The sequence below is a fragment of the Mixophyes fleayi genome, chromosome 2 (genome assembly GCF_038048845.1).
Source record: "Mixophyes fleayi isolate aMixFle1 chromosome 2, aMixFle1.hap1, whole genome shotgun sequence".
Lineage (NCBI taxonomy): Eukaryota > Metazoa > Chordata > Amphibia > Anura > Limnodynastidae > Mixophyes > Mixophyes fleayi.
Window position 1 is genome coordinate 59,057,014 of NC_134403.1, and position 268,023 is coordinate 59,325,036.

The 268,023-nt window shown below is 41.0% G+C and overlaps 9 protein-coding genes across 15 annotated transcripts in view; 6 read left to right on the forward strand and 3 right to left on the reverse strand.

Moving 5' to 3' along the window:
- Positions 1-10,870: 10,870 nt before the first annotated feature.
- Positions 10,871-43,273, forward strand: LOC142140996 (mitochondrial ornithine transporter 1-like). Of its 4 annotated transcripts, none has more exons than XM_075199045.1 (7): positions 10,871-10,889; positions 37,254-37,357; positions 40,140-40,398; positions 41,326-41,463; positions 41,543-41,715; positions 42,046-42,204; positions 42,789-43,273. In XM_075199045.1, exons 2-7 carry the CDS (start codon positions 37,303-37,305, stop codon positions 42,908-42,910), a joined length of 906 nt encoding a protein of 301 aa, XP_075055146.1. In that variant the 5' UTR covers positions 10,871-10,889; positions 37,254-37,302; the 3' UTR covers positions 42,911-43,273. The 4 variants fall into 4 exon arrangements, with proteins under 4 accessions (XP_075055146.1, XP_075055145.1, XP_075055144.1 ...); XM_075199044.1 differs by lacking the exon at positions 10,871-10,889 and adding an exon at positions 11,005-11,109; XM_075199043.1 differs by lacking the exon at positions 10,871-10,889 and adding an exon at positions 18,024-18,117.
- A 3,134-nt stretch (positions 43,274-46,407) lies between these two features.
- Positions 46,408-76,965, forward strand: LOC142140997 (mitochondrial ornithine transporter 1-like). Its single transcript, XM_075199047.1, has 7 exons — positions 46,408-46,448; positions 62,292-62,368; positions 66,291-66,549; positions 67,250-67,387; positions 68,439-68,611; positions 71,663-71,821; positions 75,544-76,965. Exons 2-7 carry the CDS (start codon positions 62,314-62,316, stop codon positions 75,666-75,668), a joined length of 909 nt encoding a protein of 302 aa, XP_075055148.1. The 5' UTR covers positions 46,408-46,448; positions 62,292-62,313; the 3' UTR covers positions 75,669-76,965.
- Positions 76,966-98,047: 21,082 nt separating this feature from the next.
- Positions 98,048-140,693, reverse strand: LOC142140998 (phosphatidylinositol 3,4,5-trisphosphate 3-phosphatase TPTE2-like). 2 transcript variants are annotated; one of them, XM_075199048.1, is made up of 19 exons: positions 140,483-140,693; positions 131,118-131,187; positions 125,993-126,067; positions 121,626-121,673; positions 117,129-117,290; positions 116,285-116,404; positions 114,163-114,262; positions 113,384-113,447; positions 111,252-111,316; positions 109,857-109,917; positions 108,888-108,969; positions 108,698-108,786; positions 108,510-108,571; positions 107,158-107,238; positions 106,393-106,498; positions 102,406-102,503; positions 101,129-101,224; positions 99,575-99,645; positions 98,048-98,368 (listed from the first exon to the last, which is right to left on the reverse strand). In XM_075199048.1, the coding sequence occupies exons 2-19, from the start codon at positions 131,165-131,167 to the stop codon at positions 98,269-98,271; spliced, it is 1,530 nt and encodes a 509-aa protein (XP_075055149.1). In that variant the 5' UTR covers positions 131,168-131,187; positions 140,483-140,693; the 3' UTR covers positions 98,048-98,268. The 2 variants fall into 2 exon arrangements, with proteins under 2 accessions (XP_075055149.1, XP_075055150.1); XM_075199049.1 differs by lacking the exon at positions 140,483-140,693 and adding an exon at positions 140,283-140,461.
- A 10,350-nt stretch (positions 140,694-151,043) lies between these two features.
- Positions 151,044-153,734, forward strand: LOC142140099 (uncharacterized). The gene is made up of 4 exons (XM_075197957.1): positions 151,044-151,248; positions 151,778-151,957; positions 152,766-152,942; positions 153,490-153,734. The coding sequence occupies exons 1-4, from the start codon at positions 151,105-151,107 to the stop codon at positions 153,712-153,714; spliced, it is 726 nt and encodes a 241-aa protein (XP_075054058.1). The 5' UTR covers positions 151,044-151,104; the 3' UTR covers positions 153,715-153,734.
- Positions 153,735-155,358: 1,624 nt separating this feature from the next.
- On the forward strand, positions 155,359-175,850 carry LOC142141002 (fibrinogen-like protein 1). Its single transcript, XM_075199052.1, has 8 exons — positions 155,359-155,468; positions 160,916-161,031; positions 164,447-164,663; positions 168,549-168,708; positions 170,235-170,332; positions 170,422-170,510; positions 173,408-173,598; positions 175,422-175,850. The coding sequence occupies exons 2-8, from the start codon at positions 160,954-160,956 to the stop codon at positions 175,609-175,611; spliced, it is 1,023 nt and encodes a 340-aa protein (XP_075055153.1). The 5' UTR covers positions 155,359-155,468; positions 160,916-160,953; the 3' UTR covers positions 175,612-175,850.
- Positions 175,807-189,174, reverse strand: THSD1 (thrombospondin type 1 domain containing 1). Its single transcript, XM_075199050.1, has 5 exons — positions 188,495-189,174; positions 186,298-186,444; positions 182,942-183,910; positions 180,915-181,073; positions 175,807-178,247 (listed from the first exon to the last, which is right to left on the reverse strand). The coding sequence occupies exons 2-5, from the start codon at positions 186,353-186,355 to the stop codon at positions 176,878-176,880; spliced, it is 2,556 nt and encodes an 851-aa protein (XP_075055151.1). The 5' UTR covers positions 186,356-186,444; positions 188,495-189,174; the 3' UTR covers positions 175,807-176,877.
- A 997-nt stretch (positions 189,175-190,171) lies between these two features.
- Positions 190,172-224,826, reverse strand: VPS36 (vacuolar protein sorting 36 homolog). Its single transcript, XM_075199051.1, has 14 exons — positions 224,329-224,826; positions 222,801-222,869; positions 221,798-221,868; positions 214,875-214,989; positions 214,150-214,233; positions 210,453-210,539; positions 200,507-200,539; positions 200,336-200,413; positions 198,972-199,106; positions 198,667-198,732; positions 198,159-198,223; positions 193,710-193,794; positions 193,509-193,585; positions 190,172-193,435 (listed from the first exon to the last, which is right to left on the reverse strand). Exons 1-14 carry the CDS (start codon positions 224,422-224,424, stop codon positions 193,342-193,344), a joined length of 1,155 nt encoding a protein of 384 aa, XP_075055152.1. The 5' UTR covers positions 224,425-224,826; the 3' UTR covers positions 190,172-193,341.
- Positions 224,827-230,601: 5,775 nt separating this feature from the next.
- On the forward strand, positions 230,602-242,103 carry CKAP2 (cytoskeleton associated protein 2). The gene is made up of 9 exons (XM_075199053.1): positions 230,602-230,833; positions 232,284-232,368; positions 233,406-233,481; positions 234,812-235,560; positions 237,628-237,871; positions 238,304-238,474; positions 238,962-239,022; positions 239,747-239,993; positions 241,472-242,103. Exons 1-9 carry the CDS (start codon positions 230,773-230,775, stop codon positions 241,752-241,754), a joined length of 1,977 nt encoding a protein of 658 aa, XP_075055154.1. The 5' UTR covers positions 230,602-230,772; the 3' UTR covers positions 241,755-242,103.
- Positions 242,104-260,125: 18,022 nt separating this feature from the next.
- LOC142141004 (serine/threonine-protein kinase Nek3-like) overlaps positions 260,126-268,023 on the forward strand; it is an 18,873-nt gene continuing 10,975 nt past the window's right edge. Inside the window, exons 1-7 of one of the 3 annotated variants that reach the window (XM_075199054.1) lie at positions 260,126-260,314; positions 262,111-262,232; positions 263,308-263,401; positions 265,738-265,835; positions 266,571-266,654; positions 266,929-266,996; positions 267,354-267,440. In XM_075199054.1, coding sequence (XP_075055155.1) covers positions 262,116-262,232; positions 263,308-263,401; positions 265,738-265,835; positions 266,571-266,654; positions 266,929-266,996; positions 267,354-267,440 — 548 coding nt within the window. In that variant the 5' untranslated portion in view covers positions 260,126-260,314; positions 262,111-262,115. The other 2 variants (XM_075199055.1, XM_075199056.1) reach the window with 2 other exon arrangements.

Sequence of the window (268,023 nt, forward strand, 5' to 3'; positions counted from 1 at the left end):
TTGTTTTTATGAGTGAGCCTGCTGCTCTCTCAGCAGCCTCATCTGCTCTGTCATTACCAAGTGATATGGGGTCCCTGTCGTATGTGTGTGCTTTACACTTCATGACAACTACATGCTTAGGTAGTTGTATGGCTGTCAGAAGTCCTTTTATGTGATGTTAGTGCGTTACTGGTGTGCCTGCCGCTGTTCCTAAGACGCCAGAGTGCCCCAAAATCATGCACTACCCCAAAGGCAAACCTAGAGTCAGTGTATATATTAATGGATTTTCCCTCTGTCAACTCACATGCTCTTCTCAATGCTACAAGTTCAGCTATCTGTGCTGAATGATGTGGACCAAGTGGTTCAGCTTCTATAACACATTTGTCATCTACAACAGCATAACCAGTACATAATTCTCCTGTGACCATCTGTCCATGACAACTCCCACCTACGTAAAATGTAAAATCTACATTTTCTAAGGGGGTCACATATGTCAGGTCTTGAGGTAAAGGTCTGATTAAAATATTTTATACAATCATGTGCATCTGTATACCTGCCAAATTCACCTTCAGCTATAGTCTCCTCTCCTTCCAAACTTTGTGAATCTCGAAGCACATATGGTAGATATAAATCCAGCTACATATGGTAGCTGGATTTAGCACGTTGCACCTTTTAATTGTGATATTTGCAGGTGCCATTAGTGTTAACTCCCATTTTGTGAATCTTGCTGAGGAGACATGCCTAGTTTGGGCACAATTTAGAAGGGCAGATACTGCATGTGGTGTATAGACAGTTGAATCATGTTCCAGTACTATGTAGTCACTCTTACTTAACAGAAGAGCAGTTGCTGCTACACTTCTTAAACCCGTAGGGAGAAATCTTGCCACAGTGTCCAATTGTGCACTTAAGCATGCTACCAGTCAGTTAATGTCACTATGTTTCTGTGTCAAGATTCCTGCAGCACAACCATCACCTTCCGTACAGTACAACTCAAACGGTTTCTCATAATCAGGTACTCCCAGTGCAGGTGGTTTAGTCAAACTCTCTTTAAGGTTAAAGAACGCTTGCTCTGACTCCTCCTTATGACCAAGATCAAGTTTAGAGGATGAGACTAACTCCTGCAATGGTAAAGCCAATATTGAAAAACCTGGTATCTAAGATCTACAGTACCCACACATCAATAAGAAAGTCTAAATCTGTTGCTGGTTCTGTGGGAGTATCATGTCCTGTATAGCCTGAATCCTGTCCATTGTCAAATGTCTTAGCCTCTGGGTGAGACAGTGCCCCAAGTATTTGACCTTTGTCTCTCATGCGTTGTAATTTATCCTTTGCAACCTTGTGTCCTGTTTGTGAGAGATGGAGTAACAAGTGTTTAGTATCAGACTCTGATGACATAAACAAATCAGCACATAGCAATAAATCATTTATATACTGAATTAGAAGTGACCCATTGCTTGGTTGAAAAGATTGCAAAACAGTCATGCAAGGCATGAGAAAAGATACTGGGGTTGTCAATGAATCCCCGGGGAAATCTTGTCCATGGATATTGTACCCCTTTATAGGAGAAAGCTAAGAGGTACTAACATAAAAGTATGGAAACTACTATGTGTGATCCTGGTGTCTCCAACGCATTAACATTGAGGCACACATAGGGTTCTTACTTTGGGTGCTACTTACATATCTTGGTTTGACAGCACTAAAAGCAAACTTAAGATGACTCCTGTTAAAATAGCACAAGTAATGGAGTATGGGTAAAAATATGAACCATACTTCAGCCATTTTGTAATAGAAATTATATTAGTGAATTATTGCTTTAAATGTACACTATGGTTATCTTCTGATCAGTGCTCTTTATGGCTGAGTTTAAGTGGAACAGTTAGCATAAAACAGGATATATGATATAGACATTTTTTGGGAAAAACAGCAAACTGTCCCTCTTCAGATGGTCTATTGACATACATTATAAAAACAGGAACACAGCAGGTATTTTATATAAGTTGTACTTCTGCACAGTCTCACATCTCTTTTTTAACATTAATGCCGTCACTTTTGATGAAGAATGAAGCTCTGGTAATACATTGCCAATGCCATACCTCAAAAGTGAAAACAGTGTTTCCTGTGTTATTGTTTTTTGTTACTTGTTTGATTGTTTATGGGCAGTTCTGACTGATTTATTGGATCTACATTATGCACTGTACTCTGTGGTAACTGCTATGTTTGTTACATATTCTTTTACTAAAAACTTAATAAAAACCCTTTGAGAAAAAAAAAAAAAGTGAAAACAGATCCTTTTTTTTTTCTTCCCCATAAGTGGTTTTACATCTCCATTACCCATGAAATAGCTAAATACTGGGCTGTCGCTTTGCAAACACACATTTCTTAATGTTGACTGTCAGACCTGCTTGTCTTAGGGAAAGATACACCGTCCTCAGCCTATTTAGATGACAAATCCATTGTGTACTAAAAATGACAAAGTCATTCAAATAGGTCCCATAGATTGTAAGCTTGCGAGCAGGGCCTTCTCACCTCTACGTATGTATGTATTACCCAGTATTGTTTTGTTGTATGTTCCCAATTGTAAAGCGCTACGGAATCTGCTGGCGCTATATAAATAAATGATGATGATGATGGGCTGCTGTGTAATTCTGATGGTGCTGAAGAACAGCATCTATTCATAGCTGAATGGATGCTTGTACTCTACGTAGACTCACAATAGCAAAAGAGAAATAACTGCCCCAATTATATGACAATTATCAGTTTATTTTATGCCACTCCCAGATTTATTTATTTTCTCTCAGTTTATGGAAAATTCCCATTTATATATTAAGGGGAGGTGCTACCACATAGTAATATAGTTCAAACTATTCCCGAAAGTGAAAACAGATTGTATACAACTGTGATGCACTGCATCATTTTTCAGCTTTATATTAAAACATACATTTCTTTTGTTTAATTAAAATAATTATCCTTTTTCTTTTACAGATTTATAACTGCACTAAAACCAGCAAAAGAAAAAAGAAATATGATACAAAGGAAGTGTGAAAGAAGTTTTGTATACTAAAATATTTTTGTTATTATGCTAAGCCGCTGTTTCTTACAATTTAATATAACAAAAATCAATACAATTTTCTATTTTACTGTACAGCTCTGCTGTTATATGTTTCCTGTAGTGAATAAAGTTTCCCAATATTGACAATTATAGTATCTATTTTTTTGGAAATTGGGGAAAAGAGGCAGTCATTTGTGGCTTTACCTATATCAATAGTTCATACATGTTTTGGAGAATTGGTACATTACTTTTGTATATATACATTTCTGCTAATCTGTTATAAATCCATCATGAAACTAGAGAATTTTTAATGAAAGTTCCTTAAATTAGTCTTGAGAGTTCAGCAAGTTTCTTTTATAATGTTAGCCCTACATAATTCAATATAAGAAAGTGGGTGAAATATTCGTTATGGGGACACAGATCCAGACATAGAAACACAGACATACTGACGATAAAGAGCAGAACCACTAGCAAAGCAGAAACACAACATAAAACACAGAACAGGAGACTGTTGTACTCAGCACCAATTAAACCTCTTTTTTGAGCCTAGCATACTGTAATGGCATATATACAGGGCTGCCAAGAGGAATTCAGGGCCCTGGTACAACAAATTAATGGGAACCCCCTTATAGTCGAGTATGGTAAAAAAAAATTGCGACGCCTGACGGCGGCGCAAAATTTTTCGGATGTGTGGTCATGCATTTGGGGGCGTGGCAAATGCGCCATTGGGGCGTGGCTAACACATCAAAATTAATAGGCTCTTTTTTAACCCCTCTATGACAGGCCCCCCCTCGTTTTTTTAACCCCTCTATGACAGGCCCCCCCTCGTTTTTTAACCCCTCTATGACAGCCCCCCCTTGTTTTTTAACCCCTCTATGACAGACCCCCAACCCCCCGTTTTCCTCCCTTTACTTACCTTTTCCTTTTCTTCTCTCTTGGTCCTCTCTGCTGCTCTGTGCTCCATTGCTCCAGACTGTCTGAATGGAGCACAGAGCAGCAGAGAGGAGGGACGCCGGCGCCGCGATCACGTGAGTATGAATATCTTTTTTTTTTACTACCCTGCTCCCCCCACCAGCGATCGAGCCCCCACCCGCTGCCAAAAAAAAAATAAAAAAATAGTTTTGAATAAAACCCCAAAACAAAACAAAAATGTTGGTGCGGGCCGGGCCTTTGGCATGCCCGGGCCCGGGTAATTAGTACCCGCTCCTCCCCCCTCTCGGCGGCCCTGCATATATATATATATATATATATACAAGTTAACCCGTGCATGATACTCATGCATTCTAGTCAAATCAAGATACTTAAGGTCTTAAAAAGGTTCTTGTCATGCATTTGGGCCTAGCCCAGGCCTCCTCAGGGGAAGATCGTTACTTCCCGACGCAAGCGCCCTTTTTAATGTGTGTTCATGAGGTAAAATTACCTCACGAAAATGAGTTTGACCCCTCAACTCGTAAATGTAGCCTTTACTACCCCTCCCACGGGGGGAAGGGGGGATGATGGAAGTTAACTGACTTGACTATTCTAATTTTTTTGTCAAATAATGTCAGTATACCAAATTTCAGGTCAATTTGATGAGCCCTTTCTGAGAAAATAGTTTTTTCCACACACACACACACGAATGCACGCCTCTACACATGTGTGTTCATGAGGTAAAATTACCTCATGAAAATGAGTTTGAGCCCTACCAAATTTCAGCCCTTTTTGAATTTTTTTCCCACACACAGAATTTAGTAGGTCAGTGTATAACTCTGCCCAGCAGGTGGCGCTGCAACTTGTTTTTTTTTTCACACACACACAGACGCCACTAAGCATTTATATATTAGATATATATATACTGTAATAGCATATATTCAATCACAAGCACCAGATTGAAATAGTTTATGATTTCATAAAGAAATAACGACTGAAGGTAACAAGATAACATATTAAAGAAAACTTAATGGTAATAATTATGAATCCACCACACCATAACAAATATAATTTCCTGAATGATCATGTAAAAATGTACTCAAACATAATAATACCCCACTTTATTGATACAAAATACTATTAAATACAGTAATAAACTTAAATAAGTGTCATCCCATAGTTTAAGAAAATATGCCATTATTTGTATCAAGCTCTATACCATATTAATGATAAAATATCAGTTATTAAAGCCATCAATATGCTTAATGTACAGTCCTTTTTACAAAACATATATGCCACCTAGTGTTTTTCAATATATAGTACTTAATAATGGGGTAACATGTCATTAAACATTGTAACATATATAACATACATGGATTAATATTCCTGTACAGTAAATGCATTATAGGCAGCCTAGTGAAGGCAGATGCTTCAAATGACGTGACATAATTAGTCAGTTGTAGAGGGACCCAGGCACATCAATGGGGGGGCATGTGTCCTGAGACCTGGGCATTAGTTGGGGGAGTTTGTTTCTGTAGGGATGCAAAACATTCTTCAGTGCAAATCACACAAGATAGCCGGGATAATACTAGGAAGGAAAGAAATGCTGTAAGTAGACAAGGAATAGGTAAGCGAGGCACAGTGAGATTTAGAGCGATAGATACGTAGATGGCTCGGAGAAAAGTTATACCCTGATTCAGGGACGATGGGAAAAACGGAGATAGTGTAAGATGAGCAAAATATCCATCAGAGATCACAGAGTAACGCATACAAAGGAGCACAGTTATTAAATACAAGGGGGTGTAAGAGTTACTTTATTTTCATGGCACCCAACGGCCAGGGGTACCAGGTGGTGCCCAATGCTGACTACAGGAACTTGATTGTTTGTATGCCCCCCAGAGGACCTGGGAGGGCATTTCTTTTAAACATTTTAATTATTTTGTTATTTTTTTCCATTTGAGAGGCAGGATAGGCAACTATCTCGTGGTAACAGATTTGAGGAAGAAAATTCACCTTTAGCTTTGATCTTTTGGTGCCAGATAGAGAGGTAACAACGGAAGAAGTAGAATCTAGACTCTAGACCAAGAGCTTTTAATAGTGAAAGGAGGAGGCTGTGGTCAACAGTGGCAAAGGCCTTACTTAGGTCTAGAAAATAGTGCAGAGAAACTTGTTCTTTAGTTTGTGGTCAATAGTCACAGTGACCACAGCCCTAATTGTTCCATGTTGAGTTCTGAAGCCAGATTGCATTGGGTTTAGCAGGCTAATATTATCGATAAAGGATTTCAGCTGTATACTCACAATATTTCCAGAAGTTTTAATAGTCTAAATTTAGACAATAAGATAAAATGTCCGGTCTTCCACAGTTTCGGGGATGTTCCTTGAGAAAGTGACAAGTTTAATAGATGTGTTATAGGTACGGCCAAGACATGATAGGCAATCTCAGGAAGTATGGGTCAAAGGATTGGCCCCAGCACATTTTCTGTTGTGCAAATGGAAAACTGGTTATTGAAGGATTGTAATCTCTTTATTGTTCTCGATATAGTAAATTTATTCTCCCGTCAAGTGAAAATATGCACAGCAGGTCCAGCGGCTGGCAATGACATTGCCGTTTGGATGGCGACATTGTGACTGTCGACTTTACTATCCATCGACAGTCTCAATGTCACCATGTTAACCTCGTAGACACATTGAACCTGTCTTGCATTTCTGACTGTCGACATCTTGGTGTCAAAAGTCTGGCAGTTGACAGGATCTGTGTTGACAGATTGACTACAATGCGTGTAACATACAATAGATATTTTAGCCAGTGCAATGTTGTTCTTGCAGTCAGTGTACTGGATATATTTTAGCCAGTGTAATGTTGTTTTTGCAGTCAGTGTACTGGAGACAGTGTCAGACTGGGGCATGAAGGTCCCACCGGGGGACTGCAACGCTAGATGCCCACCAGAGGGGGTGTGGCCAGCCCTCAAAGAGGCTAGACCAGACACTAGAGGGGGAGTGGTCAGCCCACGAAGGACAGTTAGCACCATAGTGTAATATATAAAGAATGCAGTGTGTATATGAAGAGTTCACAGTCTAGACCTGCCCCTTACATTGGGCATAACAGTCACCAAAAATCAGGATTGTCCCACTAGACTCAGAACATTTCACAGACTGTCCTACCTGTTCTTGTCACTTTCACCACCTGTGGCTGCAGGTTTCTTTAGTTGCGGCTTGTCTGGATCCTGGAATGTTGGGGGCCCTATTTGGAAGAAAAAATGGGTACATTTAGAAAATTCCATCCAGCCCTGGCGTTAAATCAGTTGGACCCACAATTAATACTTAGGCCTTCCTCCAGCCCCAACATTAAAGTAATAGTATTCCCCTTTAATAAATAAACCTACTTCCCTCCATCTAGACAGCCCCAGCAATAAATTAATAGCATTTACATATAATAAATATATCTATTTCCCGCAACCGTCACTGACATTAAATAATTCATATTCACATTTAATAAATAGACATCATACTCCTCAAACTCAGCCCCGCATTCAATTAATAGCCCCCAAACCACCCCATCTTAAATTAATAGGTCCCGTTATAAAATTAAATTGCCCCACCATCACCCCCCACAAACAAAATAGCACCCATTAGTTAGAAAACCACCTACCAGGCACACATTACTGTGCTCCTTATTCACCATGCTGTGCCTCCTTATGATCACACTGCGCCCTCCATGCTGCTTTTGTCCCCCCCTTCTCCTGGCCCCACTTTATCACACTGTGCAATGCTGCTTTTGATCCCCCCTTTCTCTGGGCACCCCTTCATCACCCTGTGCCATGCTGCTTTAGCCCCCCTTCACATTCTGCCATGCTGCTTTGGCCTCCCTTCACATTCTGCCATGCTGCTTTGGCCTCCCTTCACATTCTGCCATGCTGCTTTGGCCCCCCTTCACTCTCTGCCATGCTGCTTTGGCCCCCCTTCACTCTCTGCCATGCTGCTTACATCATCATCATCAACATTTATTTATATAGCGCCAGCAAATTCCCCTCTTCACTCTCTGCCATGCTGCCTTTGCCCCTTCTCACTCTCTACCCTGCTGCCTTTGCCCCATCTCACTCTCTGCCATGCTGCCTTTGCCCCTTGCTCTCTGCCATGCTGTCTGTGCTCCCCCTTCACTCTCTGCCATGCTGCCTTTACTCCCCCTTCACTCTCTGCCATGCTGTCTGTGCTCCCCCTTTACTCTCTGCCATGCTGCTTTTACTCCCCCTTCACTCTCTGCGATGCTGCCTTTGCCCCTTCACTCTCTGCCATGCTGTCTGTGCTCCCTTTTCACTCTCTACCATGCTGCCTTTACTCCCCCTTCACTCACTGCCATGCTGCTTTTACTCCCCCTTCACTCTCTGCCATGCTGCCTTTGCCCCTTCACTCTCTGCCATGCTGTCTGTGCTCCCTTTTCACTCTCTACCATGCTGCCTTTACTCCCCCTTCACTCTCTGTCATGCTGTCTGTGTTCCCCCTTTACTCTCTGCCATGCTGCCTTTACTCCCCCTTCACTCTCTGCCATGCTGTCTGTGCTCCCCCTTCACTCGCTGCCATGCTGCTTTTACTCCCCCTTCGCACTCTGCCATGCTGCTTTGGCCCCCCTTCACTCCCTGCCATGCTGCTTTCATCATCATCATCATCAACATTTATTTATATAGCGCCAGCAAATTCCCCCCTTCACTCTCTGCCATGCTGCCTTTGCCCCTTCTCACTCTCTACCCTGCTGCCTTTGCCCCATCTCACTCTCTGCCATGCTGCCTTTGCCCCTTGCTCTCTGCCATGCTGTCTGTGCTCCCCCTTCACTCTCTGCCATGCTGCCTTTACTCCCCCTTCACTCTCTGCCATGCTGTCTGTGCTCCCCCTTTACTCGCTGCCATGCTGCTTTTACTCCCCCTTCACTCTCTGCGATGCTGCCTTTGCCCCTTCACTCTCTGCCATGCTGTCTGTGCTCCCTTTTCACTCTCTACCATGCTGCCTTTACTCCCCCTTCACTCTCTGTCATGCTGTCTGTGTTCCCCCTTTACTCTCTGCCATGCTGCCTTTACTCCCCCTTCACTCTCTGCCATGCTGTCTGTGCTCCCCCTTCACTCACTGCCATGCTGCTTTTACTCCCCCTTCACTCTCTGCCATGCTGCCTTTGCCCCTTCACTCTCTGCCATGCTGCTTGTGCTCCCCCTTCACTCTCTGCCATGCTGCCTTTACTCCCACTTGCTTACGTTCTTGCACTTACCTTTTCTATTGGCTTCTTTCTTCTCTTCTTCTGTCTTCTCTCTTCTTTCTGACTCCTCTCTGCGCCACTCCTCACTGAATATCAGGCGTGATGATGTCATGCCCGACATTCAGTGCGAATGGAGCAGAGAGGAGTCGGGGAGCGCCGTGGTCACGTGAGTATTTTATTTTTTTAAAAGTTACTTGCTCCCCCCACCAACAAAGAGGGGAGCGATCAGGGTCGGGGCCTACCGGGGGATAGCCCGACATCCCGGTGGCCCAGACTGACCCTGACTAGAGATATTTTAGCCCATGTAATGTTGTTCTTGCAGTCAGTGTACTGGAGATATTTCGGTCAGTCATGTTGTTCAAGCTCTGTCATGCACCCTCATTAATTTAAGTGTATCCATTTTTTAGAAATATATTGTTGTTGGCAGTCAGTTATGCTTCATATAGTCCCTGTGTTAGGGGGGATCACTGCTCCCTTTAGTGGCAATTATTTTTACTTTTTATAAATATGTTTGTTTACATTCATATATTTTTGCAGATTGTGCATTACGTGCACCCTCAATGAGTAACAGACTATGTTGAAATGACAAGAAATGTGTTGTGATGTCCTCCTGCTCCAAGATGGTGCAAGTCGGAAGTGAGTTTGCAAGGTTAACAGCAGCAGTGAAGAGCGACCTGTCCCCATTTGCACTGGTACACCTTGCAAAATATCCTCAGTCCTCAAAAGTTGCCATTTACAACACAAATCTATAATACCTAGCCTTATAAAACAGAAATCCCATTGTGTGTCATATCTTACGTGAAAGTGTTATAAGCATGCTCAGAAATGGACTTTACACCAGTGAACGCATCCAATTAATTTCCAAATGCAAATGACACTTGCGACCGCCTACAACTTGACGGTTGAGGCGGGGCAGGAAGGGTAGGATGCACGTAGGCAATATACAGTGGGGCGTGCCGAGATTGAGCATACAAACATCCGTCCTACAGGGCAATTGTAAGTGCTGACTGATAGTGATGACTACACGTATGCAGGCCAGAACATGTGTTTGCAAGTAATAGAGACGTAAAAAATTGCATTTTATGTACAGTACACGTTAAGGACTTTCTGATTTCATGTAAACAAGAAAAAATGTTTTTGTTACATATATTTGTAATAATGATTATAGTATTAATAGTTGATGAATTAATTTTATAAGAAAAAATTTGTTGCATTTGTTCCGATGGGACTTAATATTCCTGACATACATGTGCATATCCTGCAGTGTGTTCTGTCTGTTTGTCTGCATACGGCAAGTGACGTACAGCCAGAACACACTTGTACCCATATTCAGATGGAAACGTTTCTACTTGAATACAGGCATACTGGCATACAATTTATGTCTTTATGTCCTATTTTTTTTTTTAAAAAAAACACATGTTGCGTTCACATTGTGTTTGAGGGTGAATCAGGCCCAGAGTGTCATGACGTCACAATGGCACTTGAAGGCATAGTTCTCCGAGCAGACAGCTGGAGGTGACCCACAGAGTACAGGAGAACTAGTTCGGGCAGCAACTGTGTATGTGGATTACTGTGCTACCCTCACATGATCCTCTAATCTAACCCAGGTTTATCAATGTGGAAAACATGCTCAAAGAAATCTGCTGACTCAACTTCTCATTGACGTGCTGCAAGCTGAGGTAAATCAGAGGCCTGTGCACCAGTCACACAGTAAGTTTGGGTTTTTTTAAGTTAAAAAAAAATATCCTGAATGATCAACTTTCCCTGACTTTCCATGTTCCTAGTACGTGGCAGAAAGAGGCCGTGCATTCACTTGCTGCCAGAGAGGGATGTTTAACTCCATGGCTGCTTCTAAAACCATTCATATAAAGCAAAAACTGCTGAAAGAGCTTTATAATTGAAGTGCTATACCTTGTAACACATCAATTAGGTAGGTGGCGTGGTGTAATATTGCTGGTTTATCTTACCTCTACATATGTAATATGTATACATTAGAGGGGGTGGTTACCTTTATGTTATATGATGGGATGTATAAAGTTTACTTGTTCATTGTTTTTTGCTGAGTGATAAATCTCTGAAGCCATGAACGAGATGTCCACCTCATTTTGTAATATACATTCCAAAAATGGATAATAGGATGATCTGCAAAAAAAGTTTGACTTCATTTTTTTTTCTACCATCTTATAGTTGAAAAACATAATTTAAACTTATCCGCTCCTCAGCAGCAATAAGAGCTAGGTCTGTGCCTATGTAAACAATATTGAATCGCAAATGGACGCATGTAACTCGCCCCACCCAATTCAACCACGTCCCTTTCAATTAGATTGTAAGCTCCCAGAACCAGGTCCCTCTTTTCTTCTGTCTTCTTGTCTTTTGCCATCTCATTAACATGTGCATACTTGTATTTGCTTCTTCATGTCCGTATTATGCTTTACATCTGTCCAGTGTTTTTGTTGTTTAGTTGGTTCATTATTTTACTTGCTTTTTTATTATATTTTATGTGTAATATGTACTATAATGTCTAATTCCTCACTTTGCCACACTGCTGAATATTTTGCCAATTTATATAAATCATGAGATTAGTTTCTTAATAATATAACCCCTAAACCCAACCCGCCGGTCTGTATGTGTCGCAATGTAGCGTGCTGCCATTCCTCCTATTAGTCACAGGACAGCCTAGACCTATATGTAGCTCTCTATTTGTGGGCAGCACGGTGTCGGTGGGCAGCACGGTGGCTAAGTGGTTAGCACTTCTGCCTTACAGCACTGGGGTCATGAGTTCAATTCCCGACCATGGCCTTATCTGTAAGGAGTTTGTATGTTCTTCCTGTGTTTGTGTGGGTTTCCTCCGGTTTCCTCCCACACTCCAAAAACATACTGGTAGGTTAATTGGCTGCTAACAAATTGACCCTAGTCTGTGTGTATGTTAGGGAATTTAGACTGTAAGCCCCAATGGGGCAGAGACTGATGTGAGTGAGTTCTCTGTACAGCTCTGGGGAATTAGTGGCGCTATATAAATAAATGGTGATGATGATGATGATGATTTATAATGACAAAGGGCATTGCAGAGTGATCATTTTACCTGTCATGTCATTACAGGGAAAGACGCACGATTTCAAGTAAAGGGGAGTTGCTAGCGTGCCCCCTGTCCCCCTATTTTCTGTACATTGAAGGACTAAGCCTAATTACTTATAAACAATTCCACTCTACTCAAAGCATTGCCCTCTAAAGAGCAGATAAACGCACTTCTGGTACATAAAAATGTACCAAAATCCGTGTAAAACTATGCCTGTTCTAAATGTTTTTTTTATTCCTGATTAAATATGTCCAGCATGGTTTAATTTGTAGAAATAGGTATTTTTCAAAAACACTACTCGGTGGTGCTTCTCTATCTGGCATGATTCTGGAAAAGAATGGGGGTTTGACTGAACAGGAAGCAGTGTGTAAGCTCATTGCACAAAACTTATCTGTTTGGGTCAACTCCCACTCAATATACTCTGGAAAATGGTTTAAACGCCAGCAAGGTAAAGGTAAAGTTGTTAATTCACTAAAGATCATAAGAGGCTGTCTAGTGACTGCTTAGTGACTGGTGTTCATTCAAGGATCTTTTCTGATTCTAATAAGACAAAGGGCAACTGAGAAAGTGGGTCTAAAAGGTACATAGACTGCACAACCACATTGACCAAGATGTAAATATAAAATAGGTGAGAGGAAAATAGACAATCATCTTTATTACTCATCATATAGGTCACAGGGGGCTTAACCTCTACTGAAAATTACTGTATCGGTGTTCACACACAGGCTGATCCTGCCACTCAAGTTGAGTGGCAGGATCATTGTTCAATTTGGCTACCGAATCTGGTGGATTGGCTCGTGGGCTAAGCAAGCTGATCACTAGCAGCTTCACTTCAGTCTTCTTATGTGGATAGAAGATGACCGCATGTGCTTAGGTGATAGAAAATACCTAACGATCCCATTTTCCACTATGCTTATATCATTTTTTTTAATAAACGATTTACTGAGAACTTCAACTGTAAAAAAAGAAATATATATATTAAAAAAACAACAGGGCTACACGTAACAGTTCAAAGCAATAAGTAACAACAAGTGCAGCTCAGTTAGTTTAATGTTTAAAGTTAAGGAATGGAAAAGAAGACGTAGAAGAGTGAAAGATAGGGAGTGAGGGGATCCCTCAGATGACAAGGTAGCAATAGTAAAAGAGAAGGATTTAACAGTGGACAATAACAATTAGGACAAAGTTAGGAATAAAGGGAGGACACGCTATTAAATTGGGTCAATGGAGACCAAGTTTTAAGAAAGGAAACAGTCCAATTCTTTAAGATACTTGTCATATGTTCCATTTTGTAGATGAACCAAATCTTTGCTCTAAGGGCTTGCATAGAGGGAGGATTTTGGTCTTTCTAAGAGCTAGCAATCAAACAAGTGGCCGCACTTCGAACGTGTCTGGGGAGCTTATGAAGATGCCTCAAAATGTTTGGGAAAGGGAGCAGAAGTAGGGCATAGTGCGGTTGAAAAGGGAGGTCAGTGGAAGGGAATGTGTTGGCTAAAGTACAAACTTTAGACCAGAATCTCTGTAAGACCAGACAGGTCCCCCAGATATGCCAGAATGAACCTGGTTCTTTCCACTATGCTTATACTGATCCTATCAAACTCAATAGGATCATTATCTAACATAAGGTTTGTTTAGGAGCCACAGAACTCAGTGGTATATTGTAACATATGTTTATGAGCCAGTAGAATGGAAAACAGAGCTATAACAGGGTCCAGGCCTTCTCCAATTATAGTCAGCGGTTTAACAATAAAATTAACCAAAATTGATAAGTTTGCTGTATAGTTCAAGGACCTTGTGGAGACAGTTCTTCAGTGACACATATCCTGACACTTGCCGACAAAGGGCAGGGATTAACATCACAGTAATTACCAGCACCTGGTATGTGGTGGGAACTATAGACAGATATTGTAATAAACCCCATCCCCACAGGGTTCTTTTCATTTCTATGATGTTAAATCTTGCTCCTGTTCAGCAAGTATAATACACTGCCGAAATATATTGGTCAGAAGTTTCCACCTATGCTCATATCAACATGCACTCTGGCAATCACTGGGGGACCTCAATGAAATATACTGCAGAGGTCATCAACCAATCATATTCTAGCTGTCTTTTTGTATTATAGCTTAAGAAAATGAAAGGAAATATCTGATTGGTTGTTATTTGTTACAGCACCTTTTTATGCCCAATTACCTGTAGCACCTTTTTTCCATAAGTGTCCCCATCTGTATGAGGAGCACAGTGTCTGACAGCGGTACTGGAGTATATAGGGCTGGATAGTATTTGCTCACTCCCCTGTCCCTTTATGTATCTAGCTGTTGGTCATCATTTTCCATGCTCTTCCTTCTGCAGCCTCTATAAGGTAAGCAGCAGTGGCGTCTGGCTGCTGCAGGTCTGGCGGCATTGGGAACAGTGCGCATTGTGCAGGGTATGGTCTCAGATGGACTATGTGTAATCCTGTATTTTGAGCAGTATTCTATATATTTCTTATCATTGGTAATGAGGGTATGTGGTTTTGTGGACTATAGTTGTGTGTAAGAAACATGGGAAATGTCAGCAGAAAATAAACTATAATAGGATCTAAATTCAGTCTGATCTTTGTACTTACTAATAACTGTAATCATTAAAAGGAAATGTACAGGGCTCACCTGTGTCCCAGTTTTCCTAAGAGAATCAGCGTTTTGCACTGAAAATCTGCAAATGTGCTGCTTTACACTGTTGCTCAGTAGTATAGTAAGTAATTATGTATTAAAACAGAATCATTAAATCAAGTTCAATAAACATGTAACTATGTTGACTGTGGTAGTCTTCTTTATGTTCAGGTGCACATGCTCTGAGGCAACACCCCTAGCAAATGTAAAAATTATAGTAATTATGATATAGTAGTAAGGGCAGCACTTCTGCCTCACAGCTCTGGGGTCATGAGTTCAATTCCCGACCATGGCCTTATCTGTGTGGAGTTTGTATGTTCTCCCCGTGTTTGCATGGGTTTCCTCCGGGAGCTCCGGTTTCCTCCCACACTCCATAAACATACTGGTAGGTTAATTGGCTGCTATCAAAAAATTTTACCCTAGTATTTTTGCAAGCACAGCTTTGACACTGTGGACCAATAGGAAAACACTTCCTATTGGTCTGTGGGCTCACATTCCCTTGTGGCAGACATATTTGTACTGATAACGCTATTAATCAGCCGAATATGTAGGCGGCTGTAGCTTTGCAATGCTACAGCACTGGGAAAAACAGAAGATGGGGTCTCTCCGAACAGAAACAGTTGTGAGTTATTTACTACCAAATGTGCAGTAACGCAAAACAATTATACAGCAATTACCTTTTATTGATTTATTGCAAGTTAGACAATGATAGCAGATGTTTGCTTGGTTGCTATGTGATTTTGGGCATTTGCTACTTTGCACCATACTTATTAACCTATATTTATATAGCACCAACATATATGCAGCGCTTTACAGAGAATCAGTTCCTGCCTCAGTTGCGCTGAAGCTCAGGGCTGGTGGAGTGGAGATCATTTAGCAGTGTGTATGACGTGCACAGAAAAGGCTTCAGCCATTTTTAAATGTCTTGATTTATTGAAATAGACTGGTGGGACGGGTAATGAATATCAGGTTTCCAAATTGCCACTGATGTAGCCTGCAATAAAGACTAAATAAGAAACCAATAAAGCAATAATAAAAAAATAGTATATTATTTTCAAACTTAATCGAATTTAATATTCAAAACGCAAAAAAATTATCAACATTTGCAGCTCCAACACTGAGCTTCCTGATAAACTCAACCTTGAACTAGATAAGAAAATATGAGCACAGAATATAGATCAAACAAAAAATTATGTAAAAGATGAAATATAAAAATGACAAAATATTGCTAAAAAATATATATAGTGCACTTATATCCAAAACACATATATTGTATTCAAGTATGTGTAAGCAGAGGAAGGAACTCCATGCTGAAAGCCTAAGATAGTAGCTCGCAAAAGGTCACACTATATTCTGAATAGGTTTCATCCTGTTATTTTGGGTGTGGATTCCCTCATGACAAAGGTAACTTTTTTGTTAATTAATTCTAGCACACTCACGTTGTGTCTCTTCTATCATATATCAAGGACACAACACAATTTTTGAGCTGATGCAAACTGTCGCATAGAAAGATCATTAATTTTTTTCTGACTTGTGAAGTTGAGTCCTTGTATTCGAATATTCCTCATGAAAAGTGTACAACATTGTTAATATGTTTTTGTGACAAGATTCAACTTTGAGAGAGATACAATGTGAGTTCCTTTTGACATCTATTAGTTTTATTTTATCTCACAACTATTTTCTGTTTGACTCGACATACTATTTATAGGTGTTGGGTACTGCCATGGGTACTACATTAATCCCTAGGTTTGCCAACTTATACATGGGCCATTTCAAACAAGATTATATTCGGATTTGCCTATTTATGGCGAGCATAGTGCTCTATGGAGGACTTGTGTCTCGTTATACCGTGAGAGGTGAAACAAAGGGGTGGGCAAGAGTAGGCCGAGTGTGTGTTCACGTACTTCTGACACAATTTAGAAGGAGCATCTTTTGTGGGGCTTGTGCATCTATATGCAATGATGATGATGATGATGACTATCAGCTGCACAACTGCAGGAACGAAGATTCCCTTTTTTTATTGAAAACAACATATGCTTGTATTTAAATTACAATAATTTTTACTTTTCATTTGTGTTTGTATTTAATTATATTTTATATTGAAAATTAGACCTTTGGATTTTTTAATAACTATCCAGATACTATTCTCTCTTGTGTATATAACACTTCATTATCTTATTATATTGTATACAAATAGGGCAATGTGATTTTAATATTTACTTACACTGTGGCAGTACATCTCTATGTTATCTTTCACTTTATATACCGTAATTCCCCATGTATAAGACGCACCTTTTTCCCAAACAATTTGGGTCTAAAACCCGGGTGCATCTTATACAGGAGTGGCGGGGATGCAGGGGGAGGGGCAGCGTTACAGTTGCAGTGGGGGGGCAGCATTACAGTGGCAGCATGGGGGATGGAGGGGGAGCAAGGCAGTGTTACAGTGGCAGCATGGGGGGATCCAGGAGGAGGGGGACAGGCACAGTGGCAGCGAGGGGATCCAGGAGGAGGGGGCCAGCGGTATGCACACATCCAGAAGGAGGGGAACAGAGGTACAGTGGCAGCGGGGGGGGAGGGGGGGCATTGCAGGGAAAGTGTGCTGCCCGGCTGCTCTGATCACAAGAGCAGCCGGGCATTACACTCTCCCTGCCTTTTTTGACAGCTGCCGTAATATTTTTTTTTAAAAAAATTCGGACCCAAAATTAAGGTGTGTCTTATACATGGGAGCACCTTATACATGGGGAAATACGGTACATCATCTCTATGCTACTGTGGGGTGTAAATATAAACACTTGTTACTCCTAACATAAATGCTACTGACTGAACATATGCACATAAATACAATTCTTTGCATGTGAATACCTTCTTTCATAAGGCATTTACAGTTCATTACTATGGTTTACCAAGCAAATCATGTCTGATTACATCATATATATATATATATATATATATATATATATACATACTTTTTCAGAAGTCAGCTGTATATGTTTTATACACTTGTCTGTCCAGGCAGTCCAAAAAAGTGAGGCTCTAGAAAAACACGCGCAGAATGAATTGTGAAAGGGTCACAATGGAATATGTAAACAGACGGGGAAATTGTCATTTCAGTGAAAGGGATTAGGACACAGAACAAATAGACAGATTGTGCATATCTATGTCCTGTCATTTCATGTCACACAAAGCTGAAAACTGCCTGAGGAGTAACCAGAAAACAGTGAGTCTGTGACTTTCCTTTTCCCATTATACTAAGCAGTCTGCTTTTCTGTAATTTGTACCACATTCTTTATCATAAAGATTGTAGTATATAATACATATTTATTACAAATGCTTTATATAACTGCCAACATTTTACAATAGATTCCAGGAACACTTTGCTGCTATTCCGCTGCATCTCAGCACGCCATGACCTGTCTCGGTGGACGTTAGAGTACCACTATCCACATCAGTTCACCTTTAATTTATATAGTCATAATAACATTGAGACTTATTTAGAGTTTGACGTACAGTATGTCTGTTAAGTAGACTCGCACTGTGCATCTTAGAAGACTTGAGGTTAGATTTACTAAACTGCGGGTATGAAAAAGTGAAGATGTTGTCTATAGTAACCAATCAGATTCTAGTTATCATTTATTTAGTACATTCTACAAAATGACAGCTAGAATCTGATTGGTTGCTATAGGCAACATCTCCACTTTTCAAACCCACAGTTTAGTAAATATACCCCATGGTGTGAGGAGCATAATATAAGATCTATAAAAAGTGTTCAGTGCGGCATGGTACTGCATGGTAAAGAATCATGACTCTTGCAGTTGGTGATTATACCTAAAACATAACTGGAGTGGAACCATTGCTGAGCACCACAAAGGGCCGATCACAGGGGCCCCTTAACAGCATTACAGGCCCCTGGGAAAAGCAGTGCACTAGGGAACTACCTACACAACCACTCACAGGAATAAAACAAAGTAAAAGAAAACCGAATAGAAGACACTGTCGTGTCATAGCCTATAAACTTCATTGCGCTCCATTCCATTTTTTCATTATTTCCGTTTAGTAGGTAGCAGGGGAAGGCTACGGACAAAAACACTAGAACAACTTTAATATAGCTTTACGACTTCAAAAAATGATGTGTGTTGATTTTGTCTTGCTTATGTACAAATAGTAGGTGTACGTAGTTTTTTCGTCAAGGTCAAGATATGTATTCGCAACAGCAAGATCGCATGTACAGAAAACAGCTGATACTGAGGTGGTTAGTCCACCTAAACGTTTTAATAAAGAGAGTTTGAGGGCTTTGAATAAATCTTCCGGGATAATATACTGAACAGTTGGCAAGTTTATGCTTGTGGTGCCCCCAGGCAACTGCCCAGCATGCTCATGCGTTAAGTTGGCTCTGGCCGATGGTAGTTTTAATCTTTCACTGTTTCTAGCCATTGCACTTTAAGTCAGCTGTCCTTCCACTGCACAACCCACACCTTGGGACTAATGCGGAGTTAGCTGCTCCCCAAATTGCAGGTGCAAATTGCGTTCATTAAAAAAGCTGCAATTGCTGGCAGTTCTGTATCTATCGCAAGATATGTGCATGTCTGCACCCAATATGTACATGGTTCACTCCAGGTATACGTCACACACTCTTATGCCCATGTTTATAACTATTTGCTTTGTTGCAAAATACAAATTTGCTATTAGGCATCAATAAAAATTCAAAAACCTCTCTTATACCGGAGAAACAACTCGCTATCTCTTCTACATCAAATAATAAAACATAACATGCACACAAAGGCATCAGCGGAGCATTCGCAAATAGCCAATCACAGGAGGTTCCCTATTGCTGGCGACCAACATCATCATCCGCTATCTGACACTCTACACAAGCTGGCGTAGCACTCACTCTACATCAGGCCTCTGTGTTCATCATTCCCTTTCTCCCGTAATTTGACCATTGAGTAGGCCCCTTTTCTACTTTTTAAGTTTTGCATTGATATGGAATGTCTGTTCACTATGTATTTTAATTGTAGAGACCCTTGTACAATGTTAGGGTTGTAGAAATAGTGTATACTAATAATTATTTACTGAAATTGGTGTAGGAAAATTCAACTGTTAAAACTATGGAGAATATATATATGCCCTTATATAGTAAGGGCAGTCAAGATATGGAATTCATTGCCAGGGAAGGTCGTGATGGCAAATTCAATAGATATGTTTAAGAAAGGGTTAGACAAATTTTTAGCGGAAAAGTGTATCCAGGGATACAACCGTTAATTAAAATGAAGGATAATAGTGGATATAGGGTAAAAATAGCACTAAAATATTGAGTCTGGGGGGATTTTCACAATTGAAACAGATTGGCGGTTGCTTACTCTGGATCAATTTCAAATATAAGAGCGGGATCGCAGGAGATCCAAAATAGGTTGAACTTAAAGGACTGGTGTCTTTTTTCAACCTCATCAACTTTGTTACTATGTTTCTATATAGACCTTGCATTGGTTAAGATGGGATGTTATTACAGGGTCAGGGCTTCTAGCTACCAATGATGTAACTGTCATTTATTATTAAGTACTGAAAGTTACGTTCAGTAATAAAAGCCCAACAAATATGGCATACTTCCCAAATGTCCTGATTTAGGCAGGACAGTCCTGGTTTGAGGTGTCTATCCGCCATCCAACTGTTGGAATATTGGGAGGTATAACCCATTCACGGTTACTCTGCACAGTAATGCATTGGATGTTGGATATTTTAGTGGAGATGAACCTACATTGTGCACACTATGGCTCTATTGCTGGAATTCAAAAGTTGTGAGATATGAATATAGGAACAGATAAAATGTGATGTCTGATTGGTTGATATAAGTTACCACATATCATTTCTCTTTGCAACATGTTATTAAATAAAGATTAACAACTTCTGAGAGCCATATACAGGTCCGTGACATTGCTGGCAGTCCCCTCACTTGACATCTGACTCCGTCAGTGCCAGGGCAGAATGTATTACACAATTACCTGAGATGCACTGTTTCACAATATTGATTGTTTCCATATATATCATTTGACAAGCAGGTGACTTAGATCACTTCAATAATAAAATATAATCTACTTCTAGTCACCATGCAGAAAAATAATATATTTTTTGTAAAAGATTCCATAATTTATCATACAACAGTAGCACTGGGAATGTGTATAGGCTGCTCCGCAGAGGAGCACAGTATCTAGTTCTCTACGGTGTCAGTGCTTATTATATACATTTTCAGAGATCGATGTGTGTGTGTGTGTGTGTGTGTGTCTTTGTGTGTGTGTGTGTGTGTGTGTGTGTGTGTCTGTGTGAATATGCGGTTTTGAAATGTGCATTAGAGGATCCTGTCTGGATTGAGCAAGACTCCATTTAATTCATGATCCTAAGATAGAAGAAAACAGAAGAGTGGTTGCATTTACAGCAGGTCCTCTAGCTTTAATTTTTTTTGCACCAGGCACTAATAAGCAAAAATACAAAAAACAAAACAGGTTACTTGGGAGAAACACTTTTATTCAGCACTTATGCCCTATCCCGGTCAGGCTTCCTTCAACCCACACAGCAGTAAAACCCAGTCGTCTTGTGTAGAGGAAGCCAACTTGGAAGCGATCACTCTAATCTGACTGCTAGACTCAGATTCCAAGTCAACTGCACTATTCTCATTATACAAATATCTCAAGGTTTAATGTGCTTAAGAAATATGTACATATAGATTATATTTTAGGTTTACTAGCCCTTTAAGGAATGTATTACATAATATATGATAATAATACATGGCATTACGAACTGCAAAAACAAATTGGATGCATGAACTTCTCATTCCATATGGATACGACAATCTTACTTCATCAATTTCTAAGGAACCTCACATAACTGCTCTGTGCTGTTGGGAGACCCAACTCCTTCCACTATCAATCTTAGCCTGTGTAAACTGAACAGACCATATACCTCCTAATATGTATGAATTTGTAGTCGGCTAGAGTACGCTTCTTGACGATACGTGCATAAGAAGGTGGCACATGCCACATCTCATGGGGGCATGTTCAGCACTTCATCAACGCTGGGCCTCCCCTACTCTAATAACACCCCTTCAATGACGTACACACATGTCGCTAAAGGGGCATCACTTGGGCACATATCCAGGCTCGGACTGGCCTGCAGGGCAGCAGGACTATCCACCGGTAGGCCCCGCCACATTATAGCTACGCCCCCTCTGTTGTTAGGGAGGAGCTAAGAAAACAGCTGACTCCCAACTTGCATACAATTCATCTTTTGGACATACGCGAGAACAGGAAGGGACAGATGCGTTCCACAGTGGAACGCAGGCACCTTCCTCTCCAACAGTAACAAGCACGGACCACGGGAAACATCCTCTGATTTCAGCACACTGGGTACCCGGCCACCATCTCTATATACATCGAAACTGCAAGTAAACAAAGTTAAATTTGAAAGCATCGCAGCAATAACCATGTGATATATGTGGACAGTGATCTGAATATTTATATTGCACTAGCAGAGACTTAAAGAAATACCAATTCCCATCTACTGGACTTGTATGCTATGAACATTATTTTATTGAGATATCAGTGACTGTGTTATATCTGGATCAATGCAGCATTTATACCCACTGCCATTTGCCTCCCAGTAGCTAGACTAGTCCAGGTCTATATACCTAGGTTTGTCTGATTTTTTTATGTATGTTCAATTGATGCCATACCATATGTATGTATATAGAAATCAATGCCTCATAATATAAATACTGTGGTTTAATTGGAGTATTTTATTTGTCTATATTAATGTATTTTTATTAGGGATGTGCACCGGCGACTTTTGAGGTCTCGTGTTTTGTGTTTTGGATCCAGATTTTCTCGATGTTTTGGGTTCGGATATGTTTCGCAAAACACCTGCCGAAAGGTTTTGGTTCGGATTTAAGGTTTTGGATTCGGATTTTATTTTAAAAAAAACTAAAAAGTGTAAAAATCAAGTTTTTGGGCTTATTTTCACTCCTACGCTATTATTAACCTCAATAACATTCAATAACAATCATTTCCACTAATTTAAAGGCTATTCTGAACACCTAACACCTCACAATATTTATTTATTTTTAGTACAAAACGTTGCAACGAGGTATCTTTCTGGACTGCGTAGAGGAGTGTTCCCCACAATATAATTAAAAACCCATCAACTGGTCTGAATTACACCCAAAAATAGTATCTGGACTGCGTAGAGGACTGGCCACTGGCCACCACAATACAATATATAGAAAACCTTCAACAGGTCTGCATTACACCCAAAAATAGTATCTGGACTGCATAGAGTAGTGGGCACTGGGCACCACAATAAAAAATATATAGAAAACCTTCAACAGGTCTGCATTACACCCAAAAATAGTATCTGGACTGCGTAGAGGACTGGCCACTGGCCACCACAATATAATATATAGAAAACCTTCATCAGGTCTGAATTACACCCAAAAATAGTATCTGGACTGCGTAGAGTAGTGGGCACTGGGCACCACAATAAAATATATAGAAAACCTTCAACAGGTCTGAATTACACCCAAAAATAGTATCTGGACTGCGTAGAGTAGTGGGCACTGGGCACCACAATAAAATATATAGAAAACCTTCAACAGGTCTGAATTACACCCAAAAGTAGTATCTGGACTGCGTAGAGTAGTGGGCACTGGGCACCAAAATAAAATATATAGAAAACCTTCAACAGGTCTGCATTACACCCAAAAATAGTATCTGGACTGCGTAGAGTAGTGGGCACTGGGCACCACAATATAATATATAGAAAACCTTCAACAGGTCTGAATTACACCCAAAAATAGTATCTGGACTGCGTAGAGTAGTGGGCACTGGGCACCACAATAACAAATATATAGAAAACCTTCAACAGGTCTGAATTACACCCAAAAATAGTATCTGGACTGCGTAGAGGACTGGCCACTGGCCACCACAATATAATATATAGAAAACCTTCAACAGGTCTGCATTACACCCAAAAATAGTATCTGGACTGCGTAGAGGACTGGCCACTGGCCACCACAATATATTATATAGAAAACATTCAACAGGTCTGAATTACACCCAAAAATAGTATCTGGACTGCGTAGTGTAGTGGGCACTGGGCACCACAATAAAATATATAGAAAACCTTCAACAGGTCTGCATTACACTGCACATACGGCTGCTCCTCCATCCTCTCCATCATATACATGTTGGAGTTTCAGCATGTGAAAACCTCTTGTTTTTGATAATGTCAGTGCATTTTGAATATTTTTCAATTTGCCCCACAACACTGAATGTACTTTATCTATAATACGCATCTATCTTTCTTGACTGCGTAGTGTGGTGGCCCCGGTACACAATTTGGTACCGAGGCCCCAATATAATTAAAAAACCCTCCACGGGTCAGAATTCCACCAAAAAAGGGTATGGACTGCGTAGTGTGGTGTGCCCGGAACACAATTTTTTACAGCGCCAACAATATAATTAAAAAATTGGGCATCAACTGTCACCGTTGTTTAATATCTGATACACCTAAATATGGACTGCACAGTTGAGTGGCCCCGGTAGTAAATTTGGTGCCGGGGCCACAATACCTCCTCCAACTTCCAAGTGTAGTGTTTATAAAGACAGACAGCGTCGAAGTGTTATTAGTTGACTTTCTTAACCCTAAAATTGTCCCTGTTGCAAATATTCGTGCAATGGAGAGTTACTTTTTCATTGAAAGACTCAAGCTTTCAAGTGTAGTGTTTATAAAATATAAACAACAATACAGTAGTTTTAGAGCACGTCAATATCTCTTGTTTTAAATTATGACAGGGCATTTTACTTTTGGTTTAATTTCTTGAATTTGTTTAAATTTGGTTTTACTTTTTGAACATGGCAAACGACTGTTGATTGGTCATATAATGCAAAAAAAAAAGTTCCAAGATGGAATTGTCCTTGGGCCCTCACACCCACCCTTATGTTGTTGAAATAGGACATGCACACTTTAACAAACCAATCATTTCAGCGACAGGGCCTACCAAACAACTTTGGCTGAAATGATTGGTTTGTTTGGGCCCCCACACCAAAAAAGCTATTCATCTTTCCCTGTACAGACTAAACAGGCTCTACTGAGGCAAGATGTCGTCCTCATCCTCAACCTCTGATTCCTCCACCCCTACAGTGTGTACTTCCTCCTCATCACACATTATCAATTCGTCTCCGCTGGACTCCACAACCACAGGTCCCTCTGTACTATCTGGAGGGCAGTGCTGTACTTCATTGAGGAATTGATTATTCATTTTTATAAACATCATTTTTTCAACGTTATGAGGAAGCAACCTCCTTCGCCGCTCACTGACCAGGTTCCCCGCTGCACTAAAAACTCTTTCCGAGTACACACTGGAGGGGGGACAACTCAGGTAAAATAGAGCCAGTTTGTACAGGGGCTTCAAAACTAGAGATGGTCACTGACCCCCGTGTTTTGGTTTTGGATTCGGTTTTGGATCTGGATTACCGTCGTGTTTTGGTTTTGGTTTTGGTTTTGCAAAACCGCCATTGCGTGTTTTGGTTTTGGTTTTGGTTTTGTTTGGTTTTGTTTTGCAATTTGTTATAAAAATTACATTTATTGGTGCTAAAATAACATAATTTAGGTATTATTTTGTAGCTACATTATTATTAACCTCAGTAACACTAATTTCCAGTCATTTTTTATTCAATTTTGAACACCTCCTATGTCACAATATGATTTTCATACACTTGAAAAGAAAAATTGCTGCAGTTCTTGCCAGTGATAACAAAAAGGCCATTGTCATGCCTGGGCATAAGACCAAAAATCCACCTCTTAAGTGTGGAATTATTTTTACACGAATCCTGGCAAGAGTTGTCTATCCATTTGTAACATTTTGAAAGCCACACTCAGTAGAGGTAGGGACCTTAACCATCTGGGATCCTCATCCATGTTTCGTCATTTTTCAGCGAGTTATTGGCAAACTGTTGGGAAAATCAGAAACTTTGGTTAAAAAAAAATTAACAACAAGCAATCCAGCATAATCTACCTCCCTTCTCTCATCTACATCCCAGCACCTGCAATCTTCCCCCCCAACAATTGGCAAGTAAACAATCCTCTGCAAGAGGAAGCAAGAATGAAACCTGTCACCCAGTCGCAAAGCGGATCACAGACGCCCTGGGTACTATGCTAGCGTTAGATCTGTGTCCAATGTCCACTATTAATACAGTTGGTTTAAGACATTTAATTGAGGTGTTATGTCCCTGTTAGCAAATGTCATCACTATACCATTTTACTAGAAAAGCTTATTCTCTCCTGTACCGGAAAGTTCCTAAAAATGTCATTATTGGGTGACAAAATGGTATTCTACCCACTGTACACTTAACCACAGATATGTGTACAAGCGGAACTGGGCAAACAAAAGATTATATGACTGTGAAAGCCCACTGGGTTGGTCTTTCGCCTTCCCCAGCATGGACAGCAGCAGCATGTACCCAGGTGCATCACATTTTTGAGAAGTAGGCTACTCTGTGTATCAGCAGCTTCACTAAGAGGCATACAGCTGACAAACTGTTCCAAAAACTAAGGGATGTCATTGAAAGATGGCTAATCCTGCTTGGAGTCTCCTGAGGATATGTCATTTCTGATTACGACCCCAATATTGGTCCAGCATTACAGCGGGGCTGAATTCCATCACATTTCCTGTTTTGCACACACTATCAACTTGGTGTTACAGAACTTTTGAAAAATGACATGCAGGAGATGCTGTTTGTGTCCATAAACATTTAGGGTCAATTTGTGGTTTCTGCAACAGCATGTAGGAGAATACAGCAGCTGCAAGAAGACTAGCATTTGAGGGGAATATACTTTAGTCCAGCGAAGTAGTTACCTGTGAAGAAAGTGCAGACACAGTTAGCTTGAGTCAAGTGATTGCCTTAATAATAGATTTTGAAAAGGTGCTACATAAAATTATAGTGTGCAATAAAACAAAGTAAATGTGCTAACTATATTTTAATTGTAGATGAAATACTTAATTTTCTTTGCAAGGATCCCAGACTTATCAACATCTTGTTGGGACGTCTTCTCCTTCAGTTTCTCTGGCAACTGCTTGTAATAAAAGAAATTGCTTTCCCAAGACACCCAGTGGTGATGCAGATGAGTCCGCTAAACATTTTGATATTTGCTGTGCTGTAAAAGAATTGCCCAAAAACCGTGACAGCTCTGCCCTAAAATCAACTAGTCATTCCCTTTGGAAGGCCATTATCAGCAATTACATCATACTACACAGACTTCTATGATATTGGGATATTGGGATAAATTAGTATTGTTGGAGGAAGATTATCACTAAACCCTGCCACCTCTCCAGTTTCGCAATGAGCTATGGTACAATAAAATGTAACTGCAGATTTAGACCAAGACTGTCAGCCCTATTATTTCTATTTCAGCAATTACAATTAGCAATGGAGCAATGGAGCTCTTCTCTTTGGGTGTTACCTATATAACGCAGCACAATTTGCCTGCAAATTCTACAGACAAGCCTGCTTGTCTTCCTCTCCATCAATGACTCTTAGCAATTGAGCACTCGTCTTTGGGTGTATATTACACCCAAACATTATTAGTGAAAATTATGAAAAATACAGTTTAATCCCTGATAGGCCCTCCACCATCCTTTGCATGTTAATAGTAGGATTGGTTGGAATTATGGTCAAGGTCACACATTTTTTTGACAAATCCTTCAAACCAGCCCAGATGTCAAACTGTTGTGGTCTGCCCCCTGCGTCATCCCTGCTTGTGTTTGGAAAGTGCATATTGGTGCCAGAACCTCACATGCCAGAACTGCTCCCACTGGTGCCACACTGCTGCAGGACTTACACAATCAACCGCATCCTCATCGTCGGATACCCAAATCTCCCCCACATCCTCTTCTAAAGACAAAGTGTCATCCTCACTTGGTGTATCACCGGCTACACTCGGGCTGTTCAGGCACACATCAGCAGAACTGCTGAAAGGGCCCTTCTTTATGGGTAGACTAACAGAATGGTCACGATTAGACATCCCACTGTTGGATGGACTCTCCACAGGGATTGTTGTCATTTGTGAATCAGAGCAAATATTCTCCTGTAATGCCTCACTGTTATCTTGCAGCTCGGCTTTGACGCGTAACAGTAGTTGTGCACCAATTGTAGGCTGGGTAACTTTTTGGGATCTGCCACTAATAGCCAAAGGTGAAGGCCTCATTCTCTCTTTGCCACTGCGTGTGTAGAATGGCATGCTTGCAATTTTTTTTTTATCGTCACTTAACTTTTGCTCAGTTACACTTCTTTTTCGCTTCAATACAGTAAAATTTTTTGGGGTTTTTGTTTTTTGCACTAATTTGAAAACACTCTGTTGTTTGACATCGCCTTGGCCAGATGACGTACTGGGAACACTAACATCAGGACTGGTGACAGAACCTGGTTGCTCATTTAGATCATATGTGGACTGCTTTGAATCCATTCTGAGCGCAAACCACTGGGGAGTGCTAAAAATTATTTAGTAGATTCTGCTGACAGTTATGACTTTTGACAGCCAGAAATATTAATGCACAATTAGGGAGGACACCCCAAAAACACTGAGGTGTGCTACAAATTATTTAGTAGATACTGCTGACAGATATGACTTTTGACAGCCAGAAATATTAATGCACAATTAGGGAGGACACCCCAAAAACACTGAGGAGTGCTAAAAATTATTGAGTAGATACTGCTGACAGATATGACTTTTGACAGCCAGAAATATTAATGCACAATTAGGGAGGACACCCCAAAAACACTGAGGAGTGCTAAAAATTATTGAGTAGATACTGCTGACAGATATGACTTTTGACAGCCAGAAATATTAATGCACAATTAGGGAGGACACCCCAAAAACACTGAGGAGTGCTAAAAATTATTGAGTAGATACTGCTGACAGATATGACTTTTGACAGCCAGAAATATTAATGCACAATTAGGGAGGACACCCCAAAAACACTGAGGTGTGCTACAAATTATTGAGTAGATACTGCTGACAGATATGACTTTTGACAGCCAGAAATATTAATGCACAATTAGGGAGGACACCCCAAAAACACTGAGGAGTGCTAAAAATTATTGAGTAGATACTGCTGACAGATATGACTTTTGACAGCCAGAAATATTAATGCACAATTAGGGAGGACACCCCAAAAACACTGAGGAGTGCTAAAAATTATTGAGTAGATACTGCTGACAGATATGACTTTTGACAGCCAGAAATATTAATGCACAATTAGGGAGGACACCCCAAAAACACTGAGGAGTGCTAAAAATTATTGAGTAGATACTGCTGACAGATATGACTTTTGACAGCCAGAAATATTAATGCACAATTAGGGAGGACACCCCAAAAACACTGAGGAGTGCTAAAAATTATTGAGTAGATACTGCTGACAGATATGACTTTTGACAGCCAGAAATATTAATGCACAATTAGGGAGGACACCCCAAAAACACTGAGGAGTGCTAAAAATTATTGAGTAGATACTGCTGACAGATATGACTTTTGACAGCCAGAAATATTAATGCACAATTAGGGAGGACACCCCAAAAACACTGAGGTGTGCTACAAATTATTTAGTAGATACTGCTGACAGATATGACTTTTGACAGCCAGAAATATTAATGCACAATTATGGGGGACACCCCAAAAGCGCTGGGGAGTGCCAAATATGAAGAAAAAATAATAAACCTCTATCCTCCTCTCTGCACTAGCGATTTTGGTTAGAGCAATTGCAAGAACAATATGGTATTCTCTGTCCCTGCTCTAATTAGCCTATGACTACACCCTGCTCTCTCCCTCTGTCAAATGGCGATGGATTGCTGTGGAGGCGTGTATTTATAAAGTTGAAGTATCGCGAGAACCGAGTCCCGAGATCCGACGACGTCACAATGACGTTCGGCCTCGATTTGGATTCGGAATGGGCGGGAGAGTACCGAGCTGCTCAGCTCGGTACTCGGATACCCAAAGTTCGGGTGGGTTCGGTTCTCGGAGAACCGGACCCGCCCATCTCTATTCAAAACTGCCTTTTTTTCCTGCCAGTAACAATATGGACTGTCTGACATGTCTACTTGGATGGTGTCAGCAAAGTAATCATCCACAATTTTTTCTATTGTGACAGCATCCAATGCAGCGAGAGTAGACATGTCTGCAATGGTTGGCAGGTCCTTCAGTCCGGACCAGATGTTATCAGCATCCCCGCCAGCGCCTCTTTTAGGAAAACTGAGCTTTTTCCTCGCAGCCATAGATGTGGAAGAAAATGAGGGTAGAGCTGTTGGCATGTCACGGTCCTCTTCAGAGGACAATCTCCTGACCAGCAGGTCTTTGCACCGCTGTAGACTTGTGTCCGCCGGAAACAGAGACACAACATACGCTTTAAACCGAGGATCGAGCACGGTGGCCAGAATGTATTCCTCTGACTTTAAAAGAGTGACCACCCTCGGATCCTGGCAAAGTGTACGAAGGGCTACATCCACAAGAGCTACATGCTTGGTGTAATCACAATGGCTTACCAGCTCCTCCCTCACTTTCTCCAGCTGCTTCTGCAACAGCCTGATCAGGGGAATGACCTGACTCAAGCTGGCAGTGTCGGAACTGACTTCTCGTGTGGCAAGTTCAAATGGCTGCAGAACCTTGCACAACACGTAAATTAGTCTCCACTGCGCTTGACTGAGGCGCATCCCCACTCCTTTGCCTATGTCGTAGGTGGCTGTGTAGGCCTGAATGGCCTTTTGCTGCTCCTCCATCCTCTGCAGCATATAGAGGGTGGAGTTCCAGCGCGTCACAACCTCTTGTTTGAGGTGATGGCAGGGCAGGTTCATGCTTTTTTGATGTGCCTCTAGTCTGCGGTAGGCACTGGCTGAATGCCGAAAGTGTCCAGCAATTTTGCGCGCCACCGCAAGCATCTCCTGCACACCCCTGTCACTCTTGAGGTAATGCTGCACCACCAAATTAATGGTGTGGGCAAAACATGGGACGTGCTGGAAATTGCCCATATTTAATGCCCGCACAATGTTACTGGCATTGTCTGACACCACAAATCCCCATGAGAGTCTAAGTGGGGTAAGCCACTGGGAGATAATTTCCCTCAGTTTCTCTAATATGTTGTCAGCGTTGTGCCTCTTATTAAAGCCTGTAATACACAATGTTGCCTGCCTTTGCACGAGCAGCCATTTTGTAGATGCTGCTACTGATGCAGCTGTTGCTGTTGCTGCGGAAGGGGATGCATCTACCCAGTGGGCTGTCACAGTCATATAGTCCTTCGTTTGCCCAGAACCACTTGTCCACATGTCCATGGTTAAGTGGACAGTGGGTACAACCGCATTTTTTAGAGCATTGAGGACACTTGATCGTACTTCTCTGTACATTTTTGGTATTGCCTGCCTAGTGAAGTGGAATCTCGACGGGATTTGGTACCGGGGACACAAAACCTCCATCAACCCTCTAAATCCCACTCCACTGATGGCGGACACCGGGCGCACGTCTAACACCAACATTGCAGTTACAGCCGCAGTTATACGCTTTGCAATAGGGTGACTACTATCGTATTTTGTGGTCATGGCAAACGACTGTTGGACGGTCAATTGTTTTGTGAAAGACTTAGCGGTCTTACGACTTCCCCTCTGGGAAGATGACCGACTAACAGCAGCAACAGCAGCAGTGGCAGTAGTAGGCGTACCGCTGCAGGATTCCTCGGATGAATCCCGTATTGAGGAGGACTCAGTCTGGCTGCTGACTTGGGCTGCAGGACTGAATCTGATGGAGATTGTGGAGGAAGTTGACGAGGAGGGTGTTGCTGGTGTGTATCCAACTGGACCACGGGGTTTAGGTGTCCCTGTACCGATGAGGGTCCTAGCCCCAGTTCCTGAACTAACTACTGAACTATGAAGGTTTTTCAGGTGACGTATAAGGGAGGATGTTCCTAGGTGGGCAAGATCCTTACCCCTGCTTATTTGAGATTTACATAAGCTACATATGGCCATACATTGGTTGTCTGGATTTGGATAAAAATAACTCCAGACCGAAGAGGTGCATTTTTTGGTCTTCTGACCAGGCATGACGTTGGGCTTTTTCATCCCATGGACATCAGCTGTTTCCCCCCCTGGTGACTCATTTACAATAACCACATCACCATCCTCATCATCAAGTTCCTCCACAGCGCCAGCTACATCATCAATAGGCTCCTCCCGAGCCACCTCTTCCCGTACAGTGATGGGAAGGTCAGGCTTGACAACCACCAACACCCTTGGACTCGCCTTGGGGATTTGTGATAATTTCTCTTTAGAAGGCAGAGTTGTTTGCTGTTTTGTTGCTGACAGCATAACTCTCTTCAATTTTTTGTAGGGGGGGGAGGAGGAGGAGGGCTAAGATCCGTGGGTGAAGCTGAACCACTAGTCATGAACACGGGCCAGGGCCTAAGCCGTTCCTTGCCACTCCGTGTCGTAAATTGCATATTGGCAACTTTACGTTTCTCCTCAGATGATTTTAAGTTTCTCTTTTTGCTACTTTTTCTTAACTTGGGCTTTTTGGATTTTACATGCCCGGTACTACGAGATTGGGCATCGGGCTTGGAAGACGACGTTGATGGCATTTCATCGTCTATGTCATGACTAGTGGCAGCAGCTTCAGCATTAGGAGGAAGTGGGTCTTGATCTTTCCCTACTTTATCCTCCAAACTTTTGGTCTCCATTATATGTAGCACAAGATACTGCAGAATGTGTGAACTTGGTAATATTGCAGTACCAATGGGCTTATACTGCTGGATTGGTTTTGCAAATTTGGTTATAATTATTTATTTTTAGAACTTTTTTTTTAGAACTTTTTTTTTATTTTTTAAAAACTTGGGAATAATGGGGAAATAACTATGCCCTTAGAAGCACAGAGCACAGGACACACCACCACTGGACTGAACAGGACACAGCACAGGACCCAGCAGCACTACTCAACTCAGCAGCACAGAGCACAGGACACAGCACCACTGGACTGATACTGCAGAATGTGTGAACTTTGTAATATTGCAGTACCACTGGACTTTTACTGCTGAATGTGTGAACTTGGTAATATTGCAGTACCAATGGGCTTATACTGCAGGATTGGTTGTGCAAATTTTGTTGTAATTAAAAAAAAATTAATAAGTTTTTTGTATTTTTTTAAATAACTTTTTTTATTTTTTTAAACACTTGGGAATATTGGGGAAATAACTATGCCCTTAGAAGCACAGAGCACAGGACACAGCACCACTGGACTGAACAGGACACAGCACAGGACCCAGCAGCACCACTGACCTCAGAAGGACAGAGCACAGGACACAGCACCACTGGACTGAGCACAGCACAGCACAGCACAGCACAGAACTGAACTGAACAGAACTGAACAACACGAGATATAGCAGGACAGAGGACCACCTAACACACCCTCCCTCTACCCTGATCAATGCCCGAGTGAAGATGGCGGCGACTAGCGGGGAATTTATAGGATCCGAGTATCGCGACATCCGACAACGGGATTATGAGTCAGAGCCTCAGTTTCAGATTTGAATTTGGCGCCAATACCCGGATCTGTCTCGGATCCGACTCGGATCGTCAGCGTTCGGGTGGGCTCGGATTTCATAAATCCGAGTGCGCTCATCTCTAATTTTTATGTATTTTAACCAGGATTCAATAAATTGTGATAAAACTAACATTAAATGTTATCCCACTAATTGAACCGAGCCTCTTGCTCACAGCCTAATACAAGATATAGAAAAATACGAATTGTATTCAAGATAAAAGAATACAAATTTTATTATTAGCATTACACTTGGAATAATACATAAGTCAATGAGCGCTTAACTTTCAGTATATTATTAGTTCGTAGAGAGGGATAACCTGTGTTAATGCTGCTCTTGCAACAGTAGGGGTAGAGCGCAACTTCCCCCCCCTGTTTTTGCCAAACACTCCCGTTAAGCACACTACCACACAGGTGCAGAGAGTCGTGTCTGGGCTCTCTGAACCTGCGCGGTAGTGTGTTTTTCACTTTGAGCAGGGCAGATGAGAGTAGGAGTTCCGGATATCCAACCACCCTAAGGAGCATGAGCAGGTTAGTAACTAAGTGCGCAGTCAGCCTGTCATTTTAAAAGAGAAGGATGAGCACACTACATTCTTTATATACTACATTATGGTGCTAGCTGTCCTTCGTGGGCTGACCACTCTCCCTTTAGTGTCTGGTCTCGCCTCTATGATGGCTGGCCACACCCCCTCTGGTGGGCCCCTAGCGTTGCAGTCCCCCGGTGGGCCCTTCATGCCCCAGTCCGACACTGCACATATCTCCCAGCTATCCCCATTCAGGGACAGTTGGGAGGCATGAGATCATGCATTGATGCATATCAAATCAGATCAGGGCAGTTTGGTATGTATAAGTAAAGCTGTATCTTGTATGGTCTATGGATGCCTCACAATGCTGGGGTCATGAGTTTGATTCCCAACCAGGGCCCTATTTCTGTAGTTTGTGAGTTCTTCCTGTGTTTTCACTGGTTTCCTTCCAGACTCCAAAAAACATACGTGTGTGTGTGTGTGTGTGTGTGTGTGTGTGTGTGTGTGTGTTTTAGGGAATTTAGACTGTATATAAATAAACAATAACTATAATATAAATAACATGACTTTGCTATGATTTATTGTCTAGATTAGTGGCTGAAGTAGGTTGGTATACAGGGGTATGCTATACATATTCCGTTTCTCCTACTCCTACATTGTAAAACTATCAAATCCTATTCACTCACATTTTCCATACAACCACTTTTAAATTTCCACTTCAACCACTGATCTAGATTATATATGCAATATATATATATATATTTTCCTGGGCTCATCAATTGGATTAGAATATAGATGAGCCTATAAATGCTAAGTATATACCTTTTTGAGGAGATCTCCAAAATTGGCCATGTCTTAGGGGCGTGGCCACGCTAAATCATCATCATCACCATTTATTTATATAGCGACACTAATTCCGCAGCGCTGTACAGAGAACTCACTCACATCAGTCCCTGCCCCATTGGAGCTTACAGTCTAAATTCCCTAATATAGACACACACACACACACACACAGACAGACACTGACTATGGTCAATTTGTAAGCAGCCAATTAACCTTCCAGTATATTTTTGAAGTGTGGAAGGAAACCGGAGCACCGGGAGGAAACCCACGCAAACACGGGGAGAACATACAAACTCCTCACAGATAAGTCCATGGTCGGGAATTGAACTCATGACCCCGGTGCTGTAAGGCAGAAGTGCTAACCACTTAGCCACCGTAAATGCATGATTAGGCAACATCGCCTACTATACAATACCAATTTTGGCCTATTATAGCAGGGTGTGGGCCAGTATGCCGTGATTAGCCCCTCTTCCACCCTCTTTATCAACAAAGCGCGCAGGATTCGGGAGGTTGTCCTGTTCTCCCGGGAGTCCAGGAGAGCTCCCAAAAATTCAGGAGTCTTCCAGACATTTCGGAAGAGTAGGCAACTATGATGAATAGCTGTATCTAAAGCAGAAAACTAGAAATAGTGCTCCATAATGCTGTCTTACAAATGTAACAAGTTGTAGACAGGCAAGTATGTCTATAAATGTAATGCACTGTGCAATCTAGACAAACGTACGACAGCAAACAGCCCCAACATGACCTGACCACTAAACATATTTTCATTGGAACGTCTGTGGCTTATTTCTATAGTACTTTTAACCATTGTACAGGTAAAGAACAGATTATGAAAGGACTTTTAGCAAAAATACTATGCAATGCAACATCTCAAGGGACAGATTTTTAAAAGCTTAGAACCAATCATGTCAAGCATTACTGTAATTTTCATATAAGGTCCAAACAGAGTGGTGGGGGTTTATGAGCAAAATATTTTTTTACTATTAATGCCTATGCTTTGAGTAATGACAGGATGATGTCTGGAATCAATCCCCCACTGACCTCTCACTGGTCGTTTTGCATCCTTACAATATACATTCTTACCTCATTCTTTGGTCCTGGCTTCCCCATTTCCTCCACTCTCATTCGTCTTACAAAGGTGTTTCTGCCTTTCTGGCTTAGAACACACAGTTTACTTGTCAGCCAGGTAAAGCCTTATCTTTTATTGTGCTGTGTTATCGAGATATCTGACTTCTGAGATTGACTTCTCCCTAAGAAAAAGCAGCAATAAGACCATTGCACTTTTGTATTTATTGAACATTCTATGCATTGGATAGTTTGTTTTACTTTATGGAAGACTGTGAACTGTTCAGTTGGGACATTTCATTTCTGACATCATTGGTACACAGTGCCTTTTTTGTCATTGAACTCACCAGAACTGACCTGCGGCAGCTTTTTTTAATAGATTTTCCAAGTTTTAAAAGTAACTTTTAAACATTTGATGATTGGTCCACATGGACGTGAATCTCGCTGTCGAGTGTAGCATGTTGGCACCAAAAAGGGTAAAACGGTGCATGCGCGCTGGTTGTGTGTCGAGTTCTATGCATGCGTACATCGTCTGCGCTGGTTGTAATGGCGCTGTTTGGCTTGTGGCACTGCTCAGCTTCTAATTGGTCGTGTGGTCGCACACTGAGTTCTTATTGCGGGCTGCGACCGTTATGTTTCGTTACACAACTGACGTCTTTATCTTATACCGATGGTGACGTGTAACCCATTAAGGCGCCAGTGGCTGAGACTTAAAATCACTCATGTTAATATGTGTCACAATGAGAAGCGATCATAAGCATACTTCTATATTTAGTCTGATGAAATTGTTCCACAAAATGAAATAGGCAAGTATAAATGGAGTTGTATGTTTGGACCTTCCACCACTTGGTAAGAATTATTTTTGGAAAGGTGTGTAAACACTTACAGTAAATAGTAAATTATTTTATAATAAACTTATGCTTTGGAATTTACTGCTTTTCTATTTGCATTACATGTACATTATATATGGATATGTTAGGATGAAATACCCTCCATCCCCACTCACCAGAGAAATTTACAAGCTTATCCCTGAATCTGCCCATCAGTGCTCCTAGATGAAGTTGTCCACTGACCTTCAACCTCATTTCACCTACCTGCAGATACTTACACTATTTTATCTACCTTATGTCTATACCTACGTAATGTCACATCATCCATTATTACGGATGTCATCAGTTCCATTGACTTAGGACAAGATAAGATTTAAATACAGATCTAACAACAATTTTTATATATATATATATATATATATATATATATACTATTACTTATTCAAATTTATAATGACTAATAAACATTTTTCTTTTAGGGTTATACATTGATCCCTATGAAGACAGACAAGAGTTCAGCGAATAAATATGAAAACAAATAATAGCATCCAAGCGGCCATTGACCTGACGGCTGGAGCTGCAGGTAATGATGTATTTTGCGCTGATACATTATTCTCTGCTTCTCCATTATAATAGAGTCTTTACCCTTGTGTCAAACACTTACTTGTCTACAGAGCTAATCTTACAGCTGCCACCACTTGCCCAATCAGCTCCTCTGGAATTCTTTCAACCCTTTACTTTCAAATTCTTCCGGGTATTAGTCTGGGCAGTGTTCACTACTGGGAGAGGGTATGTTTCAAATGGTGAAATGATATGTCTAATTGTTGGGTAAAGGAAAACCCTATGTTTAGGTGGAGTTTCCCATTAATAATGTCAGCATTGGAGAACAGTGTTCACAATTAAAACATGTGTCAGTGTAAATGAAGGCTGTCATAGGTGACCTGTAGTGCACTCATGACCACAGTGCCCATGAACACCGCCCCTTTCTACACTTCTGCACCTTGGGACAAGAGGGGAGGGAGGCTTGGGGGGGCAGCCTAGTGTTTCAGAGGGGAAAGAGTGTTAAGGGGCAGCTTACCCCTTTAGAAGTGATGTGCACACCCCTAGTGGTGTGAGTACACCCCGTTTTGAGTGAGCGCTAAATTTGTCCTGACTACCCCAGGACAATGTTGAAGGTATGCCTTCAGTAATCATGACATGAATCTGATTCTAGTGAAATATTGTCAGCTAAGAATCCTACATTGTAACCATGCAATTACAAGGGGATGATAAGCACAAGAGACATATAGAATATTATGAAAAGGTATGTAAATTGATTAATTCTAAAAAACATTTTAAATATGATCAATGATTCATCTCAGCATGTTCAAGGTGTTCAATAAATACATGTGATTTCATTATCTATATGTGATGAATACTACCTCAACATGTAAAAGAGGATTTTTATACTTGCAATAAATCCGTTTCTCTGATTCCATCTGGGGGACACTGCTACCATGGGTTCTATGAGGGGAGCGTGAAGTTGGCATTTAACTAGTTAACTTGTTTAATGTATCAATGCTGACATACCCCTCCCCTCTGCAACCACCTATAGCTTCAGTTTAATTATAAAGCCCTAAGGAAGATAGGCCAAACAACCAAAGAACATACAGCAGAAGAGCAGAAGGGAGGGAACGCAGTGTCCCCCACATGTAATCAGAGAAACACATTCATCTTAAGTATAAAAATCCTCTTTTCTCTTTCATCCTATCTGGAGGACACTGCTACCATTGGGATGTTCTAAAATAGCCCCCCTAAGTGTGGGACCGCTCTGACAGCCCGACACGTAGAACACTACGCCCAAAAATGACGTCTGTAGATGCAAAGACATGGAATTGATAGAATTTTGTGAAAGTATGGACCGAGGACCAGGTGGCTGGTCTGCAAAGCTGCTCTGCTTTCTCGCTGCTCAAGACTCCCCCACTGAATGGGTGGAATGGGCAGTAAATCATTTCATTCTCCTCTTCCCCCCTCTCCGTCTCTGCCTCTGTTCTCCCCATTCCCTCTTCCTACTATTGCGTCTTGTCCGTCCTACCCTCCCCTTAGATTGTACGCTCCTCCGAGCAGGGTCTCCTCTCCTTCTGTTCTCCACCACCCTAACTCTGCTCTTCAGCTCCTTGTCTCTACCACGAGGTCCTCCTGCCCTTTTACCCTTCTCTCTACCCCGCTTGGGGCTCTCACCTCTCATCTAGTTGTACATTGAGCTTCGGAGTTACTGTGCTTTTTGTTAACTGTACCGTGCTGTCTCACCCTGTATCGTGTTTCTGTCTGTCCCTGTACGGCACTACGGATAGCTAGAGGCGCCCTATAAATAAAAAATAATAATAATAATAAATCGACCTGGCACAAGTCGGTTAGCACTGACGTAAGCCTGCCTAATGGTTCCCGTATTCCATCTTGCAATGGATTGTTTTGAGGCTGGCCATCCTCGTTTATGTGAATCAAAAATGATAAATAAAGAATCTGTGCGCCGAATAAATTCGGAGAGCCCTGACCACATCCAAACACTCCATTGAATTTTGTCCAGAAGACGATGCCACCGACTTTAAAACTGGAACCACAATCTCTTGGTTCATGTAAAATGCAGAAACCACCTTCGGTACAAACTAAGGGATTGTCCGTAGAACTGCTCTGTCCTCGTGAGAAACCAAATATCACGATAAGAAAGGGTTCCTAACTCTGACGCTCTACGAGCCGATGCAATCGCCAGAAGGAACGATACTTTCCACGTTAAGAACCTTAAATCTGCTGAATGTAATGGTTCCAAGGAGACACCTTAAGCATATCAAGTACAAGGATGAGATCCCATGGTGCAGTAAGCGGGACATAAGGAGGTTGGATATGCAAGAAACGTCCTAATATCCGGCATGTCCGGCAATCTAAGGTGAAAGAAAACCGAAAGGGCTGATATTTGAAAAAGTAACGCGTCCTGCGCACTATTACCATTTTTATGGTAATAGTGCGCATAAATACCGTTATTATGGTACTTTTAACGCCGGCTTTTTGCTCGCAACTCCCTGAGCTGCGAGCAAAAAGCTGGGTTAAATATTATTTTTCTTTTTGTGTAAATGGGATTCTAGTGCTCCAAGGTCCTTTTAGAAAGTACTGAGCAAAACCTGCTTTGCAAGTGTCCCTTTAACATATTTTAAAAATGTTGGAAACTATTAAAATACAGTTTGAAATAACCATTAAGACTTTGTAAACTCATCATTAAAGCAGTTTCTGTGGCCAATATAAGCTTCACTTTCATCTATGTGATTATGTAATGAAAGCTTTGTATACGTATATATCCACTGTATAACAAATGCATCATGCAATTATTTCAGGTGGAACAGCATGTGTCCTAACTGGACAGCCGTTTGACACTGCCAAGGTGAAAATGCAGACGTTCCCTAACCTGTATAGAGGCCTTATAGACTGTGCAGTGAAAACATATAATCAAGTGGGTTTCCGAGGTTTCTACAAAGGGACCAGCCCAGCGCTTCTTGCAAATATATCTGAAAATTCTGTGCTCTTCATGAGCTATGGCTTCTGTCAAAGAGTCGTGAGGAAGATCACAGGCTTAGATAAGAATACACCACTAAGGTTAGCTTTTCACTATTAAATGTCTAATCATCACCATTTATTTATATAGCGCCACTGATTCCGCAGCGCTGTACAGAGAACTCATTCACATCAGTCCCTGCCCCATTGGAGCTTACAGTCTAAATTCCCTAACATACACACACACAGACAGAGACTAGGGTCAATTTTTGATAGCAGCCAAATAACCTACTAGTATGTTTTTTTTGGAGTGTGGGAGGAAACCGGAGCACCCGGAGGAAACCCACGCAAACACAGGGAGAACATACAAACTCCACACAAATAAGGCCATGCTCGGGAATTGAACTCATGACCTCAGCGCTGTGAGGCAGAAGTACTAACCACTTCGCCACTGTGCTGTATTCTGTGTTGTACATTAAAAATCATTTTCTGTGTTTCAGAATGTACCATTATAGGATTCTCCCTTTAATGTTACAGTGCATGCAGATTTTTAGTTATAGTGGTGCTATTGTACTTAACTGAATGGTTTTGCAACACTGTGGCAGCTCTGTCAGATCCAAGGGAGCATCATCGTCACCATTGTTGATTATTTGTAAGGTGCCACAACACAACGCAGTGCCATACAGCCAGAGCTACAAATTATACACAATACAAATCGCAGACAGAGGGTCCCGTGTGAGATTACAGTCTAGGCATGAAAGCCTGAATGACTTCTACATGCACAACATGTTGGTATTATTCGTTTATTGTTCTGTATGGTCTACTGTTTGTATTCTGTACGACGCTGCGGAAATCTTGTGGTGCCTCATGAAGGTTAATAATAATAACATATCACAGTGTTACCAACACTCTGCAATATCACACATAACCAAATACTAATCATAGCATAGTAATAATGACTGCTTAGAAAAAAGTTATTTTCACTTGGTATGAACCCATGTTGAAGGATGTGTTTTGTGTCTGTTTTAGTAATCTTCACAATGCAACTGCAGGTTCATTTGCGGCAGCATTTGCCTCACTGGCGCTTTGCCCCACAGAGCTGGTGAAGTGCCGTCTCCAGGCCATGCATGAAATGAAGCTATCCGGCAAGATCATAGAAGGTCAAAAGTGAGTTGCGATCTGTATAATACATCCTGCGTACGCCCAGTGATGCACTACATATCTAATGGTGCTCTCCTCTCCATAGTACAGTGTGGTCAGTGGTAAAGCATATTCTGCATACAGATGGCCCAATGGGTCTCTATCATGGACTGTCCAGCACGCTGCTCAGGGAGGTCCCAGGATACTTCTTCTTCTTTGGGGGCTATGAAATGGGTCGCTCGTTTTTTACAAGAAGTGGAAAAACCAAAGATGAGTTAGGTATGGAATTTATTTTCTACATATAAATCTCAACCACACCTTCAGTTTTCCCTATGGTGGAAAGGGCGATTCCCTCTCCATCTACAAGGAGGTTGTCCAAGAGTGTTCTCTCTTGTATCTTTATATTGTAGTCACATTTTGGCCACAGGTCTGGTGCTTTTACTGTAGGTGCAGTTATTGGGGGGAGCTAAATAATGGGGAATACAGTCACCCCCTCTAAACATGGCACATCCAAATTAATATTACATGATGGTCATTATAAAGGTCAATATAATGAATGTTAAAATTACTACTATCAAAACTCATTCTTATGTTTTTATCTTGCTCCAGGGATTATTCCACTGATGGTTAGTGGTGGGTTTGGAGGGATCTCGCTGTGGCTGGTTGTATTTCCAGTGGATTGTGTTAAGTCTCGAATACAAGTCCTCTCCATGACAGGGAAGCAAGCGGGGTTCATAAGGACATTTACAAGCATTCTAAGAAACGAAGGTAAATATTTAATTACACTTTGGAGTTTGTATTAGTCTACTTGTAAAATGATAAATGTAACAGTCCTTTATAAAACAACCAACAAATACAAATTACTAAATGTTCCAAGAAATCGCGGTACCTTCAATAACCTGTTCCAGCTAATGTCAATAGTTTTGCCATTTATAACTTGGCTTATGGGAACTATAAAGTTTCATGTTAGATGGATACTGTATCCCCTGCACAACAGATACTGCTGCATATAGTATTATCCGAGGATGGATTTTTATGCAGGGATTTTGCAATGATGAGTGTACATAGACAGTCATGCACATTTTTGTGTGGTTGCTCACTTACTCACACCACATATTTCCCTATTTCTTTCACACAGATTTTCTCACCCTAATATATAGACTTAGCACTACAGTTACATAGAATAAAGAAATATTTTTCTGTATGATGTAATGTACAAAGCATCAAGGCCACTACAGACATAGAGCAGGCTAGTTGGGGAACAGGTTTGGGCTCTATTCATACAGACTGTTATAGATACAGCCTCCCATGTTCTCATCAAACTACTGAAGTTAATATATTTCATTTTGCAGGTGTCTCTGCCCTGTACTCTGGACTGAAGCCCACCTTAATCAGAGCATTCCCAGCCAATGGAGCTCTCTTTGTAGCGTATGAATACAGCAGGAAATTGATGATGCAGCAGTTTGATGTCTAGTGTAAATTGTTGCAACTTTCACAAGTGAACAGTTCTACAAAATGTTCTCATTGTTACTCACTAACATTCCGAGTGTCCTGCACGATCCTCTCAGTATTGATAGGCCAATAACAGTACCTTTCCTTATAAAGTACTAGTATAAAACTAGATTTAGGTACTACTACATATTGTTAGACAATTCCTGTCTTTGCAAATGTTTTATATAATTGTCATATTATGATGGTGTTTTATAAATAAACATTTTGGTTACTATTTTATTTAAACTCCGAGCCTTAGGTGTGTTGACATTTTAAGCTAATACATTTGCATTGTATTTTATTCCATGTTTCAATTTACCTAAAGAATAAAGCAACACAGACGCTATTCATATCTGTACCTCATTTAATAGCAGCTCACACAATACTGCAACACAGACTGGACTGAAAGCTACATGTCTGCACTGTGTTGGGCACTTCCTGCTGGGCACTCTGTGTATGGCACTAGTAGGCACACTGTCTTCACTGTTGGCACATTGTGCTGGGTATACTACCAGCAGGGCCGGATTAACCATAGAGCTAACTGGGCTACAGCCCAGGGGCCTATGGCATCCAGGGGGCCCTTCAAAGTGCTCAGCAGCAGTATTGATCGGTCGGGGGCGCCCCCAGCCCGATCAGTGCTGCTGAGCACTTTCCCTGCAGTACTTCCTCGGCGCGCTGTAGTCTCCTTACTGAGGAGGTCTCGTGAGTCTCACTCTCACGAGATCTCCTCAGTAAAGAGCATACAGCGCGCCGGGGAAGGAGGTAAGTACTACCAAATTAGTGCCGTTTGTGGAGAAAGAAAAGATTCTCTGCTTTATACTCCATGTTCAAAGCTTTGGTGTCTTAATGCTGAAATGGGTGATATTTAAATTTCTTAGGAGAAAGGAGTGAAAACGATACATTTTCTATAGAAGTCTTGTGGGTTTTCTGTGTTCATTGGACAGCTAAAGAGATATCTTATCAATAAAAGATTCTATCATTTTGGGGACGTCTGTGAAATCATTTCCTGGCACAGAAAATCAGACCCAATCTTGTCCACGACCTAAACTGTAGTTTTATATAAAGCTGTCTATACGTGTTCGGAAAAAATGGAAAGAAAGCAAAATTGTTCTTTTGTTCCTCTAGACCTAATTACTAATTACGCGCCGGAGAAGGAGGCAGCTCGGATCCCAGGGTGGGGGGGGGGGGGGGGGGTCAGCTCGGATCACGGGGGGGCCCTCACGGGGGAATGGAGCCACCTTAGCCCAGGGGCCTCCATTCCCATAATCCGGCCCTGACTACCAGTGGACATTTATGAAAGCTGTTCTACGGGTGACCGTGAAGAAAAGGTGGTGTTGCCAATGCCAACCAGATATTTGATTTAATTTTAAAATTTTACTAGAAAAATATCTCTTTTCCTAAATGCCAGCAATTATTATTATTTTTATTATTAATTTTTATTTATAGGGCGCCACTAGGTGTCCGTAGCGCCGTACAGGGACAAACGATATTTCAATACGAGGTGAGACAGCACAGTACAGTAAACAATAAGCACAGTAACTCAGTAAGCTCAAAGCACAGCTAGAGAGGGCGGGGGAGGGGAGAGGGAAGATCTGCATACGACACCCAAGAGGGAGGGAGCGGATGACAGGGAGACCCCCAGAGGGGAGAGGAGGGAGCGAGAGGGGACGGGGGGGAAGAGGGTCCTCGAGGAGGAGGGCTAGGTAGCTGGAGAACAGAGTTAAAAGTGGTGAAGACAGGTGGAGAGATGACCCTGCTCAAAGGAGCGTACAATCTAAGGGGTGGGGTAGACAGACAGAGAGACACGGGGGAGAGAAGGAGGAACGGAGAATAAGGATAAGGGAAGGGGAATGAAGGGGAAGAGGCAGAAGAAAAGGTAGGAAGTTAAGTGGGAGTTAAGTGATTATCAGTGCAAGTAATATTGTGTTAGACGCATCTTGTTTTGGGCACTACTGGGCATACTACATTTGGCATTGCTGGGGGTGCTATGTATACCCACAATAAACGCACACTTGATATTGATCTAGCCCCCCCCCCCCAACAAAATGTGGTATAAGTAATTAATTTCACCATTATTTTTGCTTGGATTTGACCATAAACCATTGTTGTTTTTATATTTACTTATATATAGATCAATTAGATGAATTATAAATATAGATTTCTGTTGGGTTATGGTACATAACTGCAGCTCCATTTTATACAGACACAAGTTTTCCTGCTGTCAATCATAAGCCTGTGAGAGCGCACATTTGCAAAGTGCTTTAATAAATCTGGTCATCTGGTTAAACATATTTACCCAAATGATCAGATGCACACGCGTGTGACATGTATAGATGGCCCTGTAATATTTCATAATATGATATGATGAGAGAGGCATTAGCTGTCATTGCTACAAGAATAAAATCCTAAAGCATTGCCAGGGATGTTATCCAAACATATGGTTAAAGTTCCAAATATTAAGAAATGTTTATTTTTCAGCCTTTAGGTGGAGACTCTGTAATGCTTATGTTGTCTGCCAAGCTAGTAGACTGACCTGATATCAACGTGTGACTTCTGGGAGAATGCTGATTTAGGACATTTTGTCACCCATAAGCTAATTCCAAAGTCCTGTTTTGTGACAGGGTCAAAAGTTCATAATGTGATATTTTGAGTTATCGGGTAACTTGTTCCACACTATAGAAATACTTAAGTTGCATCAGTAATGTTAACTTCAAATCAGTGTAAACCAACCCTGTGTTTGTTGTGGGTAATTTACATATAAAAGACGATAGTAATCAAAATGACATATTTACCTGATCGCTATATTTGTTTTACTGGTAGACAAGATCTATCATGTTTTACTGATAGCTTTGAAACGAAGGCTGCTGATTCATGTCTATGATAAATTGTCATAAGCCTATCAGACAGAAAAAGAGTATGGACTATACCCTAACTGTTGGTGCAGAGAGCTGTCAGAAACAAACTAGACTGATGCACCCTATGTGTAGCTGAGGAGAGACCGATATCCTGAGAGAAGCAGTCAGAGCCCAGGTACCTGTCTTGTCCACATAAAAGAGAAAAAGAACAGGGACAGTCTACAGACATTAAAGAGACAGAGCGTCAGTCCCCCAAGGCTGTCTGATGTAACCACTTACACATAGCCTGCAACTAAGTGAAGTACATATTGTGCGATTTCACCGAGATTATGATCAGCCCCCATACAAGCAGGATCAAGGGGGGACTCTGTACTACATGTGCAGGGGCCCTTGTGGACCCCACACAACAGTAAGCGCTGCTTGTTTCCAGCACTGGCAGCGCATCTAGTGGAAGTGGAGGCCTTATACCTGACAGTACCAGGATAATATTCCTCCTACTCACACAGCTCGCAGCCTCCCCCTTATCTCTCACATATAAAGCGCTGTGCACCCTGGTAGGAGCGGGCCTATGTGCTGTAGGGTGACTGGTGAGCTTGCATTGGTTGTGGGCGGAGGCAGCGGGAGGCAGAGCTTGTTCCTGGCAAGGTCCCCGGGTGCACATCCGCGGTGAGTCCAATACACTCATTCACTCTCCATGCACATTATATACATGTGTCACTGTTGGTCTCTTACATATATGTGTTTCATGGTTTGCACTGATCATTGCTCCCGGGATCTGATTCTTGGTTACTGCAAGGAAGGAAGGTGCCTCTTCTTCTCTCTGTCCCTTGTTATGTAGGTGCCATATGTTGCCCTGTTCTATAGGGATGTATGTACGTGTGACATTGTCAGTACGTCCTTCTATGCAGAGCTGGCTGATGTAATATGACGGGGCCTCTTCCTTCTTGTCTGACCTTCCTCCCGGCTCACATGTACACATCCTGGACCTGTAATCTTCCATGCTCAGTATTGCAGCTGTGGTATACAGTGCATTTACCAGCTAAGGTCACCCCGCAACGTCCTATGATCATTGTAATGTGTTCTAGTACCACCTTCCTATTTATAGTACTGTGTCACTTTATTGCTATCCATAGATTCATAACAACTGTTCCTAAAACAGTATCCAGATTGCATGCTTTATTAATGGAAATTTCAGCCTTTTAAAACACACTTATTATTGAGACTGACACCTACAAAGTATCAATTATGCCTGCTAATTGTATGTTGTTCTTGCTATTTATGTTGTATAAGGTAGTTTTTATTGGAGGGGCTTATTTAACACAAGGGAATTGTAATAGCATATGTATGGAGGACTGGAGGTCTACATCTGCACATATCTCAATTCTGTAAAGTCACCTAATCCGCAGCAAAGAGTCTCTGTAAATTGAATTTAAATAAGAAATTTAGCCCCACATAAAAATATGGTAGAACATCTCCACCCCAAATATCAAAACAGCAGAAGTATGGTGTGAGACCCTGGCTGATTGTGTGGTGACTCAGAACACTGATTGGATGTTAACTGTCCAATCAGTGTTCCTGATTTGAAACGTGGTTTCTGCTAGTTGGGGAGAGTGGCGGTGGTGGTGTAGGAGAGAGGCGATTACACTATTGTTTTATGTGTAGCATGGGTTCCCTTATAATTATTGCAATGCTGGGTTTTCAAGAGCAGTTGAACAATTTTTTTTCTCATATTATACTTTTTTATTGAATGCAAATAAAGATTACACTGCTATGATAGATATAACAGTCCAGCTTGTCACAAAGAACAAAATATTTAAACAGAAACACAATGCAAATATTAGCAAAAAACATAGGGGTGATACGGTGGACTAGGGACAGGGGCTGACTGGTTAGGGGGGCATGTGTGCACAGGGCATCCAAGAGGAATTCAGGGCCCCGGTACAACAACTTTATGGGGCCTCTCTTATAGCTGAGCATGGCTACGCGGCGCAAAGGTGGAGGTGTTCATATGATTGGGGTCGCTGCTATGTACATTTGGGCTATGGCTAGCAGGTGAAAAGCGCTAGGCCACCCTTCTACAGAATAAAAAACTGCTTTGTTGTGTACACCATTGGCACAAGGGGGCAGTGCCTGCTCGCCAGAGCGTGACATATGTCCCAGCACTCCTGACTTTCAGGACATCTAGCATCATAGTGTAGTATATAAAGAATGTAGTGTGTACATAAAGAGTTCACAGTCTTGGCCTTCCCCTTAAATTGGGCAGAACAGTCACCAAAAATTGTGATTGTCCCACTAGAATCACAACATTTCACAGACTCACCTGCTCTCTCCTACCTGTTCTTGTCACTTTCACCACCTGTTGCTGCTGGTTTCTTTAGTTGCGGCTTGTCTAGATCCTGGAATGTTGGGGGCCCTATTAGGAAAAAAAATAGGTACATTTAGAAAATTCAAACCAGCCCTGGCGTAAAATCAATATCACCCACAAGTAATAATTAGGTCTTCCTGCAGCCCCAACATTAAAATAATAGTATTACCATTTAATCAATAAACCTATTTTCCTCCCTGCAAATAGCCCCAGCAATAAATTAATAGTATTTACATTTTATAAATATACCTATTTCCCGCAACCATCACTGTCATTAAATAATTCATACTCACATTTAATAAAGAGACCTCATTTGCCTCAAACTTATCCCCACATTCAATAGCCCCCAAACCACCCTATCTGAAATTAATAGTCCCCACTATTAAATTGCCCCACCATTACCCCACAAACAAAATCGCACCCAATAATTAGACACCATCTACCTCACACTCACTACAATGCCACAAGCCCCCTGTGCCATCACACACACTACATTGTCACAAACCCCTTGTGCCACCACATACACATTACTGTGCCTCTTCATCACAACCACGCGATGCCCCCTTATCACACTGCACCCTCCATTCTGTTTTTCCCCCCTTTTCCTGGCCCCCCTTCATCACTTTGTTCCATGCTGCCTCCCCTTCATCACACTGTGCCATGTTGTCCCCCTCCTCTTCATCACACTGTGCCATGTTGTCCCCCTCCCCTTCATCACACTGAGCCTCATGCTGCCCCCCCTCTTCTTCATCACTGTCCCATGCTGCCCCCCCAATCCTTCATCACTGTCCCATGCTGCCCCCCCAATCCTTCATCACTGTGCCATGCTGCTCCCCCTCCTTCATCACTGTGCCAAGCTGCTCTCCCCCCTCTCCTTCATCACTGTGCCCTGCTGCACCCCTCTCCATCACTGTGCCATGCTGCTCTCCCCACTCTCCTTCATCACTGTGCCATGCTGCTCCCTCCCTCTCCTTCATCACTGTGCCATGCTGCCCCCCCAAACCTTCATCACTGTGCCAAGCTGCTCTCCACCTCTCTTTTTCATCACTGTGCCATGCTGCTCTCTCCCTTGCCTTCATCACTGTGCCATGCTGCTCCCTCCCTTGCCTTCATCACTGTGCCATGCTGCTCCCCCCCACCTCTCCTTCATCATTCAGTGCCCCCCCCCCCCCACCTCTCCTTCATCACTTGGTGCCTTTTTCTCTCCCCCCCCCCCCCTTCTTCATCACTCTGTCCCTTTCTGTTTTCTTCCCTTTGCCTCCGTACCTTTACTTACCTTTGTATCGGCTTCTTTCATCTCTCTTCTTTTCTTCTCTTCTGTCTTGGTCCTCTCTGCGCCTCTCCTCACTGAACGTCATCACGTCACGCCTGACATTCAGTGCGAACGGAGCAGAGAGGAAGGAAGAGGGACGCCGGCGCTTCAATCACGTGATGTGAGTATTTTTTAGTTTTCTTTTAGGTTTTTTTTTTTAAATACCCTGCTCCCCCCACTAATGAAGGGGGCGGAGCCACCTCTCCACACCCGCCCGCAAAAAAGTAATAAAATGAAAAAAAAGAAAACTATAAAACAAGTTAAAAAAAAAAAAAGTTGGCAGTGAGGGCCCGGGCTGGGCCCCCTAGCAGATCTGGGCCTGGGTAATTAGCACCCCCCCTCCTCTCTGCGGTCCTGTGCACCCCCTCCCCTCCCGGTCCGGTCCCATAGTGGACAACCTTGGGCTGAGTCACTGGGCTACCTCTATTTCTTTTCCATTAAAATATTCCTAACGGGCAGCTGAGTCATTTATTGCCCCCAGGCTAAAATCTGCCAGCCCCCACTAGGGCACTAGAGGACAGGATAATTGCACCTTTCTTAAAACTGTGTTCCTGGTAACTTTTTCTCATTGGAGCTGATATAGAGTGGGACATATGCAAGTTTGATTAGCGTATCTTGCATGAAGTCACTCGGCACATGCCCAGAAAGTAGGCACACATATATGCAAACACGCAGAGTCAAGCTATCGTTTATCTAGTACATTCTAGGAAGTGATAGCTAGAAAGTGATTGGTTGCTATGGGCAACATCTCCACTTTCCTTTTTAGAAGGTTTGATAAATCCACTAACATTATTTTACACTCCTACTTGTTACGTAATACATACATAACACATAACCTTTCTGTCAAACAGGATATAGAAACATACATTTTTTTAAAACCTAACACAGTATGTCGTCCATTTAATCCAAATCATTTCTTTGTTTTAGTATTGGGCATTAAATACTTGCCGCAACTTAGCTAAGAAATCTTATATGTCAAAAAAAATGGCATTCATTTTATGGCTAAACACTGGCATTTGTTTCATATACAGCATATCTGCCTACTTTCCTGGGATTCCCGGGAGGCTCCCGAATTTCGGGGAGTCCTCACGGAATCCCGGAAGGGTAGGCAAAACTCCCGAAATTTGGTGAAATTCACGGCAGTGATTGAGGGGGCAGGGCTTAATCATGTCATTGAGCTCCGCCCCCTCCATTCAATGCCGTGAATTTCGGCTTTTTATAGTGAGGGTGGGGCTATGGTGACCATGCCCTCCTCCTACCCCATGTCACATGACTTCTCTCCCGGATCTCCCGGGGGAGAAATCTTAAAAGTGGGCATGTATGATATACAGTGTAAAATAATAGTCCATTTTATGTTTAACCTATACAGGTCAAACGGCTGATATTCTCCCTTTGCACATTCCCCTTGCAACCCTTGAATTAAATATATAACTACTTAATACCTGAAATAAGACACAGGCACAGGTTTAATTGTATAAATGGTGGTGGCAACGAAAGTAAATGTAAGTTCAGATAACCAGCTAATAATATACAAACAAACATAGGGATAATCAATCGACCCAGAATCCCAGACGCTAACTTAACGGCATCAGAGAGACTTCATCTCTTGTGGCCTCAGAGGGCACATTGGCATAAATGATACCCAGGGCATTCGAATAAATAACTCTAAAAGAGACCTATAGGGGCCTATATAACAAGCAATCTTTTTTCAGGGGACCATGCAAATTTAAGTTTCCCCTCTGTTTATAACTAGGGGATCGCAGCAGATATCGGAGCAATAATACAAGAACTATTATCACAGCACAGACTCTTATCCCTGGGATTTCCCGCGGTAAAAGAGGGAGACTTCTCAAGCTCGAGCGCACGCAGCAGAGTCTGATTTAAGCTTTGGTCAATGAACCAGGCCCTGTATACGCAAATGTTCTAGGTGTTTATGTATAATATATATATATATAATTTATAAACTATTCCCCCTCTAACATTATCCATTCATCTTGGGGACAGATTGCTCTCTGAGCTGTGGGTATCACATTAGCGGCTGCTCCAGAATGTGGCACATTACCAGGAATTTCACACGTTCAGCTGTTGTATATAATAGTTGGCGAACAGCAGTATTCACTTAGTAGTGATGATACTGTCTGGGTCATATTTTCTTAACCTCTGGGTAGGGGCCAAAAATACCAACCCATCAATGGTACGTGCCTGTGGTTTTCCTTACAAAGTAATACACCAATTAGTAGTTATGTTTTCATGTTATTGTTTAGGACAAATCCTCAATTGCCCACTCATTATTTTTTGAACAGTATAATACTTAGGAGCTGATTACTTGCCTATATAAGCTAATAACATGTTAAGTGTTATCTGCCCCCCAATGATTCAATGTGTCCACAGATTTGCGCTGTACTTCCTCTCCTCGACGGAGCCATGTTTGGGGTCGCTGCAGGCCCTACCCCCAAGGACTTCTCATTCGGATGAGTCTAGGATTACCAAATTAGTCACATGACATTTGGACATGGTGTTCGCCAAAGCTCCTTCCTCTATAATATCAATTCTTCCTCAGGGTGACGTTAGGGACCAAAACAATATAGAAAAATGTGTCTGCGCTAAAAATTAATAACTAATAATTAAATATCAAAAAAGTCATATTCTCATAAGAATTATATAATGACAACTACAGCTATTTAGAAGTATTTTACTGGATTTTCTATATTCTATATATATTTTTTGTCCACTAGTATCACAATCAAGATTATGTTCCTATATGTGCACATCTGATTTTTTTTATTGTAGATGATCATATTCCATTCACTATTATTGATCATTTACCTAATTATATATATTGTTTCAACTATGCTTTTTTAATATTGTTATTTTCTGTTTTACTGAATGTTCATGTGTTGTTATATGATTTGGATATTAAATGTAATTATATTATTCTTATGAGAATGCAACTTTTTTGATACTTAATTATTAGTTATTAATTTTTTGCGCAGACACATTTTTCTATATATTCTATACTTTTTCCTAATGAGTATACCCACTACCCTTTGTGACTGCAGCTTACCCGTTATTAATATATAATAATATACCAGTAGCGCCATTAGGGTTTGAGTTGGAGTGTTCTATTCTGGATGAGTCACATAGGTGTGCTATTCCACAGCTACACTCCTACTCGTTAATATATTTTTGACATTAGGGACTGTCACGAACAGCACTCACCTGAGTCTGCGTGATGCATATGTAACACAGGGTCAACCACAAAGACAACCACCTGGTCTGTCTAAAATGATTAAATACTTCCCTATCTATGCCACACACTAGCTTTGCGATACTAATTACCACCACCAAGGTTGTTTCGGATAAGAGCTGACACTCTTATTTAGGAAGCCTTCGGTTCTCCCTAGCATCAATCCAACACAATTTACTTTAATCAGAGTTCACTTAAACCACAAGGTTTGCACAGTTTCAATTAGGTCGCGTGAATTCATAAGAACACAGAGACTAGAACTTATTAAGTGTAATTTAATATGGAAGATACATCCACAATGCTTAAGATAAAAAGATAATAAAATGACATACAAATATAGTGCAATTGTTTCTCATAAAACAAAAAGGATAAAACACAGAATTGATACCTCACTTAGAATCAAGTTTGTGGTGCCGGGAGGAGCAGAACAAATGGGACTTCTTCAATTAAATGACTCCCTCAGAAGAACCCAGGGTTATATTTTCAATACAGTTTTAAAGCCAAGCTACAGGCCCCCCCCCCCCCCCCCCCCAGCCCTTTTTCCTGTGAGGTCAAAACCAACAGGAGGGGAGAATGCAAATTAGGGTCTCATGACTTTGCTGTTTGAATACCTTTAAGTCAAGTTTTCTTTACACCGTCCTAACTTTCCAGCAGCATGTTTTACGAACATGATTTTACCTTCACACAACAGGCCCTAAGTTTCCCTTCATCTGCATACCACACATGCCTCTGGTATGTATGATATTGGAGAAAATGATATGATCTTTTCCTGTGCCCTTATTCAGCTGGAATCTGTCATAAACATACAACCCAGTCTCTGCAGTCGGCCTGTCTGGGGGCCTCCCAAACGTGTGAGAATTCATTGTCTTGCAAGAGATCTCCTCAAAGGCATTCACAGTTGCCATCCTGCCATAAATGGTATGAGGTGCTATCCTTATCTACCAGCCCCCCTGGGTGGTTTAACATCCACACAACCCCTGGATCTAACAGCTTCTAAGAGAACCATGTCACACTATTTCTAGGAAGTAAATCACAAACATATTTTGCAGATCTATGCCTAAAAATTAGCTTGCACATGACACCTCCCCGTTCTAGAGGGTGGCAGGGAAATTGTTACCTACATGACGATTTTCCCTGCTCACCTGACACAAGGCTTTCGTTCTGACGGGATAATCCATCTGCATTACCATGGTGGCTCCCTTTTCGGTGCTGAACAGTGAAAGTGTATTGCTGGAGGGTCAGACTCCACCGGAGCAACTTCCCATTGTCCCCAGCCACCCTGTGCAACCAGCTGAGAGGGTTGTGATCTGTGATTACCGTAAAGTCCCGTCCATACAGGTAGGACTGCAACTTTTGCAAGGCCCACACTATAGCTAAACACTCTTTTTCCACAACTGCGTAGGCCACCTCCCTGGGAAGCAGCTTCCGACTAAGGTACAGGATGGGGTGCTCTTCCCCTTGTGAATTCACTTGGCTGAGTACAGCTCCCAGCCCATAGTTGGAGGCATCCGTTTGCACTGTAAACCTCCGGTCAAAATCAGGAGCTTGCAATACTGGGGATTGGGTAAGTGCAGACTTCAATGCGGTGAATGCCTCTTCACAGTCTGGGGTCCAAGTCACCACTTGGGGCAACTTCTTTTTCGTAAGGTCAGTTAGGGGCTTAGCTAAGGAGCTATATTGGGGCACGAATTTTCGGTAATATCCCGCGGTCCCCAAAAAGGACATAACCTGTTTCTTGGTCTTAGGAGTGGGCAATGCAGCAATAGCATCTACCTTAGTTGGCTCCGGACGCAGGGTACCTCCTCCTACTCGGTGCCCCAAGTACTGCACCTCATTCATACCAATCTGACATTTCTCTGGTTTTATTGTTAAACCCGCCCCCGCTATTTTAGCTAGCACACTGCTCAAGTGGATCAAGTGTTCTTCCCAGGTCTGGCTAAACACAGCAATGTCTAGGTAGGCTACAGCTTACCTCTCTTGGCCCTCTTGTAGGCTATCAATGAGTCGCTGGAAGGAGGCCGGGGCATTTTTCATCCCAAAGGGCATGACCAGGAACTCATACAGACCAAACGGGGTGATAAATACGGACCGCTCCTGAGCCTCAGGGGTCAGAGGGATCTGCCAATAACCCCTACTCAGATCCATAATGGTTATATAGCGAGCATGGGCTAACCGTTCTAGCAATTCATCTATCCTGGGCATGGGATAGGCATCAAACACAGTAGCCTCATTTAACCTCCGATAATCCACACAGAACCGGGTTTCACCACATTTTTTGGGGATCAGCACTACTAGTGCAGCCCAGGAGCTGTGGGACTTCCTAATTACCCCTAGCTCCAACATTTCTTCAATCTCCCTATTCATATCTGTCTGCACTTCCAGGGAAACTCGATAAGCTGTCTGTCTGAGGGGAGGCTGATCGCCTGTGTTTACATGATGAGCAATTAGATGTGTTCGTCCTGGCTTCCCTGTAAAATGATTCTGATAGGGCCTCAATGTCACAAACAGCTGATCTATCTGTACTTCTGTCAAGCTCTCACTATGCTGGGTGTTCTCTAATGATCTCCCACTCTTGGCAGAGGCCACTAAGTCTAACAAGGGGTCTGGCTCCTGGTCCTCTTCAGGTAAGCTACATACAGCTAATACAGACACCCCCCTTTCGTGGTAGGTTTTGATCATGTTGACAAGATATACCTTGTGCCTCTTCCGACCCTCATCCCTGGCTACCACATAATTGACATCATTGATGCTCTGAACTATCAAGAAGGGGCCCTCCCAAGCAGCCTGTAACTTATTCTGCCGCATAGGAACCAATACCAGAACTTTCTGACCCACTTCAAAGATACGCTCCCTAGCAGTGCGGTCATACCATTGCTTCTGCTTAGTCTGGGCAGCCTTCAGATTACTATGCACCATCCCCATTAGGGATTGCATTCTCTCCCTGAACTGCACCACATAGTGGACCACGGAGGTTTCGGGGGTGATTAATTTCCCTTCCCAATCCTCTTTGATCAGATCTAAGGGACCGCGCACCCTGCGCCCATACAGGAGTTCAAAGGGGGAGAAGCCAGTGGATTCCTGCGGCACCTCCCTGTACGCAAACAGGAGGTGCGGCAAGAACCTCTCCCAGTCTCTCCCCTGGGACTCCACAAAGGTTCTGAGCATCTGTTTGAGAGTATCATTAAAACGCTCACACAGGCCGTTAGTCTGTGGGTGGTAAGGGCTGGCTATGAGGTGTTCCACGTGCATCTTTTTACAAAGGCTTTGCATTAAATTAGACATAAACTGTGTGCCCTGATCAGTTAACATTTCCTTGGGGAATCCTACCCTGGAGAAAATGGTTATGAGGGCATCGGCCACCTTGTCAGCCCGTATGGAGGGGAGGGCCACCGCTTCGGGGTACCGTGTGGCATAGTCCACCACAGTGAGAATAAATTGTTTTCCAGAGCTGCTGGGAATGGCAAGGGGTCCTACAATGTCCACAGCTACCCGCTCAAAGGGTTCTGCTATTATTGGCAGGGGCACTAGAGGGGCGTGTCCCACATCACCAGACTTCCCCACCATCTGACAGGCATGACAAGATACACAATAATTGGCAATATCAGTGCCCATTTCTGGCCAGTAAAACTTTTGCTTTAAGCGAGACTTAGTTTTCTTTATGTCTAAATGCCCTGCCAGCGGGACCTCATGAGCTACCCTGAGTAACCCTTCCCGATACATAAGGGGTACCACTAGCCGTTTCTCCATCACCCCTGCCTCAGGTAAATCTCTGGCTACACTTTCCTTATACAAACTTCCCTGTTCCCAAATCACTCTTCCTTTATCAGACTCAGTGGGAGGACTGCCTGCTAGGCATCTCAGTGTTTCCAGTGTAGTGTCAGAGTGCTGTGCTTGTTGAAAAGCCTGGCTTCTCACCTGCTGCTCAGTGTCTTGTGATAAAGGTAAGGCATCTGTAACTGCATGTGCTGGAGGGAGGGGGGTTAGAGGGGGAGTTTCTGGGTCAGAGGGACTTTCTACCTCTCTCTCAGGAGTTAATTGTGAGGACCTATCCTTCTCTGCTTGCCTACGTGTGACCACTGACACTGAGGAAATAGTTACATCCCCTACCTCCTTGGATACAGACAGTTTACCTAGGTCGGATACCATTGAGCAATCATTTTCCTTCTCACATCCTAGTTTACAGACTTCAGATACAACTGAACAAACATTTTCCCTGTCACATCCTGATACCTGGGAAAAAACATGGTTAAATTCAGAGTCCACAACATCACTACTAGCAACATAACGAGATAACATCCTGCCTAAATCAGTTCCAAGCAAAACATTGGTAGGAATATTGTCCGATACCCCGACTTCCCTTAGACCTCTTCAGCACCCCAGTCCAGATAGACCCGGGCCATAGGCACAGCAGGGTGTATCCCTCCCACACCTTGCACAGCAATAGTTTTCCCTGGAATTATATCCGATGACCCCACCAACTCTGAACGCACCAGGGTAACATCAGCACCCGTGTCTCTTAACCCCACAGTTACCTTGTCACCGACAGTGACCGTTTGCAGATTGTCATTCCGGCTCACTTGGGATCCCGCAACACAAAGGACAGCTGGAGCAGACCGGGGTGGAGGTGGTCCCCCAGGGGAGGCTGTAGATGTCTTTCGGTCTGGACAGGCGGCAGTGAGGTGCCCTGTTCTGTTGCAAATAAAACAACGGCGGGTGTCTCCCTGAACAGGCTTGGCCCCCACCCTCCCAAAAGATGAAGAAACAACAGCAGGTGAAGGTGCTCCTCCGGGCCGCTCCCCTTTCCAGGCAGACTGTCATGGCACAAAAGTTCCTCTTTTAGCTGCAGGTGCCCGGGTGACAGTGTACTTGTCAGCCAGTCTAGCTGCTTCCGCAGATGATGTAGGGTCACGATCCACTACCCATTCCTTCACATCAGCCGGGCACAAAGTCAGAAACTGCTCCTGGATCATCAAATCTAGCAGAGCATCAAAGGTGATGATCTGTAGTCCTCCAACCCACTGTTTAAAGGAAGCACACAGCTGGGCCACAAGTCCTGAATATGTGTCAGAGGCACTGCGTTTTAAATCTCTGAATTTCTGCCTATGCGCCTCTGGGGTGATGTTAAAATGTTGCAACAGGGCACTTTTGATTGCCTCATAATTTCTGTCCATCTTAGGTGGAAGATCTGCAAAGGCTTCTAATGCTTTACCTCGCAAACCAGGGGTTAAATATTGTGCCCACTGATCTTTGGCCAGTCCATACTGTCGGCAAGTCTTTTCAAAACCTCGCAAAAAAGTATCCAAATCCCCATCTTTTTCCAATACAGGGAAATTCTCAGGACGGGGTCTGCTAATACCAGCCTCTCTGGCTTCTGGCTGGCGTTTGAGCTTGGGAAGCTCCAGCTCATATCTCCTCTCTGCCTCTCGCTCGGCAGATTCTCTTTCTGCCTGTCGCTCTGCTTGGCGCTCTGCTGCCTCCATAGCAGCGCGCCTCTCTGCTGCCTCCATAGCAGCGTGCCTCTCTGCTGCCTCCATAGCAGCGTGCCTCTCTGCTGCCTCCATAGCAGCACGCCTCTCTGCTGCCTCCATAGCAGCGTGTCTCTCTGCTGCCTCTATAGCAGCGTGTCTCTCTCTCTCCTGACGGTCAGCAGCTTCCTTCTCCTGGAACTGCTGTATGAGTTGCATTTTAGTTGTAATGTCCGCTGGGCCCAAATATTTTAGGGCAGTTTGCAAATAAACGTCCATAGCAGTGTCCACACATGAACCATTAGAATCATCCGAAATTAACAGTCCGTGGTTTTGAGGAATACCCACAGTCAGGTCCGCTCCTGAGTCCTGGCTATGCTCTTCCTCGGACACAGCTGTGAGTTGCTGATCCCTCTGCACAAGAGCTTCAATCAATTGCTCCTTGCTTTTGCCACTGGTGGGAATTCCTCCATCCTCACAGTCTGAAATCAGCGCCTCCTTTGTCAAGCGTTTATATGCAGCCGCCATCTCCTCCGCTTAATGCCAAATAAAAAAAGAGAAGAAAAAAAAGAGAAGGGGAGGGAAAGAAACAATTGCTGTATGTCTTATAATGTTTTAAGCATTGAGTTCAGTCTCTGGTGAATTAGTCTGTATTTCCTCTCTCGGGGATCACACACCCTAATTCACTTAAGTTCTTAAAAATTTAAAAATATATCCCACAAGCTTGCCACCAATTTGTCACGAACAGCACTCACCTGAGTCTGCGTGATGCATATGTAACACAGGGTCAACCACAAAGACAACCACCTGGTCTGTCTAAAATGATTAAATACTTCCCTATCTATGCCACACACTAGCTTTGCGATACTAATTACCACCACCAAGGTTGTTTCGGATAAGAGCTGACACTCTTATTTAGGAAGCCTTCGGTTCTCCCTAGCATCAATCCAACACAATTTACTTTAATCAGAGTTCACTTAAACCACAAGGTTTGCACAGTTTCAATTAGGTAGCGTCTGGACCTCACCAAACTGTCGCGTGAATTCATAAGAACACAGAGACTAGAACTTATAAAGTGTAATTTAATATGGAAGATACATCCACAATGCTTAAGATAAAAAGATAATAAAATGACATACAAATATAGTGCAATTGTTTCTCATAAAATAAAAAGGATAAAACACAGAATTGATACCTCACTTAGAATCAAGTTTGTGGTGCCGGGAGGAGCAGAACAAATAGGACTTCTTCAATTAAATGACTCCCTCAGAAGAACCCAGGGTTACATTTTCAATACAGTTTTAAAGCCAAGCTACAGCCCCCCCCCCCCAGCCCCCTTTCCTGTGAGGTCAGAACCAACAGGAGGGGAGAATGCAAATTAGGGTCTCATGACTTTGCTGTTTGAATACCTTTAAGTCAAGTTTTCTTTACACCGTCCTAACTTTCCAACAGCATGTTTTACGAACATGATTTTACCTTCACACAACAGGTCCTAAGTTTCCCTTCATCTGCATACCACACATGCCTCTGGTATGTATGATATTGGAGAAAATGATATGATCTTTTCCTGTGCCCTTATTCAGCTGGAATCTGTCATAAACATACAACCCAGTCTCTGCAGTCGGCCTGTCTGGGGGCCTCCCAAACATGTGTGAGAATTCATTGTCTTGCAAGAGATCTCCTCAAAGGCATTCACAGTTGCCATCCTGCCTAAATGGTATAAGGTGCTATCCTTATCTACCAGCCCCCCGGGGTGGTTTAACATCCACACAACCCCTGGATCTAACAGCTTCTAAGAGAACCATGTCACACTATTTCTAGGAAGTAATTCACAAACATATTTTGCAGATCTATGCCTAAAAATTAGCTTGCACATGACAGGGACCATCTTAGAATAAAACTCAATTGTTTGAAATATGAGGAGCATTATATCTGGGTAGGCACATACATCCGTCAATTGTCTATAGGTGGATATATGGCATTACATCTACCAATATGACATGAGAGCTAGATACAATAACAACACAAAAATATTATATCTTAAATCCTAACCTTCAATAACATTCATCGTACAGAAAAGAAACACGTTCTGAGACCTGCATTTAGCAAAAGGACTTTGTTCTAGACAAAGACTTTCAAAGTTGAATAACAAAGAACGATCACTGTACCTGGAAAACCAGGACAGATGGAATCTGCTCTCCATTTTTTATGCACACGCAACATAACACTGCAGTCTTCTCCTCCTCCCTTGAAACATCACTCTCCTCCATAACAGTCCTGTGGGTAAATTTATCAAACTGCGCGCTGTTTGAAAAGTGGAGATGTTGTCTATAGCAACCAATCAGATTCTAGCTGTCATTTTGTAGAATGTACTAAATAATTGAGAGCTAGAATCTGATTGGTTGCTATAGCCAACATCCCCTCTGCAGCCACACCCTCCACTCTGCTATAAGCCATAAGACGTGAAATCTCCTTCGGCCTTGTTTTCCCCTTTTGTTCTACCTACTGTATGGTTGGCCCAGAAAAGTGATCATACTGTTGTTCAGGCTGGATCCTAGTTGTTCTGTAAACGTGTTGTGTCCTGTAAACTGTTATTATTGATGTTTTCATATTATGTTTTACATTGACCAATTTCCCAAATAGTTATAGGGCCTGATTCATTAAGGAAAGTAAAGCAAAAAAGAAAACAAAAGAAACATTTTCTCCTGTTTATTATTTTGCACATAAGTTAAACGCTGGCTGTGTTTTCATGTAGCACACAAATACTTCATAGCTTTATGTTTACACTGGAATTTAAAGCTGATCTAGGACATGCCTACCCCAGTGTTGGCTAACCTGTGACACTCCAGGTGTTGTGAAACTACAAGTCCCAGCATGCTTTGCCAATATATAGCAGCTTATTGCTGGAAGGGTATGCTGGGGCTTGTAGTTTCACAACACCTACCCCTGAGTGTCACAGGTTAGCCTACACTGCCCTACCCCAACTATAAATCTGTCCAAATCAGATTATTTCAGGGACAGATAGTGAAAGGGATGGTAGAAATCAGCGAGAAGTAGGCCGAAGCTTAAGAAAACAGAGCTAGGGAAGCAGGCCAAGAGGTACAGAGGGTGATGGAATAGTAGAAGGAGCACACAAGGAAAGAGGGCCCTGCTCCTGAGAGCTTACATCCTAAAGGGAAGGGGGAGACACAAATAGGGTGGTACTAGCTAGAGGAGAGAGCCGGTACAAGGGAGTTAGGAGGATGACTGATAGACTTGAATAAAGAAATGAGTCTTAAGGGTACGCTTGAAGCCTTTGAGAGTAGATGCTAACCTGATGGAACGTAGAAGATCGTTCCACAGCAGGGGAGCAGCCCGGGCAAAGTCCTGAAGATACAGACATAGTGTTCCTTTTTTTTGGCTTTGCACCTAACTCAGTACCAGGCCCTTAATCCGGATCCAATGTCGAAACACTTTAAAACCCTCTTCTTTAGAAGGGTGTGTGGAGTCTGCACATCATTAATTAATTGTATTAATTATTGGTAGTAATATCACTACATTTTATAAAGCTCCTACATATTAAGAGTTTGACACCTGCTTAATCATATGTTGTGTTATATTATATAGAAGAGAAGTAACTTGAGGGTAATAGCGATTATATTTGTGGTCCCAGGTATTCCTCACAGCTACTATTACATACCACTGAGAGGGACTTCTTATGACAACTTTTTTTAACACTCATTTTGCAATCACACAACTACTGAACACAGGATAGTATATGGACATAAGGTGCATAAAGGACATAGACTTGAAACTTGATATGATTAATATTAATTAATCAATATATTGGAGGAATTATGTAACAAACTCAAAAGAACCAGTTAGCCGTGATTTTGGATTGGAGTTTCCAGCTTTGGGAGGGGGGAGAGGGTCTACACAACACTTCCCTAGTGCCAGAACATTTGTATGGCCCCTACAATGATGTAGACATTTAAAGCATGGTTAAAAATGACAGCAGTTTCCGGATATGAAAAGGGCTGCAGGCATTTATACCTTTTGTAATAACGTGCATGTGCCTGTGTTTATGTATTTTATGTCTAGTTAAATTCACCAGGGGTGTTCATGTTTCTTTTGTTCCTAGATAGAGACAAACCAACCAAAACATGTCGCCACACTCAGCCATACAAGCTGCAATAGATCTCACTGCCGGAGCCGCAGGTAAGTTGGTGGAAGTCAGTGGTGTCACTGAAACAGCTGCAATAGCTGATAGAATGTTTCAAACAAGTATAGAAATACCATTGACACATAAATTGAAAAACTTACATTGTTTAAGACAAATTAATGTTTTGTACTGGGCTAGCCATTAAGTAGTCTAAAATGTGTACTTTTGTTCACTAATGGAAAAATACAAGTGGCAAGTTATATATTTTAATAGCTAACTAAAGGAAAGAACATATGAACAACATACTTTCATGACTCATACAAAGTCCTACAAATGTTGATGAAAATGCAAAACGTGTGTGTTTGTGTAGTTCAGCCTGTTATACAACAATAAGCCCTATCATATGTGCATTTGTTGTAATGGCAGTTAGTATTCTATTATTTACTTGAAGGGGTTGTATGTTGCTACACAGGTCCTGATTAAGGGTTCTGGACGCCCTAGGCTGATATGCCCGCCCCGCCCCGCCCACTCCTTCTCAATGTATAGGCACATAGGAATACTCCTAAATATGAATAACTATTCTTCAGTAGTTAAATTTAGACAGATTGTGCCATTGCCTCTTACCTGTTCTTGCTCTTCTCTCTTGCTGGTTCTTGCAGCTTTGTTATCCTCTCGCTGGCTTCTGGAAAGTCAGGGTCCTGTTTTGAAAATGCAAAAATTTATTATAATGCAAAATGTTAACAAACCCTGAATGATTAGGCCCTTTAGTTAAAAAAAAAACCACTCCATTATGGCCAGATAAAACGACCCCATTGTACAGGCATATATAAGCATTATCTGAACATTTGTGGTCAATCAGATACAAACCTCTACCAGCCCTATCTAACTAATATTTAGTATTCTAGTGACCACAGAGAGCATCCATGTAACCGCCACACAATCATGAGATTATGCCCCCCAAAGCTGCTTTATTTCTTAAATACCCCCTGCAGCCATTTTCATTACCCCTCCTGTAGCCATTTTCCTCCCCCCTTTCAGCCATCATCCTCACCTGCAGCCCCTCGAATCTATCTATTTCTTAAATACCCCCTGCAGTCATTTTCACTACCTACCCTACAGCCATTTTCCTCACCCCCCCTGTAACTATTTTCCTCACCCCCCCCCCTGTAACAATTTTCCTCATCCCCCCCTGTAACCATTTCCCTCACCTCCTCCCTGTAACTATTTTCCTCACCTCCCCCTTGTAACTATTTTCCTCACCTCCCCCCTTGTAACTATTTTACTCACCTCCCCCCTGTAACTATTTTCCTCACCTCCCCCCTGTAACTATTTCCCTCACCTCCCCCACTCTAACTATTTTTCTCACCTCCCCCCCGTAACTATTTTCCTCACCTCCCCCTGTAACTATTTTCCTCACCTCCCCCCCCCCCTGTAACTAATTTCCTCACCTTCCCCTGTAACTTTTTCCTCACCTCCCCCCTGTAACCATTTTCCTCACCTTCCCCTGTAACCATTTTCCTCACCTCCCCCCTGTAACTATTTTCCTCACCTTCACCTGTAACAATTTTCCTCACCTCCCCCCTGTAACTATTTTCCTCACCTCCCCCTGTAACTATTTTCCTCACCTCCCCCGTAACTATTTTCCTCACCTCTCCCCTGTAACCATTTTCCTCACCGTCCCCTGTAACTATTTTCCTCACCTTCCCCTGTAACTATTTTCCTCACCTCTCCCTTGTAACTTTTCCCTCGCCCCCCCGTAACAATTTTCCTCACCTCCCCCCTGTAACTATTTTCCTCACCCCACCCCTGTAACAATTTTCCTCACCCCCCCCTGTAACAATTTTCCTCACCTCCCCCATAACTATTTTCCTCACCTCCCCCCTGTAACTATTTTCCTCACACCCCCCCCCCCCCGTAACTATTTTCCTCACCTCCCCCGTAACTATTTTCCTCACCCCCCCGTAACTATTTTCCTCTCCTCCCCCCTGTAACCATTTCCCTCACCTCCTCCCTGTAACTATTTTTCTCACCTCCCCCCATTGTAACTAATTTCCTCACCTTCCCCTGTAACTTTTTCCTCACCTCCCCCCGTAACTATTTTCCTCACCTTCCCCTGTAACTATTTTCCTCACCTCCCCCCTTGTAACTATTTTCCTCACGTCCCCCGGAACTATTTTCCTCACCTCCCTCCCCCTGTAACTATTTTCCTCACCTCCCCCTTGTAACTATTTTACTCACCTCCCCCGGAACTATTTTCCTCACCTCCCTCCCCCTGTAACTATTTTCCTCACCTCCCCCCTTGTAACTATTTTCCTCACCTCCCCGTAACTATTTTCCTCACCTCCCTCCCCCTGCAACTATTTTCCTCACCTACCCCCTTGTAACTATTTTCCTCACCTCCCCCCTGTAACTTTTTTCCTCACCTCCCCCGTAACTATTTTCCTTACCTCCCCCCTGTAACTATTTTCCTCACCCCCCCCTGTAACAATTTTTCTCACCCCCCCTGTAACAATTTTCCTCACCTTCCCCGTAGCTATTTTCCTCACCTCCCCCCTGTAACTATTTTCCTCACCTCCCCCCCGTAACTATTTTCCTCACCCCCCCCCGTAACTATTTTCCTCACCTCCCCCTGTAACTATTTTCCTCACCTCCCCCCCGTAACTATTTTCCTCACCTCCCCCCCGTAACTATTTTCCTCACCCCCCCCCCCCCCGTAACTATTTTCCTCACCTCCCCCCTGTAACTATTTTCCTCACATCCCCCCCCCCCCCGTGACTATTTTCCTCTCCTCCCCCCTGTAACCATTTTCCTCACCTTCCCCTGTAACCATTTTCCTCACCTCCCCCCTGTAACTATTTTCCTCACCTCCCCCTGCAGCCATACACCCCCCCTACTCACTCACTCACTCACTTACCTACCTCATCACAGCAATCTTCCCCTGGGCAGCCTGCAGGAAGTCCGGGGGCAGAGAATGATTAGTCAAGTTTCATGAGATGTAGAAATCTTGCGAGACTTGACTAGGAGCTCTGTGGCTGCAGTGACAGGCAGCTAACAGCATGGGATTTGCTGTTAGGCTGTGTGTCTGCATAGTGGCAGTCAGGCCCTTCCCCTTTGGACCCTTTATGCTGATTTTGCTCCTTTTCATCAGTCTCCTCTGTTTCACTCTGTGCCCTCCATCATGCTGCTTTTGCTCCTCTTCATCAGTCTCCTCTGTTTCACTTTGTGCCCTCCATGCTGCTTTTGCCCCCCTTCACTTGGGTTGGGTACGATTTACCAATTACGAGAACTCTGACAAGGTTGACATCTAGAAAAAAAATCCCACAGGCTAAAAAAACTAATGGAATAAAAATAGACTTACCTGAAAAATGAAGCTCCAGATGTCCGATTGCAGCGGCATGCTGACAGGCAGTGATTCCGAAGACCCAGCTGTCCACCACTTCAGTGTGACGTCAGCGCGACTTAGATGTAGGTGGGCAATTCCAACAAAAAGTGGACATGGGTCATGAAAAAATAAAAGTTGGGTCTTCGGAATCACTGACTGTCAGCATGCCGCTGCCATCAGACATCTTTAACTTCGGTTTTCAGGTAAGTCTGTTTCTATTCTATTCATTTTATTAGGCAATCAGATTTTTTTTGTAGGTGTCAACCTCGTCGGAGTTCTCGTAATCGGTAAAACGATTACCACCGCTTCACTTACCTTTCTATTACCATCTTCTCTTCTGTTTTTTTATCTTCTGTCTTCACCTCTCAGGCTTGTCCCGCCCCCCTCCCCCAGCTGACAGTGTTCCGCAGGCTGCAAAAAATATGCTTGTGGTCCATGGGCTGCAAGTTTGACACTCCTGTATTAAAGCCATTAAGAGGTATAATATGCCACTTTTGTTTTTTTGTGGTTCTTTTTCCACTGCAGGTCAATTTAAGCTTTGTATTCCATTGTATTGTACTAATGTGTAAATAATATTAAATAATATTCATCCTAAGGTGGAACAGCATGTGTTCTAACTGGACAGCCATTTGACACTGCCAAGGTGAAAATGCAGACGTTCCCTACCATGTATAAAGGCCTTATAGACTGTGCAGTGAAGACGTACAACCAGGTGGGGCTCCGAGGTTACTACAAAGGGACCAGCCCAGCACTTCTTGCAAACATAGCTGAAAACTCTGTGCTCTTCATGAGCTATGGCTTCTGTCAAAGGATTGTGAGGAACATCGCTGGTTTAGACAAAACTGCAACACTAAGGTGAGTGTGATAGCAGAGCATTATTGAGAAAAACATATATGACACATATTTTAAAATGGAAAAGATATCATACATATATATATACACCTGTATAGATAAATAGACATATAACCTGCACAGTGCAGTTTATATTCCAAAATATATATGCTTTTCATAGAAAGATATATGTGCAGGGCCCACTTACCTTCTGTTAATACCTAGTTTTGTTTTCATTACTATGTTTGTTCCCAATAGTAAAGCGCTGTGGAGCATGCTGGTGCTTTATAAATAAATGTTAATTATTAGAATGTTTTGTGCATCAGCAGTGTTCTCCCCGGCATCTAATTCCCGGATGCTCCACCTGGCTGTTTATACTTGTCACCCGGCTCTTGGAGCCCAACATAGTCCTATTATAATAGAATATACCTTTTGTTTCTCCCATTAGAACAGGCACTATCTGAGCACTACAGCCAGCAGTGTGTGTTAGACCACTGACCACCAGTCTGACCAGTCCTGGCAGGTGTGGGCAATAAGCTCCAACATTTTTCATTATTATTGCAAAATATTACCCTGCCGACTACTTCTTAATGACGCCCAGCTGGCAAAATTTTCTGGGCAGAACACTGATCAGGTATTACATGTAGATTTGCACTGATCCAATCAAGCACCAGTAATCCAAGGATGGTTGTATAACTGAGATGGCACCTGTCATTGCTTGCAGTGATCTCCAGAACGCAGCAGCAGGCTCAGTTGCCAGTGTCTTTGCCGCCATGGTTCTGTGCCCAACAGAGCTGGTGAAATGCCGCCTCCAGGCCATGCACGAGTTGCAGGTGTCTGGAAAAATAACACAAGGACAAAGGTAAGTTTGGATCAAATATATTGACAATGTAGAAATACATATACTTTGGACTCAATTTATTAGGTGGGATAACCTGCAAGTTCAGGGACCACGATTATAGTTAGGTGAATTTCTCCACTTCAGAGCCATGTATATATCAGACAACAGCTGTTCTCTAGATAAGATATAACAACAACAATGACATTTTCTTTCTAATCATTCACACAATAAAGGAGACTGCACCCTCATAAGCCAAAGGGCCCATTCAGTATACTCATCTGGGAGGATTGGCAAAGGGGGCAATTTGCAGGTACCACCAAAGAGAGAGTAGGGCTTGCAGTTCAGTCCTGCAACAAGTACACAAAGCATTGAACAGTCAGTGAACTGTGTGCCTACAATACTGAATGGTGTTTACTAATCCTTACTAACCCATGGCAGTAGCCAGAGAACAATCTCAGAGAGTCCTGATTGTCCTGTGGGAAGACACAACTACCACATCATCAGTACTTGCTTATCTTTGTAGAATATTTTTCTCTTGATATAAACTTGGGAGGCGGTGAGGACTTCTGAAGGTGGCCGTACACACTGAGATCCTGACACTTGACCCAAGAAGATTGGTGGGAGCATTTCAGGAAGACATTGGGCCTGTAAGTGCAGACAAAAGGTGACAATTCATTGTCATTTTCTTGCTGGACTTACGGGTATGCCCAATAACAATCCACACAATTATGAATTGATATTTATCAGGCATTATATGCTGCAGTATCGGTCTAGTTTTCTGATAGCGCAAATGTCCCAGTGTGTATAGCCAGTTATATTCGTGTTAGCCTGTTAAGTTGCCACCCCTCGCCTCCTTAATGAGCTAACTGACTTACATAGCCAAACAGAGTAATTGATTTACCTATTTTTGCATGTAAGTCTCCATTTACTTGTAATACCAGAGTTACATTATGGCCATACAGAAATTGATAAGACATCTTCCTAATAGAGAACCGTGAAAGCTTAGTGTCATATTTTTGGTTTTGTGTATAGGATGTTTCGATCTCCCATGTAACGTCTCTTTCTGTGTCAGTACTGCGTGGTCAGTGGTGAAAGACATCGTACGACGTGACGGTCCCTTTGGCTTCTATCAGGGTCTGACCAGCACCATATGCAGAGAAATGCCAGGATATTTCCTCTTCTTTGGTGGATATGAACTGAGTAGGTCATTTTTTGCATCAGGGGGAAAATCAAAGGATGAGCTTGGTGAGTATTGGTATACAGACATTATACAGCTCTCATATTGTAGAGACATAATGGCAGTACATGTATGGAGTGTCTTCAACAAATGATGAGTTTAATATATTACATTAAAACTATTATTCAAGACATAGACTTTTTGGCAGTGGGAGTACCAGACGTAACTGTGGTATCTGGAGGAATAGATAACTCACTATGGCCCTATACTAGGCTACAAGAAAGAAACTACTCTCTGTTGTATCTCATCTGTTCTCTCTTGGAAGACATACCATTTGCTGTATTTACCAGGGGCTCTCTAGTCATTCACACCTACGTATAGCCAGGACCTCTGTCAATCACCTTTGCCGCTGCTCTCTGTAGCAGGAGAGGTCCGGGTTACCATTGCTGAAGGAATGGGCACTATTGCAGTCAGCAGCCAGTTTTCATTTAGAACCGTTGTGTGAGGTCTTTCCTGCTAGAAAGAGAACTGAGCAGGCCCCAAGCTAATAGGCAGAGGTCCCGGCTATATATGGCTACCAAGAACCTGCTAGTTCTAGAGAATAATGGGTTGCCCAGAGGAAGGAGCCTTACTAATGTAATTTTTTACATTAGTGAGGCTTACATTAGTTACATTTTTACATTTTATACAATGTGGTTACACTGCTGGCCTAAAGATTCCATCCAATGTGGATGCACTGCTGGCCTAAGGATCCCATCCAATGTGGTTACACTGCTGGCCTAAAGATTCCATCCAATGTGGATGCACTGCTGGCCTAAAGATTCCATCCAATGTGGTTACACTGCTGGCCTAAAGATTCCATCCAATGTGGATGCACTGCTGGCCTAAAGATTCCATCCAATGTGGTTACACTGCTGGCCTAAAGATTCCATCCAATGTGGATGCACTGCTGGCCTAAAGATTCCATCCAATGTGGTTACACTGCTGGCCTAAAGATTCCATCCAATGTGGTTACACTGCTGGCCTAAAGATTCCATCCAATGTGGTTACACTGCTGGCCTAAAGATTCCATCCAATGTGGATGCACTGCTGGCCTAAAGATTCCATCCAATGTGGATGCACTGCTGGCCTAAGGATCCCATCCAATGTGGTTGCACTGCTGGCCTAAGGATCCCATCCAATGTGGTTACACTGCTGGCCTAAAGATCCCATCCAATGTGGTTACACTGCTGGCCTAAAGATTCCATCCAATGTGGTTACACTGCTGGCCTAAGGATCCCATCCAATGTGATTACACTGCTGGCCTAAAGATCCCATCCAATGTGGTTACACTGCTGGCCTAAAGATTCCATCCAATGTGGTTACACTGCTGGCCTAAAGATTCCATCCAATGTGGTTGCACTGCTGGCTTAAGGATTTCGTCCAACATAAGTGGAAGCCAAAGGATAGGAAGACGTTAGGGTGAATATACGTGGTGCACCTGCTATTCTGTCTATATTTTACATACAGTTTGTGGAGTATAATAGTCAGGGCTACCATCCGAAACTGTGGGGCCCAGTACCAATTAATCTGGCAGGGCCCCCCTCCCCATACATGGGCCCCCCTCCCTCTTTGCCATACATACCCCAACTATCCCTCATCACAGTACATTCCCCCACTCCCTCATCACAGTAAAGGTTCCCTTCCCCCTAAAGAAAATGTCCCCCTCTCCCCCCTCAATCACAGTTAATGTCCCCCTCTTCCTCCCCCAAACACAGTTAATATCCCCCCTCCCCCCCAATCACAGTTAATGTCCCCCCCAATCACAGTTAATGACCCCCTCCCCCCCAATCACAGTTAATGTCCCCCTCACCCCCCCTCCCCAGGCACAGTTAAGGTCCCCCTCTCTCCCAGCCCAATCACAGTTAATGTCCCCCTCACCCCCCCTCCCCCGGCACAGTTAAGGTCCCCCTCTCTCCCAGCCCAATAACAGTTAATGTCCCCCTCACCCCCCCCTCCCCCCAGGCACAGTTAATGTCCCCCTCACCCCCCCCCCCTCACCCCCTCCCCAGGCACAGTTAAGGTCCCCCTCTCTCCCAGCCCAATAACAGTTAATGTCCCCACCCCTACGGTTAATGTCCTACTCCCCCCCCCCCCCCCCCGGCACAGTTATTGTCCCCTCTTCTAACCGCCACTCTCCTATAAAATGAATACCTAATAAACTTACCTTCTCCTCCGCGATGCTGCAGCTCCCCGTCACTGATACACTGCCTGGGAGGCAGAGCTGCGGCATCGCGGAAAGAAGGGGCAGCACGGTCAGTCAGACTGAGGGGCCCGGACAGACCTCTCCATCTGTCTGGGCCCCTCACAACAGTACTGGCTGTACCCCCCAGATGGCGGCCCTGATTGTAGTCCACTAGATGGTACACTTGAATCTGGCACTGCTCTTGTTCTTCTATATTCCATCTATTGGGGTTGAACCAGGGCCATAGGAAGTTTAGAGTTAGGAGCAAACCAGCTAAAGGGTGACAATTTGTACCTGGACAAACCATGTTTAGATGCAACTCTAAATCTGTCCTCACATTTAACGGTAACTTTCAATTCAGACAGCCAGGTATATGTTTTCTCTATAAAATATTACATCGGTATAGGTCTTGTCTATAACCTACTTGTGTGCCCAGGTTTGCAGACACATGTGTGTATTAAGTGAGTTTGAACATATTTTGGACTTTCCTCAATCCCTAGTTTCCCTATTTACTACATTAGAACTTGGCAAGTAGACACCACTACTGTCAGTTTTATTTAGTTTTGTTGAAACAATGTTGTTTCAAGGGTGACTTTAAATGTTTTGTAATCATAAGCCAGCAGTGAAAAAAAACATTAACAATGATCTGGAAGTCTTATTATTATATAATCAGTTTATAAATATGTTGGAGTTTTTTTTTTTCATTTAGTGGATAAGTTCCTTTAATTGTAGCTCCCTTTGTTTTCACTGTCATCTTCAGTATTTCTGCGAAAGAAAATTGATGTTTGTAGTGAATCCCTGTTGTTCTATCAATTCATCACTGCAGTCTTTACATTACTAGCTTCATAATGATTGATGAATAATGATATATTATAATGTGACTTTTACTCCCAAGGTCCATTTGCTCTGATGATAAGTGGTGCCTTTGGGGGAGTTGCTCTGTGGCTTGCCATATATCCAGTGGACTGTGTTAAATCCAGGATCCAGGTCCTTTCCATTACAGGAAAGCAAGCGGGCTTCATGGGAACGTTCTCATCCATTGTGAAGAATGAAGGTATGACTGTATATTAAATCTATTGTAGAATGTTTCCATCTCTAGAGATTGATGCAGTTACAGAGTGTTTCACTGTTTCTGTGGCTGTCTTGTCTGTCTCTTTCTATCCTACATACAACCCTCCGCTCTATACTCAATGCGGCCGCAAGACTCATCTTCCTCTCACGCCGCTCCTCCTCTGCCTCCCCTCTCTGCCTTGCCTTACACTGGCTCCCCTACCCCTACAGAATCCTTTTCAAACTCCTCACCACCACTTACAAGGCTCTTTCCAACTCTACTGCCCCTTATATCTCTAACCTCCTCTCCATTCACACTCCTGCCCGCTCCCTGCGCTCGGACAACGACTGCCGCCTCTCCTCCACTCTTATCACCTCTTCCCACTCCAGAATCCAAAACTTTTCCCGTGCAGCCCCCCTTCTCTGGAACGACCTCCCTCGTTCCATCCGTCTCTCTCCTACTCTTTGCTCATAGCCTACCAACCATCTACTTAACCCCCATCTCCTCCCTTTAGCTCGTCCTCCCTTCTCTCCTCTTGCCTCAACTGGCTCCTCTTGTGCCTGGTCTGTTTACCCTCCCTTAGGATGTAAGCTCGTATGAGCAGGGCCCCCTCCCCTCCTGTCTCCATACCTGTTCTTCTGCTCCGTCCTTACTGCATATGACTGGCCGGAGTTTCTGAAGTATTGGTACTTTTTGTTCATTGTTCTGTATGGTTTCACCCTGTCTAGTCTACTGTTAGTACTGTGTGCGGCGCTGCGGATACCTTGTGGCGCCTAACAAATAAATGATAATAATAACTGGTAGACGGAAGTATAAAGGACAAACAGAAAGAAGAAGAGACATGGAGAAGGGATCACTTTATGCACTAATCTCGTGTAATTAGCACTAGCAGCATGTAGGTGGATATATATATATATGGACTGAATTAGAGATAGGTCCAAATTTTACCCAGGTGCAGAATAATTTTTAATGGGTGTGTATCCCCAGTAGCCCTCTTTTAAACTACCACAATAGCAAGTGGAGCTAGTGCTTTGGTACAGCCCGACACCAATAGTCAATAGGGAAGTACAGACTATTGGCCAACATAAGCTGAATCCAATTTATGTTATCAGTATTTTCATTTACGAAATCAGTTTAGAGGGATTTAGAAGAAAGAAATACTTATATTTCCTCCTTGTCTACACGCAGTGGAGGCAGCTATAGTGTATGGTGAACCAACATTCATGAATAAGAAGTCACTTTCCTACTAACCAATAACATCGCTGAGGGCCTTTGTGTCATGTGACACATTATGTGATGTCACTGATGGAATGAGCCATAAATGTTGGTTCAGTCTACAAATTGGATAACTTCATTGTATGTCAGCAACAGGTGAACCATAGTTATTTGTCTACTATAAGACGAGGTTAGTGCCACATTGATGTCACATCTTCCTAGTGAATTAATAGACTGAATTCTTGTGATTGTTGGCTCAGCTGAAAATAATGTCTATATAAGTAATAGGTGGACGGTGGCTAAGTGGTTTTCCTCCGGGTGCTCTGGTTTCCTCCCACACTCCAAAAACATACTGGTAGGTTAATTGGCTGCTAACAAATTGACCCTAGTCTGTGTGTCAGTCTGTCTGTCTCTGTCTGTCTCTGTGTGTGTGTGTGTGTGCGTGTGTGTGTTAGGGAATTTAAACTGTAGGCTCCAATGGGGCAGGGACGGATGTGAGTGAGTTCTCTGTACAGCGCTGCGGAATTACTGGTGCTAAATAAATAAATGGTAATAATAATAATAACTAAGGTGCATCTCGTAGAGTCCATGTAGAAAAGTCTCCTACATGCAGTAGGTGGTGATTTTCCTTCCTTATTGTTAGTTACTGGAGATCTTGTTCAGTTATTATTATGTATTTATATAGAGCCAATCATATTACATAGTGATGTACAGGCAATATGTAATCATTCACATCAGAACTAACAGTCTATATTACTTACAACACACACTAGGGTCCAATATGTCAGAAGCCAATTAACCTAGTATGTTTTAGGAGGACATGGAGCACCAAGAGGAAACCCACACAATTATCATTATTACAATTACATGGAGAAGACAGATAGGTCCTTGATTGGAATTGAACCCCTGACCCCAGCACTGGGAGGCAGTAATGCTCATCACACTGCCAAGTTATGATACTATTATAATGCAGCACTTTACAAGGAATGTGTAATCATTCACATCAGTCTGTGTTGTAGAAGTAGATTTGTGTGGAAATGAGAATCAATCAATTCTGAGTGCAGATGTAGATGCATAGTTCTATTTACATGCTAAAGAAACAGTTTACTTGTTACAAACGGCCTTGCTATACACTTCTGACATAACGTCTATCGAAGTTCTTAACTGTGGATTTCATCTGTTTAAATCAGGAATTATTTGCCTAGAGATTAAAGGCCTGATTCATTAAGGAAAGTTAAGCAAAAGTAAGTAAGGCAAAACCATGTTGCATTGGAGGGGGAGGTAAATTTGAAATGTGAAGGCAGGTGGCCTTATCTGTGTGGAGTTTGTATGTTCTCCCTGTGTTTGCATGGGTATCCTCCGGGTGCTCTGGTTTCCTCCCACACTACAAAAACATACTAGTAGGTTAATTGGCTCCTATCAAATTGACTGTAGTCTCTTTGTTCAGTCCTATGGCGCACCGGTCAATGTGTTTTTGATACTTGATTGTTTTTAGGAATGGGTACCCCCAAGACAGGGAGCGACATGGTACTTGGTATTTGTTACCCGCGCTTTTCAGTTCTACTTGTGCTATGTCATTTTTTTTTGCTCATGTATCCTATGTCTACCTTGTTTGCACTACCGCCATGTACGGTGCTGTGGAACTTTGTGTCGCCCTATAAATAAACACTTTTTATTATTATTATTATTATTATTATTATTATTAGCATGTTTTAATATAATCTGTTGAATGAAAACAAGTTGTGTGAAAGTGGAGATTTCCTTTGAAAGCTAACTCCACCTAAAGCGTCCTTTTTTTTAGCTAACATCAGCACTGCCACCAACTAACAGAACCGTGGGAGGTTCATGCCAGACAGAACTCTACATCACCAGTCCTTAAAGCATGATTTCGGAGAGACCCCCACTCTGTTCTAGGATTAGCAGAGTGAGGGTCGTTTCTGAGCATGCTCTCAGTAGTGTGAATGCGCAGTAAAGCCCAAGAGGGGAGCAGAGCAGGGACCTCGGGATTGACAGGCCCCCCTCACCTACAGGCTGGTAGTGCCGTCACTGATGCCAGGGACACTGTTTGGGAGAACTCACCACCCCAGTACTGCAGTGATTCTCACCGCAGCCAGAACACATAAAATCCAAACGGCATTGGACACAGACCATTGGTCTGTGCAGTCAGACAGTGTTAAAAATGTATGTAGCCCTCTTTCCCTTTCTCCTAGTTGTTGAACCAGAGAGAACAATTGCAGAGTTCTTGTAGGCGGAGTTCTCCCAAACTGCAGTGGTCCCTGACATGGAACCTCCACAGTTATGCCACTTTAATGTGTGGTATCAGTAAGGTTATTTATGAATGTCACTCACATGTGCAAATATACAGTAGCCCATCACAACCAATTACCATTCACATAGCTAGGGGCTCTTTGCTTCTCATTTATATTCTAAATCTTGTAAGATGTATTTGTTTTTCATGTCTTTACTGCTTAATTATTTTATGTTTAATGTAATGTATGTTTCTCTTTCAGGAATCTTGATGTTGTATTCAGGGTTGAAGCCTACATTGATCCGTGCAGTCCCAGCCAATGGTTCTCTGTTCCTAGCCTATGAGTATAGCAGAAAACTCATGATGCAGCAGATTGACTCATGTTGACCTTCGGCTGACCTTGTCTGCAGGGTTCCGCATCATCTCAGGGGTATGTGGCAGTATTGCACACAATGAACATTCTACTGAACATGTCACTCCTGTCGGAGCTGACATGTGACAGCTGGTGCTGACTACCCATTGGAGTGTCTGTTATAACTTAATAGTTATCTAAGAATATTTTATTAATTGGTGTGAAGGAGTCAGCTATGGTATAAGTAAAGTTGTCCTATGGGAAGAGCAACATGGGTCTTCTAAATATAAGTTCACCAGCAGGATCTCATTTAAAAAACAAGGATGCCACGTAATACAGTCTATGACAGCTCCTGAAACCTGGGAGCCACATAAAGGTCTGAGAAGACCTCATCTGGCCCGTGGACATCACTGAAATAGAGGTTAATGCTGCTTGAGTTGATTAAGATTGAGCTGAACTACACTCCTCTGCAAAGACTTGTTCCCACTAATTTACATGCAGCAACTCTTCTCTCTCATGGGGAACAAAAGAACATGAACTAAGAACTGATGCTTATTTTCCATAGGAACTTAATGCATAATATCTGTTGCTTCCTATTTATTTCCCATCATGTCATTCAATTATGAGAAATCTGATGTGTATAAGCGTGGGAAATGCAGCACTCTCTACACAGAAATCTGTTTTTCCTTCAGTTACCCTGTACCTAAGAGAGGCAATCTAACAGGGTCTGTCCATCTCTTCAGAACTAAAATGTGGTTTATGGAATAACCATGTTCCTTCAGCTAACTCCTCATGGTACAATCTGGTCATGGAGATCAATAGGTTTTTTCCAGAATATTGCACAGTGTGTGGCCACAAACATTCGATAACGTTGCTTTTACAGCCAACTCCAAATTTCTGTTAGACATAGCCTCCAAAACAATCTGATCTATGCGTGTTATTTAAAATCAGCCCTTTAAACAGCAATATCTACTACTTCACAGGATTGTGCCTAAATTCTGGTGTTTGTGAGGGGTATTGGGTAAACAAATGATTGATTTAACCTAATTTTGTGTGTTTCCATTGCGATGGAAAAATAATTGCTTGTGTCACAGTAAAATTATTTATTGTGTACACGTGGGGCTAGCTTTATACTGGGGAAAAGGCTATACCTCCCGCATAGGTAAGGACTAGTGCTCTCATATAGGTAATGACTGCACCTCTCCTATAAGTAAGGACTAGACCTCTCATATTGGTAGGGCTAGAGCTCTCATATTGGTAGGACTAGACTTCTCATATAGGTAAGGACTGCACATCTCATATAGGTAAGGACTGCACCTCTCATATAGGTAAGGACTGTACCTCTCCTAAAAGTAAGGACTAGACCTCTCATATTGGTAGGGCTAGAGCTCTCATATTGGTAGGACTAGACTTCTCATATAGGTAAGGACTGCACATCTCATATATGTAAGGACTGCATCTCTCATATAGGTAAGGACTGCACCTCTCCTATAAGTAAGGACTAGACCTCTCATATTGGTAGGGCTAGAGCTCTCATATTGGTAGGACTAGACTTCTCATATAGGTAAGGACTGCACATCTCATATAGGTAAGGACTGCACCTCTCATATAGGTAAGGACTGCACCTCTCCTATAAGTAAGGACTAGAGCTCTCATATTGGTAGGACTAGACTTCTCATAAAGGTAAGGACTGCACCTCTCATATAGGTAAGGACAACATCTCTTATATAGGTAAGGACAACATCTCTTATATAGGTAAGGACTGCACCTTTTACATAGGTAAGGACTGCACCTCTCATATAGGTAAGGACTGCACCTCTCCTATAAGTAAGGACTACACCTCTCATATTGATAGGACTAGAGCTCTGATATTGGTAGGACTAGACTTCTCATATAGGTAAGGACTGCACCTCTCCTATAAGTAAGGACTAGACCTCTCACATTGATAGGACTAGAGCTCTGATATTGGTAGGACTAGACTTCTCATATAGGTAAGGACTGCACCTCTCATATAGGTAAGGACTGCACCTCTTACATAGGTAAGGACTGCACCTCTCATATAGGTAAGGACTGCACCTCTCATATAAGCTAGGATTATACCTCTCATATAGGTATGTACAACATCTCTTATATAGGCTAGGATTATAACACTTATATAGGTAAGGACAGCACCTCTCATATAGGTAAGGACAGCACCTCCTATATAGGCTAGAATTATACCTCTCATATAGGTAAGGACAACATCTCTTATATAGGCTAGGAGTATACCTCTCATATAGGTAAGGACAGCACCTGTCATATATGTAAGGACTACACCTCTCATATAGGCTAGGTTTATACCTTTCATATAGGTAAGGACAGCACTTCTCATATAGGCTAGGATGCTAGGATTATACCTCTTATAAAGGTAAGGACAGCACCTCACATATATGTAAGAACTACACTTCTCATATAGGCTAGGATTATACCTCTCATATAGGTAAGGACAACACCTCTCATATAGGCTAGGATGCTAAGATTATACCTCTTGTAAAGGTAAGGACAGCACCAGGGCTGCCAATAGGAATTCAGGGCTTCGGTACAACAACTTCATGGGGCCCCCCCCTTATAGTTGAGCCTGTAAAAAGAAATTTGCTGCAGTGCAAAATTTGATGTGGGTGTGGTCATACTATTTGGGGCGTGGCTATGCATCATTGGTTCGTGGGTAGAAGGTGAAAAGTGCTAGTGTGGTGACCGAGTATGGTTACCTTGTCCTCCAGACACGAGTCAGGTTCTTTTTTGGTCGGACATCCGGTGGTCAGGAGATAAATTCTTCAATGAGAGGGACGAGGATTGGACAAATAACTTGGGTTTATTAATAATGCGGTAAAGATAATTTTGGTAAGCAACCGCGCCACTGACCCCTTCAACTCAATGGTAATGACAAAATATTAATTTGATCAACATAGAGCACAATAGCATTTAACATATAATAACAATAAATCAATTTTCAGGTAAATCACTTAACATTAATATTCAACTAAAACATTTGGTGCACCAATATTATCCCTGGTAACGTTACCATATTTTACACTCAGTCCTGGGTTGAACTGTGCACAGGAATTTAGTAGAAGTGCTGCACGTGGTTGGGGCCCATAAATTACTTTCTCACGCCAAATAAACTGATGATCTTTTGTATTACACAGTCTCTTATTTTCTCTCCTCTCACACTGTTCTCAGTACATAGCTCAGTCTGTTTAGTGTGATGTCACAGATCTCTATACTGCTTATTTATTTTCAGTACTTTCCTTTTTACTCACATCTCTCTCTGGCTCACTTCTTATTTGCTTCTCTTCTTACACTTACTTCACTTTTAATCTGCTTATAGATCACTTTGTCCGATTTTCATTCTCTCTCCCTCAGAAGTCTAGAACTTTCCTCTCCCCACTGCCTTCTGGGAGTTCACAGTTATTACCCAAGTTAGTGGACTTGTTGCTATGCCACACATTCCTCCTTCCTGTCACTCCCGGCAACCACCAACCACTCCCAACTGTCACTTCTCCCTCAAGAATTTTTTTTATTTTTTTAAAAATCTTTATAAACACTTTTAACAATTAACAAATTAAATTAACAAATTAAAAACATATAGATACACCCCAGGGTACTCAGATTTTGGGGCACCACACTAGGCCACCCTCCTACACAAAAAAACCCTGCATTGTTGTGTACTCCATTGACACAATGGTGCAGTGCCCGTTTGCCGGACCGTGACATATGTCCCAGCACTCCTGACTTTCAGGACATCTAGCACCATAGTGTAGTATAGAAAGAATGCTGTGTGTACATAAAGAGTTCACAGTCTTAGCCTGCCCCTTAGATTGGGCAGAACAGTCACCAAAAATCGGGATTGTCCCACTAGAACATTTGACAGACTGCCACCTGTGGCTGCTGCTTTCTTTAGTTGTGGCTTGTCTGGATCCTGGAATGTTGGGGGCCCTATTTGGAAAAAAATAGGTACATTTAGAAAATTACAACCAGCCCAGTTGTTAAATCAATAGCACCCACGAGTAATAATTAGGCCTTTCTCCAGCCCCATTAAAATAATAGTATTCCCATTTAATAAATAAACCTCCCTGAAAACAGCCCCAGCAATAAATTAATAGTATTTACATTTCATAAATATACCTATTTCCCGCAACCATCACTGCCATTAAATAATTCATACTCACATTTAATAAAGAGACCTCATTCTCCCCAAACTCGCCCCTACATTCAATAGCCCCCAAACCACCCCATCTTAAATTAATAGTCCCCACTATTAAATTGCCCCACCATCACCCCCACAAACAAAATAGCGCCCATTAATTAGCCACCACCTACCTCACACTCACTACATTGTCACAAGCCCCCTGTGCCGTCACATACACATTACTGTTTCCCTTCATCACAACCACGCTGTGCCCCCTTATGATCACACTCCGCCCTTCATGCCGCTTTTCCCCCCTTCTTCATCACACTGTGCCTCTCTCCCCCCTTCTTCATCACACTGTACCTCTCTCTCTCCCCCTTCTTCATCACATTGTGCCTCTTTCCCCCCATTCTTCTTCATCGCACTGTGCCTCTCTCTCCCCCCTTTCTTTATCACTCTGTGCCTCTCTCTCACCCCTTGTTTATCACTCTGTGCCTCTCTCCCACCCCTTATTTATCACTCTGTGCCTCTCTCTCACCAATTCTTTACCACTCTATCCCTTTCTGCTTTCCTCCCCTTGGGTCTCTTCTCATTTACTTAACTTCTATTAGCCTCTTCTATCTCTTCTCTTCTGTCTTTTTTCTTCTTGCTGGGTCCTCTCTGCGTCGCTCCTCAGTGAATGTTGGGCGTGACGTCATCGAGTCACGCCCAACATTCAGTGAGGAGCGGCACAGCGAGGAGGGACTCTGGCGCAGCGATCAAGTGAGTATGTTTGTTTGTTTTTTAAACTGTCCAGCTCCCCCCACCAACGAAAATTTCGGCAGTGAGGGCCCAGGCCCCCTGGCATGTCCAGACCCGGGTAAATAGTACCCGCCCGCCCCCCTTCGGCGGCCCTGCACAGCACCTCTCATATAGGCTAGGATTATACCTCTCATATAGGTAAGGACTGCACCTCTCATATAGGTAAGGACAGCACCTCTCATATAGGCTAGGATTTTACCTCTCATATAGGTAAGGACAACACCTCTCATATAGGTAAGGACAGCACCTCACATATAGGTAAGGACTGCACCTCTCATATTGGCTAGGATTATACCCTCTCATATAAAAGACAGTCACTCCAATTTTTCATGTGCAAACTGTTTTCATTTTGACGAAAACCGAGCACTAACTTTGTATTAGCCTTAATAAGTACTGTGGTAAATACTGTTATTGAGTTTTTTCTTTCTGCCAAATTTCCTCAGCCAAGTCATATCATTCCAATGAGCGCTACACTCCTTATACATGGTCTGTTTTGACTTTTTATTACCAGTTTATATCTATGTGCCTTTGTTTTTGTTTTACAGTCCATAAGACCTCATCTAGGGATGATGGGCCAGTCGGAGAAGGGAAAGTGCTATTAATGTATAAAATATAACTCCAGAAAGCAACCTGTATTTAATACATATATTTTCTTACTACAAAGCAGCCACATTCCACAAACAAAGCCAAGGGATTATTAGGAGTATTTTAAGTGTGCATATAGAAGTACAGTATATCATGCTGAAAAATATCTTATGTCTTCATTGAGTAAGATTTTCTTGCATATAATGCATTAGCAATAGTGTACAGCGCTGATAATTAATGATTGCATATAGCAGGATAAATAAGTAATTCAAAATACTTAATCTGTAAGTAGGGCCTGATTATCCAGTAGGCTGCATCCTAGGGTGCAAGGCTTGTAGGGGGAGCACAATTTTTTTTACAAGGAGAGGTATGAACTGAAATTAATTTTAAAATATAAGAGAATAGTTGCTATTCAAAGGGAAAAGAAAACCTGAAAGAAAAATGTAGCAAGGTTTTAATCTTGCATTTCCATGTAATTCCAGATTTACCATTATTGGTTCTTCCTGTTTTGCTTTGACTGATATGTTACTTAACTTGTCCAAAAATATGTTTTTTGGGTCTGTACAATTGATGGGAAACTTCCCAGGGTCACCGGTTCCTAGATGTACCAGAAAAGGGAACTTCACAGATGTATCATTTACCATGTTTACCAAGATAGGAACTTGCCAGGTTTACTATTATTGCTAGTTCCTACCCTATTTAAAGATTCACTACCACTATTTCCTACGGTGGTCCCTAGTTGGAGAAGACCCCGAGCTACGCCACAGGGCACGGGCCAAATTAGGAGATGACTTTCTAGGTTGTTGTGTAGCTTTAAAAGCTGAATACAGGGTAATGTATTTTTATATCTGGTATTGAATTCATGCAACTAAAACAGTACAGAATATTAATATCAGAATGGTGTGGAGAATGTACTTGAATAGATTGTTAGCATAAATATCTTACAGTGGACTGGTAACTCATGGGCAGTCAATGTAGAAATAATACAATATATATATAATGCATTAGAAAATGCATGTCAAGATTTATAAAACATTCTCTATACTGGTGCTATAATAACTGGATTGCCTTAAATGTCTGTTTCCCTTCAGCTGCCTAATTACTTATTTCTCACACACTAAGTGCAGGGACTACAACATGGGGGGTAAATGTATCATACTCCGGTTTCTTCAACTCGCGGGAGTTCGGCGAGATGACAGCTAAAATTTAAAACGGCGCTGCCTTGTAAAGGCAAGTTTCCCTTTACAAGGCAGCGCCGCTTTAAATTTTAGCTGTCATCTCGCTGGACTTCCGCGAGTTGAAGAAACCGGGGTATGATACATTTACCCCATGGTGTCTGTTTATTGTTACAGCATTATATATAGCAAATGCTGGATAATGTAGCCTTAAGTGTAAATAATAATAAGATTATTAGTCACCATATAAAAGCAGAGTGCGTTATTTCAAGGCACGATACTCTGAGGCGGCATCTAATATCCCGTTATTTTACAGTAGGGGTATGTTAGTCCTTATAATACTCAACGTTTCCCTAATACTGTAGCGGATTAAATCAGACCTCAGCAATTATATGTGATGACAATAGAATGAATTGGTTATACATCTATGTTATATAAGTTTATACATGTATTGTATTCACATGTCTGTTGTATTATATGTTTACAATTCATTACATTGTATTATTTCTGTATGATACAACAGCTTCAGTGCTCTATTTACAATGTGTGATTTGAGGACTAAGCATAAGATATCCCAGTGTGTAAACAAAGTACTTATGGCAGCTTAAGGAAAGCACATACAATTGCACTCATCCATCTATTTTGTAGAAGGACATCTACCACGTATAGTTCATATAAGATGCATCTGACTAATGGTGACTACTATGTAGGTTCATAAGCAAAACTATACTGTTTGTTTTATCCTCAGTATAATGTTAAACAACTTATGAAACAGGACATAGTTGCTTCATTCAAGTGTCAGATATAGGTGTATCTAACAATTATTATTATTCTACTGTTTACTGATTTTCTGGTGTACACATTTGCACATAAAGTCCTCTGTGGCTTCAATATGAGTAATTACTTTAAAACAAGACTACCGGCACCCCCAATTAGTAATAAAAATAACCCCATTTGCACACTGCAAAATAATGCCTACACCACTCCAATTTGAGTACAAGACTTGTACATTCCGTAGAACAAGTGCTAGGCTAGTCTGACATAGTGAAAGCCATGAAAGAGATACCATATTTCTGTACACAATGGCAGCCATCTTGAATGCAGAAGCTACCATATTGGGAGCACATGACCTGTTATACAGATGCCATTACTTCAGTGGCAGAATTTTCATATGACTTGAACTACCCATAAAATTACCCTGTTTGTGTTAGCCATACTAAAGGTACTGCCATTTTCTATAGTTGCACCAAAATAAATGATCTGATCATCTTAAGAGTTGTACTCTCAACATAAATTGTTTTTCGGAATTAAAAAAAAAAATCATGGCACTGTATAACATCCCTTATTTCTGATTGGATGTCCCATTATTCATACTAGATGATAATATATTAGGCTTGTGTAATAATGTGCAAAGAGCACAAGTTTCAAATGTTCCATAGCAACCAATTATAATGTATCTCTGATAATCACAATGCAAATGAGACTAATGAAAAAATCTGATTGGTCGGTATGGATTACATGAATTTTGTATTCTATATACTACTTTATTATATAAATCTATTGCACCAAACTGATGTACGTTTTGTAAGTGAATAAAATGTCAATCATAGGCAACTGTATTCTGTGGTAACAATTGTATGTATAGTAACACTCCAAAATGTATGTAAATTGTCTGTACTTTCTGGAAATGCATAAAATGTATTTTTCTATTATTTACTATTCACTTTATAAGCAGATATCTGATATTTGCTGTTTGAGAAACATGTCACAATAAAATTGAACCCCTGAATGTTGTGCTTTGTGTCTGCAGTCAGTAATTGTACCTACTGTATGTACATTAATGTGTTATCTGTCACAAGACACAATTGGGTGTCCGTGGGTCCGATTGGAAATGCACATGGTGGAAACAGATCACTTTTACATTTGTTTCCTAAAATACTGTACAATCGAGAACTATTTATGATTAATGTTTATGAAACATACTTAAAACGCATTACAACAAATAACGAGTAAACAGAGTTACAGGAAAACAAGTGGGGAAGAGTCAGTGGCGGAACTGCCATTGGTGCAGCAGGTGCAGTGCACCAGGGCTGATGGGGATAATGGGGCCCGCCGCATGGCGGATGCATAGGGTTGGTGCATCGGTACTCTCCTCTCCACCTCCCTGCACCGGGGCCCACAGCTCGCTAGTTATGCCTCTGGGAAGGGAAGTGACTACACAGAGCTCTCACATCTGACACATATTAAGTAATACATATACGTCAGTAGCCTATAGGAGGGGGCTGGGAGGAGGAAAGCTGGCGGGAGACAATCATTATGGACATCAAGACCACCCTTACACTAGAAACCAGATTGTACCCAAGTTATCAGATCCTCAGAAAGCTAGTTAGGTGATGTGACTGGATCACTGATAAATAACTTCTGGTATAAATTTATTTAAAGGAAATGCAGTGCGCTTATTTATATAATTGCCAATGCACTTATTTTTGATTGTCTATATTTTGAGATAGGAAATCGTTATTTTTGAGACCAGGGCGAAAAAAAAGTGTTTTTCTGTTTTAATCTTTCTAGAGGAAATGCCTTATTTCTGTTGTATATATCTGATACAATAAGTCTTTGTTTTGAAAACCTTTTGTATATCTTGGTGTAAGGAAATGCTTTGTTTGGGGTTGTACCTGTCTTTGGGAATGTGTATTCTGTGACTGTCTAAAGAAAGGATTCATGTTGATTGGATCTTTGGATGTGTGAGGGTTCACTTAAAGACAGGAAGGTTTAATAAAAGATGTGCTGCTAGATTTTCCTGCGTCTTAAAACATGATATAGGACATCACAGAGTTTCTAGAATTTCACAGATAAGTGTAAATATTGTTAGCTTTGCAATGCATGTAAATCTATGTTTTGGTAAACAGGTGACATCATGATTCTAAAAATAGCCTGTGTCCAAATCTGTATAAAAAGCACTGTCCTATACACTGAAATGTATCATTTGATGTTCCATCTGACCTGATCACCTAGTATCTTAAACCAGTGTGAGAGCAAATAGACATCACTTGCTTCAAAGACCTGCTTGAAAACATCTTCAATATTGCTGTAATCCTGTGACCTGCAGATTAGACCCTAAATCTAATTAGTTATCCGGCTGTTTCTGAGGTTGGACCCAGCTCTCCAGTACCACCGCTCTGCCTGCTAGCCTGTAGCCCTGGTCAGTGTGATAGGCCAGGGGGGATCCATCCACAGCAACCCTGATCTATAGGAAGAGGTCAGGAGTACCAGCCCAGGAGTACACTAGCAGCGTCAGTTACCCAGAAGGAACGTGGTTCTGAGTGCCATAAAGGAGCTCAAGGGTGGTAGCAGGCTCCTCCTACTGCAGCAGGAGGGTGTATTTGGAATAACGAAAGGGGACAGCCCAGCCAGTTCCCAGCAACAACAGACAGGGTGGCATAGGCGGTCCGTCCTGACACAGGTGATCTTTAAGTAAGTAAACTTTTTCAAACTAGTATTTGGCTGTGAATTTTTTTTTATGTAACACGTACATTGAGTACATTTATAGCAGAGATAAAAAGCCAGTCTGAGATGTAGTGAAATAAGGCCAGTCGTGTGAAGGAAAGAATTTCTTTTAAGCCTATACTCCCTTGTTGAACTACTTGATTTCTAGCAATACAGGGTTTTTTGGATTGCTATACAAAGTGAGTAAGTAATTTGGTACAAGTATGTAGGTCAGATATAGTGAGGTTGAGTGGAAGAATCTGAAGGGGAGTAGGACAACTTAGGAAAAATTACACTTTTAATGGTAGTATTGCAGCCTAAAAGGGACAGGGGTAAATGTTGCCAATTAGCCAAAAGTGATGACATTTTTTCAATGATAGAGGGTAATTAAATTTGTAAAGGTTATGCAACTTATGTATATTCCTAATTTTAGTTAAAGACAGCGTAAACTGTGGGGTGATTGTCGAGTCACATAGAATAACATCAACCTTCGATAGGGCATCAGTTCAGATTTACTAAAGTCTACCCTATAACCAGCAAAATAGCTAAATACATGAATAATGTTCTAAATAGCTGGGATGGGTTTGTGAGGATTAGAAATCATAAGGAGTATATCATTTGCAAAGAGTATGAGCTTATTGTCTCACCTTTCCAGACGGATGCCCTGAATTCTGGATTATCTCTCTAAGCCACTGCCAGTGGCTCCAGAGCAAGTGCAAACGGTGGGGAAAGCGGGCATCCAGGTCTCGTGCACCTTTCCACCACAAACACGGGAGATCAGGCCATTAGCCAAAACTTGAAAAGTGGATGACTGATAAAGGGTTTTCAAAATAGTTACATATTTGTCTGGAAATCCAAACCTTCGAAGGGTCTTGAACAAGTGTTCCCACGTCACAAGATCGGAGGCCTTTTCGGGATCAAGGGATAATAATAAAGTAAGGATCACTCACTCCAGACACCTCCAAAGACTGGAAAACAGAACCTTGCTGACACTTTTCACATAATGTCTTCCCCAGATTAACCTCGTCTGATCTCTGTCTATGATGTGAAGTAATGAACCTTTAGTCTCTCTGCCATCATTTTAGTAAAAAATTTATAATCGACATCCAGGTGAGATATCAGTCTGTAGGATGCCGGGAGTGTGGGATCTCTACCTGGTTTGGGGAGTACTTTGATCACAGCATTATTGGAATGTTCTAAAAGTTTATTATAAAGTATCTCAATAAAAAAGGTGGTTAGCGGAGCAGTGACCTGTTCCCGAAGGATTTTATAGAACTCACCACTGAAACCGTCAGGCCCTAGGGACTTGAATAATTTCAGTTTTTTTACTACATTAAGAACTTCCTATTAGGTAATGGCTGTAATCAGAAAGTCTGCTTGTGTTCTTAAAAGGTGTGGGTAGGCTAATCAAGGATATTTTAAGCTCATAGTCTATTGGTTCCCGCTGGTACAGATTTCTATAAAAAGTGGGAAGAATATTAGTAATATCTGCTCTCCTGTGTTTTAGCTCCCCACGATGATCTAGTATCTAGTTGGCATGTGGTCTAGCAACATTCAGTAGGTTTGAAAGCAATCTGCCAGACTTGTTACCAAACCTATAGTACGCAAATTTACCGGCTACTGTTTGTTTCCTTGTTACTGTTCTGACGATAGAGGGCATTGTGCTCAGGTGTGGGATGTAATTTATATTGCATGAATGAGTCAGTCAGTTCCCGTTGGGCTGTTAAATATATGTCCATTTAATCCTTTTGATATTTTTTAATGAAGAGATGATATCTCCCTGAAATACTGGATAGTTTTTAACGTCCCCATGTACACATATGACCCCAACATAAGTCCCATTAGGCTTTCCACCTGTCCACCAGGCTGGCATGCACTAAAGTTACTAATCGTCTGGAGTCCAATAAGGTTTCCACTTCACACCATTCTATTTTTATGTTGCACATCATCTGTTCCCTCCCTGAGTCTGGGCAGAACAAACAATGTGGCCGAACTAGGACACCTGGCTGCACAACAGTCCGTTGGCTTAGTGGTGAGGGGACAGTTATCTGCAATACAGCCCAGTTGTTGGCATCTCCAATACTGCATGGAACTCTGGTCCCTGAAATGAGACACAAATTTGGGGTTCATTATACATTGGGATTTTCCCTCAACAGTCGGTTTCTTCTCGGAACCAGCCCCTGTTAAAGCTCTATATCCTTGATGAAAATATGAAACAGTCTTGCCGGGCAATTTGCTCCTGGATTTCAGCCATTCAGGGAATTTAAGTAAGAACTCTATAACCTATTCCAATGAGTTGACCAGCTGTTCTGCATCCTTGAGATCTAAGTGTCCTACCCAGCATTGAATTCTAGATGATATAGAGCGAATATACTTGTCTATGACCACTTTCTCTAAAGTTTGCCCAGCCAAAGCTTCCTCCGGTTGTAACCACCAGGTGAATCAATTGCTGTCTTCCACTCTGCCCCAAATGGCAGCTTCAGGCTTCTGTTCTTTCCCTCTTCACAGTAACCCTCTCTCACTGCTTTGCTGCTGTCTCTCTCTGCTTCAGCTCTGGTTTCTGTTCTCTCACCCATTAGTGCCGGACTGACCTTTATGCCGCATAAGCAACGAATGGGCACAATGTCCATAAGTAAAATTTAGTCAAATACATCAAATAGTTTAGTCAAATTTAGACAAAATAAGTAACAGATGATCCTCTGGCTTGGCCCAAGGCAATCCAGTATGAGACAGGCCTGGGGAGGGGACCTGTTTTTACAGAGCAAGCCCAGTTTGTTACACATTTTGGATGTCAATGTTTCTGTAGGGAAACCAAGGTTAGGATCAAGCCATGAAGCCAAGAATTTATATTTGAACACTGATGTCAGATTAGTACGTGGATCTGAAAGCTGTTTGTAGTATTCTTGTAAAAACAAAAGATAAAGGGGCACTATGTGGTACTGTTAAATGCAATCTTGCTAAGAGGATAATCGATATAACTGTCTGACAATACTAGCAGCTTCCAATAGACATTCTACTGAAATGTCTCATATAGAAGAAACAATGGAAATAATGGAAGCGCCAGTGTGTCAGATAATATTTATTAGACCAAAGTAATACATAGCATATCAAAAAAAATTAAAAAAGTATATATATGAAATAGAGATAAAAAGAAAAAAAGAAAAAGATTAAAAACTATACAATTGTGTATAAAACACCGGAATGGAACCACCTGCTGATATTACAGTGGAATAATGAATTTCAAAAATATCAGTTTTTTTCAAAGAACGATAAATAGATATTTCAGTATAGCACAAATACATGTATCAAAAATACAGCTTGTTAGTAAAGTCCTATGTGGACTAGGCATACATAAATCCCATATCTATTCAACTCCCTTGTATTCAAAGTAAAATTCACTTAATATGATATTCACAGGTCGTTCTTAGTGGAAAATGTTGTCAATAAGTCCTGAATGGATTCAGCATATAACGATAAATGTCTATTTAAATCTCCTGTATTAGGATACACCCCACTAGTGAAATAATTCACCACTCAGTCTTTATAGTGGGTGCTCTGAATAGGTCCTAAAAGCACTAGATGTCTATCACGTAGAACAATGTCTATTTTGCTTTCTTGTATTCTTGGTCTGGCCAGTGTTTGAAACATGTGATATGTGCAAAGAAACCACGTTTCCCAGACAAATCAATGAGTTGCATGATTAGACTTATTCAAGCTGCGCTGAACGTAACTACATGCTGACATATGCTACCAAAGGGGGGCCACCGTCTAAATTGTAGTCTTAGGGCCTAGACACAAATCAGTTCATTGTGCAGTACACACTGGTGCACTTTTTGTGGATTTTTCCAGTAGCAGCCTCTGTTTTTTTATACTGATCCTACTGTGGCAATTTGACTACAAGGCACATGATAAATCAGAAATACAGCAAAAAAAAAATGCTGAAAAAAGGAAGTGTAGAAGTAAAAAAAAAAGCACGGGAAGATCTGGTGGCGGGGGCAAAGCAAAAGCAGGAACAAAATTAATTTAAAAATAATTAAAACAAAATGTGTGCTCACACTCTACAACAGCCCTGTACAGATTGAAGTCACAACAAGTAGAACATTTTGGAGATACAGGTGATCGATTGACCAATGATAAATAAAAAAAATAAATCAATAATGAAGATTGACATCACCTACATAGGTTGTACACACAGATATAAATACAGGTTTCTCAGCCAGCTGAAAGCAGAACACTTTGTTCCGGGGACCTGTTATTTTATTAGCAAGAAACAGCTAGAACATTTCAGCCATAACAACCAATTTCTGATTTCAGTGTTTGCTCAATACGTGTATATATATAAACCAGACCTTTCCAGTTTGTCTCGCTGTGGATTTCATTTCCAGCCTAGTGCTTGAAGTAATTTGCAAGTTATGATTGTGAGAAGAGTATTATACAATGCAAAATATAGGTGAAATACAACTAGCAATGAAAAAATGACTCGTAAAACGCAAATGCGTATATTCATGAAGGTTATAGACCCTGCAGAAACACAAAACATGATACATTAGATTTATCTGTAGGAAACAATATTTCTGTGCATGGCTGAGGTTTCATCATATACATTTTCAGGTCTCAAAGATCTTGAAAGTATAAGATGAACTTTTTTCTAAACTGTTTTTTCTGAATTTTTGCATGTTATAAATGTAAAAACAAGCCGTAAACCAGGTTAATGGAAAAGGTAAAAGAACAAAAGGGAAGAGAAGGGTTAATGCATTGCAGAGCAAGTCAAAGTGCTACAATAATGTAATTCAATATCATGAATTGCAGTACAAGTACAATGCTTCGTTAGGTAATTGAGATAGTTTAGTGCAGAGTATAAACCAATTAAGGACAATATAGTTACCACATTACATCTCAACTTTGGCTGTAGTGCACCTGTGAGCATGTATAACGGAGGATATGCCTACCTGTTGGCATCCAGCAGAAAAGAACAAACCCTTTTTCTGAAATAAAAACGTACAGGCTGCTGTTGGCGTAAATAACAGTCACAGTTTTATTTAAAATCAACAACAAATGCAGGGAAAGCTGTGCGCAAGGTTCTTTTTCCTTTTACCAATTCCTCAACATTTTGGGAGCGTGTTCTGCCCACCTTGTGGGCACCGCAAGCATGTCCCCTGGAGCCTACATCTTGCGCCCACTCACCCTCTTTTCCCTTGGCACACCACTTTGAACAGATCCATCACCAGTGTTATGTTTAGTTTAACATAGCCCTGCCAGTCTTCGGAATTGGTGAAATCCAGGTAATTTAAGGAGGCTGCACAAACCACAATACATTTATGAAGCAGGGTGAGTTCTGGGTGACTATCTAGATAGAAGATAAGGGGTTATACAGAAATTAATTTTTAATCCACAGAAGTAATATTTATCACGAAGAGCTGCTAGTAGTGAAGTATGTGGGTCACAAAGGGAATAGTAGGGTGTCTTCAGCATATAGAGACATTTTTCTTTGTGTGAGGTGTCAAAGGGAAGCATTGGTGTCACCATAGCCTCTAGTGTGTCTGCAAATAAGACAGAGGAGAGTTTTGTTTTAGTGAAAAGGAGCAGACGCCTAGCGAGCAGTTGCTGGTACAACATCTGGATACAGCCAATGAAGACTGGTCAAAACCCAAGTCCGATCATGACTCGCCATAGAAAGACACTCTAAACTTAGTCAAATGTTTTTGCCACCTCCAAAGACACCACTCTTTGACTAAGCAAAATATTATGGAAGAGTTGCAAGTGCCTAATGAGACTACGCATATTTATGGAGGTGGAATTGCCTGCCATGACGCCGATTTGATCTTAGTAGATAATAGTGGTGATGACTTTATGCAATTGTATAGCTTGGCTTTTGGCTAGTAATTTGACATCGCTATATAGGAGTTATATTGGGTGATATGATTCACACCTTTTTGCCTTGATGGTTTCAGCCATCATTGGGGGCAGTGTTCCTATATCCCAGGCTGATGTGAATCAATCTATCAAATGATTGCCCAAGGAATCAGCGCAAATTTGTAAAGATCGGTTTGGAATTCTATCTGGTCCTGGGCCAAGGGACATCATTTTAAAGCGACTGTGTGCTCCTCCAACCGAATTGGGGCATCAAGGATGTCTCTGTATGTGGTAGAACATTGAGGAAAATTCAGCTCTAAAGGGTACTCATCAATGTAGTCTTGTCCCTCTACGTTTGAAGCTATATAGTTGGGTCTAAACTTCTCAAAATCTGTTATTGATCAAGACAGCCCACAAAAAGGATCCATAATGGCAACAATCTGAGGGATACTGTTAACCGTCTGCATAGCATCACCAATAAACACCCAGGCCCCTCCCCAGGGACTGGCTGGCAACATTTAGCCTAGGGGGGCAAGAATTGGCCCAGCAGCATATTAAGAACATTTGAAAGGACAAAAAATATAGATTGTTCAGGGACCCAGCCCAAGCTAGTCCACTATGGGACCAGCCCGGATGATAGATGCCCCCTGTCCTCCAGCCCAGCCTGCCCAAATGATCAAAATACATATGTTGGGTTTGTCACAACTTTTGACCTGTAATTTTATTATGTGTGAGACCTGTAATAAACTTCAGCCACAAAGGTGGGTGCCATGCCTTGTCCAATACCAAGTTTCAGGTCATTTTTTTTTGGGACAATATACCAGCTCTCTGCTTTCGTTAGATTACCACTTGTTCCGCCTTGTACTACTAAGTTTTAGTAGGGACCATGGCCGTATTAGGGGGGGAAGTCACGTGCCCCGGGCCCCCCTCTCTCCGAGAGCCCCCTGTCGCCCGCATCACCTCACCTGTCAGCTTCTGTCAGATACGGCTGTGGGGGGGGCCTGACGCATGCGCACACTCCTCCACCCCCAGATGATTTCTAAATCTTTGCCAGTAGTACAGCAGTACCGCGGGTGCTGTACTGTCTGAGATGTCCAAAATGGAGGTGCTGCACATACGCAGCAGCAGCAGCTCCTCCTAGGCAACAAGGGCACATATTTATACTGTTACAAACAAAAAAATCATATATAAATGAATATCAAAAAGACCCTTCATAGCATAGCATGTTTATTGCTTGATTAAATATGTCAAATGTAGAAATCTATAGCAGTAAGAATATATTTTCTTACTGCTACAAGTTGCTACATTTAACACATTTAATCAAGCACTGAAGTAAAAATCAAGCTATGAAGGGTTTTCTTAAATATGTATATACATATGATTATTTTTTATTATCAGTTATATCTCAATAAATATACACTGAACATTAATATTATACTGGCAGAGCCAATGCCAGAGTGGCAGATTTTATTTAATTATTAAAGTAATTACGTAAGCCAGCCACTTATATTAAAGCTTGAATGAGATTTTAGTTTTATATATATACTTCAGCTTAAGAGGAAATGGTCTGTTATAGCTGTAACAATTGTATTAGAGAACTCCCAGATAGCCAGAAGGGAGCAATGCAACATGTTCTCACTAGGATGTGGGTTGACATTCCAACTTAATTTCAGGAGGGGAGTGGTAATCAATAGAAATTATGTAGGCAGTTAATGCAGCATGATGATTATGACTAAATGGCTGCTGAGTAACAGGAGTATAGCCACGCAGTGGGGTCCCAAGCACTCCAAATATCTATGATTTGTAGCTGTGTGTGTGGGAGAAGTGAGTTAGTGGCTAGTTGATTTCTGTATGGGGTAGATGTGAGCCTGACTAGTGTGCAGATCTATAATTGTATTAGAATCCCCACATGAAAGACATAAAGGCACAAAGTACCTGAGGATGGAACGAGGGAAGGATATAGACAAAACAAATAATTATTGGGTTATTGTGAATTTAGCAGTGTAGAAATACAAACCGTCCATTGGAATCTATGTGGACATGAGATATTTTGCATATTAAGGACTTTCTAATTAAAACAGACACTCCACAGCATAGTTGGAGAAGTGAGTGATACATTAGGCGTATCCAGGACTGTGTAAGAGCAGTCCTGGATAGGCCTAATGTATCACTCATTGCCCTCCATCTTTTCAGGGCGGCTGAGGATCCTAATATTGTTGCGCTGGAGCCAGTTTCCCAAATATAATATGTGGTGCTTCATTTCTGCCATACAGTTCCAGATTTTAGAGATTTCATGTTTCAGGATAGTAGTGAGTGTGTTGGTCAGCATGGTGACACTTGCCAAACATAGCTAAGACCACTGACATTAACAGCTCACGAGTGTGTTCTTCGGCTTTCAGATTGAAGATTGCCTGGGGCCTCCACCGACTTGCAATATGGCTGTGTCTGCTCTGTGCTGCAAGTGGAGATTCTTCTGAATCTTAGCTGTAGACCCGAATGCTTGGGCTCAGACGGACATTCTGCACTGGTACTGTTAGCCGCAAGATATTCTCCTGGATGCGCGAGTAGTAATACACTTACAGTAATAGAAAGGGCGTATACATCACTAACAGTGCGACATACATGAGGTTCCTAATAAACAGATTTGTGACTTTGTATTTGTATTTTTCCAAAAAAGGTTCAGTGGGACGTGCTGATACATGTTATTCTGCACAGAGAGCCATTTATTTCCATATTTGCATGTATTTGTATGAGTAAGAACCACTATATATTTACAGTATATAGTGTCTCATACCCATACAAATACATGCAAAGATGGCTGTGCAGTTATGAAATAACTTATAAGCAAAATATTACTCAAAAAGAGCAAATGTTTTATTCAGCACAAAGTGATCTGCAAGAATGTAAAAAATACATTTACTGTTAACCAGTGGTGGAAGTGGGCTGGTATACCGTGGTATGTCATACCGCCACTTCTCCTACTGCTTTCATTGTAAGACTATTAAATTACATTCAATTACATTTTCCATACCACCACTTCTAAACTTCCACTTTGACCACTGCTGATAACAATAGACATAGTAAACAAAATTTTGCAATGAAACAAAAGTATGTGTGTAGAACACTAATGTAACAAACTGCACAAGCAGCAAAAATGTTATTGATAAGTATCAAAATACAAGTAAACTGGTATTGGGTTGGACGACACTGGTTCCAACTCCCCCTATCCGTTAGTGTTTACATTGCGGATTTCCAACGCTATTCGCTGCATTTACTTGTTTTCATCACAAGCGATGCATTGGGGTCACTAAGGGTCCTCCTTTGACTCCTCTGACCACAAGTACAAACGCTCCATATCAAACACCATTCCACGTGGGTAAAGCAGCGCCAGCAGCTGAGTGTCTTCCATCAAATCTTTTATTCACAAATATGCATATTTGCCAAAACAACACGGGGTTAGCTTTAGTTTAGAAGTAAAAGTACTGCCTGATCCAACTGTGGCATAATCCTGTTTCGTTCAGTTGCTCTGGGTAACAGGCACTACTAAGCTTAATGTTGTCTGACCAATCCACTGCCATTCTGTGTTACCTTCTCTCCATCTGTTAGCTCTGTTCATGCAGTCAAATACTAGCTGGTCTAGCCAGGCTACAGGTAACTTGGTGATGATGTCACAGAACAGAACAAAGTAGTATTGAGCTACTGCTATCCTTCGTACCCAACGCTTTAATCTTATCTCCACTACGACTGCATTTAGAAAAGTTGCAAAGTCAGAAATCTGTTACTGGGATGCACAGGTATTTCTGGGGCCAGTAATGAACCATACACATTTCTTGGCAGATATTAGTTTCACTACAAACATTATCTAATGGTCAGATTCTAACCCCTTGATAACCTGAGGTATTTTGTACCTGAATAACTAGCATAGGCTTCACTGGAAATAATCAACTTTTTATTGTTGCTTTGGCACCAATAGAACCTACTTTTGGTAGCATATTGGAGTAAATAATATATATATATATATATATATATATATATAGACACAGTAGGAAAAACAGTTTAGGCAAACCCCATCAATTTACCTTAAACTTAGCTAACTGGTTTTCTTGAGTAGTATGAAATATGTGTACTTTTATAAAATAATTTATATATCTATACAATCTAGAAATAGAAAAGGATTTTGTTTATTTATTGCTTATTACCTGTATACTATCAAGTCTCCACTGCCTTGCCCTAGCCTACATAACACTAGGAGGATATCCTATTAGCGTCAAAGACTCTCCCATTCTAATGCGGGAGTGCCATGTATAATGAATTACATGTACACCGCATTCATTTTCAATGCGATCTGCAGCAATTGACGGACCAGGAACTGGATGAAACTGTTTCTGATTCTACATTTGGACCCCCCAGGCTGTCATTGACAGCAGACTTCCAGTGGTTTGGAGATGTCCAGGATCACCATTTATAAACACAGGTAAGAATGATGGACATAGCCTCTGAACTGGAGGGGAGATAGATATGACACATGGATCATTAATCTCTCCTACAATAACACTTAAGGCACTGAAAATACAGCATGCTGAATTTTTAGCACGTTGGATTTGATCAAGGAAGATAGTCTGCTATAGAGTTAATTCCTGGTGCCTTAGCTTATGTCAATCAAAAAAAAAAAGTGCAGCACACCAGAATAAAGTAAAAACAGTACTTGGTGTCATTCAACCCCCTCATGTCTATATTGTTTTCAAAACATTAAAAAACCAAAACAATTTATGCATTATTGAAGCAAATAGATTTGTGTACACCAATCAACACGAGCCCAGCATGTGAAGATCAGGTCTCATCCTAGGCCTGAAGACATATTTTAAGTCAACTCTGACAGGAGCTTGTCGTCTAACAATGTTTTGACAGCACTATTTAAAAAAGAAAAAATTGAAAATACAGAAAGCTTCACTCAAAACATTGTTTTCGACCCTGGTTAAACAGACACTTTCATCTACCGAACCAAAACAGATTTCACCTTTATAAAATATTTTCAACACAAGATTATACAACAGGCAGGTTTTACAGAAAAGAAAATCTACGTTCTTCTACTTAGCGGTGAAAATATTTCTGGGAGTTGCTCTTCAATGACAATACTTGATGCCTATGTCAGAGAACAAAGTAAGATAGAAAACATCTTACAGTGTCACAGAAATCAATGGAAGTAATTCCATCTATCTACATGATATACATGATAGCTACGCTCATAATGGGCCCTGATTCATCTACGGACGTAAGTCCGTTTGTGTGCCGTATCTTGCGTAAAATAGCTCTGCGCATGCTCAGGAACGGACCTTACGCCAATGAATGTAATTACCTACATTTCAGGTCTGAACACATATGACGACTGCCTACGAGTTGAAGGGCAGGACGAAGGGAAGGATGAAGAGGATGAGCATAGGCAATGCACAGTAGGGGAGTGCTGATGCAGATGTGGCAGATTCAAGTCCTGGGTTTTCTCTACAGAAAGGTTTTTTAGCCGTATCATCTGCACCAGCTACAGGCCGGTGTAAGTGCCAACTGATAGTGATGACTGTTGCAGCATAGCCTTTGTATTAAAAACTATATGTGCCACTAGATAGCAAAGAAAATGTGTATGCAAGGAAGATTGACTCTGAACCCACTGTATGTAAACAGTACACAATAACAGCATCTGTTGTCACATTAACATGGAAGAAATGCCAGGACAGATCAATTATTACTGAAGATTTAGGGAAATTTAGCAACTAAGCTGAATATGTTACGTATAACTACAGACACTACTAAATCTGTCTATAGAGAACTTAACAGCTGACAAATTATGGACAGACATAGCCATGCATCACAGTCCAGCCAGATGCATATTAATTACCTTATCAATAATCTCTATACTCCAAACAAGAAAAAAAAAATTAACTATACATACCCACCCACCCTGACCCCCAGAAAACTAACCACAACAAGAAAATGCACTTGTCAAAAACTGAAGATTTCTTTTATATTTAAAAAAAAATCTTTTAGCCCTGTGCAAGCTGTAATAGCAAACAGCTACCCATGAGCTAATACTAATAATTATAGAGAACCCATCCCTCTTATCTTGTTAATTCTGGTGCACCAGGACATTTATTACTGGGAAAACAAACACTACAAGTGAAAGACTCCCACTGGCAAAAACCAGAACTGACTGATAACCGGGACACAAGGAGACAGCTCTAGAAGCAGAGCGATCACTGCCTGACAGATCCTTCACTCACAACTTCAATTCAGTTAATATCGGTCACAAATCTGATGTGAGATCATCGACAAACAAAACACTGCGACGTGAACATTCATTGCACATCTAACCAAGGTTTACTATAGAAAAGACCACAAAGTAGACATACACACACCTTTATAACAATGGTAATATATATATATTAACAGCAGTATAAAAAATAGTTTAAAAATAGATATAAAAAAACAATATGGCACATTGGCGTCTTAAAGGCCCTTCGGTTCGTCACAGTGAGGTTCAGAAGCTGGGTATGTGTCTGACATTCGGACGTCTTGTCAGCATTCAAAGTTTAGTTCCACTGCAAATTTTTCTTTGTATATTTTTCCAGATTTCTCTTTGTGAGGATTGTCCAACTCATTTTTCGACAAATGAAGCCTAAAATAAAGGTCAGAGCATAACTCTTTGTCCATAATTGAGATTTTTTACTGAAATACTAAAACTGAGGACTGCGCAGGGAAAGTTAAAAGTAAAGGTCATTTCATTATTTGTCCGTAATTTGGGAATATTTCCACTAACAATGTTCAATGAATCATTCAATACCAGAGATCAGGGATATATTTACTAACCTGCGGGTTTGAAAATGTGGAGATGTTGACTATAGCAACCAATCAGATTCTAGATTTCATTGTATAGAATGCACTAAATAAATTATAGCTTGAATCTGATTGGTTGCTATAGGCAACATCTCCACTTTTTCAAACACGCAGTTTAGTAAATATACCCCCAGGGCTGTGTAGCTATGGTGTAAATCAGTATTTACCATAACAGCAGTGATGATCAGCAGGGGCAGCTAGAGGTGAGGGAGACACATGAGCAGACATGATAGATATTCCTGCCTCACTGATTCATCTTCTGTAACTTCAGAAATGATGCGTTATGTAACCATTTATATTTGTTTTCTTAACACATTCATGGCCAAACATCTGATACATCGTTATATTATTATCTATAAGTAAACAATACAAGACATGATGATAATATATGTAGAAAAAAAACTACTTCATAAATGGGAGTCCTGATGTAATTGTATACAATTTGTGAATTCAGATGTTATAACTTCAGTGGGTATTATGAAAACTACTATAAAAATGGATATTATAAGCGTCCACAAAATATCTGTGGCCCGTGGCCTCATGCCCTTATAGGATCACAGAATTGCTTAGTAACTTCTTATAATTCTAATAATTTAGGGTTCGTTCACACCTATCCATTGTTAAGGTGCTTTTCGACCACTAACTAATGCCCAAACAATGCATGGAAAATTGGATGGTTTCTCAAGGCCACATTCGCCATTGTGTTAACACAGTGTTGTACATGTTAAAATGCAGCATAACCTATGTCTAGTGGAGCAAAACTGAATTGTCCTTTAATGTGTCTAGAGTCCCTTTAATTTGGTTGCTCAGGTTGAGATGGATTATTAGGAGTCTAAATAAAACAAGTTTCAGGCTGCACGAATGACCAAATCTCAAAATAAACAGAATTCTAACCAAAATTGTGCTCCGTCTCTTTGCCATTATGAGGCGATGAGACGTTGAGTACATAATAGTCTGTGAAACTTTACAACACACATGGAACTCTTACCTATTATTTTCTACGAATGAAGTATTGAACCAGAAATAGAATGGACAGTCATCATACCCCTTAGGCAGACCCTAAAAAATAGAAAGTGTAACATTAAATGGATGATCAAATAATGTTGCAGTATTATTTTTCTATCCCATATGTGGAGACCATCTGTGTCACTGAGCGTTGATACCAGTGATGTTGAGCCTAATAACACATCAGAGTTAAAATTATTGCACTGGGTACCATCAATGACCTGACCACCACTGCGGGGAAGTGTGGCCACTATGGGTCCAGAGGTGAGGGCTGCCCAGCAATACCGGTCCACCCAATTAAAGCCCCCACCTTCCTCTTCTGAACATAAATGGAGCCCTGTACATATACAAAAGAGAGGAGCGAGGGCCCGAGGAGGGTGAAGCACAAATCTGCTTCCTCCAAATTTTGTTATTGGGCTGTGACGACGCTGTATTCTGCCCCTGACCTGGTGGCAAATGGTGGTAAATTATGCTCTATCAACCCTCTTCATCGGTAACTGGGAACTGATCATCTGTTCCGATCCTATATAAAATTGCCTCCCTGGTCTAACTCTCCTGTTACATACTGCAGACCTTACATCACCATTGTGTGCTCCACCACACCCTTCTGATGCTAATTTTCCGAAGCCAACTAACGCCAGAACATTGCATTAAAAATAGAACGAATGGTTTCTTAAAGGCTTCTTCTAACTATTGCATTCTTAAATGTTAATGCTGGGTTTAATATTTGGAGCATGCTACAGCCTATTATTCATTAGAGATGAGTATGAACGTGTTCTCACATTGTAACAACAGAATTCCTGACTCTGTAAATTGCTTGATCTGTTGTTATATCATGATGGTATGTAAAAACAATACACGATGCAACAACAGCAGTAATATCTATATTGAACAAATGTCTAAAGGTCCTAATAACAAAAGTACAAACAGATCTAATATGAAAATGTATCTGATAACATTCACAGATCTAAATGCAAAAAGTAGGATTAGTTAAGTTTTATTTTCATGTCCAGTATCCTAAGAATGCAGAAAATTTGCTTGACCTTACCAAGCATCTCTTATATATAGCATATATCCCAACATGAAAGTCTCCGGTAGTGGAACAGGGGGCGTGACTGTGTCATGATGGAGGCGTGGCCATGTCACAATGAGGCGTGACCATGCCCTATGGGTCTGCCTAGCGCTGTAAAGCACTAAGCTGCCCACTAGATGTCTCCCTTCCGACCAACGCTTCCACCCCTGGGAGAAACATGTCCCCAGGTGGGATAGTGGGACAGATCCCTAAAATCGTGACTGTCCCGCTGAAATCTCGACAGTTGGGAAGTAGGTACATAACAGTACCCTTGGTTTATTCAGGAACAGAGATATGCCATTTTTTTTAAATACAGATAAGATATATTTCAGTACAATATTCCTTTAAAGGCTTCCTATCATATCTATACAGTTGAAATAGCCATTTTCAGGCTGGAACCAAAAGTTTGGCTCCTGAAAAATGTTCATACACATATATAATATATATATAGATTTATATACTCACAGTGCTAGACTCAAATCTGATCTTGATGTCTCCAGAGATGACCGGACAGCTTTCCAAGCTAATTACCACTGAATTACTTCCAGCATCAAAAAACAACTGCGGGACAAGAAGATCACTTTACCAATGTGGTCAATCTGCTGTGAAATGTGCATTCAGTACAGTGTGTATACACATCTCCATAATCACAGACACATCTCCATAATCACAGACACATCGGGTAGGAGCTGCTTTCTTATGTCTTTTACCTATAAATACTGGCACAGTTTATTCTTCACACGCACTTACAATATAATATAATGCAGAATATATTAATGTGTAGTATGCACAACACATGCAGAAAAGCAACATATATCAATTAAATTTATAAACCCTGCAATGGGGATTTTTTTTACACAACTCATATGTAGGGTATTCTTAAATACTCTGCACACATAGTGCCTCATCACTGGTCCTGAAATACCCTAAGTGTACAATCCTGAGCAGAGATATCCAGGAGTCACTGCAGCAGTTGTGCTATCATCACTCATTGAGCTCATGCCCATTATTCAGATAACAAGTAATAGGATTGGGTACCAAAGCACCTGTCATATCTCTCATTATGTGTCTTGCCAATATTAACCTGCTCAGAGCCTTGAGAAGTCTGCCTGTTCCTGTTCCCACCTTTGTCCTTTTTACCCAGTTTGATTATTAGTTTACTATGTTTGTCCCCAATTGTAAAGCGCTACGGAATATGTTGGCGCTATATAAATAAATGATGATGATGATTATTATTATTCATTTTTATTTATAGGGCGCCACTAGGTGTCTGTAGCGCCGTACAGGGACAAACGAAATTACAATACGAGGTTAGACAGCACAGTACAATAAACAATAAGCACAGTAACTCAGTGAGCTCAAAGCACAGCTAGAGGGGCGGGGGAGGGGAAGGTCTGCCTACGACGGAGTCCAAGAGGGAGGGCACGGATGACAGGGAGATCCCCAGAGGGGAGAGGAGGGAGCGAGGGGACAGGGGGAAGAGGGTCCTCGAGGAGGAGGGCTAGGTACCTGGAGAGCAGAGTTAAAAGTGGTGAAGACAGCAGGAGAGATGACCCTGCTCAAAGGAGCGTACAATCTAAGGGGAGGGGAAGACAGACAAAGAGACACGGGGGAGAGAGGGAGAGAAGGAGGAGCGGAGGATAAGGATAAGGGAAGGGGAAAGAGGGAAAGAGGCAGAAGAAAAGGTAGGAAGTTAAGTGGGATGATGATACTATGTGTCGCTACTTCCTCTTATACCGTACCTTGCAGTTTTCTTGAGTCTCACAAACGCACTGGAATACCACTTGTTTTGCAGATATTATCTGGACTTTCATATCACTTCCATTGCTTTTTCCAACTCCTATAATATAAAAAAATGTAAACTAAATTGCATAATTGCACTCATGAGATGTCCAATATAATACACAAAATGGATTACTACAATTGCACTGCGCATTGTGGCTCCAAGCATAAGGTCATTACATAAAACCAATGTCTCTCTGAGACAATCATCATCATTGTTTATTTAAAAGGCGCCACGTTGCACCGGACAGATATCTTACAGATATGAAAAACAAGAGTACAATAAATATAAAGAGGAAGGAACCAGGGGGGAAGACAGTTGAAGGGCAGAGGCAAAGCGGAGTCAACGTGCTGGGTTTTATCTCGTAATGATGTCAGAGATATATGGACGGGAAGTGTTGGTGAGGACCTTGTAGGTGATGCAATGGAGAGCCAGTGAAAGCATTTACGAGATGGGTAGCAGATGAGAAGCAGTGGGAGAGGAAGATATTATTATTATTATTATTATCGTTTATTTGTAGGTTTCCGCAGCGCCGTACACAGTACGAACAGTAGACTATACAGGGTAAAACAGTACAGAACAATAAACGCAAAGTACCAGTTCTCCAGAAACTCCAGGCAGGCAAATGCAGTAGAGACGGAGCGGAAGAACAGGTATGGAGACAGAGAGGAAGGGGGGGGGGGCCTGCTCATAAGAGCTTACATCCTAAGGGAGGGTAAACAAATCAGGCACAGAAGGGAGCCAGTGAAGCAAAGGGGGGAGAAAAGGGCCAGGGGAGAAACAGAGGAGATGAGAGGCTAAGTGGATGGTTGGTAGGCCTTGAGGAACAGGTGAGTTTTAAGTGCCCGCTTGAAGGAGCACAGATTGGGTGAGAGACGGATGGAGCGAGGGAGGTCGTTCCAGTGAAGGGGGGCAGCGCGGGAGAAGTCTTGGATTCTGGAGTGGGAAGAGGTGATCAGAGTGGAAGAGAGGCGGCGATCATTGGCCGAGCGCAGGGAGCGGGCGGGAGTGTGAATGGAGAGGAGGTTAGAGATGTAAGGGGCAGTAGACTGGGAGAGAGCCTTGTAGGTGGTGGTAAGGAGTTTGAAAATAATTCTGAAGGGGAAGGGGAGCCAGTGTAAGGCAAGACAGAGAGGGGAGGCAGAGGAGGAGCGGCGTGAGAGGAAGATGAGTCTCGCAGCTGCATTGAGTATAGAGCGTAGGGGGGAGAGGTGGGAGCAGGGGAGGCCAGTAAGTAGGAGGTTGCAGTAGTCGAGGCGGGAGATGATGAGAGCATGGATGATAGTTTTGGTGGCATCTTGAGAGAGGAAGGGACGGATGCGGGCAATGTTACGGAGTTGGAAGCGACAGGCTTGGGCAAGGGATTGAATGTGGGGGGCAAAAGAGAGAAAGGAGTCGAGAGTGACTCCCAGGCAGCGGAGTTGGGTGACAGAGGAGATAGTGGAGTTGTTAACAACGATAGAGAGGTTATGGTGGGAAGAGAGTCTGGGTGGGGGAAAGACAATGAGTTCAGTTTTGGAGATGTTAATTTTAAGAAAGCGTGAGGACATCCAGGAGGAGATGGCGGAGAGGCAGTCAGTTACACGAGAGAGGAGGGAGGAGGAAAGGTCAGGAGAAGAGATGTAGAGTTGAATATCATCAGCATAAAGGTGATACTGAAGACCGAACGAGGAGATGAGAGCTCCAAGGGAGGAATTATAGAGCGAAAAGAGTAGAGGGCCAAGAACAGAGCCCTGAGGGACTCCAACAGGGAGAGGGGAGGGGGTGGAGGAAGAACCAGACGTGGATACAGAGAAGGAGCGGTTGGCAAGGTATGAGGTGAACCAGGCATGGACAGAGCCAGAGAGGCCAAGAGAGAGAAGAGTTTGCAGCAGGAGGGGGTGGTCGATGGTGTCGAAGGCCACGGAGAGGTCAAGGATATGTCTAGTCACAGCATTCAAGATGAATTGAAAAGGGGAAAATTGGGTGTGGGAGAGGCCAGTGAAGAGGATGCTACAGCAGTCCAGGTAGGAAATAATGAGTGGACCAGGAATTTAGTGTAACGGTCCGGAGACTGAATGGGAGCCCAGTGGCGGTAAGGAAGGCAAGCTGCAGCAAGACTGAATAATAAAGAATGGTCCAACGTAGCCGGGTTCGGTACACAGTAAGTCAAGGACAAGCCAAGGTTGGTTCATGAGTGGTAATAGCTGACAACAGGATGCAGCAACAGGAACACTACACACTGGCAGGAGCACAATAATCTGGCAAGGGAAACAGGAAGAATCCAGGCTTTTATAGTAAGTCAAAGGGAGGAATCAGAACTTGCTGGAACATCAGGAGAGCATTGAAACTTGGCTATAACAGAGTGCAGGCAAGGAGCTGTCCAGCAGTCAGAATATCTCAGTCAGCAGAGCAGTAGACTACAGAAGCAGAGGCCCTGGGCTTGAATCTTGACATTTAGTTACTTCTTGAGTGAAGAAGGGGCATATTTTGGCAATATTGCAAAGGTGGAGGCGGCAGGACTGCCATAGGGACTGTATGTGAGGGGTAAAGCTAAAGATGATAAGACAGTGCTGGGGTCATAAGTTCAATTCCCGACCATGGCCTTATCTGTGTGGAGTTTGTATGTTCTCCCTGTGTTTGCGTGGGTTTTCTCCGGGTGCTCTGGTTTCCTCCCACACTCCAAAAACATACTGGTAGGTTAATTGGCTGCTATCAATATTGACCCTAGTCTCTGTCTGTCTGTGTGTGTATGTTAGGAAATTTAGACTGTAAGCTCCAATGGGGCAGGGACTGATGTGAATGAGCTCTCTGTACAGCGCTATGGAATCAGTAGCGCTATATAAATAAATGATGATGATGATCTGATTTGGACATGTTGAGTTTGAGGAAGTGTTGGGTCATCCAAGTGGTGACAGGAAAGAGGGTGAGAGGTAGTAGTGGAGGTCGAAGGAGCAGATGAGTTCACCAAGAGAGGAGGGTAAATAGAAAGCTGTTGAGAGCCAAGAACAGAGCCTTGGGGAACACCTATAGAGATATGAAGAGGAGGGGAGAAGAATCGGAAGTAAAGACACTGAAGGGGTGAGCTATGAAGTTGGAGGCAACCAGGAGAGGGCAGTGTCACGAAGGCCTAAGGAATGAAGTGTGTCAAGTAGGAGAGAGTGGTCAACAGTGTCAAAGTTGGTGGATAGGTCAAGGAGTATAAGGAGAAGTAGCCTTTTGACTTGGCTAGGTAGTAGGACATTGGTCATTTTGGTGGGTTAAGTGAAGAGGATGGAAGCCTGTCGATAAGAGAAAGTGGGTTAGATGATTGAATACAAGTTGTTCAAGAAATTTGAATGCAAAGAGGGGCAGAGAAATGGGGCTGTAGTTGGAGAGAAATGAAGAGTCAAGAGAGGGTGTGTTGAGAATGGGGGCGATAAGAGCATGTTTGATCTTCATGTCAATAACAGTGGGTAAAACTAATTTTGCCTATTCTCCTGGAACATCCGGTTTGCGTCACTGCGCAGTGGCAGGCGGGGTCTGGTGATACAAACCATGCCATCATGGCCCCACTCCAGCTGCGCAATTCTATAAACTTGAGTTTCCATGTCCCCCACACTTGCCCCTTTGGACCTCAAAAAAGATGTCAAGTATGGATAAAACACTGATTCAAGAGAGCTGCCAAGCAAATATTCTCAGAAGAAATTATAGAAGCAATTATACTTTCAAAGGACCAAATTATATGCATAATGTTTCTCTAAACCTTTCAAATCACCCATCGTTCAGAAATCTGTCTATAAAGCCACTTTATGGTTTTAAAAAAGACATATAGCAGGAACATAAGTTTCATACTGTTATCAGTGCTGGAATATATTGTAAAGTCAAGACCTGGTGGACAGTGCCTGTAGTTGTTTCCTCTATGGCCATCAAGATGGTTTATTATTAATCTTTTTATTAATTCACTATTTTTGAGAACTCGTATTACCTTCAATTGAATGGATTCTAATGCTTCGGATTCTAAGCTGTTTTTCTGGTGGGAGCTGTAACTTGTACTTGTTCTTAACAATTTCATAGTAACCGACATATCTGCTCTAAAATACAATAGAACAAACAAATAAGAAATATTGGAGTGTGAAATTCAGAAAAAGCCAAAACACAGAACCATTTCCACTCGTTATCTATAAACCTACAGTCATATCTATCTGCATCCTATGGTCTAAACTATTAGAAGCTGAGGGTAAAGTAGGAGGTTCATCTTTAAAGCAGTCTCTTTATTTTAGTGCCTAATTATCTGCTACATAATTGCTTTGTCCAAATATATGAGTTCCACTTCCAGGTCATTTTTCAACAAAAAAAGTGAAGCTCTTCTGTAGGGCAATGACTGCTTTGAGGCTGTTTTGTTTGACTCTGGGATTCTATCAAATCACCCAAAACACTTATTAGACAATGAAAAGGCCAAATCCTTCATGGCCCCATCTCCAAGCTTATCTCTGTCACAGGATGCCTGAGATATTGCAATTATTCTTTTATCTTTTATCCAAATAGCACTTGAAAATCGACAACATGATGAACATTTCTGACATTTTCCATAACATATTTATGAATTTACAAGTTAATCTAATAGCTAATATTTTTAAGACATAATCTTCAACTGAAATGTGACACTACTGTACTAATACCACCTACACCTTTCTCGTAACCCCAGCACCAAAACACAAGTATAATAAATGATCTGCTCCGCAGGACTAACCTGAGATGGTGTTTCCACACCTTGAAACTTGGTGCTGACAGATGTATCAGTCCGGCGTTCACCGAAATAATCCAAACTCTCCTATGCAAAAACAAAATACAGCACTGAATACTTTGTATTGTCTCCACTATGGATAATAAGTAATCCTGGAAAGTACAATGACGTACAGTGAAGTGTCAATGAATGAGCAATGAACATATTTAAGGTGACAGCAGAGCTATCTACTCATGGTATTATAATGACTGCTACATATTGCAAACCAATACAATAAGGGCAATTTATGAAACTCCATTGAAAGTGCTCTTTGGTGACATCATACATCTACTTTTACAAATATTTTTAATATTAAATAATATATAAATAAATAATTATAAAAAAAAATATTTTAATTTAGGGCTAGGTGCATGGGTATTGGCCAAGAGGTTGGCATCTGCAGTGGTGGAAAGGTTTGCACCTTCTGATGGAAGAATTTGGGCGGATCAGGTGTATTCTTCACTAGCTGTATATTAATGGAAAAACTACATTTTATTTTGCGGAACAGGATTATTGTAAAACAAATCTGTAAGTCTGGAGGAAGAGCACAGTGCTCCTCTGACCTCAGGTGACCTCCCTGCACTGTGCAGATCAGGTCACATGATGCAGAAGTCGGATGCCCTCGTTCAGCATCATTCTCTACTTATTAAGCAGCCAGCTTGTGGGAGGATGGAGGGGGTGCAGATAAAGGTTCGTCAGGCCGCTGATGGCACGCCGTCCACCTGTTGCCCACTGCTGCTGTACACCTACATTTGCAGATACTTCCACTTTAGGGCACCCCTTCATTTATTACATTTCTCCATGGTAAAACAGTGTACCTAAAAATAGTGCTCTCCTGCAGAAGTGCAACTGAAAGGTCCGGAGCGCATCCTGTCATAAATAGAGAGATGATTCCATTTAAAAGGACAAAAAGCTGTGTGTCCTCCCGCAAAGCAGTAGAACGATTTTGTAAATGCGCCCTCTCTTTCTCTTTACCTCAGTTATATAGTTCAGTTCTAATTCAATCTTAAGCACAAATCTGCACTTAGCAAGGAACAAAGCAGATTGGTCCATTTCCTCACAGTGGATGGTGCAGACTCCGTCACACAACAGCATTTCAAAGATCCATAAATATGGAATAACTGAGCCCCAAACACATTTTCTGTGAAATAACAACAACTCCTATACATTTAATGCTTTACTATATAAAGCACAGAGATGAATAATACCAGAAGTGCGTTATACATTCAATAGTGCTAACACTGCATGTTATATCCCAGAGTCCTCTGTAATGTAATACGTGTGACAGGTTACACAGCCCATACATTCCTATACTGTACCTCTGCACTGTCAAATTGGTCGCAGTCCACAAGGTATGTGCAAACCATGGTCCCAGTCCTGCCTAAAACACAGAATATACAACACTCAGTGAGTTATTATAATTGAGGGAAATATTATATAGAGTATATGCTGACAATGCACATTGTAGCATTGATACTATCACAGATAAATGTCCTGCTTGTCCTACCTTTGCCTCCCTTACAGTGAATGGCTATAACATTTCTTGGATCCTCTGCCATCCAGAAACGTACGCTGGCTGTAAATTTCAACATGTCCCTAAATATTAAGACAAGGTCAGTTTCAGTTCATGGACAATTTAAGAGACGTCTTGTGCAGCTAATGGCAATGTTCTCTATACAGACTGAAATGACACTTACGCAAGAGCTGGGACATTGTGATCATCTATAAACACTCGCTCCACTCTGTAATGGAAGTATTTTGGATCATATCCCTTTTCACCTGAAAGAAAGGTTTCACATATTTCAGTAGTAATTATTTTAGCCCCCCACCAACTGAGGAGACTCTTCCACCATCCTGCGCTTTGTGGTCCACGCTCTGTACCTCTGACCAGATAATTCATTAAAAGATATTGTGTGGTGTGCATATGGGGAAGGGAAGGGGAGACAAGCACTAAGCTTGCGCACAGGCCCACTAATTTCTTAAAGCACCCCTGTCCTCTTCCACATGATCATGCTCCTATTAGTCACATCACCACGACCAATGTGATATAAGCTGCTCACAGTTTGCAAACACCGACAAGAGGGAGAGAGGCGGAGATCAATTCTAATACATAATCACAGCAATGATGTCACATAAGAAAGAGTAATTATTGTTGATGTGAAATCAATCAACTACACACAGTGAAGGCAGCCATTTTGTGGTCAGTTAACTAGAAACTAGTGACGTTACAGAGGCATGAGTGATGTCACTAGTTCTTAATGAAGTAATAGACTGCATTCTTATTAATACTGGATCAGTTAAGTGCCTCTGGTATATGTAGCGGATGACTACACTTTAATGCAGGGATGATATCCATACTCGCCTGCTGTTTATCCATACTTCGCACTGTGGAGTGGGGGTGGGGTACCGCAAATCGCATAATTTTCGCCCTGCCCTTGCAGCAAATGTATCATTTCGTCACATCAACGAGTGTCCAAGCCCTATCCCGTCCACTTCTCTATGCAATGGGCAGGATGCGGGAAATTTGCCTGCTCTCCGTGAGTCCAGGAGACCTACTCAAAATTTGTGAGTTATCACAACTGGCAGACCTGCATCATAGAGGGGAAGCATCCTGCTATCTAACTGGAGTGCACAGATAACACGTCTGCTCACTCACTGAAACTTACTGCACAAGTTGTACACCTTGTAGTGATCTTTATGCTTGGAGTCCAGGAATCGTGCAACATCCTTTAAAAAAAAAATGTAATTTTAAAATCCTAATATCAGAGTACTCACATGATTACAGAAAGAAACACAAATGCAATTTTAAGACAGATAGAAAATTGGTTATAGGAAGGAAAGACATCAAGTTGGAATGACAAATTAAATAGGAATTAGCCTAAAGCAAAAAAAACAAAAAACAGGAAGAAGTCACGTCATAATATAAGAACTTTAAATTACCTAATAATAATTTAAAGTTTCAAAGAATATATATAAAATAATGTTGGGACTTAGAATAATGTAAAATACTTAAAAAAATAAATATTATTGTGGTGTAAGCACTGAAATAAACAGGATGGGAGAGGTAACTGTCTAAGTAGAACATCAAGGGGTAAATGTATCAAACCCTCTCAAAAGGAAAATTGGAGATGTTGCTTATAGCAACCAATCAGATTCTTGCTGTCATTTATTTAGTACATTCTACAACATGACAGCTAGAATCTGATTGGCTGCTATAGGCAACATCTCCACTTTCTCAAACCCGCAGATTAGTAAACATAGCCCCAAGTGTTTGCAGATTCTTGTCTATTAGTCCTTTCTCTGAATGATGCACCATAATTTCAGCAGAAACAGTATTTCCTGTGTTTTTTGTGCCTTAAAATGCTAGTACATGAGTATTGTTGCGCTATACCTCCAAGCAGTGGTCGAAGTGGTAATTTAGAAGTGACGGAATGAAAAATGTAATGGGAGTGTACAATGAAGGCAGAAGGAGAAGTGGCGGTATGGCATAACACAGTGTACACCCCCAATTCCACCGCTGTCTCCAAGCAATAAAGCATGCTGGGAGAAGCGGTTTATTCTGCAGGTTCACCGTCTTATTTGGCCACACACATTTCCTTTTATTTGTCTGTTTGGACCAAAATAACTGGAGGAAACCTATACAAACTCAATGCAGATAGCGATAAGAGCAGAACCCCATTACTGCTAATCACTGTGGCCATTTAACCTTTTCTAAGATCTAAGTTCTAACATTACAATATTGATGAAAAAAATGGTAATCATGGTAAACAGACTATCCAATATCTGTAATGTTTTGAAACATTTGTTTTATTTAAAAATTAGATTTTTAACCAATTTTTAATTTCTCAAGTTACTATGAAGTTTCGTCTTTATCCTCGCACCCAGCGACCTGGTAACATATATATTGATTTGCATTTGTCATGGTTGATGAGACACAGAAACACAAATGCTTGGACTATCGACATAACTGCGTGACATTGTTAAAACTACCACTTGAAGCACTGTCAATTTTAGAAAAGGTTCAATATACTGTAAGTGAAATCCCCTCTATAAAGACTTACATCTATAGGATTCCTATAAAACGATTGTTTTCCAGATGATGGAAATGACATGGCAATTATACGATCTATTAAAAAAAAAAATAAACACACAAATAACAAATGTATGAAAAACTGAAATTCCCAAAATGACAGCAGCGCAAATCAATGACAATAGACAATAGTACTGTGTACAGTTCCACATTTTCAGTGACCACACTGTCTGTCCTTATTCTTCTAAAGTCTTCTTATTCTTATAAAGTGTTAAACTGTACCTGTCATGTGGTTTTGAAACATTGAACCTTAATAACCCAGCCTGGTTAAATGACTCAGTTATAGTTATTAACACACATACTGGTATTGAAAAAAATCAGCTAGAAAACGGTGTCCTTACATTTCATACACGCTATATTCATTATTTAGACTATTTGTGCAACAGCCAGTACAGTTATGTTGAATTTTGGGCAGCGAACTCTCAGTATATGGACCAGACCAATTTTCACATTTTCTCTATGATTTATTTTTACCTGGAATAACTTTCCACTACACACTTATGCACCAAACAATGTGTATCCCTACATCCATATTAATATATCTGTGTATCCCTGATTTTCTCCTCCTAACGTCTGAAGAGATGGCATGGTGAAGTGCGGGGGCATGTAAGTACTGTAAAGGTCTGCTCACATAATTGGTATATGGTTAGAGGTTAAAGCAGCCACAGATACGTCTCCAGCAAATATCGCTGCTGACAGTGATCATAGATAAGTTAAAAAACCACATACCACCCCCCGATGCTCCAAATGTAATCCAAGCCCCAGCACTCATCCCCAAGTCAGGGTCCCCCATAACCTAACCAGCACCAGCCTATGACACGCTGCATGGGGTCTCCCTTTTATAAAGTGACCCGGCTCCAGCCTGTTCAACACGAGGAATCAGGATTGCAAAAAAAATGTGCCCCCCCAGGAAAATAATCATCCTCATACTGTGGGTGTTGGGGTAATAATTAATGTTAAAAATCAGTATTTTTATATGTAGCACTATTGGCCCCAGCAAGCCCTCAGGGCCATGAACTGCTTGGGTATGCTGGAACTCGTAGAACTACAAGCGCCAGCATATAATGGCATCCAGGACCCGCTGTGACCTCTAGTGCCACATAAAATTCTGTTAAAAAAAAACAGAAAACACTATAACAAAATTCCACTGAGTTCCCCACTCTGTCCCGACAATAGAGGGAACCAGACCAGGATATCAGGGCTGGTTCTGGGATGACTTGAAAAAGCTTTTGTTTTGTTTTTTTAAATATTATTTATTTAAAGTGTGGGGAGAATTTTGCAGTAAAATCCCTATCTTGAGTATACTGCCACATCATGATATAGGTAACGCCTATCTTGATGCAGTTGAAATGCATCTATGTGTGGATGCGTTTATTTTGAATTGCAGACATGGTTTTTGCAGCACGCATTTTACAGCTGTGTTTTTGACGCAAATGCATCCAAATCTAAAAGATCCTCAATGAGCGGCTCCCATAGAACTCCATTAAATCGTATCGCGCATTAACACAACAGCAAAGCAAATGTGTGTTTGTACAGGATAATTCTCTGACATTATCGCATTGATTACAACATATAAACTCTGCTTAATAGGCTTTAAGAATACACATTGAACAGGTAAAGTTAACCTCTGAGTGCACAAGTCCTTATTCTCTATATATTTATATGGATACTTCATAAGGACATGCTTTTATATCAAATTTAAAAGTGGTTTTCCATGTTAACTGCATATATTGGTATTATTATTATTTTTATTATTACCATCTACTGCATTTAAGGTAGATCACTTTAGCCTATAAAAGTGCTATACACCTACAAATGTGTATAAATGTAAATAAGACTCTTGGTATGCAAGGATATTAGTACAATGTTTAGCAGCTAAATAAGTAAAAAGTCTTCCTGGTAATGAAGGTTTCTGTGTGCTGTTTTGGAGGATAATTAATCAAAATATAATTGTCTGGTCCAGGACATGGTCTCATGATTGAATGGGGCTGTTTTTCTTGAAAGGCTCTAATCCATTAGAAATATAAATGAAGTGTTTACATACGTATTCTCTATAGTAATAAACACTACATCTTGAGAGAATTTATGGTTTACAACACGAACCAGTAATGTAGGTAAGATCCAGGTCAAATCCATCCTTCTGATACCTTCTTTTGTTTTCAGAGACCTGCAAATGAACACATTTTACTCTAACAATACAGTACTTAGATTGTAAGCTCCTTGGGAAAGCGGTTTCATGTCTGTTGTGTCATAATTTCTCAGAATGCATTGCACCTTAATGTATTATTTATTTTCTTATTCTCTCTACATTAATTGTCCTCATTCGTTTTCCCCACAGTGTTATCTCCAGTGTCTCACGTTTTGCATTTTTGTAAATACAAACTTGTCTACTCTCCCAGAATGTCAGAGAGGCTCATGAACTTCTGGGAGGTCTCCCAAACTCCCAGCTGTGCAGGCACCCTCCTGGATCCCTTTAAGGAAAGCCTCACCTTGCAATGCTGTGACTCGCGCCAAGGGGTGTCGCTACGATGATGCAAAATCAAATGTTGTCAAGTGTGTGTAAATGACCTTTATAATAGACTGGGCACATGATTTTCAGACTTTCACTAATATTTTCATGAGTCTGCCGCAACATCCTTAACTTAAACAGTGCTCCCCAGGGACATATGTATCGGAATCGGTCATTAAGCAGTTTAGTTTTACTAAAAACGTTTGTACTTGGCATTTCCCATGAATTCAGCTTTACGACTAGTGCAATGATTACCAGTTAAAACGGTAAATGGAAACCAGAATAACGGTCTAGTACAAGTAGTCACATTAACAAACACTGTACTGATTGGTATTATTAGCAGCCTATACCCAAAATCAACCAAACAACTCACCATTCTCCGGGTAACCTTTTCAAGCTGTTTCTTCTGAGAAGCCAGACGGAATATTCTGACCAAGATGATTATTCGCAAAGCTCGGAAAAGATTTACCAGTCTAGAAGGGATTTATGTAAGTAGTTAATACATGTGCATTTCTATTTTCATGTCTGGATTAGAACCTGGAAAGCAAGTAACAGTGTTAACTGCAGTGATTTCTATTTCCCAACAATGTTCAGCCAGGACCAATAAGCTAATATGTTATAGTAATAGGAATGTTTAGTTTTCCCACAACAATTTGCCCCAGAACCTGCCTTTTATTTCATTTCACCACTAACTTCTGCAATGAGGTTGGTACTCATATCTGTACCATATCTTGGGATTCTGACTTGCATATTATGCATGTCTAGTCATCACTGATTACTCCAAATCAATAGTAAATACCTCTGATGAGATCACCAGGTACTCAATAGTGGGTGGAGAAACGCGTCAGAAAACGCTTACGTTCTGGTATCTGAGCTCTAGCCTGTTCAACCCTGGGGTTCTTTATACAAGGATAGGGCTTGATAAATGAAGCCTTACAGCTGATTAATCTTTGGATCACTGCAAATTCTACTGCTTTCCGGATAACAGGGAAAACTCCCAGAAGTCTAAGTACTTTGTTTGCTCTATCTATGCAACATTGTTAATGCTCGTGCTGTGGTCTGTTCCTCTATGAAGGAGGGTGCCCTCCACAGCCTATATACCTACTGTTATTGACATTATTCTTATAGGAGAGCTCAAAAAACTGCATATCCATTTTCATCTGTTTCTTCAACATTTATTCCGAGATCAATGTGGATTTATGTTTAAACCACGGAATATATTAATCGATCACTAGTCACACCTGCAAAATCTATGTAGCTGTTTAATAGCTTATTTGCTATGTGTTATGTTATTTATGAATTGTGGTCTATCAATCAATAGGGCTGTTCACTCTAGACAAATATTTTTTGCGTCTATATTTGTTTTTAAATTTATTTTAATAAATATAAATTTATATCTGTATACAGTGCTCTTTTATTATTTTTGTATTTCCAGATACTGAGAGCTGCAGTTCAGAGAGGCACTGTTTATTTGAATGTTTTTTAGCGCCTAATATTTATATATTATAATAGTAAACATAGCTGCTGACCATGGCTGGTGACCAGGATCTCCCTGGTCTCAGGAGTCATACTGTATAGAGTCAATGCTGGGGAAATATTGATGTAAATTAAACTGGGTTACCAAATTCAGAGAACTATACTTTATTGGAGCGAGCTGGGGTTGGTAGATAGATGAGTGTTTAGTAAAAGTTGAAGGAGGGCAAGTGCCAATCAATAAATTAACGTTGTCAGAAGCCTCAAATAGCTTGGTACATAGGACATAGGGACACATTTTAACGGTGGAGGAGACACAAAAATCCATCCCCGATGGCAGTGACCATTTAAAGTTCATGCACATCGGAGGTCATTACAGAGCACACTTGATGCACACTGCAAAGCGCACAATTCCTTGATTTGGCCTGGATGGTCATCTAGCACAAATCCAGGCACATGACTATTCTCTGATCACGGGAGATGCCCCCTCAAGCTGGAAATGTGCTTAGGTGTGTGGGGAAGTGGAAACAAAGTGCACACGCTTAGGTGTGCAGAGAGGAGCACTGTGCAATTATACCTTTTTACTTTATCTCCTTAAATTAACATAGACCAATCATGAAAGTCAGGGGACATGAAGACCATTGTTATTATATGTGGCATTGGAAGTTTTATTTTACATTTGGTAAAGTGCGCCTAGAAACTTGCTTCTGCCCCAGTGTGCAAATTGGAGGAGCAGAATGGGTCCTATTAAAATTTTAGTGTGACACTCGAAGACCTTCAGTTTTGAGCGTGTGAAGATTTTTTTGGAAAGGTCCGTGCGCCCCTCCACGCAGGAAGTAATGCCTCTAAAATGCACCCTATCCATCCCTGTAGATAATTTTAATAATCTCTCAGCACAAAAGGACATTTTATTTCTGCACTGTTCTACTGACGCACTGCCTTGGTGGAAATCTGGCACACTTGCGCAAATTGAAGCACAGCGGACGGTTTGGCTTTAGCAGATGACCTGTATGGTATGTTACCTTGGAATATTGGTTGCTCCGCTGAAATCAGTGAATGCGTATATCAGGGTAACGATCAGCGTGATGACAACAACAGCAGCATCGAAAATGTTTAACTTAGAACTAAAGTATTTGTGGAACCTGAAAGACAAACATTGGAAACAAGAGGTTGATTTATCCAGTTTGTTTCAGCACAGCCATAGGAGAAGGCCTGCATATAACAATTACTATTCTGAAAAGACCAAGGGGAGAAAGAGAAGACAGCACTGGACAATAGGAAGCGATTATACCAGAGATCAGAGCACAGGTGACATCCTGATATATGAGCATAGGGTACCAGATACAATAAGGAAACATGAGGAAATGGAAAAAGTCATTGTATCTGTGCACTGTATCATCAGCTAAATAATTCACAATGATTTTCTATCAGCTTTCTACTCTCTCCTCCCAATGTTTCCATTTTGTATTATTGCTAATATTATTATGTTATTACTGAAAATAAATAGTAGATTTGTATACACAACACATGGCTGTTTTTTTTAAAGTATGTAAACAGAGTTGTACATAGCTAATTCATGAAAGTGAAAGTATTTCTACACAATGGCATCATAATATGACACAATTAATGCAATAAAATGTATATTAAAACAGACAGATGCAGTGAATGCTGAGGGCTCATGTCACAACAGCCAGATCCAAAAGTGCACAATATATTAAAGAAAACTGATATTATATTTTTAAATAATGTGCAAGTTAATGTGGTTTATAAACTGGGATTAAGAGCTGTACATACAGCTCACTGCAGCGGTACTTTGCATGTGCATTCAGCATAACACAATACAGTTACGTGGCCTCTGTCACGTACCCCTCCACAAAGATTCGCAGCAGCACATCCATCAGGAAGAAGAGGGAAATAGATAAGGAAATGCCTGATATGATAGTCGCTGTCTCTTCGCTCTTGTCCACGACAGACAGATCCACGATTACAAACACAAAATCCACAAGGATGAGGAGAATCCCAAATGCTCTGGAATAAAAGTAACAAGAGAACACTCAGAACACAGCAGTGGATCCAACGCCGACGGTAACTCATAACTAGGCATGAGGCACATAGATACACGACATGATTATGGCATCTGCTAGCTGCTCAGAAAAGTGTCAGCTCATAGTACATAGTCCTTCATACATCGGGTGTACGAGGGCTTATTAGTGTACCATCCACTGGCAGCTTTTAGTCTTTGTGAATGGTAAGAATGAAAATTGACTATTTTCCTGGCCAACGGCAACTAGGTATATTTTTTATATGCTGCTGATCTGCACATTTTACTTTGCTTGCACCAGGTTTGTACATAATTTGCTTTGCATGGTCATTTAAGAACCGAGTTTTAGTAACTAACATACAGAGACCTAGGGCTAGATTTACTAAACTGCTGTTTTGAAAATGTGGAGATGTTGCCCATAGCAACCAATCAGATTCTGGTTATCATTTATTTAGTGCATTCTACAAAATGATAACTAGAATCTGATTGGTTGCTATAGGCAACATCTCCACTTTTTCAAACCCACAGTTTAGTAAATATACCCCTAGTGTTCGGTGCCATATGAAATACAGAGATAGAACTTATACGCAGGGGTCAGAGGATTTCAGAGCAGGAAGGTGGGGAAGGACACATGGTAATGATTAATATCATCATGAGAGATGAAATTCCCCAATTTGAAGGCCCTAAACATGTTAGTAGTTTGCCATTCAAGGTTTGCATTCAATGTTTGCCATTTGCAATAAATGTTTTGATTTTCATTTTTTTTGAAGACGCTATTTAAATAATATCTTTAATTAATAAAAAAGTGTTGCTGTTTTTTTTAAAGCAAATTGCAAACATTGGGCCCGATTCATCTTCGAACGCAATGTGAACGTAATTTGCACTTAAAAAAATCGGATGTACTGTGACTTGCACTCATGTACGCCTGTATTAAAATACAAGCAGAACTCAATAATGTTTCAATTTGAATCTGGGTGGAACTACAGACAGAACAGATTGCAGGACATGCACGTACATGGGCCTGATTCATCAAGTCACGTATGTGCTGATTTTGAGCATATTGTACGTAAAATCAGTCTGAGCATGTCCAGAAAAGGACCATACACTAGTAAACGCAGCCCTGTCCATTCCATTTTTAACGCAAACACACTTACTTCAGCCTACGATTTCGGGGAGTGAACAGGGAGGGGAATGGGCGTTTTGCTGTAGTCAATGTATAGTAAGGGTGTGCCACACTCGAATCAAGCTCTGGGCAATGCAAGGTTACTTGTTTTTCTGCACATCTCTTGCTCCAGCTACAGGGCTAGTCTACTTACTGACTTCTATTGATGACCGTCTCGTATGCATGCTATTTATTATTATCTGTGCGTGCATTGGCAAATTTATAATCCACAGAGGTTTTGGATGTATCCTGCAGTGTGTTGTGTAGTAGAGCACAGCTGACCTGCACCTGATTTCAACATCACACGTATCTTGAGACCTTAATGCAAAAATACGTGCAATTTAAACCAAGCGCAGGTTGCGCTCAGTACACGTGCCTCAATGAATCTGGGCCGCATATGTGTAACATAAAGTCCATTTAGAACTATTAATACTACAATCATTATACATATATATATATATATATACATATATAAATATATATACTTTTTACAAGAAATACTTAACTCAGAATATTCTTAACGTGTACTATAGATAAAGGCTTTCTCTAAAGACATGTTCTGGCGTGCATACAAGCCAGTCATCACCATCAGTCGGCATCTGGAGCTGGTGCAAGTGATACAGCTAAAAACAGGAATCAGACGAATGTGCGTTCCACCTCACCACGCCCTTACTTACTACGCCCACACCACTGTCTACGTACGTTCGCCCCCTTCCCTTCTGCCCTTCATGGTCTTAGGCGGTCGGAAGTGGGAAGTGTCATTCATTTGCATTCGGACATTGGATGCATTTGCATTATTCACTGGTATATAGTCAGTTTCTGAGCATGGGCAGAGCAATTTGACACAAGATATGGTCCATTGTCTTTGAAATTCACAGTTCGATATATTTTTGCATTTTTTTTATTGCAAAACTGCAATAAAAAGTGGCAAAATATACATATAAATTCTTGCACATTTTTTTAATTTTAGAAACGATTCATCAAAAATGGGTTGAAGAATGAAAATGCGGCCAGTTTAATCATCCCTAATCATAACCATGTGCGCGTGCCTTTCCTGCACCCCTCAATTCTTCCACCCACACCCCAGACAGCTGTCTGAAGGTAAGTATGAAGGAAAGAGTGGAAATGTGCCACTCTTTACTCCATGTTGTCTTGCTACATGGACCCCATATAGTGCACATTAAAGTGTACTTTTGGACTGGGTTCATATTTTAGGAAGTGTAATCAGACATTGTTTATAAACAACAATGGTAACTTTGCTGCCCTTTAAAATGTTGTTCTCAAATGTTGTCACTGACATCACAGCTCCACCTAAGCCTACATTTAGTCTGTTTTGTAAACGGGAAATGTTTCCCAGACTGACAAAATGTTGTTTGGTGCGGCTGAAGCAGCACAGGTAATCACAGCACGCTACTTCTGGGTATTTGTCCGCCTTGAACTCACTGTCCAGATACAACTGTGTAATCATATAAACATGTAACCAGACTTTATTTTTGCTAAATTTACCTCTTCATTAAAATAAGCCATTTTAACCCTTTTGTAACCGGGATGAATAGAAAGGAGTGTGACAGGCATCAATAGAGGTTAAGCTGCCTGATAGAACTGTAGATCCCCAATAGACGTGTGGACCATGGACCAGATAGACTCCTTCAGATTATGAACAGTCTGTTTCTAGAATCAAGTTTAGTATTTGTATGACAAAATTACAAGTACTTTATAAATATACATTGATTAATGTCAACTATACATATTGTTACTTATTGCTTATATAATCTCGCTGCACAAAGATTAAAGTTGCCTAAACTCATACGCCCAATGAAGAGAGGAAAAGAGGTAAACGTTTGCAGGATGCCTACTAAGCACATAAGAAACACATGTCCTTGGGCTAGATTTACTAAGCTGCAGGTTTGAAAAAGTGGGGATGTTGCCTATAGCAACCAATCAGATTCTAGCTGTCATTTTGTAGAAGGTACTAAATAAATGAAAGCTAGAATCTGATTGGTTGCTACAGGCAACATACCCACTTTTTCAAACCCGCAGCTTAGTAAATCTAGCCCCTTATGTATGCGGGGATCAAAAGTGGGGACATCTGATTATCACTGATTAGGCATTAGCACCCTAGTGTAACATTTTTAATTTAATGTTCTACATTGAAGATGTCAGATAATACAAAGTAGGATTGTAGGATAAAATATGCTGACATTCAAACCCCAACAAAAGTCCACATATAGTTAACAAAGTTTAAGATTAAAGCTATTGTTATTTGCTTAGGGCTGATTGAAATGTCACATGCCATATTCTTTTCTTTGTTTTGAAATTCTGCTAACTCAAAATAAACAGTTTATATCCCAAGGCTTTATGATACACGATTGCTGACAAATGAACACTTCAAAGGTTGTGATATTTGATAGAACTGTTGGTGTTTTCAGGTCTCTGCTAGTTTATCAGAGTCGGTGTAAGACAGTGTATATCCCCATAATAAAACCTGCTATTCCCACAAGAGAAGCTGTGACTAGGAGAAAGGTGACCGCTCAGTGCCAGGATACTGGACGTTTCCACTTCCTGTCCAGCACTCTTGGCACCTTGGCCTGACATTAGTAAATAAGAGGATAAATATATTAAGAATGGCAGAGCGAAATATGAGATCCCAAGGGGTACATTTACTAAACTGCAGGTTTAAAAAGTGGAGATGTTGCCTAGCAACCAATCAGATTCTAGCTGTCATTTTGCAGAATGTACTAAATAAATGATAACTAGAATCTGATTGGTTGCTATAGGCAACATCTCCAGTTTTCAAACCCATTGGTAATTTTCAGCCGCACTTTAGTAAATATACCTCCAAATCTACTAACTCATCTTCTGCTAACTAGAATGTAGCAGTCATGCTTTTACTGTTTATGCAGATGTTTAGTAGGAGACCAAACAGGATCTCCTGGCAACTATGCGATCTTCATGTAACACAGCAACAGATGTATGAGCTGCTCTTTAAACAAAGAGATTCCATTAACAAGTAATCATCAGAAAATATAAGTGGGGAAATCCCTACTGTAATGTATAATGATTTGGTGAAATCAACTGAAATCTACTTCACAGAATTTTGCTTTGGATAACGCCATAGGGATCACTACATCTATATAACAAGAGCCGCTGCTCATCCTACCTGAAGCCAAATGACATCACAAATGGAGAGATCACTTTCTTCAGCTTGCTGAAAAATAAAGACAAAAGCTATTAAAAAAATCTATACGATATATCCCATATTTTATACATTGGCTATAAAATGTATCCACTCCCTTTATCAGTTTTCCCATTTTATTTCATCATAATTAATTAGTATTAAGTAAGTATAAGAGACAACTAAATAAACCCTGGAGCAACAAGTTGTCTTATTGGGCGGAACTGAATTGGCCGCGAGGTTGCGCTGGACGTAGCCTCTTGTTGCGCACATTGTCGGCCAATACAGTGACAAATCTCCAATCATGTTCTCCTTGTATCTCTCTCGGAGAGTTTATTAAGAAAAAAAACTTGTGATGTGTCTCCGTGGATAGTTACAGAGTCACATCGCAGCCAATTGTATACCCTTCTATTATTGGAGTCCACCTGTGCACTATTACAGTGTTTGCTTTGATTTCACAATAAATAGACCTGTTTGTGAGAGATACCATAGTCCATACATGGCCAACCTGTGGTTCTCCAGGTGTTGTGAAATTACAAGTCCCAGTAAGATTTGTCAGTAAATAGCCAGCTGATAACTGGCAGGGCATGCTGGAACTTGTAGTTCCACAACACCTGGAGATCTACAGATTGGCCAGGTCTGCCATAGTCGGTTAGTGCATTTCTAAATAAGAATTTCATTAGGATCAAAGAACAATCTAAGCAAATCCGAGTTACTGATAAGCAGGGGAAGGCTATACAAACATTTCAAAGGCTTTTAATATTACCCAAAGCACAAATTATAGCATACAGAAATGGAGAGACTGTGACACAAGTGTGTATTTGTCTAGGACAGGACGTTCTCCAATGTTTGTGTGAGAAGGGAACTTGTTATAGGGGCCAATAAGAAGCAGACAGTCTTCCACAGCAGAAGAGGGAGAAACTGTCCATGGGACACTAGCCCAGACATTACCCAAATCTCTGCTTTATGGGAGAGAGGCCTAAAGAAAACTCACATGATACCTCGCCTAGAGCTTGCCAGAATGCACATGGGAGATTCACAAACCAAGTGCAGGAAGAGTCTTTTCAACATTATGACCTCAACACTATCCCACCTGTGAAGCATGGCAGCCAATCATTATATTTTGTTACATATAAAATAATAATTCATCTGGTTTTTACATATATAAAAAATATAAAAATAATATTTAAAAAGAAAATATATCTATTGATTTTAATATAGCTGTAAAGTTGGTGTCAAAGGAGTCCATAGTCATTAGAATCACACAGCTATATTGCACATTCGTCAATAGATATACAACAATTTTGAAACTCTTAACTTTTCCAACTTTTAAATCACTATTTAAACAAATGCCTTTGCACTCACTATGCATCTCTGTGCGTGCTAGATTGTGTCCTACTAGAGGGATTCCTTTATTGTCAGATGTTTTATGACTCACACTCTATAATGCTGCCAGTGATTTTATGACTCATACCCGATAATGTGGTATTATGTGTGTTCATCCACACCCATACTGAGTATTTATTATTGTGTCGTTTACTTGCAAGACGTCTGGGAAAAGGTTTCAGGGGAAACTAAAACATTGATATATAATGCTAGAAGAAATCACATCTGCATTTTTTTCCAAGAGTACCATTCCTCATTTTCTTATATTCGTATATACCATCATCATCGTCATTTATTTATATAGCAAATTCTGTAGCTCTTTACAATTAGGAACAAACACAGTGATAAAACAATACTGGGTAATACATACAGACAGAGAGGTAAGAGGGCCCTGCTCTCAAGCTTACAATTTATGGAACAATGTGCTACACGTTGCATAGGTAAAAAGTACTTAGTGGGCTGTATGTTCAGCCACACAGCAATGATGGTGAAAGGATTGTTGTCTTTTGTGAACTATGTAAAGAGTGGTAATAGGGCAACCTAGGGGGGTTAAGAGGGAGATTGTGGAATATTATAGATCTTATAGATGGTAAGCTTGGGAGCAGGGTTCTCTTACCTCTCTGTCTGTATGTATTACTCAGTATTGTCTTATTAATGTTTGTTCCCAATTGTAAAGCGCTACGGAATTTGCTGGCGCTATATAAATAAATGTTGATGATGATGATGAATATTATATATCTTCAAATATTATCCTTAAGTAGAACTATGAATGAAGCATGGCTACCAAGCAACAAGCACCAGCATACTTTGACCATCCACTGAAATAAAAAGTTACACATAAGGTAAGTTGCCTGTTGCATAAATGTGTAAATTGATCTGGTAATAAATTAATGTAGATATCAGTTCCCTTAGTCTATCATGGTAAATGTAAGTCATTGAAAATTGATATGTGAGGAAAATAAAATGGGAACTAAATTGATGCATAGTAAAAACATAATGCAAATAGTGTACAAAATGACATGATACTACACCCGCTGGCACACCATCACTGCGGTTGTTTCAAAGCCAGTGTATTACTTTACATTACTGTAAGGTTATAAATGTTGTTGGATAGACAGAGGACTGTATTATGCCAGATGACACATTTGTACACTGGTTGTTACAGTGATTGTTATATAATGATGCTCTTATTTCATACTTTATGTTTACCATGGACCTATCGTTCTACAATATATCCTTAGCATGTCATGAATAAATGACCCACATTCTTATTGCAAACTGGTTCTTGGTGGGCGTCCAAAAATCCTTACCCAACACAGCTGCTGAAGTGATGTGTGACACTACAGAAGGAAATCTCTGGAATGTGATGCAAGTATATATTGGAAAAGGATGCAAACCATTTGTGCACCGCTTGGATATTAAATACACTGAAGCCAAAATGATCTATTCCCATTCCACAAATACTACACACTAATATTCAATGACCAGCACTACGACATCCCTGAGCTAAACACAATCAGTATTGTTACCATAGTTCTTCCACTGTTACAGGCAGACACAGACTGGCAATCTGGCACTTAGCAGTAAGGCGGAAGTGTCTGGCAGTGTATGTGGCCTAGGCTGACAATCTCCTCGGCCTCAGTCAGCCTCCCAGCCCCGCTTGTCATAGTTTCAGATTATGTTTTGCGGTGGCACCAATAAACAGACGGAACTGGCCAAAATTGTATTAATTAGGGCATGTAAATCAATGTGAGCCAGTTTCCTTAGCAGCGCTGCTTTTTAGCCCCAGTCCGGCCCTAATGAAAGGACCACCAAGACTAAATTCAGTGTGTTGTAATATGAAAGGACATCTTGTAACAACCACATGTCCTACTGCATGTAGCAACTGTTTTCACAGACTGGTTATAAGTTGGATGGTTTCCTGCTTTGCCCTTTTATAGAGTTACAGTAATAGATCTTATCTGCTTAGTATAAATTACTTCCCCAATGGGAACTATCTACCTTGGATATTTAGTGCAGAATTTGTGACTCTTACTTTTACATTATTTACCTTTCTAACCCCTCATAGTGGTCACTGATCTTGAACTTGCTCTTACTTATGAGCAGACACTGTACACCATTCTGCTCCAAGTAACAGGCTTGATGGGTGTGTAGGTCTGCATTACCAATTTACCATGCTCTCCTTGCTCTCTTATACATGATATTGTCCTATATTTCACAGCATATAATAGTGGTACATAATGCACAATACAGTATAAGGCAGGAGACCTGCATAGAAACACTAAGCCATCCCTTTACTAAACAAGTACTACTGTGAGGGTACCAGGCCCTGGACTCTTGCCTTCTGCAGCTCAGAAGGGTGACAGTAATTAGCCCGGATTCCACAAGGGTATGAGGGATTCTATTCACAACATTTCTTCCTCCACAGACATAACAAGGCAGGATAAACCTCTCCCTCATACAGCTCTGCTTTCTCAGGGTAAACCTAAGGGACTCCCAGGGTTTAAATAGCGGACTGGAACTAATTACGACTTCACCTGAGACAGCCTAAATCCAATCAATCACTAGGTTGGGGGCAGGGGTTTTGGAGACCCCCTTTACTTGTTATGGTTAGAAAATCATATTTATAGAGCTGGGCCTCATTCTACTATGACATAGGCCAACCTTTTATTTTACATGGCCCCAACTAATCCCTAAAACATTGGGTACTTTACAGATGACAGAAGCAGCCTGCACGCACCAGAGCAAAACATGATATCTATTTTGCAACTTATAAAGAAAAGCATTTGGAAAGGGCTTCACCCAGAGTTCTTTGAAATATGTATTCTTCTATGCAATGTGTATTAAACAATCCATCCTTAATGAAACTTTCCCCCTATATGTAGCAAATGGGAGCGTGCTATTCACCCACAAGTCCTAATACACAGCCTGTACACTCTCTGTACTGTCAGTCATATAACACTTACTTGTTCCATGTTGCTGACTCCTCTGTTTCATTTCTCCCATCATCAATCTGCACTTTCTCTTCAGTTTTGGGAAACCTATTAAAGATATATGTGTTATATACACCAATATATTCTATGGCACTGTTTCATTTTTATTCAAGCCCAGTCTATTCCCAAGTGCGCCTTGCAATCAAATTTCTCTACCACGGCACACAGGCAACCAAACACAAACACACCAGGGCCAATTTAATCAGCTGTTTACCCTACCAGTATCTCTGGAATATAAATATTTAATTAATTCTCATGACAAGTGTTTATTACATCAGCAAATAAAAGTACTGAATTTGTCTTGTGTCATGTGTACAGTGTCACTGAGCTGTGGCCCAGAAGTGTCTGCCAAACACATTAAAATCATTCACAAATGTTATTGGTATTTGGAAATAGTGGTCATTTTATCATAAGGGTTTGTTACCTATGGACACCTGGGGGTAAATATAGCAAGTTGTGAATTTACGGTGGGTTTGAAAAGTGGAGATGTTGCCTATAGCAACCAATCAGAATCTAGTTATCATTTATTTAGTACATTCTACAAAATGATAGCTAGAATCTGATTGGTTGCTATAGGCAACATCTCCACTTTTCAAACCCACTGGAAATTTGCAGCATGATATATTTACTCCCAGGTGTCCATAGGCAACAAACCCTTATGATGAAATGACCACTATTTCCAAATACCAATAACATTTGTGAATGAATTTAGTGGGTTTGGCAGACACTTCAGGGCCATTTTTCAAACCTGCCGGAAGCTTGCAGTGTAATACATTTCCCCCCTGTAGTTAAGCCAGGTGCAATATATGAAAAAGAAAAAAAAAGTGTTAAATATATCCATGATCGTCAGCTAAATCATTACATACACAAAGGTTAAAGGGTTTTCCACCACTGACAGATGTAATTTATTGATTTGTGGTAAACACATTAAGGGCCAATTATGAAGCCCGAATCCTACGGGCACATACTTGTATACATATCACAGTCTTTGGAAACACCCCTGTAAAAGCAAAGCTTTGTGGGTTGGTGGACACTTTGGAAAAGGCACTGGGTAATGACATCAAAGTCTAACCTGCTACTACTTTAGGACTACCGCCTTCATTCATGGTAAAGTTTCTAATTTTCCACTAAAATGCTGCTCAGGTTACCTGCATTTATGTCTTATCTTAATCATGAGAGTGTGCAAATGGAAGGTGCAATGTGCATCCATTATAATTCAAGGGATGAGACGGGATCTATGGGACCTCAGAGGAATCGTGGACAGAACATCACTTCTAGGACAGGCGCACAGCTAAGCGGTGTGTACAATAAGTAGACTACACTCTCTGACCTCCAGTATTGTGCAACGGATGGCCGGTCACAGAAGCCCATGCAGACCCAGCACTTAGTACTGAAGGCTACAAATGTAGAGTATTTGTGCAGCTTGCATAGTTCTCCTCATTATCTCTAAGATTTACAATGCTGCTGACACAGGAGATTAAGGACCTCTGACACTGAAAAAACAAATCTATCGAACAAAATAAAGACTAAGTTGTAAAAAATTTCAACACAGACCAGTATTTATAGTCAATACTGAACATTTCATCACTATTTGTCTTAGAAATTGGTGTCTCTTCTGTTTATACGTCCTACGTGAGCACTTTAAAGACTTCCCTGTGTAGAGACTGTCTGTCTCATTAACTGCCAGGTCCATTGAGTACAACAGTTTAGAGGTGTTGCTATATTTCATAGGATGATGTCCCTCAACCTGTATTGTCTAAAAACCTGGCCAAATATGTGAATAGTTCCAGGCATGCATTAAAGAACCTACTAGAATTCTTTATTGACTGAACCCTTTTCCGATTCTGTAAAGGAATATGGAAAAAATTCCAGGTTTATAGTTTTAGAACGAGTTAAGTATAACTTAACTTTAAGTATACTTATAACTTTAAGTATAGAGAGGGGACACACTGAAGCTAATGTGTAAAATGTAATATCCCCTTATTATCTATCTTATGAGAACACATATCTGTTGGCTGGAGTAGCAGAAACCATTGTGACCCCACAATAATCTTACAGAGCTTATTGTTACTCAGGATGATGGCTGGATCTTAGCAGATTGGGACGTTTCCTTATGAATAGCAAGACACTTGTATTTATTCACCATGTTAAGTGCTGGATTGCAATTATTGTTCTGGACCTTTAAATCTCCCAAGTGCCACGTTATATAACCCTGTGATTATACTGCAGCACAGACATATTTTGATAATTGCTGGAAGCACAAGTGAGGTGGTGTTTGGGGTCTGTGAACATGAACGTCTGGCTCTAGCCAAAGTACAACTTAGTGAAATGGTTTGCCAGGGGTTATAAAGGCATTTGCTTGGTATTATATAATACCCACAGCTGAATATTACTCTATATCCTGGGCACTACTAGCATATGCAGGTCAACGTAATGTGTTGGACAATGATAGTATATGTTGTGTCCCTTTGTAGGTCTATATTGGTCACATCTGGGTATGTCTGGCACTGCTGGTAGAATCTGCTGGTATAGGTTGGACACTGCTGGTGTATTGTGGATTAGTAGGTGTTCAACTGGTGGGTACTGATGAGTATAATATGCTGACCATTTGGGATGTATAATATAATATGTTGGTTATTGTTGTGCATGATTTTATATTACTATGCTGTGCAATAGATGAATGCATTTTTAAGTAAGAAAAATACAGACACACATCCAAAATCTTGAAGGATCCCATTGATGAACATAGCCCCTCCCCACCCACAATGCGCTCCATGTATTCATTTACAGACATCCACTTCCAAATGCAGAATAACATTTGTTTAAATGGATGTGAACACTCAGAAAAGCTGTTTCAGCATAATAAGTCACCAGCATTCTTACAATGAAGGATTACTCAGCTGCTTGAACAAAGTACAGGGTCTGCTGAGGACACAGTCCAAACGCTCATGTGTAGTACACCTACTATACACTTGGACTTTATTTATATAATCTGAAATCCTGTATTGTATAGTTATTACTTTTTTTAAAATAAAAGTAAATAAAAAAAGGTTATTGCTCAACATTTTTGAATGCATCAGCATATTAACAATCTGGGAGTTTGGCCATATAAGCGGCAGATAGGATTCAATGTAGACAAATGCAAACTTAGGCGTTTGGGCATAAATATATATATATATATATATATATATATATATATATATATATATATATATATTTAATGTATAGTCTAAATAATGTTGTATGAATTGAAGAGGTAGAATTGCTGAAGAAATGTTCATCAACAGCATGTCATGTTCAACTGTAGCAAATATAACCACAAAGATCTCAAGAGAAAAAAGTGCAAATTATGCAACTTAATAAAGTACAGACACACAGCATACCTAGAAGGTACCCGAATGCTGATTTCGATTGAAGAGGTGTCCGGTACTACTGTTTACTGTCATCGCGACTTGTATTCATCTGAATTTAAAGTGGCAATGTCGGGTCCCCGCAGGTTAAGTGTTTAAACACTTAACCCGATATAACCCGCCACTTTAAATTCAGATGAATACAAGTAGTGATGACAGTAAACAGTAGTGCCGGACACCTCTTCAATCGAAATCACTTGCGGTCAGCATTTTGGTCCATCGGTGATGTGCAGAGTCGCTTTAAAGGTAAGTCTATAAATATTAACATCGCTTTTTAAAACTTTCACGGTTTTTTGTAGGTGAAGTGGATGTCGGAATAGTGGTAATCGTATTAACGATTACCGCCGTATCAGCTGGGGGAGAGTCCATAGAAGTAGTAAAGATGGAGCTGCAGCGTGTACACATTGTAATGAGATTAAGAATAACCGTTTGTCATGTGCACTGTACCCTCCTCTTCTCTGTATGCCAAAATACTCTGCCATCACAGAGGTGGTGGAGATGATTGTAATAAACAATTCCAACATATGGTGCCACTGTGCTCCAAATACATGGAGCACTATAGTGTCTCTATGCTACTGCATAGAGCCGACGTGGATGTCTGCAAAACAGCACCAATGTAGGTTTTGCAGCAGTGAAAGGGTTAACAAGCCAGTGCTGAAGTGATCATGTTCTTTCTTCACTGCTCTCTGCATTGTATGATAGTCACTAAGATGATCTCTATATTGTACGGCGGTCACTAGGATGCTCTCTGTATGGCAGTGACTAGAATGCTCTCTGTACTTTATGGCAGTCACTTGGATTCTGTCTATATTATATGGCAGTTAGTAGAATGCTCTCTGTACTTTATGGCAGTCACTTGGATTCTGTCTATATTATATGAGAGTCAGTAGGATACTCTCTGCTTTGTATAGGTGTTATTAGAATGCTCTCTGTATTGTATGGCGGTCACAAGAAAAAATGCTCTCTGTATTGTATTGCAGTTACGAGAATGCTCTCTGTATTGTATTGCAGTTATGAGAATGCTCTCTGTATTGTTTATCAGTTACTATGGTGCTCTCTGTATTCATCATCATCATTTATTTATATAGCGCCACTAATTCCGCAGCGCTGTACAGAGAACTCATTCACATCAGTCCCTGCCCCATTGGAGCTTACAGTCTAAATTCCCTAATATAGACACACACTCACACACATAGACATATACATACAGACAGAGAGGTAGAGACTAGGGTCAATTTTTGATAGCAGCCAATTAACCTACCAGTATGTTTTTGGAGTGTGGGAGGAAACCGGAGCACCCGGAGGAAACCCACGCAACCACAGGGAGAACATACAAACTCCACACAGATAAGGCCATGGTCGGGAATCGAACTCATGACCCCAGTGCTGTGAAGCACAAGTGCTAACCAAGTGCTAACCTATTCCTAGGATGCTCACTGTGAGTCACTAAAATGCTCTCTGTATTATAAGTCGGTCACTAGTATGCTCTCTGGGTTGTACAGCTGTTACTAGGATGTCCTCTGTATTGTATATGCATCACTAATACTGGTCAAATTGCTATTAAAAACAGTATAATGTCTGCTTTGTCTTGCAGTACATTTTGCATGGCACATTCATAGTAGTATTTTCGCTTAATTGAAGCTTAGCATTATGCTGCTTAATAAACATTATATTAGCTGACCACTCACCCATTGACTTCAGTGCCCTCTGCCTTGGGTTCAAATCGTACACTTGACATCTTGTCAATGAGTCCTGGAGCTAAGACAAAATACAAAAAAAACAAATTATAAATTAACCAACGTGAAATCATTAAGAAGCCTGTGCGATAAACTGCATATAGTTCACATCATTTACATTGAGGAGCAAATCCAGCTGAAATGTATAATTTTGCATGTTAGCAAAACCAAGATGCATTGCAAGGGTGGGGGTTAGGGATGGAGAGTGAAGGATTTAAAATGTGCAAACAGATTTGAAATTGGTAGAGAGAAATGTCCTAGCTCAAGTCTAAGGGGCAGATTTATCAAAGGGTGAAAAGTCCTATTGCCTATTATATTATTTTTTTATTATTAGGAATTTTAGTATTTAAGATATAAAGATGTATTGTACAGCCATAAGGTTATAAGCAAACCTTCAATTTAAACAAAACTAAATAACAAATGCAATACGTGTATAATTCATTTGCAGGTAACTGAAAAGACAAAGGGCTGGGGAAGCTCAGTCACTGGTGCTGACAGATTGCAGGAAGAGGGGGTCACACCTTCTTCAGAGTATAATCTCTTCCCTGTGACAGAGCTGGTGTGTTCCACCTTCACTTCAGTCAGCACAGGAGCTTTTTATTGGCAGAAACCCATTATAAGAGCACTTGTGCTGTTATACGTAATAGGTGTGAGTGCCGTTGGTGGTAGATGATATTAAACCACAAGCTTTTGGACTTAACAAATTTGTTGATTTTATTTCAAATGATATATACATATATACAGTTGCTCACAGATGATACTGTCAACAACAGACAGGCAGTATGACAAACCTATGCAGTTATTGTACTTAACACTATTATAGTGTATGAATATATGCAAATGGTAAGCTTATATTGTGGGCAATGTCAGAGAACAGGTTGCTTGTATATATTTTTGTGCCTCTGGTCACTTTATGTATCTTTATATAGGTAAGTTTACACAAAAAGAATGCAGCTCCAGTTATCACATTTATACAGTTCAACTGTGTATATATCATCTGTTACAACAAGTTCTGAAATAAAACCAACAATTGGTTAATTCTCAAAGCTTCTTGTGGTTTAATATCTGCCACCAACGCCGCTGATCCTATTACATATAACAGCACAAGTGCCCTGATAATAGATTTCTGCCAGTACAATTGAGGTCTATTAACATATTGTTGTATCACATCAGATACTCCTATGTAATAAATGGGAATTTCCATTGGCTGATATATTATAAGCACAACCTATATATTTATTACAGCTAAGCAAATACAAACACCCTATACTAGACATAGGTCTTAATGTGAACATAAAGTCCCATAAAGCAAAGTGCAATTGTCCAAATTAAGACTGGCCAATGGAGATCACTGCACAATTATAGTATGGAACAACAGATATAATAGGTTTTGTTTACTGGTGTTAGGACAATTACTGCAATATCATAGGCAAATCACATGTACAAGTAGCTAACACAAGCATTGCGGTAACTATTGGGATATGCTGGGCCCACAGGTAGCTGTGACCCGTGCTGTTCCTGGGCCCTGCTCCTCTCTGTGTTCTGCAGCCACCAGGAAGCTTGATGAGCTCCTTAGTTTGTGCCCGTGTACACCGATAGGCATTTAAAGCCCCGGAATGCTCTGTGTGCAGCTCCAAACTTAAATTCTGCTCAGAGGAGAACTCTGATGTTTTCTTCTTCTGTGAGCAGAAAGCACAGAGCCTTGCACAGTGGAGGAAGAGGAAGCAGCAGGCCGTTAATGTAAGGAAGGGAAGGGATATAAGTTCAAAATTTTGCTGGGCTTTGTCTTTAATAAGATTGACGTTTAAAAAAAAAGACAGCAAACTACCGCTTGATAAATATACCCCAAGTCATAACACGTGGGGTCTTCTGGTCCACATGTAAAAAGACTCATGAGATATCCCTTTTAGAAGCTCTGTGTTGTCACAGACCTGAGGCATAGAATGATGACTGGGTCAGCACCTGGGCAGAAAAGGTGAGCGTTGGACATGGAATTGAACTAAACACTGGTCATGAGGCTGTATACTGTAGACTCCTTCATAGCAAATTAGCTGTACACAACTAAAGGCAAATCCTTTCAAAATGTTAAAACACATAGAAGTTACAATCCAAAATGTGGCATAGCAAAAGGCTTCATAAATTTACTGGCAGTTTGATCATACTTCAGACAATTCCCAAATGCACAGAGAAGGATTCCTCTACAACACCCCTAACAATAATCCCTTACTGTAATATAGTGTATGCTTGCATCATTATCATCAATGTATATGGCACCACTAATGCCGCAGCACTGTACAGAGAACTCACTCACATCAGTCCCTGCCCCATTGGAGCTTACAGTCTAAATTCCCTAACATACAGAGAGAGAGAGAGAGAGAGAGAGAGAGAGAGAGAGAGACTAGAGTCAATTTGATAGCTGCCAATTAAACTACTTGTATGTTTTTGGAGTGTAGGAGGAAACCGGAGCACCCAGAGGAAACCCACACAAACACAGGGAGAATATACAAACTCCACACAGATAAGGTCATGGTTGGAAATCAAATTCATGACCCCAGCGCTGTGAGGCAGAAGAGCTAAACACTAAGCCACCGTGCTGCCCCAGTAAGGTATGGGAAAGCACGGTAGAAATGTTACCGTGTTGCTCATTATATTTCCCAGTTCATAAGGAAATACATGCAAATAATCTGTCTTGGTTGTCCAAGACAAATTATAGTTAAGTTTAATAAATAATCCCAAATTTTGTATGACAGCAGTTAATCTATCACTTGTTAAACCATAAAGTTAAACTGGTTGGATCCATTTGAAAATAACAAAGTTAAAAAAAACAGACAAGAACAATAAATATTGGTAACATTCTTTTTGCTCTCTAAAAATAAAAAATATAATTGATTTGTTGTCTCCCCACAATAAGTATTTGAGTCTTATAATGCATTATTTAAAAAGTGTAAGCTACCAGATCCCATTCACTCTATATGCAAAATATATTACTTCCTGTCAATTATATAGTTAAAATTGAGAATAGAGAGAGATTATCATTTTAGTATTAATTAAAGGAGATCATGATCATCATCATCATTTATTTATATAGCGCCAGCAGATTCCGTAGCACTTTAGAATTGGGGATCTATCTTAAAGACTAAAAATTACATCAAATGAGGTATTACTTAGCCTAAACATGTCAGACAAAAATATTTACACCTAATATAATAAGATGACCCTTAATAGAATGCCGAAAAATCTACAGCTGTCACTGTCGGATTTTATATTTTCATGCACACGCTTCCCCTGACCTCTGCTCATGTATCGTCCGGCCTGGAAGTGCATCACGTTAAAATACACCATAGGAGTGGAATAGCCTCGTGAACCGCCTGTCATTTCTCAGTCATCTATTAGTAGGCATACACTTCTATTATGTCTAAATACTGTTTAACATAGCATTTTTGTTTTCTTCTCATTATTTTTAATACTTAAACACATTTGCTATACTACTGGGTGGCTGGCTCCTACCCCAGGACTATGGGAGACTAAAAGATTCCCCTCTCTGCCTTGCCCTACACTGGCTTCCCTTCCCCTACATAATTCTTTTCAAACTCCTCACCACCACTTACAAGGCTCTTTCCAACTCTACTGCCCCTAATATCTCTAACCTCCTCTCCATTCACACTCCCACCCGCTCCCTGCGCTCGGCCAATGACCGCCGCCTCTCCTCCTCTCTCATCACCTCTTCCCATTCCAGAATCCAGGACTTTTCCCGTGCAGCCCCCCTTCACTGGAATGACCTCCCTCGCTCCATCCGCCTCTCTCCTACTCTGTGCTCCTTCAAACGTGCACTCAAAACTCACCTCTTTCTCAAAGCTTACCAACCATCCACTTAACCCCCATCTCCTCCACTCATTCTCCCCTCTCTCCCATTCCCTCAACTGGCTCCTCTTGTGCCTGGTCTGTTTAACCCTCCCTTAGGATGTAAGCTCGCTTGAGCAGGGCCCTCTTCCCTCCTGTCTCCTCACCTGTTCTTCTGCTCCGTGTCTATTGCATCTGCCTGCCTGGAGTTTCTGAAGTATTGGTACTTTTGTTTATTGTTCTGTACTGTTATACCCTGTATAGTCTACTGTTTGTACCATGTGCGGCGCTGCGGAAACCTTGTGGCGCCTAACAAATAAATGATAATAATAATAATAATAATAATAATAGTGAACAATTTACAGATTTCTCTTGTATGGTCCTTAGCCAGTTAGAGGATCTGTAGTAAAATAGAAAAAAAGAACAATAGAGCATAACTAGTGTAGTAGATTAGATTCCCCTGTGTGGAGACAATCAGCTATCCAACTGATCTATATGATCCGTACTATGAAAAAGTGGGACAATGTTAAATCAAAAAGGAACAGGTGCATTTGTATCCTGAAGGACACTTGTGAGGAATGTGACTAATGTTTAATGATTGATGATTTGTAGAGCAATCCTGCAAATATGACTGATAAAAAAAACACTTGCTATTAATTTAGTTCATAGCATCACGGTAAATATATACATATTAGCATCAGGGTTAATATATACATATGTAATCAATTAACATAAAGCTTACATTAGCATATATTGTCATAGAGAGCCAGTCTAGCTTCACAAGTCACACTGCATGAACACATATTCTGATTTTTAAAAGCAACTGTACAAGCAGGATCCAAACGTTGTATCTGCATGAACCAGCACAATGGAAATTAGGGTCATTTTGTTGCTGAGTGCTTGTAAAGTGAACTTGCCATGTTGATTGAAGTCTACCTTATCATCTAATCTATGTTGCATCAAGCAACAATCATCTCCTGCTGTTCTAGGTCACAAGTGACCTGTGTAGTAATTTCCTGTACTCCTGTGTACATACAATGAACACAGAGTTCTACTATAATAATAGCAAATGTATTCATTACGACACAAAATCAGAGTTAATAATAACAATATATCTCTGGCTGCACCCAAACAGGAAAGCAAAAGCTGACATGTTATAGGCAAGTACAACAAATCAATGAATTCTATTAAATAATCAACTCAATGGGTCACAGGCCAGTAACAGATTACTCTTAATGATTGTAAAGGAGTCTAAAGTAGGTATTGTGTGATAATCTCATGTAGAACCTGCATACACTACATGGGGAAAAAAGGTTTTTTTTAACAGTGAAAGTAAAAACAGAAATGCAGACTTTTTTTTAGTAAATGTTATCAAATTGTATCTAATGTATCTCAGTGGCATCAACAGCTAAAAATAACAATAAATAAAAGGGAATATTTATAAGGCTCAGAAATGCTATATTGCAATGTTTTCACATTGAAAGCATGCAATCAGGACTGATGTGTAGTGGTCCGAAATTCTTCCACCAGCCATGGCAGGGAAATTGTTACACAGAGCGACGAAGGGACGGGGGAAGAGATTTCCTGAACACTATTTGGCATAAGGGGTGGGTGCGGGTTTTACATTTAATGTTGAATTTGTGTGTACATCTCATTTAATTACAACCCTGTGAGCACATACCATGGTGGAAGCATAGTACACTTCCAACTGTGGCAAATAGCGTCCTGTAGCTATGCGAGCTATGTGCACCATCTAACGTACAGTAAACGTATATCACTGAACAACATTCCCACAGCGATGCCACAAAGGCCCGAGTGCTGAATCTTGTCCATGTCTCGAGTGAACTCTACAAAGTATTGGTCAGTCCTTCAGTCATGGAGTTATAGTACAGCTACAAGGACAAAAAACACGCACTAAATAAGTCAGCATACCGTGGCGGATACTTAAGCCACTAACAATGGAAGTTGTGTAATAATACCCCTAACACAAGCCAAATACTGTCTGGTTTCAATGACAGCTCATCTGTGTTATCTATTATTACCAGTTTGTTTTGTTACAAGAGAGAGGGCATTAAATAACCACATCTAAGTAATGGATAATTCTACAAACAATACACCAGATAGTGAGTCTATGTGCAAGTCTATATGTAGTAGTGGGCACAGAATTCAAACTGTACCAACACGGCACAATTATAATAAGCTCCATGATAGGACCAGGTAACCAATAGCAACCAATCACACTTAGGCTAGTGCATATACATTCACAACAGGCAAAGGCGTGAGTATGGGGTGTCTCCGGGTTTCATATATATATGAAATTGTGAGCAGCACTGTGTGGCATAATATCAACTGGGGGGGCTTTTCTGGTAGGTATAATATGAACTGGGGGCACTATGATGCCATAATATGTATTGGAGGAACTACTGTGGTAAAATATCTACTGGGGGCACTACTGTGTCATAATATGAACTGGGGGCATTACTGTGCTATAATATGTACTGGGGACACTACCGTGGCATAATATGAACTGGGGGCTTTAACGTGGCATAATATGAACTGGGGGCACTACTGTCTGGCACTTATAGACAGCCTTTAATCTAGATGATGCTAGACACACCCCTCCGTCGGCGAGCTGCAGTCTGCATATTTTTCATTAATATATATGATCCGTCATAAGGGGGGTATTCAATTGTTTGTTTTAACACGCTAAAACCAAAAAAAACGAGCGCTCTAAAAATATTACCGTTAATACGGTAATTACTCGCTAAATTTCATCTCGCAGCTCCCTGAGCAGCGAGCTGAAATTCAGCCCGCTGGCAGCGAGTAAGTACCGTATTAACTGTTTACGTGCGCAAAATTACCGTATAATATGAAGTTTTTTTAGAGCGCTCGTTTTTTTTTGTTTTAGCGCGTTAAAATAAACAATTGAATACCCCCCAATGTGTGTAAATATATATATATATATATATATATAAAATTGGAGGCACTTCTGTTTGCCAATATTGGAATAATATGAATTGGGGACACTGCTGTGGCATAACATGAATTGTTGGCATATTTTCCTGATTTCCTTGTGTGAAAACATGTGGGATAAGTAACGGTCAGTCTATTAGGTCACTTCATTTCAACTAATATCAAAAATGAAGGCTAAATCCAGCACTATGTAATAAATAATAGCCACTGCAATATATTTGTGTTGAAATTTTGCTTTGGCTATAGTTCAGGCATTGGGGGTCTATTTATTATAGGACAAAAATCCCTATCTCCAGTGGAAAGATTTGTCGGGTCTCGCAAGCGAAATCATCTACATGTAAAGCATAGGGAAATGTATTTATCAAGGATTGCAACAGTATCGCTTTTCATGGGAGCAGGTTCCATCAATTTCTCAAACCAATAAATCCTTCATCTATAATAATAGTAAGGATAATATGATAGTAAGTTTAGTCTCTATGGGGCCTATTTATCAGACGTTTTTCATTGAAAACAGCAGTATTTGGGGGGATAGCCGCATATTAAAGTATCTTCTTATTTTATTACTAGGGCATCGCAGCAGATATTGGAGATATCGGATATCAGAGATATCTGCTGCTTTCCCTGTCACTTTGAACGCAAAATCAGTCCCCATAGGTTTCTATGGGGACTGCTATTTTGCACCATTTAACAAGTTCCAAAATGCAAAGATTTTTGGAACTTGTGCTCCATGACAAACGCCAGCTGAAGCTGGCGCTAGCCATTGGAGCCTATGGGGAAAGCATTGCGGTAGAGGAAACTTCAGATCCCTCACTGCAACTTACTTGCTCTCCCCTCCGGTCACTGTCGCAAAGGTGTCCCACTTTGCGATAGTCACCATAGAGGACATAGGAGATGGGTCCTCGCAGTTTTTCATGACTGCTTTTCCTAGTGAAGAATTTTAATAAATAGTTATGATATTTCAATTCTTATCTTTGCAATAAGGATTGAAATGGATTGTGTTGAAAATGTGGTGGTTAATAAATATGCCTCTATGTAATCTGCCCTAAAATAGTTTATTAACAAGTGTTCTCATGGGTCTAAAAACTCAATATTGGAAAAACAGATTGGCTCTGTTTTGGAGCCAAGTGGTACTGCAGTAGCTTTTTATTATATTTGTATTTAAATCTCCAACATCTCAGCTAATATTTATTTCGACAGGAGAATTCCATGCAGCTGTAATGCCCCCTAAATTCCTAAATAGCCTGTGCATCATATGTACACTACTACTCCAACCTCATCTCCTTCCACACTCCCTCCCATCCCGCTTGGTTCCTACTCCTCGCTTGTCACTGATCAGCTATGTGACTTATATATTATTATCTTAGTTTACCTCCAGTACATAGTTAACTGCAGTCGGGATGGGGGTAATTGTTATACATTAGAAGTTGTAACTTGTAACACTGTACATATTCTGAATATTCTGAATAGTGAATTGTGATTCTGAATAGTGAAGTGATAACAGTCAATTTTATCAATATAATCTACAGCCAATTATTACTAATAACATACCACATTTAGGGCTAGATTTACTAAACTGTGGGTTTGAAAAAGTGGAGATGTTGCCTATAGCAACCAATCAGATTCTAGCTGTCATTTATTTAGTGCATTCTACAAAATGACAGCTAGAATCTGATTGGTTGCTATAGGCAACATCTCCCCTTTTTCAAACCCGCAGTTTAGTAAATATACCCCTTAGACTTAAAATGCCTATACATATACAGTACATTTACATATATCCTAGGAGCAATTAATGGCTCACAATGCTGAAAATAACAACAACAAGACCCCTGAAAGTCAAACCATTATCTTATACAAGTAATTGTCTTTGTAGTACTTGTCTAACAAATCTGTGTAAATGAAGGGTAGATAAAGGGATGTGTATGTGTGTACAGAGCAATAGAATATTTGTATGTTGTTAAATAGCTAGAGAGACACAGGTTGCTTACCTCTGATAAACAATCAACATCATCACCATTAAAATGGTATGTAATGTATAAAAACCGCATATTAACCTGCATGAGTGTGAATGTGTGCGAATCTTTATCTATACACAACATCTAATGTAAGTGTAAGCTATGTACAAATGTATCCCAATAGTTGTCTGTGAGCAGCAACAGTTTTGTGTGTCTTTGTGTTAGCTGTGTGGTATAAACTATACCGTATAGTGTGTCTTTGTGTTAGGTGCTGTGTGTCTTTGTGTTAGGTGCGTGGTATAGACTCTGCAGTATAGTGTGTCTTTGTGTTAGGTGTTGTAGTGTGTCTTACCTCCAGCTACCGACTCCTCTCTGCATATACCAGCTCATCAGTAAAGTTAAGTGTAGGGAGGTTGTACCCAGTTGTCTCCAGCTCTCTGTCACCTCCTCACATTTCTTGAATGAAGTCAATTATGAAGGAAGGACTGAGGGACCAGAGAAGGGAGGGTGGAGGTGGATATAAACAAAACACTGGTACAAGTCTCAGCTCACCTCTTGCCAGATCTATTTATTCTTAATCCCCGTCTCTGATTTACTTCCTCACTCCCCCTCGCACCATCACAGTGACTCCTCTCTATGTGATCTTCATATGGGATCTCCTACCACCGTCTTCCTGTGCTTCCCTGCTGTCCCCCTCTTCCTCTAACTTCTCCCTCTGCAGACCCAGCACTTTCCACTTCCTCTGCTGACTGGGGGCGGACAGCCTAAATTGTGCTGTGTAATGTTTTTTTTGTCTTTCAGATGATACTCGTCCTTGACACCACGTCTGGCACTATGTAACATTATTGCAGTAGCGTTGTATACAACTGCCTAGATGGAGATCATTATCATGTAATTAACCTTAACCTTTTAGTGCTGTAAGGTTACATTCCAACAACTAACTGCTTCATCTGGAGAGCAAGTATCCCTGTCACATGCTTGTTGTTTGCATTACACCCTGCTTTGGTTGCTGCAGAACAGCTGTTGTAGAACTACAAGTGCCAGCATTCTCTGCCAGCCAAGATGAGTAACCTGAAGCTTGTGGCACTAAAAGTACCAGCTCACAAGGTTTACACGACCTGTGTCATTATACAATGTGACCAGACAAGTGAGTCTGGATAAAACTAGAATTCATCTGGCAGCTCCTGAGGTTTCATTCACAAGTATAATGTGTTTTACAGTACTTTGTGGAATTTACATACATTCACTCATCACAAAAAGAAAACAATACACATCTGGTCTGGAAGGAGCTGTAAAACCTGTATTGTATTCACACTGAATTGCATGACAATGTACCGAAACAGAAACATGAATGGGTTTCACACATTAGGCCTGTTCTAATGCACACTTCATGTCATTCAGCACATGAAACTACAATAGTAAGTGTAAAGAGTGGGAGCAGAGCATTTTGTACCCGGTGGAGGGGGTAATGTTGGAGGCTCCACATGTACCTCACTAGGCTTTTAGATTCAAATTGCCAAAAACACTGCTTACTGTACACAGATACATATACCACATCTCAATTTAGGGCAGTGTCACACGCTGTTCCCCATCACTCCATAGCAGTTCCACTGTCAAAATGTTGCTCTGAAAGCAACATATTCATGGTTTAAAGGGAAACACTCAGTTTTGAGAAAATTCACTCACTGGTAAGAAAATTGCAGTGGTCTAAAACAGCCATCTGCAAATAAGAAGTTATATAGAGGGTGTAATTGTGGCACATAATTGTTTCTGTATCCAGCTCTACAAAATCTGTGGTGCCTTTTAAATACATAAACAATGATAATAACTTGGTCGCATCCACAGATACGTCTTTTAGGAAGCGTATCTCTTGGAGGTGCTGGAGGGCTGGTGCAATGAAATGCAATGAGGATGATAACTATCCTCAGCATTTGCTAGCTGCTTCCCATTGGGTGATCGCATATTAACCCCTCTAGCTATAGTACTTAAATCATTAGCAATGCCATTATATTATATCAAATCGCGGATGTCTGTTCTGTTTGTTTGATTTGAATTTACATCTGGACTACTACAGAAAAGAAGACCAACATTTACTTCTTACAGGAGGAAATAACAGATGTTTTTATTTTAACTTTAATTTTTATTGTATTAAATTTGTATTGTGCATTTGTGCTTGTCTTTAATTAGAATTTATACTGAACTTTTGCATTTATTAAAAATTGGTGATACTATTCTCTGTTGTGTATGTGACACTTCATTATATTATGTTGTGTACAAATAAGGTAATGTGAGTTTAGCATTTACTACAAACACTGTAAATCCGCTATGCTTTCTCTACCGATTCTCTATGGGAGAGTGTGGAGGACACAGGCTGGGCTACGGGGCAAGGGGGCATCTGAACCCCCCCCCCCCCGGGCCAGTCACTTTGTGGTCTACCCTGGGCTGGTCACTGGGCCACCTGCATTTTTTTTCCTTTAAAACATTCCTAATTGGCTGCTGAGTCGAGTCTTGCTCCCCGAGCTAAAATTTTCCAGCCCTCCCCTGAGGACACTTGTATGGCTGATGCTTCTGTTTTCCAGGTGGATGCATCTTTAGATGAATTACTGAACATATGCCCATAAAGACCACATTTTTATAGTTATCCATTTTGGTGGATACCATTGCTGTACATTTAGCTAGGGTAGCAACCTCTATTATGTATCAAAAGGGAATTTCAGAGTGGTCACATGACATAGTAGAGTTAGTTCAATATTTATTTACTGACATTTGGTTTCAAATTCATCACTCCCCTTATTACATGGTGCATTGTATATGAATTACGTTAGGATGCTCTGGTACGGCTATTCTGTCAAATGAGTATTATTTCATTTATTGGAAATATAACAAGACATATTCTGTGAATGTATAATTGCGGATACATTTAGATGCAATTCCTCTACAATTTGTTGTGGAATTTCTTATTTTGTATGTGTTTGCTGACACAGCGCTTGTTATTGTATCAAGAGGGATAAGTGCTAAAGAATCACCTCTGAGGAAACCTCCACTAAAGAGATGGAGAAACGCGTGAGGTGAAACTATTGTGAGCGAGTTTTGCTAACATCCTCGGCTCATCACTGAATAACGTTTATATTTGCTTGTGGGAACAATGTAAATACAGATATTCCAGTCTCATTGGAACCAGGGGTGTAGGGGGCAGAGGGAGCAGTTGCCCTCCCATGATGTCTATTGGGTGGGCAAAAACTGTGTTTTGTCTCCGCATGAAGTTCTAAACAAAATCCTTCATGCTACTTTCTGAAGTCATGGTGTCTGCTCTAAACTTGTGAAACTTTTTTAAATGATAGATTGTCTTAGAATAACTACCAAATGTTCTTTAATATAGATTGCCTTAGTATAGATTTGATACAGATTGATTGATTTGTTTATTTAGAAAACTCTAAGTGCTGTGTTCATAAACACTTAATAAATAACCTGTATTGATGTTGAACAACTATTCACTCTACTTTTACCCTGAATTTCGTGCAGTGCGTCCAGTAACAAACATGAGATATAGCAATTTAAATTTATAGCAAATATCATAACTAGTGAGGCAGTGACTATAGATTCAAAAATACTCCCAAATGAGATTAGACTGTCCACGAAATCTGAATAAAAACTAGGCTATTGTACTAATTGGTAATTAATATTAATAATAATAATATTTATTTAATAATGTATAAATACATTTTTGGCCAAACCCTGAAACACTGACAACAATTAACATAGAATTAGGAGTCTTTGTGTATCTACAGTCACAGTTAAAACTGTTGTAAAACGAGATACCAAATGCAAGGAAAAGGGGCTACAAGCCCTATAGTAGTCTTTAGCCTGTTGCCTCCCATGAAAATTCTCGTTCCTATGCCCCTGATTGCAACCAAGTGCAGTTTCCTTCTTTTCTTGGACTAAGGTACAGCAAACAATTTATTCTTTGGCAGTAAAGAGAACTTTCCTCATGGCTTCTGTTTGTTGCCTAAAACAGATTGAATTTGTTACCATCTGAATACTCTATGGGAATGCTGCCAATATATTATCATTGAATATTGACTGCATATATAGGATTATACGTAGCAAAATATCAATTCATCCTGGTTCCATTAAGGAGACAAACATTTGGATCTATAAAATCACAAAGTTTGAAATACCAAAAGCAAATCTGTATATGAGGATTGATATTTGCAGGTGCCTGGACAATTACAATATGAACATTTCATGAGTATGATTGAGCTGGAGGACATTTGAGATTATATATTTGGAATGTGAATTTCACCTTTTTACTTGTCACATTTAGTGGGATCGTTACATGTGATATTTTATTTGTGATTTTATGACATATAATTTATTTAATTATTTATTTAATTTAGAACTAGAATAAATATGATGGATCTGAGTCATTAAGGAAAGTAAAGCAAAAAAAGGAGTAACTTTGCACATTGGCAAAACCATGTTGCATTTGAGGGGGAGGTAAATTTAAAATGTGATGGTAGATTTATAGGTGGGGTAGGGCCTAGATCAACTTTAAATTTCAATGTAAAAATAAAGCTATCATGTATTTGTGTGCTACATGGAAAATCAGCCAGTATTTAACTTATGTGCAAAATAATAAACTCATTTGCACCCATTGCATTGTAACATGGTTTGTCCAGGAGAAAACTTACTCCATTTTCCCCCCTTACTTTGCTTAATGACTCAGACTCAGGCCCGATATGTATTTTTCACTTTAACCAGCGCTCCCCTGTATGTTGGTTTGTTGGTTTCTGATGATAGATTTGGCACAGTACCTGCTAATTGGTATAGCAGCGGTTAAGTGAAGAACCCTAATATATCCATTAGCACATAGGGGCCTATTTATCAAAGATCCCTCCCCTCTAATTTAGAGGTAAATCCCCGAAAACAGCAGTTTTCGGGGACTTACCACTAAATTACTATATATTATTGCAGCATCGCAGCAGATATCTCAGATATCTGCTGCTTTGCTTCTCTCATCGGTTTACTGAGCACTCCCCATAACAGTGTATGGGAAGTGCTCAGTTACGTCATGTATCAATGACTGATACTTAGTTTTCAATCATGCTAATGTACGCCATATGAAGCTGGCGTACATTACCATAATTGAAAAGTTTCACTGAAAACAGCGCTGCTCTGACGAGCAGGGCTGCACAGCGCATGTGTGGTGGGATCATGTGATCCCTCCACACTTGCCTCAGGTTCCGTCAGACAGGGATCTTTGTGCGCATGCCCGAGTTTACTGGTTGGCGCATGCGCACAGGGATTGAAAGAGGGGCGAGCAGCACCGCAGAGGGAGGAGAAGAGAAGACTTCAGTGACAGGTAAGTGTTAATCTTCACAGGAGCAGCCGTTTTTCGGAACGGCTGTTCCTGTGTTGATTTTTTAATACATATGAGAAACTTTTCAATCAGCATCTATGCAATGAGGATTGAAAAGTTTCATTCATATTATGCGGTCATTGGTAAATAGACCCCCAAATGTTTTGTGCGTTTTTTCTAAAGAATCATATGTGTGAATTCTACTTGTAAAGTGTCATATAACATACTAGTAGGTTAATTGGCTGCTATTATATTGACCCTAGTCTGTCTTTGTATGTGTCTGAGTTAGGGAATTTAGACTGTAAGCTCCAATGGGGCAGGGGCTGATGTGAGTGCGTTCTCTGTACAGCACTGCGGAATTTATATAAGTAAATGATGATGATGATGATATAGAACACTTGTTGCCATCATCTTATTGCGCTAAGCGAGATCTTCATTGTAGGGATTATCGTAACGCAATCTGTGCAGTGTGATATAATAGTTCCACATGTTACAGAGGGATTTCTTCATGTAAGGATTTTTCGTAGGATAGAAAAAGGAAATGTTTTTATAGATCTTTTATGTTGAGTCCTCAAGTTTCCTGCTGACCTCTGACCTATGTTTCTTATCTGTTACTCTAAGTTATCCTTGTTTGTCCCTGTCATGTCATGCTGAATGTTTCTGCATGATATGCATTTATTACTCTACTCAACTGTTCCCATGTTCCTCTTATTATGTTATTACTGTTGTCACGTATATCATATTTGTATGATTATGTCAGGGGCCATATAAATAAACAATGCTGATAATTACATATATGTAGGTGAGATTTCAGCCCATCATTCACAGCTGAGGCTGATTTAATTTAATAAATGTGCTGGTATATAAATAGCTAGACAATGGCAATATGGTTGCGTTATCCTCTGAGGAAACCGTAACTTAAGATGAAACGCGTAAGTAATGGAGACCTATAATCATTTGGATACAGCACTTACATTTGAAATATTTGACCAGCTTCTTTCAGAAGAAGTTTGTCTATTACAAGCTGGATAGGGGCAGGGACTGATGTGAGTTCTCTGTGCAGCGCTGCGGAATTAGTGGCGGTATGTAAATATATGATGATAATGATGATAGTTATTACTGATAAAACTGGTTACAAGACCTATTGTAAGATGCAGGGGTAGGCCATGTGCATTTCTTAGCACAAAGAGAGTGTTGGTAGGTACCAGACGAACACGTGGGGAAAGTGATTGTTGACACAGAACTGTAAGCAAGTATATTTTGCTAAACCTGTGTTCTTTCTATAAATGATGTTGACTTATTCATTGCATGTTTATGCTGAGATATTTGTGAAATTTCTCTACATGGCACATTCCTATATGACAAGAAGGTACGGGTGAAAGCCGGAATGCCCTGCTCCCCCTGTTCTGTACTGTGTAAATATATTAATAAATATATATATACACATATATATATTACTATATATATATATATATATATATATATATATATATATATATACACAGAATATATAAATATATCTGTATTGGCACAACTATTCCACATGTTTATATTGCTTATGTGTATATACACTCTAAATAGCACATTATTTTTAACAATATATGATGGCGTACAGCCTGCCGAAGTTACAGGTCTCGCTTCTGTCCTTGTTGCCTCCTGTTTGTTCATTCAGGAAAATATGGGATCTATAGATAGATAAGAAAAAAGACAAAGGCGTCTCTTAAGTGCAATAACTATCATTTGGCTTCTTTCAGTTACGTATAGCCAGATTCAATGATGCATCAAAGAAAAAAAAGAAGAAAATTCATGTATACAAACTGTGTATATATATATATATCAAAAGTGGAGGTTTAGTTGTATAGGCCACTCCTCCTACTGCCTTCATTCTAAAACTATCAAACTCCATTAACTTACATTTTCATTACATTTTTCATACCGACAGTTCTAAATGTCCATGTCGACCTCTGTGTGTGTGTGTGTGTGTATATATATATATACACACACACACACACATGGGGCAAAACTGTTTTAAGAAAAAAAAGAGCAAGTATAAAAACACAAGAGAACAAATATTTAAATAAATATGAATAAGAAGCAGAATAACAAACAATAAATATTTTTTTTACAATTATGTGGAATGTGTGGATTAAGACATCAATTAAAAGTACTATAAACAGTATTAATATTGAAATTAATAAGTTTATACCTGTTTGTAAGACATACAGTGTATTCTAAATCTATATTTAAGCCTCGTGAAACCGCAATTTGTCCTTGGAAGAGTGGAGGTGTAGTCGCCCCTCTCCAGTTTTTTTTTATATCTGAGTTAGTAATAACAATTTATTGTAAAGCACCTTTATTCTGGTGGGTATAAAAATCATAAGAAACTGAATGAATTTGTAGTCTCTTCCTAATAACCCGGGTATGTTCAATGATTCTGAACATGTACATACGTGTAGACTGTAAGGAAATTCTAGTACATAAATTACATCGCCTAATTCCCAGCTGATTGCGTCTATCATCTTGAAGTTTTCTATTGTTACATAAGATGTATACCCATTTATGGCTTTAATGTATAATGTTTCTGCACCCTTGACAATTTGTGCAGTAGTAGAAACAGATCCTTTAAGCCATATTTTCTTAAAATCATGGTGAAATATAAGAGGCCTGATTCATCTTCAGATGCAAATTGCATGCAAAATGCGAGCACGGAACTTGAGCGTATTTCTGACCATATTCAAATAAAATCTCAATATACGCTTCCATTTTAATCTGGGTATAAATATGCTCTACCTAAACGTTATTTGTTATCTGGTCTGTTTAGTGAGATCCATATGTGTAGTTTTTAATACAAAGACTATGGGGCCTATTTATCAACTAATGTAATTTAACTAAAGGACAATTACAGTGATACAGACACAATTTGGAGGATTCTTCAAATTTATGATTGTTGCATCGCAGCAGGTATTGTGGATATCTGCTGCTTTGCGTTCTATTTCGTTTTTCTGAGCAGTCACCATAAAATAGTATGGTGACTGCTCCGTAGCGCAATCTAACAAGTTCTGAAAATTATTAATTTTCAGGAAACTTGTTATGTTAATGTACGACAAGCTGGTGTACATCTTCGTAATTGGTATTTTTTTCACTTTTCATTTTTGTCCAGTTCTGCCCGTAGAGCAGAACTGGACAGCGCATGTGCAAAGGGATCATGTGATCTCTTGCTGTCACATGACAACTGTTCGCTCTTCACACTGCACTGTAGGGTGCTCTGCCCGCTCCCCAGCAGCTCTGGCCAGTGTGATAGGCCAGGGGGGATCCATCTACAGCATCCTGATCCATATTAAGCGGTCAGGGATACCAGTCCAAGTGTACCAGCACTGGAGTACACTAGCAGCGACAGTTACAGAGAAGGAACGCGGTTCTGGATGCCATAAAGGTGGCATCCAGTGGTGGCAGCAGGCTTCTCCTACTGCGGCAACAGGAGGGGTGTATTCGGAATGACGAAAGGGGACGGTGGCAAAGTAAGCCCAGCCAGTTCCCAGCAACAACAGACAGGGTGGCATCCTGTCACAGTACTATTTCATGCAAAATACGTCATGGAAAGGGACCACGTCTCATTATGCCAAAGTTACGTCAAGAGTTTTGGAAGAACTGTAGTATGTGGTAAATAAGAAGAACTGATAGGCATCTGTATTAGGACATGTTTAGTCTAGATCTCGCATTTTATATACAAGAAGTGTGTTTCTATTTTTCTTTGTTATATTTCCTTTCATTAAATTTGTTCACTAGTAACTTTCCTTTTCCCCAGAAGACAGATAAATGCACAAAATGTATTTAATTGGTGTTTAGATTCATCATGACTTTAGATCAGTCTATTCAACCTGCAAAATGAAAAACACATTTTCTATGAAACACTGTCACATGACCTAAGGGATTATATATACATGTATCATACTATACTATACACATACACAGTAGCCAGTACTCTATCTAAACACCCAGGCGATCAGCAGCTATTCTAGCTGACTGAGTGCTATAGAATAAACTGAATTAAAAATAATCACAGCTTACTTTCACCAAGGTTTGGGACCTGTGGGTCTCTTTTTTTTCCAATCCCGTTCTCCTTTCTTGTGACCTCACATTACCCTTTGTCCTCCCCATCTTTACTTTTACCTCCTTGCTTATCTTGTCTCCTAACAGGGAATTAGCCACTCCACTCTTCTCTCCTCCTTCCCTTCTTGTTCCTCTCTTCCTTTTTCTCTTTTTCTTTTTCTTTCTCTCTCTTAAAAAACTCCTGGTCGGTCACTGTGACTACTTTTGTAATACTCCTGCACTGTGAGGTAACGTTACTACGCTAGTCGTAGATGCTATCTATTTGCTATGTTTATACTTGGATAACTTCAGTGTTGGTTGCTTCATGACCTTAGCAAAAATAAAAATAATCACAGCTATTGTTTTCTATGTAGAATTCCCTATTTCACCCTGTCTAAAGCTCTAGTCACTCTCTACACACTATTTTAGTAGTGCAGCCTGCAAGTCACCTTTCTCCATACACTCTGCCTGTTCTAAAATGACAGATGAGATCAGGGAGAGAGCTATGCCACATAATCAGATATTTAATTTCATTAGACAGACTTCAACCAACTAAAGCTGATATTTGATTGGCTACTCTGGGTTACATCACATATACTATGCTGTACTCACAATACCCCATGACATCACTATATGTCTGCTATATAAGAGGCTGCTCACAGACCACTATATATCTCTTAGAAGTATACTGGTACTGGTAACAAGTAGCTTTTGGAAGAGAAGACAAAACCTGTTTCACAAGAAGTGGTAAGTGACGTTTATTCTCCACTTTACAAACTCTACATAGTCTTTCTCCATATTACCCCCTTCCTTTTTTAGTGAGTTTACAAAGCAAAGTTTAAAAATAATAATATTAATAATAATATTGACAATAATAATAATACTAGTTATACTAATATTGATTATAATAATAATAATAATAATAATAATAATAATTATAACAAGAATAGTTATTGAATACAGAACAGATAAGCATTATTTATATTATTGGGAAACTTTTAAATCTGTGAACATTCAGCTATATCAAAAGCTTATATTTATTATATATTATTTACTAAAATATATATTATTAAATAATTGAAAGTTAAAATCATCCTGGGGCAATTATTTCCAGTCACCAGTCAAATTAGAACATCTTCTGGATGTTATGGCTAATGAGGATTTCACACACAACAAAACTAATTTTGATTAATGTAAAGGGACATATGAAAGTGACACTGTAAATGGGTATTATATAATGACTGGCATCAGGTATACAGCATCAGATGGATGGCGGCCATGATGATCTCTCTCAAGGTGGGAGATCTGGGCATGACATAACGGGGTAGATTCAGTGGCTCATAGAGCTGGGAGCAACAATCCACTGAGAAATTACTGTAGTAACGGTAATAGTGCGCCATTCATTGCCGTAGTAATGGTAATAATACGCAACCATTGCCGTGGTAACGGTAATAATGCGCAGCCGTTGACGTAGTAAAGAACAACGCGGTTAATTCAATCTACCCCAATGACTGAAAATAACATTGTTAATTTAAATACTCAGCACTGATGTTATATTTTAAATATAATATGTTGGTGAGAGGATACAAATATTTTATAGAATGTGCTAACAGGGAAGTTTATTTATTATTCTACATATGTGTCAGGGTATGTTGGGCAAAAATATGACAGTTAGTGAGCAGCAAGGTATAACCTGTGTGCTTGTGTTACAGAATACTGATATAATATGTATTTCTATGCTGGATCCGCTGCCTCCTCCACCAAACCAACTTGTAGGAGGAGGGACGGTGATACACGGCTGTATATAGCCAAATCGGACAGCGAGGACAGCCTGTCAGAACAGACATTCTGGAAAAATCGTACAGGACAGGTTAGTATAATTAATGTGTATTTGAATTTGTATTTATGAGGCCCTAGTCCTCTTTCTAGGGTCACTCTCACACTTATCTACTTGCTTACATGCGAGTCGATTGATAAAGAGCTGTAATAGGAGAGAAAAATCTCACTATCCCCAGCCATTCCTGCTAAACATTCAAAGTCACCTGGGAGTTCACTATGCAAATAATAGAAGTCCTCTCAGACCACGAGGCAACGGTCTTCCTAACCCTAGCAGAGAAAAGCAGTGGGCCTCTGGGGAATCTTTCCCAATTTATTCATGTCTTCCCCGCATTTACATTGAGTAAGTAGCCTGTATGGCTTGTACACTCAGATTCTCACTTGTAAGGCAGACACAAAGCATGATGCCAGAGGTAGGAAGAACCAATGTCATGGCCAAACAGTGCAGGTGTGAAACTAGACTTCTGCTGAACAGTGTCTTATTAATGTACTAATTGTGTGCTAGTATTACAGTTTTACAGACTTCTGATTCAACTTTGTCCAATATAACCATTTGTTCACAGTTCCAACAATCTGATTTGAGTTCCTCCAGAGAGAAAGACTCATCTATCTCAACAGCACCATCAGTAAACACCCTGCACTGGGGGAATGAAAAAATGAAACGGCCAAAGATTAAGGCAGAGGTTTGCCCTGCAGCTATGGTCAATGAGGGAAATGGACAGAAGAGATTCTCTGGCAGACAGGTAATTGTTTTTCTTTATAAATTTGTGCCTCAAGTCACTGACTCTTCCTGAATTGATTAAATAAATGTCACTTCCGTCCACACAATGGTTGCCTCCACTGTGCAGGTATCGAGTACACTTTAGCAGAGTTTCTGCAATGTTCATTAAAGCACCAGCCCTAAAATCACTCTTTCCAACAGTGAGCAGACAGATTGTGTTCATTACTTGTGATACTTTGTAATTAGGCTCTTTTGTCAAGGTGAGAGATGGCATTGCTTGCTAGGTACACCTCAGTAACCTGATGATTGCTGCTGGTCTGCAACCTTTTAACCATTTATTTTAAACAAACAAGTGAAACTGGGCATCTCTGCTCCATTATTCTACACATGTAGGTTTCACGTGCTTGGCAATCCAAGAGTTAAATGCATTCATCGGATAACACTAGAGGTAATAGGTGAATAATTTCAGAATTTATTACTAGATGTCCACCGACCCATATAAAGAGTACAATAAATATATGTACCACAGAACTACCGTAAGTGCAAGGTGTGCGGCCACTGCGGTGCCCAGAAGTGAGGAAGGGCCGCCAGCTCCCCCACGGCTCACCCATTGCAGTCCTGGGGCCCCCACATCACCCCCAATATTACTGCTCTGCTCTAAAATGACAGAGATAGGAAACTACAATGTCATGGCCAAATTGTGCAGGGGAGAAACTAGTCTTCTGTTGAGCAGTATATTGTTAATGTATTAAGTGTGTGCATTACAGTTGTGCATTACAGTTTTACATACTTTTGATTCAACTTTGTCCAATATAAACCATTGTTCACAGTTTACACAAGGGCATCGGGCTCCATTTTCCCCAAAATTCTACGCCGTAGTGGTTCGCCAAAGGGTCGTGCTCTGTTCAGATACCTCGTCCTCTGGTTCGCAGCATGCACATTTATCTTGCGGTGTAGACGGCTATAGCATTCGTACAAACCATCCCTGGGACCCTGCTATGAGACAGGTAATTGTTTTAGTGTTTAAGTTTATGCTTCAGAGAAGTCCCTGATTCCTATTGAATTGATGAACTATATTTTAGTTTGAGCTACAAACTGTGTAGGTAACGAGTACACTTTAGGAGACTTCTTTGCAACATTTTCATTAAAGCAGCAGCCCCAAAAATTGCTGTTTCCAACAGTTCTCAGATCACCCATATAACCTCCCTTCCTTACCTGGTACAGCTACAGCTGTCATATTGGAAGAAGCCCACCTTCCCACAAAACAGGTAGAGCTGTTGCCAGTGATGTAACAAGCTGTTTTGCCACCCAAGTCTAAGTTGATAAAAAGTGCCCTAATTCATTATAATGCTCCATGAATTATACCGTCCAGACAGGACAGCAGTATTAGGACACCCAGCTCTGACCTCAGAGCTCACCTGCACACCTACGCCCGGGTTATGGTCCACAAAATATGGTGGTTATGCTTTATTCTATTAAAAGACCTTGAAGGAAAGATCATTTCAACACTGACATTGTGCAATAATATAATATACATTTTGTCTTTCACAACAGAAAACTCATGGTGCAAAAACATCCAAAAACAATCTGCCACCTATTGTCCCCCCTAATAGTCAGAGGAAGGAGGTTATATCTGAAGCCTGTGCAGCCCTCAAAAGTAGAAGAAGTAAGATGGAAGAAACGCTTCAATCAAGAGTGGGAGTCAGATACCATAAAAAGGAAGTGCCCAACGGAAGACCCCAGAGGCTGCCAAAAATAAATACTGCACAAAAATATTAAGAGGGAGTTTATCCCAACAATAAAAAAGATGCCTCAATAAGCTGTGTCAGACTCTTTTATATATGGTTGAGTTTCAGGCTGTTGGATATTCACATTGTGCAAGATGTTTTTTAATAACAAAATTAAACCTAGCAGTATATTTAATAGAAACAAAATATATTACATTACAATACACAACAGTCACACACATACACACTTACACTGAGGCTGTCAGCTGTATGTGTTCCAGCTCTGTCATCAGAACCAATTCCTCCTTCTTCTGCTCTTACTCTGATGGTCAGTTCTCATCGTGTTCTCTCCACCACAAGTTTCCCTCACTGGTTCTCCAGGATATAAAAACCTCTTCCTGTCACTTGTGCTGGTAATAGCATCAGCTAAGCTAGTGTGCTGTTTATACCCTGTTATATGACCTGATGATGTCATCCGGACCCTTATTCATTGACCTCTTCCTGCCCTCATCTTGGCCAGTTTACCAGATTTAGCCCTGTACTCTGCCAGGCCTGACCTTTACCATTTATTCTATTGTACGCAGTCATCCTATCAGCAATATTGTGTCCAACAAGCCTCTACTACCACGAGTTAAGACTTGGGGGCAACTGAGTACTTTTGGAACATATTGCGTTCTTTGGAAATGGGGCTGCTGTAGGTTAAAGCCTCATGGAGTAGGTTCTATGGGTTTACTATCCCATCTGATATTGCCCAGTGGAGGATGTTGGGGGAATCTGTGCTGAAGGCAACGTGATTCACTATTTTTGGTAAGCAGCAGAGGGAAGGCAAACAAGATGACACAATTGGAAGGGGCTTCACACCCTCGTTGTGCTTGTTTATTCAATAAGCTGAAGCTTCCACAAAGTGATGTTATTGAGTCTTGTGTTCCATCCACACCGTAATGTCCAGGAACTTCAGAAACATTTGTGAAACATATACCCCTCCATCAAACTTTTACTGACTGGTCATAAGGTCTACCCTGAGGTAAGGTAAGAACATAATGGTGGGTTCTTCAGGTGAGAGAGGAGGTTGTTGGAAACCACCTGGTATCTCGTAAGGCAAGGGAAGTTGTCTGGTTAGCAGATACAATCAGATGTTACACAGCAGAAGCTCCGCACAATTGTCTCAGATGGCTTTATGAGCAGGACAATGTAAGATAACTCTGCCCCTACAAGGGTGAGATTTGTTGAATGTGTAAGACCACCCTTTCATAGGAGCACATGCAACTTTTCTTTCAATAAGTATATTTTTATAGTGTGCTACTGTCACACTATAATTTGGGTATACTCAGTGGTCAAATTGGAAATTTAGAAGTGGTGGTATAGAAAATGTAAGTGAATGGAATGTACAAGTTTTACAATGAAGGCAGTAGGAGAGGCAGTATACCCACCACTGGATATACTGCTGTTTTAAACACCATTTTACAGATAAATTCCTTGTAATCCCATGTAAACAGAACTGGATATCAGTGATATTCTTATTTAAAAGTATTATATTAACGTATTTTCATTTCCATGATGAATGATATCAGTAAATCCAGTGAGGCAATACACAAAATTCCCTTTGAGCACAAACTTAAAAACATCTCCTTTTCTGATGCCAGGTTTCTGTTACACGCAGCATGTAATATAAAACATCTGGGTGCATACTGATGCAATCTGACTGTTATTACCACATAGCAAATACATATCAAGGGGCTGCTGCTTTTATTTATTTTCACCAACTCTTACGACGGATAAAAGATTTAGGAGCATAGGATACACAAGGTAAGTAAAACACTCACATTCTATGTATATTCTGAAGACCGTGTTGTCTCTTACATTCTATGATTCAGTAGCTGTTTATTTTCTTGCTAGCTTCCTTTAAACAGATGTGTACAGTGTAATAGCCAGTGCATAACCCTTCTGTTATATAGAGTGAGAGAGAAAACTGCTTCATGATAATTGAAAAGACATAAATGATAGACGAGTCCCCAAAGAGTGATGACACTTTGCTTCACATTAGCTGCCCTGCACCCAGCTTTGACAGTATCACAATGTACGTGCCAAGTGTTGGGTTCAGCTGGCTTTTATCTCGCTGTATGAACTCCAGTGAAGACAACAGCCAATCTCGGCACATTGGAAGGGAATAACATTCCCAGCAGCCAGTAACGTTAAATCTCTGTAACTGTGATAAACCCTTTTTTAAAAATGGTTAGAAATATCCTAATTACTTGATGAACTAAGTCACTTTGATATGTTTAGGGATGGATAGAGCTTTCTTTTAGTGCTATATTTAAAAATCAATGTACCCCCAATGACTTAGAAAAGGCCAATGGCAGTAAATTCATATTTTTATTATTAAAATATCAATTTGGACCCCTGTCCTTACTACATTATTTAATTCGGCAACCCGGGATACGTTTGTACCCGCAGAAATGCTCAAAGCACAAATAATAACCATTCCTAAACCAGCCAATGATCCATCCCACTGCCATAACTACCATCCCATGGCGCTTCTTAACTCTGACCTCAATATCTTTGCTAGACCAATTGCTAACCGGCTCAACCCCATTCTGCCCCAACAGATCCATCTGGATCAAGTGGGATTTGTGTTTGGAAGACAGGTGCCAGATAATATCAGGAGAGTATTAAACATTATTGAGACACACACTGCTAGTGCCATACCCCTGCTGCTACTATCACTAGATGCCGAAAAGGCATTTGATAGGATCCATTGGGAATAAATGTCTGCGATTCTAACCAAATTTGGGTTTGGTGGATTTCGTCTCCAAACCATCTCTACACTGTACACTACTCCTTCAGCCAAGGTCTTCAGCAATGGATTCCTCTCCTCTTCCTTTCAGATCACTAATGGCACTAAACAGAGCTGTCCTCTCTCCCCATTAATCTTTGCACTGGCTATGGAAGCCCTGGCCACCAAGATTAGAATAACTGATGTCGTTATATACTATTGGTACCACTCACCAAAATCTGCCTCTTTGTGAATGACGTTCTCCTATTTGTCACGAAACCTGAGTCCTCATTACCTGCATTATCCCAAATCCTGCGGAATTATTCAGAGGTCTCTTATTATAAACTCAACACCTCTAAATCAGAGGCACTGCGGGGGGCCCTCACACAGGATAATTTACTGTCCCTAAAGTACCTATATAAATTCTAATGGTGCCTTACTTCTATTACATACCTAGGCATACATATCCCCCCGGATCTTGTTTCGGTCATTGAGCGCAATTACCAACCGCTGCTGAGACAGTTTGACACACTCACTAAAACTTGGGTAAACTACAGAGAGTGGCTGCCCTGAAAATGAACTTGCTTCCGAAGATCCTGTATTTATACTGCTCTATCCCCTACCTGGTTTTCCGGGTCTCTCCTAAATAAATTCTGTACTATAGCATTTCACTTTATCTAGCGTAATAAACGCCCCAGACTTTCTAGAGATCGAATATTCCGATCTAAGTTGAGAGGTGGCCTAGCCTAAATTGGAAGTTTATCAACACGTGGCAGGCCCGTCCCCTCTCAAACCTTGGGGGACCATTGAACACCACTATTCTTCCCCATTCCCATTGGCAGACCTCCTATGGCTGGATAAGCCCAGCAGACCAATCTCTGCAACTCCCCTTCGTAGTATTAAGGACTCAAATTGTTTGGGATAAGATGAAGCTCTTATCACCAGATTCTCCTCTCCCCACTTCCAATCGCTCTACCATTGCCCAGTCACAACTGATCCCAGATCTCAGTCTTGATTTTTGGCATAGACAAGGGGCTGGACGGATGCAGGATCTTCTGGAACGCGGCTCACTTCCTCCCTTTTCCCACCTATAAGCTAAGTACAACAGCACCAGCCCGAGATTTTTATAAATATCTAGAGATCAGACACTGAATACAACCTTACCTGTCACATCCCCCGACACTGAAGCCTGCCCGCCCCCCCCCCATGTGCAATTATGGTTCTTTTCCTCTTCCCACGCGGGTGGCATCTCAATATGGTAGCAGAACCTTTTGTCCCCCATTGACGTTCGTGATCGGCTAGTCCAGGCTACCTGGGAATCTGACTTGGGGATCACTATCTCAGCAGAGGACTGGGAGAAAATCTTTCAGAAAATCTATAAAATGTCTCAGTGCATCAACCATTTGGAGATGATCATCATCATCATTTATTTATATAGTGCCAACATATTCCGTAGCGCTTTACATTTGGGGACAAACATAGTAAACTAATAAACAAACTGGGTAAAACAGACAGAGGTGAGAAGGCCCCGCTCGCAAGCTTACAACCTATGGGATGATTAAGATTGTACACTGGATATATTTTACCCCAGGTAAGATTCACGGAATCTGGCCTTCAGTATCCAAACACTGTTGGAGAGAATGTGGTGATATTGGTGCCCCAAACTCAGGTCATTGTGGGCCAAGGTTTTCCATCAGCTATCTCAGGTTACTAAATCCAATGTCTTCCTTTGCCCTGCGGTATTATTATTACAGCTTTACCCGCCTCATCTCCAAAGTCATAATCACTACGTTACTGGGCATATACTCATCGCCACTAGGGCCGCTATGGCCAAGTATTTGAAGTCTCCTCTAGCTTCATCCATTTCAAGAATTATTACCAAAACACAATGCAGTTATGAGATGGAAACCATTGGTTTCAGATGTTCCACTGGCGTGTCCTCCCCATTTATCAAGTGGTTCCCATAGTATGAATATTATTCGGAACATCGGCCCCCACAAGACCCTTAGGGGCATATTCAATTAGCTTTTGGATTCGCGGTAACGCGCCGGAACGGCCGCGAAACGTAATACACGGTACCGCAATAACGTGGATTTTCGTTCGCAGCCCATAGGGTTGCGTACGAAAATCCGCGTTAATGTGGTACCGTAATACCCGCAAAAACGCGCACTTTTCGGGGTAACGCGCGTTACCGCGAATCCAAAAGCTAATTGAATATGCCCCTTAGTATCTAATTTAGTCACCCTGAGCCTTACTGTTCTGGCTTTCCCAAATGTGTCCTTTCAATATAATGCCTGTCTCTAAATATGTCTCCACCCTTCCCCTCTTGCTCCCCCCCCCTTCCCATATATTTCTGGATTATATTTTTATTTCTGTATGGTGTGTTTATTATATGATAACAATGTTGATTGTACAAATTTCTGATATTACTGATTACAACCAGTATACATTGATACTGTTTATAAAGTAAAGCAAAGCAGTATATAACAAAATTAAAAAAAAAATTCAAGTAAAAAAAAAATATCCCTTTGAACTAGCTGGTGCTGAGACACCAGGGACAGCTATGCTCCATTTGACTCAGACTTATACAGCAATTGTCTGATGGAACTGATATAGAGGCACAATATTGGAGTGTGTGGTTGAAGTCGAACAGGACATAGACCTTAGACACGTCGGTGACTGAAAAAAGCGGATTTGTACACTGGATATATAGATTGAGAATAGTCAGCGGCAGGCTGGGATTGGTACACTGGATATACAGATTATGAATAGTCAGATGCAGCCTGGGATTGGTACACTGGATATACTGATTATGAATAGTCAGATATAGAATGGGATTGGTACACTGGATATACTGATTATGAATAGTCAGATATAGGCTGGGATTGGTACACTGGATATACAGATTATGAATAGTCAGATGCAGCCTGGGATTGGTACACTGGATATACAGATTGAGAATAGTCAGAGACAAGCAGGATGCAAATCTCAGGATAAGCAGGAATCACTGGAGCAGTGCAAACACAATGCTCAAGCTCGGACTAATGAAGAACTGTCTATTAATAGACCCAAACAGGGACCAATATGTATTCCTGTGAAGCAATACTGGCCACCTTGGTTAAGAACAAGTTCAAGGAAAGTGGCACCCTCAAGTGGCTGCAGGTGGAATGGCACACTCAGTTCTTACAAGGGGGGGTTTTATCCTACAACCTGGAAGGGGAAATTGGATAGCAGGAAATCATGTTAAATGATTTCTAGGCCCCACAAAAAGAGCTCTAAGCTCCTTACATAGTTTGAGCCTTTCTGTATTCACATGCCAAGAAGACTGGGAACTCTCATTACTAAACAGCATTGTCCTATCATGCCCCCCACCCCAATCAGCGGAACCATATGAACAAGCATGGGAACAAGACCTGGATGGGGAGGAATGGTCACATATACATCAACACATCGCAAAATCTTCACTCACACGGCTGTTCGTGAAAACACTTTTCAAATAAAATTTATACTAGATGGTTTATGGTCCTCATATGTCCAACTAATGTTGGCATAAAGGTACCTTTTTGCACATTTGATGGGATTATCCAAGACTATCTAGATTCTGGGAAAATATCAATACAAAACAAGAAACAAAACACAGGATCGCAGTAAGGGACAAACTCTCAGGGAAAAAGCTCTAAAATCTGGAACTGTTCCTGAAAAGTACAAACTGTTTTGCAAGCATGCTTGTCACATTATATCTGATCAAATTAATAAACTTTAATCAATTTTCTATTTATCAGTTGCTCTGACGTATATTCAAAATAGTCTATTAATGACCATATCAGTACTTGTGGCAAGCCACCAGATTCTACCAGTAACATTTTCTTTTAGATATTGTCCCAGGCTGTGGGTGATGCCGCAGACTGTTGGTGTGATCCCTCTGTGCTGCTGGCAGATTATGCTGGCTCACCTAGATGCAGGGACCAATTGGGTATCTGCCCTTCACCAGGAACCCCAGGGTTGCCAGGCTAGGCAGCAACTGATACAGGCATCTAGAGACAAGGGAGAAGGCCCAATCATGGTCAGGAACAGGCTAGCAGAGGGTCGAGGTCAGAATACAAGCCAGAGGGCACGATCACTGCCAGGTTGGTAACAGGTGGTCAGAACAGCAATCAGACAGCTGGCACAAGGGTGCTAAGGAACAAGCCAGATTAGTAAAGACATATTGCACATGAAATCGGCACACAAAGCTCCTGTTGCTCAGGTACTGGAGTGTGCACTGAGTTGACGTTGGCAGGTATGACACCAATGTATGGCGACAATTCCAAGGATAGTAGAGAATAGAGACATATACTTCTATTCAGAGGCCAGTACGGGGAGCGAGGATGGCCCCATAAGATATTTTAAAGTTAAGGTTGATCCTAACCTTAACCATAATTGACTTATTTGCATGCAATTCCAGGTGAGACATACACTTAACACTTATGTTCCTTAACAGTATCCACGTCTACTTTGACAACCTCCTTCAAGGTCATAATGGAAATTACATCAATGTTGTGGCTGATTGCTCTTCTGTTTCTCGCACATTTTGCTTTGTCAGCTCCAAGACTTAAGGTGAGTGGAATATCACAATACACCCATGGTTTGTGAGAAGGTGAGGCTTGGATTATATCTGTGTAATAAAGAATCAACTGACTGCATTATATACATACAGTGATATCCAGCAATATATCATTATTAGCTAAAGATATATTAGACCCTGGAGATTAAAATTGTTAGAAGACACCAAAAGAGAGATACAGCCAAAGGATCATGGAGGTTTTCTGTTATTTACACCACAGATGAAGAACCTGTCTGAATAGGTTTGACTAGAAACTGAACTAATCTCTATATACAAAAGTACAAAGCTAGTTTTCATAATTATGATCATGTCAATTATTCCTTTTTATTTGTGTAATCAAAAAATAGCAACACATAAGAAAAAACAAAGTTGTTTTATATTTAAGAAGAAATGGTAACATTTGAATCAGTAATGGGCAATCAAACTTCAAAGACTGCAAAGATTAGGGGAGGATATAAAACACGCTTTATGTACACACACATATTTACAAGACGTGTATGATAAACCAGGCAACAAAAATAGAATGTACCTGCTTCATCCAGGGTCCATCAGTTTTCTATGTATTGTTTACTGTACTGTACTGTACATATGTTTGTATAGAGATCATTGATGCCTATTTTAAGATCCTCTTGTGCTTCGTTCATCACAGGGTAAATATGTGGATTACTATGCGGGCTCCAATGCCCAATGTGCTCCTAGTATATACGGGTTGCCATCTATCTATTCATATAACTCCACATAAATTATACACAAAATAGTTATTAGCAAATAAGATGCCCCATTGTTCTACAGCTTACAGTGTTCATAGACCAGTTATTTTCCTCCTATATTGTACCTGTACTGGTCGTGTTGACACAGAAATGGAACTACTGTTTCTTGCTACAACAGCTAAATTATCCATAACTGTCTCCAATAAACTAGACACAAGTGACATCTGGTGGACACAACAGGTATTGCACATTAAATAGCAGCGTAAGGACAACTAAACAACAAATATGTGAATGGTTAATGAGCTCATTAGAGCTGATATTTTATAGAGAGCTGTGAGGATAGCTTTTTTTGTGCATATTTCCTGTTCTTTTAATGTCTGTAGGGATATATTTACAAGACTAAAGCTAATGGAATATCCTGTGCCTATTTGTGAGCATGATGGGCGGGTTGCATGGATATTAGCACATGAAGATGGCGGCATCAGAGGAATCACTGCATTGTCTGATGAATAGAGCTGGCTGGTATTATGTGAATCTGAGCACTTCCGTACGGATTGTAAACGTGGGGCTCATAAAGTGTTAGGAGCAAATCTACGTGAAGCAGAGGTGTCCAAAATCAGTCCTCAAGGGCTACCAGCAGTTCATGTTTTCTGGATTTAGGTCTGTAGAAATAGGTGTGATAATTGCCCAGTAAATAGATTAACTATCCTGTGCATGATTAAAGAAATTCTGAAAACAAGACTGAATTTGGACACCTCTGATCTAAAGGGTGCAAATATGCACAAACCATGCTGTGATGCAAAGGGTGCTTATATTCACCGATCATCCACACCATTAAAACCACTTGACTAATATTGTTAAGATCCCCCTCGTGCCGGCAACAGCACTGACCTGTTCAGGCATGGACTCTACACGGCCACTGAAGGTGTCCTATGGTATCTGGCACCAAGACCATGGCAGCAGATCCTTTAAGTCCTGTAAGCTGCGAGGTGGGGCCTCCATGACTCTGACTTGTTTTTCAAGCACATCTCACCGATGCTCGATCGGATTGAGATCTGGGAAATTTAGAGGTCAAGTCAACACCTTGAACTGTTTGTCATCTTCCTCAAACCATTCCTGAGCAATTTTTGCAGTGTGGCAGAGTGCATTATCCTGCTGAAAGAGGCCACTGCCATCAGGGAATACCGCCGCCATGGAGGGGTGTACTTGGTCTGCAGCAATGTTTAGGTAGGTGGTAGGTGTCAAAGTAACATCCACATGAATGCCAGGACCCAAGGTCTCTCAGCAGAACATGGCCCAGAGCATCACGCTGCCTTCTTCCCATAGTGCATCCTGGTGCTATCTGTTACCTCTAAGCATAAGATATTATTTATATCTGTCTTGGGGTGGATCAGACATTTTTGGTCTAGCTGTTTTAAAAGTATTGATACAGTAAAAAAGGAAAGTTGTGGTATTGGATGATACAAATGTACAGTACACTGTATAAAACAATTTATCCTGTGGTTGGTGCACTAAGCAGGATACAGGTAAAGAAAGAGGTATAAGAACGCAGAGGTAAAGAATAAAGGTGGATTATGCAGTTATAGAGATAGATTCATAATATAACAGGGAAGAGAAAGGGCCCTAATAGTGTAGTAATGAAATGGTAAATAGTCTTGTACACTGATATAGTGCATGTACAATTTATTAGCTAGAATGAGCACATCTGTCATCTATTCGGGAGTGACCAAGCTGCAGAGAACTCTATCAATATATCAGCTGTTCTGCTGGTTGGAGAGGCTAAACAAGTAGATGGGCAATCTGATACACGTTAGGGCCAAATGGCGCGACCCTCTAATCTTCAACAGGGCTGTACATTACACTTAATCTCCGTAAGTTAAAATAATATATTTAGTCAAAGAACGAGACACCTATATGTAATAACATATCATCAGACATTATAAACAAGTGTTAGAAGCTATAGCAAACCTGACAATAAATGTGTAGAAGCTGGGGGCCACACGTGGCCCTAGGGCAGCCTGCTGCCCACTAGTGGACTAAACCATCCGTGGGGCATTGGTGGCTACATTTCAGCAGGAAGACTGTCTGAACCAAGAATTTGACCTTCAGATAAGCCTTTTTTAATTAGTCTTTTCTATTTAAATGTGTAGATTAAATGTTTGTTTTTATGATATTGCAGCATTTAGCTCTACATCTACGGATGCTAAAAAAAATTGTCCAGATCAGGATGCTGATCCAGGTGTACACACTACACACGTTTTACACAATTTACCGTCAGTCCTGTGCTCTTCATTTGTCATAACTATCGGCTGTAAAGATCATGACTCTGCACACTGCATAGAGCTCTATGGACACTGCTGGTCCTGAGTGCAGACACACTGCAGGATTGTAACAACATTGTTCCATCGTTGAAGAAAATGTATAGTTCAGTTTAAAAATTAAATGAAACAATACAATGGGCTTTGGAATGATAATCTTTAATTGTTGGAGTGTACACACTAATGCGATAATGGACCAAACGGTCGTTTATCATATAACTGACCCGATAATCGGGTAGTGTGTACCCAGCCTACAATATTGGAGATCAGTCTACTACCTAAAATAATAATAATGTCTTCACTGATAGATTCATGATATGTTTAACTAGTTTCCAGTCACCTTAAACATAAATGACATAATTGTCTGTTTCTTGGAAAAGGACATAGATATCTGCCACCTGGACAATGCTAAACTTCTTCACAGGATCCAAGTCCTGGAGAACTTACTTGAGTTGGGGAAGCTGCAACTGAAAGACCTCCGAGGAAATAACTATCACTCTGTCAAGAGCAAGGTCTTTAAAAGCAACTTGGCTAAAAGTAGAATGGAAGACGTACAAGTCCCCCCGACTAGTGGGAATCTCATTGTTTATGATGAAGGTGAGCAATATTTATTATTGTAGCAAAATCATACGTAAGTAGTTTTATTCAGTCTATACACATGTAGCCTAAATATGGAGCCGTCGCTGCTGAAGATCGTAAAGGTAATGTCAACTCAAATTAAATATTGTATGTTAACCCCTCACTTGATTATGAGGAAGTAAGAGTTCATATATGTTTTAGGATCCCTGCTATAAAGAGATACCCCCCACACCCGGTGCCTAATAGCTAATTCTGCAGTAGCTGATAAGAGTGTTTTTAATTACAGCTTTTCTGACACTTTGAGGCTAGTCATGTGATAAGAGTATACCTGACAACATTCCAGAATTAAAAATCAGGAATTATAGACCGTGCATTAATCTGACCAAGCCACACGCTGATCCACCCAAACCCAGACCCAAAATAACACTGATGTGCCGCTAAATTGTAACAACCTGTCTCTTGATTGGTGGTATTGGTTAACAGCACTGATTGGACAGCGGATGCTGTGGGTGGGTGCTCTCAGAACATGAGAAGCTCTTCTAATTATTAAGAGGCTTTTCCACTTTGGGAACCCAGGTCTGCGTTTAGTGCAAAACCATTCACACATTCATTCTCAGGGGCTGGCTGGCAGACTTTAGCCTGGGGGATAAGCACACCACACTGGCCCATAAGTAGTGGCCCATCCTTAAAGGGTGGTTTTCGTCGCAATACATATTTATCAAGAGGCTATTTTAGTGTTGCTTAACCCAGTTATACTTTATTAATATAAACCATAAATCTGAAATAATAGAAATAAATAATGCACAAAAAACAAACCTCACTTAATATTGCATTTTATTTTTATATGTTCCTTCTCCCTACAGCACTTTTTTCTGTACATACTTGTCTGATTATAATGGGATTTATCAAACTGCAAAAAGCCCGTTTTCTTTAAAAATCTGATGTTTTTGCCAGGAACGGGCAAATAGAGTTATCATTTCTTTTGGGATTAACCTAAAACAAATAATATGAGGGGTGGTACTAGGAAGAGCACTAGGTATCAATCTGACACAAAGCTGGATTAAGGCTCGGGGGGGCCCTGGGCACTTGAGACAGGGGCCCCAATGATGTAACATGGTTATCATTTTAGACAAATTTTATACAATACACAGGCAATACTGTGTGCACTACTGTTAGGTGCACATAGTTCTGCCTTCAGGAGCAGTACTGTGTGAAGCAAGACATATCTACCAACTGTCCAAATCCCAACTAAGCGAAACAGTCACCCAAATTCGGGAATGTCCCTCCAGATTCAGGACAGTTGGCAGACTGTCCTGCTCTCTCCTACCTGTTCTTGTCACTTTCACCACTTGTGGCTGCTGGTGTCTTTAGATCAGTTGCTGCTTGTCTGGATCCTGGAATGTTGGGGGCCTATTTGGAAAAAAAAAGGGTACATGAAATTTATAAAAACTCCAACCAGCCCCAGTGTTAAATCAGTAGCACCCACGTTTTATAATTTGGCTTTCCTCCACCCCCAACATTAAAATAATAATATTCACATTTGCTAAATAGATCTATTTCCCTCCAACCAGCCCTGACATTAAATTAATAGTATTCCCATTTAATAAATAAACCTTTTCCCCTCCCTCCAAACAGCCCCAGCAATAAATTAAATAGCATTTATGTTTAATATAACCATTTTCCATTACTATCACCGGAATTAAATAATCCATATTCACAATCACAATTAATAAATAGCCCTCCTCCCCAAAATCAGTCCCATATTCAATTAATAGCCCCAAAACACCTCAGCATTAAAATAAAGATCCCGTCACCTCACCTTAAATTAATAGGCCCCAATATTCAATTAAATTGCCCCACCATGAGCCCACAAATAAAATAGCACCCAATAATTAGCCCCCACCTGCAACCTACCGTTAAATAGCCTACCTCCCACACTATATTAAGACCCCCCTTTCCCTCACATATTATATTAACATACTGCCCCCCCTCACACACACACACACACACACACACACACACAAAATCAAACACCCCCACTTACCTTATTCCACCCGCGCATCTGTGGCAGATCACACATGGGATGGCACCTGTCACATGGTGCGCGTCCCATGTGACAAGCCACACGGAGGGGAGAAGGAGCTGCGGCAAATGATGAAAGGTGGCTGGAACCGGAGGAGGGGCCAGCCATCAAGTAATAGATACTTGGGCCGGTTCATGCACTGGCCCAAAGTAGTAATATTCTGTCCGGCCCAACCAACCCCTGTAAATCATTCTTATTGCTGCCAAACTTCTTTGTATCCTATTTCGAATTGTTCCATTTCCTGTACTGAATCTTCTCTCCTGTCTCCCGTTGATTTTCTTGCCATTCACTTAAATGAAAACCTGCGCAGGTAAGAAACAGGTAAGACATCCAGCACAGAATGTCACACTCTCTTGAGATTTCCTGCATATTAAGGCAAATATCCCCAACACAAGAAATGATTTAAAAAAACAAAAACTAAAACCTAGTAAAACAAAGAAAAACTGCACAACCACTTATAAATAGAAAGCACAATAAATAAATAATCATCCCACTACAACCAACTTTTTACTCTACAATCTAGTTTTGTAGGCTAGTGCAGGATAATAAATTATATATATATATATATATATATATATATATATATATATATATACACATATACACATACACATACATACACATACACATACACATACACATACACACACACACATACATATATACATAAGTATTTATACCATTAAATCGTCCTGAAAAAGTATATATATACTTTTTTAAATATCTTTTACTATACATATCTCTAAAGTATAATATGACAGCATTTGACAATACATCACGGTGGAATGAAACACACGACGCTGACTTTGAAATGTCCCCTTTAGCAGTCCTGCACTTTTACACAGATACGTTCAGCTATTAGGATAGTTTTGTGCCGATGTGGTGTTATTCAGTGACTGCACATTGCTGACAATTTTTTGGTGCATTTCTTTGTCAAACTATTGCTGTAACCCTTCCTATATAAACTGCAGGTAGTTTGCAATAGGTGTTTGCTATTGGTAGAATACACATTGCACCACAGACCTATCATCGTAAAGTATAGTTGCCTACTCAGAATGTCCAGAAGGCTCCCTAAATTCTAGGAGTTCCCTTGGTCGCCCAGGAGATCAGTGCAGTATCCTGTGCCCTGCCAACATATCTAGTGAAGTGAGTGGGGCGTAATGGTGCGACTCGCTGTGAGTGGTGTCATCCTGGCCCCGCCCCCTGCTATATTACACTGCAAATAGTAGCAATTAAGCAGCAGGGGGCAGGGCTTAATGATATGATGACTCCTCCCCCCCAGACCTGGCAGCAGGATCAAAAATGTTGCCAATTATGTCATAAAGATCATGTTATATGCCAAACTATACTGATAAAGATATATGGGCAGTTGTGTATTTAGGTGCAGGTATATATACACACAAGAATACAGACATAGAGAGATGATTGTTTTTAATCATGTTTTAATGAGTTTTATTTATGCTTCATAATTTAAATTTATATTTTCTGCTTTTTACAATATTGAAGGAGATATCTACTTGTCCATGTGTGGCCGTCTCGTGGTGATGGCCCTTCTGAGTGTCCAGGGTCCCTAAATGTATCCTGGGAGAAACTTATGTTACTCAATCACTGAATCATGGCTTACTCCCTTTCCCTATTCTAGAGAACGAACAGCTTGGGGAACACTTTACCCTTCTGTCTGGATTATAAAGAGCTCTCCAAACAAACGCTATCATTTCCCCATGCAGTATCATGCCAGCCCACTATGTATTTTATTGTTATAAAGCAGTAAAGTAGGTGATATTGCCCTATTTGAACTATATATTTGACATTTCCCACAGATTGTGCAGCAGTGTTTGAAAGGAAAACAAAGCAGAGTGGCTACTATCGCATACAGCCAAGACCTCAGACCGAGCCATTCACTGTCTTCTGTGACATGTCTGACGGAGGAGGTTGGACAGTTATTCAGCGTCGTAGCAACGGCAAAGTCAATTTCAATAGGTAGAAAAAATTAAATCTATAATTTGAAAAAAAAATTCTATACAACAATTTTACAGTTTTATGGGCAAAAAGATTAGGAATGTGCATATTTCAGAACATAAAGGGGGTCTGCTAGGTTTCGAAAAGACCCTCGGGCCAGTCCCAAAACCAAGCTCAACACAATCCTAGTTACACATAGAATTCATAGTTTAAATACCCGTTTTATTACAGATATACTGTTGTACGAATCACACAACAGTTTAAGTAGTGTATATCAAGTATGATTTTGAATGAAAGAAAATTTTAAATCACCTCAGGGGCAATGCCCAAGAGAATTAAATGAAAAATCCAATATATATTTGTATGTATTTTCTATAAAAGTGTAATTATCAATAGATACACTTTCTCAAGTATGTTTATTTACAATTTTAAACAATTATGATAAAAGTCAATTATAGTCGCATCAGGAGAGGAACATTAAGAGAATTGGGAGGAAGTCCAGTTATTCAATAGTCAAGCCCACATTACCTATGTAACAATATAAACAAAGACATTAAGGCTTCAGGCTGGCCACAAATGCTACTATGTTGGACAATTAGACATATATTCCAGTGTATGTGGTCACACAACGGTCACAATGAGAGATATTGGTACCATTAACATCAATGGGTACATAAATTGATATGGCAGAAAATGGTGTTTGAAGTTGATAGTTATTGGTCTATACATGTAACCATATTCTGACTACACTAACAGGCCACAATGATGCTGAAAGTGATCTAGCCAATCAATCAAAGGGGATTATAGAACCCCTCTAAAACATATTGGAGCAGCTGACAGGTATAAACAATGATGTCTATGAGGTATTAAACATGTTCTGCCCAACAATCCCAGCCATGAATCTTATAGCTCCCGTTAGATAGAGCTGCACAGTAAGCCATTTCTCCAGCACCACAGAGGGCAGCTTAAACTCTTTGGCGGTTGGTTAAAATGTAAATATAAAAAAAGAAACAGTTCCGCCAACAAAGCCCTACAATGAACAGACAAGAGCCTGATTCAAATTAGAAATCAAGTTGCGGTTTAAAAAAAAAAGTGCATTGAATGTGAGCGTAGTTCAGACCATTCTCAAACCCAAGTGTATCTCAAGATGTGTTTCATTGTTGATTTATTTAAAATCTATAAAGGGACTAACCAGCAGGAAACCAATTATAGCGAGTGGGTGTGAACGTTAACATAATAGTAATATTGCGGCTTGTTGAATCGCTCCCTAGTTGTCTCTTTCATTAATGATGTCCTTGTGAGTTGATGGACTTAATATTCATATGGCCCACCTAATGGCAGCCTCCAGGAGAACTGCCATAAAGGTACAATTGCAAAAAACTTATAGTAAATATAACTGAACTTTGTGGGGTTTTTTCATTAGTTGTGTAGTTTCAATATATTTAAGGTTTATTGCTACTCCTGATCTATTTTGCCCGGATAGCTTGTAAGGATACAACCATAGGCTCATTATATATGTTTAACTTGAAACTTCCATTGCTACCTAGGAATTGGCAGGAGTATAAAGAAGGATTTGGCCTCTTTAAACACAGGAAGGACGAACATTGGTTAGGGAACGATCACATTTATCACTTGTTAGACAGAAGTAAGTATGATCTCAATACCTTCTTAGTTGTCTCTCAGAGGAACTAAAACATCAATGAGCTAATTACTACTCAATTCATGACTATGCAGGGGAAATGTCACTACAAATTGATCTCATGGATTGGGACAGGAAAGAGAGACATGCAATCTACGATAACTTCAGAATTACAAATGAAGAGGTAAGATAGGACAGTGCATTTAGAGCATCCTAGATACACAGGTATATCTGTATTCATACATGCACAGAAATGTTACTAAAGTTATATCCATCTCATGTTTTATACAATGGCAAAATGACAGGTGACATGATAATATTAAACCAGACAACAGATATATTATATAAAGTTATGTTTAAATTTAAAAGGGCTAGGAAACCTAAAACACAAGTTGATTCAGTAGCAAATGGCACGTTGCAACATTTTAAATATATATATATATATATATATATATATTAAACTCCTATAACATCAAACAGACAGGGACGCTTCCATGGTGTATTATCCAAGTAAAATGTTTTGTAACACAACAGCTCAGTTCTGATCTCCAGACACGGACCTTAGAGATGAAACGCGTAGAGGTGATTGTGGATATGTTCTGACTTAGAGCTGCTTCAGAGTGAGCTGTCTGGAGATCAGAACTGAGCTGTTGTGTTATTTATGCCTGAAAATTTTTACCATCTGGTACGTGCAATTTTATTGTTTGAATTAAACATATTTGGATAATACACCATGGAAGCGCCCCTGTCTGTTTGATGTTATAGGAGTTTTGGCTGTTCCCCCGTGGAGATCGGGTGGTAGAAGGGAAGGACGCGCAGACTATATCCTGCTGGTGTTTTGAATCATCGTGGAATAGAGATTTATCACGAACTAGCACGTTTAGACTGAACTGTCTCTTATACTTGAACTGTGCGCACCGTTTCTTGTATTGTATATCTATCTATATATATATATTTGAATGTTCTACTCGGACAGAACATGAGATGATTAATGTTATATTCAAGCTTTCTATGCAGTGGAGGCTAGTTGCAAAAGACTTTGAAGAAAGTCTGGTGTGCACAGGGGGGAAATAATATCTGAAACCTTTACATACAATATATATTTCGGAATAGTAGAGATCACTCTTTTATATAAAGCAACCACCTATTTTAGGTTTAGTCCCTAAACTTTCAACTGTGGAGTGACATATGAAATATATATTTTATTTTTTATATATATATATATATATATATATATATATATATATATATATATATATACACACACACACAAGTTAACCTGTGCATGATACTCATGCATTCTAGTCAAATCAAGATACTTAAGGTCTTAAAAAGGTTCTTGTCATGCATTTGGGCCTAGCCCAGGCCTCCTCAGGGGAAGATCGTTACTTCCCGACGCAAGCGCCCTTTTTAATGTGTGTTCATGAGGTGAAATTACCTCACGAAAATGAGTTTGACCCCTCAACTCGTAAATTTAGCCTTTACTACCCCTCCCACGGGGGGAAGGGGGGATGATGGAAGTTAACTGACTTGACTATTCTAATTTTTTTGTCAAATAATGTCAGTATACCAAATTTCAGTTCAATTGGATGAGCCCTTTCTGAGAAAATAGTTTTTTCCACACACACACACACACTAACGCACGCCTCTACACATGTGTGTTCATGAGGTAAAATTACCTCACGAAAATGAGTTTGAGCCCTACCAAATTTCAGCCCTTTTTGAATTTTTTTTCCCCCACATACACTAAGAATTTAGTAGGTCAGTGTTTAACTCTGCCCAGCAGGTGGCGCTGCAACTTGGGTTTTTTTTTCACACACACACAGACAGAGACGCCACTAAGCATTTATATATATATATATATATATATATATATATATATATATATATATATATATATATATATATATATATATATATATATATATATACATACTTAGTCCTCTGCCCAGTCTCAAATACAGTGCTGTCTGGTTCTCCCAGCATTGCAGGAGTGTCAGGGAACACACGGGAACTCTGAATTCAAACAGTAAATATAGTTTGACACTACCTATACTGGGGACACAGAATCTAATATAGGGGAGGTTTTCACCAGGGACCCATGCAAGAAGGTATGGGCTTTGCCACTATAAGGAGGTTGTGGCCCTCAGTATTGCTGGAAAAAAGATATCTATCAATCTGTGCATTCTGCAACTTTGCAGAGCAGTTTTAAATCTGCCCTGCAAAGTCGCTGAATGTTGGCCACTTGCAAATGCACAGATTGATATATTTACCCCCAGGAGTACACTGGGTTGCTGCAGAAACCAGGAATACAGCATATGGATGCATGTACCAGGATTATAGCCGATGACTACAGGTACCAGGAATATAGTGGATTACTGTGGATACCAGGAATACAGCGGTAGAGATTGAATTACTAGGAACACACTGGAACTGTAGATATACTAGGAACAAAATAGAACATGTTCCACGAGTCAACTTACAGGGCGGGAGACATCATACACAGGCCCAATCTTGCAGCTTTATATACTATGGGGTAGACAGAGGCATGGAGAAATGAGATCACAGGCAAGTCTTTATACAGCACAGGCATGCGCATGCCGAAGATCCAAGATGGTGACTGCCATCTTTTCTGGCTAAAAACCGTGGCCGTTTTACAATACAGAGGCTTGGGTAGGGGTGTAAGCCGGAGGACCAACCAGAATCTGCAATCACTCGCCTCCCCCTTCAGCAGTTATTTTAAAGTGTTGAACGAAAATGGTCACCAATTTTGTTAGTAATGCAGTTTCAAATAAATTTTTTTGCAAAACTGAATACAGATTTGTTTAAGTAGAAAAAAAATAATTATATCCATATTAGTCCAATGTTAATTATGTACAAAGTTGAGTACTATAGTTTCAAGCTTCAAATAAATCAAAAACATCACCAAATACTATAGTTCTCAGTTTTGCACATGGACCATGGCAAAGTAATAATGTTGTGTAAATGTCACAGACTTATTTAATTTACAGTTTCTTGCCTCTACCATGTATGGTCTACACAATCCTGATTCTAACATACATCCACTGCACTGTTCTACAGGACAAATACAAGCTGTGGGTGGGATATTACTCAGGGAATGCTGGAGATGCCCTAGCAGGTGGCAGTAACTTTGCAGAACAGTGGTCTGCGTCAGTCAAGGGGATGCCCTTCAGCACTCCAGACAAGGACAGTGACAGATTTTCTACAGGCAACTGTGCAAAAGAAAATAAATGTGGCTGGTGGTTTAACAGGTAATACCGGAGGAGAATAATGTATAGGTGTTTTTATTACAGGACAGGTATACCATATTACAATAAGGGTTTTTGGGTTTTTTTTAATGCTCCTGCCATTGGTAATATATTGCTCTAGTGAACACTTTGAGCGAAAAATTAATTAGTGATCAATATTGTACCTGTCAATCAGGTATTTTAAATCATGTATGGTGAACCCTGATATTTTAAAACTCTGAACTTTCCTGTGGGATGTACTACACTAATGCTTTTATTATTATCGTAGATTTGTAAGGGGCCACAGTGCTCCGCAGCGCCGTACATTAGGGAAAACAGGTCGTACATAAAACAGGGACATACAAGGCAGACAAAATATATGTAGTCATGAAAACAAGGGGTATGAAGGACCCTGATCATTAGAGAGTTTACATTCTAAGTGGAAGAGGACACAGCTGAAACAACAGCAGCAAGTGTCGTTCAAAGTGGAGATTGGGACAGTTGTGAGTGTGTATTAGTGTAAGTAGTATAATCGGGGGTAACATAAGCTATAAAAAGAAGAAGAAAAAAAAAAAAAAAGATGGGTTTTCAGAGAGCGTCTGAAGATTTGAAGGTTGTGGAAAAATCTGATTGGGTGTGGTAGGGAATTCCGTAAGCGTGGAGCAGCTCAGAAGAAGTCTTTTAGGCAGGAGTGAGAGGTGGTTACCAGAGACGACACAAGGCACAGGTCAGAGGTAGATTTAAGAGGGCTGGAGGGAGAAAATTTTGATATGAGATTTTGAGATGTATGCAGGGGTCGTGTTGTTGAGGGATTTGTAGGTAAGGATCAGTCTTGTCAGGAATGCCAGATAGCAGGAGGCTGCAGTAGTCAAGACGGGAGATGATGGATAAGAGTTTTGGTAGCATGTTGGGTAAGAAAAGGGCATATTCTGACAATGTTTTTAGGGAGGAATTGACAGGACTGGGACAGAATCTGGATGTAAGGAATAAAGCAAAGGGTGGAGATAAATGTGACACCAAGAAAGCGGCCTTGGGAAACTGAGAAAATTGTGGTGTCATTGACAGTGAGGGAGTTTGAGGGGAGGAGGCGACTCTGGCAGGAGGGAAGATGATAAGCTCTGTTTTGGACATATTCAAATTTAGGTAGTGTTGGGGCATCCATGTGGAGATAGCAGAAAGACAGTTGGTAACACAAGACACGAAACAATAGAAGGGCTGCGCTCAACCCCAATTAAGGCAAGAGCAGCAATACTCAGGAATCCCTTCCTGTAAATCACAACATATACATGTATATAGGTAACACAAGACAGTACAGGAGGCGAGAGGTCAGGGGAAAATATATAGATTTGGGTTTCATCAGCATAGAGGTGGTACTGGAGGCTGAATGAGCAAACAAAGAGGTGTACAGTGTACAGGGAGAATAGTAATGGGTCAAGAACAGAGCTTTGTGGAACCCCAACAGATAGTGGGAGTGGAGGGGAGGAGGTGCCAGAGGTAGAAACACTAAAGCAGCAGTTCGATAGGTAGGAAGTGAACCAGGATAGAACTGTATCAGGAAGACCAATGAAATTAAGTTTTTTGTTTTTTTAAATGATGTTTCAAACAGTTATTGGCAGGTGCAGGCTAGAAGGAGACAGGAAGGAGGAAATTATTAGGCTCATAATGATAGTATATAGAATCTTTAAGAAAATAATAATTTAAACATTTGCACAGTATATATTTATTTATGTCCCTTCCCTTTAACTCATTGGTGCCGTCTCAAACTAATGTTATGCGCCGTGTGACAACTATAAATTAACATGCAAGTAAAATATACACAAATCATTATTATTTTTTTTATTTCGCAGGTGTCATACAGCCAACTTAAATGGGCTATATTATAAAAATGGAAACTATACAGGAAACCTTGACAATGGTATTATATGGTCCACTTGGCATGGGTTATGGTACTCTCTAAAATTTACAACCATGAAGATAAGACACCCATCGTTCCTCAATGCTGGGAGTGGGGATGGAGTGAATGGCTCACTGCTCTAAGAGATTTGTATTGGTATGATTGCAGTATAATATACAGTATATGGTACATTAATTCAATTGAAGGCAGCTGTGCAATGGAATTCAAATCATCTATTGATATAGTTTATAAAGGAATCTAGAGCAACACATTTCACATTGTATTACCAGAGACACTGACAAAACAATCTGCTTGTTTTAATTAGCCTAATTGCACCCTTCAAGCCTAAAAAAGCAACTTAATAAATGTTATAAACTCTCAACACTGCAAATATTTTTTGTTGTTTCCTTTTTCATATTTTAAAGACTTTGTAAAAATTATAATTTGTTCAAAAATCTTCAAATAATGCTGTGATTATCTGATACACCTATTTTGAGATATTTAAACATGAATACTTAAATACTGAAATATTTCAAAAGCACAGTATAAAATTGATAATTAAAAGGACTTTCATAAAACATGTGCAAATCTGTATTTTGGGAAAGTAAGCAAAACAAACATTTGTGCTTTCTAAATTCTCTAGAATTTAGACTTTGCTAATTATATGTGTTAATAAAGAACTGTATTTAAGTAGCAAGCTGTTAAAATACCGACCTAAGCATTCTTGATTAGAATTTTCAGAACTGTTCCCGATTTTCACAGAGTTCCTATTTGTGAAGTGGTACTGCCTTGAGTGAATGTAGATCTGGTTTGGTGAATCAGGAACATTAGCCAAATTGTGTTTCATTCTTAAACCTAGTGATAAGAGGTACGTATTTGCTGTTGATTCTCTTCTCTTTATTTATCAACAGTTCTTTACAAAAGGTGTTTATTACACACCGTTTTACAGAGAATATTTTTTCACCATTAACAGTCCCTGTCGGTGTAGAGCTTACAATCTATATTCCTGACACACACACACACACACACACACACACACACACACACAGTAAAGTTAATTTTGTCAGAAGACAGTTAACCTAGCAGTAGTCTTTGGAGTGTGGGAAGAAACTGGACCACCCAGAGGAAACACATGGAGAGAGCATACAAATTCCACACAGAGCCCTGTTTGAAATCAAACTTGTGACCCCATCTCTGTGAGGCAGCACTGCTAACCACTGAGCCAGCAAACCTCCCATTATTTTTCACAAGAATGCTGTGCCACCTTGCTGCCCAGACACAATGCACACAACTGTATGTGGTGGAACATACTGTACTCCTGTGCTGTCACCTGTGAGAACCAAGAACTTGGGAATAATATACAAAGTATAAAAATTATTAAAAAAAAATAATCAGTCATAGTTGATTCATTAAATTACCAATCGTTCAATACTTAGAGTACTTGTTTCATCCTCTTCATTAGAAGCAAAATATCCAGGTAAGTCAATCAACTGCTGCTCAGCTTCTGTGAGTCCAAACGTGGTATTGTCATAGAAGGAATATTCATTGGCCCAAGGAAAACTCTGGCATTTCTCTCGTCGGTAATGAGCAGGGCTATGAGGACTGTTCCTTTGGTAGTTGGCATCTTTTGGAAAAGGGGAGACATCCTGGTCCCTGTTCCAAGATCTATCACCTGGGGAAGGAGCTTTGCGCACTCGGATCTGCTCTGGTCTCTCCGGGTTTGATGATTTACCAGCAATATACCGGCTACATATTAAATCAGGTTTGCTCTCCCCTGGTTGTAGAAATTTGGGCGACGGCCCAGTGGCATTAAGAGGGAATGAGGTGCCTCTAGTGAGATTTTCTGGGCTCCTCTCTAGCCTTATTGGTTTGTGCCTAGATCTCTCTACTGTGGAATACTCCCACATTTTAGTCCTTGAGTTATATACCATCGTATGCCTAGGAGAGAGGGACGTTAGACTTCTTTCCCTGTAGGGTTTATTGTGCTTGGTTTCATGAAAACTAGATGTTCTCCGGAAGTTGTTGTTACTCTTTTGATAGCCTTTGTCATATTTTGCTTTGGCATCAGTGTTCTTAAGATGGGATGTTTTAGGCAACGTTTGACTTGGACTAAGTCCATGCATTGGTTGAAAGAGACACCTTGAGTTAGGCCTTTCGCCGATATTTCGGCTATGGCTATTCTTTGGCTCTAGAAATGGAGACTGTATCCTAAACTTGTTTGTTGCCATTTCCTCTGAGTTTTCAGAGACTGGGGGTGGAGACAATGAGGAGTCTAGTGCAGTGTCTGCCATAGGATTCTGGGAGACATGGTACAACTTTGTTGCCTCAGTGAGACCTTTTTGTTTCATCTCTTTTAGCTGCTGCTGGGCAAGTCGATAACCGAAAATCGGTGGGATTATCTTCTGAGTGTTGGCTTGTGTACAGTCATTTTCTGCGACGCCTTGCTCTTCAGCGACATGTTCGCTTTGCCTGTAATTTAAAGGTATATGGACTCCCTCTTCCATGCTTTCCGGCTGAGCCTCCCCTACGTCAGAGAAGCTCTCCCTCATTTGGTAGATGTTTTCCTCATCAGAGTTCTTCCGACAGTTGGTGGAATGAGCAGAACTGTGTCTGGCTGTTGGGCTGCACTTGCCGGCATTGGTGAATTTCCTCCAGACGGTGATCACAACAGTAATGAAGATGATGAAGAGGCAGAGGGAAATTCCAGTGATAGTAACTGTATTACTGGTCTTAGAGTCATCCTTCGTATTAGTGGCAGGTTTGCTAGAAGGCTTTACAGCTAAATGAAAAAAATATATAAAGAGCAAATTGATATTGTACATAGGATTTCAACGGCAATTGTTTCCAAAATGGAAAAAAACATTTAGAAAATATGACCTTAAAAAATGTGCCAAACCTAGTCAGGTGAATGCAGCCTAGGGGGTAAATGTATCAAGCTGAGAATTTTTCGGCGGGTTTGAAAAATCAATCAGATTCTATCTATCATTTTTTAATACATTCTACAAAATGACAGCTAGAATCTGATTGGTTGCTATAGGCAACATCTCCACTTTTCAAACCCGCTGGAAAACTCTCAGCTTGATACATTTAACCCTAGAACTGCTACACTTATAAATATTGGGGGATTGTCTCAATTTTGACATTTAACAAGTCATGATACCATCAAAGGTACGACTCTGCTAATCTGCTACATTACATTCATGCAGGTGCTTGTAAAATTAATAAATACGGATTACATATAGGATTTATGTATATTGGTGGGGGTGTAGTGAAAATCATGGATGGTCACAGGCAGATGCATAACATTCACCGGGTCACTTAGCCACACTTTTTTTGGGGTGCAAACGACTCTGTGTGTCTCACTGTGTATGCACCAGGCCCCGCGCATGCTTAATAGAGCAGAGTGGGGGCCCCAAGAGCACATAGACTATCATTGCCAGGAACCCTTACCGCAGCCCACCATAGCACCAGCATGGACTGCTCCAGTGGTAGTTCTGCCATTGGTCACATAAGTAGATTATATTAAATGTACACACATATAATTGACAGCCCAATAAAAGAGGACAGTACAAAGTGGTGCCACTCACTGAAAATCAGTTTACAGCTGGGGATGCTGGAGAATAGATACAGCTGAATGTGCAGGTAACAGATGTTAATCCCTAAATGTTTCTATGTGTCTAGGGGCCTTATAAACCAGCTGCGAATATGAGAAGAGACAACTAAACAATCCGGAAAGACACACTGCAGTATGTGTTATGTAAAGAATGTTATTATACAATACTGCAAACCTTTATGCCGGCTGCTAATTATGTGAAAGTTCCACTTAAATATGACTGTATACCTTTATGCATGATATGCTGTTCCTATGGTATAAAACAATATGGTTTCTAATTTTAGTGTACATTGTTTGTAGAGAAACTCATTTTAGTATAATTAAACCAATTATTGTAATTTGAAATTAAATATAACAATAAATCCTAAAAACATTAAAGAGCAAGTAAAGCCACTATTTGACATTGCTTTGTATTGCTGAGCTAAAGGATATAAAAGTTCGCTTTGCCTGTAATTTAAAAAGGTATATAGACTCCGTCTTCCATGCAATTCCACTAAGCTCGATTTCGCTCCTCTGCAGTAGACTGCCATATTTAGAGGGAGGTGCTTCTCTACCAAAGCAGACACAAAGTGACTGACAGTTTGGGGAACTTGCTTTGCAAAATAGAACTGTTCGGATTGGTTGATTCAAAACATACACGGGGACAGATCCAGTGATGTCATAGTAACTGGAATTATTGCATTCTCAGCTAGAAGACCTGTATCTCGTCAGGACATGGTCCTAAAGATGTAGGAGGACATTCAGCTGTCTGTAGAGGAGTGGAGAGGTAATCATTTAACAGCTTCATGGTTCATATCTGAAAATTATGTTTGGAGATTAGTGGTCTTTAAATGCGACTCCTTTGTGGAACCTTCCTACCTTTTGCAGAATTTTCAGATCCAAAAAGAATAGACCATTAACTGGTAGTCCTTTTTATAAAACATGTCTTTAGCATCTACCTGCATAACTATGGGCAGCTTTCATACAGTAACAATCAGTGGTCGAAGTGGACATTTAGAAGTGGCGGTATATGTCATGGGAATGTAAATTAATGGAATTTTATAGTGTTACAATGAAGGCAGCAGGAGAAGTGGCGTTATGGCATACCCCCATATACACCTCCTCTTCAACCACTGGTAACAACTTAGAGCAAGCAGCTCTGATATGGCCTAAGCCCTGTATTTGTCAGCCGTCCAATATACACTGTAGGCATCACTCAGAGGTGCACCCATTTATTGGCATAAGATATGCATTTCTGCACTACGCATGCGCACAAAAAAATTCATCCATATCAAGATTTTTGTATATTAGTAAACTTTTATCCTCTTACACCTGGAAAGATGGAACGGGGATGGGCAAGTTAAAGAAATTAAAAACAATCTAATTATCAAGTGAAGCATAGGTTGCAAGGCTGTTCTATAGGTAACTGATATGTTCTCCTAGAAAGGTTTCGATTTGTTAAGCTGCAACTTGCAAATATTTGTTTACACCATATTCTGAGACAAATGCAAAGTTATATAGTACATATGTTATAAATACATTCCAAAACAAATACTAAGCATACGGTTTATATATGTATTTTGCCCTAAAAGAGTCTACAAATTACAAATTTCTGTACATCTAATAAAAGAGGAATGGGAATATTGTAGTCTCTTTACAGCAACGTTTTGGTTATAAGTGTCATTGCAGCAGCTATATTTATTATGCTTAAAACCTTCAGCAAACCAACCAATATTTTTTCTTCTAGACAGGCGTTCCGGTAAACCCACCACTATAAATCACTCATTCACCTTTGTTATATGACCCAAATATTGCTCTCAGAAATTAAACCTGAATAGAAAGGAGTTGACATACTTGAGCAATCCTCAAGAGAGCAGAGCGAAGTCTCCTTTGTGCTCTCACTGCAGAGCGGGTTTACAGGTGAGACGGAAAGGCAAGTCCTGTATCGTTGTCTGTGGCCATTTCCACACGTGGTGCTGCAAGGACTCCAAGGCTGCCATAGGCTCCACGTCTCTAAAATAAATAATTTCCCAAGTATTTCCATAAGAGCAGCTACAGTCAAACAATTAGTCCATTGTTTTTTTATTCATTAAAGTCGTTGTCTACAGTTGACCAAAACTTTCTTAAAATAACATGCCCCCCCCACTATAGCATCAGGACCCCACAACCCCACTATAGCACCAGGACCCCCACCCCCACTATAACACCGGGACCCCCCACCCCCACTATAACACCGGGACCCCCCACCCCCACTATAACACCGGGACCCCCACCCCCACTATAACACCGGGACCCCCCACCCCCACTATAACACCGGGACCCCCCACCCCCACTATAACACCGGGACCCCCCACCGACACTATAGCACCGGGACCCCCCACCCCCACTATAGCACCAGGACCCCCCACCCCCACTATAGCACCAGGACCCCCCAGTCCCCACTATAGCACCAGGACCCCCCACCCCCACTATAGCACCAGGACCCCCCCACCCCCACTATAGCACCAGGACCCCCCCACCCCCACTATAGCACCAGGACCCCCCACCCCCACTATAGCACCAGGACCCCCCAGTCCCCACTATAGCACCAGGACCCCCCACCCCCACTATAGCACCAGGACCCCCCCACCCCCACTATAGCACCAGGACCCCCCCACCCCCACTATAGCACCAGGACCCCCCACCCCCACTATAGCACCAGGACCCCCCAGTCCCCACTATAGCACCAGGACCCCCCAGTCCCCACTATAGCACCAGGACCCCACCCCTACTATAGCACCAGGACCCCCCACCCCCACTATAGCACCAGGACCCCCCACCCCCACTATAGCACCAGGACCCCCCAGTCCCCACTATAGCACCAGGACCCCCCCACCCCCACTATAGCACCAGGACCCCCCAGTCCCCACTATAGCACCAGGACCCCCTACCCCCACTATAGCACCAGGACCCCCCAGTCCCCACTATAGCACCAGGACCCCCCAGTCCCCACTATAACACCGGGACCCACCACCCCCACTATAACACCGGGACCCCCCCTCAAGTACTCTATGGAGAGTGGTAGACTGCAGCACAATCTCTCTTCTGGATTTATATAATAAAGGAGAGTGATGGTAGTGCGGTGCTGCTCTTTGGAACATCAGGGTTAACCCCATACCAAGGAATATAAGGGACCAGAACACTGTTGGCTACTAAACAAATGCTCAAACTGAGGAGGAGATGGAGACAATCGTGTTTAAACTACCTCATAGCAGAAACTGCATAACTCAACTTCAACTTCCAAATGTATTTCTATGCTGTGTTTGCAAAGTTAAAGCAACGGAAAGGTTATATCGGCTGTATTATATGAAGCTTAATAGAAAACGCCTTTTTCCCTGAAATACGTTTTTTGCACGTGCATTTTATAGGCTGTATATTGCGCTCATGCAATCATGAATCAAGATCATTCATCATGCCCTTGTGTTGTTAATTGCAGTAGAATAATCCCAATTCAATAAGTTAAATACATTAATTACAATTTGTTTGGGGACATAGTATTGTATTGAATCATATTGCCTCTGCATTTGGATTTATAGTACGCTAATAAATAAGCAAGTCTTATTCATGAGAACTGACATCCAGGAAATGCAGTTTACAATGCAGCCCTTTGAGTCAATACTTCACCCACTGTGTTTTTAGAGCATAATATGGGCTATTGCCAAGACAGACTTTGCACTTACAGATAAGACTGTTATGCTCTTGTTAGGGCTCATCAGTGCAAGATAGGATTTTTCTGCTCAGCATGTGGAACACTATAGAGACAGCTTTACTAAAACAATAAGAAGAGTTAGGGAAAAGGTTCTGCCATGTTTACAGAAGTGTTAAACAGTTGACATACACACCTATTTCTCTCCGCATCTCCACGCACTGTTTGGCTCTTGGAGCTGAATAGCTACTGCTATCACTCGAAGACATCATGAACTCAAAACAGTACTTATTTTTTCCAATCTCAAATAACGTGCAGTTAAAGCGAGTGTTCTTTTCTCCTTTCTGTAGGATATTTTCTGCTAATGTAGTGACACTTTCACCTAGGCTCCTGGGTGACTCTTTGTACACGATCATTCTCCCCTCAATGTAATTACAAGGTGGGGCTATAACATAAACACCCATAGAGGCATCACATTTTTTGTCTGTCACTGTTACCAGTTTATATTTAAAGGTCTTCACAAGGTCAACAGGTCCAATGTAAGCAATCACTGACTCAGAGAGCAACGACTTCAGGAACACGGTGATGAAGGCTTCAGGTCGCACAGATGCACATTCAAACTCCACCCACTGAGATGTGGACAAAGGGATCTCCTTGTACGTTTTATACAGCATGAATCTATCAGCTTTGGGTTCCTCTATTTCTTGAAAGCTGTGAGTGTGTTCGACCTCCAGTAACATCCTGGGTTGCCGATCAGGAAATCCAGAGCACAGCTGCTCATTGGTGAAGACCCCCACCTGGAAGGATCTCAGCATATCTTTTGACGTCCTGTTCAGATCAATGTGAAACATGGGCCAGGTGACATTTAGGGGACTGCTTATAATATGGACCACACTTTCATTTATGCTCTCAATTTTCATTTGAAATTGATAGAGTCCAGCTAAAGTAAAATAGATGCACTCAAATTCCAGGTGACCTTGGGACTTGTTTGCAGGAAGCTCTTTGCTTGTAACTGTTTGATTGTTCTTAACATCCAGCAAGATTACAGAAGCATTTGTTGATAAACTGGTATTGTCCGGGATGTAAAAATCCACATGCACTGGGGCTTTGCGTAAGGCTGTGTGATGAGTTTGCCTCAGAAGGAGATAGCCAGAGTCACTAAAAACTGGGGGAAAAGAAAGAACTGGTTGGAAAAAGCCCATATATGCAGTACCTAAACTTTGGCATTACCTTGCTCCAATACACTGGGACTCTATACGTGTGTCTACTGTGAGAAGAATGTTTAACTTCCCACCCATCAAATAACAGGTGTACTGGAAGACGTCACAAACCAGCCAGTGATGTAACTAGAAATTATCTTGGTCCCATAGCAAAAATTTGGTAATGGCCCACATGTACCGCCCAATGGTGAAAAATTTGCATACATCTGGGGATTAGACAGGAAGAGCGTGCCTCCATCTCCTGTGGCCTACATAGCAACTGCGCCCCCTGCAGTTAGGGTAGTTACGTCCCTTGCATAGAGCAGACTACAGGACAGCACAGTTGGGCCGGTAATGAGCTGGCTCACATCACACCATATAGCCACAAGACCAGATAGGAGAACCATAGTGATACAACAACACAGCGCTTCCTCATTATGCTGCCAGCACAGAATACTGGCATTACAGCATGGGAGTCTTACACACAGTGTGACATATACCACAATACAGGGATGTACAGTAGAGAATATACCTGGCAGAAAGGGAGGATTACATTATAAATGAGCTTGTAAGAAGAGGGAGCACTGTATAAGTTACTTATTTGTGTGCATCATACACAAAGCATTCCCTCTAATCTCACACGCTACATTATGCTCTGCTGTCTTTTTACCCCATATTTCCCCAATTGCAGTATCCTGTACTGTGAATACCTAAAAGCAATGTAAGTGTTCTGTACTGGCAGGCACGTGGCAGACTGATTGGCAGCAGTGTAAATCACTATGCTTCCTGGTTAGACATTTATTACAACACTTTAATGTGTCCGCTTTGTGTCTAGCTCCCAACAATCCTGATTTTCATGGGTCAGACCAATTTTTGTTTTATTCAGAGATTACAAGGGGTATCGCCTGCTTGGAAGGGATATGGCTTTAAGAGAAAATGGTTATGGCATAGGCGGGTGTTGAAGAATCTTCTCCTACGATATGATTCTCAAGCCATTTCATGCATTGTTCAAAGTATCTCCCATCCTCCCAGCCACATGGCAACATTAGCTATTTTGCATGTATTTGTAAAACCCCACACACAACTCGGGTTTCAAAGCGGTTATCTGAAACTGACCATAGACAAAGTAGGGTGTTGGGACACTGGGAGGATCACTTGTTTTTTTACTGTTGGACACATACACAGTGGGGAGAACCAACATGGGTGATGACATCATCACCCCTGGACACAAGAAGCTCCACATGTGTGTGGTGAATCACCACGCACACGCTGCTGCTGGGAGTTTCCAGGTCTGGACTATAAAAGTCCAGACCCGGGACTCCTCCCTTTCTCTTGCTGCCTACTGCCACTGGACAACACAGTACACTACAGAAAATACACTAGGAACACTACACTCATAGGGACACACTACACTAAAGAAAAAAAATATATATATATTATATATATATATATATTTTACACTATACTATTCTATAGGATTACACTACAGTACAGAAAAGATACATTACAGTACAGAAAATATATATACACATTATACTGCAGAAAACCTACACTAAGCTGCAAGAAAGGATTCTATGCTACAGGAACGTTCCCTACACTGCAGATAAAGAATCGGACCCAGGATACAAGGACTTGATAAGTGTCATTAATATATATATCCATAGAGCTATATGTGTATTTGTAATGTGGATTTAACTATTTATATACATATAACTGTGTAGCTATTGTCTGATATCTGTGATAGTTAAATCAATATTATAAATACTGATTCTTATCAAGGATACATATGCAAATCTAGCATAGTGTAAGGAATAACGGTGGTGAACCTAGGGTTAATGTTATATTGATATACTATGTTATGTTGAACAACGTTATGATATATGTGTGAATTGTGAATACAAGCTTTTCTGTGTTAACAGTAAAATACTTTGATTTAAATACATACATATGTTGTGAGTATTGGTTATTTATAACGAATATATACTGTGAAGTACTGCTGAGATACAGTGATTATTGGATAAATAGTTCTGTAAAACTTGTGTTATTTAGTGTGGTCAAAAGACTGAGTAAGGCAGGTAAGGCGCTACCAAAGGTCCTTTAACAGCGGGTTAGGTGTGACCTAATCTATCCTGACTTTCAGTGGGGAATGTTGCATGTATGTTTGTATCGTGTGACTTTGAAACGGCACCGAGTGACGCCTTATAAAGACATAATTAGAAAGAATCATGGGGCAAGAAACAGGAGTTTTGGAATGATCTTAGGTGAAGAATGAATGAGACAGAAGAAGATAGCAATGAATGTTTTTCAAACAAATGCCTTTTTATTGTATTTTGTTTAGTAAGACAGCACTTACCACAATCCCAGAGAACAAGCAGCGATATGTAGGTGTATATGCTCAGTAGTGGTCTCATTCTGTTACTAGCAGTGTGTGTCACTCCATGACCAATCACATGTACACATACCAGCTCCCGCAGGATTGTTACTAGCACAGGTGCGTTACCTGGAAATAAACAAACGGAAATGTGAATAAGCTACCCCATTTACTCATCATTTCTAGACACGACATGTTTTGTACATACTGTAGGGAGATTTGGGAGATATTGCCGATCTCTGGAACCCCACATATACGAGAGACAGTGCTTGGGAAATACAACACAAAATTTAGCTGCTAGAGCAAAACATCTGTATGGTTGTAGTCACCCTTCAGAGCAATCCGGATTTTAATCTCAATTTTCTTTCTGGTATCTAAATTTTGCATTTGCATAGGAATGCTAAGTGTGCTTCAAATATCGATCTGCTAAGTCATAAGTTATCAACACCACCAGAAGACACAAACACAGATAAAATTTAAGCTACAAAACTCAACCTGCACCTAAACTAAACGTGAAAACCTGCAGCCATTGAAAATATTATAACAATATATAACAACAGTAAATTGTTAAACAAAACAAAAGACAAAGACACAGTAAGTAAATGAAATGGACATGAACGGGTCACTTGGTTTTTTTTGTCACCCAATGTAGAATTGTTTATCATTTAAGCCTCTTAACAAAGGAAATGGCAGTCTGAGAAGCTCACTGCCGCATACCTAGAATACAGGCAATAAACGAAAAACACCAGTAAACACCACAAAAGATTTTGATCATATGCAACTTCTGTATTATATACTGCAAGCAATATTATTTCTATAAGTACTCTATACTCTTATATTCTACCATAGTTTTTTATTTTATTTTTTTTAAAAAAAGACCTTTTATTTTCTATACCACTAGTATTTTACATAGGGTTAGTTTAACAACTGCTCTAGTGATACAGAGAGCACTGTCCTGTTGACCAAAATATGGAGGGTATGTCCTAAGGCAGGTTCAATGGCTCCCAACTAAACTGGCCCTGGTGTGTGGGTTTGTTCTATGAAAATTAGATCGTAACATTCAGTGGAACAGAATTATCGGGTTGTGCCTGAGGGCTAATATAAACTTACCAGTGAGTCTTTAGACCATGGGAGGGGAAACAGAAGTATCCATAGGAAATCCACATAAACACAGTGTGACGTACCATCTCCTTAAGGATGGCATCCTACTCGAAATCAAACCTAAGGCTCTAGCACAGAGGCGGCACTGCCAACCAATGTGCCACCATGCCAACCATTAACACCTTGATATCCTGGGGACAATTTATGTAGAGTTTGTTGGTAAAGCACACAGAAAGTGGACGATGCACAGAAAAAAAAAACCCAACTTTCGGTAAAGATCATGTGCAACATAAAATATCAGGAGCTGTTACGGAAATGTACAAATACCCTTTCATACAGAATCAACTTTCCTTTCCTCTGTAGTACTTGGATACACAACATAATAATGCACACACAACACGGTTACTGCAGAAATAATAATTATATACAGTACCTTACCTGTACATGTTGTCATGTTTATGATCAATAAAGCTACACTGTCTCTCAAGCTGCTATGAGCGCCCGGGGAAGGCCTTAAACCATCAAACGTTAACAAAATGGAACAATATAACAACTACATAAAAACATAACACAAACTGCGCCAGTTTTAGCAAAATATAACTGTGATAAGCAACACAGTATGTTAATATATATATATAATCTATTATGTAAAAGAAGCTATGGATTTGCTTTTAAGTACACTGATACAATAGGGCCTTTATGTTACCAAATTTGCACTGAAGTGCAGCAACCAATCAGCAATTCGGTTTTATTTGCTACTAGCACAAGTTAGACAATGAAAACAAAAGTCTGATTGGCTGCTATGGGTTAGTGCAAATTGTGTATCTAAGCACTATTTTAGTAAATGAGCCGTGGCCTTTTATATGGTAAATTATATAAAAATAAAAAAATATATAAGCTGCAGGGCACGTTTTTGGAAGCAAAGAGAAAAGAAAACATGTTTGGAGCTAAAAGTAAATTTTAGTTGGCATTGAAATATTTTTCACATTACAGTAATGCAGTTTATAGTTCATAGCAGTGACAGGTGAGCAAGTCTTTACTTGTCAAACCTGTATTAAGAACAGAACATAAACCTTACCTCCACACTATCAGCCAATGAGACGGCCTTGCTGCATCTCAGTGTCTCGGCTGTCTATTCTTCCAGGGTGCATGCAAGGCTTACTCCTCATAGTCACCTGCGATACTGCTGCAATCTCCAAGGTGCACTCCAGAGCTATAGGCATGTCACTGGCACTAGGATGGCTGCGGCTCAGCTGGAGTCGTTAGAAAGATTTGGCTCACCAGTTCCCCAGACAAGCTGCTGCTAATACAATCCCCTCCCTGAAGGAAGGGTGGAGAGGGAAAAGGATGGACTACTCCCCTCTCTGCTTCTTTCACAAACTAAGGCAAAAGGGAAACAGAACGAGAGATATTCAAGCAGATCCATACGTTCATTGTGTGGTGGGATCTGGTCTCACAACAGTGCAATCCCATCAGGAAATGTAGGAAGGAAACGCATAGGAACAACGGCTATAGGCTCAGATCTTTGAAAATTAATATTTGCTTTATGTGTGACTATTCATATATGCATTGCGGAAAGTGGCATCCACAAATTGAACACTTTTACCTACGTATATTGTATACATATCAAGGGTGAACTTGCCAATTTGGCTTCATTTAAATAATGAAACACTCATCTCACTATGTAGATGTTTGTGTATTGAACTTTGAAGTGAATGTAATTCCTTTAATTCAGCAACCTCCTTTCTCCCTACACAAAGCTCAACATGTATTACACCAGTTCTATGTCCAGCATTCTCTAACCCAGTACAAGTAACTGATGATTGTTTCAGCATAAGCTGTGCAGTGTGTAACAATGCACCCATGTCAGTATGGGGAACAATTAATCCAAAACCTGACAAGCTTTCGGAGCTTTATGCCTCCATAAGTGTTCCATTCAGAAGATAGCGTGTGGAAAGGTTAAATACTTGCAAAGTGCTCATCGAAACAAGAAGTGTCTGACTGCACAAAGGGCCCACGTGTCCAGCTCCACCCTGGCCCCACGTGGCCGGCTCCACCACGCTCCACATGGTCGGTTCCACCATAGCCCCTAAAGATTTGTAGAAATGTAATCCGCTGTTCAGTCCCAAATGCCTCACTAAAGTGCGCCCGGCTGTCATCTGAAAAGCAGAGGCGGTCTGGCACGTTCAGTGGCCCAATTCAGACTTAAAGCTAAACTGGTTGGAGACTCTTGACCAGAGCATACATTTCAAATGTGTCCTTAAGAAGTGAAGTCAATATTTTTTGGCTTAACAAGTGCTTCAGACATTTCAATTACTTGTATTGAAGCAGAAAGATCTTGGACTTGGTGTTGCATTAACTAAATTCAATAATGGGTCATCCTATGTTCTTACTGTGCAAACACTCAATAACCAGTGATACTGTCCTACTAAAAAGTGGAAAATGTATTCATCAAACTGACTGATGTAAAGACACATAGTACTAAATGGACTACACGGACATCACAGAGTCGGCACATTCTTTTTAAAGGTCCACTAATTATCTTGAATTAGTAGAAATTCTTGTTTTCTGACCATGGGATGGACCTTCAGGCATAAACGGGCCCTTTGTAGCATCATGTGGGGTGAACATTCTTTTTGTGCAAGAAGCTCCTCATTTACATTATAACCCCCAGCCCCTTATTTACCATTTCTGCCCACCGCAAGCTTTACAAACGCCACAATGACCTTTATGTGGACAGGAAAAGTACACTAGATTATTTCATTTTTTTATTGATTAGCACTAAGAAAATACATTTTCAGACATAAAAAATATCAAATATCTGTAATATAACTGGATAATGGGAATCTGAGGTGAAATTTGTTTTCATCTCACATTTCTCTAAATACAACATCACTGGTGTAACCCAATGTACAACATATTAATCTGACAAACAGGTTCTTTTCTTTTTTTTAAAGACAAATGGCTTTATATCTTGCTGAATATGTGCACTCTCTAATGTGCATGCAAACTTGATTAAAATATAAGTAACTGTGTTCATTATTTTACAACACAGTGGGGGGTATTCAATTGTCAGCGAGTTTTTTTTTGACCGTGTTAAGCCATTTTAACGCTGGTTTTTTTAACATTTTCGAGCGGGTTAACTTTACCCGCAATTCAATTCCCTTTTTAACGATACGTTTTTTTTCATCAAACGGTCCTCTCGCGCTCCAGTACAAGGTCTATTGAAAGTATAGGGTGTGCGAGAGGCAGTCGCATTGAGAGTTATTCAATAGTTTTTTAACGCGGCGGGTAAAACAGGAAAATATGCTGTTTTATCTCGCACCTCCTTGGGGTGTGTTAAAAATAAAAAACCTCTGAAAAGTATTTGAAATCATGTAAAAATGTGAAAAAAAAATTAAACCTATGTTTATCACTAATGCCTAACTTGTGTAAGTTGATTTTCTTGTGAAAAAATAATGAAATAAAAAAAAAAAAACACAAATTATATTTATGTATGTTTTTGGTACAAATATGAATGTAGTAATGTGTTTTGACATGGTATAGATGATTGTATGGTAAAAAATAGCTCAATTAAAAAATATGCTAAAGAAAGTACTGTAATGTAGATATTATCAATGTGTAATGCAATCTAATGTAAGGAAATGTATGCAAAACCTTTCTTTTGTGTTATACATGACTGTGTTAAAACTCCCCTTCATGCCCCCTAAAATCTCGCAAACAACTTTTAACCCACGGGGGCAGCGTTCCCCCTTTTTCAATTGAATTGCACGAGTTTTCCCGTTGCGCTAACTCAAAACGGTCACTATTGCCATCAAAAAACCGTGGGAGTTTTTTTTTTTTGTTATTACAAACCGGGGAAAAAAAACAAAAAACTCGCTAACAATTGAATACCCCCCAGTATGTTCTGTTACACGTATTAAAGTGCATATCTCCATTCATTTAATCCAATATAATGCATAAAAAATGCACCACATATGCTATAGTTCAGGGGTAGGCAACCTGTGGCTCTCCAGGTGTTTGTGAAACTACAAGTACCAGCATGCTTTGCCAGTAGATAAACAGCAGATAGGTGGCAAGGCATGCTGGGATTTGTAGTTTTACAACACCTGGCGAGCTTTTAGCAGAATACTGTAGTCAGACTGATGAAAGTCAGTGTCTGATTGGTTGTCATGAATAAAAGCGTGTATTCTACTTTCACTATTTTATAAAATATGTCCTAAGGCTGTAAACCAGGCCTGTCCAACCTGCGGCCCCCCAGATGTTGTGAAACTACAAGTCCTAGCATGCCCTTCCAGCTATCAACTGGTTGTCTACTGGCAAAGCATGCTGGGGCTTGTAGTTTCACAACACCTGGAGGGCCGCAGGTTGGACAGGCCTGCTGTAAACAAAGCCCAAGGACAATGGGAGAATTTGCTCACCTTGCATCCTAAACAGAGCACGATCCCGGCAAACTGTTATGCAAATCGTGCAGGAATCAGAATCATTGGTCTCAATGCCTGCACACGTCTGCTGTTCACACAAGCGGTTGTGTAATTAGTGGGTTAGAGCATAATGCTAGAAAATGTACAAAGCCTCTCACTGCATTTTGTGTGGATCCAGTTTATACGATCATCCGGGCAAACAGCAGAGGCAGATCCCATGGTCGGCTCTATTGTAAGAGTGCTCTGCTTCCATCATGTGCAGTTTAGATTGCAGTGTGAACAGATTATGCAATAGTACACATCTGAACGAGCTCTAAATAATATAGAAAATATGGAGAGACACCTGTCTGTCAGCCACTCTCAGCAGTGTGAGTAAATGAAAGCTAAGCAGTCAGCCTAAGGCTTTTAACACAAAGTGTGGCAACAAAAAATAAGTCAACTAAGTCTTTGATGATTTCCAGGTACAAATCACCATACACAGAACAAGTGTTCATATCATGATGACGGACAGAAGAGGGGAGCTTGAAGTGCACACAGCAGTGGTAACAATGACCTTTATGCAGGCTGATCTCTTATAGAACATAATGACACAATCCACAAGTACACTTTTCACTGTAGATGCACGTTAACAGTTAGTGTGCTCTGCATGGGAATACCGTTCAATCTCCTTCATCCCAGTCATTAGAGCAAGTAACCCCTGCAGGCTATTAATATAGATCAAAATGTGTGTATTACAAAGTTAAATAATGTATCTGGAACAACCTAAGTGGAAATACGTCAAATCTGTATCATGCTGCCTGCCTTGTGTCTTTGTCGACAATAAGTATCTTACACTGTGCATAAGATAGAATTACTTGTCTCTTTTACATCAGTCGCGGGCAGGACTAAAGACTACGCAAAAGACTTCCAGGGTTATATTTACTGAGCGGCAGTTTCCAGTCATTTGTTTTAAAATGGCAATTTTTTTTATAGTAAAAGTGCACTGGGTTTTGTCTTTAATAGGCCTCTTTAAGAAAATGACAGCAGATGCCACTTAGTGAATATACCCCCCAGTCTCCTGGTTAATAAATGCTCAATGAAATGGTAAATTCACTCACAGGGACAGGGCCACCGATGTCACTGTAATGTCAAATTTTATTAACGGACACCATGTTTTGTCATTTGAACTTTTTGTCCTACATCAGTAACCTTATAGACGTTGCACAAGAGCAGTGAGACATGTACATTGCTGATAATGACAGGGTGATGAAATTCTACGTTACACTTTACATCAGAAGCTGCAGTGGAAGTCATGGTAGGGACCAGTCTACATTATCTTCATACTTCATGTGTGGAAATTTGAATTTTTGCATGTGATCAACTCTGTGTCCTTTAAAAACATCATTAACCAATGACTATTGTGCACAATGCTGCATTGCCCTGTGGGCTGGATAATCTGCTGAAGATGATGTTCAGTGATGTGTTCACTAGCTTTAATTGTACACAGATCACCCAACAGTTTCTATATCTGTGTCAAAAACAGGTTTGGATAGAAGCGCAAACCTTCAACGGAGTCATCTCTGCATAGGTGTCCCATGTTTTCTGCTAATAGGAGCCTGCCAAAGAGAATAATACCGTTAGTATAATTCACAATAACATGAGAACAACCAATAAACCAACTGGAAATACCTTTCTTTGGCCAGCAGAACAGACATTCCGACAATCTTGGCAAACTCTTCAGAAGTCAGCGAGCCCCTTTCAGATACCTGGTAAAAGACAAAGCATCTCTTTTATTCTTTAAATGACAAACCTTATAATATTTAATTACTAATACTTAGGGAATAAACTAAAGGGAAGAAGGCCTTCAGGATAATATAAAATTTACAGTACCGTTTCTAAAGCAGAAGCAACCATTTCTTCTTCATTGTGAGACTGATGTTCAATTACCATGACGCCACTATCAAATATACGAAGCCTGTAAAATGCAAAACTGAATGAGATCCCGCAAGTTGTTTAATACATTTACTGGTTCTTTTAGCCAAACTCTCTGGTGAGTAGAACTGTGGGTCATCTACAATTACTGTGTCTTAGATCAGTGTTTCTTAAACCTGGTCCTCAGGACCCCCAACAGTGCAGGCTTTCCATATCTCCTGGCTTTAACACAGGTGTATTCATTACTGACGGACACATTGTAACAGATCCACAGGTGGTATAGTTATTTCCCTTGTCACCTGGAAAACCTGCACTGTTAGGGGCCCTGAGGACAGGGTTTGAGAAACAATGTCTTGAGTATATAACTCCAGTGCACTGGTTCTCCCAACTATATAACCATAACAATAATATTTTATATAAATACTTTCCTTAATATTTGCTGTAGGCAAGTACAGAGGTTATACAGGGTTGGGGTACTTTTATAGAATTGTACAGAATACCAACATGCTAGATATATGAATTTCAGTTCACATAAAACGTACATTTGACACTACAATCTTATGTTTTCTAGATCAGTATGACAGGAGTCTGACATCCCTACTAGGTGCGGTTGGGGGACTCCACTCTTTCTACTAACTCTCAGTCTGTGGCTTCTTCCTTGCCAACATCCCCCTCATCACATTATGACATTGCCCCTATCACATGTAGCCCTGCCCTCACTTGTGGTCAGGCCACTGCCACAAAATTAGCACACTTACTAGAATACTTTATGGTGCTGTAAAAGTTTCCATGATCTGATTTGCTATGCTGCAGTAAGGTGTCCATGATCTGATTGGCTATGCTGTTGTAAAGGTTCCCTTGATCTGATTAGGTATGCTGTTGTAAAGGTTCCCATAATCTGATTGGCTATGCTGCAGTAAGGTTTCCATGATCTGATTGGCTATGGTGTTGTAAGGTTCCCTTGATCTGATTGGCTATGCTGCTGTAACGTTCCCTTGATCTAGTTGGCTATGCTGCTGTAAGGTTCCCTTGATCTGGTTGGCTATGCTGCTGTAAGGTTCCCTTGATCTGGTTGGCTATGCTGCTGTAAGGTTCCCTTGATCTGGTTGGCTATGCTGCTGTAAGGTTCCCTTGATCTGGTTGGCTATGCTGCTGTAAGGTTCCCTTGATCTGGTTGGCTATGCTGCTGTAAGGTTCCCTTGATCTGGTTGGCTATGCTGCTGTAAGGTTCCCTTGATCTGGTTGGCTATGCTGCTGTAAGGTTCCCTTGATCTGGTTGGCTATGCTGCTGTAAGGTTCCCTTGATCTGGTTGGCTATGCTGCTGTAAGGTTCCCTTGATCTGGTTGGCTATGCTGCTGTAAGGTTCCCTTGATCTGGTTGGCTATGCTGCTGTAAGGTTCCCTTGATCTGGTTGGCTATGCTGCTGTAAGGTTCCCTTGATCTGGTTGGCTATGCTGCTGTAAGGTTCCCTTGATCTGGTTGGCTATGCTGTAAACATATAATGATCTGATTGCTAAAGAAGCTGAGGACATCCTGGACAAGCAATAGATGAAGATGAAATACAGTAAGGCTGGGTAATACACTACAGTATTTTCAGCAGATTATCGGGTCAATCATCGATAAAGGACAGTTCGGCCCGATATTGCATTAGTGTAAACACAGCAATGATGGATGATAATCGTTCAAAAGCTCATCGTATCGTTTCATTTGACTTTTAAATTGAACTAAAAATGTCTTTCAACGATGGATCAATGTCACTCCAATCCTGCAGTGTGTGTGCACTCATGACCGGCAGTGTCCATAGATCTCCAAGGAGTGTGCAGAGTCACGATCTTTACAGCCGATGATTATGACAGATGAAGAGCACAGATGGGACGGTAAATCATGTAAAATGTGTTTAGTGGGTACACATAAATTGTTGGTAAAATCATTAAGGATATTGCATCTGGAGACATTTTGTATAGTGTGTACCCTGCCTAAAATGTACTGAATCTACACACCATAAAAAGACCCCTACTAGACATGCCTAGAACGACAATGACTTCAATGACTATCAAAGTAAGGCTAGGTTCACACTGGCCCGAAGATAGCACGAAAAACCTCCAGTCAGCCGACATCCAACCGTTTCGTCAGATATCGTGTGTGTGTATAGTGACACGATGATCTAAAGTCATCCCAAAGTGGCGATCATTGTTTCATTTGGTTGGTCGTACTGTTTAATGTTTTCCGATCAATCACCAACCAATCATGTAGTGTGTATGCGCTCATGCTCACAATCTCCATAGAGTATACAGTCGTATTCTTTTCAGCCGATGTTAGCGATGAATGTCCCGGTGAATAAATGTAGAGAGTGTGGTAGAAGGAATAATTCATTTGTTTGTTCGGAGACAGAATGTTTTGTTTCAGAGTCACATAAGCTAACGAAATTCGTTAGGACATGTGGATAGCTATAACAAGGTGTTTTAATCAGTGTGACAATCTGACAAGAATGAATGAATGAATATTGTGCTGTCATTCTCTGAAGACTAGAGGACCAGATGAAGAGCACAGATCTGAAGGTAAATCCTGTCAGTGTGTACGCATGAATCATCAGACTGATCAGACTTTCAGTCGTAGGTACAATAATTTGAGATAACACGTCGGTCGGAAAATCCTTCAGTGTGTACCTAGTCTAAGCATCCTGCAGATCTGATTATATCTCTGTCCTTTTATGTACAATGCTCCTATAGCACTATTGGGCACTAATTGAGGAGTAGTATGTTATAACCTATCCATTCTGATATAGGCTATTTGATAACAACTTTTATTTAGTCCAATAGCCCCAACAAAGAGGTAATATTTCCTTTACTGTACTCTACTACACTGTCAAACTGACATTCTTAGCTATATATACACAAAATAATACTGCCTGCCTGCAATCTATTCTGATTTCTCAATTCAAAGGATTGTGGTACAAGGCTGAAAGGATAATGCCGTCATTTGAAGGGAGGTGAAATTTCTATTTATACATTTCGGAATTTTGATCATAACTTTATGAATCATAGCTGGGAGACCATGTTGTTAAGTGATCATCCTGGTGTTGTCATACCCCCCCAGAGACCTTTTACTATCTCTTGCAGCAACCTACTTACTTCAAAAAGGGTAGTGGATAAGAAGAATAGCCTCCCATCAGAGGTGGTAGAGGCTAATACAGTAGAGCAATTTAAACATGCCTGGGATAGACATAAGGATATCCTTACAAATAACTAAAGATGAAATAGGGTTGGAGGTTACCATAGGTTAAAAAATGGGCAGACTAAATGGGCCAAGTGGTTGTTATCTGCTGTCAAATTCTATGTTTGTCGAGTTCCACAACAGCTGAAGTCATGTCACAGAAACATGCAGTACATAGTTTATTAATTCCTGACCCTTACAGATGGTCTATGTCACCTAGTATGAAATGCTCTGTTCCAAAACCTCCTAAAAATGTTACATATTAATCGATTTAAAAAAAACAAACAAAAAAAAAAAACACACCCTTCTCATCAATTAGCTAAAAATACCTGGAAACAGCATGTAAACAAATTGATTTTCTGTAGAGCACATGTCTGGTTAATAATGCCGTTAGAATAATTCACAATAGCAGGCTCAATTTACTAAAGCATAGTGAAGAATTTTAAAGAGACACAAAGGGGCAGATTCAATTTTTCGCAAGGTGCCACGATGTGTCCACGGAACAGTCTGCAGACACACATCACCTTTATGTTTTTACTCAAATCTCTGCTAATTTTCTCCTTGCATCTCTATGGGATGGGAAAATGAGCAGAGATTTCTTACCGTATTGGCCAGCAATGCGAGCAGAAGGACATCATGGCAAAATGAATATGCCCCAAAGTGTTTTATTAAAGACCGCTCTTCATATCATATATGTCTTTCTAATGCTATTGCCAATTTACATAATGTCTATCTAGTGCTACGAACACTTGAAAGGTTGCTAGATACTCAGTTTTCTTGCGTCTCCTTTGTCAGGAAAGCCATGCAACAAATTATATTGTCTTGGATCCCCAGGAACATTTCAGCTTTGATATTCTTATGAAACATTAGCCACCCAAGGTGATCAAAGATTGACAAGTAGCACATGGACCAAGACCCTATATAGATGGTGTCTTCCTGCTCTCAGGTGTGTTGCCGAGAGACGTCCTGCAGATTATATATACAGCCTTCAGAAATAGCTGCACACATTATTGTTTAGAGCAGGTCAAGTGCTCCTAGACAGGAAGTTTAACTGAGGTCATCACTGTATTTCATACAGGAGTCTGCCAGACACTTATTTGTGAGCAGGGAAGGAAAGCGTTGGGAGTCAGAGGAACTACACTGCTTTCTTTTACAAAATAAAAGGAAACTAGAATAAATGGCAGGTTTCTTACCGCAGCGGAAGCTTCAGAGATTCTAACATTCTGCAGGCATTTACCAAATCCTCTGGAGAAAGCAACTGGAAGATAATAGAAATGTCACTTTACTCTTAGCTTTCTCAAGTCTATAACAGTTGTTTAACCTCTCATTTAAAAGACTACAGTGTATGTTTCTAGTGGCCCATATGAAATCTACACAGAATCAGGATTCTTCTACCTGACTGTGTGTTAATAACCAGACATACTTTAAGGATTACATTATATTTTTCTACTGAAAGCTGCAATGACGAGAGACATATTTTAGATGGTTAAAATATCTACTGAATCTAAATCCTCTTTTTTAATATGCAACAGCAAAGTAAAAAGAAATCCTAAAAGTACTTCAATATCTAGGTACTATGATATACTAGTGAACTGAAAAACGTTGACAATTCATAAAGACGCATCCAGTTGGCCATCAATGGAACCATGTAACTATGGTGTATATAGTGCAAAACACTGATTATTATCCAATTTCCCTTACCTCCATGCCCCTGGCCCGGTTTACTAAGCAGTATACTTCTGTAAGAGACATTATGCCGCCTCGTTCCTGGAGAAATACCAAGACACAGGTTATGAGATAATCTTTACATCTTAAGCTCAGAATTAATAGAAAGTAAATGATATCCAGTTCATATTTACATAATTGCTCACAGTAATTTACCGGATACATTTCCTAACTTCTTTAAAAAATGCAAAACAACTGCATATCGGATTAATGTGAAAAAAGGTACCGGATAGTAACCTGCATAAAACTTATACGGAAAGATAGGACACTCTTGTCCTCACCTCTAATGGTGTCTGTAACATTGTCGCCAGCTGCTTTGCCAGTTGCATGTGGTAGTGCGTCCCTGATCCGTGCGTTTCCCGGGTGACAGGATTGGCGATTCCCATGCTCAGTAGGTAGGATTTAAACTTGATAGTCTACAGAAATAAATTGGTGAAGTCACACAATTGTGAATATTGTGTACACTGTATGGAGTCCATAGAATATTCACAATTAAATGTAGATAAAAAGAAAACAACACCTATTAAGCACTTCTTAAAAGATATTTACATCCTCTTTTGTAAATTAATTTTTTATAATTTTTTTTCAAACATCAGTGCACTGATAGGGTTACTGATATGTCAAATTTGTTGAATTACATTAATTATTATTGTTTTTTTGGGAATGTTGTTGTAAATAAACAAGTTATATTTTATTGTTTGGATACAAAATTGTGTTTATCAATAATAGACTGGAAAAAAAAGAAACCTCAGCACAGTAGTTTATAAGGTATTAGAGTACACACGCTCTAGTCTACAGCTGCAGAGGACTCACATTTCTAACGCTATATAAAGTGTTAATTCTTTTAGAGTACATCCACCCAGCACCTAGGGATTTATTAAAATGGTCAAATGCATGTTGATAAGGACAGTCGCCACCACTAACTAGTCGATTCTGATTGGCTGATTGAGAATTCACCTCTGACACAGAGATAGGTGCTTTTATCATTCATCTTGCTTAGATCATATGATTTTGTGGGCGTATTTGAAAAAAAAAATATATATATATTTTTATACTTTCATTTGTTATGCAAGAAGGAGTATTACATAAGGCCGAATAGTGAATGCGTTTTTCACTACCGGAACACGCTGAACACGTTTTTTCTTGTGCCTATGACCAGGTTGCGTTTATCATCATCATCAACATTTATTTATATAGCACCAGCAAATTCCGTAGCGCTTTACAATTGGGAATGTGGGTGTATTCATGCCTGATGTAAACCTGGCGCATATATGATAGGTGCAGAGCTAGACACAGTTTAAGATGCATTTGTTGCAGTATATGGCCTCAATATTTTTAGGGGCGGCTGTTTTTAACATAAATTACACCCCACAAGCGTCATACTCAGCATCAGGCCCATTGTATTTAGCTTCAGTACATTAAAGAAAAACGGATTTTGAAACACATTGAATAGCATGCAGAGTTACAGGGAAGTGTAATTAAATGTATACTACATACATGATACGTGGAATGGACAGAACAGGTGCAGATGTTATTATCTCAGACAACTTTTCCACTAATGTTTTTCCTGGAGTTAGTTCTCCTAAAAATATTGTGATATTATTCTTCCCAATATACCTTGGCAGCCGGCTCAGACATGTCATACCTCATCTTCTGTGATGTCTCCTTGTTTGTCTTTGATTTTGTTCGCTATGGATTTGGACAGCTCTACCATTTCCTTGGCCTGTAATAATAATTATGACAAATATCTAATCACTACTCTGCTGAGAGGAAACCGCTACACTGGACATGGACTCACATTAATGTGTCATCGTACCTTCTCCATGAGCTTGCTAAGATCTTCAAAGGCCTGGAAAACAGAATGTGGAACCAAAAGTGTAGTAATGATTTGACCAAAATCAAATTAACACCAATACGGATACAAAAATCACTGCAAAAATGTATCCTTAGTCCCTGTACCAGTGTGATAGATGGCACACCAATCCCCCTATTATATTACTACCACGCACACATGGGGGGGGAATTCAACTGGCCGCTTTACTCTCGAAATTAACGCAGCCTGTGCACTATTACCATTCATACGGTGATTTTAACCCAGATCTCTGCTCCCGCCTTCCATATATATATATATATATATATATACACACACACCTCACTTATGTTTTACTAAGTACCCATTTGTGTCTATAAATATTACACCATTTCATATCTTAATGTCACACAAGGTTTTTGCTCGACAGAATATAAAATGCACTAATGTAGCAATAAATATAGTATTGTGCAGTTTGTTTGTTTTTTTACTTTTAAACAATAAACCACTTTTATTCCAATGGTAATGTTCATTATTAAGAATCACAGATAGGTGCAGTCCCAGTATTGGTAATGGAGCTACAGTTCTAAAACAGTTATAATTATTATGCCACAGTTATAACATTGCACTCAATTTTTATAGTTTGCTTTGCTGCCATTGAAAGCACTGGATGTTGTGTGCTGAATACTACCATACAAACATCTATTAACAACATAACTGTTCCATCACAATGGTAAAGTAACCGCAATTTAACATTCTTTACACCCACAAAAGTTTTGTTAACATAAATATGAATTAACAGGTATGTAAAAGTACGGTATGTATACTATAATGCAGCTGAGGGTACGTTATCCATTGCTTAACTTTTATTAGGTTCTAAAGGGTTTTTTGTATTGCCTCAAAATACACTTATAGACAGTAATTCTGTTGTGCATAGGAAACTACTTACACCAGCTTTATCTCACGTAACTCCAATCATGAGAGGCTCCAGAAACATTTATATATGTTATAGATTTGTAAATATGATTAGATGCTTGCCTACAGCGGAGGAAGCTATATTGATGAAGCCAATATTCTGCCCATAAATTGACTAGCAGCTAGTTACATAACTAAAGCCTGAAACAAGAATGACATTTAAGTCATAATGAACAGGCAGGCACTTACACAAATTTATGTTAAAATTGGAATAGAACTGAAATACCTAAACAGAGCAATGAGTCCAAACTAATAAGAAGTGGCAAATTTAAAATGCCTTCAAATGTGGCATAAGTGAGTACTCAGGGTTGGTTATATACCCATCTATGGTGGGTGGCCCTAGCTGTGCTCATCATACAGCTACTTGATACTGGTTAGTATGTGGACATGCATCAAGTGTGTACCACTGCTGGTGAATATGTACACTAAAGGTCCTTATTTAATAAAATAAGACACTAGACAGTGTGCTGTATTACACAGCAACCAAGCAGACACTAGCTTTCATTACAACAGTGCTCCGCAACCTTCTCACCCTCGGCACACCTATGCCCTTCCTAGGATTCCACGGCACACCAAAAGCAAAAATATACAAAAAAAAAATCTATATTGTTTTCAACACAAAAGAACACTCCCATAAGAAAAATATAATTATCAATTAAATAGACTTCAGGAGCAATATGGGCGGCCCTCTAACCTTCAAAAGAAATAACAAATGGGCAGCACGGTGGCTCAGTGGTTAGCACTTCTGCCTTACAGCACTGGGGTCATGAGTTCAATTCCTGACCATGGCCTTATCTGTGTGGAGTTTGTATGTTCTCCCCTGTGTTTGCGTGGGTTTCCTCCGCGTGCTCCGGTTTCCTCCCACACTCCAAAAAACATACTAGTAGGTTAATTGGCTGCTATCAAAAACTGACCCTAGTCTCTCTCTCTCCCTGTCTGTGTGTATGTTAGAGAAATTAGACTGTAAGCTCCAATGGGGGCAGGGACTGATGTGAATGAGTTCTCTGTACAGCGCTGCGGAATCAGTGGTGCTATATAAATAAATGGTGATGAAAGAAACTTGACCACAAAGCAGGAAGGAGCTGGGGGTCAGAGGTTAAGGTCCAGAGGGCAGACTGTTGCCCATCACTGGGTTAGTATAGTATGAATCTGATTTCATGATATGCAGGCGTTTGTTTGCAGCAGCTGTCTATGAAAATGTTTAGTCTGAAAACTTTACGTTTCCATCGATAGTAAAGAGGATGAGGTTCAGTAGAAAACGCTAAGCATCAAAACTATACAAATTTATTAACAACTAAAGTATATGTTAGTGTGAGTCCGAGTGCTGTGGTTCTGTCGGACCTGTCAGACTTGACTAATCTGTTTCAGGCTACGCGTCCCCCTTCCCCCCCTCCACGGGCTTATTTGGTAAATACATCAATTTCATTCTCTGTGTATATTTAGCCATTGTGGGTCATCAGAGACAGAATATACGTAAAATAAAAAACTGAATAACAGGATTTTTATTATTAATTCATTTATTTATAAGGCACCACAGATTCCGTAGCGCCGGATACAGAAGCAAGTTACAGATGAGGTAATACATGTCAGCAGCACAGATGAGTGTGAGTAATGCTATGAGGACTTACACAGAGTGCAGCAAAAGACGTGACGGGACGTACGAGGGACAGGAGACAGACGTGGGACAATAGGTAGAGAGGACCCTGCCGCGAGGGCGTACATTCTAAAGGGAGGGGTGATGAGGCAGTAGGACCAACTGGAAGAGAAAATTTACATGGCAGACGAGGAAGAAGAGGTGATGGATAAAATGGTTAGGAGGTGGTAAGATATGAGAGCTTGAAAAGGTTAGCTTTGAGTGAGCGTTTGAAGGACTGAAGGTTGGGGGAGAGGCGAGTGAGACAGGGTAGGGAGTTCTGAAGATTAGGGGCAGCATGGCAGAAGTTTTGGAGGCGAGTATGGGAAGAGGTAATGAGGGGTGAATTGAGGTGAAGGTCAGAGGAGGAGCTGAGTGGCCGGGTAGGTATGTATCTCGAGACAAGGTCAGAGATATAAGGGGGAGAAGTGTTGGTAAGGGCGATGTAAGTGAGGGTAAGGAGCTTGAACTGAATTCTGAAACGGAGAGGGAGCCAATTAATGGATTTACGCAGACTTGGAGATGTTGAGTTTCAGGAAGCGGTGTGACATCCAGATAGTTACAGCAGAGAGACAGCCTATCCCACATACCTGGGATAGGACAGCGGGAGACAGGCCAGGGGTGGAAAGATAGATTTGCATGTCATCAGCATAGTGGTGGAATTGGGAGGTGAAATGATTGAATGAGTTCACCAAGAGAGGTGGTGTAGAGAAAGAAGAGCAGAGGGTCAAGGACAGAGCCTTGTGGGACTTCAATAGAAAGGGGAAGAGGGGGGGAAGAGCCAGAAACAGACACACTAAAAGAGCGGCCAGAGAGGTAGGAGGCAAACCAGGAGAGAGCTGTTTCATGAAGACCTATGGAGTGAAGGGTGGTGAGGAGAAGAGAATGATCGACGGTGTCAAAAGCAGCAGAAAGGACGAGGATGAAATGTTTTATGACTTTTTTGTGTTGAACGTCAGCTAGAAAAATGCTTTTAGCATCAGTGGACGATGTTGGAAGCACTGCGCCACGGCACACTTTAGCAACATCTCGCGGTTGTGGAACACTGCATTACACTAAACCAATAAAATCTCATCTCTGATTGGTTGCCAAGGGTTACACCACAACATTGTTTTGTGTATTAAAATAATAATTAAATTAGCCCCCGAGTCATCTCACAACAGGGATTTGCTAACAGATCAGAGGCTTCCTAAAACTAATTAATAACATGTTCCAACTCATCACTCCCAGAAAGAGAGAGAAGCGAGGACAAAAGGGAATACGCACACACCTAACAGGAACTTCCTCACATAAACACAATCCTACAGCACTGTGGTCTTATCAGCAGCCCGCAGCCCACGCAGGAAGCTGCAAGAGCCCTTTACATTCAGTCATTAATTACCACTTATAACTACTGTATCCAGACGCCCCCTATTTATTCAAATAGCAAAATGTCCTGTTAATCAATCTATTATAAATAAACACCAGGCTTGTATTTAAGATACAGGAATGGGAACATAATATGCAGAAAAACAAGTTGAATAACTTTCTCTAACTCAATTACAAGCAGGCATATATAGCACCCGTAATAGAGGCAATATAAGTAAGAAAAGTAATTCCACATGATCCCAGTAAAGCTCCTTGAAGAGCAAGCACCCTCTCGGACATAAAATATATGACAGGCAGTGCATTGTATGCGGAATAATATAATTATAAAATAATCACGTTTATACAGCATGTAATCTGATTATTTTCTAGGTTTTTTTTTATATATCTTTCTGACAGTTGCCATTTTTAAAAAACTTCCAACACAGTGCTTTACTACCACTCGCCACTCTGGGGCAGTACAAATGCCAGTCTAAGTGAGTGGCTTGCAGTCTCCTAGGTAACTTAAGAGCAAGGAAAGCAAATCTGACATGGCAAGCTTTGTCATTTCAGCTTTTTTTTTTCTTTTTCCTTTCTTTCTGTAACCACATACTTTGATCTGGTGCTACTCCAGCACATCTCACTTAAAAAGAGCAAAGGAAATGCATGTTGAGAATAAAGAGTGCATTTTACCAGTTAACACCAGAATAAATGTGACAATTATGTTTAATTTATTGTTTCACGCATGATGTAATAAGTCTTATTTAAAATTATGGTGCAATGTGGAAAAATGTGCTTTAACAACTAGATGTTTCCATTAATTTTCTGGATTACCAAAGATAAATTGCAAAAAAATAAAAATGATTGGTTACTATGCGTAATAGCAGATTTGAGCTCACAGTGTCATGTTATTAAATAAACCCTTATGCAAGTAATCCAGGCTTCTTTGGAAAAGGACCACAGGGAAAAATAATCCCCTAGAGGTTAGTAGGACCCAAACTGCTGACGGACATTTTCTATCCAAAAATTGAGGCTTTCATATATGAAAGTTGAAGATAAAATGCACTATTCAGTCTTACCCTGACTTTACACTGCTGCTCTGTTATAAAGAAGAGCTGGATCGTGCAATCCTTCTTCCAATACAGGCAGCTGAAGCTACACCCACATATTTTAGGACACTGTTGAAACTTGCTAGCCAGTCTCACAAACTGGATGTACAAAAAGTGAAGGATTAATGGTTAATTACAACCAAAAATGGTTGCACCCCCAACAACCAGTGTTTTGCAGTCCCATGTCACCCGCTACCTTGTGCTTCAACACTGCCTCTCAGGATTTTAGAAGACTTTAGAATTTACAGCATATAGACAACATGCCTTATAGGCATTCTACATAAATAATATCAACCCAGCCACATTCATGATTGTATCAGAATATCAGTTAGAGATATGTATTTATATCAATATCAATATTTTGAATTCATTTGTTTGATCATAGATTCCATAACTGAACACATTATCATGCAAGTAAGCATGACCTAATCACTGAACAAATATGGATGGAAACACATCAGGCAAGTTTGATAACTCTGGTAATAATAAGATAAATCAGATTTGCATGCCAAAAAACCATGAATAATTTTGAAAGCCCTCGTCTCAGGCCAGACAGAAAAGGATAAAAAAACAAATGACATAACTTTATGAAGAAAATTAAATACACAGCATGCCCTCCAGGCACGCCAACCAGCATGCCCTGCAGGCACGCCAACCAGCATGCCCTCCAGCCAGCGTGCCCTCCAGGCACGCCAACCAGCATGCCCTCCAGGCACGCCAACCAGCATGCCCTGCAGGCACGCAACTCAGCTTACTTACTGTATACTTTAGCAGCACTTCACAAGCTGTATTTCTTAAGACACACAACAGGAAGGATACACTGCAAACTCACATAGATTTAACTAGGGCTCAACAATTCCTACAAGAGTTAAGAGCCATGGCCAAAAGCCAGCTTTAAAAAAAACAAAAAAATTTTAGGGAAACTTTACACTCATCCATATCCCTCTATTCCCTTTACTGGAATAGATCCCTACTATGCTGGAGTATGGTTATAGACACACATTCAAATTATAGCTTCAGCACTTGATCTGCCTGACTGGCAAATCACAAAGCCGTCTGCAACTCACAGTGTAGCATCAAGGTTCTTCTATGAGGAAACTCTTTGGTTTCTCACAGATACCTTCTGCCAGCGCTGTATCTTCCTAACCCATGTGGAGGATTCTAAGCAACTCCTGCAGACTGAGAAGGTTCCCTGCAACAGTGCTGCTCCCGCACTCCCAAATCCAGTCGGCGATCGCCTCAACACACACACACCAGCTAGGCCATTTACACACAGACACACACCAGCTAGACCATTTACACACAGACACACACCAGCTAGGCCATTTACCCACAGACACACACCAGCTAGGCCATTTACCCACATACACACAGCAGCTAGGCCTTTTACACACACACACACATACACCAGCTAGGCCATTTACACACAGACACACACAGACACACACCAGCTAGGCCTTTTACACACAGACACACACCAGCTAGGCCATTTACACACAGACACACACCAGCTAGGCCTTTTACACACAGACACACACCAGCTAGGCCATTTACACACAGACACACACTAGCTAGGCCTTTTACACACAGACACACACCAGCTAGGCCATTTACACACAAACACACACCAGCTAGGCCATTTACACACAAACACACACCAGCTAGGCCATTTACACACAAACACACACCAGCTAGGCCATTTACACACAAACACACACCAGCTAGGCCATTTACACACAAACACACACCAGCTAGGCCATTTACACACAGACACACACCAGCTAGGCCATTTACACACAGACACACACCAGCTAGGCCATTTACACACAGACACACACCAGCTAGGCCATTTACACACAGACACACACCAGCTAGGCCACTTTCACACACACACGACCACTTTTTTACCATAAGAAATATAAAACAGCAAAAATGTCTGTTCCTGTGCACAGGGACACTAGCAGCCATAACCCCACAAAGTCCTTTCCACTTCTGTGGATCGCACGGCCATATTCTGTTGAGCCCTGGATTAAACAAAGAAGCTGAACATTTGCTTAACCCTCCTATACCATCAGCAACAAACTAAACTGTGTGAAACACCGAGCTGGCTTACGTTATTGCCGGTTATGAAGTAACTAGTTTACAAATTCCAAATCTTTTACCTCACAAACAAGACACACAAATGCAAGTTGTGTCAAGCATTAGCAATGTGTAATGTAGGTATTGTTATTGCTGCGACAGCTACTTATTTGATGGAAAACAACAGATGAACAAAGAAGCTAGAATACAAAAATCCCAGGAATGACAGGATTTAAGGGAAAATGGGCATTAGGAAAATTCTGTGAATGAATAAGAGCAAAACCTCAAAATATTGTGTGAATAAACAGGAAGTGTAATACAAATACTGTAAATTTTGCTTGATTCACTGGTATTTATAGATAGATACCTAATGACTGGCATTGCTGTGTGTCCCATGCACTAAAATACGTCAAACACGGAACTGGTTTCAGTCACGGTTGACAATTTCTAAAATGAATGAAGTGAAAGAAAAGGAATAATGAATGAGCAAAAGATTCAATGCAGCACGTGAACAACTTGAAAATAACAAGGTGAACAAGATCTATATGAGATTTGTTTCTGTTATATTTTATCTACTTATCAATATATATCATCCATCTACACCGTCATTGGCTTTGCTGGATGACTGAAACAATGTGACTTTATAATCCCAGCCACTTTCATCAAAATAAAACCCAAGTATATGTCTAAAAGACCCGATTGGTTTGGATGACGCATACTTCTATTAAAGCTTAATAACCTTCCTCTGATATCATCACTGTTGCTATGTATATGACTTTGTAGGGATGGGATTCTAGGTTGCTGGTAAAACAAAAGAGACAACCTAGAAACAGCTTTTGCCAAACAGATTAATAACTGCAGAGCAAAAAAGTTATTCGTAATATAGAGAACAGCAGCCTAATAGAACAGATCAGTGTAGTCCATGGGTACTTATATTGTAGATAGATAACAAAAATGCAGTAAAGTGAGATTACGCACATACCAGAGACTGGATCACTGAATACTCTCACAGGGGACTTCTCACAGTGTCAGTTACATTACACCAGGTAACATGTTACTGTCTACAGGGGGTAAGATTCAGAACGTTACATAGCCTGGAGAGTGTAGAGGTACATGTTACCTGCCCTGTACAAATGACATATGATATGAGAGATAGGAATTTAAGAGAACCTGAAATAAATGTATATATTATATATAACAGTGAGGGGACAAGGGATCCCCTATCCAACCATGTGTTCCTATGTACGCCTGCAGAAAGGGAAGGAATTTCTGTTTACACCCATTATCATCTGCGTCCTACTAACAAACGTGGATCGGCAAACGGACCCTGTATTCCGCTATAACTATAAGCACAGGGAGCGAGGTGCTCCACTAAATACAGTCTACATTACTGTGTTACAGAACAAAGGCTACAAGTAGTGAGGTGAGCTGGCCACTCGCCTCCCTTCTAACGTTATTTGCTTATAAAACACACTCAGTTCATTGGCTATGCAGCTGTGAATACTGTGTTTTTAGCATCGCTTTATCATTTCTCATGTAATCTGTACTCCAATTTTTTCAGTGTGATTTTTGTTTTTATTTTTAGTGTTGTATGTACATGGTTAGGTCATGAGATAATCTATGTCATAGCTAATTATTAATAAATTATGTTTTTTGCAAGCAGTTGGTAGTCCTCTGTGTATTATTCTTCCATATCACACACACATACACATATATATATATATATATATATTCTAGAGCTATCGATCTATAGCTATCTATCCATATATCTATATAGATAGGTATTTTTTTTTTAGTTTCTATACATTGAACTTATTACTTGGCGCTTCCTGGTGTTTATAATATGTGTATATTTTTTGAGGGTGTTGGCACATCCCCTCTGTAGGGAGATAACTTATAATACTGAGAATTTTAACTCTATAAGCGCCTAAGATATTCGTTTTGGTTTTTGGATAAAGAGGAAAAAAAACCCTATATACATATATATGCACTATGCTGCATTATGCAAGTGAAGACATAAACCCCAGACTTGCACGTGTGCTGTATGCAGTGTCTCAGCTCACACACTGCTCCATCCTCACTCCTGGGCGGCTCAGCAGTGGAACTGAATGAAGCCACCAGGACCAGCACAAAGAGCTGTATGTAGCCCAGCTCTCAAGCATCACATTTGCTTACAGTGTGCGCTGTTTCTCTACGCTCTCGTCTGGGCAGAAGAAGCATAGAAAACCTGTTTTTGTGGTTTACTAGGCATTATTCAAACGCTACCAGTTCTCATTAAAGAAGCATTAGATGCAAGTTCCTTTATATTTTTCCAATTCACAATAGACTTCATGCCTACAAGTCCACTAACGGGCATTGCCGAGAGCCCTTACAGTCTAAATTCCCTAACATACACACAGGCAGACTAGGGTCAATTTGATAGGAGCCATTAACCTACTAGTATGTTTTTGGAGTGTGGTAGGAAACCGGAGCACCTGGAGTAAACCAATGTACACATGGGGAGAACATACAAACTCCACACAGATATGGACATGGTCAGGAATTGAACTCATGACCCCAGTGCTGTAAGGCAGAAGGGCTAACCACTAAGCCAACGTGCTGCCTATGATTATATAGGATTATAGGACAATAATAATCCTGTCATGTATGGCATTACATTTTCATATATAAACTTATAATTGCTACAAGATGCCTAATCAAATTCAAAACCATTGGTTACACAGTAATCATCGTCCTCTTTATATGAGCAACAGTGCAGTGAGATCCGGATGTGCAGGTGTCCGACCACGAACAGAAACACATTTACACTGACCTCGGAAATGTTTTTGTCAGTCTCTTTTCTTTTCTCCTCCAGCTTCCTCTCGATGCCAACAATCCCGACAGCTTTTATTCTTCCAACCTTTGTAGGAAAAGAAGGAAAGAGGAAGGAAGCACAACATAATTCTCACCGAGCAATTTCATTTTCTGGAAGAAATCATTATACCTTGCAGGATGTAGACGTATATTCATCAACTGCTAGAGTATTGTATAAAACACCAGCCAGAGTAATATCACGCCTTGGCAGCACGGATCTGATTATCCGCTTCGGAAACCATAAACAAATAAAGTGTCTGTGTGGGTAAGTTTATATATTTGTCTAATTGTACAAAATGAACACTCCAGTTGTGAAGAAAGAACATATCAGAACCACTATGTATGATTAATGTACACCATGACCAAGCTGGCTTTCTTATTGGGTTCTTATCCACTAGTCCTAGGAGCTGACATTCTCATGCTTTACTGCCCATAATCAGAATAACTTGCAGACTAGATTTTTCCCTAATGAGGACCTGAACGTACTGGGTGCAGGGTAGAAATGCACAAGCCTAAAAAGGCTTTGTTCAGGACCTCTAAAATAGCCTACAAAATACTATATCATTAAGAAATAAAAGACTATAGATAACACAGAGAGCCGTTTCCCATGATGAGGAGTAAAGCATAGAAATGTCAGCTCTTAAGGCTAGTGGACAGCAAACAGACAAGAAAGCAAACCCTGGCTGTTGTGTTTATTATACTTTATATACTCAATTAAATTTCATTTCTATCACAATATTTAAACCTATGTCCAGAACAAATACAGTTTTCTTACCCTCTACAAAAGCTGAGCTTGTGTGTATATAAAATAAATACTTTTCAATATGGAGTTTTAAAATAAGGCTTAGTTTTTTATGTTTAATTCCACTTTTATGTCAAAATAAAATAAAAAAATAAGTACACCCCTAAACCGGGCCAGTAACCTTCACATAGTGGAAACATTCAGTGAGCTGACCTAGTATGTAGTCCATCAATATTCTAGTGACATGAAAGAGGCGCAGTAAGAGCTGCGACCTGCACTCTCGCTATGGGGTCAGGAATTATGTTTTCAACTTGTGAGACAAGTTGGACTGTGCTTTATTGGGGGGGGGGGCGTGGGGAGTGATGACAAGCTAAAGGGGAGGCGCTGTGTCAGTGTAACACAGGTGCTGACCATATACAGCACACAGCATTGTCTCTGTACATTCTGCTCCTGTGTTAGATGCTCACAGTGCTGTGTCAGTGTGTAAGACAGGTGCTGACCATATCCAGCACACAGCACTGTCTCTGTACATTCTGCTCCTGTGTTAGATACTCACAGCGCTGTGTCAGTGTGTAACACAGGTGCTGACCATATACAGCACACAGCATTGTCTCTGTACATTCCACGCCTGTCTTAGACATTCACAATCTGAACAGCTTCAGATTGGGGACAAGAACCCTTTCACCACAGTCGTGGGCAAGTTATTCAGAACTGTGGGGGTCCCTGGCTTGAAGCCCCCACAATGCTACTAGTTTGAGAGGGGGAGGGGGGGGGGGGGGAGTTGGGTAAAATGAAACTTTAGAAGCAATTCCCCTTTAAATGTCATTTCACAAGCTGCAATATACATGAGCTAGGATGAAAGATAAGCAATGACTGCCATCTGCAGTCTTATAGAACATCTGCAGAAGATTTCAGATCCCCACTTCAAAAACAATAGGATATTTGAAGTTAATTCTGCTTTCTTTATGCCCTGGGGGTTTAGTGGTTAAGTAGTGAATCACCAATAAATATGAAATTGCAGCTATGTGCAGCTTCAGGCAAACTGTTTATCCATGAAGAAGAGGAGCTGCCTAGCAGTAGGTAAACTTATAAGGGCACAGGAGGAGCTTTACTTGGTAAGGACAGTATACAACACAAAGGGGAAAGAGCACAATATATCCGGCCTGAAAACATTATTATTTAATTAACAGAAGACTTAACGGTAACACTGACTGCACCTTTCCTAACTTATCAGCCGTTGTAATATAAGATAAGAGGTGAGATTGCCGACCACCAAAAAGGACAGAGCTTACTACGGTTTGAAAACAGTAGAAAGAATGCTGCACACTGAATTATAAAGCGCTTACAGGGGATGAGATAAGCCAAGCAACTGTAATAGTCAGGAGAGGTTCTTCTTTATAGTACAGCTTGCTAGAAATATAGCTGTAGTAATAATGACAATTACTGAATTATGTGCTTACATGGGGTGCAGCAACTATTGAAAGGGAAGAGGCTATACAAAAAGTTATCTCTATTTAAAATGTACTTTAAGCTCATTTGACTGATTTTGCAGTTAGGTAATAGTACTAGGCACCCAAATGTAAGCTGAAGGCCAGTGGCGGATCCAGGGGGGGGGGGCGATCGGGGCAATCGCCCCCCCCTAGCAGGGGCTTGCTGCCAACGGCTGCACATTATGTGCAGGTCCGTTCTGCAGTGACAGTGTGCTGCCCGGCTGCTCTGATTGTGTTTTAAACACAATCAGATCATTCGGGCAGACCACTGTCACTACAGAACAGACCTGCACATAGTGTGCAGCCACCGGCAGCCTCAGAAGGCAGAAAAGGTGCGGGGCCTAAATCGCCCCCGGTACACCAATTATCTAGATCCGCCCCTGCTGAAGGCACGCGCTACAGAGTGAAAGTACAAAAGTCATTTATTACAACAAACATACAGTAAGAGATGAATGCCACCCACACTGAAGTAGAGGACAGAAGTGACCTATACTGGTGTTTAGCAAACTCCGTTCTTAGAGATTTATAAAGAAAAGGTCTTACCAAGTGTTTTATTAGACCAACTTCCCCGACATCATTAAAATGATTGTTATAGATTACAGCACATGTACACTACTTGCTTCAAGTCATTAATAAGGTTTCCTGGCCGATTTAAAATGGGTTTGCCTACGTCTATACAGTATACATTTGATTTTAGAGTCTATAGACTCCATGATGTGGACAGGATAAGTTCCTTCACACTGAAGCTTTTATGATATAAAGTTATAATAAAGGCATAAGTGCCAATATCAACTCAAACGATTATCTCCCTAATATAAAACTACCCTCCTAGCAAAAACTGGCATATGCTCCGGGAATCACCGTCACTGAATGCACTGATGACTGACGCAGCACATAAACCATGGCATTACATTCCATCCACTGCTTTGCATCAGCGCTCTATCGAAGCAGCCCAGACCAGCCCAGATGAGGAGAGGGTCCCCCCAATTGCTATAGAGGGACAGGTTGTATATTGTCCACTTTTGCACAACCCTTTTCGAATATATTGTTGCTATAAAGGAATTTCAGGATTATGGTCAGTTTTATGTACATGAAACTATTCTATAAATATAGTCACAACAAATACTCACCTCTGCAGGCACTAAATGGATCAGTATTTCTAAATACTACATGTGGCTCTCTCCTATTCACCTCTGGTAATATCATTAGAGCAGAGCTCTCTTCTCTGCTTTCTGGTTTTAGCCCTTCACATTTGCTGTAAACTTACACTGTGCAGATTCACATTTATTTACCCTTATATTTATGTGTTTTTTTTTATAATATGCCTAACACCTCTTTTAGTGCTAAATACAAACATCTTATGACTTATTCCAAGCACAGCAGGATACACCACAATGCTCGGATATCATGGTGTCAGGCTTTACCTGGGGACCTTTGCTCATCTGAAGAGAGGGCGAAGCTCGTTCCCATCTCCTCTGTGTCAGCTCCTCAGATAGTCGTCGGTTAAACTGCACCCAAGTACAAGAGGAGGACAGGTCAATTGTGTGCAATATCTATTGCAGTAACTAATCTGATTAAAAGCAATCTCTAATCCGGACTCAAGATATACAGATTATAAAATACTAGTTCATAGATCACCCTATTCCCAGTTATGCCAATAACCCATGATCAATAATTACTGTGACAGGTAGTTACATTCTTATTCAGCTATCAGACACATTCATGTGTGTTAAGAATATTATTCATAGAGCTCAAGGAGACGTGATTTTTTATTAACAAAATGATTTCTAGAACACGGCAATATACTTGAAATTAGAGGAATGAAGACACAGAGGGAGTAAGGCTTTACCAAGTGTTGATGGATCCGCAGAATAGCTGCCCAGAATGTGGTCGGGACTCATGCATATAAAGAATTAAAAAATGCATGAGACTAACAGGTTATTATAAGGAATATTACTAAACCAATAAACCCCAAAACTACAAACCATAATAAGCAGTCAAAATGGATTATTTTCTGTTGTCAATATCTGTAATAACACATGTACGATATAAAAGCACATAAAGAACACACTATTTATGTAGATGGGAATATGAAAGGGTCATGTATTGAATAATGAATGAGTTCACAATCAGCGTAGGGGCTATTTACCTCAATTTGACCATGTTCTCTAAAGGACAGCTTGACGTAGGAGTAGCGGCTGGTTTGGTACGGTCCAGGTTCTTTGCTTGGAGAGGGAGGGTGGAGATGAACAACAATTTTGGCGCTGTAGACCAACAGTAGATAAGATAACAATAGTGGATTAATAACAACACACTAGAAATGTAATAAGTACCTTAGTTTGAATGGCTAGAATAAAAACTAAAACATAAAAAAGCAAAGTAGTAGAATGAAATATAAAGCTACAAACCTTATTAAACTAAAATAGCTACATCACATATGGTTCATTAAGCAAATCCTTTATGCCAGAGGAGTGTTTCTTCCTCTTTAACAGCATATTAAATTCAAAAACACAATTGTTCTTGAGATCATCATCAGCTATTTATATAGCGCCACTAATTCCACAGCGCTGTACAGAGAACTCACATCAGTCCCTGCCCCGATGGAGCTTACAGTCTAAATTCCCTAACACACAGACACAGACACACAGACTAGGGTCAATTTGACTATTTAATTTGCCAATTAACCTACTAATATGTTATTGGAGTGTGGGAGGAAACCGGAGCACCCGGAGGAAACCCACGCAAACACGGGGAGAACTTACAAACTCCACACTGATAAGGCAATGGTTGGGAATCGAATTTATGATCCCAGTGCTGTGAGGCAGAAGTGCTAACCCCTTAGATATGTGACATTTTATAGTCATATTCATATCTGTATATATTTCAGCTAAAGGACCACTAAACCTTGAATGCAAGTCCCTTTATGTAAAATATTGTTTTATACTAACACTGTGCCAGCAACAAGGGAAGTACATCACACTTCATGTAGTAAGGTCACTGCAATCAGTAAGTGTAGTATGACAAGTAACAGAGAGGTAGAACAAGGTTACACATAACAGTAGGTCAAACAAGGGACCTTTAACAGACAATATATGATGTATTTGTCAATGTCTCAAGATGACCTAATATTGTATGAACTTGTTCTCTGAGTTTAGTAGCCCTTTAAAGTGGTGGAATATCTGTCCTACAGACTGGCCTTGAATATCATAAGTGGTCACTCACTCAGTGCCTCTATTAGAGTGAGGAGGAAATCCATCTAAACAGTGCACATTTGTACCTAGACAAACCATGTTGTGATGCGAGAGGGGCAAATGCAATTTATCTTTGAATTCAGAGAACACACTGGCCACAGGAAGCGCACGCTGGCCGCGGGGAGGGAGAGCGCACGCTGGCCGCGGGGAGGGAGAGCGCACGCTGGCCGCGGGGAGGGAGAGCGCACGCTGGCCGCGGGGAGGGAGAGCGCACGCTGGCCGCGGGGAGGGAGCGCACGCTGGCCGCAGGGATACACTGACGGCTTTTGCACGCAGCACACAAATACTGGGCAGCTTTACTTTTACACTGCGATTTAGAACAGAGATAGTAAGTGCCCCTCTTCTAATTCTCTAAATTCGAGGTCTCCTGCAGCGGTGGGACCCCGATGCCCCCTCCTATGTCTGAGGGGGGATCTTGGTCTGCCCCCTTCTTTAGTTAGTAATTTGCCCGGGCTCCGTTGTAAAATTAAAGATGGCGGCCGGCTGATTATCCGATATCCGGCGCTCTATGCCGCAGTGGCAGCGCTGGTTATCAGGGAGGCTGTAAGAGTGACACTGGTCCGTAAAGACTGCTTGTCACTCTAATTTGGACACTAAAAAACTCTGCCAGCGAAAGCCCTCAGCTCTCATCTGACCGAGCAGTGTCCGTGCTGCTGTCGTGGGAGTGTGTTCTCTATGGTAGAACACACTCCCAGCTCTGCTTCCAAAATAAAAGTCCTGTAACAAAGTAAAAGTTAGATAAAGAAAATTTAACTTAAAATCAAATAAAATCAATAAAATAAAATCTATGAAACACTAGCATAAAAAAAGGCAGCCCAACTTCTTTGGGCACCTAGAAAAAAACTGACAGGAAGAGGCAGGGGAATTGTAGAGGGGAGGGGTCTGTCAGCAGTGCTAAAGGTAACTAGCTAGGTGCCAACTCCCGAGCTCCCCTCCACAACCCATGGTAAGCAGTGTCCCCCAGACTGGATGAAAGAGAAATACTAATTTAAACCTAATCTTTACTTTCTCAGAAGAAACCATTTTTGATCACCATGACCCTCCCCCAGTGATCCTTACAGTGTGGAAATCTCAAGGACTTATAAGAGTTTCAGAACCATGGCTAGTAGGTAACTTATCTACCTGGAATGCTGTTCCTATATCCAACTATAGCTACTCTTTACATACTTACCTACTGTGGCCCAACATCTCTCACAAAAACAAAACTGGAAATTCCATGTAAAACCTCACCCGGTGGAATGTATATCACTGCTGTACCCCCAGCTATGTATTTTGAGGCCTCAGAGGAGGAGCTGGATGATGCCATCAGGCCTCACCCACATGGGACATGTCTAGTGGGACCAAATAGTGTGGGATATGTTCACACCGACATACGGCTGAGACCTTGGATGACCCTTCTGAGTGACCCAGGAGACTCAATGCCTATTTGCTGCTATGTGGAGCATAGCTAACCAGTAAAACCTGACCTGCCATCTTTAAGGTCAATGATAAAATAGATGACATTATAGCCTGCGAGAGGCTGGTTAGTATGTTAGAAACTAATCATCCCGCACTGTGCTTGGTTTGATCCCTGGATTGTCCTTAGCTAGAACTGACAGCTTTAGCGATTATGGAGCTTTCCATTAGTCTTACTTTACTTACGTGAGTGGTCTTTGTAGAACCAAGCCTCATATGTACGGACTAAATAATTTTCCGTTATGTGTTCTGCAAAGCAATACTAGATCATGATTAGTTCTATGCTTCTGTATTTCTGTAAGAGGTTTCCTCGCTTTCCTTTTTCATCCTTGAACTGTGATTTTTTTTATTTAATTTTAAATAAGAGAATTAAAGAATACACTAAAGTAAATGTTACAGACACTGGGACAACACCCTTTAGTAACTGCAGTCTAGTTTAGAACACTCCCCTGAGTAGTCCGGACGATCAGAGCCCGGAGATCAGAGGACGCTCACTGCTGGAGAATGAATAGGTAATTTAAGTCTGCTGATGATAGGAGGATGCAGGTGAATACAGGGAGATATGACCATCCATAATAGATTCCTCATTCAGTACAAATCAACCTCCCCTAATGGTCTAACGCTGATAGCTCTCTGTTGTCCTGCTCTGAAACTGTGTCTGGCAGAAATTCTCAGGTCGCTTATTTCTCGGGAACAGTTCCCAACTGATGTGTAGAGGAAGCCTATGAACAAGTACAATGTGACAGCACAAGTGTTAGGCTAGAGTGCTTGTTACTACACCAGCTGTATACGTCACAGCTCTACAGACTGAATGTGAGCTGGTGAAAACCTGCCTGGGAAAAGCAAAACGCCATGAATAAAATGCTATGTCCTGGGTGAACCACTGTTTTTTTTTGTGCTTATTATATATATCGTACTTTAACATAATCCACTTCGTAGTGTTCTATATGTGAAACTGTAAGAGTAAATTCAGGTCAACCCAGATCCAGTATTTCAAAAAGCGCAGCAATGTACTATGTTATAACCTTTCAATCCACATAGAGTAGATTCTGATACAAGTCCACAAATACGTAACTTCTCTACATTTAGGGTATGTGTTAAGTGGTAAATATACTGTGTGAGACGGATGTGTCGGCCAAGAGAACATAAACTAATGCCTTTGATCATCTAAAAATCAACAGAAAAAACATTCCACAACATCAAATATGACCCAAAGTATTGTTGTTTGGGAATGTATGTTTTCACAGCTTAATGAACTGGAGTGTAACCTTTCAACAGGAAATCAATAAATGTTTTTCTTTTCACTGTGCAAAAATACAGATTGCATTGGCTAAAAAAGTGACTGATGTTCATATAGTGACCTATCCACGCCAATGTTAAATTATAGTTTAAGGGAGCAAATCAATTCAGTGCAAGGTTTTGGGTTTTCATGCACCTTTGTATAAGGTTAAGTTAAAGTGCAGTTTTTTTAAAAAAAAAACAAAACTTTTTGCGTGATTCAATCCCCATTTTTCAACACACGATTGCATGATATAAGAAGTTTGAACCTTGTGGCCTCTTTATTTACAATAGAAAAGTTTAAGCGGCTGAGGAAAAAGCAATGTAACTACAAAACGTGTTTATTATCTTGTGAGCAAATAGGCTTAATTCACTCGTTATTGTTCGCACCTCATAAGGTGGTGACAACTTCTAAACATGATTAATTTACATCTGAAAAGGTTAGAATCTAGTACAGAACATCAAATAAACACCACATTGAAAATATAAAGGTGTAGACATGTTTTTTACACCAAAATAAAAACACATAAAAATGGTTTATCCCATGCCAATACTCCCTTACACATAATAATTCAGTGTGAGGTGAGCCTAGGTGAGCTAGGTATGTCAATGTGCTGAATTTATAGCTGACGGCCTGTAGTAAAGATAAAAGGCAAGTAGTAAAATCAACTATATAAGTTACAAAAAATATAATATGTACATCTTTAATGCTTTCTTATTCCTGCAAAGGTGGCTGCATGCCATACCTGTGCTTTCTTCTACGGCTGACACTTTTTTTAATGTAAGGAATCGTTTTATTTGTAGACTTATGTGACCTTGTGTTAAATAGTTCATATTTCAGCTACTTGTATAGCCTTGCCCTGCAGCAGCATGATTGAGGAGAAAAAGTATTAGCAGTTTCTTGCAAGCCTGCTTAAGGGGCAATCTGAATTTTAAATCAGCCTTTATGATCAGACTTTTAAGGCTACGGACAAATAATGGCATTAAAATTGGAGTGTAAAGTGGGGTGAAAGTGTCAGTGGTCAAAAAACTATACACTTTTCATTTTAAGGGGCAGCCGCAATGTTTTATTGTTACCAAGGTAAAAAGTAACCCTTGTTTTTGCTCGCACCTCTATGGGGCATGGCCAAAACTGACCGTAACTTCTGTAAAAAGAAAATAAAAAAAATCTGCTCGACCGTTCCAGAGGCACATTGCGCGGATTGTTTTGCAATTGAATTCCCCCCAAGGTATGAAAAGTATCACTGTAACTTGACTTCTCTGCGGCACAGAAATCGCCCGCTACACTCTTCCCATATCCCAACACCGCTACGTCTCCCTCAGCACTCAACCACACATCAGCCTGCTGCTTTATTTATCATCTGTATTAATCATGCACACTCCCTGCAAACTCTTCTCAGACGTTATTATATTTCTCCTCCTCTAAATTTGATTGCAAGCTCTTCTGCTCTTTATGTTATGCACAGTATAACATTTATGCTTTTTCAACTGTCCAGGACTTTGCTTGCTGTAATATGCTGAACTTCAACACTGCAAAGGCAGGTTTTTGTAACACCTTATAAATATACAAACATAATATAACTATAAAATAAATATATATTATATTAATAATATTAACTGAAATCAAACCATTTCAATGGTGTTTACAGCTGTACAAATTCAGATTGCAATTCACTTATTGATCAGCAACAGGTGTCAGAGAAGCCAGAGAGTATAACACAGATCTCTGCCAGGCTGTTATGAAGGTATGTTATAGCAACTTGTCATAGACATTAACAAATACATATGGGCAGGATTTTTTCAGACCTTGCATTAATCCCGCGCATGTACCTTGTATAGGACATAGTTTAAAGTACGATATAAACGTTCAATGGAATTCCATGTGAAGGGCATGAAGTAAAAAATAGCCCCCTGAACATTACCGCAATGGCGAGAAAAGTAAAATTCACATCTAAGCCTGTGTTTAATAAGAAAAATGCAATGAATTTTGGTTTTATCTAGATCCTGTAGTAACACACAAGTCAATCATTGACTGGGTGTTTCTCAACTTAACAATTAACACATACACATATATATATTTTGAGACCAGGTAAGGGGGGCCGGTACCATCTCCTGGGGTTGTTGGTGTTTATAGCAGCCAAGAGATTTCACACAAGTCCAAAGATTTTGTGCAACTAGCCTTAGCCAGTTTTCTTCAGTAAGAAAACGTCAAAATAAACACATTGCCGTCTGGTTCTAACTATACATTGGTCACTCCTGATTAACAAACTAAGACAAAACAGAAAGTCGTTTCAGCACAGTTATGTACAGGCTCTCTCTCACAGCCCCTGTCCCCAGGCAGTGAGAGACTGACTGAGCTGTCTTGCAGCCTTTTACTAACACCACTCAGGTGAAAATCCCGATTACCAGCACTCACTGGTAACTTTTAAGACCAGGATAATGGGCCTAACGTATTGAGCCCGACCTCACTCTCCATCCATAACCCCAGGAACCTTTTCCAGCTTTTGCAAAGGCCAATAGCCCTTCAGCAGCTAACACACAATACACATTTCCCTGAAGTTTTAAAACAAGTAGGTTAGGAACCTAGGTGAAATATACCTGCCATCATATACTAATCCAGTGACTGACAATTATATAGATAGATTAAATAGATAGCCCACAGGGGCCCAGGGAGAGAAAAGTGAAAAATAAACTGAAAGCAAGCAACAGCACAGTAAAATAATAAACATATATATAACTAGACCAGTGCCAACCAACATTGTACATGAACAAAGCCACATTTATATTATAATTTTGTGCTTGCGGCCCAAATAATGTTAAAATATATATATAATATTATGAGATTGTCATAGAAATTGAGGGCCATCAAAAATCTGCCTGTGGGCATTGGACAGCCAAAATTATATACAACTATTAAAAAAAAGTGCAACAATATTTTACTATAAATCAGGTCTTCATACCCATATGAACTGGCACAATCAATCAGTAGCCCTTGTCTTGTACAGGGCAAACCATGCATTACTAGTTACACAATTCCTGCAACCTTTCCCAAGTGTCTAAAACAACAATCAACTTATGAAATATTAACCTTTTTCCAATGCCCCCTGCTTGCTCTTCTGAGAAAATAATCTGAGAAAGGGGAATTGCAATGCAGAAGTCCTAAAAATAAGGGAATTAAAGAGAAAAAAAAACCATATTAAAGTTCAAATAACAGAATATGTAAGATGGAGATAATCAGTTGTATGGAAAACTAACAAAAGCTTTATGAGCAAGCAAACAGCCTCAGTAAGGCTAGGTACACACTGGAGGTTTCTCAGCCAATCATCGGGCCAATCGGCTGATATACGACCGTTTGGTCAGATATCGTGTCAGTGTGTATACTTACACGATGGACGACAGTCATCCCAAAGTACCGATTGTCGTTTCATTTGGTTGGTCGGCATGTTTAATAATCACGTTCCAATCACCTTCCGATCATGCGGTGTGTATGCACTTATGACACGATCTCTACAGAGTTTACAGAGTCATGGGGCTAGATTTACTAAACTGTGGGTTTGAGAATGTGGAGGTGTTCCCTATAGCAAGCAGTCAGATTCTAGTTATTTATCTATTGCTTTCTACAAAATGACAGCTAGAATCTAATTGGTTGCTATAGGCAACATCTCAACTTTTTCAAACCCGCAGTTTAGTAAATATAGTAAATAATAACATCATTATGGCATGTGCATAGCTAGAACAAGGCGGTTAATCGGTGTGATAAGAATGAATGAATCCATATTGTGCTGTCATTCTCTACGAGACTATAGGACTAGATGAAGAGCACAGATCTGAAGGTAAATCTTGTGTAGTGTGTATACATGAATGGGCCGGACCTTCAGTTGTAGGTACAATCTTTGTAGATAACAGATTGGTCGAAAAATTCTCCAGTGTGTACCTAGCCTAAGCATTGTATATGAATCCTCCAGCAACAAACACTGTGTACACCTTTTATTTGTACAATAACCCCAAACTCTTGTTAAGAGCCCATTCAGTTTCCTTTAAATATGAGCAGACATAAATGAGAATTTGAAATTATAACTTCCAGTACTTACATGATTTTTCTGGTCCCTCCATATGAACCTATGAGTCGTCAGAAGTAAACTACCAGTATCAAATTTGCTCTAGTGAGAAATAAAAAAAAAATGATTACAGTTCATAGTTGCAAACACTTCAAGTTTTTATTTTCTAGTTGTATTTGGTACATAATCTATTTACAAGTTGTCTGCCATTTTCACCAACTTGTCTACTCCTTTGATCTGAAGGTAATCATACAGTACAATTTATTTACCACCCAAATACAAAACTAAACATGTCATGATTAGAGAAGAAATAGCATACTTGAGTAACAACAAAGGAACAGAATTGTGTTATCACATTGAAAATACAAACACGTTCAGACAAACCAATACTGCCGCCTAGTGTTATTCTAGTATAATATAAAATGGATTACTTAATTTTCTATACAACTGAAAAAATACTCATGCAGAACAAATGCTTGGTAAGAAACATACTGTATTTCCCCATGTATAAAACGCACCTTTTTTTAAAAAAATTGGGGTCTAAAAACTAGGTGCGTCTTATACATTGGCAGTGGGGGTTTCTTGGGGGGGCAGCAGTATTAACGTTTTGACCTTATCCGGGGGGGGGGGGGGGTATGGGCGATTTTAGGGGTTTGCGGGTCCGTTCCGCTGAGAATTGTGCTGAGATTGCAGGTGCTTGCAGCAGGCCCCTGCTATCTCCGCACACTCAGCACACTTTTTGACAGCTAATATATTTTCTTTCAAATTTTGGGGCCCAAAAATAAGGTGCGTCTTCTACATGGGTGCGTCTTATACATGCGGAAGTACGGTAATTATTTTCTTGATTTAAAAAACTGCCCTTTGATATACAGAGGCCATATTTTCTCTTACTTGGCAATTAAAATCAAAATTAAACTGGTAAATACAACTATTATAACTGCTGGTACTAGAAATGTAATTTTTGCCTGAAATTGCCTAATTAAAACCCAGAAACAAACTGTTTAATTTTCGCCGAAAATTTGTTTTAGGCGTTAATGTGCACAATAAACCTTAATGCTGGTATTGAAATTCTGTATTTAAGTTGTATATTTAACGCAAGTTAAACTCCATGCAAAAGCATGTTAAAATTAAAAAATTACCAAATAAGACAGTGCGTATTTGCCTTTTTTACATGGGTGTAACATACTTTGCACAGCACAATGGCATGTAGTGGGGAAAAAAAAAACATACTCGTAAATGATGTCAGGGTAACTAGTAAGGGAACACTTACATACATAAATAGCACAAAAAGCTTTTTAATACTGGAACAACTTTTAATCGGGTTGTTTTAGTTATCTTTGGCCATTTGAAACACTGAGGGAGAACAAATAAAATGTACCATTAAGATTATGTAAGTACAATGATTACTGTAACAGATCAGTATTTAGAAGAGGTCATAGTCACTCTACACAAGATAAACAAGTTCTGCAATATTTCAATGGGGAACAGAGACCATGTCAATAAACAGACTGTCAGATGGTTCATGGCTACTCCAGAACAATCACACAGCTCCTTTGCCAACCTTGTCCTCCCCGTCTGACAGCCGCACCCCGCGCTGCTGGATTACTAGTGTTTCATCAATGTCCAGCAGCCCTGTGCACCAAGAGAACCGGTCCATCCTTACTGGACCCACTGACAAGCAAAGACAGGAACAGCAATTCCAGGAACCACCTTCTCTGTGACTTCAATAGCTGGCGCTCGTTGTAGTTAGAATGAACTTGTCAGTTGTCTCTAGCTATCGGCTAGTTGTTGCAGTCCAGCGGTCATTTTTTTAAAGACCAAATATGCATTGAAAAAGGCGAGACAGGATCCGACAAAATGGCTCCTGCAGTGGGGACAATGTATTAACATAGTTTTTAAACAGCGAAGAGACATCGATGGCGTCATGGTCATATGACCGGCACATTAGTGACAGCATTTTGCAAATCTTTGGGATCTGTAAATGTTGTGAAGAGCTGGAAGAGGGAGCAGGGGGGATAGAGCTGGAAGAGGGAGCAGGGGGGATAGGGCTTGGAGAGGGAGCAGGGGGGGATAGAGCTGGAAGAGGCAGCAGAGGGGGATAGAGCTGGAAGAGGCAGCGGGGGGGGGGGGATAGAGCTGGAAGAGGCAGCAGGGGGGGGGATAGAGCTGGAAGAGGCAGCAGGGGGGAGAGAGGTGGAAGAGGCAGCAGGGGAGAGAGAGGTGGAAGAGGCAGCAGGGGAGATAGGGCTTGGAGAGGGAGTAGGGGGGATAGGGCTTGGAGAGGGAGCAAGGGGGATAGAGCTGGAAAAGGCAGCAGGGGGGATAGGGCTTGGAGAGGGAGCAAGGGGGTTAGAGCTGGAAGAGGCAGCAGGGGGGGGATAGGGCTTGGAGAAGGAGCAGGAGGGATGGGGCTTGGAGAGGGAGCAGGGGGGATAGGGCTTGGAGAGGGAGCAGGGGGGATAGGGCTTGGAGAGACAGCAGGGGGGATAGGGCTTGGAGAGGCAGCAGGGGGGATAGGGCTTGGAGAGGGAGTAGGGGGTTGAGCTGGGAATGAGAGATGCTGGGAGTGGATTATATACAGGAGGGGAGAGGGTATTATGTAGTGTATAGCGCACCCCATACATTTCCTACTCCACCTGTTAGAAAATGATTTTCTCCCAAGCTTAATGTCAGCTATCTACAATCTGTGTGGAAGCAGCAGGCAGCATAACACTGTGTGAGAGTTAGAGAGGATGGTTTAGAATGGAATTGGTTTTCTTTTCGAATTCTAGAATTGTGTGTCCATTTTGTATTTAAAGAAGTGCATTGACTTTTGAGTGTTCAGTAAAATGTGTATTTTGCTTCTTAGATTCATTCCTTTTGTTAGTGTCTAGATATTAATGTGCTGTTCGTTTTTATATATAAGAACATGAGTCGCCTTGGTCTCTTTTCCTAGTGATGATGTTAGGAACCCCTCCAGCCGGCACAACACAACCCAGAGTCTACTCTGCCAATCAGGTGTTCACTGGAGCCCCTGATGGTGGGGACAGACTGGGTTGCAGACTGACAGAGGGTCGTGAAGTGTGTAGCGGCTGGGGAGAACCCAGGCAAACGGAGTGAAGTCCAAGCAGAGATCAAGGGCCGGCAGCAGATAGCAATTCCAATAAACAAGCCGAGGTCAAGGGTCACGAGCAGACAGGAAGGTCGGTAAACAAGCCAGAGGTCAAGGTCACGAGAAACACAGGCAGGGTCTAAATCCAGGCAAAGGGTCATACATGGGTAATCAGCAGAATATTCAACAGACAGGAACAAGCCACAGAGCAGGTCAGCAGACTGGCAACAGAAGCTATAACCGGCAATGAGGCAGCAGACCTCATTGCCTTAAATACAGACATAGACCAATCAGGGCTTGCCCCTGGGGTATGCACATCTGCAGGCTAATTGCCTGCCATACAGACAGACTAATAAGAACCTGTCTCTAATACTGAACAGGTGCAGGCTACAACACACTAAATCAGCCCAGAGCTGAGGAACATAACTGTGTATGTGCCCGCTACGAGGCTGCCAGAGCGCATAAGATTACCTTTGGTGTCCGGCCGTTGCCCTGGCAAGGGTCGGCCCGAATCCCGGAAGTGACGTCCCGGTCGTCATAGGGACGGCGGGCGGAGCCACAGTGAGTCGCGGCGGTGCCCGCGACTGTCTAACAGATGATGAACAAATTCATATGAAGTTGCAAACATTCTGTGACAGATGTGGATACATCAGAGGCCATAGATCCTGCCCATGCTGTCACAGGGAGACGGCACAAACCTATTTGGAGGTGCAGTTTTTCCACTTTAACTACTTCCTTTGAGGACCCCCTTCCTAGAGCTATTTCCACTGCTATGCTATCACAGGACATTTGTGGTAGTGCCCAGCTACAGTTAGATTACCCTGTAACTATCATGGTATACCCTCTTTGTCTCATTCCCATTCATCCTGTGTCCAAGGGGATGTTCATGCACCAACCTGTGCAGTGCTGTTGTGTTGAGGGGCATTCCGGCACCTCCAACTTCCACCGAAACGTTTGGAGGGTCATAAGAAGAACATGAGCAAAGTTGGCATAGGCCCAGTGGCAACTCCAAAGGTTTCTGCCTGCAGTGGGATGGCTATTGTTGGGAGTAACTGTAGAACCTGTATTAGTGGAGCTTCTAAAAGAAGGGCTGGAGCATATGAAGACATAATAGAAGCTAAGCGCATGTGTATGTAGCCTGCTGTGATACTTCTACAAGCACTGTGGGATCATTGGCTTCTGCTATATCAGGGTAGCAGGATACAGTTGTGAAGGCAGGGAAAACTAGCAGTCAGAGTTGGTTCCCATCCATTTCTAGCCATATCCGGACACACTGCGGCCCAAGTACTGCCTGTTGCCCAGCATAGCAGCTATTACCCCGATACCTTCACCCATGGTCAGTGTTTAAGCAACTGATAATCACAGCTCACCTCACAAGTCCTAATCACAAATAGTAGCATTCATAGGCAGGCCAGCAGTACCATTAGGCGAACTTAGGCAGTTGCCTATGGAGACAATAGTTAGGGGGCATCTAAAACACTGAGGGCCTGATTCATTAAGGAAAATAAATGCTAAGTGTCGTATTTTATGTAAAATTGCACTGCGCATGCCCAGAAACAAAACATTCGCCATAGAACGCAGCATTGTCCGATTCATCTTTGAGCGAAAACGACTCTTACCGCAGCCTAAGATTTCTTGGGCATATGCACATAGTTAATTTACAATAAGAGTGCCAGCTCTAGCGCACGCAGCAGCGTCCAATTAAAGCTTTATGCATCTCAAAGGTTCATGTTTTTCTGTTGTATCACTTGCACCAGCTACAGGTCTGGTCAAGTGCCGACTAGTGATGCCGGTCGCGTATGCAACTAAAACATGTTTTTAACTGTAAAAATGCATGTTATGTACAGTAGACTTTCATAACATCCTTATAAATGCATTTTATTTTACAAAAATATATATATTTTTTTATTTGCTAATATTTAATCATTAATGACTATATTATTAACAGGTGACATTAATTGAAAAGTTTATTTTTTTCTGTGCATTCTTTTGGGACTTTCTATTCCAAATATCTATAGGACGTATCATGCAGTGTGTTGTCTGAAGCAATTTCCCTGTTACAAAAATAGGGGCAGATTCAATTCTAAAAAAATCGCTGTGTTGTGTCCTGGAACGGGCTCGAGATACTACGGAACAAATTTTTTATTGAAGGTACCAGTCACTTTTGCTTGCGCCCCATAATGGTGCGGGTATTTTCAATTAACCGCGGACATCGCAGCTGCGCATTACATCAGGCAATGCGGTACCACAACAACACGGATTTCACTGCGCAACACTATGGGGGGAGTGCAGTGGCGCATGCAGGGGGGGGGTTTCTGGGTCTCCAGAAACCCCGCCCCCCTCCGCTAAAAAGTGCCCTACTGTAGTATACAGCAGCCGCGGCGCTGTCTAAGAAGCGTCCGCGGCGGTGCTGTATTTTATACAGGTGACAATTGAAAAGTTTATTTTTTTACTGTGCATTCTTTTGGGACTTTCTATTACAAATATCTATAGGACGTATCATGCAGTGTGTTGTCTGAAGCAATTTCCCTGTTACAAAAATAGGGGCAGATTCAATTCTAAAAAAATCGCTGTGTTGTGTCCTGGAACGGGCTCGAGACACTACGCAACAATTTTTTTATTGAAGGTACCAGTCACTTTTGCTTGCGCCCCATAATGGTGCGGGTATTTTCAATTAACCGCGGACATCGCAGCTGCGCATTACATCAGGCAATGCGGTCCGCGGTGGTGCTGTGTTGTATACAACACCGCCGCGGACGCTTGTTTGACAGCGCCGCGGCTGCTGTATACTACAGTGCAGCCGAAACAGCGCTGCCGTTCAACTCCCCCAGCCCCCCCCCCCCCCGCTTGAAGCTGCGAGCAAAAAGCCAGCGTTGAATCTATTGTAATAACGGTATTTAAACCACGCTCTGCACTTTCTGAGCATGCACGGAGGATGGCGCACGCGTAGCGAAGCCATGTTTGGGTTTTAGTGAACATGGTTTCATTGTGCATGCATCAGTCCCATGCTTGCTCAGAAGTGCAGAGCAGATGAACCAGTATCACCAGGCATCACCTCACCACCATGCCTTACTTGAACCAGGATCACCCGGCATCCCTCACCACCATGCCTTACATGAACCAGGATCACCAGGCATCCCTCGCCACCATGCCTTACATGAACCAGGATCACCAGGCATCCCTCACCACCATGCCTTACATGAACCAGGATCACCAGGCATCCCTCGCCACCATGCCTTACATGAACCAGGATCACCAGGCATCCCTCACCACCATGCCTTACATGAACCAGGATCACCAGGCATCCCTCGCCACCATGCCTTACATGAACCAGGATCACCCGGCATCCCTCGCCACCATGCCTTACATGAACCAGTATCACCCGGCATCCCTCGCCACCATGCCTTACATGAACCAGTATCACCCGGCATCCCTCGCCACCATGCCTTACATGAACCAGGATCACCCGGCATCCCTCACCACCATGCCTTACATGAACCAGGATCACCCGGCATCCCTCGCCACCATGCCTTACATGAACCAGTATCACCCGGCATCCCTCACCACCATGCCTTACATGAACCAGGATCACCCGGCATCCCTCACCACCATGCCTTACATGAACCAGGATCACCCGGCATGCCTCGCCACCATGCCTTACATGAACCAGTATCACCCAGCATCCCTCACCACCATGCCTTACATGAACCAGTATCACCCGGCATCCCTCACCACCATGCCTTACATGAACCAGGATCACCCGGCATCCCTCGCCACCATGCCTTACATGAACCAGTATCACCCGGCATCCCTCGCCACCATGCCTTACATGAACCAGTATCACCCGGCATCCCTCACCACCATGCCTTACATGAACCAGGATCACCCGGCATCCCTCGCCACCATGCCTTACATGAACCAGTATCACCCGGCATCCCTCGCCACCATGCCTTACATGAACCAGTATCACCCGGCATCCCTCGCCACCATGCCTTACATGAACCAGGATCACCCGGCATCCCTCGCCACCATGCCTTACATGAACCAGTATCACCCGGCATCCCTCGCCACCATGCCTTACATGAACCAGGATCACCAGGCATCCGTTGCCACCATGCCTTACATGAACCAGGATCACCAGGCATCCGTTGCCACCATGCCTTACAGCAGCCGCATGAGCCACGCTGGAACTATTAACGCCATTATGTACATTTGCTATTGTGCTCAGATGTCTTTTTTTATTCTGAAATGAGCACTTGCACATTGCTTGGGTTTTATTATAATTTCTAGTAAGGGTTATTCTAGTTATACAATATTGTGTAGTGTATCATGGTCTTTCACAATACAGTATTATGAATGAGATGCTAGCACTGGATTTTGCACTATGGTGAGGAGAGATACATTATACAGTGCCGGGAAGAGAGGATATTATTACATTATATAGTATTGAGGAATACAGTAAGGGAAAGTAATACTGTGACATAATTCGGTATTGTAAGGAGAATATTACATTAAGCTATAATCCAGTAGTCTTATGACATTATTTATCCGATCTCCCCTCGCAAGTAACAGGAGATGGGAAGAGGGGCGGAACCTCAGAACACTGACTAGTGACAACTCCCAACACGTGTTGTACTGGCCAATAGTAGAGCAGTACGCCCACTATATTTGCATCACAGCACAGGGAGACGTTAGTGCATCACGTGACAGCCGAATTCAAATAATTCGCGGAAAATCAATAACAAGACCTGGGTAGTCTCAATTAACCAATCACAGCCTCACATGACCTCGACGGACGTTGTGATTGGTGCAGGCTTCCAACGTTCCCCAATCAAGTTAACAGACGCGGATGAATGGGCGGTTTTACAGCGGTGCGATATTCAAACGGAAAGACAGTGAGCGGACAGTGGTGTTATGGGGAGTGTACCGGTAACAGCGCTGCCGGCCAGCAGGAGACTACAGCCCGGCTACCGAGGTCAGTGCCGGGTCCTTGTTATATACTGATATTAGTTGTTGTTCCCGCCACTGCTCCTGTACTGGTGAATGCTCATACGCCGTCCGTTGCGGTATGTTACATATAGTGTACGTACAGCAGGTGGGGAACTAGTCTGTAACATGTAGGATGTGCGGTCTGCCAGGCAGTGCTGGGGGCCCGTGCTGAGGATCATTATAGTGGTTCTATGACTGTTATAGAAAAGTTGTTTTTAGAGCAATAATTGTTTTTATATAATGTGTCTTTGTTTTATTTATCCCGGATACAGGATGACATGTCCCCAAAACTGTACATTCCTTTATTTATTTTTATTTTACATACATTTAAAAGCAAGCTATTTACAACTACTTAACCTGGTAATATCTGTAGGCAGTTTACAGGGTATAGAAAGCTCTGTGTGCAGGAATGAATCATCTTGTTGTGTCTACATCATTCATATACTGAGGCTTGATTTACACCCCTATGCATTGTATTCGCATGAGGCTTACTGAGATATCTGGGTGCAGCCTACAAATCTGTGTTTTGGTTTCCAAACTAAGCTGAAGTTATGGATAAAATAAATAAACGATCCAGTGCAGTACTGTGGTTTGTTGATTCATTGGAGGTTCTGTTATAACCGGTGGAGGACGGTTGTGCTTGAGTAGATGACTATTTAAGATTTGTACAGTGACTTTTTCATGTCTTGTTTCACTCATGAAGCACCACAGGTATCTGCACAGACATGCCATCCACCAAGGACTGCTTTATTATTGCCGGCTGATAATGCATATGCCTTGTAATTACAACACGCACTTTCCTATCCAGCTACTACAATTGTTATTTTATTCCTTAGGTATCAGGTGTTCTATCCAAACCTCTTTAGATTATTTTGTCATTATATGTAATTTGATTGTCCTGATCCCCATCAGCCTACATTGCTGCGTAGTATGTTGGCTCTGTATAAATAAATGTTAGCGATAATAATTGTAGTGGAGTGCCATGTGCATGGGAAGTGTTCTTTGGTTTGTTTGGGCCACAGGAGTTTGGTAATGTCATGTATGACACTAACTACCGGCACATGTCACGGTGACAGTGTCCCTGGTTTACCCCCCCCCTCAGCCTGGGTGGTGACACATGCTGCACTGCCCTAGCTATGGCTCTGCGTGTATGTTTTCCTGGTACTCTTATTTGCCCCTTCAACTGGCACATAAAAAGGAATGGACAATGCACAGCCTTTGTGGAGTGTGTGTGTGTGATATTTCTATACATTAATTACTATGCTGCTGTAAGAGCAATTTAAATGGGACATATCTGATTCTATGTCTCAATCCTTAAGTATTGAGATGAGGCACCTAGGAGCATTTGAGTTGCTTATGCAGGGGCAGGAGGGCTTTACTCCATTAACAGACTTGTGCTATAATCCTAACTCCTCTTTCATGTTTCCCTATATTAGAGCAAAGGAGAAAAAAGGTGGAGGAATATCTATCCCAAAAAATGTCTAAGAAACCCATTGTTCCCGGCAAGCAGCCAGAAATCAGGTTAGTAGCTTTAATTTTAGTAACCATACAATAGATATGGCGCATAAACTGCTTTTTAATCTTTAACATGTTTTAGTTTACATCTTTGACTTTTTTTTTATTTTCTTTATCTATAGTTTACAACAGTAAAGCAACTTAATCTTTAAACTATGCATTATTTTTAAACATTGTTACAATGAGGGCAAAGTTAATTATTTTATGTGTATTGTGCTGCAGAAAAGTCTATAGTTTTATTGTTAGAGCTGCAGTAGTTATCTGATTAGTTTTACATTGCAGCTTTTCACATTCAACCATGCTGCAGATTGCAGTTTCTATAGCCTAGTTAACCTCAATATCGCCAATTCATAGATTAAAGCAAAATTCCATTCTATTACAGCTTTTAATGCTGGCCACAGATGCTGCAATATCAGCAAGTTACCCCACTATCATGGCTAGTGTGTCCCTAAAACAAGCATTGTGCCCTAGAATGATGCAATAGAAATTGACTGGATTATGGGCACGTCTGGAAAGCTAAAGGTCAGGTGGCCATCATTTGTCTCTGGTGCGATCCTCTTGACTGCACTGACAAGCCACAATACTGAATGATATAAAGTTGGGTTCACACACAGCAATATCACTAGAGATATTGATTTGATATATTGTACAGCTTGTGGGCTCAAAACAAGCTCAAATCCTGATAACTGGACATGTATGTAAATACCAAGATAAAGTGAGCCTTTTGCTTGGCAGTCTGGCCAAGCTGCTGGGTCAGAGTATGTGCTGCCAGTTTAAGGCTTTGTACAGACCCCATGGTAATCCAAATTCTACATCCATTAAATAAAAAAAAAACATTGTGATGTTTAATTTAGTAACTGATTGCAAGACATTGTTTTGATAAAAATATATTTGAGTGACCTCTTTGTGACCTACAAGATATATTGTAGTCCACTTTAGTACAATTTTTTTTTTTCCCAGCTGACATTTTTCTGACAAACGAATTCTGATTAATAGCAAAATATTAATGTATAAAGTTATTTATATTTCTTCTTGTCTCAAAGGTCCCCTTTAATGGAAAGATCCAACAGGGCTCTAGAAAAGAAATCGGAGCAAATTAACAACTTGGAGCGAAAGCCAGTAAGCAGTCTTATTTCATCAGCTGTTCCTGTTTAGGAATATGTTTCAGTACTAGTGTGTGATCAATGCTATATCTTGACTTTTTTAATCTCGAAGATCTTGACATCAGTTGCTAGGAGCATAACCACGTAACAACTGCCTGCGCACGCCTCCATTTAGAGACACCCTGTCTGTTTGTAACTGAAGGCATTTTCAGCTTGCAGGTTTAGGAGGCTCCTCATCCAAATTCACGATGGCTGATTTAGTGCTCAATATGTCACCATATAGATATTTGTAAGGCGCCACAAAAATCTGTAGCTCCAGATTGTATTTTGTATGATGTATAACAAACAGACTATCTTACATAAAGGAAAACCATTTACAGTTGAGGTTGATGAAGGATGTGCAGACGTGAGTCAAAATGTAATGAGTGCCCTGCTTGGGAGAGCTTCCAGTCTAGAGGGAGAGGGCACTCCTGAGAGGATGGGAGCTAGTGGGACAGGAGTGGGAATGGTACTGGAGTTGGTAGAACATGTAGAGGGGTAGGATAGGCTATGGTGAAGAGGTGGGTTTTGGGAGAGCATTTGAAATATTGAAGGTTGGGAGAGCGCCTGGTTAGGCATGGTAGGGAGAGGGGAGAAGACTTGAGTGCAAGAGATGATGCAAGGCAAAGGTCAAAGACAGCCGGCGAGAGGGAGTGTATCTTGTGATTAGGTCAGTGATGTATGAAAGGAGGAGTTGGTGAGGGTGAGCAACTTGAATTGAATTCTGGAGGAAATGGGTAGCCGGTGCAGTGGGTGAGGAGAGAGGAAGATCTGTCTCACCATGGCATTTAGGACAGATTGTAGCAGGGAAGGCTAGATGGTAGATAGTTGTGGTAGATCGTGAGACAATGGATGAGGGTTAACTTTTTGTGATGCAGAAGAGGCGATGCTCACTTCTACTAAATGCCCTGACCTGTGATTTTCAGCCATGTCTTTATATAATCAGGCAGGGTGGTCTTGTCCAGGGATATGATACAAAGAATGTCTCTGGATACAAATGTGTCCAATGCATAGATTACACCAGAGCAGTATAGTAACTCGGGACAACAGAAAACACCCAACTCTGGCATGAAGGCAGAGACAGGCCCATACAGTAGTCTTCTTTGATAAGAAAACTGCTGGAAAGACTGTGATGATATGAGATTTCAGGCGAGCATAACTTGTACCAAATGGAGAGTCAAGGCGCAAACCCAGAGACATTTTATGTTTCTTTGTGATTAGACCTTTTCAGAACTGCGTCCTTGAACCTGATATGTGTAATATAACTTCATTTTTTTTTTCCCCTCCTTCTCCCAACCCTTGATTAGGTCAAACCTTTTAACAAAGAAAATATTGGAGTGGATGCAAAGAAAGTTGGTAAAAATGTGACTTTAAGCCGATCTGTCTTAAAAACAAAATCTGTTACAGAGAAGCAGCAGAAAGATGAAAACGTAAAACTGGAATCTGCCAAAGAAAAACCAAAGCTATCGGCTAAGCCTGTTCTTGGAGCTTATCGTGGGAAAATTGTTCAATCCAAGATTCAATCCTTTCGGAACACCACTGAAGGCACAAGTGGCAAAAGACAGACTGTGGAAAGTAAAAGGATCACTGAAGGCACAAGTGGCAAAAGCCAGACTGTGGAAAGTAAAAGGATCATGCAGAAAAGTGTAGAAAACAGACCCAAAACATCTACAGTCGCTCGGAAGCCACCAGCAAAACCATCTTCTGCCAGTGATGTCAAACAGAAAAAGCCATTGGTTCCACCGGTCTCGTTACAATCGAGGGCTTCCACTAGTCTGGTCATCAAGAGCAAGTCAGAACCGGTGACTGTACGGAGACAAACACAAGTAACCGACCAAAAGAAGTCAATTGGTGGAAATGTGCTGCAGAGGCCACAACCCATCAAATCTATATTGAAAAATGGACCTGCAAGAAGTGACCCAGAAACAAAGAGTAACAAAAGCGTTACAACTCATCCTGTAAATGCCATGAAAAATCATCGGCAGACCATGCCAGCTCAGCAGCGGTCCACTGCTAGCCGATACTCCAGACCGAATGAGTCAGCAGACGAACAAAAGTATGGTTAAAATATTAAGTCTTGTTCTTGTTTTATTTTTTAATATGATAATCTACTGTAGAATATATTAATATAAGTACAGGAAAGAAAAATCCAACTGTCCTTTTGACTAAGCACATTGGGTGTGCACATACATTGTCTCAGATCCCCCATGTAGGTAATGCCGAACAGATGCAAATCATTTTGATTTACCCAATGAAATGTTTCAGTCCACACAGGGTCTTTTTTATCAAGTCTTGACAAACCCCATCCACAAGTGTGTGTCTATACCCTTATAGAGTAGTATTATAAGCACAATATTATGAACTAATTTCCTGAAACAACTTAACAAAGAAAATATATAAAGCCAAACGTGTTTTAAAGAACAATCGTAAAGTGCTAGATAGATATACATATTCTAACTCTTAAATATAAAGTGTTGGACAATCTATAAAACACTATAATTAAACACAATCCAGTGGTACACAGTGTCTGTGTACAGTCAACAAGGCAGTCAATGAACGATGTAGCTTATAGTCCGGCAGTGAAGGAATGTAGAATGATAGGAAAGGGGCAAGGAGGAGGCCTGTTAATGAAAACACGAATACAATCTATGCAAACACAAATAATAAAGTGTATAATTAATTTTCTCTTAATTTCTCTATATCAAATATGGATCTTTCTCACAAGAAATATAAATGGCCCAGTTTGAAAGTTGGTTCTGAATATAAGAAAAAGAAGGATATGTGATTCTGGATATAAACCTAAATTAACAGTTTCTATTACTAGTAGAGCATTCCAAAGAATGTAATACAAACTTAACACAGACAAAATTGTCATCTCACGAGTAATATAAGCCATGTATAAGTCTAAACTGCAAAACAGAGCAGTATTTTAGTAGAAAAACTTCTCTAACCACCCACAAACTATTTCTCTAATCTGTAAAAATTTTAGAATTCAATGGAATTTCTCAAATTTAAGATCTGTTTAGCTACATGGAAGAAAGTCAAATGATTTGAGCCAGTTCACATGTGCAAACTGGCTAAAAAGTCATAAAATTAAGCTTCAAACTGGTTTTAATTTTGGAACTCTAACTGGCAAACTACAAAATTTGGACTTCAAATACTCTAGTGCTTGTTTGAATTTAAAATAAATAAAAAATTTGGTATTTAATTATTTAAAAATATTTCTCTTGCATCCTATTGGGGGCATAGCCAGTGGGTATAGGTCAAGGGTCGGCAACCATTTTCTGTCGGTGTCAGCTTAAATCTAGTCAAGCCCAGGTGTGTAATAGAGATTAGAGATGGATATATGTTACATTTAACATTAAGGGTAGTGCCCCCTGTTCGATTAGAAACATTTTGTTTTCTTATGTGTGACTCTCCTCTGGAGTCTTCAGTTCAGCAGCAGAACCTGGTAGGGACAGTTGCGCTTGCTCAGTAGCTCTGTTTCGGCCATCTTCAGCTGCTTTAGTGAAGCAGCATCGGTGTGCCAGGTAACTGGCTCGTGGCATGCATGCCAGTGTTTGCCGATGCCCTGGTATAGCAGATCCAGGAAGGCTTTTGGTGCTGAATTTTCTTTACCGAGTATTACATTCCTCCCCATTCTATATCTCCTCCCTGCAGGGAACTCTTTTTTTCTTTTCCTCCAACAATCTCTGTAAAATCATAAATAAACTTCTTTCTAGCCTTGAGGAAAACACTGAGGTTCCATTAATGCTCCGTTTCTCCACAAAACTCTCATACTGGCAAAGTACATTTTGTTTAAGTGCAGAATGTCAGTTGATTTGGAATAGGTTGTGGACCAAGTGGCCATGATCACTTTGTAGTAGCATCTTACTGATGTGACTATTTGTTTTCTTGTTGGGGGGGGCCCCCAACGCCCATGGTCACTGTATTTAATCTGTTTTTTACAGTATAGCAATTTAATGTTTTGCAGCCTAGACTACTTAAACTGTTCTTTTCACGCAGTCTAACTGAAGCTTGTCGTTTAAATAATATGCAACACACCACCTTGATCTGCATGATTTGATGTCCTAATTATTGTTGTAGTGGATCTGTGATCTCATTCTTGATGTCCATTACTCAGGGCTCGTCTGGCAGAATGGAGAGCATCAAAAGGAAAGGTGATGAAGAGGCCGCCCATCTGTGTGGTCATACCTTCTACATATAAGGTGCAGAAAGCAGGGCCTGAGACTAACTCAGAGACTAAAACAGAGCCTGAGGTACCACGCCAGCTGTTCTGGGCAACCATGGCAGAAGAGGATGAGCAGGAGGTGTTCACATTAAGAGTCCACCAGATCTTTGGAGATTGTCAGAAATTAATTGATGAGGTATTTATTCTGAGTGCAATTTATAGATACAGAAGGGAGAAATGTTTGCCTCTCTAGTCTTACAACCACACCTAAAAACTTCTAAAATAAGTGATCTTTTCTAAGGTGAAAGGGGGTATACGACCCAAACTCTTCTCATGATACAGTTTACTGCCAAGTCTCCATGACCTTTTAGTTTTTGTATCTTGCCTTGACCTACTGTGTGATGGTTTATAGTGTGACTTTATTCGTGTCTACAAATATAAATCCTAGTTTGGTAGGCAATCGCTGTATACTGCACATCCACAAAATTAATTTTTAAGTGACATAAATGCATTTCCTGTAACTCATTCATAAATGCTTGTATTTTTATTTACACACGTTTTACAGTGCACTCTGAATAAGATGAGGCTAAAATGTTTATACGGTCTATGGATTCTTTTCTTACAATAGGGTTGTCCAAAGGAAGAAGTCCTTTCTATACTCGAGACACAGATCCAGAATGTTCCAGAAGCAAGGAAGCTCTCTGGATACTGGGAGTGTTTAGCACGTCTTGAGCAGCGGGACGGGCAGCTGGATAAAGTGATTGCAATATGTGAGGAGGCCGTGGCTGCGGGTGCACAGGTGAGCGCCGTCTGCCAAATATGGATGTGTAAGGTCTACTTCCACATAAAGTATCTCCTAATCTGATTTTTAAGCTGCGAAGTTTATGCTAATGTCCTTTTTTTAGTAAAGAATAAGCCATACGACCCTCTGTTTATCTATAATCACTGTACTCCCCATGCCTGGGAGTTCTGTGGTAAAGACATGATGTCGGGCACGTTTAGAAGCTGTAGGAACCTTTAACTACGATTGTCTTGATGTACTAGTCTTATAAGATGGATGTGGACACAAACTGATCTGTACTTAATACAATTAAGGAAAATAATATTACTATATGAAGTCACTTAACATCAATGTTGGCCTCTTCGTGTGGGAATGATACAGGTTCTAATCACTTGATAGGAAACCTCTTTTAATTGAACAACTTAAATTTTGTTATAGTTACAATTCTTTGCTCCTGTAATGTGTACATATCGTTTGACTCCCTTTTCTATGATCTCTTCTGTAGCCACTAGAGGAGCTGAGACGCATTCTTGCAGATAGTTTGGAGAAGTTGAAGGCTAGTTCTGGTAAGTGGGTTTTTGGAGTTCTGCTCATAATTTATATTCAGCAAAAGGTAATATTATGTTAATTACATATTTACATACACTTTTTGTGTTTCCATACATCTATAATTGAGGTGCTTTCTCTTCTCTTGTATCTTTTTCCATATTTCTACTTAATTTAAGCACTGGTGTTTCCTATAACAACTAAGATACAACTTGCTCATTAGTGGTATGACTGTTACACGTTATGTTGCCATGACTTGACCGCTTTTACTAGAACATACATGAAATATGTATCTTTATTTCAGTGTTATGTTTTCTGTGCCTTATTTTAAGGAGGGCAACTTCTAGATAAGAATCTGTGGGAGATCCTGAAAAATGTGCCCACCAGATACTATGCCCCAGTATGACTTGTCCATTCCTTATGCTGCCACAGAAAGGACTTGAACCATCAGGTGTAGTCATGCTAGTAATCTGCACTATCATGCTTCTTTGTCTGGCACAAATTACAAGATCTCCAAATAAAGTCCAAAGTGCACTTAATAGCTTATATAGCTTTTTGACTTTTCCAATTTCCAGCTGGTGCAAGCCTTAGTAAGGACCACCTTCATAAGTCCCAGTAATGAGCTAAACATAATAAAGCCAAGTGCTGTGGTGAAGACACAATATGACTTCATCCACTGAGTGTAGAGGTGGGGTGTTTTGTTTTTTAATGCCATATTTAAATTATCTTCTGTCTTTTTTTCAGAAGAGAACATGAAAAAAGAAAGTGAGCAAGTTGTTCCGCCTGAGGAGTACAAGGTTGAAATTCAGTCTGAACCCACAGATACTGTAGACGAGAAGAAAAAGAGGAGCAGGAGAAGAGCTGTGAGACTTGAATTAAAGAACCCGTCCACTCCAGAGAAGCCCTCTAAATCACAGCAAACGCCAGAGAACGGAGACATTGTATCTTCCGTCGTAAGATTTAACATTCGTACAACCCCACATCTGGAGAAGTAAGGAAGTGTAGATTCTATTAATGGGCTCTCATAGATTTGGTTTAAAACCTAAAAAGGGGCTATGTGAAGAACAATGTGCGAAACAAGTTTGATACCTGTAAACAGCCTGTCTCTCCTTCACAAAATGTGGAATATGTACTTTTTTTATAGTCCTGTTTTTTGTTCACCAGTTCACCACAGTACAACTGCAGTGTCTAACTACATGTGGATAAGGGGACATTGTAGCTCATTGTAAATATGTATATTTATTGTAGATATTGCAGTGAAACTGTTATTCCATTGTTCTTAACATGAAGTCAGGTGGGTTATGGGTAAGGATCAAGTTTCAGGACACAGGTCAGGTGTTTATTACTATCCTTTGTGGGGAAGGCCAATTAGTATCCATTGTCCTCCACAGGACTAGTCCAGTTATTTTGTCTGCAACCCAGCAGGGGAGCTTCTGTGGCATCATAGCTCATCTCCAACCCACTGATGTTTGAGGGCGAGAACTAGGTTTGCCCAGGGAGGGGAAAGCACTGTGGAAATTTGACCCTGGATATAAGGAGCCACTCCAGGGGGAGGGATTCATTCTGAGGACTGATGGCTGGAAGCTGCAGGTTGGCTGGCTTGAGTTGCTGTTCTCTATTAGTGTACTACAGCTGCAGATCTTCAAGTCAGGACAGCCAGGTGACTAACTCCTTAAGCTACTGGGGTAAGGGACAGTTAATGTGGTAAATCTGACTGGCATTTATATACGGTTTGTATATAATCTAGTGATTGTTACAATAAATGTATTGTTATACTTTCTAACTGATTTTTCCTTGTGTGACTATAGGAACCTTAGAAGGTACTGGGTTAGGCTTTTCTGACATAGTAAGGCACCCCTGTGTGGCCAACCAGTGTGAAGTGGGTAGAACTGTACCAGAAAACCTGATGTCTTCACAAACCATGTGCAATTACTGACCTCTGTACCATTTTAGCTGGTCTATACAAAAGAGGCATCATAGTGGGAAGCATGCAAAACAAAGTACACTAGAGGATATAAATTATTAAAACAAATAAATAAAAGACATATGATCATACAAAAGAAACACACGGTCATAAGATATTTAGTTGGGTATCTGGGATAACCCAACCAGGTCAGGGATGGAGAAGTCTATTGGTTTTAATTGACGCAGAACCACAGAACCTTCACCATCTGTAGTATTTTCTGGGATATTTCCGTTGTACAATTTATAAAATGTAGATATGGTTTTATATGCTGAACATGTTTTACTTTGCATATGACCAACTCATCTGGTGCCAAATGACTTTTGTGTTTATAAATGAGCCCACAAACTCCTCCTTGGTATATATGATAGGCTCCACCCACTAAGCTTAAAGTGTCATAACCGTACAGATGCCCCTGGCATCTAGTTTTTCTCCTTTCCCTCAAGATGCTAGATATCTGCCTTCCTGGCCTTCTATTAATGGTCTACTTTTTCTGCTTTGTTCAGAATGAAGAAACTACAGATGAATGAAGGAGAATCCAGCATCAAGAATTATAAATTCCTCACCCCTGTCAGGCGCTCATGCCGCCTGGAGCGCAAATCCCACACGTTTCCAGACATGTTGAAAGACCACGATCCCTGTATTACTGGTATTTCTCAACTGGAAGACCTGGAGGACCCGGTGTCCTGTACAAACGCATACATCTTCCGAAAAAATGATGCACTTCAAGAAATTACTGCGAAAAGTGCAACTAAAAAAAATAAGCGACCTGCACAGGCCATAGACTGACTGACTTGGACTTTGTTATACCACTTGTCTCAATTGTTTCTAATTGTTCACGGACCTTTGCACAACACACTAACAATTGTAATGTCTGTTATGTTTTATATTATATATGTACTACAGAAATGTTTTCAAGTCTACCAGTCCCTTTTTCACAGTGGAGGCCGCCATTTTGTGGGCTGAGCCAATATTCATTAGAATGCAGTCTATCAACTGCAGTGTGCGAGCCCACAAAATGGCTGCCTGCACTGTGTACAAGTCACTGGTACATATTCACAATGTTCTCTTGAAGAGCGGTCTTTTATTGCTCTATACCTGTTAACAATAAAAGTGGCCATTTTATACACTGAAACAATATTTCTAAGTATGCAGCTTCGTTCATTTAGTCCTTCATTCCTCAAAGGTACACTTTAACCATATGTTGGACAGTGTTTATTTGTTCATGAGGAAGTAGATCTACTGTGTGAAATGCTTCAAGCTCCTTTATGATAAGTGGAACTACTTACTCACATTTTATTACTGGCTGGCTCTAGATTGTTTTAAAATGCTTTATATCCATAAATAAACATTTTATACAGCTGGCAACATGCCTACTTTTCTATAAACTGATGTAAACAGGCTTACTATTTCTAATGAATGTGTATACATATAGGAAACTTTGTATTACGTTTTTTTTGGGGGTTTTCCCCCTTTTTCTAAGTTCTACAGTACACTACAAAACTGTTGTAGCTGCAGAACCCACTGCAGTTCAAAAGCTCAAAATGTGCCAAAATATGATCCAAAAGCCATGCATCTTGCTGGGAAGTGTTAACATAATTGTTCATGTTTCTGGATGAGGCTAAATTAATAAATGCACTAGTAAGTGCTTTCTACAATAGTGTGAAATACATATTTGTGTAACCTGTAAAGAATGTGTATTACCTTGAGGTCTGGTTCAAACCAATTGGCTGTTGCTTAACAGCTGAAAATTGCCTTAGAATGGAATGAATGGTTTCTTATGGGCTGCTCTTCTACACGTTGTAAAAATTATGGAGCATTACATTTTTAAATGTGGGAATTTTGTTTTATTTAAAAAAAAGTTACTGAACTGCGGGTTTGAAAAAGTGTATATGTTGCCTATAGCAATTAATTGGATTCTAGTTATTTTGTAGAATGTACTAAATGATGACTAGAATCTGGTTGCTATAGGCAACATCTCCACTTTTTCAAACCCGTAGCTTGGTAAATATACCCATAAGTGAAAGATGGGGACATTTAAGCCATGGGGTCCAAATGTCTGCAAATTTTGCATGAGCGTTGGTAATAATATTATTAGCCTTTATTTGTTAGGTGCCACAAGAGTTCCGCAGCGCCGTACAATGCACAAACAATAGACAGTACAGGGTAAAATATTACTGAGCAGGAAACAAAAATACCAAAACTTCGGAAGCTCCAAGCAGGCTGATGCAGAAAATACGGAGCAGAAGAGTAGGTAAGGACACAGGAGGGAAGAGGGCCCTGCTCGAATGACCTTACATCCTAAGGGAGGGTGAACAAGACTCTGGTACAAAGGGGGCCAGATGATGTAAAGGAGAGAAGGGAGGAGGGAGGGGAGAGCGGGTTAGGTGGAAGGATTGTAGGCTTTGAGGAACACGTGGGTTTTTAGTGCCCGTTTGAAGGAGCTTAGAGTGGGAGAGAGACGGACGGCGCGAGGGAGGTCATTCCAGTGAAGGGGGGCTGCTCGGGAGAAGTCTTGGATTCTGGAATGGGAAGAGGTGATTAGAGTGGAGGAGAGACGACGGTCATTGGCCGAGCGCAGGGAGCGGGCAGGAGTGTGAATGGAGAGGAGGTTGGAGATGTAGGGGGCAGTGGACTGGGAGAGTGCCTTGTATGTGGTGGTCAGGAGTTTGAAGATGATTCTATAGGGGATGGGGAACCAGTGTAGGGCAAGGCCGAGAGGGGAAGCAGAGGAGGAGCGGCGAGAGAGGAAGATGAGTCTGGCAGCCGCGTTCAGAATAGAGGGGGAGGCCGGTGAGAAGGAGGTTGCAGTAGTCGAGGCGTGAGATAATGAGAGCGTGAATGATGGTTTTGGTTGCATCCTGAGAGAGGAAAGGTCTGATGCGGGCAATGTTGCGAAGTTGAAAGCGACAGGCTTGGGCAAGGGATTGAATGTGGGGGGTAAAGGAGAGAGAGGAGTCGAAGGTAACGCCCAGGCAGCGAAGTTGGGTGACAGAGGGAATGGAGGTGTTGTTGACAGTGATAGAGAGGTCATGGTGGAAGGGAAGCCTGGGGGGAGGCAAGACAATTATTTCAGTTTTAGAGATGTTAATTTTGAGAGTGCGAGGACATCCAAGAGGAGATGGCTGAGAGGCAGTCGGATACACGAGAGAGAAGGGAGGGGGAGAGATCGGGCGAGGAGATGTAGAGTTTGATGTCGTCAGCGTAAAGGTGATACTGAAGACCGAAGGAGGAGATGAGAGCATCAAGGGAGGAGGTATAGAGTGAAAATAGAAGAGGGCCGAGAACAGAGCCCTGAGGGACTCCAACAGGGAGAGGGGAGGGGGTGGAGGAAGAGCCAGACGTGGATACAGAGAAGGAGCGGTTCGCAAGGTATGAGGTGAACCAGACGAGGACAGACCCAGATAGGCCGAGAGAGTTTGTAGCAGGAGGGGGTGGTCAACGGTGTCGAAGGCCGCAGAGAGGTCGAGGAGGATGAGTAGGGAGAAGTGACCCTTGGATTTGGCTAATAAGAGGTCGTTGCTAACTTTCGCCAGGGCAGTTTCAGTGGAGTGGAGGGGGCGGAAGCCTGATTGGAGAGGGTCGAGGAGGGAGTAGTCCGAGAGGTGTTTGGAGAGGCGTCTGTAGACAATCCTCTCAAGTATTTTGGAGGCATAGGGGAGAAGTGAGATAGGGCAATAGTTAGCAGGGGAGGAGGGGTCAAGATTAGGTTTTTTGAGTTTTTAAATACACACAATGTCCTCCGTCTTATGCCCATACCGAATCTTCTTAATAATACAGTGAAGTCAGCTTAGGCTTTTTCCAACATGCTGATACTTGTACTTAGAATGTGCCACAATCGTGTCTGTGTATGCTCTGGTGTTTTGGGGATGTGTCTGAGCACAAGGGAGAATGATAGAGTAACATGCAAGTCTTGGTGATTTTAATTAAGAGGAGATGAACCTCTTTCCATGTAGAAAAAAAGCTTCAGATGTGAGCTGGAGCCCTCCTCTAACCCGTGTTGGAGCCTGTGCAGGCAGAGCCTGGAAAAATTTAATGTAGCCTTCCCGCAAGTATACACTTTGGAAGTGATATCTTTAATACAAACACATTTAGAGCTTGTTTTTACATGAACTCTGAAAGTTGACCATTCTGGGTCGAAGGTCTTCATGTCCTGCTTCCACCTGCTCTTGTGGGGTCCTTGGGCCTGTGCTATATGTTTGCTGTAAATGGTAAAGCAGAAACCTCTTGTGGAAAATATCTGCCATAATACAACTTTCAATGCCGTGTGGTGGGGGAAATACTGAACTCTTATGATATCTACTGTATAAATGGTTTAGTCGGAGGTATTGATATACACAAAAGCTTAATATGCAGAACCTTTCTTGAATATTTGCAGAGGAAAGAAATCTACGAATGTCCATGGGAGAGCGCATACCCAGTTTGATCCATGGTGAAGGGGATGAGGGTCGATTCCCGGGTGTTAGCAGGGTGGTGCCCGCCAAGACTCTCACCTAGTTCCTGCAGGCATCCCGGTCGTCGCTATGGCAACCGGGACGTCACTTCCTGCCTTTACAGGGCAACGGTCGGACGCTAATTACAGGGGCGCTGCGTCCCGGCAGCTGGGAACAGCCGGGCGCATGCGCGGAAGCGCCCACAAGCCTGTGGGCTGATTAATATGGCAGGATTGAGCCTGCCCATGTGATTTCAGAGCTAGGCTATGATTGGCCACTACTGGTATTTAAGGCAGTGAGGTCTGCAGCCTCACTGCCGGTTATAGCGTTCTGTCCTCAGTCCTGCTGCCTGCTTGTGCTATCCGTTTTGGTTCCTGCTACCTTGGATTTGACTACCCGTGTTTTGACCCTTGCTTGTTATTGGACCTGTGACCCTTCTCTTCTGACCTTGACCTTTTGCCTGGAATTCGGATTTTGCTTCTCTGCCTGTGAGTTTGACCCTTCGCTTGCCCTTGGATATTGCATCTGTGCCTGTGACCTTTTGACCTAGGATTTTTCTTATACTACAGTCCACCAATCACTCCACTTCTGGGAACTCCTTTAAGTCAGTATACATTACTCGACCCTCGGTCGGCCCGCAGCCCAGTCTGTCCCCACCACTAGGGGCTCCAGCGAACACCTGGCTTTCAGAGTAGTTCCCGAGTTTCACTGTACTGACTTGGGAGTTCCTAACATTATAACCGGCCAAGGAAGATTGATATCATACGGCCATGGACGGAGAGGAGTCGAATCTGTCCCCAGCCCAGATTCTGGCCAACCAGATACAGGCGGTTTCCCAAGTGGTGCAGAGTTTATCCCAGCGCCTGGCAGTCCAAGAAGGGGCTTCCAGAGACCGGCAGCTCCAGCAAGTTCCCGCTGGTGACACACCGGAGCCTAAGATGAATTTGCCTGACCGATTCTCTGGAAGCAGGCCAGCCTTCCATAATTTCAAAGAGAGCTGCAAGTTGTACTTTCGTCTGAAACTACGTTCCTCTGGTTCCGAACAACAGAGGGTAGGGATCATCATCTCTTTACTCCAGGGCGACCCTCAGTCTTGGGCCTTCTCCTTGCCTTCCACAAGTCCAGCCTTACAGTCAGTGGATGCTTTTTTCCAAGCTCTGGGGCTATTGTATGATGACCCGGATAGGGTAGCCTCAGCTGAGTCTCATCTCCGAACGCTGAGGCAAGGACGTCGCTCAGCAGAAGAGTATTGTGCGGAATTTCGACGATGGTCCACTGATAGCGCCTGGAACGATCCAGCATTTCGAAGTCAATTTCGCTTAGGACTCACTGAGCAGATAAAGGATTCTTTGGTCCAGTATCCGATATCCGACACGTTGGAGAATTTGATGCAACTCGTTATAAAAATTGATCGTCGGATCAGAGAGAGGAAGGCTGAACGGGAGTCCTCTGCTCCTATGGACGTTTTCGCTAAATTTGATAACACTTTGCCCGATTCCTCTGAACCCATGCAGTTGGGCGCTTATCGTTTGCCTCCGGAGGAACGCTCCAGAAGACGCTCACTAGGCTTGTGTATGTATTGTGGTCAACCAGGCCACTTAGTTCGTTCATGTCCCAGCAAGCCGGGAAACTCCAAAGCCTAAGTGCAGGTGAAGAGGTGCGCTTGGGTCTTCAGATTACCTCTTCAGACAATTCTTTATTAGTCCTTGGACGTCTAACTTTCCGTGAGAGATCCATGGACCTGAAAGCTTTTCTTGACAGTGGTGCGGCTGGTAATTTTCTGGATATACATTTGGCTCAGACACTTGATATTCCACATATCAGGTTAGGATCAAGCATCACCACATGTGGTTTGGATGGTAACCCCTTGCCTGGGGGAAGGATTCTCACCAGGACTCCAATGGTTCGGTTGTCTGTAGGAGTCCTCCATACGGAGGAGCTCTCCTTCTATCTTATCTCTTGTCCCTCTGCTCCTTTGATATTGGGGTATCCCTGGCTTCGCAGTCATAACCACCTTATTGATTGGAAAACAGGGGAGATTGTCCGTTGGAGTCCCGGGTGCTCTACTTCCTGCTTGACCCTGCCTCTTAGAGTTATACAGCCTAGTCCAGAATTGTTGCCGGTACCCTACCAGGACTTCAGTGATGTCTTTTGCAAGAAGAAAGCTGATTCACTTCCACCACACCAGGAATACGAAGGCGCAATTGAATTGGTACCCGGTTCTAAGTTGCCCAAAGGGCGTTTATATTCACTATCCCTTCCTGAAACACAGGCCATGGAATTATACGTAAAAGAAAACCTGGAGAAAGGGTTCATCCGCCCTTCTAAGTCTCCGGTAGGCGCAGGTTGTTTTTTCGTTTCTAAAAAAGATGGCAGCCTGAGGCCTTGCATCGATTTCCGTGGACTAAATAGCATCACGATTAAGAACATGTATCCTTTACCCTTGATCTCTGTTCTGTTCAATCAATTAAAAACAGCTACTGTATTCTCTAAGATTGACCTCCGAGGGGCCTACAATCTTATCCGAATCAAGAAAGGGGATGAGTGGAAGACTGCCTTTAATACCCACTCGGGACATTACGAATATCTTGTAATGCCATTCGGTTTGTGCAACGCTCCGGCAGTTTTTCAGGACCTGATTAACGATGTATTACGTGAGTTCTTGGGAAAAACAGTTGTTGTTTATTTGGATGACATCTTAATTTATTCCGAATCCTTATCTCAGCATTGTCAGCACGTCCGCCAGGTTTTATTGAGATTACGAGAACATCATCTGTACGCAAAACGGGAGAAATGCGAATTTGAGGTGTCCACAGTGGCATTCCTGGGTTATATCATCTCATCAGGATTCGCTATGGATCCCGCCAAGGTGCAGGCAATTCAAGATTGGGTCCTACCTACTAACTTGAAGGCGATCCAAAGATTCCTTGGCTTCGCCAATTATTACCGAAGATTTATTGGCTCATTCTCCTCGTTAGTGGCTCCTATCACTGCCCTCACTCGAAAAGGAGCTAACCCAGCGGAGTGGTCCGCAGAAGCACTGGCAAGTTTCTCAGCTCTCAAAGCTGCCTTCATTCCCGCTCCAGTCCTTAGACACCCTGACCCAGGACTTCCGTTTATTGTGGAGGTGGACGCTTCGGATGTCGGTGCTGGTGCCATTCTCTCTCAGAAAGACCCACAGATAAAAAGTTACATCCTTGTGCATTTTTCTCGAGAAAGTTTCTGCCTGTGGAATGTAATTATGATGTTGGAAACCGTGAATTATTGGCCATTAAGTTGGCATTGGAGGAATGGCGACATTGGTTGGAAGGAGCTGCACATACCATTACCATCTTCACAGACCATAAAAACCTCCAATATATTCAGACCGCAAAAACTCTGAATCCCAGGCAGGCTCGCTGGGCCCTATTCTTCACCAGATTTAGGTTCATCATCACATTTCATCCAGGTTCCAAAAATTCTAAAGCCGATTCGTTGTCCCGAAGTTTTTTGGCCCATTATCCTCAGTCACCTGACCCGTTGCTTATTGTTCCTTCAACCACGATTCATCTCGGACTCACCCAGGATTTAGGAGCCACTATCCGTCACTTCCAGAAAATCGCTCCGGTGCAGACACCTGCCAACAAATTATTTGTTCCGGTGCACCTTAGGAAATCGGTCCTCATAGAAGGTCACAATAACCGCTCTGCTGGTCATCTAGGAATTCGTAGGACTATCGAAATTCTTTCTCGCTGGCTTTGGTGGCCTACCTTATCGGATGATGTGGAGACTTATGTCCGTGCCTGCCCTGAATGTGCCAGAAATAAATCTGCTAGAAATTGTCCTTCTGGTCTACTGTTACCCTTACCTGCTCTAACCAGGCCTTGGACTCATCTTTCGATGGATTTTATTGTTGACCTGCCAGTATCGACAGGTCATAACACCATTTGGGTAGTGGTGGACCGATTCAGTAAGATGGCACATTTTATATCCTTACCCAAATTACCTGATGCCAGGACCTTGGCCACCTTGTTTCTCACACATATCTTTCGTCTCCATGGGCTTCCCGAAGACATTGTATCGGACCGAGGATCCCAGTTTATTGCACACTTTTGGAGATCTTTTTGTAAATCCATTGGGATCACTATCAGTCTGTCCTCGGCATATCACTCTCAGTCGAATGGTCAGACAGAAAGAACCAATCAGGCCTTGGAACAGTTCTTACGCATGTATGTGTCTAAATTCCACTATAACTGGTCCTCTCTCTTACCCTGGGCGGAATTTGCGTATAATAATTCTTGCCATTCCACTATACACACATCCACGTTCTTCTGCAACCTCGGGTTCCATTCGAAATCCAACTCGTTCTCTACTGCTGTTTCCTGTGGGGATTCCGGAACACCTGCTTTTACTGCCAGGTTGAGGGGTGTCTGGAAAAAGGTGCACTCTGCATTAGGTCTAGCCTCCCAAAAATCCAAGGTTTTCGCTGACCGCCATCGTGCACCATGTTCATTGAAAGTGGGGGATCGGGTTTGGTTGTCCACACGCAACATCAGGTTGCGGCAACCTTGCAGGAAGCTGGGGCCCCGATACATTGGACTATTTTCAATCGAGAAAAAGATAAATCCAGTGGCGTTCAGGCTGAGACTACCACCTTCCTTAAAAATACCCTCAACATTCCATTGTTCTCTTCTAAAGAAAGCTGCGGCTCGCAGCAAATTCAGTCAGCCTTTCTCTAACATGCCCCGGCCTTTGATTGTGAACGGAGACCAGGAATACATCATCGAAAGGATCCTCGACTCTAGGACGGTTCAAGGCCAAGTTCAATTCCTAGTCCACTGGAAGGGTTACGGCCCAGAAGAGAGATATTGGATACCACAGAGGCGTCTCCATGCTGAAAGGCTCATTAAAGAGTTTTTTAATAAGTTTCCCACAAAACCTGGATGTCGGGGATCCTTGACCCCTCCTCAAGGGGGGGTACTGTTAGCAGTCGCGGCGGCCGCGGGCACTGCCGCGACTCTCACCTAGTTCCTGCAGGCGTCCGGGAACTATGGCACCCGGGACGTCACTTCCTGCCTTTACCCGACCGTTGCCAGGGCAACGGTCAGACGCTAATTACAGGGGCGCTGCGTCCCGGCAGCTGGGAACAGCCGGGCGCATGCGCAGAAGCGCCCACAAGCCTGTGGGCTGATTAATATGGCAGGATTGAGCCTGCCCATGTGATTTCAGAGCTAGGCTCTAATTGGCCACTACTGGTATTTAAGGCAGTGAGGTCTGCAGCCTCACTGCCGGTTATAGCGTTCTGTCCTCAGTCCTGCTGCCTGCTTCTGCTATCCGTTTTGGTTCCTGCTACCTTGGATTTGACTACCCGTGTTTTGACCCTTGCTTGTTATTGGACCTGTGACCCTTCTCTTCTGACCTTGACCTTTTGCCTGGAATTCAGATTTTGCTTCTCTGCCTGTGAGTTTGACCCTTCGCTTGCCCTTGGATATTGCATCTGTGCCTGTGACCTTTTGACCTAGGATTCTTCTTATACTACAGTCCACCAATCACTTCACTTCTGGGAACTCCTTTAAGTCAGTATACGTTAGTCAACCCTCGGTCGGCCCGCAGCCCAGTCTGTCCCCACCACTAGGGGCTCCAGCGAACACCTGGCTTTCAGAGTAGTTCCCGAGTTTCACTGTACTGACTTGGGAGTTCCTAACACCAGGGAGACAGGCTGAGTTTGACCATATCGGGATTAATGTTGGTCTTGAAGTAAGTAGGGTGAAACTACTTCTGCGGCAGTCTCCTATCTGAAGTAAGAAAGCTATAGTTGGTAGCAGCTTCATGCTGGTGGCTCTATGATAAGAAGGGATCCAGAGAATTGTTGAGATCTACTACTGATTAGACAGCTTGGATTAAATGGAGACCCATTTTCTGGCACTGGGGAGAGTGCCAAAATATGCATTGAGCTAGATTAGTAGCTGTGAAATACATTTTTTATATTCGTTACTCACAGAATCCCTTTAGATTTGTGGAGAATGCGCATTCTCACTTGTGGCAGTCTACTTAAATTTAAAAATAAATTTAATGTCTTGCGTTGCAATTATCTAAGATTTTGACCGAAAGGGCTTGACATATATCTACATGTCTCGGGAGAGTATCCATTTTCACAACTTTGACGCTTCCCACCCAAGAAATTAAGCTCCACCTGTGAAAGCTTGCTGTTAAGGTTTTGTAGAGAGCTGGATAATTTGCTTCATAAAGATGGTCATAACACCGTTTGATTTTGCCAGTGAAATTTGAAAGTAGCTGCAATCGTTTTTAACTTTGGTTTTGCGGTTTTTACATGCAGGGAAAGGGTGATTTCCAATACCTCTGTTTTCTGTAATTTCATTTTAAAGTTCAGGACCTCCCTAAAAGAGAAGTTCTAACTAAGTTAAGCAGTGAGATAAATAGATTTGTTAATGTGAGAAGGCTATTATCTGCATACAGACACCTTATGTTCTCACGGTCCAACCTTTATCCTGGAAATGTCTTGGTTGGATCTAAGTCTGGATGCAAATGGTCCCATCATAAGTCTGAAATTTATGGGGAGTGCAACTGTGTATCTCAAACATGGGAGGCAAAGACATTGGTCAGGATTGAGGGTGTAGGGTTATTGTAACAAGCATTTACCCCTGATGAAGCCGCCCCTAAACCCAAAGTGGGTTCTCTGCATATATGACTAGGAGATAAGTCAAATGACTTCTCAACATTCCAGGGCCATTGTCAAGGCAAGGATGGTTCTGGAGTTGGTCATGTGTACCAGATTGATCGACCTTCTGATGTCGTCCATGGCTTGGTTTCACAGAACAAACCCTGCATGGTCTGGAATCACTAGCACTTTTAAACCTGCCCAAGCCTATTTGCCTGGATTTTGGTTAAGAATTTCAGATTTACATTTAATAGTGAGCTGGGGTGATAAATGCTGCAAGCATTGGAGTTTCCTCTGGCTTTGCGAATTGCTACCATTTCTGCTCTAGTGGTGGCCCCATCGAAATCGGAAGCTCAGAAATTTCTAATAGTAGAGTACAGCTAAGTTTTTGCGTTCCTTAACTGCCTGGGCAACTTTCTCGGAGCCTCAGCTCGGCTCTGGAAGATCTCTAATATTAGCGAGTTGTTGCTCAATTTTAGCTGGGTCCACAAATTGAGAGAGAAGTTTATAGAAGGTCCCCTAAAAAATACATCTAAAGAAATCCGTGTATGCAGACACTCCTAATGTATAAGTTGCGGGTACAAAAGCAGTGGACAGATCTTTTCTCCAAACTTGGATGGTAATCAGAGAGAAGTATGCAGAGTTCAAAATATCCAGAATGATATTCAGCTTTACTGCCCCAACATTTTGACTCAATAAAGTTTTTATCAAGGTGCATCTTGGTAAAGACGTTATTGAGTCGAAACATGTTGTACACTGTACATCTGTACACTGCCTTTGTACCCGCAGCTTATTCGGTAGAAGTGTCTGTATACACTGATTTTTTATATGTATTTTTTTATGTTGGAACAATGTGAGTGCACTAAGTTGTGATTAAAGTATCATTAAGGTTTTACTGATATCAGGCTAGATGCCTCTCTGTTTCCTTCTATATTATCTATGTACATGCTGCATGAGGTATTGATCCTCTGAAAGAAGATCTGAGAAAAATACAACTTAATATTGATGGGGGGCAGCACGGTAGGTTAGTGGTTAGCACCACTGCTTCACAGCACTGGGGTCATGTTCAATTCTCAACCATGGCCTTATCTGTGTGGAGTTTGTATGTTCCCCCTGTGTTTGCAAGAGTTTCCTCCGGGTGCTCCGGTTTCCTCCCACACTCCAAAAACATACTGGTAGGTTAATAGGTTGCTATCAAATTTGACTCTAGTCTTTCTCAGTCTGTACGTGTGTATGTTAAGGAATATAGACTGTAAGCTCTACTGAGGCAGGTACTGATGTGATTGAGTTCTCTGTACAGCGCTGCAGAATCATTGTAGCTATTTAAATAGCTGCTGCTGATGATGATATTGATGTGCCTGATTTGATATACTTCTAGTAAGTGGCGTGACACTAGGGTGTCCTTCTATCAAGATCACTGTTCTATTGGGAGAAAATTCCTGGCTTACCACATAAAGGGAGCACTCTGATTACAACTATATACTCTTTAAATTATCATCTGGATTCTTTGTTTCTATTCTATTTACAGTGACAATATTTACACTATTGTGATTGTATTTTTCATATGAACCCTATTTTTGGCAACATCCAATATGAGAACAAACAGACCCAGAAACATCAATGAAATTAAGTATATTTTATTATTTTCTTCCGTAAAATCCTCTAAGAAAGACAAACAGCGCTGGAAGGGTTTCTAATTGTTGTTTTTACAGATTTACAAAATATGTAGTATCTTCTGAAACAAGGAATTCACTCCTTGGAGAAACCCTGCTTTCCTAGATTCCAAACTAGAAGATACCTCATTGGCTCGCATCTAAAGTGCAATCACCGGTAGCAGTTTATGAGCTATTATAGGAAAGCTGAAATAGCCGGGTGGATCCTGGCTACTAACCCTGCACCAACCGAAGGACAGTGTTCCCGGTGATTTCCATGTACGACTATGGACCAATGCAGCACTTTTTAGACTTATTTTGCAGCCTTACTCTTATTACAATGGTACTGTTTTGCAGACTATTCATACCTAAGTAAATATTCTTAGTAAAGCAATGTCTTTATTAAGATTAAAATGACCATAAAATAAAGCAGCTATATTATGATTTCATAATTAAACAACAAAACTATACTGTGTACAATGGCACATAAAGGATATTAAGGGGGCTAGGATTTATTACATATGTTACAATACACTAGCAATCTCTGTACTCTTCCTAGGATACCTCATTTAATCACACATATATATATATATAATATGTGTGTGTGTAAAATCAAAAAAGAGGATGCACTCAATTCAAACTTATTCAACACTGTGCAAACTTAATATTGAAAAAACAAATCCACAATTGCTCCATAAATTAGAACAGACCAGCACCAGTAGTCAGGAAAAAATCTTTAGTATTTTACGTCACAAAATCATGCCCTGCCCAGCGATCGTTTCAGTACATCATGCTATCATCATGGAACAGTTCACCATAAATGATACAGTATCTGTGTGTTTGCACATTAACTCTTCTTGTATCTGCCATATGATTCCTATTGCCATGTTTATGTACAAACCTCAGGTTCCATTATAATTCCCATGTTGTATAGTGTTAGCATAACAATCTCAGAATCAATTTATCAATTACACTCCTAAATATGTCAATCTCAGCATGTAAATAGCACAGCAATCTATTCACTACAAATCTACACATAGATCGTTCCCAATGTTTCCCTTTCTCATATTATTATCCTATACTCCTGATCCTTTTTGCTCCTGACAAAGAGTGGAAAACAATGTGTTATTTGGTTTTGTAAATCCAATGTCTATGGAAGGTGACTACAATTGTATGTAAATTGTGAGGGGTTGTGTGTACAATAATTGAGAGTCTGGTCCAAGATCCCTTAAAATATGAATATAGCACTCATGAAAAAAGCCGGCACACATTTACCTTAGCAGTGATGCCTGTCCAGTACTTTGCTTGTTCACATTTTAATACCGCAGTGGCAGCAATCCAGCCCAGATGTCAGCCCGCTTTCTGCGGACACACAACGGCACAAAAACACCCCATCTTCCTTGGATCCCAGACTACAAAAGCAGCAAATCTTCTTTCTCATATATTGATCAGCAGTAACAGTCCAGCTGAAACCATAATTCCTAGCTAGTACTGCCTCGAGTTTCCACCTACATCTGTGCTGCACTCCCTGCAGGACCATCTTGTGTCTGAAGAAAGGTGAATTCTACGAATGGGGGTATGCTCTATCCCCACTACTCTGTAGACCATGCCCCCGAGGGCAGGAGCGGATTGGGAACATAAAGTGGCCCTGGAAAAAAATCTGGAAGTGGCCTCATGTGGGCGGGACCAAATCAAGTGTAGGCAGGGCAAACACAAAAAGAGGCGGGATTAATACAAAGTTGATTATGCCATCAAAGGGCTGAATATTGCTAGACTGCCCATTACATACCACCGTTGTCCCAACATTCCCACTCATGGGACAGAGCCCTAAATCAGGACTGTCCCGTTGAAACATATTAATGTTCATTTAAGAACATGTTGCAGAGGAACTGCCAATATAGAAAAATACAGTTGGCAGACTGTCCTGCTCTCTCCTACCTGTTCTTGTTGCTTTCCCTACCTGTGGTTGCTGGTGACTCTTGATCAGTTGCTGCTTGTCTGGATCCTGGAATGCTGGGGGCCCTATTTGGAAAAAAACAAGTGCATGAAATTTATAAAACTCCAACAAGCTCCTGTGTTAAATCAAAAGCACCCACATTTAATAAATAGGCGTTCCTCCAGCCACAACATTAAAATGCTAGAATTCACATTTAATAAATAAACCTTTTTCCCTCCAAACAGCCCCAGCAAAAAATTAACAGCATTTACATTTAATAAATATAACCATTTCCCACGACCATGACGGCATTAAATAATTCATATTTAATAAATAGCACTCTTCCCAAACTCAGCCCCACATCACCCCACCATTAAATTACAGGTCCTGTCACCTCACCTTAAATCAATAGACTCCACTAATTAAATAGCACCACCATAACCCCACAAATAAATTAATAGCACCCACCATTAAATAATTAGCTCCAACCTGCAGTCCACCATTAAATTACTAGCCTACCTCCCACCCAAATTAAAGTAGAGAATGTCCACAGCCCCAGCAATAAATTAATAGCATTTATGTTTAATAAATATACCTATTTCCCGCAACCTTCACTGGCATTAAATAATTAAAATTCCATTTAATAAATAGACCTCATTCTTCCCAAACTCACCCCCACATTCAATTAATAGCCCCCAAACCATCCCCTCTTAAATAGTCCTCGCTATTAAATTAAATTGCCCCATCACTCCACAAACAAAATAGCAACCATTAATTAGCCCCCACCTACCTCACACCCATATTACAATGCCACAATCCCCCTTTGCCAACACACACCATTACCACAAGCCCCCTTTGCCAAAACACTACATTGCCACAAGCCCCCTCTGCCAACACACAACATTGCCATCAGTCTCCCCCTGCAGCCTTCACACACACACATTGTCATCAGCCCCTCTGCTGCCTACACACACACACACACACACACACACACACATTGTCATCAGCCCCCCCTGCTGCCTACACACACACACATTGTCATCAGCCCCCCCTGCTGCCTACACACACACACACACACACACATTGTCATCAGCCCCCCCTGCTGCCTTCACACACACACACACATTGTCATCAGCCCCCCCTGCTGCCTACACACACACACACACACATTGTCATCAGCCCCCCCTGCTGCCTTCACACACACACACACATTGTCCAGTGGCGCACACAGGGGGGTTTCTGAGTCTCTAGAAACCCCCCCCCCCTGCGCTATCTAAGTGGCCACTGTCCTATACAGCAGCCCTGGCGCTGTCAAAGAAGCGTCCGCGGCACCAGCGTCCGCGGCTGCTGTATAGGGCAGCGCAGGCGAAACGTTTTTTTTCTCTCATTTTTTGGGTCGGCGGGGGGAACCCCCCTCCCCCCCGACAATCCTCCGTGCGCCGCTGTTGTCATCAGCCCCCCTGCTGCCTACACACACACACACACATTGTCATCAGCCCCCTCTGCTACCTTCACACACACACACACATTGTCATCAGCTCCCCCCTGCTGCTTTCACACACACATTGTCATTAGCCCCCCTCTGCTGCCTTCATTCACACACACATTGCCATCAGCCCTGCCTCCGCTCACATATACACACACTGGAATCAGCCCCCCTTCCGCTCACACACACTAGAATCAGCACCACTTCCGCTCACACACACTAGAATCAGCACCCCACCGCTGCGCGCACACACTCACAGGTTTCGCCCCCCTCCGCTCACACACACACTAAAGTCAGCACCCCGCCGCTGCGCTCCGCTCACTTACCTTTCAGCCGCTTCCAAGCTGCGCTTCTCTGCTCACATGGGACGGCACCTGTCACATGGTGCGCGTCCCATGTGATATCCACTTCTTGTGGGATAGGCCACAGGGGAGAGGGACATGTCTCAGGATATCAAAAAAACAAAGACAGACGGCCTCATTAGGTCATCGGCCTATCGGTAAAGTTCCCGGTAAGGCCTTTGACCAATCCGCCCCTGCCCGAGGGTCAGCTGTGCAAAGGGGCCATCCAAAGGCAACTATAGAAGAAAGAGTGAGAATGCGCCACTCTTTCCTCCTTATTTGCCTTAATATATAAACCCCCTTAGAGAAGCCATCTTCTGAGGATAGCTATACAAACCAAGGGTCATTTTTATTAGTTTATTATGGTATAAGTCTCTTCCCTGGACCGCATTGTAAATCTATAAAGACATTTGTGAACTGTCATAAATAGGACTGAAAGTGGGTGTATATTGTATATTGTATAGGTGTATATTGTATTTCATGTTAATTTAGTTTATTTTTATTTATGAAACAGCTATTTCTTGTTTATTATATTTTACTTTAGTATTATTTAATTCACAGCTTATTGTAAATTGATATTGTTTAAATGTAATTGCATACCACTAACAGTGTATATGTTTTACTTACACATGTATATCCTTATGGTGCACAAAATGTGCAATTAAAAAAAAAACCACAATAGGTGAGTGGTATTATCAATTGTCATACCTTATATATCATCATTCAATGCAATAATTTGAGAAAGGGTTTCCATATTTAAAACTAGGATCGATAAGGGACATCCCTGTCTAGTTCCATTTTGAATATTAAAGATGTGGTCCTTATTTTTCTACTGATGAGGAAGAGAATAAAAACATAATTTTGTAAACAAAGTTGGACTATGTAAGTATAGCACTTAATGTACCTTTAATGAATTCCTAGTCTGTCCTATCAAATACTATTTCAGCATTAGTTGATAAGAGGATGAGTGGAAATATTGTTCCTTAGAATGATAAATGATACTAATAATTTTAATTATGTAACATTTCACTTTCCAAACTGAAAACAAAATTTTTACCATATATAAGTAGGTTTAGACCTATAGCTGGCACATTACATTAGGACTGTACTTTCTTTCTGTAAGATTGTGATATAAGCTTCCAACACAGATGAAGGTAGTGGGGTGGTAACTGCATTAAATACTTCAAAGATGTGGGATTAATTGTTTAATAAACAGTTTGCATTAGAGGGCTGTACAGCTGTCAGGACCAAGGGCTAGATTTACTAAACTGCGGGTTTGAAAAAAATGGAGATGTTGCCTATAGCAACCAATCAGATTCTAGCTGTCATTTTGTAGAATGTACTAAATAAATAAAAACTAGAATCTGATTGGTTGCTATAGGCAACATCTCCACTTTTTCAAACCTGCAGTTTACTAAATATACCCCCAGGACTTTTTCCATTTGGCATAGTCAACTGCATCTTTTGCTTCATTTCCACCAATAGTTGTTTCTAATTGCTCTGATTCAACAATATTCAAGTAGAGCTATTTTAAATAGCTGTCACACAGTACTTTTTTATAAACCTTCACTGACATCATCATCATCCTCATTTATTTATATAGCGCCACTAATTCCGCAGTGCTGTACAGGGAACTCATTCACATCAGTCCCTGCCCCATTGGAGCTTACAGTCTAAATTCCCTAACACACACACACACACACACAGAGACTGCGGTGATTTTAGATAGCAGCCAATTAACCTACCAGTATGTTTTTGGAGTGTGAGAGGAAACCGGAGCACCCGGAGGAAATCCACGCAGACACAGTGAGAACATACAAACTCCACACAGATAAGGCCATGGTCAGGAATTGAACTCATGAGCCCAGTGCTGTAAGGCAGAAGTGCTAACCACTAGGCCACTGTGCTGCCCCACATCCAAATTATATATTGGTAAAAAAGAAAATGCTGCCATATCAGGTGTTCATAGTCTAACCTTATCTCAGCTGTTTATTTAGGGCTTTGGATAGGTAATTTCCTTTTTTGTTATCGTGTCCTTATTATAATCCAAGTTTAATGTTTCCTTATTTGAAATCCACTGTAAAGTCCTATTTTAATCCACTGGAAATAATAAAAGAAACCTCTGCAGAAACCATGTGGTGGCTAGTGGAGAGGTGCTTTGACTACAGAGCAATATAGATTAATTGAATCTCTACAGATGTGGGGCGGGGGGAGGAGAGAGTAGAAAAATCATTTACTAATGCTGTGTTGCTCCATTCATGTCAATGGTCCATTCATACCTATGTGAAAATACAGTAAAATGCTGAATAAACTGCTTAAGTGTATGTACAGAAAGCTCTTCACTAGACATGCTGATTCCTTTTCTACATATAATATTTGTGAACCTCCAGTTCACAATTGTGAAACAATTCACGTGCACTAATGCCAGTTGTTGTTGTTCATCCACAGTTCATTAAGTCACACTATGAATTCTGGCCTGCCGGGACATATATGAGGGTGCTTCATTGTGCACAGATATATTACTTATTTTATGCGTTTTGGTGAAGATAAAATAATTCCTTTTGCAATTACAGACATAAGAAAACGTCAGGTAACATCTACCAACACCGCAGGCACACAGCATCCCAGACACACAGCACCATCTGCCGTGTCTGCAGTCAGTGGGAGGAGAAGTCCTCACAGGAAGAGAGCACACCCAGCCTGACCCAGGAAGCACCGTGCATGGTGCATCTGTTCCAGCTCTGTGCCCTGTGCTGTCTGTGCTCCGTAGTAACACAGCACAACACCGTGCTCAGCATGACACAGACCAGGAAATAGCAGGTGACAGCCTCTGATCATCTCTGGTAAGATCCATCCTCCCAATCTATTATCAGCAGTGATACTATCAGCACTGATACCTGGTAATTGTCCTGCTTATTCTACAGGTAATTCCCTGCAACATCACCTTGCATTTGTATACATTGATAAAGGAGTTTAGCAGAGTACAGTAATAGCCCAGCATATAGTATATATAGCTTAGTTTATGTTTACAGCCAGGAAATGAACTGGTTATATTTTTTCTTTAATCAGTTCATTAAGAAATATATGGCGAGACATTAGTGTATTAGTTTATCATGTTAAATGTATGGAATTTAATTTGCCATTATTCTACTGTATGTGATATAATGCTGTCACTAGTCATGTCTAACCATGACTTTAAATACCAATCTAAAAACAGACAAAATAATGTTTTTAATGGTAGACACTGAGGGGCATATTCAGGGAGGTTTGGTGATCGCAATTGCGCATGGCTGCACGTGTAAAGGGACAATACGATAGCTCAACATTGTGGGGGGTATTCAATTAGGTTTCCGGTCCGCCTTACCGCGGAACCTGTGCATTATTGCCAGTAATACGGTACCACAAGAATGCAGATTTTCTTACGCAACCCTATGGGGTGCGAATGAAAATACACGTTATTGCGGTAGCGTGAATTAACTTTGCTGCAAGTTCCGGCGCGTTCCCGCGGACTGGAAACCTAATTGAATGTGCCCCTGTGGATTTCCCTTCGCAACTCTATGGGATGTGCACGGAAATCCGCGGTGTTGCGGCAACGGGACTTGTAAAACCGTGTGTAATCGCGATCATTGGACCTAATTGAATATGCCCCTGAAAGTATTAAAAGAGGTCTGAACATAAAATGCCGATTGGCTTACATAAAAGTACTGTACTCATGATAACAACCCTATAAATCACAGTAAGGGGTCTTTCTAAGCCTGAAATCAGAAAATAACAGCTTATAGAGAAGTAGTGGTGGTTTGGTGCACCTTGGTCTGCTCCATGATTTACGCCGCAGTGCATGAGTTTGCAGAACTAGACGGCGATGTTTGCAGCGGAGCAAAAGTTTGATAGGAGGAATTGGGCGTAGCAAGGCGTTCCGTGTATGAAATAGGTGCACTAGTGGAAACAGATTTGTGGAGCAGAGCAAACATGACATTTCATTTTCTTTAGAGTGAAATTATTGAATGAGATAAAGTAATGGAAATGGCGTTTTTTAGGTGCATTCATCGTTATGCAGAAAGGCATACAGCCATTTTCACTTGGCAAAAACTCTTGAATTGTGCACTAGCTCTGAGCTGGGGGATTCCAGGTTCCTGGGGGATTCTTATACTTTTAATGACACATTTTGTGTATTCTATTTGCATATAAAAATATAAAGCTTTAAATAAACAAACAAACGTGCCATACGCAATACAAACAGTCCTGTTGTCCTCTCACTCCCATTATTTAATTAAGCCATAAAAACAGAATAATACTATTTAATAAAACATTTGGGTCTAAAGTCGTAGGAGGTCAATCTTTGATGTGACGTTTACACTTTTGCACAGTATTCCGACCCCTTTGTGCACATCCAGTCTCCAGTCTTTCCACAAGAGTAGGCGTGCAACTTCAAATGTGTTCGGCTGTCCATCTAGATGTTCCGGTTCATAATGATCAGCGATCCAGTTCAAGAACAGAAGTAGTCTCTCCATATGAGCTACAGAAACTTTATCACTCCCAGGCCAAGCAGCTGATGAGTGTTGTAGTTCAACAATACTTGGACAACTTAGGTTGCAGTAATCTGCCATGAAAAAGTAACAATATCTGTTTTCTCTCGAAGGTACAATGGAACACTACAAGGTGCTGAACGTTATTGGAGAGGGGTCGTTTGGTAGAGCACTTTTAGTGCGTCACCAAAACACTGGTGAGAAATATGTTATGAAGGAAATAAGACTTCCAAAGGTAAGGTGCTGAATTCGGATGAATTTTAAAATTGAGGTTTGCAACAAAGCACTCACCTATGCAACACAACTTATGGAATATTCAATCAGCCATTTTTGATTTTGTTTTTAAATTAAATATAAAATACCACACAATAATAATTTTATGGATTTCTTGGTTGTGCCGGTATGTGACCACAAGGTAATCATTAGGTGCAGAGTCATAAAATATTCAAACTATAAGCATAACTTGAACTCCTAGGATAACATTAATCAGTCCTCCAAGTTTTGTACGTCATTATTACCCCACTGGAGGGCTTACATATTTCACAGAGCATAAATGAAAATAATAATTAGAATATATACTTTCAACACAATATCGTTGGACCTTATTAACCTGAATAAACATTTTTTTTTTATTACCCACTACCAATTTGCTGGCAGACACTCCCTGAAATCTGGGGCTTTTATGTAAAAGAAAGGAGGGGATAAATTCAACAGGCTTTCTATTGTTTAAAAAGATGAACCCTGCCACTTTAGGCTCGTGGTGAGAAATTAAAATATAATTACAGAATTTGTTTCCCATTTTCACTTTAATATATATTAGGAAAAACCTTGATAGATGTTTAAATATACAAATAGGAGAATAAGAGGCCCATTTTAATAAACAATGTGAGTAAACATTCTGGTTTTTGACTATGAATCATGAAAGAGTTGTTAGTGGTTCAGAAGGGAAGAAGAATAGTAATTATAGGTAAGGTTTTTTTTTAAGTGGACCTGTTGCCTAAACACAGTGGAGGCATCCATTTTGTGAGCTGAACCATTTTGTAGCCTGTCTATATGCTAGGAGCCAGTGGCATCACTAAGACACTGCCTGGTTAATATTCAGGAAGTACTGGATCCTGGTGAATTGTCATGAATATACATGTATTAGTTCACCCTACAAAATGTCAGTCCCCATTGTGTGTAGGTGACAGGTCCACTTTAAAGTAATTAAACGTGTTCCGACATATCATAATTATTTATAATCCTCTGTCCAGCTCATTTACATCCATTTCTTAAGCTTATTGTTATAGACTTGAAATTTATATTTTCAGTCCTCAAGTGCAATCCAAGATTCCAGACAAGAAGTAATCCTTCTGGCTAAGATGAAGCATCCAAATATTGTGAAATTCAGAGAGTCATTTGAAGGTATGCCATACTAAAATGTTAGGCAACTGTGTCCTCTTACATGTGTGCTCTGCAGACACTAGAGATGGATATACATCCAATTGTCTGGCGTAAATATACACCTTGCACACGCGCACCAAAATATGTCCGTACATAGATATGAGCATATCTTACGCCTGCCACGCTTTATGCTGGGAGAGAATGGTGGCGTGTAAGTTGAGTACAGTAGTAGTGTGTACACATAATGGTTGCACACCCTCTGCAGTTGCGACCTAGTAAGACATAGACACATCCCCAGATATGCTTCTTAGGAGGAGTATGTTAGTTCTACACTATTGTAGGATGTAAGTATACATATTAGTATACCTGACGTAGAAATACAAGTGTTTTTTAAGGTGTATGTATCTTGAGATACCGGCGACTCTACATACACAAGTCTGTATTTTTTGCACATAATGTTTACAGCTAAGTTCAGGGTGCTAAATGCGTCAATAACTCTAAATGAGGCCCTCACACATATCCTTACTTTCTATCCACCTAAATCATAAAATTGTATGTATTTGTCTAATATACCCCACATAGCAGCCTTTATAAGCCAATCATGCCAAACACAGGGAGCCAAAGTTTTCTTAGAGTAGACCTTACGTCGTCACTTGATTGCATCAATATTTTAAAAGATCAAATAGGGATTTATGTAATTGACAGCATGGTGGCTAAGTGGTTAGCACTTCTGCCTCGCAGCGCTGGGGTCATGAGTTCAATTTCCGACCATGGCCTTATCTGTGTGGAGTTTGTATGTTCTCCCCGTGTTTGCGTGGGTTTCCTCCGAGTGCTCCGGTTTCCACCCACACTCCAAAAACATACTAGTAGGTTAATTGGCTGCTATACAAAAAAATTACCCTAGTCTGTCTGTCTGTCTGTATGTATGTATGTTAGGAATTTTAGACTGTAAGCTCCAATGGGGCAGGTACTGATGTGAGTGAGTACAGCGCTGCGGAATCAGTGGCGCTATATAAATAAATGGTGATGATGATGATGACATGTGAACTTTTTGAATTACCTTTTCATTAATTGCCATAAAACTACGGTAGAAGGAGCCATCTCTCTTTTTAACACATTTAATTTACTGCTGAACTTGTCTTCTCCCTCTACTTTGTATGTAATGCTCCTCTTCAATCTATACTAATTCTGCAGCTCCACATCTGCCTCCTCTCTCTGCCAAACCTTACACTTGTTTCTCCTTCAGAATACTCTTTAAACTCTTCACCCTCACGTACAAGGCCCTCTCTAACTCCACTGCTCCCTACATCTCATCTCATCATCGGAATTTATTTATATAGCGCCAACATATTCCGTAGCGCTTTACAATTGGGGACGAACAAAGTAATAAACAAACTGGGTAAAACAGACAAAGAGGTGTGAGAGCCCAGCTCACAAGATTACAATCTCCAACCTCATCTCCATACATACTCCCCCCGCGCCCTCTCTGGTCGGCCAATGACCATCGCCTTTCCTCCTCTTTGGTAATCACATCTCACTCCCTTATCCAAGATTCCTGCTGCCCCCACCACTCCAACAATCTCCCTTGTTCTGTCAGTCTATCCCTCAGTCTGTATAGCTTCAGATGGTCATTGAAAACCAACTGTTTAAAAAAACCTAACAGACCTCCACTTAGCCATTGTTCACCATGTAGTATACCTCACCCTCTTTCATCCTCCATCTGCTTCTTGCCCTCAGATCCCCTTACATTGGCTCACCCCCATGTGTGAATCGTTTGTCTGCCCCTTTCCCTTTAGATTGTAAGCTCTACTGAGCAGGGCCCTCTTCCCTCCTGTTCTCATTACCCACCTTTGCTCACCAGCTACACTGCGCCCATTGTCTCCACTCCTTCACTCCTCTTTCAGTGGCTCCAAACCTGTTAGTTGACCCGCTCTGATGGACACAGGTTTTAGCCTGCACTTAATATGCCTCCTGCACCCCAGTAGCTGTGATGAGAGTTGTAGTGTTATTTGTTTACTGTATTGTACTGTTATACCATGTACTGTCCTGTTGTTCTCCCTCTGTACGGGCTGCGGACCTGATGTGGTGCCCTAAATAAAGATTATTATTATTATTATTATTATTAATAATAATAATAATAATAATAATAATAATAATAGTAATGCCCTGGGATAGGAGGGGCTCCCAGCTGTCCACCATGGAAGGGAGATGGGTAAAGGTTAAATAACTACTGTTAAACATTTCTGCAACACATGGCTTAAACCAACTATGTAGTATTAAAGATGCAGTATGTCTACTTATTGCCTTTAGATGCTTCTGTAAATTAAATAAGTTGTCCTATGTTTGACTGCTGACAGTGGATGACCATCTGTACATAGTGATGGAATATTGTGATGGAGGTGACCTGCTGGAGACCATTAAACATCAGAGAGGGAAACTGTTTCCTGAACAGACAGTGAGTGACCCGACAGTCTCCCGTTATTAACCAGAATGTTGCAGATAAGTAATGATAACTGGTAACATTTGACCCAGGAGAGGTGGAGCTTTTCTTGAAGGGGCGGGGCTTGCTGTGAGAGTGGGAGAGGCCTGTTGCCACTGTTGAAATGGGGGCAAAATGGGCTGTTTGTGGGGAAGGAAGAGGAGGAGCTTGTGACGTCAACGGATGGGGTGTGGCTTAATATAATAATATAATGAGAAATAACATTTGCCCCATAAGTTAATTATAAATAAATTTTGCCTCTTAATCAATACATAATGACTGCCCCCCCCCCCCCCCCGTGCCTCCTCTTATGTTCTGAATGGCAAGATAGCTCAAACAGCATCTTTGAGCTATCGCGCCAATCAGAAGCAGGTATAAAAGCCATTTTTATGGCAATTTTGATGGTGGTCCTGATTAAATTGCCGGCGGTTTAGCTGTTTTTAGTCCGCCACACATCGCCAGACGTTTAACATCCCAGCCTCAAACTGCCCTATAATAAATGCAGTGGTTTGGAGTACTAAAACGACGCCGATATGTGATGGTTTAAAACCACCGCCAGACACGATTCTTAATATATCTGCCCCTATGTCAGTAATGAGCCCGTTCTTCTATACACTTTATGCATCATACATATTATATGCCATAACCAAATTCTGAGTATATAACCTACATGCAAGGAGCAGTGATTTTCTGCATTATTATATCTTCCAGATCCTCCAGTGGTTTGTACAGATGTGTCTGGCAGTACAGCATATTCATGATAAACGTGTGTTGCACAGAGACATTAAGTCTAAGGTGAGTTATATAACATTAAGCCCCCCTTTGATACCTGTCCGGATTTAGTTATAATGTGAAATATTAATGTTATTTTAGTCCACTCTCAGCATTTGTCTTCAAGTGAACACATCCCATGGCAGAGCCAGGTCATCCTGCACTGATATTTCAGATATTTGGTACTCCCAGTTTTAAGAATCCCACTTTTTGCTAGGACTGTTATGTAAACTTAAACATGTCATGGATCCATTCAGATGTATGTATTGATGTAGCTGTTTATTTGTCTTCAATGCAGAATGTTTTTGTTACTGAAAGACGGATAATAAAGTTGGGAGACTTTGGATCTGCACGTATTCTCACCAGGTATTTATTAAGTTAAATCACGTAGTTGATTACTACGGTCTCTTTTAGCAAAGTATTTTGCACTGATAAAATCTAAGTTTGTTAATGGTAGATAAATAGCACAACAAATTCAGGTGATAGATAAACTATAGTACCTGGGCGCCTCCTGTCTTTGTTACTGTATACTAGCCAGCAGAAATTTCCTTCTCCAGAAAACAATATATAATTTCTACCTTCCATATTGATATTTTGTTGAACAAAGGAGACACACAACTTATTTAAATCATACAGTCTGTTGTGTTGCAACCATAAACCTACTGATCCCTACAGTGAAGTGCATATACAGTAATATCAGCAGTATGTTTTTTTATTTCCTAGTCCATTGGCTTACGCCTGCACGTATGTTGGGACGCCTTACTATGTTCCTCCTGAGATCTGGGAGAACTTGCCGTATAATAACAAATGGTAAGTGACGGAACCAGATTTAAATATAGATACTCCTCTTTTCCAAATATATGTAATCCTAGCAAAGCTTCCCAGTGTGTTCACAATTCTGCATGAATTTGCAGCGGATTAGATTAGAGCTCCTTAGTTATCATGCTGTAGATAGTGTCCTGACAACTCTCTTACGCTGGGTACACTCTACAGAACATTTCTCTGAAACCCTGTAGTGCGTGCCCAGCCTTAGACTATAATATCTCTCCCCTTGTGTGCACTCTTCCTCCATGACCTGACACAGACTAAGCCATTTGGTAGACACACTTTTCTGTGTTGTGTAGGATCTGGAGTGTCTGACTAAACCCCCAACCTCATGTTCCAATAATGTACATATATAAATATCTGGGTAGAATTACGTTACATTTCTCTGGATACACACAGCAATATAGAGCTCTTGAGGATACACTTCCAAGCAATAATGCCACAGCCCCCAGTCTCCTGTACTGAGGCACTAACCACACTAGTGTACACACCCAGTAGCTATAACATCCTGCCCTCCAAAGTAAGAACATAAAAAGGAAAGAACCAGTTATTCCTGTATTTAAGGCCC

Coding starts and splice junctions, on each gene's coding strand:
- LOC142140996 (XM_075199045.1), top strand. CDS start 37,303: ATGAAAACAAATAATAGCATCCAAGCGGCCATTGACCTGACGGCTGGA. Junction 40,399..41,325: donor GATAAGAATACACCACTAAG/GTTAGCTTTTCA, acceptor TGTCTGTTTTAG/TAATCTTCACAATGCAACTG. Junction 41,464..41,542: donor AAGATCATAGAAGGTCAAAA/GTGAGTTGCGAT, acceptor TCCTCTCCATAG/TACAGTGTGGTCAGTGGTAA.
- LOC142141002 (XM_075199052.1), top strand. CDS start 160,954: ATGGAAATTACATCAATGTTGTGGCTGATTGCTCTTCTGTTTCTCGCA. Junction 161,032..164,446: donor TGTCAGCTCCAAGACTTAAG/GTGAGTGGAATA, acceptor TTCTTGGAAAAG/GACATAGATATCTGCCACCT. Junction 164,664..168,548: donor TCTCATTGTTTATGATGAAG/GTGAGCAATATT, acceptor CATTTCCCACAG/ATTGTGCAGCAGTGTTTGAA.
- LOC142140998 (XM_075199048.1), bottom strand. CDS start 131,167: ATGTCAAGTGTACGATTTGAACCCAAGGCAGAGGGCACTGAAGTCAAT. Junction 116,405..117,128: donor CTGCGAATCTTTGTGGAGGG/GTACGTGACAGA, acceptor TTTGTCTTTCAG/GTTCCACAAATACTTTAGTT. Junction 106,499..107,157: donor GTGTGGAAACACCATCTCAG/GTTAGTCCTGCG, acceptor ATTGTATTTTAG/AGCAGATATGTCGGTTACTA.
- CKAP2 (XM_075199053.1), top strand. CDS start 230,773: ATGGGGAGTGTACCGGTAACAGCGCTGCCGGCCAGCAGGAGACTACAG. Junction 230,834..232,283: donor ACTACAGCCCGGCTACCGAG/GTCAGTGCCGGG, acceptor TCCCTATATTAG/AGCAAAGGAGAAAAAAGGTG. Junction 237,872..238,303: donor GTCAGAAATTAATTGATGAG/GTATTTATTCTG, acceptor TTCTTACAATAG/GGTTGTCCAAAGGAAGAAGT.
- LOC142140099 (XM_075197957.1), top strand. CDS start 151,105: ATGTATTTCTATGCTGGATCCGCTGCCTCCTCCACCAAACCAACTTGT. Junction 151,249..151,777: donor GGAAAAATCGTACAGGACAG/GTTAGTATAATT, acceptor ATTTGTTCACAG/TTCCAACAATCTGATTTGAG. Junction 151,958..152,765: donor AGAGATTCTCTGGCAGACAG/GTAATTGTTTTT, acceptor CATTGTTCACAG/TTTACACAAGGGCATCGGGC.
- LOC142140997 (XM_075199047.1), top strand. CDS start 62,314: ATGTCGCCACACTCAGCCATACAAGCTGCAATAGATCTCACTGCCGGA. Junction 66,550..67,249: donor GACAAAACTGCAACACTAAG/GTGAGTGTGATA, acceptor CATTGCTTGCAG/TGATCTCCAGAACGCAGCAG. Junction 71,822..75,543: donor ATCCATTGTGAAGAATGAAG/GTATGACTGTAT, acceptor TTTCTCTTTCAG/GAATCTTGATGTTGTATTCA.
- THSD1 (XM_075199050.1), bottom strand. CDS start 186,355: ATGAGACCACTACTGAGCATATACACCTACATATCGCTGCTTGTTCTC. Junction 183,911..186,297: donor GCTTGTTCTCTGGGATTGTG/GTAAGTGCTGTC, acceptor CTTTTCCCCCAG/TTTTTAGTGACTCTGGCTAT. Junction 178,248..180,914: donor CTCTCTTGAGGATTGCTCAA/GTATGTCAACTC, acceptor TTTTTCATTTAG/CTGTAAAGCCTTCTAGCAAA.
- VPS36 (XM_075199051.1), bottom strand. CDS start 224,424: ATGGACCGGTTCTCTTGGTGCACAGGGCTGCTGGACATTGATGAAACA. Junction 221,869..222,800: donor GGAGGGACCAGAAAAATCAT/GTAAGTACTGGA, acceptor CCTTATTTTTAG/GACTTCTGCATTGCAATTCC. Junction 199,107..200,335: donor GAGACATCACAGAAGATGAG/GTATGACATGTC, acceptor TTATTTCTGTAG/ACTATCAAGTTTAAATCCTA.